At 45.6% G+C, this 271,335-nt stretch overlaps 1 protein-coding gene across 3 annotated transcripts; it reads left to right on the forward strand.

Moving 5' to 3' along the window:
- Positions 1-93,976: 93,976 nt before the first annotated feature.
- MPHOSPH9 (M-phase phosphoprotein 9) lies at positions 93,977-215,024 on the forward strand. Of its 3 annotated transcripts, XM_073676198.1 has the most exons (25): positions 93,977-94,105; positions 100,434-100,527; positions 116,395-116,521; positions 118,493-118,582; positions 120,822-121,369; positions 122,207-122,318; positions 129,056-129,140; positions 144,817-144,911; positions 146,051-146,083; positions 147,358-147,474; positions 151,116-151,555; positions 152,971-153,126; positions 162,633-162,720; positions 163,426-163,641; positions 165,808-165,855; positions 168,160-168,224; positions 170,536-170,637; positions 179,076-179,234; positions 183,730-183,902; positions 184,534-184,692; positions 184,794-184,914; positions 185,038-185,126; positions 201,995-202,152; positions 212,655-212,723; positions 214,348-215,024. In XM_073676198.1, the coding sequence occupies exons 2-25, from the start codon at positions 100,442-100,444 to the stop codon at positions 214,447-214,449; spliced, it is 3,438 nt and encodes a 1,145-aa protein (XP_073532299.1). In that variant the 5' UTR covers positions 93,977-94,105; positions 100,434-100,441; the 3' UTR covers positions 214,450-215,024. The 3 variants fall into 3 exon arrangements, with proteins under 3 accessions (XP_073532299.1, XP_073532301.1, XP_073532300.1); XM_073676200.1 differs by lacking the exon at positions 170,536-170,637; XM_073676199.1 differs by lacking the exon at positions 146,051-146,083.
- Positions 215,025-271,335: the final 56,311 nt, after the last annotated feature.

The raw sequence follows: 271,335 nt of genomic DNA on the forward strand, positions 1-271,335 counted from the left end.
ATATAGTATAATGCACTCCCCGTAAAAAAAAAAAACAAACAAAAAAACAAAACAATACTCACCGCTTCTCCGGCCTCTGCAGCAAGCGCTCTAAAGCTTTGTCTTTACTGCTCTGCACAACGGGCACAATGAAGTGACGTCATCGAGACTGCTGCGCTGAGACGATAGACGCCGAGTAAGAATGATGAGAGAGTGGGCGTCAACTGACGCTCCCTCTTTCATTATTGCTTTCAAATGTATCGGTATCCAGGATGCCGATAGTTGTTCTTGCGATGATGGGCGGGAGCGGCCTGGTATCAGAGCTGCCACCAAGCCCTCCCCCGTCTTACGGTCCCCATAGCAGCCGCGTGGCAGTGCAGGGAGATAGTTTCTCTCTGCTCTACCAGAGAGTTTAACTGTACCGGCGTGCGCAGCACCGATACAGGTAAAAGTAGCATAGCTCCAGGTGGGCCCCTCAGAGTGTGGGGCCTGGGGTGACAGCACCCTCAGGCCTCCTCCCCCCCGCTAGCTACGCTACTGCGGATTTTTACAGATACATTGCAATTTTTCAACACAGGAAACGATTTGTTCTTATACATTTTTATTAACTGCTGATGTATAAAAACAGATGCTATACGGATAACAATAGAGATGAAAAAACATCCGTTGTTTTTTTGGATGAAAATCTGACTTTTTTTATATGCTTGTGTGAACTGATCCTCACAAGAAGGGTGTATGTCTGCACAGAGCAATACCATGTCACTGATACTAGGTGTGGAAAGGGAAGGCAGAGAGGTATGCAGGAAGAAATCTAATTAGGGGGATGGCAAGGCGTGGCAGGTGTAACATGTAAAGACAGAGATTTGCAGTACAATAAAACCATGCCAGAGTGCCAAGAGCCCAGAAGCAGTGGAGCAATATCAACTGAAGGCTGTGCTTGCTGACATATAAACTCTGCATGGCCCAAAGGTCTGCCACCATCTTGCACACTAATCTACTATATAATTGTCTTATCCCGTCTGTCTGTCTGTCTGTCTGTCTGTCCTGGAAATCCCGGGTCGCTGATTGGTCCGGCAGCGGCCAATCAGCGATGCGGCATTTCTGAAAAACATGGCGGCCGTTAGCGGCTCATGTGCGGCACGGAGGTCAGCGGCGATGCAGCCGGCTACTCGCAGCATAAGTCCCCCAACCGCAGGCGCCGCTGACCTACATGCGGCTATCGTCGGGAGATCAGCGGCTACGGCCGCTTATCTCCCGAGGACAAGTGTGACGCTCCTCCCCTCTCCTCCCCTCTCCTCCCCTCTCCTCCCCTCTCCTCCCCTCTCCTCCCCTCTCCTCCCCTCTCCTCCCGTCCCTCCCCCCGCTCGATCAGGACCCCGGCACCGGCGTCATACTTACCCCTCCCCATGCCTCCGCAGCAACTCCTGTGTCTTCCGCTGATGCTCTGTGACGTCTCAGGTCAGAGGGCGCGGTGACGTCTTTACACCGCGCTCTCTCCTGACCGGTCACAGCGCACAGGGTCAACATGCCGGCTACGCTGGAGTCCAGAGAAGCAGCTGAGAAGGGAGGTGAGTATTGGATTTTTTTTTTCTGTATGGGGCCATAGGGGACCTGCATGGGGCACTATGGGGGGGATGGATATACAGGGGATATGACTTCCTGCATGGGGCATTATATGGGGGGGGAGAGGTGACATCCTATATGGGGGAGAGGTGACATGCCCCATGCAGGATTATATGGGGGGAGAGGTTACATCCTGCATGGGGCATTATATGGGGGGAGAGGTCACATTCTACATGGGGCATTGTATGGGGGGAGAGGTAACATCCTACATGGGGCATTATATGGGGGAGAGGTGACATCCTGCATGGGGCATTATATACGGGGGATGTGACTTCCTGCATGGGGTATTATAAAGGAGGGTCGGGAGACATATGCTAGAATACCCGATGCGTTAGAATCGGGCCACCATCTAGTTAAACAATAAAGGTCACTGCTGTAAAACTGACATTGTGCAGAAATGATGCTGTTCACTACATAGGCACTACCCACTGGTGGACACAGACAGAAGTGGGCCCCTGTGCAAGCACAATATATGGGCCCTTTGCAGCCCAATAGCTCATCATAATGCACAATTTCACCTGCTTTGGAAGTGGAAATGGGCCCCCTTACCTATAGGGCCCCAGTGTGGCCCCACAGGTTGCACCAATGATATGTCAGTGCCCTTGCACTATCCAAGGGCGGAAGTGGTGTTCCTGAAAATACCACTAAGCTTCTGCCATAAATCAGAGGTACTGGTAGCCATAGTTATTACTAATAACTTCAATTTGTGTTGGAAGGAAAGAATTTAGTGTGGGGGAGGGGAGGTCCCACAAACAGCACCCTTGCAAATCAGCTGGGCTCTAAGGCTTTGAATTCCCTTTGTTTTTTTACCAGGTTGTTCTTGTAAATGTGCGGAGCTTCATTATTAGGCACAGATTCAACCAAATCTACAACTCTGTGGCACAAGCTTTTTATAGCTTTACAGGCAAAGCCACTTCAGTAAGCTGATCAGTAGAGGTGCCAAGAATGGGCTACCCACCGATCTGATATTGATGACTTCTCCAAGAAACAATGTTAGAATCAAGAATGCCACAGCTTGTCATGAGTTAGACGAGCTGTGGCGTGCTCCGCCCATTTTGTCAGATCTGGGCGAAACTGATGTGAAAATTCCAAAAGTTCCAAAAACGTTTGACAATTCTATGTTGTGCAAAAGCTGTGTGAGTTTTTAAAGCACTTTACTTCAGATTTCTGGTATAATCACTTTGATGAAATGAGGTCTTATATATACAAGTGTTTTCAGACATCTGAGACTCAAGAATGTGACATAGCACACTGAGATGTAGAGTGTTGCTGCTGGGGGTTTGGAGCTGGGGTACTGTAGCAAAGAGGATCCTTCAAGTGAGGATTTAGGAAAGAGATGGTAAATTGCCTGACAGGTTGAGAGACAATGAGCAAACCGGACAGGGAAGAAGATTTTGTTTGTGAGTTAGAACCAGAGAATCTGTATAATTGCTGAGGGATGTAACTATTGTAGGAGCAGGGTTTGAAGTCACACCTGAGGCCTGGAGCCTAGGTGGGCCCAAAAGATCCATTTGGCCCATATGAGAAGACCAATATTGTTATAAACTTGTGGTAGTTGGAGATTTTGCATTGGGGCCAACAAGATTCAAGTTACGCCACTGTCTTTGACCACTGAGGATGGAATCCATATCCATTGCAACCCAGGCTAGACCAGAGAAACTGTGTTCTGAGTTGCTGAAGTTGTGTTTCCTGGCGACAATTGTAACAGTTTGAAATTTAGATTTTGCAATGCAGCAGAGCTGAGAAAGCTAACCCCGCCCACACCAGGCTCTCTAAATACATTGGCTATAGTCAGTGAGGTGCTTATCACAGAAGGGGGTGGAGTCGGCTTTCCAAACACGCGCGGCCAGCTAATCACAGCAATGTTAATCACAAGGTGATTAACCCCTTCACGACTAATGTGTCAGTTCCAGCATCATGACGAGCTATGCCAGTTATGACTTTAAAACATTCAGTGCATGTAAACACGTGATTCAGACAGAACTCCCGGCGGAAGATTCCCTATAATGAGGTAGAAGGAGGCACTCTGGACCACGTCTGGGCTATGATCCACCAGTGTCCATCTTTTTAGATGTGCATAAAAGTGCAGTCGGCCACAGTTTTGTGCACTTCTGAAAAGAAGGACACTGCTGAACAGAGGCCAGACAGAGTCCAGAGTAACTCTGCTACCTCATTATAGTGAATGGTTCCCTCGGGGGTTTCATCTGAATCACATCATTCGGAGATTTAGATGGAAACCCAATGTAAGTGCTCAGTATAGAGCGCAGGATAAATGTGATCCCAAAAGTTATGTAAAATGTTCCCAATAAAAGCATCAACTCAATCCACAAAAAAGCAAGTCTCCACTCACGTCCGTCATCTGTTGACGGAAGTATAGGGAGCTTCCATGTTATTGGTAGTACAAAAGGTCTGGAAAAGCTCTATGCCCCCCACCACCCATCAAAAGAAATCCAGTGAATTCTGCACTCCAAAATCCAAATGCCCCCCTCCCTTCGGAGCCCCACAATGTGCCTAAAGCATATTTAACATCCACATGTATATTTCGCAAAATGGGGTCACCTAACGGGGGTATTCTGCTCTTCTAGCACTTAGGAGTCCGCAAACTATACTATGAAAAGTTGTGCTCCGGTCCGTGACCCAGGGTGGTCAGTAAAAAGGGGAATTTATAGGGGATTTGGAAAGTTCGTGATGCCACCTGTGGAATGCGGCAAAAGGGTGCCGCCGCTGCGGAGCTGTCCTCTGGAGCTGGTGTTACGGCAGCAGGGATGGTGTGGCTCTCCACAGGTAGAGCTAGCTCCAGGGCAGCGTGGGGTGTAATGGAGGATGCTGGGGAGAGACGGCAGGACGGTCCCGGAGGAAAGACTGACACTCACACGGGGGTAAGCTTCAGTACCTTTACTGCTGATGTTGCAGGCACGGTCCAGGGTACTCCGGGCGAAGGGCGCACTTTTGGACTCTCCCCAGTGAGCGGGTATAGGGCCTCCTGATCCGTGGCTTTTCTCGCTAAGCTTCTGGCCTGCCTGGAACTAGGCCTAGCTTGGTTACTGTCTCTCTCTCTCCCTTGCACCTGCTGACCTGGTGGTAGGGCCTTCTCTTTGGAGATCACTCTCCCTGGATGCTGGGGCCTCCGTGACTCCTAGCCCTGGTACTGTAGTCAGCGTTTGGCAAACCTGGGACCTGTAGTCCTCCAGGGGTTCCGGTAGTCCCTACTGGGTGTAAAAAGTCCCTGTAGGCGCGGACCCGGTGTCCGGTATAAATCTCGGGATGAGCCTGGTATGCTCCTCTGCCCCCTTTGCTACTTCTTCCTTCTCCTCTCGCCTTCGGCCCACTCAAGGTCCTCACTAGGCCTTCACCTCGTGCTGTAGGCCTTGGCTTGCCTAAGCACCACAGCAGCGTGCTGCTCTTCGCTGCTCTCTGAGCTTCAGCACGCTCTCAGCTCTAAACTCTGAGCTAAACTGAGCTGCCTGGCTCCACTATCCCTATATATATCCCTATCAGGGCTCCCTCTGCTGGTCTGAGGTGGTAGGGTGGAGGTGTGTGAGGGCCTCTTGTAGAGAAGTCCATCCAGGCACCCTTCTGGGTTCTGTGGCACCAATGTGCAGCAGGGCGCCACATACGGGTTGTTCGAGACATTGTTCAGAAAAACAACGTGCTTTGATTAAAAAGTTGATTGGAGAGGGTAAAACTTGTAAAGCAGTACAGACAAGGGGACGTGTCTAGCTGCTGAAAGAGAAGGACATCAAGCTGGGAGCTCCCTGAGTCTAACTCTCAATTTCAGCATAACACCATGTCTGCAAATTGAGATTCTGATTTGGCTTTTATCCTAAGTCACATTGCACGACTCGTTAAAGGGTTGATTGTGACTTGTAGGATCGCTACTTCCAATAGGTGGCGCTATAGAGTACAAGTCCTCTTTTTCTCCGAAGAGGCAATTTGCATAGCAATTAAAACAAGTTTCTCGGGTCCACCCATCGTTCTAACATCTCAGATGACAACCCAGGATCGGAAGACATCCCATGGAGAGTCTACAAGAGCAGCGGTACCGATTTCTGAGGTCGGGCCTACCTGGATCCCTGAAGCCGTGGTCTTTCCTGCTGGGCAGCCCCGAAGCGCGCCCAGGAGGGTGCCGGCGGTCCTGACTGGGGTGGTCACACAGAGGCTCTGAGGATCAGTTGGGGCTCGGCTCCCTCCTGCTGCAAAGGACAAGAGATGGTGACCGGAGAGAAGTGCTGCGACTGCTGAGTCACGGTCCGGTAAGATCTGGAGCGGAGGTAGGGGAAGACCCTGAGCCGCATCTGCCGCCTGAGGGGGTTTCTCGCCTCAGAAGCGCCCGCCATCTTGGGGAGAGTGAGACCCAAGGAGAAGCTGGTTATTAACAGCAAAGACTCTGAGAGAGGCCACAATAAATCCACACTGGGCAATCCAATAGAACCGGGTCCTATATGTGGCATCACCCTTCCACTATAAAACCTTTATAGACACATAGATACTGCTCTATAGGTGGGGGGGGGGAGCCTGTGCATACGAAAATCCAGCAGTGGGCTCCTTTTCTCCATTTCCTAATATACTGAAGCTCTCTAATATCACCATCGCAGAGTCTCTGGCGGCATCTTGTGGATATATGCAAAATAACACCATAACCAGTCTTAACCAGGTACTGCATCCAAGATTTATTACTGCTACCTTCTTATACCCAGCCACGGTGTGGCATAAAATCTATAAATGGACAATAGGCAGTTTGCTCTGATGACCATGAAATAAGAACAACCTGCAAAATATGAATCTGTAAGTCTTCCGGTTCAGGCGCCGACCATGTGAATTCTAATTAACCACTTATGTTCTCCCCTATGGTTTCCCAATTAACCATCTGATCCCCACATTCAGAACCCTCAAGGTCTTTGTTATAGTCACCTAGCTGAAGGCTATCTTTAAATATCAACTTTTGTGTTTATGGACCGCTACCTCCTTCGTAGTGGGCAAAAGCAGCCCACCTCTTCTCGCCATATTGACATTTCTAATCCTACCAAGATGGCCTCAATTCTTGATCAAGAGAAACAACTCTCCCAAATAGATGGTGACGAGGAGGCATGCCACTCCCTTAGACCACCCCGCACCTCTTCGGTAAGGAAAGGGGACACACAAATCGACCCATCGGAACTGGCAGCTGAGGTCACGGCTAAATTGCTACTGGAAAGTAAATTTATCATTCAATCTACACTTAATTCTGCCCTGATGGACTTACAGGTTAGGCAAGATGAACAAGCCGAACGGCTGACTGATTTTAGAATTGCGGGTATCGACCATTGAGGATGACTCAAAGGAGGATCAAGCAAAAGTGACAGCTATTGCTCGTGAAAACATGATCCTGAGAGACCGTATTGATGACCTGGAGAATCGCTCCCGGCGGAGCAATTTGCGTCTACCAGAATCATATCCCCAAAGTGTACTGAAACCACTATGTGAAATATCCCAAAGGCTCTAAAATTACCTGAGGGTAAGAAAGGTGGAAAGAGTACACAGGATTGGCCCCCCACCCTCAACATCCACGAACCGGGACACATCCAGACCTAGACAGGTCATCAAGAAATTCCTGGATTTTAACGATAAAGCAGACATTATATGAGCTTATAGACAACTCAATCACCTGTTGGTCATTCAGGGTCATAAAATTTTGCACTTTGAGGATTATTCCATTGAGGTGACCAGAAAACGCAAAGCATTTAGCTCCATCTGCACTAGACTCCATAAAGAAAAGGTCCGCTTTCAACTCCGCTACCCAGCTACTCTACGATTGAAAGACTCAAATGGCTCTTTTCGTGAATTCATATCTCCGGACAAAGCCGAAACTTTTGTCAATGCCCTGCTGTGCCCAGGGTTCAGCCCGGATAGGACCCGTCAAGATGACAACAAGGCTTCATGTCCAAGAACCTCAGAGAGATTCGAAAGCCAAACAGGTAAAGGAGAACGGAGACCTAACAAAAACGTGACAAAAAAAAGTTAATTATTGAGGAAATTATCCTCTCTATACATGGGACCCCTCGATCTGAGTGGCCAATTGGAAATTGCTGCTCCCGCCCTTCCCTCTCTCTCTTTGGACTCCTAATACAGTAAATGACAAGTTTTACTAATTGGGGGAGGAGGAATAGAACTGGGAGCAAATGAGGGGAAAAAGCAAAAAAAAATGAAAATAACAAAACTGGGGAGATTATATTTGAAAATCTTATACACATGGTCGGGCAGAAGTGAAGCCCAGGGGAAAGGTTCTCCTAACGCGCTGGGACGAAATGCCTCAGCTCATGCTAGGACTAATATGTTCTACTGTTTTGAATGTTTGTTGTTCAATTTTGGTATATAATGTTGAGAATGATTTACGTTTCTTTATTCCAGTTGAATGCCATCATTATTTTACAAATATCCCACCAATTCGATTTAACCATATTACTTCTATTTATGTATATTGTCATGGAAGGTTAAGGGTTTGAGATCTCCCCAAAAACGTATGAAAATCCTCAGACATCTAAAACCCGACAAAGCCCTCCTTCAGGAAACACATCTTCCAGAGACAGATTTCCCTCGGATGAAGAAGTTATGGGTGGGCGCCTTTTATGGTTCCTCTTCAGTGAATAGAAAGGCTGGGGTCCTAATTCTTATCAACAAACGCTTCTCACACCAGATTATCAGCCAACAAATAGATAGTGACTTCAATTCAGTAGTGTCGGTACATGAAGACAGGAAAAATACTATAGGCATCATACAGTCAACAACTACACATGACAAGATACTATCACCTCTCATGTCCACATGTCACTTAGTCGACTCGTGGAAGTTCCTTAATCCTAGCAATAGAGAATTTACACATTTCTCACACTCCAATGATTCATGGTGTCGAATTGATTATATGTTTGTCTCCCCTTCCCTGTTGGCCAAATTGATCTGTGTACACATAGACAATATCGCTATTTCGGACCATGCTCCAATAATCCTGGAACTATCAGTCTTTTCCCAGAGGCACAGATTTTCTATGGAGATTTCCCAATTACTTCTGTAAAGATGACTCTTACCTTCTCCCTCAAATTATGGTGGCAAGAATTTATTTCAGACAATGCGGAACACGAAAACGACCCAATATTACTGTGGGAGTCGGCCAAGGCGGTGCTCAGGGGGAAAACTTTGGCGTATACATTTTCCCGCAAAAAAAAAAGTTCTAAAGAGAGATGGGGAACTCTCTACTGACTTAAAACAAGCCTACACCAAATTCTTGCTTGACCCATCCATCATAAATAAAAACCACTGGTCGCAAAAACAAGTGGAATTCAATCAATACGCAGACTTGAGGGAAAAATTTCACTTATCCAAATCTGAAGCTTATTTTTATAGATTCGGAAATAAATCGGGGCGGATGTTGGCTAATTTAGCTAAGGGGATGAGAAAACCACAGGGAATTTTTAAATTAAAGTACCATTGGGGAAATCCACACCAACCCTAAAACAATATACGAGATATTAGGTCCTTTTTATAAAGACCTCTACAGAAATTCAAATCAAACCCCTTCCTCCTCAATTACACTTTAAGATAAAGTTAAGCTACCCATCTTCTCAGAGGAACAAAAAGCTATTTTAAACAAACCTATCTCTTTGGAAGAGGACACAAATACAATTAAGAACCTAAAACCGAACAAAGCACCCGGCCCAGACGGTTACACAAATGAATTTTTCAAATCTCAGAGAGGAAATTTCCCCATTATTGGAATCAATTTTTAAAAAAAAAACTATCTGGTTTTAGTAGTAATTTAATATACGCTGTGTTTGCAGAAGGAAAAATGGGGTTGCCTTGAGATAAAGACCCACTATCCCCCGTACTCATACAGACCAAGCTCTCTCATTAATACTGATATTAAGATCATATCTAAAATAATGGCCGACAGACTGGCCTCCATCTTACCCCATCTCATTTCTCCTGCCCAGGCGGGCTTTTGCAAAAGGTTGCTCGGCCACTCTAAATATCAGAAAAGTACTACTGGTACTAGATAAAATTCACTCCTCATCCGATTTAAAGGGCTCCCCAGTGATTGTTTCCTTGGATGCGGAAAAAGCTTTTGATAACATAAATGTTATATATGTTTGTTAAGACCATATATAACATATATGTTATATATGGTCTTAACAAAAATGTCACTAGCAGGCCCCTTCTATAGCTACATTCGTAATCTATATTCATCTCCAAGGGCTCAGGTTTACACTCCGGGTTTCTTGTCCACTCCATTCCCCCTTGAGAAAGGAACGAGGCAGGGTTGTCCATTGTCCCCCCTCCTCTTCAACTTAGTTCTGGAGCCCTTAGTTCACATCTTGTCTGATCCAAGCACTTTCACAGGCATTCAGTTTACTAGGAAATCAATTCAGGCAGCTTTTTTTGCTGATGTCATTTTACTTATGTCTGACACCACCCAACATCTAGCTATAGTATTAGACTTACTTAAAAATTTTGGCTCTTACTCAGGGTTTAAAATCAATGTTAAAAAATGTGAAATACTCCCATTAACCGAGAAGGGAACAAAACTCTGCCCAGATGGGTCTTTAAATGGTATATCCCTAGCACCCTCACATATCACCTACCTGGGAATTTAAAATAGGCCCTTTGCCTTCATCTATATACACCTTAAACTACCCTCCTCTTATAAAAAAAAAAAAAAAAAAAATCGTCCATCAATTAAAGTCAAGTCAAGATTTGCCTCTATCTTTTATGGGTAGGGCACATTTGGTAAAAATGATCAGTACAGCCAGGATTATGTATCCACTACAAGCCTTACCATTACTCCTGAAACACACGGATGTAACTATACTCAATAGAGCCTTCAGTCACTTTATTTGGAAAGGAAAACATCCCAGGATTAGTCTGAGCAAACTTATGGCTTCCAAATACGACGGAGGCATTAATTTCCCAAGCATCAGAAATTACAATCTTGCTTGCCTTTTCCGGTATATAATAGATTGGTTCCATAAGAGACGTATATATTCTGACTACACTTTGGAAGCCGACTATGCATACCCCCTTGACCTGGTTGCCCTCCTTCATTCTCGATTCACCTCCCTCCCCTTGGCAGTTAAAAAGTCAACAATCCTTAGGGACACAATTTCCGCATGGAAGGCAGTCAGGAAAAAATACGGTCTTTCTTTCAGGATTTCAAAGCACCTACCGATATGGCAAAACCCAGCATTCCCCCAGGGTAATGAAAATAAACTATTTCTAAAATGGCGACAAGCAGGTGTAGACAACGCAGCCCATCTTCTCCACTCAAGTGAGCAAAGATGGATGACATGTACTGAGTGTTTAGACAGATACAATCTACCTCCCCAACATTATTTCCAATATGAACAAATCAAACTATCCATTATGGCCAATTTAAAAGATGTGACTTTGAGGTCTCCCAAAATGTCTTGGATGTCCTTCTGTTGTCTCCAATGGGTACCCCTTCAATTTCTGTCCTTTAGGCTGTGTGCCCATGATGCGTTTTTGGTCCGGATATTTCCGCAGGGTGAACGCATGATAAAAGCATGGTAAGCCTTCTGCCATGGTCCCCTATGCAACTCCGCACTGTCAATGCCCATGCTGCGGATTTTTCCACAGCTTTATGCTGCACTCAAAAATCCGCAGCATGTCCATTAATTTTGCGGAAGCGCGGCGTAATCGCTGCCATTGACTTGCATTGAGACGCATATAATCCGTGTCAGTACATTTGTACTCACGAATTATATGCGTTTCAATGTGCGGATGGTACCCAAGTCTGGAGGAGAGGAGACTCTCATCCAGACCTGGGTACCATTGTACCTGTAAAATAAAGATTATATTCACCTTCCGACGGCCCCCGGTCTCCTTCCCTGTGCTTGCCAGCAGACTGAAGAACCTGCGGTGACGTCACAGTCATGTGACCGCAGGCCCTTCAGCGCAGTGTCTCGCGATATCCCGGCAGCCAGGAACGAGCCAGGAACGAACGCGGCAGCACACGCTGGGCCATCGGAGGGAAAGTATAGCTTTATTTTTTTTATTTTTAAACATTCTTTCGGTCACAGTATATAAATCCATGCCGGTTGCATGGATTTATATAGTGTCACCTAGTTGTCAAGCACTTTCCAGGTGATGCTAAAATCGCCTGGAAAGCGCTTGTCAATCCGCATGCGGAAACGCATGTGAATCCGCATGTATTCCGCAGGAAAAACGCATGTACAATCCGCATGCGTTTTTTTTGCCAGGGAGATGCAGAAATGATGCAGAAATTTTCTGCATCGTGGGCACATAGCCTTATTCTGTAATGAGATCCAATCTACTAGGAGTTCACCCAGATACTTTCTTCAGATATTGGAGACAACAGTTGGAGGATGTGGAAATCTCTGATAAGATCAGGTCAGGCTGGAATTTAATAAGAAAACACATTATAAACAAAGCTTTGAGAGAAACTCAATATAAAATCATGCATGGCGCCATCTATGCATTTAACATACCTAAAAAAGACCCGCTTTCAAACAGGCTAACAGCTTGCCCTAAATGCCACCTTCCACTATCCGACCTCATGCATGGCCTATGGTCATGCCCGGCTTCAGTTTCATATTGGGGACAAGTATCCGCTATGATCGACACCATATGGGGTCTGGGTTATACTCTTTCCCCTTATCTAGCCTTGTTACATTTTTGGAACAACACAGAAAACCCTGAGGGGAAGAAGGGAGACCCTCCGGAATTGCTCCACACCCTACTTATCCTGGCAAAAAAACAAATTTTAAATATTAGCTAGAACCCAACACCCCCCCCCCCCCCAATGAAGAGTTAACAGCTCAAATGAAACATTTTATGGGAATAGAGCAACAAGACGCCCTTAGCAATAGGGAGACGCAAGCTGGCAAATTTCTTCCGAAATGGAAACAGTTTATTGTAAATTGCTGCTCATTAAATGAAAAAAATAAAATGGTGGAACCCTTCACTTCCACAGCGTGGTACATTCTGGAAGATCTTGGGGATAGCCTAGGTCCATTATGCCTGGATTGAGGGGGAGAGAGTGGAATGGAGGGATCATTTGGTGAAGGTCTATAATACTAACATAGGTGGTCTAATCTAACAAGATGGCTTCAATAAATTAGAGTATCAACTGCATTGCATGTTAATTAAACTGATGTAAGTTACATTGTTATTAAGTTCTTATATTATATTGTTTTGCTTTACCAATCAAATATGTAAGAACTATCTCTTTATACCCTGTCTGCGAACAGGTATCTGATTATCACCTTAATCTGGTATGTTTTTGTTTCTTTTTGAAAAAGTTAATAAAAATTATATATTTAAAAAAAAAAAAAAAAAGGCAGGTATTGAAGTGGATACAATTTGCCAAAGAACACATCAACTGGCCTAAAGAGAAATGGAGAAACATGTTGCGGACTGATAAAAGTAAAATTGTCCTTTTTGGGTTCAAGGACCGCAGACAGTTCGTCAGACGACCCCCAAACTCTGCATTCAAGCTACAGTACACTCCGAAGACATTGAAGCATGGTGGTGCAAGCATCGTGATATGGGCATGTTTCTCTTACTATGGTGCCGGACCTATCTACTGCATACCAGTGATCATGGACCAGTTTGCATATATTAAAATGCTTGAAGAGGTCATGTTGCCTTACGCTGTAGAGGATATGCCTTTGAAATTGGTGTTTCAACAAGATAATGACCCTAAACACACCAGCAAACGTGCAAAATCTTCGTTCCAGTCCAAGAAAATTGAGGCTATGGAGTGACCAGCCCAATCCCTGGGCCTTAATCCGATAGAACACTTGTGGGGTGACATCAAAAATGCAGTTTCTGAGGCAAAGGCAACAAATGCCCAAAAAATTGTCGGATGTAGTCCAAGCATCCTGGGCTGGAATAACAGTCAAGAAGTGCCAGAAGTTGGTTGACTCTATGCAACATAGATGTGAAGCAGTTCTAAAAAACTGTGGGTATACAACTAAATATTAGGTTAGTGATTCACAGGAATGCCAAATCCTCAAAAAAAATAGTACATTTCGTGAGTTTGTAAGGACAAATGCAGACACTGCTATTTTTTAGAACAGGCCAAAGTTCATTTTTTGTTATCTTCTGTAAAGTAGTTAAAAATTATATACATTTCTCTTCATAAAAACTAGTATAAAGATTTTGTGCTTAGCTCATGTTTTTGAAAACACTGTTATTATATAGAACACTACCGTATGGGGTATTGCCACGTTCAGCAGAAATTGTGTGACAAATTTTGGTGACATTTTTACCAGGGGCGTACATAGGAATCATGGGGCCCCTTAGCAGAAGTTCTAATTGGGCCCCCCACCCCAAAAAAAATTAAAATAATTGTCAAGGCCACAGAAGAGCAGATCTCACAACTTTCCCCAGCCCCACCATCTCCATCATTGCTCTCTCCAGTCCCACCAGCCCCATCATTGCTCTCCTCAGCCCCACCATCCCTATCATTGCTCTCCCCAGCCCCACCATTGCTCTCTACAACCCCATCATTGCTCTCCCTAGCAACATCAGCCCCATCATTGCTCTCCCAAGAACCACCATCCCCTCATTCTCCTGTTCCTCTCCATAGCGTTTAAAGTAAACAAGACAACAACAAAAAAAATTACCTCTCAGCTCGCTTCCCTGCAGCATCCTCCTCGTTGCTGGCAACTTTCTTCCTGACCCAGGTGCACGCTGCATGATGACGTCATCAAGCTGCGTGTGTCTGTGACAGGGAGGAAGCAGAGGAAGCGGTATGTCCGCTCCTGGACTGCTTTGGGTCCCCCCGCTCACGTGCCCCATAGCAGTCACATAGCCTGCCACCATTGGTGGTACGCCACTGACTTTTACCCATTTCTCCATGTGAAAATGTAAAATCTGGTGCTAAAACAAAATTTTTGAGTGCAAAAATGTAATTATTTTTTTCTTCAATGACCTATGGTATAAAATTCTGTAACAATATGAATAATGCACCCCTAGATAAATTCATTCAGAGGTGTAGTTTGTAAAATGGGGTCACTTATGGGGGGATTCTGCTGTTCTTGCACCTCAGGGGCTCTCACAGTGGGTCATGGCACCCACAAACCATAACAGTAAAATCTGCACTATAATATGGCGCTCCTTCCCTTCTGAGCTTTGTGCTATGCCTGAAAATCAGTTCCAGATTACATGTAGGGTATTGGTGCAATCAGGAGAAATTGCACAACAAACTGAGATCCATTTTTCCTATTAGCCCGTCTAAAAATGAAAAATTTGGGGCTAAAACAGGAGTAGGGAACCTCAGGCCCACGGGCCATTTACGGCACTCGATGACCTTTTATGCGGCCCTTGGGCAGATTCCCAGAGACTGCAGTGCTTGGGCCGACAGCTGTATTTTGATGGTTGCCGGCCCATTAATTTCTTCTTGCTCTCTGAGCACGCGCACACTGTGTTCACTACTGAACGCTGAGGTGCGTGCAATGAAAGATTATGTCCTGACACCAGTGTCAGCTTCAGGACATACTTTGTGGGCGCAATTTGTATGGTCCCTGAACAATGATATAAATATCCAAATGGCCCTTTGCAGAAAAAAAGATTCCCCACCCCTGGACTAAAACAACATTTTAGTGGTAAAAATGTAATTTATTCTTTCTTCACCGCCCAGTGGTATCAATTTCTGTGAGGCACATGTGGTGTCAACATGCTCACTGCACCCCTAGATGAATTTATTGAGAGGTGTAGTTTGTAAAATCATGTCACTTATGGGGGGGTTTCTGCTGTTCTGGTACATCAGGGGCTCTGCCAATTCCATCAATATCTGAACTCCAATATGATGCTTCTTCACTTCTGAGCTTTGCACTGTGCCTCAAAAGTAGTTTTCTACCATATATGGGCTATTGCACACTCAGAAGAAATTGTACAAAAAATTGTGCAGTGCATTTCCTCCGGTTACCCTTATGAGAATTAAAAAAATGGGGTTAAAAGAACATTTTTGTGGAAAAATTAGATTTTTTATTTTCACGGCTCTACGTTATAAACTTATTTGAAGCACCTGGGTGTTCAAGGTGCTCACCACACATCTAGATACATCCTTTAAGGGGTCTAGTTTCAAAAATGGGGTCACTTGTGGTGGGTTTCCACTGTTTAGGCACATCAGGGGCTCTTCAAATGCGACATGGCTTTCGTTCTCAATGCCATTTTTGTGTTCAAAAAGTCAAACAGTGCTTCTTCCCTTCCGAGCCCTGTCATGCACCCAAACAGTAGTTTTCCCCCACATATGGGGTATCAACGTACTCAGGAGAAATTGCACAACAAATTTTGAGGTTCAATTTCTCCTATTACCCTTGTGAAAATAAAAAAATTGGGGCTAAAGTAAAATTTTTGTGAAGAGGTAAAAAAAAAAAAAAGGGTTTTGTAAATTTTGTTGGAAAAATTAGAAATTGCTGATCAACTTTTAACCCTTCTAACTTCCTAACAAAAAAAAGTTTCAAAAATTGTCCTGATGTAAAGTAGACATGTGGTAAATGTTATCTATTATTTTGTGTGACATAACTCTCTAATTTAAGGTCATAAGAATTACATTTTTTTAAATTGTGAAATTTTCTACATTTTCTCCAAATTTCTGATACTTTCATAAATAAATTAAAGTAATATCGAACAAATTTTACCAGTATCATTAAGTATAATATGTCACAAGAAAACAGTCTCAGAATCACTGGGATCCGTTAAAGCGTTCCAGAATTATTACCTCATAAAGTGACACTGGTCAGATTTAAAATATGAGGCTCGGTCATTAACCTACAAAGTGGCTCGGTCCTTAAGGGATTACATTTTCAGTCTAAGCAAAACCACCACACAGCCAGACATGTGATACATCTTTGAGTTCAGTGTTTTAACCCCTACTTCATGCTGTCCTCAGTTTACATAGCGAAAACCTGCTGACAGATTGCCTTTAATACAAAAGCAGATAGCCAACTGCTACCTACTGTTTGTAAGCAGCCTAAAATCTACCTATGATTTCACATAAAACCAGAGAATAAGCATTTTTTGGCTGTACCCCGCACAACAAGTTATAACTACACAAAACAGTCTAATATGTCCAGTAACCGTCCCTCACTTTCCAGCATGTACTGCATCAATCACTGTCTAGTAGTTTGCTTGTCCCGAACTGAAGCTTACCTTTTTGTTATGCCCATCAAAGACCTTTTCTCTTTTATTGTAATCTGATAGAGATGGATTACACTTGACAACAGGCTCACAATGCAAGTCTTTGAGTCCGTGAAAAAAAAATCACACAGCACTCAATGCCATCCATGTGCTGTCCAACTTCTGTGCCTTGTTGCTAGATGTCCTGGAACTCTGCTAGTAGCCACATGTTGTCTGCCAACTTACAGCAAGTGGTTTGTTCTTTGATAGTCACCATTTTAGGCCCACACACATAACACAATGCCCTCAATTGAATCAGACCATATTATTTTTTTGGTGGAGGATCAAATTATGGGATAATCATTGTGAAGGCTACCATGACACTGAGGCTGCCCCAGACCACAAGCATAGTGACGTCAGTAAGTGCACCCATATCAATTTTTTTATATTTTTTTTTGTACCTCATATTGGTTTACATTTTCTCTTGTTTCTGCTTTTATTAAATCATTTGTGTCTTCTGATCTTTGTTTTTTATTGTGTGATTGGTCTTGATGTGATTTGAAAATGTATTTATTTTTTTTCTTCTTTATTCGTTATGTACCCAGTTTATTTTTCTTCTTTATTCATTATGTTTACCCTGTTTTTGTGTATTTTTTTGTTTGTCGCTAGATTATTTGTAACTTTGAAAATGCACTTGTTAGTCATGTATCTTATTTGCATGTTCCAGCAGTTGTGTTGTTATTATGATAATTATTGAACAACTCCACCATGCAAAAAAGTCTAATGGTGAAAGGATATTTGGCACTCTGTCAGTGGACTAAAATCTTCAAGTGTATTTGAGGAACATAAATGTAAACAGGACAAGCTCAGTCAGTAAACCAACGCATTTTGACCATAGGGTATTAATCGTGGTTAAGATTGTGAACAAAAAGAAACATATATAAATATATCAAAATGAGTGGTCCCGTCCACCAAAAAAGTTGGACTAATTATTATAATGACCACACTAATTAAAATGTTCATCCCTAAATCAAGCCATGACAGTACCCCCCTTGTCAACATCACTGATTAAACTCCCTCACCAGATGATCGGTATGAAGATCCCCCGAGTCAACTCAGGAGTTATATTCAGGATATCTTCAGGATAATCAATGACCGCTTACACCTTAAGAGGGTCCATCCGAAAGCCAGATGCAGTTAGTAAATGTTTAAGAACTATACCTGCTACACTTCAAACTGACATTTCTCTAGTTTAGCAAATAAATTATGTATTACTATCGCGCCATTTATTCTATGTCGCTTTACATGTGAAAGGGGTATACAGACCAAAAACAACTACAATAATCTTGAACAATACAAATCATCAACTGGTACAGGAGGAGAGAGGACCCTGCCCGCGAGGGCTCACAGTCTACAAAGGATGGGTGAGGATACAGTAGGTGAGGGTAGAGCTGGTCGTGCAGCGGTATGGTGGAGTGAGAGTTACTGCAGGTTGTAGGCTTGTCGGAAGAGGTGGGTCTTCAGGTTCCTTTTGAAGGTTTCCACAGTAGGGGAGAGTCTGATGTGTTGGGGTAGAGAGTTGCAGAGTAGGGGGGATGCACGGGAGAAATCTTGTATGCGATAGTGGGAAGAGGAGATAAGAGGGATGTAGAGAAGGAGATCTTGTGAGGATCGGAGGTTGTGTGCAGGTAAGTATCGGGAGACTAGGTCACAGATGTATGGAGGAGACAGGTTGTGGATGGCTTTGTATGCCATGGTTATGGTTTTGAACTGGAGTCTCTGGGTAATAGGGAGCCAGTGAAGGAATTGACAGAGAGAAGAGGCTGGGGAATAATGGGGGGACAAGTGGATTAGTTGGGCAGCAGAGTTTAGGATAGATTGGAGTGGTGCGAGAGTGTTAGAGGGGAGGCCACAAAGCAGGAGGTTGCAGTAGTCGAGGCGGGAGATGAGGGCATGCACTAGTGTTTTTGCAGATTCGTGGATGAGGAATGTGCAGATATGGGAGATATTTTTGAGTTGGAGTCGGAAAGAAGTGGAAAGGGCTTGGATATGTGGTTTGAAGAAAAGATTAGAGTCCAGGCTTACCCCGAGGCAGCAAGCTTGCGGGACTGGGGAGAGTGGGAAGCTATTGACTATGATGGATAGGTCAGGTCAGATGGGGGGGTTGAGTGAAATGGTGGAAAGATGATGAATTCAGTTTTTTCCATGTTAAGTTTTAGAAATTTAGCAGAGAAGAAGGCTGAAATAGTGGACAGACAATGTGGGCTTCTGGATATTAAGGAGGTGATATCGGGTCCAGAGAGGTAGATCTGTGTCTCACAGCATAGAGATGATACTGAAAGCCGAGGGACTCTGAGTTCTCCCAGGCCGAAGGTGTAGATGGAGAAGAGCAGGGGCCCTAGAACTGAACCTTGGGGGACACCGACAGAGAGGGGGCAAGGTGAGGAGGTGGTGTGTGAGTGGGAGACACTGAATGTCCGGTCTGTTAGGTATGAGGACATCCAAGATGGGGCCAAGTCTGTGATGCCAAGAGATGAGAGAGTTTGTAGTAAGAGGGAATGGTCCACTGTGTCAAAGGCAGATGACAGGTCCAGGAGGAGGAGGACAGAGTAGTGTCACTTGGATTTGGCAGTTAGTAGGTCGTTGGTGACTTTAGTCAGGGCAGTTTCAGTGGAGTGATGTGGTCAGAAGCCAGATTGTAAGCGGTCAAAGAGGGAGCAGGAGGGGAGGTGGGAGTATAGTTCCGAATGGACGTATTGAGAGTAGTTTTGAGGCATAGGGGAGAAGTGATCTGGAGCGATAGCTAGACAGAGAGGATGACTGTCACGTAGAATCTGGAGAACCTGTCTGACATGCTCACGATGCTCTTCCAAATCTACCCACCATGTAGCAAAAAAATGTATGAAAAACCGCCAGAGCATTGGTTAATTCGAATGTCATCAACAAATTTTCAAAATGACCTTCAGGCGTATTGAATATGGTCTTCCATTCGTCACCCTTATATACACGTATAAGGTTATATGTCCTTAAGTCAAGTTTGGAAAACCATTTAACTCCAGATAATTGGTTGAAAAGGTTAGGTATAAGGGGCAAAGGGTAAAGATTGCAAACCGTAATTTTATTAATCTCTCTAAAATCCAAGCACGGACGCAACCCTCCATCTTTTTTCTTCACAAGAAAGATCCCCACAAGGACTGGAGAGGTGTATGGCCTTATATATGACCCTTAGCAAGACTCTTTTGAATATATTCTTTCAAAGCCTCCATCTCTGGAAGAGAAGGGTTAAACAAGCAAGTTTTAGGCATTTAGCTCCTGGTTTGAAGTTAATAGCACAATCATGTGACCTAGGCGGCGGAAGAACATTACACTCAGTTTCAGGAAAAAACATCAGTGAAGTCCTGAAAGAATTCTGGAAGGTGATTCTTTACGGAAGCCAAGGACTTTGACAGACATCCAGAAAAGCAAGAGTCAACCCATAACCGGATCTCTTGAGTCTCCCAGTTGATTACAGGATTGCACTTGATTAACCATAGCAGGCCTAACAATAACTTTTCAGGTAGAGAAGGAAAAACCATGAATGAAATGGATTCAATATGTAACATTCCAACTTCGAAACATACATTCTCGACCTCCATAGTAATGTGACTTTGCGAAAGAGGAGAGTTATCAATTGCCAAAACTTGAATGGGAAAGCCGAGAGTGGAGACATTATAACCACAATTTACAGCGAAGTCCTGATCAATTAGATTCAAGGCAGAACCTGAATCCACAAATGTAGATATAAATATAAAACTGGACTTAGTTTCCAGGAACACCTGTAAGAAAAACCCAGATATCTGAGCAAGACACAATTTCAGACTCATTGAACCTGCATATTGACATTTTAAAGTGTCTCTATTTCTTTCTTTTAGAAATTAATTTTTATATTGAACCACGACGTGACCTGAAAGACCACAGTGTAAACAAAAACGAGCTGATCCTCAGAGTTCTGTACCCCCTCTGCAAGCACCAACTTGTATAAGTTCACAAGTTTCAACTGACAATGAAAAAGATGCCACTGAAATGCCTTTAAATGTGTCTCTATTTCTCAGGCATCGGTCTAAACGAACAGCCAGTGTCATACCCTTCTCCAGTGACTGTGGCCTGAAACTGTAGACCAGCATATCCTTAATCTGATCCGAAAGTCCCTGGCAGAACTAACTCCGAAAAGCGGGGTCGTTCCAGGAGGTCTCTACTGCCCAGTTTTTAAACTCTGAACAGTAATCCTCAGCTCTACAATCGGCCTGAACCAATTTATGGATCTTGGATTCAGCTACCGCAACTCTGTCCGGGACGTAATAAATGAGGCCAAGAGCCGAGAAAAATGTCTCAACAGAAGACAACAGCGGGAAATCCTCAGGTAAAGAAAATGCCCAGGCCTTTGTATAGCCACGGAGCAAAGACAAAATAATGTCCACTTGTTGACTTTCACACCCAGAGGAGACAAGACGGAGGTGAAAGTAATAATTTACATGAGGCAAAAAAAAAAAAAACTTACTTCTATCCTCGTCGAAGCAATTCTGCAACTTTACCTGGGGCTCGTCCGTGATGCTCTGTAGGCGAGCTGTTGGTTTCGCTGATATCTCCAAACTCCAGGGATAAAGACTGCAGTTGTGCATCCAAAGTATTTACTGGATCCTTGCTAACAACTCAGAACGCACTAATGGGATGGTTATAATGTTATGAATGTGTTCACGCTCACACCAGCAAAATGCCACACCTACACCCAACTGGTCCCTGTACAGACTAGAAACGCACTAGCCACAAAACTAAAAACACCACCTCAGACCTCTCTGTAAAAGGCCATCTAGGGGTTTCTCGTACCTCCTGAGGAACCAGAGGGGAGGCTGCAACTACCAACAAGGGGAAATGAAAGTGTGAGGAGAAATATGAGAACCCAAGGTGAGACACTAAGAAAAATTTAAATAATGTGGAGGGGTGAAGGTTATAGAGTACCAAAAATAAAAAGGAACAAGAAAGACCTCCCAAGAACCTAAAGGTAGTAAAAGGAAAATGTGCTGGGAGGGAAAGTAAACCAACTTGCAGCAAAAATATAACTGGAGTTTACCCAGCAAGGTAAACCCCTAAGATGAGGAATTGGAACTCCTAAGTATACATCCACCAGGAAATATAGCCAGCAAAGAAGTGCAGAGAAGGGATACTACAGCCATGGCCAAAAGGGTTGACACCCATGAAATTGTTCCAGAAAATTAAGCATTTCTCACAGAAAATTATTGCAGTTACACATGTTTTGTTGTACACGTTTATTTCCTTTGTGTGTATCAGAACAACGCAAAAAAAACAGGAAAAAAGTCCAATGGGATAATTTCACACAAAATCCCAAAAATGGGCCAGTCAAAATTGTTGGCACACTCAACTTAATATTTGGTTTCACACTCTTTGGAATAAATAACTGCAATCAATCACTTCCTTTAACCATCAACAAGCTTTTCACACCTCTCAACTGGAATTTTGGACCACTCTTCTTCTGCAAACTGCAAAAAACTCTCATATTTGAAGGGTGCCTTCTTCCAACAGCGATTTTAAGATCTCTTTGTGACGCTCTGAGGTGGCGCAAGTGGTTCATGGATCCACTGTGCCACAGACCGGACCTACCATGGAGGGGCGTAACTAAGCTGCTACCTTGGTGTTCACCAGAGCCTGTAGTGGTGAGGTCAGGGTTGTGCGGCAGGTAGCTGCCAGGTACCACTCCTTGGCAACGTCCAGCAGCAGCGGCTTACCCCAAAGGTCAGAAACGTTAATACAGAGCAGAACGGACACTTGGGATAGGAACGGACTGTGTAGGCCGGAAGGCCACAGGGACAGATTCAGACATACTGGTCTCGGGATAGCAAACAGGTACCGCCGATGCGGCCATGGGGTACAGGTACCGCAGACGCAGTTTCGGGATACGGATACCGCTGAAGCAGACACAGGAAACAAGGAGTAACTATGGCTGACTAACAGGATATGGGACACGGGATATTATTAGAGACTAGGGACCGGGGACCTGGCAACATACAGTTGAAAACACTGCAAACACCTAACACTGAACTATAGGGGTTGCTCAGGCACCTCCCAATTGGAGAAGGTGCCTTATATACAGGATGTCTCCCAGCTATTGGCTGGTAAACACATTACTGGTGAACACATAATCAAAAGGCCGCTGACCTGTCAGCTGGGGGCATTTTGCCATGTGCGCATGCTGCCCCTTTAAGAACAGGCAAAAAAGAAGTATCTGGTTTCAGGTGTGATTTTCATATTGCCCACATCTGTTACATGAACGAGCATCATATGCTTGAACCAAAATTGTTTACCCACAATTTTGGAAAGGTGGCAACAATTTTGTCCAGTCCATTTTTGGGGTTTTGTATGAAGTTATGTCCAATTTGACTTTTTTTCTGTTTTTTTGGGTTGTTCCAAAGGAAATAAACATGCATATAACAAAGCGTGTAATTGCAACAATTTTCTGGGAGAAATACTACATTTTCTGGAACAATTGCAAGATTTCAAGGGTACCAACACTTTTAACCATGACTGTATATAAAGCCCCACCCAGAACGTGATAGGGCAAACCAAAATGGGAAAATGGAAAACACCTGAAAAATGGAAACCAAGAAGGGAGAATTAGGACAAAGGAGAAAATCAGCATTTGAACAGGGAAGGAAATGAGCCATAGCTCAACAGGCAGAAGAACTGACCACAACACAGATGGAATTCCCGAGCCATGACAATTTGCACTATATCCAACAATACTGTGGTATTCCTGTATATAGTGCAAGCCATCAAACGATTGCAGGTTCAAGTCTCTGGGGACTAACAAATACAGGGAAAAATTAAAACATTTTTGCAAATAAAAAAAATTAAAAACCACATAAAAATTTAAATCACCCTATTTTCCCACATTAAAAATAAAGATATTAAACATTTTTTGAAAATACACATATGTGGTATCGCCACATCCATAAAACTCTGCTCTATCATAATATGAAATTAATTAACCCAATCAGTAAACCCTGTAAATAATAAAAAAAAAAATTGTCAATTTCTTTTTATTTTTCGGTTGGCACAAGAAAATCCCACTCTTGACACACTGATAGCAACACCGCAGAAGAAATGCTAGCACAGGGTTCCAGTATCTGTTGTTTCAGATGCTGCACATCTCGTATCTTCACAGCATAGACAATTGCCTTCAGATGACCCCAAAGATAAAAGTCTAAGGGGGTCAGATCGGGAGACCTTGGTGGCACATCATCTATAATGGCAGAAAAAAGGAAATTACATCTAAGGTTAACGTCCCACATCAATAAATGTCAATCATATATGTAGTAAATATGCTCTTTAAGGAAAAGAATTTTCATACGTGGTACTTTACTTGTCTCTTGTCCTTATTTATTTTTATTCAATAAAGCAAAAAAATAAAAGAATCTAATGAAAAAAAAGTTTTCTTCATCTAATTTGAGAGATGTGTGAGAAACTCAATCATGTGTACTATGTCCAAACGAATTTTAGTGGCTTAGTGGACAAAAAAAAAAAAAAGATCATATATCTACAGGGTGGGCCATTTATATGGATACACCTAAATTAAATGGGAATGGTTGGTGATATCAACTTCCTGTTTGTGGCACATTAGTATATGGGAGGGGGAAAACTTTTCCAGATGGGTGGTGACCATGGCGGCCATTTTGAAGTCAGCCATTTTGGATTCAACTTTATTTTTTTTCAATGGGAAGAGGGTCATGTGACACATCAAACTTATTGAGAATTTCATAAGAAAAACAATGGTGTGCTTGGTTTTAAAGTAACTTTATTCTTTCATGATTTTTTTACAAGTTTATGACCACTTATAAAATGTGTTCAAAGTGCTGCCCATTGTGTTGGATTGTCAATGTAACCCTCTTTTCTCACTCTTGACACACTGATGGCAACACCGTAGAAGAAATGTTAGCACAGGCTTCCAGTATCCATTGTTTCAGATGCTGCACATCTCGTATCTTGATTTTTTTGTATGTTTTATTGTGAGTCCGTAAAAGTGGCGTAATACCTCTGACGACGTTGTTGACAGAAGTGACCTGGAAGTCAGAAATGATTCCAGGGGTCTTCCCCATGCTGTTCCCATGTCATTTGAGCACTGTTCCCATCGATTTAGGCAATCTTTAGGCCCTCTGCAGACCGCCGGGGGGAGCCACCTGAAAAATGCTAGAGTTTCCCATAGACTTACATTGGGCTCATTGCGCAGGTCGAGGACCCGAGTATTCCAATGTGCTCGACCCGAGCATCGAGCACCCGAGCATTTTAGTGCTCGCCCATCACTATTAACGACCAGGGAAGAGAGTTTGTGAACTCGATCATCGACAACCTGATGGATCATTTTCAAATAGATCACTGCATTTCATCTGCCTACCACCCACAAACAAATGGCGAGTGGGAACGTGACAATCGAACACTCAAAGAATCTCTTAGCAAGCTTGTCAATGACCAAGGAACCAACTGGGACCAGTTCATCCCTGGTGTTTTGTTTGCCTATCACACATCTGTGCATGCCTCAATCAAGTGCCCTGCATTTGAGGTCATGTATAGACAAAAGGCTAAGCTTCCTATTGACCTCAATCCATCAGCAAATGACACTGTAGATGTCATGTCTCTTTCAGATGATGCCAACCCTGATGTGCTAAATACACTCACAATCACTCATAACAGGATCCACTAAACTGTAAGTACCAACATCCATTCTGCTCAGGAACACCAAAAGTGATCACCGACACAACCGCAACAAAGAAATCACTGCTGGCGCCATTGTTTATATCAAGAATCAATGTCGTATTTATCGCATGGGTTCAAAGATGGAACCACGCTGGGTTGGACCCTACTTAGTTGTGGAATCCTTAACCAAGGGACGAGTAAAACTTAAGAACAATAAGACTGCCAAGATACTAAGCAACACCTACCATGCCAGCAACCTTAAGATTTACCAGAATGAAGAGACTTCTCTACCACCCCAGTCCCCTGATGACTGTCCCAGTGACTCTGCCACACAGAAACACAAGCAAAGCAATACTTTCAACCCACTACCAAGTTCAGGAAGTAAGTATCTTACCACCACTCTTTACCTTACGTTTAGTAGGGTTGTGCAATTTGGATGCACAAGAGATCTTGGACAACCACGGCGCACATATAAAACCAAAGGTGATGGGAACTGCTACTTTCGGGCCATCAGCTACAGTACAGACCAAAAGTTTGGACACACCTTCTCATTTAAAGATTTTTCTGTATTTTCATGACTATGAAAATTGTACATTCACACTGAAGGAATCAAACCTATGATTTAACACATGTGTAATTATATACTTAACAAAAAAGTGTGAAACAACTGAAAATATGTCTTATATTATAGGTTCTTCAAAGTAGCCACCTTTTGCTTTGATGACTGCTTTGCACACTCTTGGCATTCTCTTGATGAGCTTCAAGAGGTAGTCACCGGAAATGGTCTTCCAACAATCTTGAAGGAGTTCCCTGAGATGCTTAGCACTTGTTGGCCCTTTTGCCTTCACTTTGCGGTCCAGCTCACCCCAAACCATCTCGATTGGGTTCAGGTCTGGTGACTGTGGAGGCCAGGTCATCTGGCGTAGCACCCCATCACTCTCCTTCTTGGTCAACTAGCCCTTACACAGCCTGGAGGTGTGTTTGGGGTCATTGTCCTGTTGAAAAATAAATGATGGTCCAACTAAACGCAAACCGGATGGAATAGCATGCCGTTGCAAGATGATATGGTAGCCATGCTTGTTCAGTATGCCTTCAATTTTGAATAAATCCCCAACAGTTTCACCAGCAAAGCACCCCCACACCATCACACCTCCTCCTCCAAGCTTCACGGTGGGAACCAGGTATGTAGAGTCCATCCGTTCACCTTTTCTGCATCGCACAAAGACACGGTGGTTGGAACCAAAGATCTCAAATTTGGACTCATCAGACCAAAGCACAGATTTCCACTGGTCTAATGTCCATTCAATGTGTTCTTTAGCCCAAACAAGTCTCTTCAGCTTGTTGCCTGTCCTTAGCAGTGGTTTCCTAGCAGCTATTTTACCATGAAGGCCTGCGGCACAAAGTCTCCTCTTAACAGTTGTTGAAGAGATGTGTCTGCTGCTAGAACTCTGTGTGGCATTGACCTGGTCTCTAATCTGCGCTGCTGTTAACCTGCGATTTCTGAGGCTGGTGACTCGGATAAACTTATCCTCCGAAGCAGAGGTGACTCTTGGTCTTCCTTTCCTGGGGCAGTCCTCATGTGAGAGTTTCTTTGTAGCTCTTAATGGTTTTTGCAACTGCACTTGGGGACACTTTCAAAGTTTTCCCAATTTTTCGCACTGACTGACCTTCATTTCTTAAAGTAATGATGGCCACTCGTTTTTCTTTACTTAGCTGCTTTTTTTCTTGCCATAATACAAATTTTAACAGTCTATTCAGTAGGACTATCAGCTGTGTATCCACCAGACTTCTGCACAACACAACTGATGGTCCCAACCCCATTTATAAGGCAAGAAATCCCACTTATTAAACCAGACAGGGCACACCTGTGAAGTGAAAACCATTTCCGGTGACTACCTCTTGAAGCTCATCAAGAGAATGCCAAGAGTGTGCAAAGCAGTCATCAAAGCAAAAGGTGGCTACTTTGAAGAACGTAGAATATAAGACATATTTTCAGTTGTTTCACACTTTTTTGTTAAGTATATAATTCCACATGTGTTAATTCATAGTTTTGATGCCTTCAGTGTGAATGTACAATGTTCATAGTCATAAAAATACAGAAAAATCTTTAAATGAGAAGGTGTGTCCAAACTTTTGGTCTGTACTGTATGTCCTGACAGGAACAGAGGACAACTACTCCCTTCTCAGAGCTAAAGTCATCCACCACATGAAAACTGACTTGTCCAAAAAACTACAGGGCTACTTTAATCAAGATGTGAATGAATACGTGAACAACTCTGGCATCTCTCGTGATGCAGAAATCATGGCCACAGCAAATCTGTTGAGTTGTGACATCGTCATCCTCACAAAAGTCAGTGACACCATGGATTGGTTGACCTATCCCGCAAGCTTCAATCTTCAGTCAACAACAGAACATGCACTTTATCTTGAAAACAAACATGATCATTTTAATGTTATCAGTGTTTACCTTTGAACGTTTATATTGTAGTGTCCCGTCACCAGCCATGTGTACGATTATCTGCCGAAAGCCTCTCTGTAACCAATAATCGCCCCAAGTTGAAGTTTCAGAATGTTATGACTTTTATTATATCCTCAAAAGTCAAGTTTTTTATGAACCGTCAAGGTTTTCTGGTTGAAGTAAAAAAAAAAGTCTGTGTGTTTAGAGTTTGAAACAATAAAATGTTGAAAAATTATGCAATTCTTGAGTATATCACTCAATGGTGCTCATACACGTGAAAAATCTATTCTTTAATATACTTTAATCTTTAATATACTCAAGAATGGGGCCCTAGACATCACACAGGGGCCCCAGACATCATACAGGATTGAGTGATCTACTAAAGAACGGGGCCCCAGACATCGCACAAGGGGTCCCAAACAGCGCACAGGGGCCCCAGACATTGCACAGGGGCCCCAGACATCGCACAGGATTGAGTGATATACTCAAGAACGGGCCCCCAGACATTGCACAGGGGTCCCAAACAGCGCACAGGGGCCCCAGACATCACACAGGAGCCCCAGACATCGCACAGGAGCCCCAGACATCGCACAGGAGCCCCAGACATCGCACAGGGGCCCCAGACATCATACATTGCACAGGGGCCCCAGACATCGCACAGGGGCACCAGACATCGCACAGGATTGAGTGATATACTCAAGAATGGGGCCCTAGACATCGCACAGGAGGTCCCAAACAGCGCACAGGGGGTCCCAAACAGTGCACAGGGGGGCAGAGACAGCGTACAGGGGGCAGATTTATACCCCGGGGTATAGTTTGGCCTAGGCCATAATATACCCGGGGTATATTCTGGCCCAGAGGGGTATAATCTGGCCTAGGCCAATTTATACTCCCGGGTATAGTTTGGCCTAGGCCAGAATATACCCAGGGTATAATCTGGCCTAGTCCACTTTAACCCCGGGTATATTCTGGTGGGGGGTTAATCTGGCCTGTTACATCGGGTGTCGGACCCTGGCCGATCGATGACCTATCCAAAGGATAGGGCATCAATGTATAGGCGGATTATAATGAGGGCAATCTGGGCTACCGCCCGGGGCCCCGAACCTCCAGGGGGCCCGGGGCTCCGGGGTGTCTATGGCCAGATTGCCCTCATTATATGTGCGGCGCCGCGGAACATACCGGCAGACAGTGGGGGGGGGCCCCGGACCGCTCCCCCAGCAGCGGCGCACGGCCGCTGCTTCTTCTTCGGCCGGGCCAGCACTGCAGCAGTTAACTTCCCTGTGCTGGCCCAGCCGCGTTACTGCTAGGAGACACGGCCCTGTGCGCGGCCGTGTCTCCTAGCTGTGACGTCACGCAGTGCGCACTCGGCCTGCAGTGCTGCACCGGAAAAGAGCAGGAGGACTGGAGCCGAGCCGGAGGATGGTGTGTGTGTGTGTCTGTGTGTGTGAGTGAGTGTGAGTGTATGTGTGTGTGTCCAGGCAGATATCATTGTGTGATGTCTGTTTATATGTATTTTTGTGTTTCAAATGTGTTTATGCGTGTATGTATGTATATGTCTGTATATGTTTGTGTGTGTGCATGACTTCGTGCGTGACTGCGTGCGGCCTCCTGCTGTCTCTGGGGGGGGGGAGCCGTGCGGCCTCCCGCTGTGTATAGATGGTGCCGTGCGGCCCCCTGCGGTGTATAGATGGCGCTGTGCGGCCTCCCGCTGAGTATAGATGGCATCGTGCGGCCCCCTGCTGTGTATAGATGGCATCGTGCAGCCTCGCTCTGTGTATAGATGGCGCTGTAAGGCCTCCCGCTGTTTATAGATGGCATCGTGCGCCCCCCTGCTGTGTATAGATGGCATCATGCGGCCTCCCGCTGTGTATAGATGGCACCGTGCGGCCCCCTGCTGTGTATAGATGGCGCCGTGCGGCCTCCCGCTGTGTATAGATGGCGCCGTGCGGCCTCCCGCTGTGTATAGATGGCGCCGTGCGGCCTCCCGCTTTGTATAGATGGCGCCCTGCGGCCTCCCGCTTTGTATAGATGGCGCTGTGCGGCCTCCCGCTGTGTATAGATGGCGCCGTGCGGCCTCCTGCTGTGTATAGATGGCTACGTGCGGCCTCCCACTGTGTATAGATGGTGCCGTGCGGCCTCCCGCTGTGCATAGATGGCGCCGTTTGGCCTCCTGCTGTGTATAGATGGCCCCGTGCGGCCTCCCGCTGTGTATAGATGGCGCCGTGCGGCCTCCCGCTGTGTATAGATGGCGCCGTGCGGCCTCCTGCTGTGTATAGATGGCGCCGTGCGCCCTCCTGCTGTGTATAGATGGCTACGTGTGCTCAATATTGAGTCATAGCCTTACATTAATTGTATGTGCCCACGATGCAGAAATGCTCCGGATTTTTTTTGAGCGTTTCCGCATCTCCCTGGCAGAAAAAACGCATGCGGATTGTGCATGCGGATTCCTGCCAGGGACTTGCGGAAGTGAAGCGTTCTTCACATGCATTTCCGCATGCAGGTTGACAAGCGGTTTCCAAGTGATTTTAGCATCACTTGGAAAGTGCTTGACAACTTGGTCACACTATATAAATCCATGCAACTGGCATGGATTTATATAGTGTGACCGTAAAACAATGGTAAAAAATAAATATATACTTACCTTCTGATGGCCTGCCGACGTCAGCGGTCGCGTGACCCGTCACATGACTAAATGATGTCACGGCAGGTCCTTTTCAGACCATCGCGAGCTGCCAGCAAGCCAGGACGCATCGGATAAAGACACCGGGCGCCATCAGAAGGTAAGTATAATATTTATTTTTTATTCTTTTTTTACAGGTTCTATGGTACCCGGGTCCAGAGGAGAGTCTCCTCTTCTCCAAACCCAGGTACCATCCGCACATTGAAACGCATGGATTCTGTATGTATAGATGCAGTGATGCGGATTCCATGTGTTCCAATGCAAGTCAATGGCGGCGAAAGCGCCGCGCTTCCGCAAAATAATTGGTAGTGCTGCGGATTTTTCCACAATGATAATCCGCAGCGGAAATTTCTGCAGCATGTGCACAGCACATGCGGATTATCATTGGGGAACATGACAGACCTTCTACCAAGCGTTTCTGCCACGGAATTGCCGCTGCGGAAACGCTTAAAAAACGCATAGTGGGCACACAGCATAAAAAAATTATTATAATTAATATTGTGCCAAATTAATTTCACGTGAACTATCACATGATCTATCACAGGGGATCATGTGACATGTCACGTGATACATCAGGTGTGTGTGTGGGGGGGGGCGCCTTCTAAACTGCCCGGGGCCCTTGCTACTCTTAATCCACCCCTGCATCAATGTAAAAGTAGTGGACAACCTCTTTAAATAATATTTTATTCATAAATATTGGCTGAGCTTTTTCTAACCAGAGAAATTTTATCTTCAAATTCCAAAAGATGATTTCTCAAATGTACATTTAGTGTAAAGAGATGTAACAGATTCCTAGTGTGTATCCAAAATCATGGTTTAGTGAGCTAATGAGGCAGGAATACTATACTGTAACACAAGGACTCGTGTGGCGCAGATACTTATGCAACATTGACTTGTGGAAGGGAAGTTATGGAATGTTAACCATTGTTACTTACCGGATTTAGGTAAGCAGCAAGGGTAAGCAAATGTTCACATTAAATATGGCAGATACTCACCTCTCGCACCATATTAGCGATGTCAGGGCCAAGTATCTCAGGGTCACGTGACATTGTTAGGCTACGAGACCACTTCAGATAAGCAACCTCCACCAATAGGCTACTGCGCACACTCCTCCTTTGGACATTCCAGTTACAGAAAAATTCAGTGTGAGTTAAGATGGCCATTAGTAAGTTCTGATTGGCAGAATTGTTCACGTCACATGACAATGTCACGCAACCCCTTTGAAACCTGGCCCCTTCTGCGATACAATGGTGCTAGTGCAGGACGTAAGTATATGCAATTATTTTTAAACATTGGAGAATATATTACTTCACCTGTCTTGTTAAAGCAGTGGACAACCCAGTAAATATTTAGTTGTTTTATTGATAAGTAGTGTTGAGCGAGCACTAAAATGCTCGGGTGCTCGAAGCTCGGGCCGAGCTCGCTGTGATACTCGGGTGCTCGGCCCCAGCAACGAGCCCAATGTTAGTCTATGGGAGACCCGAGCATTTTTGCGGCGGCACCCCCAGCAGTCTGTAGAAAGCCTAAAAAGTGCCCAAAACGATAGTGACAGTGCTCAAAAGACATGGGGACAGCATGGGCATCGCCCCAGGAAGCATTTCTGACCCCCAGGTCACTGCTGTCAACAACGTGGTCAGAGGTATTAAGCCACTTTTACGGGCTCACAATAAAACGTTCAAAAACGAAACTGAAACGGTTTTCCTGTGAAATATGTTAAGGAACTTCCTTTCCAGGGTAAAGACTTATGTGTAAGGTAAAATAAATAACCAAAAACAAAAATACTCCTCCACACCTTGGGCTATGTTCACAAGTAGCATTTTTTATGCGTTTTTGCACTTTTGTATTGCTTTCAACCGTGACAAATGCATTCACCGGGAAATGTCATTTTAACATTTTACAATCTTATCTGGCCATGTGCTGTGTGACACATGCATACAGTGCTGAAAAGACATGGGAACAGCATGGGGAAGACCCCTGGAAGCATCTCTGACACCCAGGTCACTGCCTAAACGTGTGCCCATCAGAAGTGATCCTTTCCGCATCAGAAGATGCAGACTTGCAACTATCCCCGTGCAAGTCCTTGTCCCAGGGCAGTGTTCAATTCTACCTCCCCCATACCTTGCAATGCAAGCGCAAGTATGCAGCCTGCCACCCACCCACCCCCAGGCTGCAATACCATACTGCTAGCTTGCTTGCACTTGAAATGGGGCCTTTTAGTTTGGAGGAGGCCAAAGCTGGCCACTACCTCATGGCTGCTTCGGCAGCGAGGTATCCATACTCAGTCCCCAGCCGCCCGGCGGCCGGGTGTCCATGCTCGGTCCCCAGCCGCCAGGGGGCGGCCGGGTGTCCATACTCGGTCCCCAGCCGCCCCGCGGCCGGGTGTCCACACACGGTCCCCAGCCACCTGGGTGCGGCCGGGTGTCCATAAACGGTCCCCAGCCGCCCATATTTCTCCTTGGAACATCCCCCACACACTTTTCTTAGCCCGGCTTGCTTTAGGGCAGCATTGGACGAGCCCACCAGAGAACCAGACTCCTCTGGTGGGCCCTGGCTTCTCCATCAGGGGAGTTGAGAGTGCCAAGGTGAGGAGCATGATGATGATGATAGAAGTTAGCATCTGCTTTGTTTTCTTGGAATGCAAGCTTAAGTGTGCAACCTGCCACCCACCCTCCCCCAGGCTGCAATACCATACTGCTAGCTTGCTTGCACTTGAAATGGGGCCTTTTAGTTTGGAGGAGGCCGAAGCTGGCCACTACTTCATGGCTGCTTCAGCAGCGAGGTATCCATACTCAGTCCCCAGCCGCCCGGCGGCCAGGTGTCCACGCTCGGTCCCCAGCCACCCCTATTTCTCCTTGGAACATCCCCCCACACTTTTCTTAGCCCGGCCTGCTTTAGGGCAGCATTGGACGAGCCCACCAGAGAACCAGACTCCTCCGGTGGGCACTGGCTTCTCCATCAGGGGAGTTGAGAGTGCCAAGGTGAGGAGCATGATGATGATAAAAGTTAGCATCTGCTTTGTTTTCTTGGAATGCAAGCGTAAGTGTGCAACCTGCCACCCACCCACCCCCAGGCTGCAATACCATACTGCTAGCTTGCTTGCACTTGAAATTGGGCCTTTTAGGCATGTGGAGGCAGAAGCCGGCCACCATGTCATGGCTGCGTCGGCGGCCTGGTATCCATACTCAGTCCCCAGCCGCCCGGCGGCCGGGTATCCACGCTCGGTCCCCAGTCGCCAGGAGGCGGCCGGGTGTCCATACTCGGTCCCCAGCCGCCCCACGGCCGGGTGTCCACACACGGTCCCCAGCCGCCTGGTGGCGGCCAGGTGTCCATAAACGGTCCCCAGCTGCCCCTATTTCTCCTTGGAACATCCCCACACAGTTTTCTTAGCCCGGCATGCTTTAGGGCAGCATTGGACGAGCCCACCAGAAAACCAGACTCCTCCGGTGGGCCCTGGTTTCTCCATCAGGGGAGTTGAGAGTGCCAAGGTGAGGAGCATGATGATGATGATAGAATTTAGCATCAGCTTTGTTTTCTTGGAATGCAAGCGCATGTATGTAGTAGCGGCTAGGCCTGAGGTGGTCAGCGTTTTGGCGCATATCCTACCTCCTCTGAGGATTGCTGGATGTTTTCCTGCTACTATCCCAGTTCTATGACTCCCGTTAAAACAAAGCTTCAGGTGATGAATGATGGATGAGGTGGTGGCAAAGGAGAAAGAGCAGGAGGAACAGGGACCATTCACATCAATATCAGGCCAGTCAACCAGACATGTCAAGTAGGATATGTTTCTGTACCAAAAGGAGAGGTTCGGCTACACAGTTATAGGGCATGCAGTGAGTGCAATGCCTACCAAAAATTTTGAGGCACTCCAATGCCCCTTGGAAGTGACATGGACGTCAAACCGTTTTTTCCATTTATAGCAACTGGGTCTCCTGTGCACTGTTGGCCTAAGCAGTGAATGGAAGGCTTTCCAAAAATTACGAGGAACTGCAATGCCCCTTGAAACAGACGTGGATTACAGCATACTAGAAACCTTCTACCCATTATTGGGGAGTGGGTCTCCCTTCGTGTTCGCCTATGCATTGAAAAGCAAAAGATGACTAAAATTAGGAGGAAATGCAATGCCCGTTGGAAGAATGGTGGAGTTCGCAGTGGAATAAAAAGACAATATCAATGCCCCTGGGAAAAGTGGTGGAGGTTGCAGTAGCTTAACAAGACGGTTTTAATGCCCCTTGGAGAAGTGGTGGAGGTCGCAGTAGCTTAACAAGACGGTTTTAATGCCCCTTACAAGAGCCATGCAGTACAGCATATTAAAAATATTATTCCCATTATTGGGGAGTGGGTCTCCCATAGTCTTTGCCTATGCCTTCCAAGCAAAAGCTGCCAAAAATTAGGACGGAGGAATTTGCAATGCTGGCAACACGGACCACGGTCACCCTGGTGGTATAGTGGTGGTGGAGGCTGAGGATAAGGAGAAGAGCAAAAAAAAGCCGAATTGAGGAAGCGTATACCCATGTGTGGGTATGAAGCGGTGCATGGGAATACACCTCCCAAAATAACACAGTGGATTTGACTTTGTTACTCTGCTGTCATTTGGTGGTGATGAGAAGTCTGGCCCAATCCAGCCCTTGTTCATTTTGATAAGGGTCAGCTTGTCAGCATTGTCAGTTGACAGGCGAGTGCGCTTATCAGTTATAATTCCCCCAGTGGCACTAAAAACACGGTCCGATAACACGCTAGCGGCAGGGCAGGCCAGGACCTCCAAGGCGTACAGAGCGAGTTCATTCCAAGTGTCCAGCTTGGATACCCAATAATTAAAAGGCACAGAGGAATCACGGAGGACGCTGGTACGGTCGGCAAGGTACTCCCTCCCCATCTTTTGAAACTATCCACTCCTTGTGAGAGTACCCTGCGCCTCAGGGCCTGTAAGCTGGGCAGGTCTCAGAAAACTGTCCCAGAATGTTGACAGTGTTCCCCTGCCTCTGCTGGATTGGAGTTGCGTCTCTCTCGCCTGTACGCCTTGGTTGGTCAACGAACTGTGACCTCTGCCGCTAGCGTGTTCAGATGGGAATTTTTTTAACAGTTCTGCAGCAAGGGCCTTCTGGTACTGCCCCATTTTTGTAGACCTCTCCACCTCAGGAATAAGAGAGTGAAAGTTCTCCTTGTAGCGGGGGTCTAAAAGTGTCACCAACCAGTAATGTGTAATGCACACACCCGGGCTGAGCGGCGTGTGCGTGTGATTCCACTGGACCATGCCGGAGAGTGAATGCCTGGAGGGGCGTAACTAGGTATTCACCCGATCCGACCAGGGTCGCACGACGGCATACGACGCCAGTGCACCCAGGAGGAACCGAGCAGAGGGACCAGGTGCTACTCCAGGACAGACCCCGGACACGGCTGTTGACCCACACAGGGGAATACAGGAACAGACAGGTTAGGCTGGCACACAGACTGGTGGGTATAGGCAGGCACGACTGGTATGCAGGCAGGCGGGTATGCAGGCAGGGGGGTACAGGCAAGCACGGCTAGAGTGCAGACAGGGAGGCACTAGCAGGTAGGAACACAGGCGGGATAGGACCCAGTACACACTGGGACTCAGGAACAGAACCACAGATGTGGCGGACAAACACAGCAGAGTAAGGCCGCCCAGAGTGGTGAGCGAGAGCAGGGCAAGACGAGACCGCCTAGAGCGGTGAGCGAGAGTAGAGCAGGACGAGGCCGCCTGGAGCGGTGAGCGAGAGTAGAGCAGGACGAGGCCGCCTGGAGCGGTGAGCGAGAGTAGAGCAGGACGAGGCCGCCTGGAGCGGTGAGCAAGAGTAGAGCAGGACGAGGCCGCCTGGAGCGGTGAGCAAGAGTAGTCAGAGCAGAGTGAGACTGCCGGAGTAGTGAGCAAAGGGTCAGAGCGGAGCGAGACTGCCGGAGCAGTGAGCAAAGGGTCAGAGCGGAGCGAGACTGCCGGAGCAGTGAGCAAAGGGTCAGAGCGGAGCGAGAATGCCGGAGCAGTGAGCAAAGGGTCAGAGCGGAGCGAGACTGCCGGAGCAGTGAGCAAAGGGTCAGAGAGGAGCGAGACTGCCGGAGCAGAGAGCAAAGGGTCAGAGCGGAGCAAGACTGCCGGAGCAGTGAGCAAAGGGTCAGAGAGGAGCAAGACTGCCGGAGCAGTGAACAAAGGGTCAGAGCAGGCCAGAACCGCCGGAGCAGTGAGCAAAGGCAGAGCAGGCTAGAACCGCCGGAGCGGTGAGCAAGGCAGAGCAGGCTAGAACCGCCGGAGCGGTGAGCAAGGCACAGCAGGCTAGAACCGCCGGAGCGGTGAGCAAGGCAGAGCAGGCTAGAACCGCCGGAGCGGTGAGCAAGGCAGAGCAGGTTAGAACCGCCGGAGCGGTGAGCAAGGCAGAGCAGGCTAGAACCGCCGGAGCGGTGAGCAAGGCAGAGCAGGCTAGAACCGCCGGAGCGGTGAGCAAGGCAGAGCAGGCTAGAACCGCCGGAGTGGTGAGCAAGGCAGAGCAGGCAAGAACCGCCGGAGCGGTGAGCAAGGCAGAGCAGGGGGGACAGAGCTCTGTTCACACGGAACAGACAGGAAGGGAAGGGCAGAACCAGATACCCACAGGGTACTTGCAGTGAAGTAGCGAGTGGACCACAAACTCACAAACGGAAGTACAGTGACAACGAGCAGGAGTTAGGTACGAGTTCAGACTCTGCAGAAAAAGGAAAGGTACGGACATAGAGAAACAGGCTAGAAGAGTATACAGACAAGAACAGACACAGTAGCAAGATACAGGAGCGGGTCTAGGTATGCAGCCCCTAGAAGGCGGGAGGAACAGGCTAGGAACGTGTTCAGACAGGACAGACAAGATACAGGAGCGGGTCTAGGTATGCGGCCCCTAGAAGGCGGAATGAACAGGCAAGGAGCGTGTTCAGACAGGACTGGAAATACAGCCTACAAGAAAGGCAAGCAAGCACACACAGAAAGGGACCTGGCACATTCAGAGTGAAAGAGCACACTGAATGAAACACAATGCTCAGGCAGGGATTCATTGGAGCAGCTGGGTTAAATACCAGGTGACAGACAGCAATAGGCTGAGGATGCACAAGGGGTGTGCCCGCAGCAGGTACCAGAAACAGGAAGCGATCGGGCGCCGCCCTTAAGCAGCAGACAGAGGCAAGCAGACAGCATGGAGGGAAGCCAGGCTAGCAGACTGGACTGGAGATCAAGTGCACGCTCTTGCACAGTGGGAGATGGACCACTATGCAAGGACGCCGCCAGGTATGTTACATAATGACTGTCACCCAACATTTTGGCAACGCGAGGGTCACGGTTAAGGCAGCGTAACATAAAGTCAGCCATGCGTGCCAGACTGGTAACGGGCAAGACTTCCGTGTCCTCATCAAGATGACGACTGACCATGCTCTCCTCCTCCTCCTCCCCCCTGTCCTCAGGCCACCCACGCTGAACCGACTGTATGACAGTTGTACAGGTACTACCGTCTACAGCGCATGATACCAGCTCCTGTTCTTCCTCCTCCTCTCACTCATTGTCCCCCAATGCACGTTAGGATGAGATGAGGATTGGCTGTGTGTAATCGCCCATTACGGGTTCTTGATCCATCTCATCATACTCTGGCTGCAATGCCTCCTCTTTAATTCTCTGCAGAGAGCGTTGCAAAAGACAGACAAGTGGGATGCTGACGCTAATGATGGCGTCATCGCCACTCACCATCTTGGTGGACTCCTCAAAATTTGTCAGGATGGTACATATGTCAGACATCCAGGTCCACTCCTGAGGTCTTATGTGTGGAGTCTGACCTGAATATCGACGGCCTTGTTGCAGCTGGTACTCCACAACTGCTCTCTTCTGCTCACAAATCGTTTGCAACATGTGGAGGATAGAGTTCCAACGTGTGGGGACATCACACACCAGTCGGTGTGCCGGAAGCTGCAAACATTGCTGCAACACAGCAAGGGCGGCGGAAGCAGTAGCCGACTTGCGAAAATGAGCTGACAGGCGGCGTACTTTGACGAGCAGATCTGGCAACTCGGGGTACGATTTAAGAAATGGCTGAACCACGAGGTTAAGCACATGAGCCAGGCATGATACGTGTGTGATCTCGCCTCGCCTCAGAGCCGCCACCAGGTTACGGCCATTGTCACACACGACCATGCCTGGATGTAGGTTCAGCGGTCTCAGCCACAGATCTGCCTGCTCTTTCACAGCTGTCCACAACTCACAAGCAGTGTGAGGTTTATCACCTAAGCTTATGAGTTTCAGCACAGCCTGTTGCCACTTGGCTGAGGCAGTACTGCAGTGCTTCCAGCTTGTAACTGATGTGGTGATATCTGAGATGGAGGCTGAACATGAGGAGGAGGAGGAGGATGATGCGCAGGAGCTGTACACTGTGGGGGCAACTCTGACTGACATAGGGCCCGCAATCCTCGGTGTGGGGAGGATGTGTTCCGTCCCAAGGTCCGACTGGGTCCCGGCTTCCACTATGTTACCCAGTGTTCCGTCAGGGAGATGTACCGCCCCTGGCCACAAGCACTTGTCCACGTGTCCGTTGTCAGGTGGATTCTCCCAGTAACTGAGGGTACGACAGATGTTTTGGGACACGTGCTTGTGTAGTGCGGGGATGGAACACCGGGCAAAATAGTGTCGGCTGGGGACCGAGTACCGAGGGACGGCCACCGCCATAAGGTGGCGAAGGATTCCATCTCCACCAGCCTAAAAGGCAGCATTTCCAATGCAAGCAGTCGTCAAATGTGCGAATTTAGGATTGTGGCCTGTGGGGTGTTGGCTGCGAATTTGCGCTTTCGTTCAAAGGTCTGGGATATGGACAATTGAACGCGGCGGTGGGACGTGGACGTTGATGCTGTTTCTTGAGAAACTGCCATAACAAGTTAAGACTGACAGGAGGGGGCATCTTTGCATGTAGTATGGACAGGGGATTGCCTTGCACGCACAACAGAGGGTTCTATTACACGCACAACAGCGGAAGAAGCAGTGGTGACACCCGCTGACACTGGTCGTGGACCCTGGGGTTCGCCCCACAAAGTCGGGTGCTTTGCTGCCATGTGCCTGATCATGCTGGTGGTGGTAAGGCTGGTAGTTTTGTCACCCCTGCTGATGCTGGCAATGCAGGTGGTACAAATGGCCTTTTGGGGTTATCAGCAGAGTCTTTAAAAAAATTTCAGACTCTGGAAGACCTACCGTTGTACTGGCAACGTCCCTCGTGTTGGTGTTACGGGGAACTGTTGCCCGCCTTCTGTGTGCGGCCACCACACTGCTTCTTCCTGCCTGTTGGGGTACTCTGCCTCCCTCCCCCTGTGTGCTGCTGGCCTCGCTCTGTGTGTCCTCCTGCCACGTTGGGTCAGTTACAAGATCATCCACCACCTCCTCCTCTTCCACTTGCGCACCACGATCCTCCTCCTCACTTCCTGGCAATTGTGTCTCGTCATCGTCCACCTCTTGTGACAAATTGCTAGCGTCGACTTCCTGTGGCCGTGGCTGTTCAAATATTTGGGCATCGCTACATGGGAGCTCCTCTTCCACCACTTCAAGCGGAGCAAGCGAGGGGCACAAATATGGAAATGGACCAGTGAACAGCTCTTCAGAGTGTCCAAGTGTGGGATCAGTTGCTGTCTGACGACACTCGGCATGGTGGGAGGAAGGAGCATCAGGGTGAGGAGGAGTATGCGGTCGAGACTCACAGCTACTAAAACTTGACCGTGTGGAAGACAGACCAGAGGTGGTGGTGCCCAGGTAACTGGAAGTATTATCTGCTATCCAATTAATAACCTGTTCACACTGATCAGTTCGCAATACTGGTGTTGTAGTGTGCTTCCCTAGTAATTTGGTCAAGAAGTGGGAGCAAGAAGATGTGGCTGTTGGTTGCGGCACATTTTCACCTTGGCCACGGCCCCGTCCTCTACACGCACCATCACCAGAAAGTCCAGTTCCACGTCCCTTGCCACGCGCCTTGCCCATTGTAAATTAAGTAAAAAAGCTTACACTCGCACTATCAATGGAAAAAGGGTAATAAAAAGGAGATTAGAACCGTGGAAGAGGAAAACCACAGTTCTATTTCTCTGGCCTACACCAGAATCTTTTAAACAGATATATTTGTGACTGAACAGACAGGGAGACACTATTACAGTTTTTTTTTACGTAAAACAGGCCAAAAGCTGGATAATACAGAGATTTGAACAGTGGAACTGCAAAACCACAGTTCTAACTTACTGGCGTATACCAGACTTTTTAAAATAGATATATCTGGGGCTGAACAGTCAGCGACACACTCAAACTGTTTTTTTTTATGTAAAAAGGCCCAAAAGATGATAATACAGAGATTTGAACCGTGGAACTGCAAAACCACAGTTATAGTTATGTGGCGTACACCAGAATCTTTCAAACAGATATATTTGTGTCTGAACAATCAGGGAGACACTATTACTGTTTTTCTTTATGGAAAAAATACCAAAAGCTGGATAATACAGAGACTTGACCCGTGGAACTGCAAAACCACAGTTCTATTTTTCTGGCCTACACCAGACTCTTTTAAACAGATATATTGGTGTCTGACGAGTCAGGGAGACACTATTTCTGTTTTTTTTACGGCAAAAAATGCTAAAAACAGGATAATACAGAGATTTGACCCGTGGAACTGCAAAACCACAGTTCTATTTTTCTGGCCTATACCAGACTCTTTTAAACAGATATATTGGTGTCTGACCAGTCAGGGAGACACTATTACAGTTTTTTTTTACAGCAAAAAATGCCAAAAACAGGATAATACAGAGATTTGACCCGTGGAACTGCAAAACCACAGTTCTATTTTTCTGGTCTACACCAGACTCTTTTAAACAGATATATTGGTGTCTGAACAGTCACAGACACACTAAAAAAAATTTTTTTTGGGGGGGGGGGAAATACCAAAAGGTTAATAAGACGCGTATTTGGACAGTCTAACTGAGGGAAAAAAAAATACAGGATTTAGATGAAAAGAAATTTTTTTTTTCCTGGCCCCTGAGTCTAGCAATTTGACCAAGAGGAGCACACAGGACTGTAATGCAGCATTTGCTGGTATAACCACTGCGTCTCCTATACAGCCTGCCTGCCTGATATCTGGGATGGATATTAGTCCTGAGAAGGACTGTTTGTTTGCTTTGGCAGGCTTTAGAGACCCTACACTACCTATTTTGCACTATATATCTCTCCCTAACTCAGCAGCACTCTCCCTACACCGTCTGATCCGGAGCGACTGTGTCCAAGATGGCGGCCAGTACTCGAGGTGACGCTGTGCGGCCAGCCAATCACTGTAATGCCCACAAACAACATGGCTGCGGCATTACAGTGACTGGCTGGCAATCCCTGCATGTTCATTGGCTCTGTAAAGAGCGCCAAACGTGCAGGGCGGAGACCCGAGCTCCCGCCCGAGTAACCCGGAAATGCTCGGTGCTCGCCGAACATCCCGAGTAGCGTGATGCTCGGGCGAGTAACGAGCAGTGTCGAGCATGCTCGCTCAACACTATTGATAAGAAGTTTGGTGAAAAAACACAAAGGATTTTTTAAATACTTTAATTAGATTCAAAAATATAATGCAAAATGGCTTCATGAGTTATTCATTGTTTTGTTTTTTTGGAAAATATGTTAGCTGTATAAACAGTTACATGTTTCCCAAAAATATCGTAAGCATGCCTTCTGTGTCAAGGGTCCCCATTGTCCTGCAAGTCCCTAACCACCTAAAAAGAAAAGGCAATTCCAAACATGTACAGTACAAGAACAATTGAAACCATCTGCCAGGGAACAGTGCCCTCTGCTCTCAAGATGTAGTCAGCAAAAAGGTCCTTGACTCACAAAAGAGATGGCAGCTCTTGGCAAATGGCCCATGTCCTGTGAACTTCTCAAGGCTGAAAGTGAAATTGCCTCAACATCCTCCACTGAAGAATCATATATCTGGCAGTAATTATGAATGATGATACAAGGCTTAATCACTGCCTGGATATTAAATTTCCAAGAGGAGCATTGCACGGCAAATAAGCCTCCTTACCAGTGATGTACCGCCAATGGAGGTAGGCTACGCCACTGCTATGGGGCCCGGGAGCCGAGGGGCCCTGAAGCAATGGGGGAACGAGGAGGAAAGGTGAGCATTGTATTTACGGGGGGGGAGGGAAGGTTGTGGTGGCGGAGGAGCGGGCACACGCAGTAGCCGACTGCTGCAGCTACCATGTGTGCCCGCTACTAAAGGGAAATTAATATTCCCTCTTCCCCCCCCCCATGGGCATGGAGAAGAATGAATATTCATTCTCTTTAGCAGCGGGTACGGAGAAACACTTAGCCGGGACTCCAGCTAACAGTGCCCTCTAGTAAAGAGAATGCATATTCACTCTTCTGCACGCCCATAATCCCGGCGTGGAGAGGAGTGAATATGCCAGAAGCTCACATCAGCGTCTGAGAGCGCGTGCTGCTCAGATGCTGACATGAGCTGCTGGCAGATAGGATGCAGCACTGGAGCGGAGATGAGGAAGGAAGGTGAGTATAAGTGTTTATTTGTTTTATGTGTGCAGAGATTGGGCCATACATACCAGGATTGGGGAATGTGGAGGCCACACATACCAGGATTGGGGAATGTGGAGGCCACACATACCAGGATTGGGGGACGAGGGGGTCACACATACCAGGATTGGGGGGATGAAGGGGCCACACATACCAGGATTGGGGGACGAAGGGGCCACACATACCAGGATTGCGGGATGAGGGGGCCACACATACCAGGATTGGGGGGAAGAGGGGGCCATACATACCAGGATTGGGGGATGAAGGGTGGCATACATACCAGGATTGGGGGATGAGGAGGCCATGCATACTAGGATTGAGAGATGAGGGGGCCATGCATACCAGGATTGGGGGGTGAGGGGTGCCATACATACCAGGATTGGGAATGAGGGATGCCATACATACCAAGATTGGGGAATGAGGAGGCCATGCATACTAGGATTGAGAGATGAGGGGTGCCATAATACCAGGATTTGGGGATGAGGGGTACCATGCATACCAGGATTGGGGGATGAGGGGTGCCATGCATACCAGGATTGGGGGATGAGGAGGCCATGCATTCCAGGATTGGGTTATGAGGGGTGCCATGCATACCAGGATTGGAGGTTTAGGGGTGCCATGCATACCAGGAATGGGGGATAAGGGGGGCCATGAATACCAGGATTGGGGGATGAGGGATGACATACATATCAAGATTGGGGGAAGAGGAGGCCATGCATACCAGGATTGGGGGATGAGGGGGCCACACATACAAGGATTGGGGGATGAGGGGTGCCATGCATACCAGGGTTGGGGGATGAGGAGGCCATGCATACCAGGATTGGGTGGTGAGGGGTGCCATGCATACCAGGATTGGGGGATGAGGGGTGCCATGCATACCAGGATTGGGGGATGAGGAGGCCATGCATTCCAGGATTGGGTTATGAGGGGTGCCATGCATACCAGGATTGGGGGTTGAGGGGTGGCATACATACCAGGATTGGGGGATGAGGAGGCCATGCATACTAGGATTGAGAGATGAGGGGTGCCATGATACCAGGATTGGGGGATGAGGGGTACCATGCATACCAGGATTGGAGGATGAGGGGTGCCATGCACACCAGGATTGGGGGTTGAGGGGTGCCATGCATACCAGGAATGGGGGATAAGGGGGTTCATGCATAAAAGGATTGGGGGATGAGGGGTGCCATACATACCAGGATTGGGGATGAGGGATGCCATAAATACCAAGATTGGAGGATGAGGAGGCCATGCATACTAGGATTGAGAGATGAGGGGTGCCATGATACCAGGATTGGGGGATGAGGGGTACCATGCATACCAGGGTTGGGGGATGAGGGGTGCCATGCATACCAGGGTTGGGGGATGAGGAGGCCATGCATACCAGGATTGGGTTATGAGGGGTGCCATGCATGCCAGGATTGGGGGTTGATGGGTGCCATGCATACCATGAATGGTGGATAAGGGGGGCCATGCATACCAGGAATGGGGGATGAGGGGTGCCATACATACCAGGATTGGGGATGAGGGATGCCATACATACCAAGATTGGGGGATGAGGAGGCCATGCATACCAGGATTGGGGGATGAGGAGGCCATGCATACCAGGATTGGGGGATGAGGGGGCCACACATACCAGGATTGGGGATGAGGAGGCCACATACAGGGCCGGCGTCAGCACCCGGCGCACCCGGGCAAGTGTCGGGGCCCTGAGCAGGCGGGGGCCCACTCACGGTCGGGCACCCCGCCGGGCTATGGGCGGAGGAGAGCGGTGCCAGCGCCCGCCCTTCTCCCCCGCTTGCTCAGGGCCCCGGCAGCCGGATACTTACCTCTCCCCGTGCCTCCGCAGATCCGCTGACTTCCTGTTGTGCACTCCCTGTGACGTCTGAGGTCAGAGGGTGCGGTGACGTCATTCCACCGTGCCCTCCCGAGCCATCTCAGGCAGCGCAGAGCGGGACGACGCTGGAGTCTGGACCTGAGCAGCGGCAGCAGGTGAGGAGAAGTGAGGTGAGTATTTGATTTTTTTTTATTTTTTTTTTACTGTATGGAGGCATGGGGCATTATATGGGGGGTGACATCCTACATGGGGCATTATATGGAGGGGAGAAGTGATATCCTGCATGGGGCATTATATGGGGGGTGACATCGACATCCTGCATGGGGCATTATATGGGGGGTGACATCCTGCATGGGGCATTATAAGGGGGGGAACAGCCTGCATAGGGCATTATGTGGGGGGAACAGCCTGCATGGAGCATTATATGGGGGTCAGTATCCTGTATGGAGCATTATAAGGGGACCAGTATCCTGTACGGAGCGTTTTATGGGGGCCAGTATCTTGTACGGAGCGTTTTATGGGGGCCAGTATCTTGTACGGAGCGTTATATGGGGGCCAGTATTCCGTATGGAGCGTTATATGGGGGCCAGTAGTCCGTATGGAGAATTATATGGCCAGTATACTGTGTGGAGCGATTCGCCGGTTTCTGAACTATTGTGGACATTCAATGTAAGAAGTGAAATCTTTGCATTGTACTATACCTATATTTCTCTGCGATATCTGTGCATCATCAATCATCGTATGTATTAAAGGGGCCCACTGAGACTCTTTCGCCCGGGGCCCAGAAAAACCTGGAGCCAGCCCTGGCCACACATACCAGGATTGGTGATGAGGGAGCCATGCGTACCAGGATGGGGAAATTTACCAGTAGCTTCTGCATTTCCCACCTTAGGCTTATACTCGAGTCAATACGTTTTCCCAGTTTTTTGTGGTAAAATTAGGGGCCTCGGTTTATACTCGGTTTATATGTCGGCTTATCTAAAATATACAGTATTTCAAAATCAGTGAATACGTGGTGCTCATAATGCAGGACTGTGGGGTGCATTATACTATATGGGGGCTGCATTTTACCCTATGAGGTGTTTAATATTCTGTATGGAGGGCTATGGGGAGTGCATTATATTCTATAGAGGACCATGGGAACTTTATTATACTATATGGAGGATTATGGGGGGGCGCATTATACTATATGGGGGATTATGGGTGGAAAATATTCCTTGTAATTAAAGTATCTTGACCCTGAGTTTAGTGGCTACTTTACATGGATATGCTTGCCGTCCATGGCACCTGTGTAAATTGGAAATTGGTAGTGATGAGCGAGCACTAAAATGCTTGGGTACTCGTTGTTTGAGTTGAGCAAATTGGAATGGTTGAGTGCTCGGTCCAAGTAACGAGACCAATATAAGTCTATGGGAAACTCGAGCATTTTTTCCAGCAGCTCCCCCAGCGGCCAGCAAAGGGCCTAAAAATTGCCCAAATCGATGGGAACAGTGCTCAAATGACATGGGACCACCCTGGAAGCATTTCTGACTCGCAGGTCACTGCTGTCAGCAACATTGTCAGAGGTATTACGCCTCTTTTACAGACTCACAATAAAACATACAAAAACTAAACCAAAATGGATTTCCCTGGGAAATATGTTAAGGAACATCCTTTCCAGGATAATGACTTGTATATAAGGCAAAATAAATAACCAAAAACAAAAATGTTCCTCCACACCTTGGGCTATGTTCACACGTAGCGCTTTTGATGCGTTTTTGCACTTTTGCATTGCTTTCAACCAAGACAAATGCATTCACCGGAAAATGTCATTTCAACATTTTACAACCTTATCTGGCCATGTTGTATGTGAGACATCATCAGACACATCCTGTTCCATTTATGAAGGATGGATTGTTAAAGTCACAAACACTATTTTTACAGTTACTATTCTTAAAGGGCCAGCAGTCAGCCCTCGCTATTGTTAGAGAGCCATCAGCCGGCTATGCTTTGTTGTTCCCATTATTAACGAGTGGGTCTCCTATACTGTTACTGCAAGGCTTTTCTACCACAGATTTCTGTCTTCCAGCACCCTTTGGCCCTTCCAATTTAATTCCTGGTAAGGTTCCTGATATTTTATTTGACTATGGGCACACTCTAACGTTGTCGCAGACTGCTGCTTATAAATGCATACTATTATTGCCCATAGCCTGTATTTATTTACTCTGTTCACCTTACTCAGGTTTCCTAATCCCACTGGTTACATCTCCATGCAGTGGGTATGGTTTTGCGGGCCAATGGGTGCTGTGTTTTTCTGACATCATGCACCTCTGTTTATCTATGCTATGATCCAATTATTTATGATATGATGTTAAACTTTTTGATATAATAAAATTATTCACTGTTTTCTACAATTTAGCTCCTCTATTCCTCTTTGTTTGATTATGCTTCTGGAGTTGGTATATTGGAGCTGATTCTGGCAGTGTCCAGTCTTTCAGCAAGTTTCTTTGCTTTGTGCTTATACAGGGCCGACTTGTGTATACTATACTGTTACTGCGTATGCAGTGACTGCAAGGGCTGGCAAAAATTTGGACGCAACCCAATACCTCTTTGAAGAGACATAGAGGAGGGTCTCAGTAAAAAAAATGTTCCCATTATAAAGGAGCGGGTCTCCTATAGTGGTAATGTCCATGCTGTGAGTGCAAGGGCTGCCAAAATTTGGGAAAAAGCCCACTAACAATTTAAAGACACGTAGAGCTGGGCCACAGTAACGACATGTTCCGATTAGAAAGGAGAGGCTCTGCTATTCAGTTATAGGGTATGCAGTGAGTCCAACAGCTGCCAAAATTTAGGAAAAACCCTACTAACAATTTAAAGACACATAGAGCTGGGCCACAGTAATGACATGTTCCCATTAGAAAGGAGAGGGTCTCCCATACTGTTTGCCTATGCAGTGACTGCAATGGCTGTCAAAAATTTGGAGGCACTCCAATGCCCCTTGCAAGAGACGTAGAGGTCAGAGGGCCTCCTGAAAACAATGTTCCTATTATTAGGAAGTGGGCTCCCATACTGTTTTCCTATGCAGCGAAGCAACGGCTGCCAAAAATTTGGAGGAACTCAAATGTCCCTTGCAAGAGACGTAGATATGTTGATATGGTACATATGGTGGTGGAGGATGAGGATGCAGAGAAGGAGGAAGACAAGAGCAAATAGACAAAATCAGGAAGCGTATACCCATGTCTGGGTGTGAAGACAGAGGTGCAAGTATGACGCGCCCCCTGGGCCATGGGGTCCTCGGTAGCAGGGCCGGTCGGTGCTGGGGGTGTCACGGTAGCAGTGACCTGCTTCGTGACTCAGGGCGGTCAATTAAAGAGGAAAAGTAAAAGGGAATAAAGTTTTTATAGAGATAATGTTCGTGACGCCACCTGTGGTATGCGGCTATAGGGGGCCGCCGCTGCGGTGCAGATCCTCTGGAGCTGGTGGTGACGGAGCAGAGTTGGTTCAGCTCTCCACAGGTAGAGCTTAGCTCCAGGGCAGGATATAGTGATACTATAGGGTAGATGTTGTTGGTGCGGTGTAGTGCAGGTGATGGCGCAAATAATGACCAGTCCACAGCTTAATGGCGGTTTCCTCTTATCTTTACTTGCGGTTGTTAAGCAGAATGGGGCACGGGTACTAGCTGGTAGTGGAGGTCTGGGTGGCCTGGAAGCAAGTTGGGAATCCACCTTGCCAGGTGAAGTTGTAAGCCTTCCCTCTGCGCTAATCTCTTTTGGCCCTGCTGCTTGTAGCTATGCTGCGGCCCTCGTCCCTGAGTAAAGCGTTTGTTCCTCACCCGTATGGCAGGCAGCTCGGGCCTTCCTTATGTGTCGCTCCCACGTGGTGGTGCTGGGCCCTATGGTGCTGCTGTGTCGCCGGGCGCCTGATGCGGCCAGGAGACCTGCAGTCTCCTGCCCTCCGGTTTCTGCTGCTGGGCCTTCAGTGCCCCACAACCTCGAACTCTGGTGTCCGGTTCTACTGCGCTTCTCTCCTCTGGGGTGAGCTGGCTTACAGCTCCACTCCCCAGGTCCTTCCTCGTCACTGTCCTGTCTTCAACTCCTCTCTCTAACCCCGCCTCCAGATTCCAGTTGCTAAGGGGAGGAGCTCCCCTTTCTGGTCTGGAGCCAGGAAAGTGTTGTATGCTGGTATACCTGATTAGGGGACCCCTCCTTGCTTCCAGGCATGGCATCACCCCTTGTGAGGGAGGAAATGCCACTGTGGCAACCGGACCCCTGGGGTGCCACATTCCCCCCTAGTTAAATTCAGTACTCCCGGACTGAGGACACCTTTTTGAATTAAACAGGTAACAACAATAACAATTCACATTACAAATAGTTTACAAAGTCTCAAAAAAAAAAAAAAATCACAAAAACCCAACAAAAATTGGTAGCAGTCATTGCGGCGCTTAGTCTTTATGCCACTATCCGGGAATTGTCTTTTTCCGGATAACTGAAGTTTGGTTGGTGGGAACCGCCTCAACCCACATCGTGTATCGTCCCTTTGCGTGGCTTCAGGGCTCTCTGTCGGTGGGCCTGGTTTTCAGCCACGCCTGCGGTTTATTTTCAAGGCCAATTATTAACTATTTTCAACATTGTCCTGACCACACCTAGTCCTGTGGTCCAATTGTCCATAAGTTTAACAACTACATACTTTACATTTTTATTCTCTTACACTTTAGTTCCTCCAGCAGGCAGGGAGCTGACCTCTAGTACTATGGGTGGATCTACGCAGTACATTTGTTGCCACTGACCTACCCTGGTCTCTAGTGTCTACCGCTAGTGTGGTGGGCTCAGTGTGGACTACACTATGGTTAGTCTGAGGTAAAACTGGTAAGCTTGGTAGTCTTCTACGAACTCTTTGATTCACCATGGGTATGACAGATTCACCGCTAGCTGAGGGTAGATTCTCCTGATCTGCTGCTGATGAAGCATCTGTTTCTGGGGTCGACTGGTCTCTCTGCTGCTCTGGAGCCTCTGCAGCTTCCAGTGAGGCCGCTTGGAGAAAGGTCAGCACAGGTACCACGAATGTTCGGTTCACCTGCGTCCAAGACTGGGGAAATTCTCCAAGGATTGTTTGGACCGTTTCTTCCACCTTTCCTGTGTGCTGGGGGTTGTCTTGGTCTTCTTCTTTGTGTTTCAACTGGTCAGGGCATATCTTCAAGTGGTCTCTTGAGACTGCGGCTGAAGTTTCCCCTCCATCTTTACTGATGAGGCACACCTTGGTGTTATCGAAATTTGAAGGTAAGACGGTGTACGGCTCAACCTCCCACTAGTCATCTAATTTGTGGACTCGTCTCTTCCTTTTGAGTTCTTGTTCTCCAGGTGACAAGGGAACTGCAGGTGCGTGCTGATTGTAAGTTTTCTCCTGCCTCTGTCTCGCCTGGGACAAACTTCTTTCCACACATTATTGCACCTTGCGGTATTGTTACTGCCGCTCCGTATCCCAGTCTGCATCTGGTGATGTTGTCTCAGGTGTTAAGACTTCCATGTCTAAGTCAATGGGTAGCTTGCCAGGTCTTGCCCTCATCAGGTAGGCGGGTGTACAGATGGTGGAGTTCACCGGGATGTGGTTATATAGGTCCACCAAATCTGGTAACTTCTCTAGCCACAGGCTACGTTCTTCAAGAGGCAATGTCTTCAACAGGTCTATTACCACCTGGTTCATTTTCTCGCACAACCCATTGATCTGGTGATGATACGGCGTCGTCCTTATTTTCTTGCAGCCGTACGAGTTACAGAATTCCTGGAACACTTCTGCTTCAAAGGCTGGACTTTGGTCGGTCAGCACTCGTTCAGGGTAACCGTTTGGGCGACAAAAGTGTTGTTGAAAAACTTTGGCTGACGTCTGAGTCATCTGATTTTCCACTGGCACTACTACCAAGAACCGGGAGTAGTGGTCTACTATTGTGAGAGCGTAGACATAGCCTGACCGGCTTTGGGCTAGCTTCACGTGGTCAAAGGCTACCAGTTCAAGTGGTTGTTTGGTGATTATGGGCTGCAGGGGAGCCCCCTGGCTATCACGGTCTTTCCGTCTCAGGTTGCATGGACCACATTCTCGACACCATCTCAGCCCAGTAGAATCGCTCACGTAGCAGGGCTTCTAACTTCTACCACCCGAAGTGCCCTGCTCCATCGTGGTACGCTTCTAAGACCATTGGCGCATCCCGCCTAGGGACTACCACCTGCCAGACCAACTCGTGTGTCCGGGAGTTGATGCTTCTTCGACACAGCTTTTCCTCGTAGATGAACAGTTTGCCCTTCTCCTTCCACAACTGTTGGGTCTCCTGTGGAGCATCTGGATCAGGTTGCGAGTCAGCAACTCCTTGACTAGGTGGACAGCCGGGTCGCTATCCTGCGTTTCTGCCCACCCATGGTGGGGCAGTGGGTTAAACGTGGCCTCTCTGTTGGCGGAGCGCTTGTTCCTCACACAGTGGGAGCACTGGGTCACCCCGTGATGATGGAAAGCGGGTAGCTCTATCTCCTCCAGCTCTTCCGGGTCTTCTCCCCCATCTGGAAAGTTGGGCATCCTGGACAGCGCATCAGCATTAGTGTTTTTATGCCACGCCCGATACTTAATGGTAAACTCATAGTTAGACAGTCGAGCCATCCATCGTTGTTCTAGGGCACCAAGCTTCGTAGTCTTCAGGTGCGTCAGCGCGTTGTTATCCGTGAAGACTGTAAATCTGGAGGAGGCAAGGTAATGTTTGAAGCGATCTGTTGCAACCGAGACTATGGCTAAAAACTCCAATTTGAAGGAACTATAGTTGTCGGGGTTCCTTTCCGTAGGACGGAGCTTCCTGCTGGCGTAGGCAATCACTCTCTCTCTGCCCTGCTGTACCTGGGACAGCACCGCTCCCAATCCCACGTTGCTGGCATCCGTATGGAGTATAAAGGGTAGGCCATAGTCGGGGTAGGCCAGGACTTCGTCTCCCATAAGAGCCACTTTCAGTCGAGTGAAGGATTCTTCTTCTGTTTTACTCCACTTGAACAGAGGATTAGGGTTCTTGGCCTTCTTGGACTGGCCGACTAAGAGATCCTGCATGGGTGCCGCTATCTTGGTGAATCCCTTGATGAATGTCCTGTAGTAGCCTACCAGCCCGAGGAACTGCCGCACTTCCTTGATAGTGGAGGGTCCTGGCCAGTCCTTGATCACGGTGACTTTTTCAGGGTCTGGTGCTACACCTTCGGCGCTTACCACATGACCTAGGTACTGCACCTTGGGCTTCGACAGGTGACACTTGGACGGCTTTACTTTCAGGCCATAACCAGATAGGGCTTCGAACACCTCGGCCAGGTGCTCCTGGTGGTGTTCATATGTCTTTGAGTAGACGATTACGTCGTCTAGGTACAGCAGAACGGTTTCGAAGTTTTTGTGTCCCAGGCAACACTCCATTAACCGCTGGAAAGTTCCTGGGGCGTTGCAGAGCCCGAATGGCATGCAGTTGAACTCGATGAGGCCCATTGGTGTTGTAAACGCGGTCTCTTCTCTGTCCGCCTCTGCCACAGGAACCTGCCAATACCCACTGGTGAGATCTAAGGTGGAGAAATAGTTAGTGGATCTCAGTGCAGCTAATGATTCCTCAATTCTGGGTAATGGGTAGACATCCTTATGTGTAATGCAGTTAATCTGCAAATAATCAACACACATCCTCATTGTACCATCTTTCTTTCTAATGAGGACTAATGGAGCTGCCCAGGGGCTACAACTATCTCTGATCACCCCAGCCTCCTTCATCTCTCGTAACATTCCCTTGGCACATTGATAGTGAGCTGGGGGTACAGGCCGGTACCTCTCTTTAATGGGCGGATGATCTCTTGTGGAAATATGATGTTAGACCCCTTTTACCTGCCCAAAATCTAGTGGGTGTTTGCTAAAGACTCGCTCATATTCTTGGACCACCCGGTACACCCCATGCTTTTGGTGCGAAGGGGTGGAGTCTGTGCCAACTTGTAGCTTCTGACACCAATCCTCCAACTGCCCCTTGGAGCTAATATCCTGCGCCTGTTTGGACGGAGGCAAGGGTTCCACTGCCTTTATTGCATTGTTACTGACAGTGAACAGCTTAACAAGGGTGGCATACCAAGGTAAATGGACCTCTTTCTCCCCACAATTCAGGATGCGTATCGGTACTCCCCCCTTGCAGACATCGACTACCCCCCTGGTTGTCAAGATGGTGGGCCTACTATCAGAGTACACGGGTTCTACCAGGGCCTGATAATCTTGACCCCTGAGACCTATTGCTGCCCGACACCATATTAACATTTCACTCCTAGGGGGCATTGCAATGGGGAATGGATCACTCATTCTGACACTGCCGACTTCTCCACCAGACAGCTCTACCTGTTGTCTTTGCATCAGGGCTCTGATCTCCTTCTGCAGAACTCGCTGCTGACTGGAACTGGCAGTCTCTGCGACCTATTGCAACAAAACAATAATTTCCCCAAGACAATTCTCTATCACATTGGTGCCTATAGTTATCATAGGATGGCTTTCTCGGCGATCAATAACAATAATCATCCCTTGTGATAGCAATTCTACTCGGCCAACCTTTATGGTCACCTCTTTATACCCCACCTGAGGCAAGGGCTGACCATTGCTGGCAAAGATGTTAATATGTTCATCTGGACTGCGGGTAATGTCTGAATCAGTCCAGTATTGTTTGAAAAGGATATATGGTATCGTTGTCACCTGGGAACCAGTGTCCAGTAAGGCGTTCATCGGGATGCCATCAAGCACGACAGGTAGGACCGGTCGTCCTCCCACGTACTTGCCTCGCCAGCTTTGTGGGCATGGTCATCTTACTCCTGGGCGTTAGCCCTCTGCCACAGGGGTTGCTCGTTTAAATTGCAGAATCTTGCGAGGTGCCCCACCTTTTGACAGCGGTGACAAATGGGTTGTCTGTTCTAGTCGTAGCGATCACTATTTCTCCCTCTGGTTGGCGGAATTCTTCTCTGTCGTCGCCACGGGACATCATCTGGACTGAAATCTAGCTAGATTCTTTCCTCTAGAGACACTTGCATGGCCTGCATGGTTTTGGTTAGTGTAGCCACACTTTTGGTCAGCTCCTGGACCTGAAGGCGTAGGTCTGCAGACGGGTCATTATCTAGGGTCTGCACGTCAGCCTCCACAGGTGCCAGAGAGAAGGACGCTGCCTCCTGGTGGTATGTGATAGCTGGGCGCCGGAGGGGTGCAGTGCCACTTGGGGTTGGTTCTCGCAGCACCCGGATGGCCTGGTCTTTAAATTGCACAAAGTCCAGATCAGGGTTTTGCAGAGCCATAATGAGCAGCTGGGTCCGGTGGGCATTAGATAGGAGCCCTTCAATAAACTGTTCGGTTAGCAATCTGTCATCTCGCACACTGTTGGGGTCTACCTGTTTAATGGCCCGCAGCGCCTCCTGCAGGTTTAGAGCATAGTCCCGTACACTGTCCTGCACCCTTTGTTTGCACCCGTAGAACTTTATTTTAATTTTTGCTGCTGTGCGGGTTTCAAAGGTATCCTTCAACCGGGCCAGTATTTCTTTAACAGTGCCTTTGTCCCTGCTCGGCCAGGACTTCACCCCTCTCTGGGCTGCACCGATTAGCTGGCCTATGAGGATGCTGACTTTTTGCTCCTCAGACAGGGGGTACACTTTAAACAAACTGCGCAGTCTTTCCTCAAAGTCGCTCAGGGTGTGCGACTCCCCTGTGTACTGGGGCAACCACGCTGCCCCTGGTATATATGGCATTGATAACGGCATTACAGTGGCGGCGACCGCGCCCGTGGCTGAATCCTCTCCCAGGTTGGGCATCTTCCTCCCCCCTAGTGAACCTCAGCAAGGTCCTGGGTTTCTGACGACGTACCAGTATGCTGCTCTGCAGGTGGGAGGGATCGCTTACCCGGCGGTTCCGGATCGGGGCCTCCTGCTTCCCCTCGGCGGACGGCAAATGACGTGATCACACCGTTCAGTAAAGTCTATGGCACACAGGACCCGGTTGTACCGGGCTTCGTGAATCCTGTTCGTGACACCAAGTATGACTGGGCGTGGGGTACTAAGTAGCCGAGACGGTCGATGCTGGGGGTGTCACAGTAGCAGTGACCTGGTCCGTGACCCAGGGCGGTCAATTAAAGGGGAAAAGTAAAAGGGAATAAAGTTTTTATAGAGATAATGTTCGTGACGCCACCTGTGGTATGCAGCTATAGGGGGCCGCCGCTGCAATGCAGATCCTCTGGAGCTGGTGGTGAAGCAGCAGAGTTGGTTCAGCTCTCCACAGGTAGAGCTTAGCTCCAGGGCAGGATATAGTGATACTATAGGGTAGATGTTGTTGGTGCGGTGTAGTGCAGGTGATGGCGCAGATAATGACCAATCCACAGCTTAATGGCGGTTTCCTCTTATCTTTACTTGTGGTTGTTAAGCAGACTGGGGCACGGGTACTAGCTGGTAGTGGAGGTCCGGGCGGCCTGGAAGCAAGTTGGGAATCCACCTCGTCAGGTGAAGTTGTAGGCCTTCCCTCTGCGCTAATCTCTTTTGGCCCTGCTGCTTGTAGCTATGCTGTGGCCCTTATCCCTGAGCAAAACGTCTGTTCCTCACCCGTATGGGAGGCAGCTCGGGCCTTCCTTATGTGTCGCTCCCACGTGGCGGTGCTGGGCCCTATGGTGCTGCTGTGTCGCCGGGCGTCTGATGGGGCCATGAGACCTGCAGTCTCCTGCCTTCCGGTTTCTGCTGCTGGTTCTTCAATGCCCCACAACCTCGGACTCCGGTTCTTCTGCGCTTCTCTCCTCTGGGGTGAGCTGTGGCAGGAGACTGTCCCACTACAGCCACCGTATCCTGAGCGTCACATGGCACCACGTGACCCAGGTCCCCAAGCGCTCTCTGCAGGGAGCACACTCGAATCCACATCCGGAAGACGCGGGAAGCGGCAGTCACCGGGCGGGACTCCGCTCTCGCTCCGGATCCAGGAAACCCCTGCCCGCCTCACAAGACAGCGGTACACCCTGGATGACCGATCGCCACAACACCCACGTAAGGCCACTTAACTGTGAGTATACTGTACGCCACACCGTCTCCCTCTGACAGATAATTATATTCCTTGACTTCCCCCCAGAACTACCTACCTCTATACAGGGGCGACCTCTCTAAGTCGTTACCATCCACTTCCGTGCCCCATTGGACATACTGGACAAGAGGCTATAGGCCACCACCAGCTCACTACTGCTTCATCAGGAATATATCAGGATAATATCAAAATACCAAGCAACCCAGGTAATCGATAACCACTTATTCCTCCCGGGCCTCATCTCTGCCCAAATCTCAATATTGTACTCCCATTTACAGGTGAACACTAATGCACTAAAAACAAACTTGTGGGACCCTACGGCAATTACAATACCAGATCCTTCTGGGCCATTACCAACCAGACCACAACATACCCAGGCACGACGGAAGTAAGGTAACCTCCATCTTCCCCCAATTTCAGACCAGTATACTCAACTAACCACCATCTCACTGGTCTCCCTTATCCACCTGCTATCCTTCATAGGTACCACCTCCATTGGAACCAAGCCATTGAGCAGGTCAAAATAACCCCCCAGTAGGTCGCATCTCTACCACTTGATCCACAAATTGGACCAAGAGCATGACCCCATATACAGGTACTAAGGCCTCTACATTGTACCGTAATATTGAACCATACCAGCTATTCTGGATATACTATACCATAGGCATTAACCTGAGGACCGCCTGAGACGACCCACCCGATCACCTCGACCCATCTCATCAGGTAAAATTGCATTCATATCAAACCAAAAAACCCCTCAATGAACACTTCTTAAAATATCTTAACCACGCACTCCTTCTCCCTACAGGTCCTCCAACTCTAAGCCACACAGAAAATCTATTTGAACCCAGCAATATTGTATCCTCAGGACAACTGCTCCGCTATACACACCACAGTGTGTGTTTCTTAGATTTAAAACCCCCTATTTTTATCAATTTTTAAGCCACTGCTCCACCCATTTTTTATATTTATATTTTATGTCTTGATATCCTAATAAAGACTCACTTTTAACTTCTAACCTTTAACCTCGTCTCTGAGTCGGAATTATATACTTAACAAAAAAGTGTGAAACAACTGTAAATATGTCTTATATTCTAGGTTCTTCAAAGTAGCCACCTTTTGCTTTGATGACTGCTTTGCACACTCTTGGCATTCTCTTGATGAGCTTCAAGAGGTAGTCACCGGAAATGGTTTTCACTTTACAGGTGTGCCCTGTCAGGTTTAATAAGTGGGATTTCTTGGCTTATAAATGGGGTTGGGACCATCAGTTGTGTTGTGCAGAAGTCTGGTGGATACACAGCTGATAGTCCTACTGAATAGACTGTTCGAATTTGTATTATGGCAAGAAAAAAGCAGCTAAGTAAAGAAAAACGAGTGGCCATCATTACTTTAAGAAATGAAGGTCAGTCAGTCTGAAAAATTGGGAAAACTTTGAAAGTGTCCCCAAGTGCAGTTGCAAAAACCATCAAGCGCTACAAAGAAACTGGCTCACATGAGGACTGCCCCAGGAAAGGAAGACCAAGAGTCACCTCTGCTTCTGAGGATAAGTTTATCCGAGTCACTGGCCTCAGAAATCGCAGGTTAACAGCAGCTCAGATTAGAGACCAGGTCAATGCCACACAGAGTTCTAGCAGCAGACACATCTCTTCAACAACTGTTAAGAGGAGACTTTGTGCAGCAGGCCTTCATGGTAAAATAGCTGCTAGTAAACCACTGCTAAGGACAGGCAACAAGCAGAAGAGACAAGTTTGGGCTAAAGAACACAAGGAATGGACATTAGACCAGTGGAAATCTGTGCTTTGGTCTGATGAGTCCAAATTTGAGATCTTTGGTTCCAACCACCGTGTCTTTGTGCGACGCAGAAAAGGTGAATGGATGGACTCTACATGCCTGGTTCCCACCGTGAAGCATGGAGGAGGTGTGATGGTGTGGGGGTGCTTTGCAGGTGATACTGTTGGGGAATTATTCAAAATTGAAGGCATACTGAACCAGCATGGCTACCACAGCATCTTGCAGCGGCATGCTATTCCATCCGGTTTGCGTTTAGTTGGAGCATCATTTATTTTTCAACAGGACAATGACCCCAAACACACCTCCAGGCTGTGTAAGGGCTATTTGACCAAGAAGGAGAGTGATGGGGTGATACACCAGATGACCTAGCCTCCACAGTCACCAGACCTGAACCCAATCGAGATGGTTTGGAGTGAGCTGGACCGCAGAGTGAAGGCAAAAGGGCCAACAAGTGCTAAGCATCTCTGGGAACTCCTTCAAGATTGTTGGAAGACCATTTCCGGTGACTACCTCTTGAAGCTCATCAAGAGAATGCCAAGAGTGTGCAAAGCAGTCATCAAAGCAAAAGGTGGCTACTTTGAAGAACCTATAATATAAGACATATTTTCAGTTGTTTCACACTTTTTTGTTAAGTATATAATTCCACATGTGTTAATTCATAGTTTTGATGCCCTCAGTGTGAATGTACAATTTTCATAGTCATGAAAATACAGAAAAATCTTTAAATGAGGTGTGTCCAAACTTTTGGTCTGTACTATATATACACACACACACACACACATATATATATATATATATATATATATATATATTTTGGAATACCTATACTAACATATTAACAGGACGTTCAATGGACCCTCTTGTGCTGTATCATGCACTGCAGTCTGCCAAATACACTGCCTGCCTGCCTCCTGTTATTACCACTGAATATATGCAGCTGGATTAGTCCTCAGAAGGACTGTTAGTTCAGTTGGATATATATATGTTGTGGAATACCTATACTAACTATAAAGAAGCAAATCTCTCTCAGACGCAGCAGCACCTCTCCCTACACTGTCTGATTCTGGGGTAGACTGTGACGAGCATAGCGGCGCCAGGTCTTATTTAGACCTGATGACTCTGTAACGCCCGCCAATCACTGTAATGCCTACAACCAACATGGCTGCAACATTACAGTGCATGGCAGGCAATCCCTGCATGTTCATTGGCTCTCTAAAGAGAGCCAAACATGGAGGGAGGGGACCTGAGTTCCCGCCCGAGCAACCCGAGCGCCGAGCTTGTCGAGCACCATGATGCTCGGGCGAGTACCGAGCAGTGGCGAGCACGTTCGCTCAACACTAGAAATTTGGCAACATCCTGGAAATCTTGGTCAGTTTGAACCAACCCTCAGTGGTAGGTTGAGGCATGACTGTGCTCTGCAAGTAGTCCCACATAAGGTCATACATTTCATTGACAATCCCTGAAATTGTGGATGAACCCAGAAAGAAGGAAAAAATGCAGTAATGCAAAAGAATATCAAGTGGCCAAAAATCGAAAAAAGTAAAATGCAAAACAAAAATTTAACAAAACATGAGAACACTACGGCAACTCACACCAAATAAAAAAACATACAAAACTAACAACTCACAAAACTCAGACACAGACACATTTCTTGGCTGGAATTCTGACAGAAGTGAGTATAGATAAGTGACAAAAGGCTGAAAACTTGCTGGTGAAGTTCAGCATACAAACTGTGAAAGTGGCCATAGAAGGAAGGACCGCTGTAAGATATAGAATGAACTCAATGCAATTCTGTGCTCAAGCATGTTCTGGTGGCATCGAGACAAACTACATACTGTCAAAAAAAAAGGCAACTTGATTCCCAGGTAAAGTGGACATGTTGGAGTGTGGAGTGGCAGGAGCACAGGGACATGAATCTGGGTCAGTATTATCTTTCATACGACATATATTGCCTACATGTGTATATCTTGGTGGTCTGACCCCTGTCAGTTTGTGACACATTATGATTGAAATAGTGTGGTATGTAGTCTTTATATCATTTACTCCTATTCCTTATTGGAAGGACTAGTTTCTTACAATTGCGGGTTGAGAATCTATCAAAGGCTTTACTAATATACATTTTTATATCCTCTCATATGTATACTCATTAACTTATTCCTTATCAGAAGGAACAGGTTCTCTTATGATATCCAGTCATGGCCAAAAGTGTTGGCACCCTTGAAATTGTTCCAGAAAATGAAGTACCGTATTTTTTGGACTATCAGACCCACCGGACCATAAGACGCACCCCAAATTTTGGGGTGGAATATAGGAAAAAAATTTTTTTATAAGATGGGAGTCCGTCTTATAGTCTGAATAGGTATCTTACCTGGGGGTGGTGGAGTGAGGGTCACAGGAGGCAGGATCCTTCAGGAAGCCGGTGCTCCAGCAGCGGGGAGTTGCGTTGGAGCAGAAGAGAAAAGGGCGTAGGGCAAACAATGACCATGCACTCCCAAATGTAATGAAAAATATCAAAAATATATACAGTACAGACCAAAAGTTTGGACACACCTTCTCATTTAAAGATTTTTCTGTATTTTCATGACTATGAACTTTGTACATTCACACTGAAGGCATCAAAACTATGAATTAACACATGTGGAATTATATACTTAACAAAAAAGTGTGAAACAACTGAAAATATGTCTTATATGCTAGGTTCTTCAAAGTAGCCACCTTTTGTTTTGATGACTGCTTTGCACACTCTTGGCATTCTCTTGATGAGCTTCAAGAGGTAGTCACCGGAAATGGTTTTCACTTCACAGGTGTGCCCTGTCAGGTTTAATAAGTGGGATTTCTTGCCTTATAAATGGGGTTGGGACCATCAGTTGTGTTGTGCAGAAGTCTGGTGGATACACAGCTGATAGTCCTACTGAATAGACTGTTAGAATTTGTATTATGGCAAGAAAAAAGCAGCTAAGTAAAGAAAAACGAGTGGCCATCATTACTTTAAGAAATGAAGGTCAGTCAGTCTGAAAAATTGGGAAAACTTTGAAAGTGTCCCCAAGTGCAGTTGCAAAAACCATCAAGCGCTACAAAGAAACTGGCTCACACGAGGACCGCCTCAGGAAAGGAAGACCAAGAGTCACCTCTGCTTCTGAGGATAAGTTTATCCGAGTCACCAGCCTCAGAAATTGCAGGTTAACAGCAGCTCAGATTAGAGACCAGGTCAATGCCACACATAGTTCTAGCAGCAGACACATCTCTTCAACAACTGTTAAGAGGAGACTTTGTGCAGCAGGCCTTCATGGTAAAATAGCTGCTAGGAAACCACTGCTAAGGACAGGCAACAAGTCTTAATATACATTTCTCTTGACAGTCTAACCCCCTTCTGTTGCGTCTGATTTATCAAATCAGTTGATTGAGCTTTAATTTCTTTTTGGTTCCCGATGGTAGGTATACACTTGTTGCATATTTGTGTTGTTGAGTTTTTCTCTACTGGGGTATTTATTTATACTCACACTATGGGTGTGTTTCTTTATATTTTTTATTTCTTGTATTGTTTTTTTGTATGTGTTTTAGGTTTCTTCACATTTTTTCTTTTTCATTTATTTTTTATTCATTATTTTTTATTTTTCATTGCATTTTGATTTTATTTTTATTCCTTATTTTTGCAAAAATTATTATTTTTTCTTCTTCTTTATAAATGTTGTGTATACACATTCTTCGCTTATCTGGCGGACACGCCATCCCCCTCTATCTTTTCCTTTTCTTCTCCCCTCTTCTCCATTATACTGAACCGCGGTGTTACTTATCATGACGCTTGGCTTGCGTTCCACTGCGGCTAGCATGTGGAATTCAAGCGCTCCAGACAAAAGGAGACCGTAAGTGACATTAGCGCGTCATTTCGGGTTGCATTCCACCGCGATACACGGTGGAAGGCATGGCACTTCCAGCTGCTATTTCTATGGCGGTTTATTCACACATTGCTGCTGGCGGTTTACGTCCTGGTACGTATACATGTACCAGGACCGCAAATTCCTTTTCCTTCTCATTCATTACACCTGACAATGGTCACATGCTCCTTTGATTCTGGGTATTTAAACATGAGCAACACACTACCTCATTACCCCTGACGAAGCTGCTGGTGAGCAGCGACACGCGTTGGGTCCATTCACTTTGTAGGTAACTATATGTATTGATCCTATATATAATGCTTTCATCTGCCAAGGTCACGTTTTTTACCGCAAATATTGATTGTTTATTAATATATTGATCCAGTGGTCAGTGACCTAAGGTATTGTTTTCTATCTGGACTCAATAAATAGTTGACTTTTCACAGTACCTACAAAGTTTAGAGGTTTTCTGCATTGCTGGGTTATTTTCCCATACCTCTTGTATCTCAATATTTTCTACACAAGTTATGTGTTTTAAGTGTTTTTAAAAAAAACTTGTCTGTTTGTGTGTTGTTGATGTATTATTAATAACATTTTTTTGATATTTAGCATTACATTTGGGAGTGCATGGTCTTTGTTTGCCCTACGCCCTTTTATCTTCTGTATACCAATTGATTCCCAGCGTGGGTTTACTGTAGCACCCCTTTGTGTAAATTTTTTTATAGCTAATCACTGAGCGGTGCCCGCCAAATGTGTTGTGTATATTGAGTTGCGTTGGAGCAGGATTGCAGGGCCCTTCGTTCCCTCCCTCTGAAACCTGGCGGCTGCAGCAGAAGAGATAAGATGGCTGAGGCCCTGTGCCTGGCTGGGGGCCGGTGTCTGGCTGGGGGCCGGTGAGCAGAGTGGCAGAGCGACATGCGCGGCTTTCCGGTGTGCATGGCCATCTTCCTGAAGCTGTGATCTACAGGAAAATGGCCGCCCGAGCTACCAGTCTGCGCATTCGCCGTCTCAAACGTCCATTTTCCTGTAGATCACAGCTTCAGGAAGATGGTCGCGCACACTGGAAAGCCGCGCACGTCGCTCTGCCATGCCGCTCACCGGCCCCCAGCCAGACACCGGCCCGCAGCATCTCACATCTACTACGGCTGCTGCCGCCACCACTTTCCTGAAGGAGGGAGGGAATGGAGGGCCATGCGATCCCGCTCCACCACCACCACAACTATCAGGTAAGCTCTATGTTCGGACCATAAGACACACCCTATTTTCGTTCCAAATTTTGGGGGAAAAAAGGGCGTCTTATGGTCCGAAAAATACTGTATTTCTCCCAAAAAATTATTGCAATTATATGTTTTAGTATACACGTTTATTTCCTTTGTGTGTATTGGAATAACACAAAAAGGCGAATTGGACATATTTTCACACAAAACCCCAAAGGTGGGTCGGATAATATTGTTTTCCCAATCAACTTAATATTTGGAATTAAATAACTATGCAAATTGTCTCTTCAGAGAGGAAGAGGACTAGAACTCTAGTGCCATCTACAGGAAGTAGCAATCCTAAAAGTCAATAGTGACCCTTTAATGAGCCTTATCACATGACTTAGGATATAACTACAATCAATCGCTTCCTATAACCATCAACAACAAAAAAAAAGGAAATGTATGTAAACTTTTGACTTTGCAGTAAGTAATAAAAATGCCTGAAAACATTCTCTCTCTGTCATTATTCTGCCATTTGGCAAATATTAAAAATTATAGTAATTCTAATTGACCTAAAACGGGAAAGGTTTATTCTGATTTCATGTCAGATATTGAGAAAAGCATGCATATGTGTCTTTTTATATAGTGTATGCAAACTTCTGGTTTCAACGGCATTATATATATATATATATATATATATATATATATATATATATATATATATATATATATATATATATATATATATATATATACACATACATACATACATACATACATACACTGCTCAAAAAAATAAAGGGAACACTCAAATAACACCTCCTAGATCTGAATGAAATATTCTCATTGAATACTTTGTTCTGTACAAAGTTGAATGTGCTGACAACAAAATCACACAAAAATAATCAATGGAAATCAAATTTATTAACCAACGGAGTCCTGGATTTGGAGTCACCCCCAAAATTAAAGTGGAAAAACACACTACAGGCTGATCCAACTTTGATGTAATGTCCTTAAAACAAGTCAAAATGAGGCTCAGTATTGTGTGTGTGGCCTTCACGTGCCTGTATGATCTCCCTACAACGCCTGGGCATGCTCCTGATGAGGTTGCGGATGGTCTCCTGTGGGATCTCCACCCAGACCTGGACTAAAGCATCCGCCAACTCCTGGACAGTCTGTGGTGCAACGTGACGTTGGTGGATGGAGCGAGACATGATGTCCCAGATGTGCTCAATCGGATTCAGGTCTGGGGAAAGGGCGGGCCAGTCCATAGCTTCAATGCCTTCATCTTGCAGGAACTGTTGACACACTCCAGATGAGGTCTGGCATTGTTCTGCATTAGGAGGAACCCAGGGCCAACCGCACCAGCATATGGTCTTACAAGGGGTCTGAGGATCTCATCTCTGTACCTAATGGCAGTTAGGCTACCTCTGGCGAGCACATGGAGGGCTGTGCGGCTCTCCAAAGAAATGCCACCGCACACCATTACTGACCCACTGCCAAACGCTCTGCACGGCGTCTCCAGACTCTCTCACGTCTGTCACATGTGCTCAGTATGAACCTGCTTTCATCTGTGAAGAGCACAGGGCGCCAGTGGCAACTTTGCCAATCTTGGTGTTCTGTGGAAAATGCCAAGTGTCCTGCACGGTGTTGGGTTGTGAGCACAACCCCCATCTATGAACATCGGGCCCTCATACCACCCTCAAGTAGTCTGTTTCTAACCATTTGTGCAGACACATGCACATTTGTGGCCGGCTGGAGGTCATTTTGCAGGGCTCTGGCAGTGCTCCTCCTGTTCCTCCTTGCACAAAGGCGGAGGTAGCGGTCCTGCTGCTGAGTTGTTGCCCTCCTACGGCCCCCTCCACGTCTTCTGGTGTACTGGCTTGTCTCCCAGAAAGCATTGGTACTGAGATGTGGTCTGTGGTCCCCACCTGCAGAACCACTCCTTTATTGAGGGTGTCTTGATAATTGCCAATAATTTCCATCTATTGACTATTCCATTTGCACAACAGCATGTGAAATTGATTGTCAATCAGTGTTGCTTCCTAAGTGGACAGTTTGATTTCACAGACGTTTGATTTACTTGGAGTTATATTCTGTTGTTTAAGTGTTCCCTTTATTTTTTTTGAGCAGTGTACTTATTTTACACCAAATTTTTTTTGTAAATCAGAAGTTTGAGAGTGAAGTATAACACATATAATACTGTTTCATATACCTTGTTTGGATTATAAGTCATCAATTGACAAAATAATGCAAATTAACTCCGCAAACATATTTCTTGAGATAAATGTAATTTGTTGATTGAAGTTTAAATAGTTTAAATGAACCCATAATAATCAGATAATCCAATAACCTTAGCATTTAAAGATTGGAATAAAGTGAATGATGAAAAATTGGATTAAAGAGAAAGAGGGGAAAAGGAGACTTAGAGCAGAGGGGAAGAAAAAGGGAAGGCTTATAGGGCATAGAGGTGGTTAGGGAGGAGGGTAAGTCTCTCACTGAAGGTGAAACAAATCTTGAAAGCTCTCATTACGAGTTGGCAATACAATAAAGGTTCAATATGGGGTATCAAGAATCGGGATGAGCTTAACTAGTTTTAGCCCAGGTCAGTTCAGACCAACCTAGCTAAATATCTAAATCAGATCAGGCTCAACTCAACCAGGATTCCAGTTCTGGGGTTTCTCTAAATGCAATCCAAGGTGCCCAAGTATTGTAAATCTTATCTGGGTTTCCTATAATCTGACCTATTAATTGTTCCATTCTACAGGGTGGGCTATTTATATGGATACACCTAAATTAAATGGGAATGGTTGGTGATATCAACTTCCTGTTTGTGGCACATTAGTATATGGGAGGGGGGAAACTTTTCCAGATGCGTGGTGACTATGGCGGCCTTTTTGAAGTTGGCCATTTTGGATCCAACTTTATTTTTTTCAATGGGAAGAGGGTCATGTGACACATCAAACTTAGTGAGAATTTCATAAAAAAAACAATGGTGTGCTTGGTTTTAACGTAACTTTATTTTTTTATGAGTTTTTTACAAGTTTATGACCACTTATAAAATGTGTTCAATTCATACCGTTCCGAATTGAAAATGTATTTGACAACGAACCATTGACCCTAACCTGTGCAGTAGGAGATGTGTAAATGACAGGTATCCTGTGTATCATATTCCCTTGCAGTCCAATTCCCCTTAAGGTTTGAAACATAAATCCCCAATGTACCCTATCGAACGCCTTCTCTGCGTTGATTGACAAAATACACATAGGGCAGAAAGAGTAGGAGACCCCATCTATCAATGAGATAAATTTTATAGTATTGTCCCTTGCCTCCCGACCTGGAACAAATCCAACCTGATCTTGATTGATTAGATACGGGACAAGGGGAACATAACCTCTTCAAGATCATTTTTGGGTACATTTTAATATCTATGTTAATTAAGGAGATGGGACGGTAGCTGCTATATAAGGCTGGGTCTTTCCCTGGTTTGGGGAGAACAGTAATGTATGCTGTGAGAGATTGTTGAGGAAAGGAGCCATCTGTTGAGATGAAGTTACACATTGATAGGAATATGGGACTGATCTCATTACTGAATTGCTTATAGAAGCCAGGGGTGAACCCATCATGTCCTGGGCTTTTACCCAATTTGAGTTCTCTCATTACTGAGGTGACTTCTTCTAATGTAAAGTCTTTCTCCAAATCCGAAAGAGTATCGTCGGGAATTAAGGGCAATTTATTAATACGCAGATAAGCCCTGATTTTGTCTCTAACTTGTGGTGTGGTGAGATCTTTTTAGTGGCCTGATATATTATATAAAGATTTGTAGTAATAGCTAAAACCTGTTAGTATTTCTTTGGTGCTGTGTACCTTTTTCTCATTGGCAGTTCTTATGAATGGAATGTATGTGTTTGGGGTTTTTTATGTTTGGACTCAAGTTTAAGAATCGTGGCGGATAGATCGGCTATCTCAGTGGTGCATTCTCTTTTGAGGCGCGACCCATTAGATATAAAAATACCTCTCAAAACGCTCTTCAGAGCTTCACATTTAATTGGTGGTGAGGTAGGGTCCCCGTCATGATCAGAGATGAAGTTGTTTATGGCTTGTTCTATTTCAAATCTGCACAGGGAATCCTTTAATAGATTTTCATTTAGTCGCCAGTAGAAACTGGGTCTGGAGCATCGGTCCATTTGTATTGAAAAATATATAGGTGCATGGTCTGACCACAGCGTGGACCCCACCTCCGCCTCAACATGGAGATCCAACAAGTCATGGGATACAAAAAATAGTCAATTCTACTGTAAATGGAGTGTACCTGTGAGTAATAACTGTAGTCCTTGGTATCCGGGTGAAGAGCCCTCCAGACATCCACAAATCTCATATTTTGCATCTGTTTTTTTACCTGTTGTATGATGGAAAAAGGGTAAGAGGATCTGCCAGAGGATACGTCTGTTTTAGGATTCATAGGGAGGTTAAAATCCCCTCCAAGTATCACAGGAGAGGAACCAGCAAAGTCCTCCAGGAGTCTTTTGCACTCGGAGCCAAATTTATGTTGTCCCTGGTTTGGAAAATACACATTTGCTATTACAAATTTACATGTTGCCCACGAGACTCAAGAGAATATATCTGCCTTTTGTGTCAATAAGAGAATCAAAAAACTCAGGTACAATGGATTTATGGAAGGCTATAGAGACTCCCTTAGACTTGGAGTTTGAGTTAGAGCCGTGATGCCATGTAGGATAATATCTTGAGGTACAATTGGGCATTGCCCCAGATTTAAAATGCATTTCTTGTAGCAGTAATATGGAGACCTGTCGCTTATGACAGGAATAGGCTATTTGTCTCCTTTTTTCTGGTATGTTTGGCGCCTTTACATTAAAGGAGCAGACCTTTATTTTGTCCAAGATAATGGGGTTGTTTTAGTAATTGGTAAAATGTAGGTGAGAGCTCGCTTGGGTGAGAGACTGATGAGGTTTTGTGAGGGTTAAGGAAGCGAGAGAATGGAGGAATAGCAAAGGGGGGGGGGGGAGAATAGAAAAAAGTAAGAGATTGAAGAAGGTGGCACTTGTACACCTGGTAACAAGTGCCATTGGTGCAGTAGTTTGGTGAGGTTTGCTACCTTCTGCACCTGAATATGGGGAAGAGAAAGCCACGGAGAAGCCAGTGCTCCCTCCATACTCCCCGACCATCTATAAGGAGTAATCTTGAGGTACATTTAAATCTCTCATGGTGTGACTTGTTAGGGAACATTCAATAACTTTTCAACTTTGTTATATAGTTAAGGATAGATGGATGGTGGTCCGTGGATATAATACATTTAATTGTTTACAATGACCATCTGGTGTGAAAACCTTTATACATTGAACTTAAACATGTTAGATGGATATAATTATGCTATGACTAAACATTTACAGTAAATTCTCACCTAACAGTATATTGTTAATAAAAAGTTTTATGGTAACCATAACAAAAATCTACTCAAGTTCTGTGTGGCAACACATGAGCATGTTGTGGAGGTGGGACACGAGAGACCATAACAAAGCCTATGATTCAGTTCTGGCCTCATTTGTCTAAAGGACAAATCCAGAGGAAGTAGGAAAGAGAAATAAGGGCTGATTGCTTTCAAATAAGGGGGATCCCCATCCTCTTCTGCTTTTTAGCTTGTTGCGAATTGAGCCATCTTGGGGGGGGGGCTGCTGGGAACTGAGGACTTTGTTGCCAATCGGGGAGGGTAACCAATAGAAGTTTGAATATTCCCAGAAAATTAGCCAAGTCTCCCAGAGAGCGAAATATGGCAGATTTCCCCTCCTTGAAGGCAGTCAATTGAAAAGGAAAGCCCCATCTATAGGGAAGATCTTGTTCTTTAACACTAGGACTACTGGACTCGTGACCCCGCCTAGAACTACTGAAAGGAGTCATTTTGACTCCTTGCTTGTTTTCGTTTATTTTTAGAGTTTCATTTGTGGTTATTTATTAATAATTATATTTTTTGTAATGTATTATTATTGTGAGATCCAACAGTAATGCTTTTGATTGTTTTTTTTCTACAGAAAATAACAATAATTATAATAGACGTTTTTCAAACATTTTTTTTTATTCAAGTGCACACATATAAACAACAACTGAAGAACAAAAAGCAGAGAAAATGTAGGTGGAGGAGCATAAAAATGAAAATATGGCGCAGAATTCACCTTCTAAACATTTGGTGTTTCGCATTTTAGGCATTGCCTTTGATTTATGGCAGTACATTGCCCACACAAAGACTTACCACAAGTCTTACAATTTCCGACAGATCTATTTTTCTTGCACTTTTCTTTGATCTGGCAAAATTTTGTTTGAACCATCACTTCTGAGCATGTAGAAACTTGGGACGTGGAACCCTTTTCCCTATCTGTGACATAAGGACCACTCAACTCTCTCACAAGCGTTTGCAAAAATGCCTTGTGTGACATTTTTTGGTGGGTAATCTCCTTGAATATTATCCATGCATTTATACCCGCAAAGTCTAAGGCATTTTCAAATGCATGAACAGGCCATCTCCTTGTGCATGTTCGTGTGGTATATTTTCGTGCCATCTGATCCACTACATCTACTCCATATTTTGTTTCATTGTAAAACTTTACCGTTTCTGGAGTTTTTTTAGCGGAATCAGACGCACCAACAACATCTGGATGGACGGAACTCAAAATGACATTTTTGTTGGGCTTTCCTTGATATACTGTAAGTGTAAAATTGTCTTCATTTCTAAACACTTTAGTGTTGTACAATTCCTCTTTCATGGATTTTATTTCTTTAGGCACTTCTCGCCTTATCTTGTTCAGTGTTCCCACGATGGTTGTTCCTTTGCTTTTTAGCTGTTTAGCTAATTTTACTGAAGTAAAATAATTATCGGTTGTAACATTGCGACCTTTTTTCAAAAACGGGTCCAATAACTTCATTACCACATGGTCAGCTAAACGGTCCTCAGCACGGCGTGTGTCATCTTTGCCTAGATAAGGGAAGCCATTTGCCAGATATTTGCTCCTCTTATCAACAGCTAGCCAATATTTGTGGCCATATTTATCTGGTTTGGAAGGCATGTACTGCGTGAATGGACACCTAGTTTTGCTTGGGAAAAGTTGCTCATCCACCGTTATGTATGGGCCAGGTTTGTAACACGCAATACAATTTTCAATAAACCTGTCCCACACAGTAGAAAATAGAGCAAACTTGTCCGTTTGCAGTCTCTCCGATCGAGTAGATTTCTCATCAAATCTGAGAAACCTCATAATTTCAACAAAGCGGTCCCTAGACATTGTCGCTTTGCAAAACGGTATTCCCCAGTCATTACACCAAATACTGCTAATCGAGTGACGGTTCGTGCCAGATATTCCACGAGCATAGAATATCGCAATGAATGCATCTAGCTCCTCATCAGATAGAGTAAACTGTAAATTATTGTTCCTGCATGCTTCTGCAAGCGTACAGTTCTTTATATGTGTCAATATATATGAATCAAAAAATAAACGCCATGCGCTCAAAGGACTATCGATAATGATATTTCTTCTGGTGTATCCTGTAGGGCCAGGTGCTTCTCGAAGAATATTTTGGCTGTCACACCTACCAGGCAAGTGTTCTCCAATTTCAACAGGTTTCCATTGAATACCATCCGCTGAAACTAGTATTCCTTCAGATTCGCCTTCTCTGGTGTTTGTTGTTGCATTACCTTCGCCGCCATCGTTATCTGTTGTTCTTTCATTTCTGGGACGTTTTGCTGATTTTTTCTGTCCACGACCAGGAGGATGGTCACGAGGCAACATAACTTCATGAGCCCGATCCCCAGTTGATGTGCTTGGAATATCTGTAAAAAAGTTGATGAATATTTAGAATTTTTGTTTTGTAAGGGTCCGTGCACACTGGCTGGATTAGCGGCGGAATATCTGACCGGATATTCTCACCACAATCCGGCCCGTACCTGCCCGCTCAGGTACAGAGCGGAGTTTCATACCTGAAGCTCCGCTCCGAACCCCGGGCTGGAGCCGCTGTCTGGGACGGAGCCGTGCTCGCGCGTAAGCAAGCGCTGCTCTGTCCCTGACAGCGGCTCCAGCCCGGGGTTCGGAGCGGAGCTTCAGGCATGAGCGGGCAGGTACGGCCTGTATTGCGGCAAGAATATCCAGATGGCTATTCAGCCAGAATTCTGCTAGTGTGCACAGGCCCTAACTCAGTGTGTGGAAGAACAAATAAATACACATAACTACTTACCTTCTGGATTTGTTCCTTCTGAGTCTTCAGATTCACTTGATATGTTCTGAGGAATGAAATCTTCATCACTGTCAGAATCAAATACATGTTCCTGCAATTCGGATTCCGATTCATCCTCCGGTATGGATTGCAAAGTAGCCAGAATATCCTGAGGCTTTATCAAACGTCTTCTCTCCATATTCCTCACAAATTCCATAATTCTATATAGTTCCCTGCTAAAAAATAGAAATGAAATGAAAACTAAAAGAAATAATAACTGTTCTGCCACCTTCAAAAGTAGGTGGGCTGAATCAGTTGACAGACAGCTAAACTATTTCATAACAATTCATACCTGTATGAGTCTTCAGAGCTCGTATGTCTGCGTCTGTTCTCTTTGTCTCTTCAGCTGAACTGAAAGTAAAGTTACTATCCAGAATACTGTCTCCTGCTAGGACCTTAGAAAAACACCACCCTTCATTAGCATAAGATAAGAGCCTAGAGTAAACAAGCTATTTTGTTCAGCATTACACAGTAATACAAGCAGGTAAAACACAAGGAAAATGTGAAAAGTTGACATGTAAATTGAACTACATCTATATGAACATCAGGGTAAATAAGACAGAGTGAAAAAATTATGCACAAAACTTTATAGCAACATTTAGTGACAAAAGGACCTCAAAATATAGTAGGGAGTCAAAATGACTCCCTTCAGTAGTTCTTGGTAAATTTTGAAAAAAACGCGCAAATTTTTCACCAAAATTATTTATTCTCACAAAATTTTTTTTCACATCATATTTGAGGAAAAGTCACCGAGTTTCAAGCCGGAATTCTGAAAAATGTAGTCACAGAAGAGAAATAAAAAACGAAAGGAGTCAAAATGACTCCATCAGTAGTTCTAGTGTTAAGAAGTGATAATAAAGGTTTTAAAGCTCTTCTTAGCTGGAGTGTGCGTCTGAATAAATCTGGAAGCAAAAGGATCTGGAAACCTAAAAAAGTTATAGTTCCTTTTCGTCTTGCAGTGGCCATGATTGCTTCCTTGACTCTGTAGTAGTGTACTCTACATCTAATGTCTCTGGGGCGAGTTTTTGTAGCTGGTTTAGGGCCCAATGCCCTATAAATACGGTCGAATTCTATTGAATTATCTGTAGTATCCCCTAGAAGGTCCAGAAATAATTTTTGGGCCGTGGAACCAGTTCATTTGTTGTTATAGACTCCGGTAGACCCCGTATACGTATGTTATTTCGTCTGTTACGTTCCACCAAAATTTTATAAAAATTTCTTTCCAGATCAGACAATGTGATTTTCAGGATTTGTTTTCTCATTTTTTCTCACATAGTTGAGGTCTACCTAGGATGTCAATTACAGGCCTCTCTCATCTTTTTAAGTGGGAGAACTTGCACAATTGGTGGTTGACTAAATACTTTTATTCCACACTGTATACACAGGATCTCTGTATATAGCGTATAGTGTCAGTGTACAGATAACACAAACTCACCAGTGACGTCTCTAGTTGAAGTCCTTCACCCAGATCAAATCGCGATCACTTCTTCCAGCCAGAACTCGTCTCTGCAGAAAATAACACACATTTATCTAGAGCACATTCCCCAACTTCTGTACTACGCAGATGAATACAGACATGCACCCACCATTAATATATAATTAGCTATTATGTAACCCACCATTCCAAATATAAATTGTAATCCACCACTGTGACTCGCCCCCTGGGCCGTGGGGCACTCGGAGCCGGGCAATCGGGAAACGATGGGAGTAGTAGTGGCAACCCGGTTCCGTGGTTCAGGGTGGTCAGACCAGTGGTAGTCCCCTGATAAGTTTTAAGTGATGTCCGACTACGTCACCCGTGGATTGCGGTCAGTGCGAACCGCCGCTGCAAGGCAGACCGCTGGGGCTGATGGTGTATGCAGCTGGGGTAGTGTGACTCCCCACGGGAGGAGTGTGGCCCCAGGGCAGTATAGTAGAAGATGGGGGTGATGGTGTAGGGCGTCCCAGCGCCGTTAGTGCTGGAGGAGCAAGGAGCACACAGACAACAGGTTGCAGTCCAGGGTCTTTACTAGAACAGGTGAACTGACCCACAAACAGGCTCGGCTAGGAGGGGGGGCCTGGACGTCTGAGAGCAAACGGGAAATTGGCCCTGGTCAGGGTGAGGGTGTAGGCCTACCGTGCTCTCTGCGCTCTTTCTGGCTATTTCCTCCTTATAGGGTAACAGCCCACGTTCCCGAGCTCACCGTGTCTTCTCGCCCATATGGCCTGCAACTTGGGTCCCTTTCTATTCCCGGCCTGGTACGGCTTTGCTGGTCCCTTCTGGTGTGGCGGAACCTCCGGGCTTCTTAGGCCAAGGAACATACAGTCCCCTGCGGACTGGTTATCTGCTGTGGGACGTGGAATCCTCACAGCCTCAGACACCAAAGTCTGGTAGAGTAGTCTCTTTGTCTGCCAGGACAGGCGCACTTCGCCTCTTGTCCCTGGCTCTCCTACCGCCACACGTCCTTTTAGGGAGCAATACAACTGTCTCTCCCTGCTCTGGGACACCTCTCAATCCAGAGACAGGTCGTTCAGTTCTCTCTTAGCCTGTCCCCAGTTCCAGCTTTTATAGGGGCAGTCTGCTCCCCCTACTGGCCTGAGACAGGAGGTATTGCATGCTAATGTTCCCCTGACCAGAGAACCTCCCCCTTGCTCTCAGACACAGCTTTATTATATTTGTGGCATCCAGGCCAGGGTGACACATTCCCCCCTAGTAGAATTTAGTACTCCGGGACTAAACAGTAAACAAAGATAATATACATGACTATAAAACATTAGTAGACAAACGACGCACAGATTGAGTTCTTAAGGTCACAGTGTGGTCTGTGACCGGGTGTCCATATCACCAACACAACGGGGAGCCTTAACCAGGTGGGGGTCTGTCCTACCCCAAGTCCTTCACAGTCTTAGTTCATTCCTTGGTTAGGCTCCGAACGCAGTCCATACAAAGTCCCGGTTATTAAAAGTCCATAACCTTTGAGTCCGTACGGTAACTGTAAGAAACTGAAACACAGAATTACCAATCATGCATGTAACTTTGCAAACATTTCAACACTTGGCAACAGGGTTATTTACAATTTTTGTGCACCCTATATTCTCCAGCGAGCGGGTATCTGCCCCTTTGTGCTCCTGGTTGACCTCCTTAACCCACTGTCTGGTGGTGGACTGACCTGGCTTTCCCCACTATCGTTAGGGGTACAGCTACCAGCTGGACTTACAGGCAGAGCAGGCAGCTGTCTGCGGGTCCTTTGGCTTACTGCAGGCATGGCAGGCTCACTGTCAGCAGAGGGTTGACTCTCCTGGGCTGCTGGTACAGCCTCTTCTACCTCTGGAGCTGCTTGCTCTTCTTCACCTTCCGGCTCTGGTGTAAGTTGTTGCTGAGCCGGTTGCAGGAAATGCAGGACGGGTACCACTATGGCATCGTTTATTCGAGTCCAGGACTGAGGGAACTCTCCGAGAACAGTGCTGATCATTTCTTCCTTGTCCTCTGCGGGTTCAAGGTCACTTTGATCCTCTTCTGCACTACGGAGTTGGTCGGGGCACCTTTTTAGGTGGTCTCTGGAGATGGTACTAGTGGTTTCTACTCCGTCCTTGGTGATCACGCACACCTTTGGGTTGTCGTGACCAGACTGCAGTACGGTGTAGAGTTCCCTGTCCCACTGGTCGTCCAACTTGTGAAGCCTTCTCTTTCGCTTCAGGACCTGCTCACCAGGTTCTAGGGGACAAGCAGGGGCATGTTGGTTGAAGAGTCTTTCTTGCCTTTCTCTCACCTGGGCCAGGCTCTTCTCCACACTCTCCTGTACCTTCTTGTACTGCAGTCGCCTCTCCGTATCCCAGTCCGCATCCAGGGAAGTGTCCTCAGGTGTTAGGACTCCCATCTCCAGATCTACGGGCAGCTTACCTGGTCTGGCTCGCATCAGGTAAGCCGGGGTGCAGTTTGTAGCATTCACCGGGATATGGTTGTATAAGTCTATTAGGTCCGGCAGTTTTTCTGGCCACAGCCTATGTTCCTCCAGGGGCAACGTCTTCAGGAGATCAATGACTATATTGTTCATTTTCTCACACATCCCGTTGGTTTGTGGGTGGTAAGGCGTTGTCCGAATCTTCTTACAGCCATAGAGGTTGCAGAACTCTTGGAAGATTTCAGCCTCGAACACTGGACCCTGGTCTGTCAGGACTTGTTCCGGATACCCGTGTGGACGGCAGAAGTATTGCTGGAAGGCTCTGGCCGCCGTTTGGGCTGTCAAGTCTTTTACCGGGACCACCACTAGAAAACGGGAATAGTGGTCCACGATTGTCAGGGCGTAGATGTACCCTGACCGGCTTGGAGCCAATTTGACGTGGTCCAGAGCTACCAGCTCAAGAGGCTGCTGGGTGACGATGGGCTTCAAGGGCGTCTTCTGGCTGGTGCGGTCTTTTCTCCTCAAGTTACAAGGGCCACAGTCTCTGCACCACTTCTCTACAGCATCTCTCATGCCGACCCAAAAGAACCGTCCTCTTAGCAGGAACTCCAGTTTCTTCCAACCGAAGTGCCCCGCTCTGTCATGGTAAGCCCCCAGGACCATAGCTGCATCCCGCCTTGGGACCACGACTTGCCAGGTCAGCTCGTGTGTCCGGTGGTTGACAAGTCGTCTTCACAGCTTGCCTTCATAGAGGAACAGCTTGCTCTTCTCTTTCCATAGCTGCTTGGCTTCCTCTGGAGCATCCGGACCTAGGCGGGCGTCTTCCTGGGTCAGCAGATCTTTCACCAGGCGGATTGCAGGGTCACTATCTTGGGTCTCGGCCCAGCTGTGGTGAGGTAGGGGATTGATCATAACGGTTGTTAAATCCTCCTCCTTCACACGGTGGGAGTGTTGAGCGGCTCCATACCGGTGAAGCGCGGGGAGTTCTACCTCCTCCAGCTCTTCGTCACCTTCAGGTAAGTGAGGCATTCTCGATAGGGCGGCAGCGTTGGCATTGGTTTTGCCTGCCCGGTACTTGATCACGAAGTCATAATTGGAGAGACGGGCCATCCACCGCTGTTCCAGGGCACCAAGTTTTGCACTGTCTAGGTGTGTTAACGGGTTGTTGTCCGTGTACACAGTGAACTTTGCGGAGGCCAGGTAATGCTTGAAGCGTTCCGTTACGGCCCACACCACCGCCAAGAATTCTAGCTTGAAGGAGCTGTAATTCTCTGGGTTTCTCTCGGTGGGCCTCAGCTTTTGGCTGGCGTACGCGATCACTCTTTCTCTGCCCTGTTGGTTTTGTGACAGTACGGCTCCCAGTCCCACATTACTGGCGTCGGTGTGGAGAATAAAAGGCTGGCCATAATCAGGGTAGGCCAGGATCTCATCCCCTGTGAGGGCCATCTTCAACTGACGGAAGGACTCCTCTTCCGGTTTATCCCACTTGAAGGGTGGCTTTTGGCTTCTGGACTTAGACTGTCCTATCAGGAGGTCCTGCATAGGAGCTGCCATCTTAGTGAACCCGGGGATGAACCTTCGGTAGTAGCCTACCAACCCGAAGAACTGCCTCACTTCTTTGATGTTCGAGGGGCTTGGCCAGCTCTTGATTGCCGTGACCTTGTCAGGGTCGGGGGCTACTCCTTCCGCACTTACCACGTGCCCTAGGTACTGGACCTTCGGTTTCAACAGGTGACACTTTGATGGTTTCACCTTCAGGCCGTAGCCTGCCAGGGCTTCGAACACCTCGGCCAGGTGCTTTAGATGGTCCTCGTAAGTCTTCGAGTAGACGATCACGTCGTCCAGGTAAAGGAGGACCGTCTCGAAGTTTCGGTGCCCTAGACAGCATTCCATCAGCCTCTGGAAGGTCCCTGGTGCGTTGCAGAGCCCGAAGGGCATACAGTTGAACTAGCTCAGTCCCATCGGGGTGGTGAAGGCGGTCTTCTCCTTGTCAGCCTCTGCCACAGGAACCTGCCAGTACCCGCTAGTAAGGTCCAAAGTAGAAAAGAAGTTAGCTGATTTTAGTGCGGCTAAAGACTCCTCTATTCTAGGCAGCGGATATGCGTCTTTTTGGGTGATAAGGTTGATTTGTCTATAGTCCACGCACATTCTCATGGTGCCGTCTTTTTTTTTTTTTTTTACCAGAACCAGGGGGGCTGCCCAGGGGCTACAGCTATCTCTAATGACCCCAGCCTCTTTCATTTCTCTTAGCATGCCCTTGGCGTTCTGATAATGTGCAGGGGGTACAGGCCTGTGTCTCTCTTTTATTGGTGGGTGGCTCCCCGTGGGGATATGGTGTTCTATCCCTTTTACTCTGCCGAAGTCTAGCGGGTGCTTACTAAAAATTCTCTTGTACTCCTGGACCACCCGGTAGACTCCTTGTTTTTGGTGCAGGGGAGTGGAGTCAGCACCCACATGGAGTTTCTGGCACCAGTCCTCCTTTTGTTTCTGGGAGCCATTACCCTCCGCCTGTGGAGATGGAGGCAAAGGCTCCACGGCCCTGATAGCTTTGTGTTCGACAGCAAACAGTTTGGCAAGTGTAGCGTACCTGGGTAAGTGTACCTCCCTCTCCCCAATGTTGAGAATGCGAACGGGCACCCTCCCATGACGGACATCAACCAACCCCCGGGCTGTCAAAATGGTGGGCCTGCTGTCTGAGTACACGGGTTCTACCATGGCTTGGTAGTCTCTACCTCTCAACCCGATTGCAGTCCGACACCAGATCATCATTTCACTTTTGGGAGGCATGGAAATGGGGAATGGGTCACTCATTCTTACGCTACCGATCTCACCACCAGACAGTTCTACCTGCTGCCGTCTCATCAGGGCTTTTATCTCTTTGTTGAGGACTCTCTGTTGGCTGGAACTAGCATTCACCGCCACCTGTTGTAGAATTACAATTACCTCTGAAAGACAATTTTCAATCACGTTAGTACCCACAGTTATTTTAGGGTGACTTTCACGACGGTCAATGTCCACAATAATTACTCCCTGTGCCGGTAGTTCAACTTTACCAATTTTAATGGTCATCTCTTTAAACCCCATCTGCGGCACGGGCAAGCCATTACTGGCGATGATGCTCAAGTCACTGTCTGGATACCGTGTTATATCAGCATCAGTCCAATACTGCTTAAAAAGTACATAAGGGATAGTGGTTACTTGCGACCCGGTATCCAGCAAGGCGCTCATGGGGATACCGTCCAGCACCACGGGTAAAACCGGGCGCCCCCCAACGTACTTATCACGCCAATTATAAGGGCCTGGTGATCTTATGCCTGGGGGTTGGCCCTCTGCCCCAGGTTGGACCCGTTTAAATTACAGTACCTGGAAATGTGTCCGGGCTGGTTGCATCGACGGCAAATGGGCTGTCCATCCTCTGCGTAGCGGTCTGTGGGCCTCCCTCGGAACGACGGGATCCTCCTTTGTCGACGCCACGGGACATCCTCCGGACTTGAAGCCAGCTCGGTGGGTCTTGACGGGTCCACTTGTAACGCCTGGACGGTCCTGGTCAACGCCGCGACGCTCCTGGACTTGGTGATGCAGATCTTTCGACGGGGCTTGGTTCAGGGCCTGTGCATCGGCCCCCACAGAGTCCATAGAGGAGGGCGCCGCCTCCTGGTGGTAGGTGAGAGCAGGGCGCCGGGGGTTTATAGCGCCACTTGTTGCGGGTTCACGGAGCACCCTTATGGCCTTGTTCTCTTGAATTGGGCAAAGGTCAGAACAGGGTTCTGAAAGAACATGAGGCGCAGCTGGGTCCTGTGGGCGCTAGACAGCAGACCTTCTATAAACTTTTCTGTTAGTAGCTTATCCGTATCCTGCACGCTGCCAGGGTCAGCTTGTTGGATGGCCCCCAAGGCTTCCTGCAAATTTAGGGCATAGTCTCTGATGCTGTCCTGTGCCCGCTGCTTACATCCATAGCACCGCATTTTAATTTCAGCGAAGGTACGGGTATCAAAGGTACCCCGCAGCCGGGCCAGAATACCCTTCACAGTTCTTTTCTCCTCAGTGGGCCATGACTTTACCTCCCACTGGGCTGCGCCAGTTAACTGCTCTGTCAGTATGCTAACCTTCTGTTCCTCTGTCAGGGGGTAAACTTGGAATAAACTGTACAGCCTTTCCTAAAAGTCAGTTAGGGCATGGGGTTCCCCTGAATACTTAGGCAGCCAGGCCGCTCCGGGGATGTAAGGCAGGGAAAATGGCATCACCGCTGCCGCAGCTGCGCTGGTGGTAGTGGGCGCCTATGTGTCCGACATCTTCCTCCCCCCTAGTTAAGCGTGGCCTACCTTCCGACGATCCTCTTCTGTAGGCCGCGGCTCCGCTGGTGCTGCTCCGGACGAGGACCTTGCGTCGCGTCCTGGTGACGTCAGCGTCGCTCTCTCTCCCTTCCAGGACCTTGCGCAGCGTCGGTGCGTGGGGCGGAGCTTCGGGTCTCGCGCGGTTTGGACGTCCACGCCCCTCTTCTTCCCGCGCGGCGTCCTGAAGATGGCGTCTGATGGCGGGAAAACGGCTGAAGATGGCGGGAACCGACGGAAGATGGCGGGAGACGGCTGGAAATGGCGGGAAACCTCTTTCCAGGTGCGTGTACAGTCTTTTTCAGACAAGCAATACCCGTTTGTGGCGGGTTGGTTACTATCCTGCCGACTACGCCAAAGCTGACTCGCCCCCTGGGCCGTGGGGCACTCGGGAAACAATGGGAGTAGTAGTGGCAACCCGGTTCCGTGGCTCAGGGTGGTCAGACCAGTGGTAGTCCCCTGATAAGTTTTAAGTGATGTCCGACTACGCCACCCGTGGATTGCGGTCAGTGCGAACCGCCGCTGCAAGGCAAACTACTGGGGCTGATGGTGTATGCAGCTGGGGTAGTGTGACTCCCCACGGGAGGAGTGCAGCCCCAGGGCAGTATAGTAGAAGATGGGGGTGATGGTGTAGGGCGTCCCAGCGCCGTTAGTGCTGGAGAAGCAAGGAGCACACAGACAACAGGTTGCAGTCCAGGGTCTTTACTAGAACAGGTGAACTGACCCACAAACAAGCTCGGCTAGGAGGGGGGCCTGGACGTCTGAGAGCAAACGGGAAATTGGCCCTGGTCAGGGTGAGGGTGTAGGCCTACCGTGCTCTCTGCGCTCCTTCTGGCTATTTCCTCCTTATAGGGTAACAGCCCACGTTCCCGAGCTCACCGTGTCTTCTTGCCCGTATGGCCTGCAACTTGGGTCCCTTTCTATTCCCGGCCTGGTACGGCTTTGCTGATCCCTTCTGGTGTGACGGAACCTCCGGGCTTCTTAGGCTACAGTCCCCTGCGGACTGGTTATCTGCTGTGGGACGTGGAATCCTCACAGCCTCAGACACCAAAGTCTGGTAGAGTAGTCTCTTTGTCTGCCAGGACAGGCGCACTTCGCCTCTTGTCCCTGGCTCGTGGCTCTCCTACACGTCCTCTTAGGGTGCAATACAACTGTCTCTCCCTGCTCTGGGACACCTCTCAATCCAGAGACAGGTCGTCCAGTTCTCTCTAACCCTGCCCCCAGTTCCAGCTTTTATAGGGGCAGCCTGCTCCCCCTACTGGCCTGAGACAGGAGGTATTGCATGCTAATGTTCCCCTGACCAGAGAACCTCCCCATTGCTCTCAGACACAGCTTTATTATATTTGTGGCATCCAGGCCAGGGTGACACAACTGCGCACCCACTAACTGTAAATAGCCACTTTCCCCACCCAATAAATATATAAATTAATTAGCACCTGTACTCATTCCCCCAATTCAATACATCATTTACTCTACCCCACCCTCAATTTATCATTTGCTGCCCCATCCCCAATTCATCATTTGTTGCAAACTATCCTCAATTCATCATCATTTACTGTCCCCACCCTCAAGTCATCATTATTTACTCTCCCCCAGCCCCTGAAAGTCATCACTTGCTCTCCCCACACCTCCAATTCATCATTTGCGTACCCTCACATAATCTTTTGCAGTCCCCCCCAATTCATCATTTGTAGTCCCCCCCCCTTTATAATTTGCAGTCCTTCTCCCCTTTATAATTTGCAGTTCCCTCAGCCCTCTCACTTCTTCATGTGCCGTCCCCCGTCCCCTCACCCATTGAATTAATTTTATAAATTAAATAAAGAAAGGTTTTTCATACTTACTTCACTGATGATCCTCTGCAGGCGCAGCTCCACTCCTGGTGTCCTGGCAACGGCCAGTGGCGAGCGGACGCGATGACGTCAGGTGAAGCATACGCGATGACCAGAAGTCCAGAGGGAGCTGGAGCCACGTGCGCAGCCATCCAGGTGACGGCAGTGGAGCTCTGAGAAAAAAAGCTCCCAGCACTGAGATGTACACCGCCAAAGGCGGCAGCCCGGCACACAGCACTCTATGACCATGGGGACCGGTGAGCAGAAGCACAAGAGGGGGGGTGGCCCTGACCGGGCCCTGGGCCCCTCAGCTCACCGAGCCCCATACAGCACTAAGTGGAGTTTTTCCAAGAGTGGGTGGTGGGATTTTGGAAGGTTTGAGGCGTAGAGGTGGAGCTGGGCTGGAGCCTGGGCGGAGTCTCAAGGGGGCCAGAAAATTTTGCCAGTATGGGGCCCTGAAATTACTGGTGGAAGCCCTGAGTGTACAGCATAGGGTAGAGATATAGATTAGGATCTAGGATATAACATAAGGTCAATAGGCTTAGTACATACTGATAGGAGAGAGTAACTGTAGTTAGGACATAGGATGAGCAATAACTATTGGTGTAATATATTTAGTGCATAATGTTTGGGGGAGTTCTGTCAGCTATATACTGTACGGACAAACATAGTTAAGGCTGTGTGCCCACGATGCGTTTTTTAAGCGTTTCCGCAGCGGCAAAAACGCTTAAAAAACGCATGGTAGAAGGCCTGCCATGTTCCCCAATGATAATCCGCATGTGCTGTGCACATGCTGCGGAAATTTCCGCTGCGGATTATCATTGCGGAAAAAAACACAGCACTACCAATTATTTTGCGGAAGTGCTGCGTTTTCACTGCCATTGACTTGCATTAGAACGCATCACTGCATATGTAGATGCGCATTCCACGCGTTCCAATGTGCGGATGGTACCCGGGTGTGGAAGAGAGGAGACTCTCCTCAGGACCCAGGTACCATAGAAACTGTAAAAAAGAAAAGAATAAAATAAATAAATATGATACTTACCTTCTGATGGCCCCCGATGCGCTCATCCTCCCTTGCCGGCAAATCGCGATGGACTGAAGGACCTGCGCTGACGTTATAGTCATGTGACGGGTCACGCTACGCTGACATCGGCAGGTCTTTCAGTGCAGTGTACCGCGATCTGCCGGCAGTCAGCACCAAGCGAAGCAAGACTGCGAGGGATTGAAGCTTGAGGCTATGTGCCCACGATGCAGAAAATTTCTGCAGCATTTCTGCATCTCCCTGGCAGAGAAAACGCATGCAGATTGTGCATGCGTTTTTCCTGCAGAATACATGCGGATCCACATGCGTTTCCGCATGCAGATTGACAAGCGCTTTCCAGGCGATAGCATCACTTGGAAAGTGCTTGACAACTAGGTCACACTATATAAATCCATGCAAACGGCATGGATTTATACAGTGTGAACCGTAAAAATTAAAACAAATAAAGCTATACTCACCCCCGAGGCCCCAGTGTGTGCTGCAGCACTGCTTCCTGGCTGGTTCCCGGGTGTCGGCATATCGCGAGACAGAGCGGTGAAGGGCCTGCGGTCACATGACTGTGACGTCACCGCAGGTCCTCAAGCGATGCCGGCATTCAGAGAAAAGCCTTCGGAAAGGTGAGTATAAACTTTATTTGTTATTTTATTCTTTTTTTACAGGTACAATGGTACCCAGGTCTGGATGAGAGTCTCCTCTCCTCCAGAACTGGGTACCATCCGCACATAGAGACGCATAGAAGCCGCTTGTACAAATGTACAGTCGCGGTTTCTATGCGTTTCAATGCAAGTCAATGGCGGGAGTTCCGCTGCGCTTCCGCAAAATTAAATGACACGCTGCGGATTTTTGTACGCAGCATAAACGCTGCGGAAAAATCCGCAGCATGTGCATAGAACATGCGGAATCCCCTTGGGGACCATGGGGTGCGGATTACCTAGCGTTTCACAAGCGTTTCCGCTGCGGAAATTCCGCAGCATAAACGCTTGAAAAAGGCTACGTGGGCACCCAGCCTGACAAACCAGGGATTGAAGCTTGAGAAACCAGGGATTGAAGCTTGAAGAGGACAATTTGCATATTCCAGGTGCCTTCTGGGAAAAGCGAAGAGTCTCCTTCAGCTAGAAGATCGTTGGGTACAGCCGGGACCAGCTGCTTGGAAAGCATCGCCAAACCAGGGATTGAAGCTTGAAGAGGAAAATTTGCATATTCCAGGTGCCTTCTGGGAAAAGCGAAGAATCTCCTTCAGCTAGAAGATCGTTGGGTACAGCATCGCCAAACCGCGCGCATGAAGGCGCGCGAATTTGTTTCATTTGTTTATCCTAGGGTATCACAAGAAAGAAGACAGACATCAAGTCAGCAGGGACAAGGATCAGCATGGCAGATGTGACAACCTACATGGTGAGCTGCAACATGTGCTACATGTTCACAGATCGACCAGAAGCTGAAACCAACTTCACCTGCCAGAAGTGTAGACTACTGGCTCTTTTAGAAGAAAAGGTGCGGGGACTGGAAGAAAGAATTGCGACATTAAAACTCATCAAGGAAAATGAAGACTTCCTGGACAGAACAGAAGCGTCACTACTGGTCACGGAAAGTGAAGGAAGCGTCAGAGAACGTCCAGAGGCAGACAAGTGGAGGCAAGTGACCAAAAGAAGCAAGAAGACCATGGAGACACCACCAACCACACAACTGAGAAACAGATTCCAAGGACTTGTGGAGGACGAAGATGGCACACCTAAGGATGAGGCACTACCAGCAAGCAAAAAAGAAAAGAGCACCCAGAAGCGACAAGAAAAAGGACAGCCAAGAAGGGAAGAAGAGTGGTGGTGGTGGGAGACTCACTACTGAGAGGAACAGAAGCAGCTATCTGCAGACCGGACATAACCGCAAGAGAAGTATGCTGCCTCCCAGGGGAAAAAGATCAAGGATGTTACCGATAGGATACCGAAGCTCATCAGTTCCAAGGATGTCCACCCATTTCTTCTGATACATGTTGGCACCAATGACACGGCAAAGAAGGACCTACCGTCAATCTGCAAGGACTTTGAAGCATTGGGGAAGAAAGTAAAAGAACTGGATGCGCAGGTAGTTTTTGCTTCTATCCTACCAGTAGACAGGCATGGCGTCAGGAGATGGAACAGGATCCTTGATGTGAACAACTGGCTGAGACGATGGTGCAGACAACAAGGATTTGGATTCCTGGACCACGGTGTGAATTACCTCTATGACGGACTCCTTGCCAGAGACGGACTACACCTCAACAAACCCGGGAAACACACATTCGCCAGGAGACTCGCAACACTCATCAGGAGGGCGTTAAACTAGAAGAAGAGGGGATGGGAAGAAAAACGCCGGACACGAACATGCAACCAGAGAACATACTAATGAAAGATATGAAGTGTGACAAAGAAGGTCCAAGACAAGATACTCGGAAGGGAGGTAAGAAAATTTCTAATACAATCCACAGGGTGAAGATTGGAACGAAACAAAATCGTGTAAATTGCGCGCTAGCAAATGCCAGAAGCCTGACAAACAAGATGGATGAACTGGAAGCAGAAATATCTACAGGTAACTATGACATAGTGGGAATAACCGAGACATGGTTAGATGAAAGCTATGACTGGGCAGTTAACTTACAGGGTTACAGTCTGTTTAGAAGGGATCGAAGAAATCGGAAAGGGGGTGGAGTCTGTCTATATGTAAAGACGTGTCTAAAGCCTACAATACGGGAGGATGTATGGGAGGGAAATGAGGAGGTCGAGTCCTTATGGGTGGAGATACATGGGGCAAAAAACAATAATAAAATTATCATAGGAGTCTGTTATAAACCACCAAATATAGCAGAAGCCACGGAAAGTCTATTAATGAGACAAATAGACGAAGTAGCAAAAAATAAAGAGGTGATTATTATGGGGGACTTCAACTACCCCGATATAGACTGGGAAACCGAAAGCTGTAGATCTCAGAAAGGAAACAGGTTTCTGTCAATTATCAAAGACAATTATTTGTCACAACTTGTGCAGGAGCCAACTAGAGGGACGGCCCTTTTAGACTTAATATTAACTAACAGGCCAGACAGAATAACTGAGGTGCAGGTCGGGGGGCACCTGGGAAATAGTGACCACAACATTATACAATTCCACATGTGCTTCAGTAGGGTGCCCAGCAAGGGAGTCACAAAAACACTGAACTTCAGGAGGGCAAAGTTTGATCAGCTAAGAGATGCCCTTCACCTTATAGACTGGGATAGTATCTTTAGTAATAGGAGCACGGATAGAAAATGGGAAATTTTAAAAACAGTCCTACATAGTCACTGTAGAAGGTACATACCTTATGGGAATAAAAGGGCTAGGAATAGGAGGAAGCCAATGTGGCTAAATAAGGAAGTCAAGAGGGCAATGAAAAACAAAAAAAGGGCTTTCGGTAAACTTAAACAAGAAGGCAGCGAGGAAGCGCTAATATCTTATAGGGAAAAAAAAAAAATCTGTAAGAAACAAATAAGAATAACAAAAGAGGAGACAGAGAGACTAATTGCCAAGGAAAGTAAAACAAATCCCAAACTGTTCTTTAACTATATAAACAGTAAAAGGATTAAAACTGATGGAGTTGGCCCATTGAAAAATAACCTGGGTAAAATCATAGAGGGCGATGAGGGTAAAGCAAACCTACTCAATAGCTTCTTCTCCACTGTTTTCACAAAAGAAAACAATTTATCGGAGGAAATGCAGAGTGATAAAGTAAACCCTCCGCTAAATATCACCCACCTAACCCAGGAGGAAGTTCAGAAACGCCTAAATAAAATCAAAATAGACAAGTCACCAGGCCCAGATGGCATACACCCCTGGGTACTAAAAGAATTAAGTAATGTGATAGACAGACCGCTGTATCTTATATTCAAGCACTCTTTATGGACAGGGACTGTCCCAATAGACTGGCGCCAAGCAAATGTGGTACCAATATTCAAAAAGGGGTCTAAAAGTGACCCTGGGAACTATAGACCAGTAAGCTTAACGTCTGTTGTGGGTAAATTGTTTGAAGGATTTCTTAGAGATGCTATTGTAGAATATCTTAATGATAATAACTGTCTAACTCCATATCAACATGGATTCATGAGGGATCGCTCCTGCCAAACAAACCTGATCGCCTTCTACGAGGAGGTGAGCTCACAGCTGGACCGGGGAGAGTCAGTGGATGTTGTATACCTTGACTTCTCCAAAGCGTTTGATACCGTGCCACACAAAAGGTTGGTATATAAAATGAGAATGCTTGGTCTGGGGGATAATGTGTGCAAGTGGGTAAATAGCTGGCTGAGTGATAGAAAGCAGAGGGTGGTTATCAATGGAGTAAGCTCAGGGGGTGTCAGGGTTACTAGCGGGGTGCCTCAAGGGTCTGTCTTGGGCCCTATATTATTTAATATATTTATTAATGATCTAGTGGAAGGGTTGCATAGTAAAATAGCAATATTTGCAGATGATACTAAACTTTGTAAAGTAGTTAATACAGATGAGAATAGGGCACAGCTACAGGAGGATTTAGATAAATTGGGGAGTTGGGCCAAAAAATGGCAAATGGGGTTCAATGCCGATAAATGTAAGGTCATGCACATGGGAAAGAAAAACAGCAGTCACCCATACATATTAAATGGGAAACTGTTGGGGAAATCTGACATGGAGAAGGACCTGGGCGTCTTGGTTAATAGCAAATTAAATTGGAGTGCCCAGTGTCAGGCAGCAGCTGTGAAGGCAAATAGAGTCTTGGCATGCATCAGAAGAGGAATAGGGGCATATGATGAGAACATTGTTCTTCCTCTGTATAAAGCGCTGGTAAGGCCGCACTTAGAATATTGTGCACAGTTCTGGGCTCTGGTGCTCAGGAAAGACATATTGGAGCTAGAGAGGGTACAAAGGAGGGTGACTAAGGTAATAAAGGGAATGGAGGGTCTAGAATACCCAGAGAGGTTGTCAAAATTAGGCCTATTTACGTTGGAAAAGAGAAGGCTTAGGGGAGACCTCATGAACATGTATAAATACATCAGGGGGCAGTACAGAGATCTCTCCCATGACCTGTTTATACCAAGGATGGTGACAAAGACGAGGGGGCACACTATGCGTCTGGAGGAAAGGAGGTTCCTGCACCAGCATAGAAGGGGATTCTTTAAGGTCAGAGCCGTGAGACTCTGGAACTCTCTGGGAGAGGAAGTGGTGATGTCCAACTCACTTAATGAGTTCAAGAGAGGCCTGGACGCCTTTCTTGAGAACAATAAAATTACATTTTATGCTTAGTGATAGTTAATTAATCCAGGGATTTAATCTGACTGCCAGATTGGTGTCGGGAAGTGAATTTTTCCTCAATGATGTAAATTGGCCTATACCGCATGGTTTTTTTTTTTGCCTTCCCCTGGATCAACGCTGCGGAATAGCTGCAGTGCACAAGAAATAGGCTGAACTGGATGGACGCTTGTCTTTTTTCGGCCTTATAAACTATGTAACTATGTAACTGCGGGGGCCATCAGAAGGTAAGTATAGATTTATTTTTTTACATTCTCTCGGGTCACACTATATAAATCCATGCCGTTTGCATGGATTTATATAGTGTGACCAAGTTGACAAGCACTTTCCAAGTGATGCTAAAATCGTCAACCTGCATGCGGAAATGCATGTGAAGAACGCTTCACATCCGCATGTCCCTGGCAGGAAAAACGCATGTACAATCTGCATGCGTTTTTTTCTGCCAGGGAGATGCAGAAACGCTCAGGAAAAATCCGGAGCATTTCTGTATCATGGGCACATAGCCGAAAGGTTGGGATTAGCAGATAGTGGGAGGGACCAGTCCAGTAAAAAGGAACTGCTTCCTGGTATTGACTCAGATAGGGAAGTACAGTTTCCAAGGTCAAGTTCAAGTGCAGTCGGCATCGTTCATGGCAGTTGGAGCTTTTTCTAGAATCCCTTGCGCACACTCCTGCAACATTCGGAGCTCAGGGCTTGGTATGGGTACTACGAAGAGTGCCTTATCCTCACATGCACTGTGCCACTACTAACAGCAGCCCATGCACTGGGCCACTACTAACTGCAGCCCATGCACTGGGCCACTACTAACTGCAGCCCATGCACTGGGCCACTACTAACTGCAGCCCATGCACTGGGCCACTACTAACTGCAGCCCATGCACTGGGCCACTACTAACTGCAGCCCATGCACTGGGCCACTACTAACTGCAGCCCATACACTGTGCCACTACTAACTGCAGCCCATACACTGTGCCACTACTGCTACAGCCCATACACTGTGCCACTACTGCTACAGCCCATGCACTGTGCCACTACTGCTACAGCCCATGCACTGTGCCACTACTAACTGCAGCCCATGCACTGTGCCACTCCTAACTGCAGCCCATGCACTGTGCCACTCCTAACTGCAGCCCATGCACTGTGCCACTCCTAACTGCAGCCCATGCACTGTGCCACTCCTAACTGCAGCCCATGCACTGTGCCACTCCTAACTGCAGCCCATGCACTGGGCCACTACTAACCGCAGCCCATGCACTGGGCCACTACTAACCGCAGCCCATACACTGTGCCACTACTAACTGCAGCCCATGCACTGTGCCACTACTAACTGCAGCCCATGCACTGTGCCACTACTAACTGCAGCCCATGCACTGTGCCACTACTAACTGCAGCCCATGCACTGTGCCACTACTAACTGCAGCCCATACACTGTGCCACTACTGCTACAGCCCATACACTGTGCCACTACTGCTACAGCCCATGCACTGTGCCACTACTAACTGCAGCCCATGCACTGTGCCACTACTAACTGCAGCCCATGCACTGTGCCACAACTAACTGCAGCCCATGCACTGTGCCACTACTAACTGCAACCCATGCACTGTGCCACTACTAACTGCAGCCCATACACTGTGCCACTACTAACTGCAGCCCATACACTGTGCCACTACTAACTGCAGCCCATACACTGTGCCACTACTGCTACAGCCCATACACTGTGCCACTACTGCTACAGCCCATACACTGTGCCACTACTGCTGCAGCCCATACACTGTGCCACTACTGCTACAGCCCATACACTGTGCCACTACTGCTGCAGCCCATGCACTGGGCCACTACTAACTGCAGCCCATGCACTGGGCCACTACTGCTACAGCCCATGCACTGGGCCACTACTAACTGCAGCCCATGCACTGGGCCACTACTAACTGCAGCCCATGCACTGTGCCACTACTAACTGCAGCCCATGCACTGTGCCACTACTAATTGCAGCCCATGCACTGTGCCACTAATTGCAGCCCATGCACTGTGCCACTACTAACTGCAGCCCATGCACTGTGCCACTACTAACTGCAGCCCATGCACTGTGCCACTACTGCTACAGCCCATACACTGTGCCACTACTAACTGCAGCCCATGCACTGTGCCACTAATAACTGCAGCCCATACACTGTGCCACTACTGCTACAGCCCATACACTGTGCCACTACTGCTGCAGCCCATGCACTGTGCCACTACTAACTGCAGCCCATGCACTGTGCCACTACTAACTGCAGCCCATACACTGTGCCACTACTAACTGCAGCCCATGCACTGGGCCACTACTAACTGCAGCCCATGCACTGGGCCAATACTAACTGCAGCCCATGCACTGTGCCACTACTGCTGCAGCCCATGCACTGTGCCACTACTAACTGCAGCCCATACACTGTGCCACTACTAACTGCAGCCCATACACTGTGTCACTACTGCTACAGCCCATACACTGTGCCACTACTGCTACAGCCCATGCACTGTGCCACTACTAACTGCAGCCCATGCACTGTGCCACTACTAACTGCAGCCCATGCACTGTGCCACTACTGCTGCAGCCCATGCACTGTGCCACTCCTAACTGCAGCCCATGCACTGTGCCACTCCTAACTGCAGCCCATGCACTGTGCCACTCCTAACTGCAGCCCATGCACTGTGCCACTCCTAACTGCAGCCCATGCACTGTGCCACTCCTAACCGCAGCCCATGCACTGTGCCACTCCTAACCGCAGCCCATGCACTGTGCCACTACTAACCGCAGCCCATGCACTGTGCCACTACTAACTGCAGCCCATGCACTGTGCCACTACTAACTGCAGCCCATGCACTGTGCCACTACTAACTGCAGCCCATGCACTGTGCCACTACTAACTGCAGCCCATGCACTGTGCCACTACTAACTGCAGCCCATGCACTGTGCCACTACTAACTGCAGCCCATACACTGTGCCACTACTGCTACAGCCCATACACTGTGCCACTACTGCTGCAGCCCATGCACTGTGCCACTACTAACTGCAGCCCATGCACTGTGCCACAACTAACTGCAGCCCATGCACTGTGCCACTACTAACTGCAGCCCATGCACTGTGCCACTACTAACTGCAGCCCATGCACTGTGCCACTACTAACTGCAGCCCATGCACTGTGCCACTACTAACTGCAGCCCATGCACTGTGCCACTACTAACTGCAGCCCATGCACTGTGCCACTACTAACTGCAGCCCATACACTGTGCCACTACTGCTACAGCCCATACACTGTGCCACTACTGCTGCAGCCCATACACTGTGCCACTACTGCTGCAGCCCATACACTGTGCCACTACTGCTGCAGCCCATGCACTGGGCCACTACTAACTGCAGCCCATGCACTGGGCCACTACTGCTACAGCCCATGCACTGGGCCACTACTAACTGCAGCCCATGCACTGTGCCACTAACTGCAGCCCATGCACTGTGCCACTACTAATTGCAGCCCATGCACTGTGCCACTACTAATTGCAGCCCATGCACTGTGCCACTACTAATTGCAGCCCATGCACTGTGCCACTACTAATTGCAGCCCATGCACTGTGCCACTACTAACTGCAGCCCATGCACTGTGCCACTACTAACTGCAGCCCATACACTGTGCCACTACTAACTGCAGCCCATACACTGTGCCACTACTGCTACAGCCCATACACTGTGCCACTACTGCTACAGCCCATACACTGTGCCACTACTGCTGCAGCCCATACACTGTGCCACTACTGCTACAGCCCATACACTGTGCCACTACTGCTGCAGCCCATGCACTGGGCCACTACTAACTGCAGCCCATGCACTGGGCCACTACTGCTACAGCCCATGCACTGGGCCACTACTAACTGCAGCCCATGCACTGGGCCACTACTAACTGCAGCCCATGCACTGTGCCACTACTAACTGCAGCCCATGCACTGTGCCACTACTAATTGCAGCCCATGCACTGTGCCACTAATTGCAGCCCATGCACTGTGCCACTACTAACTGCAGCCCATGCACTGTGCCACTACTAACTGCAGCCCATGCACTGTGCCACTACTGCTACAGCCCATACACTGTGCCACTACTAACTGCAGCCCATGCACTGTGCCACTAATAACTGCAGCCCATACACTGTGCCACTACTGCTACAGCCCATACACTGTGCCACTACTGCTGCAGCCCATGCACTGTGCCACTACTAACTGCAGCCCATGCACTGTGCCACTACTAACTGCAGCCCATACACTGTGCCACTACTAACTGCAGCCCATGCACTGGGCCACTACTAACTGCAGCCCATGCACTGGGCCAATACTAACTGCAGCCCATGCACTGTGCCACTACTGCTGCAGCCCATGCACTGTGCCACTACTAACTGCAGCCCATACACTGTGCCACTACTAACTGCAGCCCATACACTGTGTCACTACTGCTACAGCCCATACACTGTGCCACTACTGCTACAGCCCATGCACTGTGCCACTACTAACTGCAGCCCATGCACTGTGCCACTACTAACTGCAGCCCATGCACTGTGCCACTACTGCTGCAGCCCATGCACTGTGCCACTCCTAACTGCAGCCCATGCACTGTGCCACTCCTAACTGCAGCCCATGCACTGTGCCACTCCTAACTGCAGCCCATGCACTGTGCCACTCCTAACTGCAGCCCATGCACTGTGCCACTCCTAACTGCAGCCCATGCACTGTGCCACTCCTAACCGCAGCCCATGCACTGTGCCACTCCTAACCGCAGCCCATGCACTGTGCCACTACTAACCGCAGCCCATGCACTGTGCCACTACTAACTGCAGCCCATGCACTGTGCCACTACTAACTGCAGCCCATGCACTGTGCCACTACTAACTGCAGCCCATGCACTGTGCCACTACTAACTGCAGCCCATGCACTGTGCCACTACTAACTGCAGCCCATACACTGTGCCACTACTGCTACAGCCCATACACTGTGCCACTACTGCTGCAGCCCATGCACTGTGCCACTACTAACTGCAGCCCATGCACTGTGCCACAACTAACTGCAGCCCATGCACTGTGCCACTACTAACTGCAGCCCATGCACTGTGCCACTACTAACTGCAGCCCATGCACTGTGCCACTACTAACTGCAGCCCATGCACTGTGCCACTACTAACTGCAGCCCATGCACTGTGCCACTACTAACTGCAGCCCATGCACTGTGCCACTACTAACTGCAGCCCATACACTGTGCCACTACTGCTACAGCCCATACACTGTGCCACTACTGCTGCAGCCCATACACTGTGCCACTACTGCTGCAGCCCATACACTGTGCCACTACTGCTGCAGCCCATGCACTGGGCCACTACTAACTGCAGCCCATGCACTGGGCCACTACTGCTACAGCCCATGCACTGGGCCACTACTAACTGCAGCCCATGCACTGTGCCACTAACTGCAGCCCATGCACTGTGCCACTACTAATTGCAGCCCATGCACTGTGCCACTACTAATTGCAGCCCATGCACTGTGCCACTACTAATTGCAGCCCATGCACTGTGCCACTACTAATTGCAGCCCATGCACTGTGCCACTACTAACTGCAGCCCATGCACTGTGCCACTACTAACTGCAGCCCATGCACTGTGCCACTACTAACTGCAGCCCATGCACTGTGCCACTACTAACTGCAGCCCATGCACTGTGCCACTACTAACTGCAGCCCATGCACTGTGCCACTACTAACTGCAGCCCATGCACTGTGCCACTACTGCTACAGCCCATACACTGTGTCACTACTGCTACAGCCCATACACTGTGCCACTACTAACTGCAGCCCATGCACTGTGCCACTAATAACTGCAGCCCATACACTGTGCCACTACTAACTGCAGCCCATGCACTGTGCCACTAACTGCAGCCCATGCACTGTGCCACTACTAACTGCAGCCCATGCACTGTGCCACTAACTGCAGCCCATGCACTGTGCCACTACTGCTACAGCCCATACACTGTGCCACTACTGCTACAGCCCATACACTGTGCCACTACTGCTGCAGCCCATGCACTGTGCCACTACTGCTGCAGCCCATGCACTGTGCCACTACTAACTGCAGCCCATGCACTGTGCCACTACTAACTGCAGCCCATACACTGTGCCACTACTAACTGCAGCCCATACACTGTGCCACTACTAACTGCAGCCCATGCACTGTGCCACTACTAACTGCAGCCCATACACTGTGCCACTACTAACTGCAGCAGACCTCATTATGGAAGCCAAAAACCCGGTGGGCAGGGAGCCATGATCTCGGCCCCCATACACTCACTGTACCGATGATCAGACGCCCCTGCATTGTGCAGGATTTGAATTCTTCCCGCAGCCAATCCCCGCGCCCTTCCCAATAGCCCCGCCTCACTAGTGAGCAGCGCCATCCTTCCCAGCTTTATCGACACAACGACAATGTTTACATCGCAGGAAGGAGGATGGCTGGGTCTGGGGCTGCTCGGCATGGCACCGGCTAGCCAGGTTAGTGATTAACCCATTCTGTAACATATTGTCTTGAGGGCCGGCAGCCGACGTTTTCCTCTGGAAGTCGCAGGGAAAGGCTTTTGTTATATACAGACGGAGAAGGAAAGCGTCCTGACTTGTACAACCGTATGGTTCTCGTGTGCCGCTGCGGCAGTGTCAGTGTCAGTGTCAGTGTCAGCAGTGCCTGGAACTGCATAGCGGCAGCCAGCCAGCGTATACTCTCCACAGGGCATGACGTCCTGTGTGTCTGTCCATGACACGTCTCCCGCCGGCGTCTACTTTATACTGCTGGAGAAAGGGGCGTGTCTGACGGTGATTGACGTGTTTGATATCCAACTAGAAGCGAGTGTAATTGTCAGCGGTATAGAACAACAGCTGTCCGACCAATAGGAGCGGAGTGGTCCAAGGGGGGTGGGGTGGACATCAACATAAGAGGGCAGAATACTGAGGCAGCCGTGTAAGGGGGCTGCTAGGGGGTGTAATACTGAGGCAGCCGTGTAAGGGGGCTGCTAGGGGGCGGACTACTGAGGCAGCCGTGTAAGGGGGCTGCTAGGGGGCGTAATACTGAGGCAGCCGTGCAAGGGGGCGGACTACTGAGGCAGCTGTGTAAGGGGGCTGCTAGGGGGCGGACTGCTGAGGCAGTCGTGTAAGGGGGCAGAATAATGAGCCAGCTGTGTGTATGGCGTTGTTCTAGGGGGTGGACATCAACATAAGAGGGCAGAACACTGAGGCAGCCGTGTAAGGGGGCTGCTAGGGGGCGGACTGCTGAGGCGGCCGTGTAAGGGGGCTGCTAGGGGGCGGACTACTGAGGCAGCCGTGTAAGGGGGCTGCTAGGGGGCGGACTGCTGAGGCAGCCGTGTAAGGGGGCGGACTACTGAGGCAGCTGTGTAAGGGGGCTGCTAGGGGGCGGACTGCTGAGGCGGCCGTGTAAGGGGGCGGACTGCTGAGGCGGCCGTGTAAGGGGGCGGACTGCTGAGGCGGCCGTGTAAGGGGGCTGCTAGGGGGCGGACTGCTGAGGCGGCCGTGTAAGGGGGCGGACTGCTGAGGCGGCCGTGTAAGGGGGCGGAATAATGAGGCAGCTGTTTGTATGGCGTTGTTATAGGGGGTGGACATCAACATAAGAGGGCAGAATACTGAGGCAGCCGTGCTAGGGGGCGGAATACTGAGCCAGCTGTGTGTATGGCGTTGTTATAGGGTCATATAGATCCTAGATGTGAGGGAGCAGGATAGGAGCTGTCTGAGTCAGGGGAGTAGTTAGGGGTTCAGCAGGGGTGAGTGGGCCCTGACTTGTAATTTACACTTACAGAGGTGCTCTATAGTTTTAGTGATTAGAGACGACATTCCTGTTACTGAAGAGAAACTATTATCCCAAGACCAATATTTCCGCCATACAGTGATCACAGGAGCGGGCACAGACAGAAGAGGGCCCCTGTAAAAGAACAGTATATGGGCCCTTTACACTCCAATAGCTCCTCATAATGCACAGTTCCACATCCCCTTACCTCTCAGGCCCCTGTGTGGCTGCCCAGGCTGCACCAGTGGTACATCTGCCACTGTGGTAGAGCCCGGTCCTGCAGAACATATAAGAGTTATAGATAGTGACTCCCAGGTGATTAGCATCTGGTCAGTGCTGCCATGAAGACTTCTTATTCCAGCTACAACTTGTCTGCACAGGTTGTATCCCAGACACATTTTGGATCATGCATCCAGTGTATAAGTGATATATTGTTTACATTGGAAAATCCACTTAATAGAATCTGGTACAGGGGCGTGCAAGTGCTAAGCATCTCTGGGAACTCCTTCAAGATTGTTGGAAGACCATTTCCGGTGACTACCTCTTGAAGTTCATCAAGACAATGCCAAGATTGTGCAAAGCAGTCATCAAAGCCAAAGGTGGCTACTTTGAAGAACCAAGAATATAAGACATATTTTCAGTTGTTTCACACTTTTTTGTTAAGTATATAATTCCACATGTGTTAATTGATAGTTTTGATGCCTTCAGTGTGAATGTACAATTTTCAAAGTCATGAAAATACAGAAAAATCTTTAAATGAGAAGGTGTCTCCAAACTTTTGGTCTGTCTTGTATATTTGTGTTTCTTCAGATATTTTGTTATACCAGCCTGAGGAAGAGACCTAAGAAGTCTCGAAAGCTTGCTTGTAACATCATTTATTCTATTTTTGTTACCCATTAAAAGGGATCATAGCTACAAAATTATCCTGTTTTTCCCACTGTCCGCTGTCAGAGGACCAGCATGCTGTTCAAACATACCGGAGTAAGCAGATTGGGTTTGTTGCTCACAGTGCTGCACCTTTGACATTTGAGACACATGTTTTGAGCAGTGTTTCTTCAGGCTGCATCCCATTCCGACATGGGACTAGGACAAGTTGTAGCTTAAAATATGTGACGGTGGCCATTTTTATCACCTTTAAGAGGTTAATAATAGCAATGTCCGAGTAGTAGTAATAATAACTTGTTAACCTGTTAAATGCCGCTGTCAAACTATGACGATGGCATTAACAGCATCATGGCGACACATCCTTCTAAGCGCCATCGGCGCACTCGTGACATGATCACGGGTCTCCGCATGGTTGCTATGGCAGGGGGTCTGTTGAAGACCTTTGTGCTTGTCATAACGGAGCATGCAGCCGATCTTCAAAGAAGATCGTTATTTTTGTTGTATACATTAATACTGTGGCATTGCTGTATATAGCACAAGCGATTAGACTATCACAGCTTCAAGTCCCCTAAGGGAACTAACAAGAGCAGTGAAACGTAAAATAAAAATATTTAAAAAAAATATGATAATAAAAAAGCATGTTTATTTCCTTTGTGTTTATTGGAACAACACAAAAAAACAGAGGGAAAAAAAGTCAAATTGGACATAATTTCACACAAACCCCCCCCCAAAAAATGCCAACAAAATTGTTGGCACTGTAGTGCAATGACTGGCGCCCCTGCATGGTGTTCCCTTACGCCTCCATGCAGAGACGCCAGCTTACTCTCCGCCCCGGCCCTTTGGCGTGGTCCTAGCGTGCTCCCTGTCCGCCACCTGTGCAAGCCGTACTGTGTTCCGGTGGTATGCCTAGTGCACGCTTGCGCTCCCCTACTCCTAAAGGTGCAGCGCGCGCATATCCTAAATGCCTCCAGCTAACAGCTGGGAGGCATTTAGTTAAAGTGTACACATGCAAGGTGTCTCCCATCCAATAGCTGGGAGGCATCTTGTGTAAAAGGCACACTCCCCAGTAGGGAGGTTCCTGAGCAACCGCTATAGTTTACTATTAGGTGGTTTGGTGTGTTCAACTGTATGTTGCCAGGTCCCCCGTCCCTAGTCTGTTAAAGCTATTCCTGTATCCTGTGTTCCCAAAGTCTAATGTAGAGATTCCATATCCTGTACTGTCCCTGTAGTCTTGTCTAGGTTATTCGTTACCCTGAAACCGCATCACTGGTATCTGTATCCCATGGCCACATCGGCGGTACCCAAACTGTTACCCAAGTGGCCATCCTGTCTGTACAGTCTGAACCTGTCCCAGTGGACATCCTGTCTGCACAGTTTGAACCTGTCCCAGTGACCCTCCTGTCTGCACTGTGTGAACCTGCCCTGTCTAGGAATCTGAATTAACGTTGTTGGCCCTTGGGGTCAGCTGCTACTGCCAGTCGTCGCCCTGGAGTGGCACCAGGCAGCTACCTGCCGCACTAGCCTGACTTCACCACTAGATGCTCCAGCAAACACCAAGGTAGCTGCTTAGTCGCGCCCCTCCAGGGTAAGTCCAGTCCGTGGCACTTTGGGTCCACAAACCACGTGCGCCACCTATGAGCGTAACGGGCACCTTTCCAAAATTGTGGGTAAACAACTTTATTTCAAGCATGTGATGCTCATTTAAACTCTCCTGTGGCAAGTAACAGGTGTGGGCAATATGAAAATCACCCCTAAAAAGGGGAGAAGTTGACTCAGTGTTTGCATTTTGTATCTGTGTGTGCCACACTAAGCATGGAGAACAGAACGATTAGAAAAGAACGGTCTGAGGACTTGAGAACCAACATTTTGAAAAATATCAACAATCTCAAGATTGCAAGTTCATCTCCAGAGATCTTTATGTTCATTTGTCCACGGTGTGCAACATAATGAAGAAGTTTACAACCCATGGCACTGTAGCTAATCTCCCTGGATGTGTATGGCAGAGAAAAATTGAGGAAAGGTTGCAATGCAAGATAGTCTGGATGGTGGATTAACAGCCCCAATCAAGTTCCAAAAAAATTCAAGCTGTCCTGCAGGCTCAGGGTGCATCAGTGTCAGCACGAACTATCTGTCGACATTTGAATAAAATTAAACGCTATGGCAGGAGACCCAGTAGGACCCCACTGCTGACACAGAGACATAAATAAACTAGACTGCAATTTGCTAAAATGCACGTGAGTAAGCCAAAATCCTTCTGGGAAAGCGTGGACAAATGAGACCAAGATAGAGCTGTTTGGTAAAGCACATCATTCTTCTGTTTTCCAAAAATGGAATGAGGCCTACAAAGAAAAGAACACAGTTCCTACAGTCAAATATGGTGGAGGTTCAAAGATGTTTTGGGGTTGTTTCGCTGCCTCTGGCACTGGGTGCCTTAAAAGTGTGTAAGACATCATGAAATCTGAAGATTACCAACAGATTGTGGGTTGCAATGTAGTGCTCAGTGTCGGAAAGCTGGGTTTGCGTACTAGGTCATGGGTCTTCCAGCAGGACAATGACCCCAAACATGCTTCAAGAAGAACCAGAAATGGATGAAAACAAAGCGCTGGAGAGTTCTGAAGTGGCTAGCAATGCGTCCTGATCTAAATCCTTTTGAACATCTATGGAGAGATCTTAAAATTGCTGTTGGTAGAAGGCACCCTTCAAATATGAGAGACCTGGAGCAGTTTGCAAAAGAAGAGTGGTCCAAAATTCCAGTTGAGAAGTGTAAGAAGCTTGTTGATGGTTATAGGAAGTGATTGACTGCAGTTATTTATTCCAAAGGGGATGCCAACAATTTTGTCTGGCCCATTTTTGTATAAAGAATACAGTTCTTACAAGAAAAGGTATAATAATAGAAAAATAAAGTGACACAGAAATATGCAAAACATGTATGCATAAAATAAAAATCGAGAAATAATAGAAATACCTAAAGTTATTCTTCTGTTTCCTTGAGGGTAGAAGTAAGGTATTCTAGATCACATTCAGTTGAAGTTCACCCCACATGCGAACACCTTTCCATTGTGTAACCCATCTATTATATGCCTGGTCCTGGGCTCAAATTTTCAGGACAGCCTAGATTGTAATATTAAAATTGCAGGTCTGTAACTGGACCGTGGGCTTAGGGGCGAGCACCTTGTATATTAAATACCTTGCTTCTATTAACCATCCCCCTCCCTATGGTAAATGGAACTGTCCAGCCTGGCCACCAAGGAACATCTGCCCAAACTTCAGTCTGGGACTCAACAGGCTGAGGTTTCACAAATGACACCCTTTGTAGTTTCAAGGAAACCCCCCTTGGTTTTGACTTCCTGTAATAAAATTAAAGAGTCTATACCCTTTGTGTAGTGTCAGCCATATGCATGGCAACTATCCTAAGTCGTCTATATCGGCAAGTAGGTCATAAGAAGATGAATAAAATGACACCTTGATATTTGTGATCCGATATCTTATTCCTGAGAAATCCACGTTTTTCTTATATGTAAATAAGCTGTTAAAGAGGTTGTCCACTACTTTATCATTTATTACCTATACATAGGATAGGTCATCAATGATTGATTGGTCGGGATCCGAAACCCGCCAACCTCCCTTCCCTGATCAGCTGTTCTCGTTGTTAGCGGCAGGAGGCGTCGGCCGGAAATGCTCAATTGCGGAGCTGCTCCATCTTTTGATTGTGGCTACGGCCAGGTACTTCACATCAGCCTCCTATAGGAGTTTCTAAAACTATCACACATTTGTGGCATACAAACACATTAACACCCTTACATGGTGGTTTTCACATACAAGTAGCACAATAACTAATAAAACCAAAAAATCCCAGTTCACTACATATTATAATAATTGGTGTCCTCAAAAATTTGCTATGATCAGGTCTTCCTGGTGTGGGTGAGGGCATTATCCGGATTTTGATTTTCTCATTCTCCATAGTGAATTCGTCTGGTTTGTTATTAGAATGCTGTATTTTAGTTTTGTTTTATGTCTTTGTTACGTTCAGCTTTCTCTTCCTCTGATATGGCTAAAAATTAGATGATGATGATTCAAAACCGCTCCAGTTGTATACAAAGCTGAGAATTCCAACAATGTGTAAACTTTCTTTTTTCTTCCTCGCAGTATATAATATGAACATGGAGACTTTGGATGTTGCACAATCACCACAAGAACTTGCAGAGCCATCAGGAGATTGCACTGAAAATCAAGCCGATAGGTAAACTTTCTCTTGTCATCAGCTGTCAAATAGAGAATTTCAACAACTTTTGTATGTATTGTCCTCGGGCACCTATGCTGCCATGCCCTGACATACCAACAGACCTTGCACTAGATATTTTACAGCAGGGTAAAAATACTCCTTTTAGCAATTTTGAGGGGTATTTATAACCAAGCAGGAGTACGTAATTTGCAGCCTCTCGAAGTAAACTTGCAATATTCGTACAGTACAGACCAAAAGTTTGGACACACCTTCTCATTTTAAGATTTTTCTGTATTTTCATAACTATGAAAATTGTACATTCACACTGAAGGCATCAAAACTATGAATTAACTCATGTGGAATTATATACTTAACAAAAAAGTGTGAAACAACTGAAAATATGTCTTATATTCTAGGTTCTTCAAAGTAGCCACCTTTTGCTTTGATGACTGCTTTGCACACTCTTGGTATTCTCTTGATGAGCTTCAAGAGGTAGTCACCGGAAATGGTCTTCCAACAATCTTGAAGGAGTTCCCAGAGATGCTTAGCACTTGTTGGCCCTTTTGCCTTCACTCTGCGGTCCAGCTCACCCCAAACCATCTCGATTGGGTTCAGGTCTGGTGACTGTGGAGGCCAGGTCATCTGGCGTAGCACCCCATCACTCTCCTTCTTGGCCAAATAGACCTTACACAGCCTGGAGGTGTGTTTGGGGTCATTGTCCTGTTGAAAAATAAATGATGGTCCAACTAAACGCAAACCGGATGGAATAGCATGCCGCTGCAAGATGCTGTGGTAGCCATGCTGGTTCAGTATGCCTTCAATTTTGAATAAATCCCCAACAGTGTCACCAACAAAGCACCCCCCACACCATCACACCTCCTCCTCCATGCTTCACGGTGGGAACCAGGCATGTAGAGTCCATCCGTTCACCTTTTCTGCATTGCACAAAGACACGGTGGTTGTAACGAAAGATCTCAAATTTGGACTCATCAGACCAAAGCACAGATTTCCACTGGTCTAATGTCCATTCCTTGTGTTCTTTAGCCCAAACAAGTCTCTTCTGCTTGTTGCCTGTCCTTAGCAGTGGTTTCCTAGCAGCTATTTTACCATGAAGGCCTGCTGCACAAAGTCTCCTTTTAACAGTTGTTGAAGAGATGTGTCTGCTGCTAGAACTCTGTGTCGCATTGACCTGGTCTCTAATCTGAGCTGCTGTTAACCTGCGATTTCTGAGGCTGGTGACTCAGATAAACTTATCCTCAGAAGCAGAGGTGACTCTTGGTCTTCCTTTCCTGGGGCAGTCCTCATGTGAGCCAGTTTCTTTGTAGCGCTTGATGGTTTTTGCAACTGCACTTGGGGACACTTTCAAAGTTTGCCCAATTTTTCGGACTGACTGACCTTCATTTCTTAAAGTAATGATGGCCACTCGTTTTTCTTTACTTAGCTGCTTTTTTCTTGCCATAATACAAATTCTAACAGTCTATTCAGTAGGACTATCAGCTGTGTATCCACCAGACTTCTGCACAACACAACTGATGGTCCCAACCCCATTTATAAGGCAAGAAATCCCACTTATTAAACCTGACAGGGCACACCTGTGAAGTGAAAACCATTTCCGGTGACTACCACTTGAAGCTCATCAAGAGAATGCCAAGAGTGTGCAAAGCAGTCATCAAAGCAAAAGGTGGCTACTTTGAAGAACCTAGAATATAAGACATATTTTCAGTTGTTTCACACTTTTTTGTAAAGTATATAATTTCACATGTGTTAATTCATAGTTTTGATGCCTTCAGTGTGAATGTACAATTTCATAGTCATGAAAATACAGAAAAATCTTTAAATGAGAAAGTGTGTCCAAACTTTTGGTCTGTACTGTATGTCCACTGCGCCACTTATCGCTGCATTTCAACACTAGCAGAGAAGGAGTTAGAGGAGAAGGGGAGGGTAAGGCCACGGCCCCACTATCATTATTTGGTCAGTATTCGGTCACTATTTTTTCTCAGGAGTGGGAGCCAAAACCAGGTGAGGAACATTCAGAGAAAAGGTATAATAGAAACAAGTCACCAATTCTGCATTTATCACCCACTCCTGATTTTGGCTCCCACTCCTGAGAAAAAATACTGACCAAATACTGATCACATACTGATAGTGGGGCCGTGGCCTTAGAGCTGTTCATGCTGGTAACATAGATAAATGCATTTCTGTAATTAGAAACTAGTGGGTGCAGTACCTGCTGGTGATTGCAGCTGACAGAGAGAAAAACAAGGGTTATTTTCCTGCACAAACGACTGGATAAAAATGATAAGTTTATTGAATCAAGTTAAAAGTTAAAAACCTTAACACCTCAGGTGATACTGAGACTCTGCTGTTTATGGATAACATATGAGACATTGAGACTCTGCTATATACTGTAGAGATCAATTTGTGCTACATACACTAATCTTCAATCTGGAAATCTGTCTTGCTCCAAATTAACAGCCTTCCTGGGCTATATGCAGGCTGCAGGTTGAACATCCCTGGTGTAGAACATCACACTTAATATACTACAAAACAGTTTATTTTTATTTTTCGTTTTTTTTCTAAAGGATGAGTGTGTGACATAGAAGAGATTTCACAGGTTGAGTACTGGCTCTCAATTTAGACCGTGCATAAGGACGTCAATGTCCACAAACTATTACATGGATTTGATTCTTACATACTGTACATGCTATAATGTACATATTGTAAATTAAAATATTTGTGGCCACTGCAGGGACATCTTAACCTAAATAATTTATGCAGGTAGTGGCACACCGCATTGACTCCCATTTATAACAATGCATAGCAAGGGCTACATTGGGCTTCATTTATTCTTTACTAGATGGAGGCCCGATGCTATCACATCGGGAGGGAGGTAATGTCACGATGGGGGCAGGCTTTGCAGCATTGAGAATCTCTTCCCCCCATTGCTCACCCATCTATCCACTCTCTCTTTCCCTTCTGTGCTCTCTTCTTTGACCTGTCTACCCCATGTGCTATCCCCCTTGTCTGCTGTCTATCTCCTTCCTTTGCTGTGTTCTGCCCTCATGTGCTGTCCCTTTTGAGCTGTCTTCCCTCTGTGCTCTGTCTCTCTCCCCCCTGTGTGCTTTTTCTCTCCCCAATCTGCTGTCTTCTCTCATGTGATCTCTTCTTTGACCTGTGTTCCCCATGTGCTCTTCCCCTTGTCTGCTCTCTCTCTCCACCCCTGTGCTGTCCTCTTTCCTCATGTGTTCTCTCGTTTGAGCTGTCTCCCCGCGCAGTAAATCAGACCGCCGCCATCTTTGTGCAGGCCAAAAGCGGCAGAGACATTAAAACTGCGCATGCGCACCTCCTATACGAAGATGGCAGCGGTCAGTGAATCATTCGGCTCATCTCGGCAGCGGCGTGTACGGCGTGTTCACGACGGTGTTCCGCTGGTGGTACCGCGCAAGAGGCTGGTACCACCAGCAGTTTCCATATTGAGACACCTATTATTATTATTATTATTTATTATTATAGCGCCATTTATTCCATGGCGCTTTACATGTGAAAAAGGGGTATACATAGCAAAAACAATTACAATAATCTTGAACACAATGTCACAGCGACTGGTACAGGAGGAATGAGGACCCTACCCGCGAGGGCTCACAATCTACAAGGGATTGATGAGGATACAGTAGGTGAGGGTAGAGCTGGTCATGCAGCGGTATGGTGGAGCGGTGGTTAATGCAGGTTGTAGGCTTGTCGGAAGAGGTAGGTCTTCAGGCTCCTTTTGAAGGTTTCCACGATCGATGAGAGTCTGATGTGTTGGGGTAAAGAGTTCCAGAGTAGGGGGGAAGCACGGGAGAAATCTTGTATGCGATTGTGGCAGGAGGAGATAAGAGGGGAGTAGAGAAGGAGATCTTGTGAGGATCGGAGGTTGTGTGCTTGTATGTAACGGGAGACTAGGTCAGAGATATATGGAGGAGACAGGTTGTGAATGGCTTTGTATGCCATGGTTAGGGTTTTGAACTGGAGTCTCTGAGCAATGGGGAGCCAGTGAAGAGATTGACAGAGAGGAGAGGCCGGGGAATAGCGGGGGGGGGACAGGTGGATTAGTCGGGCAGCAGAGTTTAGGATGGATTGGAGGGGTGCGAGAGTGTTGGAAGGGAGGCCACAGAGCAGGAGGTTTCAGAAGTCAAGGCGGGAGATGATGAGGGCGTGCACTAGTGTTTTTGCAGATTCATGGTTGAGGAATGTGCGGTTCCAGGAGATATTTTTGAGTTGGAGTCGGTAGGAAGTGGAAAGGGCTTGGATATGTGGTTTGAAGGAGAGTTCAGAATCCAGTGTTACCCCAAGGCAGCGAGCTTGAGGGACTGGGGAGAGTGGGCAGCCATTGACGTTGATAGATAGGTCAGTTGGGGGGGTTGAATGAGATGGCGGAAAGATGATGAATTCTGTTTTGTCCATGTTAAATTTTAGAAATCTAGCAGAGAAGAAGGATGAAATAGCAGACAGGCATTGTGGGATTTTGGTTAGTAAGAAGGTGATATCGGGTCCAGAGAGGTAGATCTGTGTGTCATCAGCATAGAGGTGATAATGAAAGCCATGAGACTCTATGAGCTGTCCCAGGCCTAAGGTGTAGATGGAGAAGAGTAGCGGTCCTAGAACTGAACCTTGGGGGACACCGACAGATAGGGGGCGAGATGAGGAGGTGGTGTGTGAGTGGGAGACACTGAATGTCCGGTCTGTTAGGTATGATTAGATCCAGGATAGGGCCAAGTCTGTGATGCCGAGAGATGAGAGAGTTTATAGTAAGAGGGAATGGTCCACTGTGTCGAAGGTAGATGACAGGTCCAGGAGGAGGAGGACAGAGTAGTGTCGCTTGGATTTGGCGGTTAGTAGGTCGTTGGTGACTTTAGTCAGGGCAGTCTCAGTAGAATGGTGTAGTCGGAAACCAGATTGTAGGCGGTCGAAGAGGGAGCAGGAGGAGAGGTGGGAGGATAGCTCAGAATGGACGTGTTGTTCCAGTAGTTTTGAGGCATAGGAGAGAAGTGATATGGGGCGATTGCTAGTCAGAGAGGATCGGTCAAGGGAGCGCTTTTTGAGGATGGGTGTGATTGAGGCATGTTTGAAGCATGAGGGAAGACACCAGTTGTTAGTGACAGGTTGAAGAGGTGGGCTAGGGGTGGGATGAAGATAGTGGTAAGGTTTGGGATGAGGTGGGACGGGATTGGGTCAAGTTTACAGGTGGTGAGGTGTGATTTGGAGAGTAAAGAGGAAAATTGATCTTCCGTAATGGTGGAGGAGGGTTGAGAGTAGGTGTGGGGAGGGGCTGTGGGGACTTTAGGCAAAAGCTTTGTCTGATGGTGTCAATCTTCTGCTTGAAGAATGAGGCAAAGTCTTCGGCTGAAATAAGAGGAGAGGGAGGAGGCACTGGGGGACGGAGGAGAGAATTGAAGGTGTTGAATAGTTGTTTGGGGTTGTGAGACAGGGAGGATATGAGAGATGCGAAGTATGTTTGTTTTGCTGCAGTGAGTGTGGACTTGAAAGTAGTGAGGGATTGTTTGAATGCGATGAAGTGCTCATTGGAGTGGGACCTTTTCCATCTATGCTCAGCAACCCTGGAGGCCCGTCGCAGTTCTTTAGTTAGGCTGGTGTGCCAGGGTTGTCTGTTGATTGTGCGAGTTTTGGTATGTGTGAGGGGGGTGACCGAATCGAGAGCTGCAGCTGTTGTGGTGTTGTATAAAGTGACAGCAACATCTGCATCATGTAAGGAGCTAATGTCTGTAAGAGGGAGAAGGGATTCAGAGAGTGAGTGTAGGTCAAGGTGTTTGAGATTTCTGCGAGAATATGCAAGTTTGTGGAGTGGGGATTGTTGCCCTGGAGAGGAGAGGGTAAAGAATGTAAGTAGGTTGTGGTCAGAGAGAGGGAGAGGTGAGTTAGAGAGGTTAGATAGGGAACAGAGGCGGGTGAAGATAAGGTCCAGTGTGTGGCCGTCTTTGTGGGTGGGTGTGGAAAACCACTGAGTAAGACCAAAAGAGGAAGTGAGGGATAGAAGCTTAGAGGCAGCTGAGAGGGAAGTGTCAATGGGGATGTTAAAGTCGCCCATGAGGATAGTGGGGATGTCAACGGAGAGGAAATGAAGTAGCCAAGTGGTGAAGTGGTCCAAGAAAGTGGTGGTTGATCCTGGGGGGCGGTAAATGGCAGTTGTTTGGAGGTTGGAGGGGGAGTAAATGCTCACGCAGTGCACTTCAAAAGAGGGGAGAGTAATGGAGGGCGGCAAAGCGATATGGGTGAAGGAGCAGTTATCTGAGAGGAGTGAACATATTCCTCCACCATGCTTGCCGGTGGGGCGGTGGATATGGGAGAGGTGGAATCCACCGTACGAAATCACTTGGGTGTCCCAATATGGCGGCCGACGAACTTCCGCTGCATGGAATTCTGGGATCTGGACACATCTGGATGGAACAGAATGTGAAGACATGACAAGGTAAGTATATTATAGATGTCATTGTGCTCCTTCGGTAACTGCTAATATTTTTATCATTTACTGTGGGGTGCACTGGCACAGGTATATAAATGGCACATTGATTTACTAGCCCATAGTACCCTTATTTCCATCAGGCCCGGACTGGCAATTTGCTCCACTGGGCAGATTCCCGGTGGGCTGCAGCTTTAAGACACATAGTGGGCCGCGGGCCCTGGTTTCATTGCCCGGCGCTTTAATTACACATCTTTAATTACTCTGCTGGGCAGGCAGCATCTGACTCTGACACCCTGAAATGGAATCTCCTCATAGACATGGACGCCGCTGGCTGAGTGCTCCTGCACCACACAGACACAGCTCAGATTCAGGGGCAGACATATTGACTGTCCAGCTGTTCACCTACACAGGGGCCCATGGGGAAGGGAGCATGGCGGCCCCATCAAGAAAGTTAAATCTGTGCCGATCTGATCGGCACTTGTTTACCCATCTATTGTATGCTGCAGCACTAGGAGGGCAGCATACAATACAAAGCACAGCTCACCCACTGCCGGAGTTAGTTTCCTTCTGATGTGCCCATCATGCAGGAAGCTCAGTATCTGGAGGGAGGGAGAAATTATTTGCAGGCACAGTGCAGTCTGCAGCAGGGCTGTGGAGTTGGAGTTGTGGAGTCGGAGCCCATTTTGTCCAACTCCGACTCCTAAAATATACAATAAATTGGGTCCAGTAGTTCAATGCTGTTTGTGGAGAATATTTTTTCATAAGAATTTGGGAAAGTTATGAAATGTCCTATAAATGTCAGTCCTATTCCTGATCTAAGGGTCTAAACTTTTAGCTGAGATGAATCTGTGCTACAGTAAATTTATCACTAAATATGAGCCATGTATGAGGGAGTCAGAGTCGTGGAGTCGGTGTCATGGAAATTGAGGAGTCGGAAGTTTGGCTTAGCGACTCCACAGACCTGGTCTGCAGGGCTGGGAGTGTGCACATCTCCCCTGCTGGTTTCCTGTGTTCCTCATGGACAGACCAGCTTCCTGCACTAAACTCACTGTAGCTGCACATTCTGTATGAAATGTGTTGATGTGTGTGTGTGTAACTGTATCAGTGCATGTGTGATAATTTGTGTGTATGTATGATGTGTTTGTGTCACGGGTGTGTCAGAGGTGATAGACAGTCGCCCTGCAGTTGGTTGCAGGAGATCTCTACATTTTTCATTACAGACATCTTAGAGGCTGTCTCTAGGACCCAGCGGCTACCTCCCTCTGGCTAATTAACACCCTGCCTGGGTGTATAAATACTTGCTGTGTTTCAGAGGGAGGTGCCGGCGATATTCATTACTACTTGTGAAGGCTTCAGCAGAGCAGTACTTTGTCCTCTCTGGAGCTTGAGGACGTGTGCGCATTTGTCTGGATTAGTCTAAAGCTAAGCAAATTCCCCTATTTGTCAACCCTTGTTGTCTTTAGTGTTTAGTGGAGATCGACTAGTGCTCATCTCCATTATCGCCGGTCGAGCACATTTTGAAAAAAATAAATAAATAAATTTACATTTTGTTTTTTTTCCCCTCTGTGTTTTTGGGCATGGACTTTTTATTTTCCTCTCTCCCTTGGTATGGGTACTGTTGCAGAGCAGTTCTGCTGTCTGTCCCTGGAGCTGAATGACCTCCGCTGTGAGCTTCAGCGGCTACATGTCGCTAATGTGGGGGTCCCTGCAGGTAGGTCTGCCCAGCCTGAACCCAAGGTTGCCCTCCCAGACAGGTTTTCAGGAGGTAGGGACAAGTTTTTTGTATTGAAGGAGGCCTGCAAACTGTATTTTAAACTTCGTCCTTGCTCTTCCGGAAATGAGGAACAACGGGTTGGTATTGTGATCTCTCTACTACAGGGACATCCTCAGTCGTGGGCGTTTTCTTTACCGCAGGACTTGGTTTGTCTCCAGTCTGTGGAGGGGTTTTTCAGGCTTCTGGCCCTCATCTATGATAACCCTGACCGAGTCGCCTTGGCTGAGTCTAGGCTACATCGCCTTCAGCAGGGGAATCGGTCAGTGGAGACGTACTGTTCAGAATTCCGTAGATGGGCAACGGATTCCAAATGGAATGACTCAGCCCTTAGAAGTCAATTTTGGGAGGGGCTTACTGAAAGGTTGAAAGATGCCTTGGCCGTATATGAAACCCCTCAGTCCTTGGAGGCTGCCATGTCGTTGGCCATACGTCTTGATAGACACCTTCGGGATAGACGGGTGAGACCACCTTCTCTGGGTCCTTCTTGTCAGGGTTATGTTCCTCTGCCAGGGGAGCAGTTTTGGGGTAAACCAGTACTGGGGGAGGTGGAGGAACCCATGCAGTTAGGGGGTGTCTCTACATCATACATCTCCCCGGAGATTTGCAGGAAAAAAGGCATGTTTTTTTTTGTGGGGAAAAAAAGACATTTTGTTGGGACCTGTCCTACAATTCCTAAACAAAAGGAGTCTCGATTAACTCTTGGTAGTCTGGAGTTGGATAAACAAGGGGTGCATTTGTCACCAACCTGCAGTTCCCGCTTTGTCCTGTCAGCAGAGGTGGTGCTAGAGAGCAAAATCGAGAAAATTTCTGTGTTTGTTGACAGTTTGCCGGAGTCAGCATGGTTGATGCTGAGTTTGTGAAAACTTATGGTCTTGCTTGCTGTGCTTTAGCTGAACCTATTTCCCTCTTTGCCATTGACTCGGCGCCACTTGCACAGAAAGCATTTACTCAGATTGTACATAATGTAAAACTGAGGGAGGGGTCAGTTCATTGTGAAATAATTCCTTGCTATGTTCTGGACAATCTTCCCACACCTATTGTTTTGGGTATTCCTTGGCTTGTTAAACATAATCCGTTGGTGGATTGGCAAACCGGGGAGATTATTGAATGGAGAGATTACTGCCATGAGAACTGTTTAGATATTTCCCTTGCTACTGTCTCTACGGAAATATTACCTGCTTTTCTGTCTGGTTTTAAGGATGTTTTTTCTGAGAGGGGGTGTCAGGATTTGCCTCCTGTATAATCTTTCTGGCCCTGAGAGACAAGCCATGAAGGATTTCATTGCGGAAAGTCTGGAGAAGGGACATATCAGACCCTCATCTTCGTCTGTGGCGGCAGGGTTCTTCTTTGTGAAGAAAAAAGATGGCGGTCTACGTCCCTGTTTAGATTTCCGGGAATTAAATCAAATTACCATCTATGATCCATACCCTCTTCTCTGAGTCCTTATTTGTTCAACCAGGTTGTAGGAGTTAAGGTATTCTCCAAGTTGGATTTAAGGGGAGTCTACAACCTGAGAAGGGGACGAATGGAAAACAGTGTTCAATACCCCGGAAGGAGATTTCGAGTGTCTGGTTAAGCCTTTTGGTTTGACCAATGCACCTGCGGTATTCCAGCATTTCATAAATGATATTTTCCATCATTTGGTATGGAGGTTTGTGGTGGTCTATCGGGACGATATTTTGGTTTACTCACCCGATTTTGAGACTCATCGGGGGCATATTAAGCAGGTGCTCCAGGTATTAAGGGATAACAAACTTTATGCCAAACTGGAAAAATGTGTTTTCGCTGTTCAGGAGGTGCATTTTTTGGGGTACTTGTTATCATCTTCGGGTTTTCGGATGGATCCGGAAAAGATCCGTGCAGTCCTTGATTGGGAACGTCCCGAGAACCTGAAGGCTCTACAACGTTTTCTTGGCTTTACTAATTTTTACTGGAAATTCATCCAAAATTACCCTGTTATTGTGAAACCCCTTACTGACATGACTAAGAAGGGGTCTGATTTTTCCAAATGGTCGGATGCTTCCCTCCAGGCTTTTTCTTCTTTAAAGAATCATTTTGCCACTGCACCTATACTCAGTCAACCCTATGTTTCCCAACCCTTTATTGTGGAGGTTGATGCGTCGGATGTCGGGGTTGGGGCTGTGTTGTCTCAGGGTTCTTCCCTTGGTAAATGGCTTCCATGCGCCTTCTTTACTAAAAAATTGTGTTCGGCTGAGAGAAATTATGACGTGGGTAATAGGGAACTTTTGGCAATCAAATTGGCATTGGAGGGGGCTGTCCATCCTATTACTGTTATTACTGACCATAAGAACCTGTCATATCCCCAGTCTGCTAAACGTCTCATAGGCAAGCCAGATGGTCCCTATTTTTTACTAGGTTCAATTTTGTTGTCACTTTTCATCCAGGGGTCAAAAATGTCAAGGCTGATGCTTTGTCCTGGAGCTTCCCTGGTGGTGGTGACCATGAGAACCCTGCCCCGATATTACAGAAAGGGGTAGTCCTTTTTTCACTGTATCCTGAACTGGAGGATGAGGTGTTGGAAGCTCAGGGGGGCCCTCTGCCTCCTGCCCTTCAGGAAGGTTATTTTTACCATCTGATCTGCGCCTCAAAGTAATTAAGTAACATCATAACTCTGTGCTTGCTGGGCATCCAGGTGGTAAGGCAACCGCGGACCTCCTCTCGTCATTTTTGGTGGCCTGGTTTACTTCGGGATGTGATTGAACATGTAGCTGCTTGTAAAATTTGCGCGCGTTCTAAGGTTTAGCATACCCGTCCATCTGGTACTGTTCTTCCGCCACCTATCCCAAGTAGGCCATGGACACACTTGTCCATGGATTTTATTACTTACCTACCGGTTTCAGCAGGCAAAACGGTGGTTTTGGTGGTAGTAGATAGGTTCAGTAAAATGGTTCACTTCGTCGCATTGCCTGCACCTCCAAATGTCAAGACACTTGCTCAGGTGTTCATAAATGAGATTGTGAAGCTTCACGGGGTTCCCTCCGATGTGGTGTCAGATCGGGGGACCCAGTTTGTTTCCAAGTTCTGGAAGGCATTGTGTTCTCGACTGGGGATGCAGCTGTCCTTTTCCTGTGCCTTCCACCCTCAGTCGAATAGTCAAACCGAGCGTGTCAATCAGAATTTGGAGTCCTACCTCAGGTGTTTCGTCTCCGAAAATCAGGAGGATTGGGCATCCTACTTACCGCTGGCAGAATTTGCCATTAATAATCATCGTCAAGAATCCATTGGCAGGTCACTGTTCTTCGGTACGTATGGTTTTCACCCACAGTTTGGTATCTTTAGTGGGGGAGGAGCTTCAGGAGTTCCTGAGGAGGAACTGTTTGCTTTGACGCTCTCCTCGGTATGGCAGGGTGTTCTGAGTAATTTAAAGATCATGGGAGACAGGTGTAAATGTATAGCTGACAGAAAACGCTTGCCAGGTCTGGACCTGAATGTGAATGACTTTCTGTGGTTGTCTACCAGGAATATAAGATTAAAAGTTCCTTCTTGGAAGCTGGGACCTAGGTTTATTGGTCCCTATAAAATAACCACCGTCATTAACCCAGCAGCCTTTTGTCTTGAATTTCCTCAAGCCCTTAAGGTCCACAACGTGTTTCACTGGTCCTTACTCAAAAAGTATGTGGAACCTCTTGAGCCGTCATCTCTACTACCGCCCCCAGTAATGGTTGATGGTAATCTGGAGTTTCAGTATCTAGGATTGTAGATTCTCGTCTCCAATGTCGTTCTCTACAATACTTGGTGCACATGAAAGGCTATGGTCCAGAGGAGAGGATATGGGTTTCAGCGTCAGAGGTGAACGCTTCCAGGTTGGTTCGCTCATTCCACACCTCTTATCCCGAGAAACCCGGTCCTGAGTGTCCGGAGGAGGGGGTACTGTCACGGTTGTGTCAGAGGTTACAGACAGTCGTCCTGCAGTTGGTTGCAGGAGATCTCTACGTTTGGCATTACAGACACCTTCTTAGAGGCTGTCTCTAAGACCCAGCGGCTGCCTCCCTCTGGATAATTAACACCCTGCCTGGGTGTATAAATACTTGCCGTGTTTCAGAGGGAGGTGCCAGCGATATTCATTACTACTTGTAAAGGCTTTAGCAGAGCAGTACTTTGTCCTCTCTGGAGCTTGAGGACGTGCGCGCATTTGTCTGGATACGTTTAAAGCTAAGCAAATTCCCCTGTTTGTCCACCCTTATTGTCTTTAGTGTTTAGTGGAGATCGACTAGTGCTCATCTCCTCCCTTCCCTAGCCTTAGCCATATGCCAGGGAAAGACAGGGCGAGGCACGCATGCGACGTTTGGTGAAGAGCCAATACAGGAACGTTAGGGGAGACAGGGTGACGCTAGATCTACCTAGGAGGTCTCCACTTTCCCTAGAGTCTTGGCTCCCTTTACCTCTTCCCTTTGTGTTACACTCTTTCCCACACCTAGCGTGAGAGTTTGTGCTAATGGTTATATATGTAATTAATGAAAGGTGTGTGTGTCTGTATATGTACAGTACAGACCAAAAGTTTGGACACCTCATTTAAATATTTTTCTGTATTTTCATGACTTTGAAAATTGTACATTCACACTGAAGGCATCAAAACTATGAATTAACACATGTGGAATTATATACTTAACAAAAAAGTGTGAAACAACTGAAAATATGTCTTATATTCTAGGTTCTTCAAAGTAGCCACCTTTTGCTTTGATGACTGCTTTGCACACTCTTGGCATTCTCTTGACTTCCTTCAAAGTCATGAAAATACAGAAAAATCTTTAAATGAGAAGGTGTGTCCAAACTTTTGGTCTGTACTGTATGCATCTGTATAATTGAGTTTGTGTACAAGTTTGTGTATGTATAATGTGTGTGTGTGTGTAAGTTCATTATATTACAGTCCCCATTCATTAAGACGGGCACTGTGCATGCTAGTCTTAAAGGGATTGTTCAGGACTTCTATATTGACAGCATCATCCTTAAAATAGGTCTTCAATACTTGATCGGTGGGGGTGCAAAACCCATCACCCCCTCTAATTAGCTGTTCCCAATGCCAGCAGCTCAGTTGCGGAGCTGACAGCATAGCTCATAGAATCATAGAATGGTAGAGTTGGAAGGGACCTCCTGGGTCATCTGGTCCAACCCCCTGCTCAAAGCAGGATTCACTAAATCATCTCAGACAGATGTCTGTCCAGCCTCTGTTTGAAGACGTCCATTGAAGGGGAACTCACCACCTCTCGTGGCAGCCTGTTCCACTCATTAATCACCCTAACTGTCAAAAAGTTTTTTCTAATATCTAATCTGTGTCTCCTCTCATTTAGTTTCATCCCATTGCTTCTAGTCTTTCCTTGTGCAAATGAGAATAAAGATGATCCTTCTACAATGTGACAGCCCTTGACATATTTGTAGACAGCTATTAAGTCTCCTCTCAGTCTTCTTTTTTGCAAGCTAAACATTCCCAAATCCTGCAACCGCTCCTCATAGGACATGGTTTGCAGACCAGTCACCATTCTGGTCGCTCTTCTCTGAACTTGCTCCAGTTTGTCTATGTCTTTTTTAAAATGTGGTGCCCAAAACTGTACACAGCATTCCAGATGAGGTCTGACCAAAGAGGAGTAAAGACCGATAATGACTTCACGTGATCTAGACTGTATGCTTCTGTTAATACATCCCAGAATTGTATTTGCCTTTTTTGCTGCTGCATCACACTGTTGACTCATGTTCAGTCTATGATCTATTAGTATACCTAAGTCTTTTTCACATGTACTGTTGCTTAGCTCTATTCCTCCCATTCTGTATATGCTCAATCAACTGCGTAATGCCATGGCCGTGTATTGCACTTCCGCTGTTGGCATCACGATCACCTAATTGGAGGGGGAGCTGGGTCTTGCACCCCCACCGATCAGATATTGATGACCTATCCTAGGCCATCAATATAAGTCCTGAACAACCCCTTTAAATGAAGGCAGAGTAAGATGCCGTCACATATTACAGGTGTTATGCACCTCTGCCAATGTTACTACAGTCAGCAAGTCACGTACATTTCCTGGGTACTTTATTACATTAAACTGGCATAAATGTTAATGGATTTACTGGGTGGGCTTCATCACGCCCCATGCCACCCCAGCTCCATCCACTTTGGCAAAGCTGGCCTGCACTACACTGCCAAAAGTTGCGGAATATTTGCGCAACTTTGAGTCGCAAAATTTTTTGCCGACATTCAAGGTGTTTTACACCAGTATTCTGAGGAAAACACCTTGATTCAGGTCCTATGTGGGTATATGCATAATGTGTATATTGGATTAATGTGTACTTGTATAATGTGTGTTTATACTATGTATGTGCATATTTTATATATGTTTGTGTACATCTATGTAATGTGTCGATGTGTGCATGATAAATATATGCATGTGTGTAATGTGAATATTCATGTGTTTCTGCGTATTATATATAAAGACATAATATGTACATGCATGTACTGAACATGTGTCTGTGCATATTTTATGTATGAATGTGTAATGTTTGCATAATGTGTATGTGTCTGTCCTGCTGTTTATATATGTATGTGATTATGGGTAGTTTGTACATATATGAGGGACCCCAACGTATTTCTTGCACAGGGGCGCCTATGATGCTTGTGGCCACCCTTGTTCAGGTTGTATGACTGACATCACTGTTGAAGCGTTGGACAGCCGTTCAGTGGCCATGGCCGACTAGAGGGTGCGGCCTCACTCCATACAAGTCTATGGAGCGAGGCCACGCCCACTGGATGGTATCTGGCCAGGAGTATGTGTAACGCATACATACTCTCCGGTCCCAGCTCAGAAACCGGCGAATCCCCGCAGTGCACAGTGCATTCGCTAAGAGGATTTATAAGTCTGCAGTCACACAGACTGACTGCAAACGTATCGATTTGGACTGGACAACCCCTTTAAAGGAGGTGCCAGGCGTGCAAAAAACATGGCCAAAGCAAGAATACTTTTTTTTTTTGCCCTTCAAAACCAGGACTGTGTAACTTCAGGGCCAGTTCCAGGTTTTCGTGGTCCCCGGGCGAGAGAGTCTCCGTGGGCCCCTTTAATACATACCATGATTCATGATGCAAAGATACAGCAGAGAAATACGGTAATTGCCATTGTCAGTAATTCACAGCAGCATCTAAATGCTTAACAGCAGCAATCAGAGCTCATATAAAACAGACTTAGCTCCTAAACCTGCTTCATACAGTCCTTAGCTACTTATGACTAAATTGTACTTCACTGGTCTTTAAGGGGTTAAAAGGAGCATGACAGCGGGACTACCTCTCTAAGGTGTTAGGAGTGCCTTCTAACACCATTTTCAATGATTCCTGTGTAATCACTTATCGCTTCTTCAGTATTTTTAAAACCAATATTTAATGTGGACTTGCAGATAACTGGACCCAACCAGGACTGCTGTTAACCATTCTAAGCCAGCACTTTTATCAAGCCCACTGCAGCGTGATTCACATCCCAGCCTGTGCGGGGAGGAGGAGCAAGAAAAGTCCCTCTTCTCCTTCCTGCACATGCTGGCATTTACAAAACCATTTTATTCACCATCTGGAAGCTTATTTTATATTAAGAAAATCTTTCCATTATATTAGTATTATATGGTATTTCTTTTGTTCTTTTTTGTCCTTGGAGTTTAGGAGCAAATCAAGCAAAGAAGGAAATCTGCCTGAAGGTTCATTCCAGTGCAATGACTTACAGACGTCTTTTTCACGAAATCTGTGCATCACTGATCAGACTGATGTAGAAGCCAAAAAAAGCTGTGAGGTATATTAAAACTTTAACGTTTTAGGTTGACCTTTAAATGCCTAATAGGTTGACCATTATCTATCAGGAGAAGGGGGTTTCTTTGCTGTTTTTGAGGTGAATCTGTCACCAGGTTTTTGCTACCCCATGTGAGACCCTGATTCCAGCGATGTATCACTTACTGAGCTGCTTACTGTCATTTTGATAAAATCCGTTTTCTCTGCTGCAGATCTGGCAGTGCTCTGAATGCTGAGCTCTGTATAACCCGCCCACACTACTGATTGGCAACTTTTTGTGTACATTGTCAGCTTTCTGCCCATGCACAATCAGTGGTGGGGGCGGGGTACAAAGTTAATGAATATGCTTGACTACCTGGCAGCAGGTTTACTATTCTTCTAGTGATAATCTCTTGCTGATAAAACAGTTCTTTTATCAAAACTATACTGAGCAGCCCAGTAAGTGATATATCGCTAGCATCAGAGTCTCTGTCTCTACATTATGCTGCTCTCAGAGTAGGTGGAAAAAACCTGGTGACAGATTCCCTTTAAGAGGAGACTTGTTTGTTTTGTAGGAGGAAAAACAAAGAATAAACTATATTAGAGCTATGGCAAGCTATACCAGTCCTCTCGTATTAGACATTTTAGGCTGTCTTGTGCTGCTTTTGTAGAGTCAAAGGTCTCTATTTCTCTCAAACTAAGTTATGGCATATTTATTTATTTATTTTACTAATTTATATAGCGCCATTAATTCCATATCACTTTACCGACATTATCATATCTGATATTTATGTTGTCAATCGCAATTAAAGGGTAACTGTTAGTGATGAGCTAACATGCTTGGATAAGGGGTTATCCGAGCATGCTCGGGTGCTAACCCAGTATCTTCGGCGTGCTCGAAAAATAGGTTTGAGTCTCCGCAGCTGCATGTCTCATGGCTGTTCGACAGCCGCAACACATACAGGGATTGCCTAACAAACAGGTAATCCCTGCATGTGGTGCGGCTGTCTAACAGCCGAGAGACATGCAGCTGGGGCTACTCAAACCTGTTTTTCAAGCACGCCAAAGATACTCAGTTAGCACCCGAGCGTGCTCGGATAACCCCTTATCCAAGCACGTTCGCTCATCTCTAGTGATTGTACTTTGAAGTAACTTTTCAGCTTAATATGTCCTGCATGTGTTCACTATCTTTGGGCATTATATGATTTGTACTCTGTGTTTTTACCAGATTTCCCCTTTGCACGCTTTGTCAATAATTTGGATTTTACTGTGAGCTGGTAGGAGGAAGTTAGCTGATGTAATCTCTGCCATACATAACCCAGCACAGTGATGGATTACTGCTTTTTATTTCTCAGTTAGCACATAGAGTAGCAGTAACATGGAGGAAATTACATAGCAGTACTTAACTGTGTAGATGTGAATCCAGGTCTGAAGAGAGGTAAAAGACTTGTTAGCAAGCTCAGCACGATCTTTCTGTGTCTCCCTCTGCTTGTTTCTCATGCGGCTCCTCACTTCCTCCAGTCTCAAAAGAGTATACTAAGTAGCCTAACAACTCATAGTTACTGGCAGTTTGACTTGTCTTGAGCAAGACGGAGTTGAGTGTATTACAAGTTCAGTAGAAAGGGGAGAGAAATAAGTGGCTGGTAAGTGGAGAAAGAAGCAGAATTCTCTGATAAGATATAATGCAAAGTATCTTATATTCACAGGTACTTTTAATTTATGCAAAGTTTCAAGTCTCTATATAAGAGAAGTGCATGTGATGTGCATTGATACCAACAGTGTAGGTGTAATGAAACAATTTTCAAATATTCTCCAAACGTTTGGGAAAAAGTATTTTCTTGGTCACTGACTGGTAATGAGGGTATCCTGCATGGTAAAACTAGGTCATGATTAGCAGTCTGTTTAGAGATCTGTTTCATCAAGATTCTTGACTAATTCAAACTTTTTCATCCTTACCTTGAAAATATGATCTTCAGTATTCTAAATTATCTTCTAGGCTCAATGGTTGCAGTTGTTTCAACTGGTTGAACGCCAGTGTCAAGAACACATAGATGCCCAACAAGAACAGTTTAACCATCAGCTACAGGTGAGGGAGGAAGCATTGTTATTATATTTTTTGCACTGTTTTTTGAAGTGTCCATTGATGAGAAGTTTTGATATGTCTAGCTTTTCTCATTCTCTAGTTATTGGATATCGAAATTTCCTGCATATCCTTGAATTGTGAATATACAATCTTGAGTATTAACATTACATCTATAAGAGGAATGGGTCTGGTGTTTTTCAACACTCCTATGTACAATTGCCATGAGGCAGAAAAACCTTCTCTTTGTCGCTTAATAAAATCTTAAACTAAAATGTAAATTGAAATATTACAGCATTTAACAACATATAATATACTTTTTGCTAAATCACTTTTTAAAAACTCTTTAGTCTGTTCTGAGCAGCTTAATGGGTTTTTTTTAGCTACTTTAAAAGTTATTGTCAGTGGACCCACAGTGAGTAAAAAAAAAAAAAAAATTCTATACTCTCCTCCCAGGCTGGTGCTAATCATTCACACTTGCTTTTTTGGCCCCATAAGGGTATGTGCAGACTTGCAGGAGAGGAGACACCTCCGGCCCCGACACTGCAAAATAGCCGTGCGCCTTCCACTCGTTATGCAAATGAGCGGCTCCTTTTTTTTCACATGCAGACTTTCCTCATAGATGTTAGTCTATGGGGAAAGTCCACACGCGGACCCGTAACAGAAATTGACATGCTGCGAGTTTGAAAGATGCGCCGCATGTCAGTTTTCGCGGATGATCCGCAGGTGTCCAGAGACACATAGTGGACATGGGATTTCTAGAAATCCCATCCACTATGCTGTAACATCCTGCCGCTGCTGGTTTGACGCTGCATAACACGCAGCGTCAAACCCGGAGCGGCTCCTGACTGCGGGCATGGTCAAAATTAAAAGAATGCAGCTGATCAGAGGCCACCGATTGGCTGCAGCTGCCACTTCACACCCCCTTTAAATGTTGCTTCTTCAAGTCTGGCAGGATACCTGTGTTTTAGGGTAGTGCCAGCCCACGAGTTGAGAATATAATTTTTTTTTAATTTTTATTATTATTTTAATTATTTAGTCGCCCTTCTTCTTTAAAATAACTTTTTAAAGAAGTTGTCCACTACTTGGACAACTCCTTGTCATACCCCATGCTTGGCCCCAATAAAATAAAAAAGCCTATACTCTCCCGTGCCGGAGCTATTCCAGTGGTGTCTGTACTCGCGGTCTCGGGGCCCTCTTATGGTTGTTGTGACACGTAAGCCAGGGGACAGTGACGCCAGCGCTGATTGGGCGCCTGGCTTACGTGTCCTAACAACTGCACGAGACCCCGGGACCCTAAGCACTGACACTGTGGGAATGGCGCCGGCACAAGACGTGAGTATAGGCTTTTTTATTTTATCGGGGCCAAACATTTAGATGAAGAAGTAGTTGTCCTAGTAGTGGACAACCCCTTTTAAGTAGGGGAAAACTTCTTTACAGAAATTTGCAGAAGTTATAATCCTAAAAAGCTACTATTCTGCAACTTTTCAGCATCTGTATTTTAATTCAAACCATCACTAATATGTAGATTACATGCATGCTATCTCATAATAATATCCAAATGCTATCCATAGTGACTTTTGTGATATCCAATAATATCCATGGTGATTTCATGACTGCATTGCATGCACCATAGCATCCTGCAAACAGGGGAGCCAGTGATGTAACCATGCCAGATACGTCAGTATATCAGGCTTTAAATACTAGCTGGCATTGGGACGTGAAATGGACTGCCAAATCAGAGGTTGAAAGTTTTACATTTTTGTAATGTTGGCACAATGCAGATATGTTTAATTTTCATAGCTGTCTAATGCATGTTTGCACTGGCAAGCTCAGGCTTCTTTCAGAGTTGGCATGCTTCCAAATATTATCATGGAATATATTCAATTATCTTCACTATAGTTTATCATAAAGGGTAATATCTGTTTTGTAATGTGTGTTTTTTTTCTGATATTGTTTTTCCTGTTTGGTCTCTTTTTTTGTGCCTATTTATATAATGTTAGTGTCATTACGCAAAGGTTAATGTTTCTGCTTCAGTGATCTCATGCTTGACTTGTCAGCCCCGTAGCGGCTTACATTCTTTTAGCTTTGCAGCCTGTTTCACATTTTGGCTGATATGCAAGCAAGTGAAAAATTTGCAAAGTAATTTTTTTTTCCGGCATTACCCAAAATGACCCTGTATTTTTGTGCTATTTCTATATGAAATCTTAGTAATATTTTTCTACTGATTACTCTCCATTTTCAGCTCATTCGAGATGAAATAAAGCACTTGGCCCATTTACAAGGAGGCAGCTCTCCTTGGAGTTATGGAGCTAGCAATGCCATTTTACCTGTGACATACGACACTCATTCTTTAAAACCTCATGATGAGCAACAACATACACAACATGAAGAAAGGGGGAAGAACCCGAGCAACCCACTCCATCTGTTTAGAGAACTTGATATTCATCAAAGAGCTTTTATTACACAGGAGCATTTTTTGGAGAACACATCCGTCAGCAGCGGCTATGGGACACATTCTGCCTCTGAGCCAAACGCTTGTTTAAGCAGCTGCAGTCAATATACCTCAAGGGAGACAAGACTGCCTACAAAACAGACTTTACGAGAATGCAGGACTGAGTCTATAAGACCGCATGATTTAAAGCACGTGCCTCCAGAAAGCAAAATATCCTTTAAGGTGCTACCTAGTGAAAGGTGGCATCTGAAATCCTCCGAGGGGCATTTATCAGGACATTCACTATCTCATTTAAACTGTGATAAAAGTACTGCCTGCAACAGTAATCAGCCAAACAGGTATGTGTTGCAAATACTCCTGCTTTCATAGGGCTTGTCTATAGGAAAATTGTGCAAATGTTAAATGCTTTTCAATCCACTATGTTTACGACCCTGTCAACAAGGCACTTTGTATGAACATTGAAAGGTAAGCACATAAATAAATAAAGCTTGTGAGAAAGCATATTCACAGCTTCATATCCACAATAGAATATATAAACATTAGATGTCTCCTTTGGAGTATTTCATGTGTGCTTCCCCCTTTACCAGCAAGAGAGTATATACAGGCCAAGGAATAGCATATTCTAATAGCGTAATATGTGTACAGGTCCACACTCTTATTAACCAAACACAAATTATTGTGCCATCTGCTAATGGTAACTATCAGAGAATAGTGCTGTCGCCCCCCCCCCCCCCCCCCCCCCTATCATCTGTGATTTATGACTTGTTGCTGATGTCAGTGTACACAGCGGACTGTCAATTACTGGGATTAGGCAGAGAACGCTCCCTTCTCCTGAATACACTGGACTCCTAACAATAAGGCTTTTGTTCCTAGCTTATTCTTTGATCACTACTATTAGTCAAAGGTATTGCTTTGGCTAATAAGAGCGCAGACTTGTGGGTACACTCCTCCTACATTGGTCATCATAGTCTGAGGACACATTCACTGTAAGTGGCTTCCTTTGATGTTCCTTGAACGGTTTTACTTCCTGCAATTTAGACAATTTCTAAAGTTGTTTTTCATCATAATATCTAATTTTTTGTTGTTGCTTCATTTCACTGATGTGTTCGGAATTATATCATGATAATTGTCTTTCACAGTTTTGACCATTGTCTGCATTTTTTTTGTACTAATAGATCACTGACCACTTGGGCTCAGAAGATCAAAAGCACTCATAGTAAAAAGTCTACCAAAATGGACCAGATTCCGGCTCATTCAGCTGAGTTACAATCTCCTTCTGAACAAGATGTAAGTTATTCATGAAATCACTTGTTATATTTAGTAAGGGATTAATTAGTTTGCTTTGTCTAAATACTGTTAAGATTAGTGTTGAGCATTCTGATACTGAAATATCGGGTATCGACCGATATTTGCGGTATCGGAGTTCCGATACTTTTAGAATATCGAATACCGGAATCGGAAGTTCCCATAATGCCTGCGCTCTGCAGTGTCTCTGAAGGATGACAAGCTGGATGGCAGCGCTCAGCTTACTGTACTTGTCATTTAGTGTTAAAGGATTTATTTAAAAAAATAATAGCGTTTCCATGCACCGTCTCTTTAAAAAAGCCGGCCGGCAATTCATCAGCGGCATACACCGGTACCCGACAATTTAGAACAGAAAGAATAGAGCATCACACATAGATTAGATAGATAGAAACATGTCAGTCACATATATAATAAGTACAGTGACAGTGTTGCTTACTGTACTTGTCATTTAGTGTAAAGGATTTATTAAAAAAAATATTAGTGTTTTAATGCACCGTCTCTTTAAAAAAGCCGGCCGGCATTTCAGCAGCGGTACCCGACAATTTAAAATAGAAAGAATAGAGCATCACACATAGATTAGATAGATAGAAACATGTCAGTCACATATATAAGAAGTACAGTGATAGTGTTGATTACTGTACTTGTCATTTAGTGTTAAAATAAAGGATTTATTTAAAAAAAAATTGGCGTGGGGTTCCCCATAATTTTAGGCTCTAGCGGAGGTTAAGCAGACGGCTGGGGCAGATGTTTGAAGCTTGGGAAGGGGGTAATACCCACGGAGCTTCCCAGGCTACTAATATCAGCCCCCAGCTGAATACCTAGCCTTTACTAGCTATTAAAATGGGGGACCCCCCAAAAAAATGACGTGGGGTCCCCCCTATTTTAATAGCTAGCAAACGCTAGGCAGACAGCTGGGGGCTGATATTAATAGCCCAGGAAGGGTGCCATGAATATTGGCCCCCTCCCAGGCTAGAAACACCAGCCGTCAGCCGCCCCAGAAATGCCGCATCCATAGGATGTGCCAATTCTGGCACTTAGCCTCGCTCTTCCCATTGCCCTGTAGCGGTGGCAGTGGGGTAATAGGGCTGGGGTTGATGTCAGCTTATAATGCCAGCTGACATCAAGCCCAGGTTAGTAATGGAGAGGCGTCTATAAGACACCCCCATTACTAACCCCATAGTCAAAGTTAAAAAAAAAAACACAAAAACCCAGAATAAAGTCCTTTAATTGAAATAAACACACAATTTTTTAATGTTCTAAATTAAACCATACTTACCATCACGCCCATTCCAGCTGAAGCCAATGTCTTCTGCAATAAAATTTAAATAATAAAGCAACATCATCATTACCTTTCCATGGTTCCCACGACAGCTTCAGCTCTGCTACATTGACATGACAGGCTGGATCGCAACAGAACGCTGCCGTCCAGCTTGCCATGCCGCACACACTGAGAAGCGCAGGCATGCTTGCGCTCCTCAGTGTCTCGCTGTGACGGCATCCAGATGAGCCGAGTTCATGTCCAATGGACTCCGCTCACCTCATGCACGTCACTGACAGCGAGGGAAAATTCTCCTGCTCAAGCGCTGAGCGCAGGAGAATTTTCCCACGCTGTCAGTGACGTGCATGAGGTGAGCTGAGTTCATTGGACATGAGCTCACCTCATGCACGTCACTGACAGCGTGGGAAAATTGTCCTGCGCTCAGCGCTTGAGCAGGAGAATTTTCCCACGCTGTCAGTGACGTGCATGAGGTGAGCTGAGTTCATTGGACATGAACTCGGCTCATCTGGATGCCGTCACAGCCAGACACTGAGGAGCGCAAGCATGCCTGCACTTCTCGGTGTCTGCAGCATGGCAAGCTGGATGGCAGCTTTCGGCTGCGATCCAGCCTGTCATGTGAATGTAGCGGAGCTGGAGCCGTCGTAGGAACCATGGAAAGGTAAGGATGAGGTTGCTTTATTATTTTACTTTTATTGCAGGAGATCGTTGGCTTCAGCTGGAATGGGCGTGATGGTAAGTATGGTTTAATTTAGAACAATAAAGAATTGTGTGTTTATTTCAATTAAAGGACTTTATTCTGGGTGTTTGTGGTTTTTTTTTAACTTTGACTATGGGGTTAGTAATGGGGGTGTCTTATAGATGCCTCTCTATTACTAACCTGGGCTTGATGTCAGCTGGCATTATAAGCTAACATCAACCCCAGCCCTATTACCCCACTGCCACCGCTACAGGGCAGTGGGAAGAGCGAGGCTAAGTGCCAGAATTGGCACATCCTATGGATGCGCCATTTCTGGGGTGGCTGACGGCTGGTGTTTCTAGCCTGGGAGGGGGCCAATATTCATGGCACCCTTCTTGGGCTATTAATATCAGCCCCCAGCTGTCTGCCTAGCCTTTGCTAGCTATTAAAATAGGGGGGACCCCACATCATTTTTTTGGGGGGGTCCCCCATTTTAATAGCTAGTAAAGGCTAGGTATTCAGCTGGGGGCTGATATTAGTAGCCTGGGAAGCTCCGTGGGTATTACCCCCTTCCTAGGCTTCAAACATCTGCCCCAGCCGTCTGCTTAACCTCCGCTAGAGCCTAAAATTACGGGGAGCCCCATGCCAAATTTTTTTTAAATAAATCCTTTATTTTAACACTAAATGACAAGTACAGTAATCAACACTGTCACTGTACTTATTATATATGTGACTGACATGTTTCTATCTATCTAATCTATGTGTGATTCTCTATTCTTTCTATTCTAAATTGTCGGGTACCGATGCTGAATTGCCGGCCGGCTTTTTTAAAGAGACGGTGCATGAAAACACTGTTATTTTTTTTAATAAATCCTTTACACTAAATGACAAGTACAGTAAGCAACACTGTCACTGTACTTCATATATATGTGACTGACATGTTTCTATCTATCTAATCTATGTGTGATGTTCTATTCTTTCTGTTCTAAATTGTCAGGTACCGGTGTATGCCGCTGCTGAATTGCCGGCTTTTCATGTCATTCTACATTATTCTTAGTTGTTTTCCTTCATGTAGAATTAACCTACAAGGAAAGAAAGGGTTTATTTTTATTTCGATATTTGTGTCCCATTGACTTGCATTGGTTTCCGGTATCGGAATCGGCGATATCCGATACTTTTTGGGTATCGGTCCGATCCAATCCAATCCGATATTTCCCGATATCGGAAGTTATCGCTCAACACTAGTTAAGATACTTTTGCTGACACCATTTTAAAGAAAAGCGAACATACTAAAATCTCATGGTGAGTCCTAAAGCTTTAGGCTATGTGTCCACGTAGCAGATTTGATGCAGAGCGTTTTTGCCTCTCTCTGGCAGAAAAAAATGCATGCAGATTTACCTGCTTTTTTTCTGCCAGAGAGAAGCGTTTTTACATGCGTTTTCGCATGCATTTTTTCAAGCACTTTTCCAAGTGATTTTGAGCATCACTTGGAAAGTGCTTGACAAGTTGGTCACACAATATAAATCCATGCAACCTGCATGGATTTATATTGTGTGACCAACTTAGATGCTTTAAATGCTACATCTATAGTAAAAAAAAAAAAATTTAAAATAAAAAAAAAAACTGTATACTCACCTCTCCAGTCTCCTCCCGGCAGCGATCCTCTCTCCTCGGGGTCCCGAGGTGTACTGGCAGGACTTGAGGTGACGTCATTTAGTCAGTTGATGGTCACGCGACCGTCACCTGACCGCTGACTTCAGCGGTCGCGTGACCATCAGCTGACTAGATGACGTCACCGCAGGTCCTGCAAGTACACCTCGGGACCCTGAGGAGAGAGGACGCCGCCAGGAGCAGACCGGAGAGGTGAGTATACAGGTTTTTTTTATTTTTAACTTTTTTATTTCTTTTTTTCACCCCGTGGTAGCCAGGATGAAGAGACGTTGTAGTTTGCTCTTCATCCTGGGTACCACACGCACCGCGATTACGCTGCAAATTCGCGGCCATTGAATTTAATTGAAACGCAGCAAATCCACATATACCTGCGGGTTTGCTGCATTTCAATGTTCCTCAATGGCCGTGAATTTGCAGCGTAATCGCGGTAGAAATGGTCATGCTGCGTTTTGCAACGCAATGCGAATTTGGCGCGCTAATTGGCGCATCCTGTGTACAGAACATCTGAATTTACATTGCTTTGCATGGCAGACGGTTTTACAAGCATTTTCGCGGCCGCAAAAACGCTATGTGGGCACATGGCCTTAGGATTAATGTGCATTTCAATGGGTCAACCTGTGGCACTTAACGACCGTTGATAAGCTGTTTGATTGCTGATCACCAGTCATTTAGTAGCCGGTTTACACATGTGGAACCGACTGAATGATCTGTAATGGATGTATAATAGATCATTCAGTGCAGGTAGGCAGTCATTCTTCTCAGTAACACGAGTCCTGTTTGCACAGGACAATGTGCTGATGAAAGTGAACAATGATCCTTTTTCACAGCAGAAAAGATAATTTAATCCAATGAATGAGTATTTGCTCATTCGTTGGGTGATCGGGGTCAGCCAATTTAGAGTGCTGTCTAGGAATACTCGTTCATGATGATAACGCAGTGTCAATTGAGCCTTAAGGCCCTGTCACACATAACGAGATCGCTAGCGAGATCGTTATTGCGTCACGGTTTTGGGATCGCTGGGGAGATGTCAAACATGCAGAACTTTCCAACGATCTCGGCCGCCCCAGCGATCTAACCAACGATCTCGGTGGTCGTTGGGACGCTTTCACACAGCAGCTATTTCAACGATCCACACCTTGATAGGGACTGTCCTGTGTCAGAAAGGCGTGCATAAAATTGCTTTTCCGCGCCCCCCTCATCTCCAGTTGGTGGACGCTACTGCATTCAGATTGGGTGGCCTTGGTTTAACACTGCGTCTCCGGTCAGATGGGATCTCTACTGCGTCTCCATTAAAAATGAAAACTCATTTGAGACCCCAAACAATACCTACCTCGCTAAAGATGCCTGATTTCTTCAAAGTGGAGTCACAGCCGGAGAACGCTGGTGGGATCTGAAAAAACAAGGACGCAGTAGTGACCACCAATCGGGGACGAGGAGCGCAGAAAAGTCCAATTTATGCACGCCTACATGTCTCAGTTCTGAATCGCTAACGAGGTCGTTGATAAGGTGTCAAATACAGCGATGCATACTGCCCAGCGGGAGCGCAACGACCCAGGAATGGTCCAGGAAGCTTTGTAACGATCAGCGATCTCACAGCAGGGGCCTGATCGTTGCTACCTGTCAGACATAACGAGATCGCTAGCGAGATCACTATTGAGTCACCAAAATCATGACTCATTAGCGATCTCGCTAGCGATCTCGTTATGTGTGACGGGGCCTTTAAGGCCTCGTCACACTTAGCGACGCTGCAACGATCCCGACAACGATACGACCTGTCAGGGATCGTTGCTGCGTCGCTATGTGGTCGCTGGTGAGCTGTCAAACAGGCAGGCTCACCAACGATCAGGGGAGCAGCGACATCATGGAAAGAATCTTTCCACGATGTCCTGCTCCTGGTTACCAGCCTGCTGAAGCAGGAGCAGGCTGGTAACCATGATAAACATCGGGTTACTAGGGGCACACGCGCACCTAGTAACCCGTTGTTTATCATGGTTACCACTCTGCTACGGTGAGCGGGAGGTTACCACTCACTTTAGCAGGCTCGTAACCATGATAAACAGCAGGTTACTAAGTGCGCGTGTGACCCTAGTAACCTGATGTTTATCATGGTTACCAGCCTGATCGCTGCTCCCCCTGGTCGCACACAGCGATGTGTGCTGACCAGTGGGAGGGCAACGACCAAAAAATGGCCCAGGACACTTTGCAGCGATCAGCGACCTCACAGCAGGGGCCTGATCGTTGCAAAGTGTCACACATAGCGACATCGCTGGTGAGGTCGCTGTTGCGTCACCAAAACCGTGACACAGTAGCGATCTCTAGCGATCTCGCTATGTGAGACGGGGGCTTTAAGCTAAGTGCCCATGATGCAGAAATGCTCCGGATTTTTGCTGAGCATTTCTGCATCTCCCTGACAGAAAAAAAACATGCGGATTTTACGTGCATTTTTTTCTGCCAGGGACAAGTGTTTGTCAAGTGTTTTTAGCATGCGATTTTATCATCACTTGGCAAAGCACGTGAAAGTTGGTCACACAATATAAATCCATGCAATGCATTGACAGACTGGAAATGAAAAAGCCTCTCTGTTGTCTTAACGTCAAATGAAGCCAGAGAATTGATGTCTGAGCCAGAACACATAGTCACCAGGCAGAACAGGTAGGTAGTAAGCAGCTACCTGCCGGTAAGTTCTTAGCCCCATATTCAAAAAAACCCAAAGTCCTGGATAAGGGGTAAATTCACACAAAACAGAAATGCTGTAGATTTTTCCTGCAGATTTGTGGCGGAAAAATGCACAGCAGCCTGAAGTGGATAAGAGTTTAACAGAAACACAACAGCAAGTCTCTGTGTCGTGACATATTTTAACTGATTTAAAATAACATGTTTTTTATTGATTCAAGAAGTTCCCAGGATGACTCTTTCATATATACAGTATGTAAAAGATAGGCTTGGATATTAAACTGTGTCCTGATTTTACTCATAATCCGCAGTAGTTTCTATAAACTCAAGGTCAGGCTTCCTGGAATATGATACAAAGATAACAGATTTTGTAACCACATACCAATTACACACATTTACTTTCCTTTCTCTGAATTTCAGCTCGAATACACAGATGGTTCATCAAATACATTTTACCTCAACAATCGGACAGAAAGTGCAAATTCTTTATGTTCAGGTGGATCGGGTAAATATGTCACTTGTGCTCTTGTTCTTAGCTAAAAATTAATGAAACCATCAGATTGTGTTCGTGATATTTGTTATCTTTATAGGTATTCATTAAAACTATAATGCTCAATGTGAGCACACTCCAAACAAAAATGTGAGTACTACCCAAAGCAAAGAATATAAGATATAATAAAAATCCGGTGGTCAGGAGTGGAGCACCAATCACCCTATTCTGTCCACTATTCTCGTCCCTACCTGTCAGCAGAGGTTGGCACCCTCTTGAAACACAAATGGCACCCCTGCTCCACGACGACTAGCCCTACAGGTCCCTGTAAGCCCCTACACAGGTGCCATACCAAGACACTATTAAAGGGGTTGTGCCACGAATAAAAGTATATTTTAATCAACAGATCTTGGAATAAAAATAAACTCCACAATTGGATGTGTTTTAAAAATAAGCACGGGATTACAGCACGGGATCACAGCTGATTCTTTCTTTGAGGTAAAATATTGTTTAAAAACAGGCAGTGAAATGTTTTATCTCACAAAAAGAATCATCTGCGAACCCCTACTGTGCTATCTGTATACTCTTTTTCTTCCTCCCGTGCTCAGGAGATGTGGTATGTTCAGACCATGTTCCTGCAAGGTCAGACACAGCCATTACACAGTACACAGCAGGGGCACATATATAAGATTATCAATGCACAGGAACTAATTTTTAAACACATCCAATTGTGGAACGTATCATTCCAAGATTGGTTGAAATATATTTTTGTTCGTGGCACAACCCCTTTAAGTTCAATAGTGTGTACATGAGCTAGACTCAAACTCCAATAAACCTTTATACAATGATATTGCTAAATCTATGTCCAGTCAGCATAAGAAACATACAGGACTACTTTTCTTTTGTGCAAGGTTAGTACACGGGGAAAAGCACATGCTCAATAAACATAACTGGATATGGACAGTATTTCATACAGACCAAACTAGTTTTCAGCCAAATAAATTGCCAAAGTCACCTCTAAAAGAGTATCTGTATGGCTAGAAGTAAAAGATCATCATGTAACAAATAGAATAGGTCAAAACCACTGGATATAAAGAACTCACACAATTGTGTGTTATGCAAAAGACATCAGAGAGTGATTGTGGATGATAAGCTACACCCAATGATGTGCAAAGTATGCTTGACTCACAATAATGTACATAGTATGTCAGACTCGACATGTTTTTCCTACGAATCGACTCATCAGGAGTACATACTAAGCAAGTTCATTAGAATGGTTAATGCATTTGGATGAAAATAGATCACTTATCTCAAAAAAGTGATGGCCACATTTGTAAAGTGCCTTCTGCATACAACGAATACAGTGTCCAAATAGGTGGAGAATTCTCTGAAGGTGTCAGTGTGAAACCAAATATATGTGTACTGCACTGTTAGGTAGCAAATGCATGACAATAGTTAACCTATAATCACCCCAATGGTGAATCGGATAAATTTAAGAAAATATGTGATAATATTGCAACGTCCTCATCCGATGTTGAGTTGCTAGCAGCCTGGTACCGTGGAGTTTCCTAATGGAAAGGAGCAGATATCAGGGAAGAGAGTTTCAGCAGGATACAGGGAGTGGCATCTGATTCTGCCCCTATACATCCCTCAACAAGGTACTGCACTGCCCTGTCTCCCCTTTGCTCCTGCCCTAACAAGGGCAGTCCACAGCTGTTACTGCAATATTCAAGCCCTGCACTTGCCCTTTGATGCCTCTTGATTAGTGTTGAGCATTCCGATACTGAAATATCGGGTATCGGCCGATATTCGCAGTATCGGAATTCCGATACTTAATTCCGATACTTTTGCAATATCGTATACCGGAATCGGAAGTTCCCATAATGCAATGAGCCATTTTCATTTTATTCAGCCAATGAGGATCCTAAGAAGTGTGGGCACATCCTGTTAGGCATGTAGGCATCTTAACTAATGGCATGGCTGTGATTGGCTGCTGAAATTATGTCATGATGCACTATAAAAGCCGCCGCCGCCATTTTGAGCTCACTCTGCTGTGAATTCAGTTAGGGATAGGACGCTGTTCTGAGGGACAGTTTTAGCTACCTATTTGGTCTATTCTGCTTTACCCAAGCTACTTTATAAATCGCTGTGTCTTGCAGTGCTAGTACACAGTTCTCTGTGCTGTTCACCGCTTTCTGCAAGGTCTGGTGTGTGAGTGCAGCTCACCCTGTAGTGTGTGCTTCAGCCACGTCTGGTTGTAGTGCACTCAGTGTGTCTCACTGCCTCATACATTGTCCTTTTTTGCCAATTCATAATTTTTCCTGATATCTCCTATTAGTGTGGTGGTTCCATCCGTATTCAGCTAAATTGGTTCCAAACACACTATATAGGAGTAGATAGAGAAATTTTTTTGGTCTTGCAGCGCTAGTGCACAGTGCTCTGCATCTGCACTGTTCACCGCTGTCTGCAAGGTCTGTGTGTGTGAGTGCAGCTCACCCTGTAGTGTGTGCTTCAGCCACGTCTGATTGTAGTGCACTCAGTGTGTGTCACTGCCTCATACATTGTCCTTTTTTGCCAATTCATAATTTTTCCTGATTTCTCCTATTAGTGTGGTGGTTCCATCCGTATTCAGCTAAATTGGTTCCAAACACACTATATAGGAGTAGTTAGAGGAGCCTTTCTGCAGCATTGGGCCCTGCAGCCCCAACCAGATTAGTATTAGCCTATTTTTTGTAGCCTCATCTATTGCATTGTAGGTTACCTTCCTACATTGTAATAGCTACAAAAAGTTTGTGATACTATCGGTTTTACATCTTTAGGCACATCCAGTGTCTTTTTGTGACAAAAAAAAACTAAATAAAGTTCACCAAACACTCCACTTTACAGTTGTGTAGGCCACATTAGCTCATATTAAAGTCTAGTCCACACTTTATAAAATTAGTGTTTCTTATACCTGTTAGCAGCTGTTCAGGAATAAGCACACTAAGCCCTTAGTACTTTTTTGCCTATCTTTATCAGTCTACCAAGATGAAGAAGGCAGGGAGTAAGGCATGTGGTCGTGGTCGTGGGCGTGGAGTTTCTGCAGGGAGAGGACGTGAGGATTCTGTGCCTGCAGGGAGAGGACGTGGGGATTCTGTGCCTGCTGCGGGCACCAGTGACTCAGCATCCCCCAGTTTTACCAGGGAACAGTCCTTTATGCGCAGCTTTGTAGGAGCTAGCCGTACCCCACTGCTGCGGGAGGACCAAATTGAAGCCGTTGTCGGATGGATGGCAGCTAACGCATCGACTTCAATTAGTTCCAGATCCTCTCAGGTCCTGAGCACTGAAGAGCACCCATCTGTCTCTTCACCACCTGCCAAATTGCCCAGGCAGTCAGAGAGCCCTGGACAGGAGCCATCTCTACTTCTGTTCTCTGAATCTCTTGGCTTGGAAAGAGGGGGCCAGCCAAGCAGAATTCGAGAATTTGAAGAAGAGGTAGTATGCAGTGATGCGCAACCGTTTTGTCTCTCTGAATCTGAAGAGGCGGGTGGGCCAGTGCCTATGGTCAGCAGCACACCTCAGTACGCATCTGATGATGAGACTCAGGTGCCACTTTCTGGTGCGTACTTTGCTGTCGAGACTACCCAGGAGAAGCAGTTGTTTGAAGAGGGTGGTGTAGATGATGAGGTCCTTGACCCATCATGGCGTGAGGGACAGGAAGGTGGTGGGAGCAGCTCTGAGGAAGAGATTCCCCGAACAGCCCAAAAAGGAGGGAGAGGGAGGGGGCAGACTTGGTTGCCTGTAGCCTCCACTTTGGCACCCATTAGAAGCATGGCTCTTCCAAAAAAATCCAAAGCGGGCGCTCCCAAGGCTTGCAGTGCCTGGTCCTTTTTTGACACAGTTGCAGATGACATTTGCTTTGTCAAATGCAAGCTGTGTAATCAGAAGGTGAAAAGAGGGAAAAGTGTCAGCAACCTCAATACCACAAATATGTGGAAACATGTGCGGACCAAGCACGTGGTGGAGTTACAAAAACACACTGAAGACCTAGGCCAACCTACAGCGCCACCTACCACCTCTTCAGCTCGTGTTGTAGCCTCTTCCTCCAGCTCACACACAGCTGGTTCGGCTTCCTCACAGGATCGCCATGGAAGAATCTCTGGCACTGTTGTACAGAGACACAGTGTAATTCCACCCACAGCACCACTTTCCCAGTCATCCTCACACTCCCAGGCCAGTCTACAGCCATCGTTAGCACAGGCATGGGAGAAAAGGCGCCCATACTCGGCAAACCACCCCCGAGCACAGGCTCTGAATGCTGGCATTGCTAAACTACTGGCCCTTGAAATGCTATCATTCAGGCTGGTGGAGACTGACACATTCCGTAACTTTATGGCATTGGCAGTCCCACAATACAACGTGGCCAGGCGCTTTTATTTCAGCAGGCAAGCCGTCCCCGCCCTGCAACATCATGTGGAGGGAAAAATTAAACATGCGCTACAAAATGCCGTCAGTAGCAAGGTCCACCTGACCACCGATGCGTGGACCAGTAAGCATGGACAGGGACGATACCTTTCCCTCACTGCCCATTGGGTAAACGTTGTGGAGCCGGGCACAGATCTTGAGAGTGGCACTGTACGTGTTCTGCCAACTCCAAGGATTGCAGGAATCCAGTCTGTACACATTGACTCTTCCTCATACTCCAGTTCCTCTGAATCAGCGCTGCAGGAGCCGTCACGGTCTACCTCCACATCGACCCGTGAACAGTTACCTGTTATGATGACCGATATGAGCACAGCCGTGGCCAAACGTCAACAGGCCGTATTAAAATTAATTTATTTGGGGAATCGAAGCCACACAGCGCAGGAGCTCTGGAATGCCATCAAGCAGCAGAGCGACGTGTGGTTTGTGCCAGCGAATCTCCAGCCAGGCATGGTAGTGTGTGACAATGGCCGAAATCTGGTGGCAGCTCTGGGCCTAGGCAACCTCACTCACATCCCATGTCTGGCACATGTGCTCAACTTGGTCGTGCAGAGTTTTTTGAGGGACTATCCGGATCTTGATGCACTGCTTCACAAGGTCCGCATAGAGTGCGCTCACTTGCGGCGTTCCAGCAACGCAAGATCACACATTGTAGCTCTGCAGCGCCGATTACGTCTTCCGGAACATCGCATCATATGTGACCTACCCACCAGGTAGAATTCAAGGTTACATATGTTGGAGAGGTTGTGTGAGCAGCAGGCAGCAGTAATGGAGTACCAGCTGCAGCAGGCGCAAACAAGTCGCAGTGCGCGCCGTTCACACTTCACCACCACTGAGTGGGCCTCTATGAAGGACATTTGCCACGTTTTGCGTGCCTTCGATTATTCCACGCGAATGGCGAGTGCAGATAATGCACTAGTCAGCATGACTATCCCCCTTATCTGCCTGCTTGAAAAAACACTGCAAGCACTAAGGGACGAGGTTTTGGAAGAGGTGGAGGATGAGGAGTCACAAATGCCATCTGCTTCTCTACAGTCTGCGCAACGTGGTTCCTCACAAAGGCCTAGGCAGGGGACACTTTGTGAGGAGTATGAGGAGGAGTCAATGGATGAGGAAGACATCTGTCCAGAGGAGGGAGGTACACAATGCTCTAGTAGTCAGTATCTAGAGCGAGGTTGGGGTGATGCAGAGCAGGCAGAGATCACGCCTCAAGCAGGGGACAGCGTTTCTTGGCCAGTTGGCAGTCTGCAGCACATGGTTGATTTCATGCTGCAGTGCCTGAGAAACGACCGCCGCATCGCCCACATTCTCAACACGGCTGATTATTGGGTGTCCACCCTCCTAGATCCTCGCTACCGGGACAACTTACAAAGCCTCATAACACCGTTGAACCGGGAGCGTAAAATGCGGGAGTACCAAGACGCACTGGTGCATTCCATCATGTTCTCCATTCCAACCGAGAGCAGTGCTGCTAGTGCTTTACAAAGCAGCTCAGTGCGTCGAGGCAGTGGAGGAAGCTCTGCACAAAGAGGGAGCAGAAGCAGCGCCTCAGCACAAGGCAAGACCAGTGTAATGCACACGCCCGGGCTGAGCGGCGTGTGCGTGTGATTGTAGTGATTCCACTGGACCGTGCCGGAGAGTGAATGCCTGGAGGGGAGTAACTAGGTATTCACCCGATCCGACCAGGGTCGCACGACGGCATACGACGCCAGTGCACCAAGGAGGAACCGAGCAGAGGGACCAGGTGCTACTCCAGGACAGACCCCGGACACGGCTGTTGACCCACACAGGGGAATACAGGAACAGACTGGTAGGCTGGCACACAGACTGGTGGGTATAGGCAGGCACGACTGGTATGCAGGCAGGCGGGTATGCAGGCAGGGGGGTACAGGCAAGCACAGCTAGAGTGCAGACAGGGAGGCACTAGCAGGTAGGAACACAGGCGGGATAGGACCCAGTACACAATGGGACTCGGGAACAATACAGGCAGAGGGGTACAGGCAAGCACAGCTAGAGTGCAGACAGGGAGGCACTAGCAGGTAGGGACACTGGCGGGATAGGACCCAGTACACACTGGGACTCAGGAACAGAACCACAGATGTGGCAGACAAACACAGCAGAGTGAGGCCGCCCAGAGAGGTGAGCGAGAACAGGGCAGGACAAGGCCGCCTGGAGCGGTGAGCAAGAGTAGAGCAGGACAAGGCCGCCAGGAGCGGTGAACAAAGGGTCAGAGCTGAGCGAGACTGCCGGAGCAGTGAGCAAGAGTAAAGCAGGACGAGGCCGCCTGGAGCAGTGAGCAAGAGTGGAGCAAGACTGCCGGAGCAGTGAGCAAAAGGATAAGAGCGGAGCGAGACTGCCGGAGCAGCGAGCAAAAGGGTCCGAGCGGAGCAAGGCTGCCGGAGCAGCGAGCAAAGGAGTCAGAGCAAGCTAGAACCGCCGGAGCGGTGAGCAAAGGAGTCAGAGCAGGCTAGAACCGCCGGAGCGGTGAGCAAAGGAGTCAGAGCAGGCTAGAACCGCCGGAGCGGTGAGCAAAGGAGTCAGAGCAGGCTAGAACCGCCGGAGCGGTGAGCAAAGGAGTCAGAGCAGGCTAGAACCGCCGGAGCGGTGAGCAAAGGAGTCAGAGCAGGCTAGAACCGCCGGAGCGGTGAGCAAAGGAGTCAGAGCAGGCTAGAACCGCCGGAGCGGTGAGCAAAGGAGTCAGAGCAGGCTAGAACCGCCGGAGCGGTGAGCAAAGGAGTCAGAGCAGGCTAGAACCGCCGGAGCGGTGAGCAAAGGAGTCAGAGCAGGCTAGAACCGCCGGAGCGGTGAGCAAAGGAGTCAGAGCAGGCTAGAACCGCCGGAGCGGTAAGCAAGGCAGAGCAGGGGGGACAGGGCTCTGTTCACACGGAACAGACAGGAAGAGAAAGGCAGAGCCAGATACCCACAGGATACTTGCAGTGAAGTAGCGAGTGGACCACAAACTCACAAACTGGAGTACAGAGACAACAAGCAGGAGTTAGGTACGAGTTCAGACTCTGCAGAAAAAGGAAGGGAACGGACATAGAGGCAAAACAGGTAAAGGATAGGAAAGAGTTCAGACTGGAACTGAGTGTACGGAGGAGACCGACACTGCAGCGGGATACAGGAGCGGGTCTGGGAATACGGCCCCCAGAGAGGCGGGACGAACAGGCAAGGAGCGTGTTCAGACAGGACAGACAAGATACAGGAACAGGTCTAGGTAATCGGCCCCTAGAAGGCGGGAGGAACAGGCTAGGAGCGAGTTCAGACAGGCCTGGAAATACAGGCTCCAGGATAGGCAGACAAGAGAACACAGACAGGACTCAGTTCAGACACGGGAACTGATACCGCAAGGCAGGAGACATAGACAGGACTCAGTTCAGACACGGGAACTGATACCGCAAGGCAGGAGACAGACAGGACTCAGTTCAGACACGGGAACTGATACCGCAAGGCAGGAGACATAGACAGGACTCAGTTCAGAGAGACATTCTGGACTGGAGATCAAGTGCGCGCTCTTGCACAGTGGGAGATGGACCACCATGCAGGGACGCCGCCAGGTATGTTACAACCAGTATGGCCGAAATGTGGCAAAGTTTTGTGTCCCCGCCGCCACAAATGTCTACACCATCACAGACGGCTCCAGTCAGCAGGAGGCAACGTTTCCGTCAGATGGTGACAGACTATATGTCTTGCCCTCTTAGTGTACTCCCAGACGGCTCTTCTCCCTTCAAGTTTTGGGTCTGTAAGCTGGATACATGGCCAGAGCTTAGTCAGTATGCATTGGAGGTGCTAGCTTGCCCTGCTGCTAATGTATTATCGGAACGCGTCTTTAGTGCCGCAGGTGGTGTACTAACAGACCGTCGCATGCGACTATCCTCCGATAACGTTGACCAGCTTACTTTTCTCAAAATGAACAAGGCCTGGATCTCTCATGAATTTGCCAGTCCTCTTCCAGAATAAATAATTGGTTGGCAACAGTATCCAGGTCTCCTGTTGTGTTCATGTTTCTACCACCTGAACTGTAATCCCTGAGCTCCAACACCGCCAGTTGGCGCTCGGAAGTGCCGTCTGCACAGTCAACACTTGCTGCCGTGTTATTGGGGTTCAGTAACGTCAGCTGTTCCCCTGCTGTGCGGACGGCAATTTCTCCTGCTCTGTCCACATTCTCACTACTACAGATTTTAAAGTTGCTCCAATTACACCTCTGGCTCCTCTGTTTTCAGTATTATCCCTGAGCTCCAACACCGCCAGTTGCTGCTCAGAAGTGCCGTCTGCACAGTCAACGCTTGCTGCCGTGTTATTGGGGTTCAGTAATGTCAGCTGTTCCCCAGCTGTGTGTCCGGCAAATTCTCCTGCTTTGTCCACATCCACTGTACTACTGATTTAAAACTTGCTCCAATTACACCTCTGGCTCCTCTGTTTTTAGTTTTTACCCTGGGCTCCAATACCACTAGTTGCTGCTCAGAAGTGCCGTCTGCACAGTCAACGCTTGCTCCAGTGTTATTGGGGTTCAGTAATGTCAGCTGTTCCCCAGCTGTGTGTCCGGCAAATTCTCCTGCTTTGTCCACATCCACTGTACTACTGATTTAAAACTTGCTCCAATTACACCTCTGGTTCCTCTGTTTTTAGTATTTACCCTGGGCTCCAATACCGCTAGTTGCTGCTCAGAAGTGCCGTCTGCACAGTCAACGCTTGCTCCAGTGTTATTGGGGTTCAGTAACGTCAGCTGTTCCCCAGCTGTGTGTTCGGCAAATTCTCCTGCTCTGTCCACATTCACACTACTACAGATTTTAAAGTTGCTCCAATTACGCCTCTGGCTCCACTCTGTTTTTAGTATTTACCCTGGGTTCCAGCACCGCCAGCTGTTTCCGAGCAGTGTCTTTGGCACGGGTACTCCCTCCTGCCCAGCCTGGTTCCAGCACGCCAGCTGTTTCCGGGTAGTGTCAACGTCACTTTGCCTCCAATGCGTTGTCCTGTCGTGTTGCGGTCGGGTTAGCCGACTCTATGGTGCCTGCAGTTTAGGTGACTCCTATGTGGGCTGCGGGATCTGGCAATGAAGGCTGGTTCCATAGTGCCAATAGGACAAGCACCCCCTGTAGGACTGTGGGTTTTGGTAACTGCGGCCGGCTCGCGGCCTTGAAACTTTTTTTTACATGGGTACCTTCTGCTACCCATCCGGGTTCCAGTACCGTCAGCTGGTTCTCGGCAGTGCCTTTGGATTAGGTGCCTCCTTCTCGGTATCCAAGTTCCACCAACGTCTGCTGGTCCTTGGTAGTGCTTTCTGGCACAGGTACCTCCTGCTTAGTAACCGAGTTCCAGTACCGTCAGCTGGTCTTCGGCAGTTCCATTGGCTCTTGTACCTTCTGCTACCCATCCGGGTTCCAGTACCGTCAGCTGGTCCTCGGCAGTTCCATTTGCTCTTGTACCTTCTACTACCCATCCGGGTTCCAGTACCGTCAGCTGGTTCTCGGCAGTGTCTTTGGCACGGGTACTCCCTCCTGCCCAGCCTGGTTCCAGCACGCCAGCTGTTTCCGGGTAGTGTCAACGTCACTTTGCCTCCAATGCGTTGTCCTGTCGTGTTGCGGTCGGGTTAGCCGACTCTATGGTGCCTGTAGTTTAGGTGACTCCTATGTGGGCTGCGGGATCTGGCAATGAAGGCTGGTTCCATAGTGCCAATAGGACAAGCACCCCCTGTAGGACTGTGGGTTTTGGTAACTGCGGCCGGCTCGCGGCCTTGAAACTTTTTTTTACATGGGTACCTTCTGCTACCCATCCGGGTTCCAGTACCGTCAGCTGGTTCTCGGCAGTGCCTTTGGATTAGGTGCCTCCTTCTCGGTATCCAAGTTCCACCAACGTCTGCTGGTCCTTGGTAGTGCTTTCTGGCACAGGTACCTCCTGCTTAGTAACCGAGTTCCAGTACCGTCAGCTGGTCCTCGGTAGTTCCATTGGCTCTTGTACCTTCTGCTACCCATCCGGGTTCCAGTACCGTCAGCTGGTCCTCTGTAGTTCCTCAGCCTTCTTGTACCTTCTGCTACATTTCCAAGTTCAAGCTTTTTGAAATGGTTCTTGGTAATCACTCTGGATCTCCCTGACGAGGACCCTGAAGACGAGGACCCTGAAGACCAACCCGAAGAAGACGAGGACCCCGAAGACGAGGACCCTGAAGACGAGGACCCTGAAGACCACCCCGAAGAAGACGAGGACCCTGAAGACCACCCCGAAGAAGACGAGGACCCTGAAGACCACCCCGAAGAAGACGAGGACCCAGAAGACCAACCCGAAGAAGACGAGGACCCTGAAGACGACGACCCCTGAAGACGACCCTGAAGACCACCCCGAAGAAGACCAAGAAGATGACCCTGAAGAAGTTGACCAAGAGGACAAAGAAGAGAAGACAAGCACCAAGATACAGAAGAACAAGAGACCGAAAACCAAGAAGCAGAAATACAAGAAGCTGCAGAACAAAAAGCGGAAGAACATTAAGCATAAGACTGAAAATCAGAGCAAAAGATAATATCTAAATTATAAGCAGAAGATGACTAAGCAGTGTATGGGGGTGAGTCCGTTCCTCCTTGTGGTGCCCCTGGAAAAGACCTGCTGCTGCAGGCCAAACTGAACGCGGACAAATCCTGTTGTAAATCTTTTGTGACGGGCAGAACGAAAGGTGTAATGTCCAACCTTTTATAGATAACAACTACAGGAATGCCTGTCACAAATAAGAATATGATGAAGAAGAAGAATATGAAGAAGTAGAATATGAAGAATGTAAAAAAAAAGAATAATACGAAGAAGGTGAAGAAGAAGTGGATGAAAAAGATGCTGAGGATGATGAAGGAGAAGGTGTGGGAGAAGTAAAAAAGAAGGTGAAGAGCATGGAAGTAGTGAAACATAAATATCTGACAAAATATAAAAATACTTAACATAGTCAATATTTCCGTAACTCAGAACGTCTTAAAAAAAATATTAATTTCTGCTATTCCATTTGATTGGGCTAAACCTCTATGCCTTTATTGTCTCCCCCACCTCCCCCAATACATTCTACATTATTCTTAGTTGTTTTCCTTCATGTAGAATTAACCTACAAGGAAAGAAAGGGTTTATTTTCATTCTGATATTTCTGTCCCATTGACTTGCATTGGTTTCCGGTATCGGAATCGGCGATATCCGATACTTTTTCGGTATCGGTCCGATCCAATCCGATCCGATATTTCCCGATATCGGAAGGTATCGCTCAACACTACTCTTGATGTCTTCCCATCAGCCCAGGTGCAAATTAGCTTATGTGGGAGCACATATTCCCCCTCACCTGCTGAGGAGAGGGTACTCTCTAGAGGTTTTTCGTTTGTTCTCACAAATAGGTACAATGAATTTGAATGGGTCAAGGACATTAATCTATTCTCATGTAAGCTCAAGTGAAAAACATTTTTTAAAACACATAGCCAAGCAGAATCAGCATCCCTTGGCATTACTGAGGAGGATCTTTCAACTGTGAGGATACTAGGTGATCTTTGGGCTGAAGGGCAAAGATCAATAGGAGAGGGTCCATTTACTGACCTGAGACCAGGTATTAAACAGATGCCCCCTGACACAGAAATAACTAGTATTGATATTTTCATTAAACTGGTTACCGATGACATGAAAAGGAGGAGTTATCAATCCAATCTATCCTCGCAAGAAAGAAAGACACTGGATGAGCTAGCCAGTGTGGTGAGTCGACTCACTCAGCTACTTAAAGAGGTAGACACAAGAACCGTTTATATTTAAAGTCCGGCTGGTTTATTGTAATCCTCATAAACCACATCACCAGAAAACTTTAAATACAGCCTTTGTCCAGCACAAGATAAAACACAAAATAACAAGTCCATACCATAGTGCTGGTTAACCCACCTGGCTTAGAGTCCAGCTTTCATATCCTTTAGCAAAGGACATTCAATCTAGGAGATCTGCAACCTCCATACGTCCAGCATGTGTGAGAAACAGCTCTCAATTTACCCAGTGAAACCCACTCAGGGGTGGAGATATGGTGAGCAGCCGTTCAGCTGCTCCTAGTCAACCTGTCATGGCCAATTAACCCCTTTTAGTCCTATATGCATTAAAGCATTACTTCAAGTTTTTTTCCCAACCACTAGGTGTCTAACAGCCACCTTACATACCTCCCCCCTCTGCCTAAAGCTGTGGCTTGGAACCTTTTTTTACTAGAAAGACTCCTGTGCTATGCCATTTATGACGGTTACCTTATTGAACGCTTTAGAGTTAAATCCCTATGTTGGGCGAACCCAAAATTTTCTCTGATCACCCATATCTCAGTATCCCCTGAGGCAGACATTCCTATCTCCTCATCTTCCCCCATTACACAGAAGGGAAACCCGTCAGACTTTCGCACCCGAGGTCTCCACCCTTCCCCCACAAGTCCCAAAATAACACAAAGTCCCGGCCTATGATAATTGGGTGCAATAAATCCTGAACCACACTGACCTCATGGGACTCAGTACCTCGGACCGTCTCAATGACCACTCTGGCCACCGGATAGTCTTAAGCATCCGCATGAATGCAGCGGACGCCCACCTTCTTCCCAGGGATCAATTGGAGAGGGAGTGTAGCCCTCTAGAGGGTCACCAAACTCCCTGAGTCTAGTAGTCCAGTCATTTGCAGACCAACCATTTACTTTTACAGGACAAGCTTGGGGCCCCTTGTCGGGTGGACGGTCCACACTGCAAACTGGATATGCGTAGAATAAACACCGGCATCCCATGCTACAGTCCATTTGCTCCGTTGTCAGGGAACAATGAGCAGCTATATGACCTGGGCCGTGACATCTCCACAAAATTACATCCCCCAATGAGTCCCTTGGCATGACCTCCACCTCCCCCCTTGGACATGGGACGCCTTACCCCTTTTTTAATCTATGTTCTTCAGTATGGAGTGGGTTGCCTCCCCAAGGAACCATCGACTCCTTCATACCTTTCGACCAGTCTGACCAAGTCATTGACGTTCTGGGCTACCCAAGTCTTCATCGGGCTCGGAAGGGAGTGCAGGAACCAGTCCATTACCACTTGCTCTACCATCTGCGCTGGTGTAGAAGACTCCTGCTGTAACCACTTTTGGACAAGATGCAGCAGATCAATTATTTGGGAGTGAAGAGGTTTGTCACGGTGATATGCACAGTGCTGGACCTGTTGTGCCCTGACAGACATTGTCACCCCCAAGCGCGCCAAAATTTCTGTTTTCAATTTTGCATATTCTTTGGTGTGCTGTAAGGCCAAATCATAGTAGGCCTTTTGTGGCTCACTCGTCAAGTATGGCGCCAGGACTTCTGCCCACTGCTTTGGCAGGAGTTTCTATCGGCGACCTTTTCAAAAACCGTTAAAAAGGCCTCTATATCGTCCCCTGGGATCATTTTCTGCAAGGCTCTCCTCACCACTTTCCGGATAGAAAAATCAACAACTGACCTTGGAGTTGGAGTGGCCATGCCACGGAATGCCTCAGTGAGTACATACATTTGCTGCTGCTGTTGTTGTGGCAGGAGCTGTTGCTGCTAATGCTACTGCTGGTGTTGCTGCTGTTGGGCTTGCACTAGGTGTTTAATTAGGTGCACCATGCTGTCTGACACTGCTCCCTGACTTATAGCCGCCTTCACCCAAGACATGCAGTATTTTTGTAGCAGTCACACGTGTTCCCTGGGAACGTTGCCCGCACTTCTAACACCAAATGTCGTAGGTCGACTCATTCGGCTTCTTAAAGAGGTAGACACAGGAACCGTTTTTATTTAAAGTCCGGCTGGTTTATTGCAGTCCTCATAAACCACGTTACCAGATACCAAATTACCAAATACAGCCTTTGTCCGGCACAAGGTAAAACACAAAATAACAAGTCCATACAATAGTGCTGTTAAGCACACCTGACTTAAGAGTCCAGCTTCCATGTCCTTTAGCAAAGGACATTCAATCTAGGAGACTTGCAATCTCCATACGTTCTGATATGGTGAGCAGCCGTTCTGCCAGCATGTTGTCTCTTCAGCCACCAGCATGTGGCTATTGCCAAACAGTGTAGGACTAGGCAATCTCGATCTATCTGCTCATGTGCGGCTGCATCGTCAACCTCACTGGACTCTAACCTGACAGATTAGCGCTGTTGTATGTGCTCATAAGCGAGGATGACACGCATATGCATTTCAGATCTCCATGTCAGGATATACTCCTTACCTAAGCCATGGGAGTTGTGCGCAGGTGCCGTGATGCATGCTTTGAATTTCAGCTGTAGTGTGGTGAGATGTGCTTGCCTTTCAAGCCTAACTTGGACTAGGTGTACAATGGTTGCCGGGCGAACACTTCTGGCTGCGGGGTTTACACATTTTGGGACGGTAATTAGAGCTCCAAACAGACCTTTAGATGGGATTGGCTAATACCGTCCGGCATCTCCATTGGACACAGGTGAGGAGTGCATTAACCATTCTAATGAACTTGCTTAGTATGTACTCCTGATGAGCCGATTCGTAGGAGAATCGCATCAAGTCTGACATACTATGTACATTATTGTGAGTCAAGCATACTTTGCACATCATTGGGTGTAGCTTATCATCCACAATCACTCTCTGATGTCTTTTGCATAACACACAATTGTGTGAGTTCTTTATATCCAGTGGTTTTGACCTATTCTATTTGTAACATGATGATCTTTTACTTCTAGCCATACAGATACTCCTTTAGGGGTGACTATGGTAACTTATTTGGCTGAAAAATAGTTTGGTCTGTTTGAAATACTGTCCATATCCAGTTATGTTTATTGAGTAAGTGCTTTTTCCTGTGTACTAACCTTGCACAAATGAAAAGTAGTCTTGTATGTTTCTTATGCTGACTGGACATAGATTTAGCGATATCATTGTATAAAGGTTTATTCGAGTTTGAGTCTAGCTCAAGTACACACTATTGAACTTAATAGTGCCTTGGTATGTCATCTGCGTAGGGACTTACAAGGACCTGTGAGGCTAGGCGACGGGGACCAGGGACACCATTTGCATTTCAAGAGGATGCCAATCGCCACTGATTTTTTTTTATATCTTATATTCTTTGTTTGGGTAGTATTCACATTTTTGTTTGGGGTGTGCTCATAGTGAGCATTATAGTTTTAATGAATACCAATAAAAAGTCTTTTTAATGTGTATGGTCTTTGAATCAATAACTATTTACATACGCTTCCTCTTCTGAATAATCGGGGATCTTTATCTTTATAGGCTTTACATACTGGATGATGGATGAAAAGGAAATGTACCATCCTTTACCTGAGAACTTTGAAACTGGATTATCAAAACTTTTTTCTCCCAAAGAGGTTTGCATTCTATATATTATGGTTCTGTGTGTATTTATTCTATGTAGTGTCTGCTGTAGGTTTATAAGCAGACAAGGTGGTGAATTATAAATTTAAAAGTCCTTCTGCATTGTTTTAAGCGAAACATTAATGGAAAGAATAAGTGGAGAGAAAAAAAGGTGCATTTATTATAAAATCCAAAATACTGATATAATGTATTTGTTAACCAATCATTTGGTAAATTCCCATTATAAAAATTACGGGAACATAGAGTTAGCCTGGCTATATGCATTAGATGGTTGTCGGCAGAGCCACCTCAGCCGACACTCCCATACACAGGAGTTGTAGCTCAGCCGAGCACTCCTGTGTTCTCTATGAGAAAGCCGATAACTGACACGTCAGAAGGCGCCCCCATGCACATTGGACCTTCGTCCGAAGCCGTCGATGTTGACGGGTTCAGCCAACATTAGTCTAATGTGTTTAGGGGCCTGTATTGAGATCATCTAATGATCAGTATGTGCATGAAAGGGACTTGAACTTAACAATTTATGGCCCATCTATATGGCCCATCTATCAATTACTGATTGATGGTGGTGCAGAGTGTCAGTCCACCTACTGATGTGATATTCCTGGCCAGAAGACATGTTGGAGACTGCCTTCTTTACTTGGCGGAAACTGTGAGAAATCCTTTCCCCAAAACTGTGGGACCATGATACCACCAGGTCATTAATTTGTTTCTTAGTACCTGTAGGACTATATTGTCTTGTAGACATTTTTTACAGTGTTTTTCCAGTCCAATTTAGGGTTAAACCATATTGTGATTTTCTTTCATAATCATGCGGACATTTGTTGGAGTGGAGATTTTGCAGTGTGGCCAGCCACACTGTGTGGTCTCACCCTTAGAAAGATAGGTAAGGTTTGAGGAGAGACAGTTGTACATAAGTAAAAAAGATTTTATGATTGGGCCCCAAACTGTACCCAGGGACTCAAAGGAGTTCGGGCTGTATGGTGGAAGCAATGATATTAGGTGACTTTGTAATTTGTAGGTTGGGGTTAGTCTGTGTGGCATGAAAGCTACAGTAAGTGCTAGTGCTCACTATGTTCAATCACGAAAACGTCTCACTTAGAATTTCTCCTCTTCCATCCCCTCCCTGACGCAGGTACCTAGTGGAAAAATTCACACCATCATTGAGGTACCCTGTCTTGTATTCTAAGGATTTGGAGTATTTTTTTGTGTGCGTTTTACTGCACTGGACCATAAGACGCACCTAGGTTTTAGAGGAGGAAAATAGGAAAAAAATATTTAAGCAAAATATGTGGTCATGATGCCCTGTTATAGGGGAGGGAGTCTGCTGCTGACACTGGTATTGGGGTAATGTCCCCCATTTCTGTTAATATTCTCCACCCTGGTATGGCCCCTCCTTCCTGGTATACGTGGCCCCCATCCCATCTTGGTATACGTGGCCCTCATCCCCATCCTGGAATGCATGGCACCCCTTGATGCCACCATCCTGGTATGCATGGCACCCCTTGATACCCCATCATGGTATGCATAGCACCCCCTTGATCCCCATCCTGCTATGTATGGCACCCCCCTGATCCCCATCCTGCTATGTATGGCACCCCTTGAGCCCCCATCCTGGTATGCATGGCACCCCTTGAGCCCCCATCCTGGTATGCATAGCACCCCTTGATCCCCCATCCTGGTATGCATGGCACCCCTTGAGCCCCCATCCTGGTATGCTTGACACCCCTTGAGCCCCCATCCTGGTATGCTTGGCACCCCTTGAGCCCCCATCCTGCTGCCCACAAAAAAAAATAAACAATCATACTCCCCTCCTCTCTCCTCCAGCGCTGTCCTGCTCTGCTGCTGACACTCTCTCACTGTGTGAGCAGGGCATGGCGTCCCTGCCATGCGCCCTCACACAGTGTAAGAGCGCGCACACTGTACCGCAGTGCGGCTCCTGCTGCCGCTCTGCGGTCAGTGTGCCTGCTATTAAAGACCATGGATATTCACTACAACCCATGGGAGCAGGGTCCATGGGCGTGGGGAGCAGGGAATATTCATTTTCTTTAGTACCGGGTACAGCGCAGGCTGCAGCAGTCAGCTGCTGCCTACTGTGCCCCTCTGATTCCCCGCTGCTGCCCCCCAGACCTCCTAATACGCAGAGCCACAGTATATACACTTTCCTCTAAAATTTTGGTGGAAAAAAGTGCGTCTTATAGTCTGAAAAATACGGTAATTTCTTTTAGAAAGTTTTAAGCTTTGTGTGAATATGAATAGCTTTTTGCAAGTATTTTTAAATACTTTTTTATTTTTAAATACTTGCAAACATTTATGAAGGTTCCTTTGAACATATGTGTTCTTTTGGTTACACCAGAAGTAAATATATAAAGTTGATGACAGCATGTCATGTTTTGTACTGTGCGTCAATACTGTTCGTTGTTGTTTTTTATGTTTTTTAAGCCTGAGGAAGTGAGGATTCCTTCTTTAACAGATATATATCACCAGAAACAAAGAGAGCGTGAACAATTCTCAGGCTGGGAACCTCTGTCTTCTTCTGAACACACTCATCCTCCAGAGGTAAAAACCACATTCACAAGCAAGTGTGTGTACAGTAAAATATGAAGGCCCTTCTGTTCAAATGTAGGTGAATCAGAATGATTGTGAGTTGTGACGCTGAAGATCAGAACAAGCCTTTTCTGCAGGCAGGAGTGATAAGGGCAATATATACTAACTGATGGTGGATTTCCTATTTCGGCTCCATTCACATCTGTGTCATTCAATTCTGTTGTTCTCCCCCGTCGTAGAAGTCGAACAACAAAAACATCGGCAGTGCTGGTTCTGTTTCATGACGGATCAACTGCGCCATACAGACCCCATTGACTATAATGGGGTTCATTGAGTTTCTGCTATGGTGCTTTTACCAAACCAAATCAAACAACGATGTATGTTTGATGCCATATGCAACAGAGGCTGCTGCGTAGGTTTTTTGTTTAATTCCTAGTCAAAACCGTAGCAAGTACATGTTATTTATTTACAATGTCTGAAAATGAAGAAAAAATATATAATTTGCTTGAATTTTGGAAAAACGCCTCAATTACTTTTTTATTTGACTTTTACAGACGTGAAGAAAATGTTGATACCCTTCTGTTAAAAGTAAGAAAAACCCACAATGGTCACAGAAATAACTTAAAAGTGACGAGTCATTTTCAGTTTAAATTTACTGAATATCAACTAATGACAATCAGACGTTATTATTGAATTGTGTTTCAAAAGAAAAATGTAAAAACATCAAACTAATAAAAATGACCTGGACAAAAATGATGGTATCTCTAAAAGAGATTGAAAATAATTTGACTATAGGGATATAAAATAAGGTGTGTCCTGTGGGTATCTACAAACTTCTAATAAGTCAGTCTGCTTATTTAAGGGGTGAAAAGTAGTCACTGTGCTGTTTTGTATCGCGTGTACCACGCTGAACATGCACCAACGAAAGCTAAGGAGATAGTTGAGGAGATTGGAAAGAAAATTATAGACAAACATGTTGAAGGTAAGGGCTGTAAGATGATCTCCTAACAGCTCGATGTTCCTGTTACTACAGTTGCACATATTCAGAAGTTTAATGTCTATGGGACTATAGCCAACCTTGGTGGACATGGCGGCAAGAAGAAAATTGATGACAAATTGAAGAGACAGATAATGCGGATGATAACCAAAGAACCCAGAACAACTTCTAAAGAGATTAGAGGTGAACTCCAAAGTCAAGGTACATCAGCGTCAGATCGCATCATCCGTCGCTGTCTTAGCAAAAGTGGACTTCATGGAATGAAAGATGGCCGAGGAGGAAACCACTGTTGAAGCAAATCAGAAAAGAGTAAGACTTGAATTTGAGACAAAATACATATTGACAAACCTAAAAGCCTCTGGGAGAATGTCCTTTGGACAGATGTGACAAAACTGGAGATTTTTGGCAAGTTGCTTCAGCTCTATGTTCCAGATGCAAATATGAAGTATACAAATAAAAGAACATGTACCTAGTGTGAAATTCATTTGGGTCCAATTTTTTCTGGACTTAAATGTGCTGCTCTGTGTCAGAAAGCTTGGTCAGAGTCACAGGACTTAGGTTTTCCAACAGGATAATGACCCAAAACACAGCTAAAAACATCTAAGAATGGCTAAGAGCCAAGCATGTGACTATTCATAAGTGGCCTTTTATGAGCCCTGATCTAAATTCTATTGAACATCTGTAGAAGGAGCTGAAACGTGCAGTCTGGAGAAGGCAACCTTCACACCTAAGACGGCTGGAGCAATTTTTTCATGAGTGTGGCAAAATACCCGTGGACAGGTGCGGAAGTCTCATTGAGCGTTACAGAAATTGTTTGTTTTCAGTGATTGCCTCAGAAGGTTATGCAACAAAATATTAAGTTTAGGGTACAATCCTTTTTGTCCAGGCCAATTTTATTAGTTTGGGTTTTTTTTTACATTATGGGTTTTTCTTACTTTTAACAGAAGGGTACCAAAAAGTTTGTCACATCTGTATTCACAGTTCAGAGTCTATAATTCTTCTATCCTAGCAGTCATAAGTCAACAATTTACAGCTTTGCTCCTCCCATTTAAAGGTGTACCAAAATACTTATTTGCTGTCTTTTTCTTTGGAGAATCTAAGAAAAAAAAGGAATAGAGTCAAGCATGGCGGAGGATCTGTGCAAGTTTTAAGATGTGTAGGATAAAAGTGCACCTATCACCAGTCTTTGGCTGCCTCTTTTTATTTAAAGGAGTACTCCCACCAAACTTTTTATTGCATTAACTGTGTAAATGTAATTTGTAGTGTAAGTGCTTTAATATACTCACCAATTGCCACCTTTCCTGGTTGTAAAAATGACTTCCAGCTCACACCTAAACCACAGTGTGATCCGACAATTTGGAATAGTAATCACGTGACCCAGAAGAAGATCTGAGCGGCGCTGGAAACTAGGCAAGATTGCAATCAGTGAGTATATTACTGCACTTACAGTACACAACATATACATTTACACAGTTTTAGACAACAAAAAGTTTGGTGTGAGTACTCCTTTAAGAGTACAATGGTCACCCGCAGATTGGCGATTTTACTAATTAAGATCTATTTAAAAAAAAGAAAAAGCTAAATGCTAACAAGTGTCCCTAAAGACCCCTATGCACATTAGACTAATGTCGGATGAACCTGCCGATATCAACAGGTTCAGCCAACGGTCTAAACTTGTATGGGGTCTCCGGCCGACTGGTCGGGGGAGATGTCAATTTGGGCTGCCAATCACATTATTCTCCCGGAGATGAGCCATTGGCCCAAGTCATTCGGTGGCTTTCTCATAGAGTACACAAGAGCATTCAGCTAAACAAGTGCTCCTGCATATGGGAGAGTGGGATGAGATGGCTGGCGGACGGACGATCATCCGTAACGTGGATCGACTGGCAGCCATCTAATGTGTATGGCCGGCTTAAATAATCAGACTTTGCATGTTAATTGCTAAAATTTGTGGCTGGCCATTGTTTTTATAAACAAAAATAGCGTTCCAATGCTGTACGACCTCCACACTGAAAGCCTGGCAACTGGGAGGAAATTAACTTTATTCCTCCCAGCAGCCTCCAGCTTTCAGTCATAGAGGCGTGGCTGGCGCAGTTTCATTCACTGCTGAGTATACAATGAGTGGCAGCTGTAACCACGCCCCAGCACATTGACTGTCTCTGCACTGATATGCTCCCGAGATGACTGTCAGTCAGTGCCGGTGGGTGGTTACAGCCATTGCTCACTATGTACTGAGCCGTGAATGAAGCTACATCGGCCCACCCCTAAATGGCTGAAAGCCTGAGGTTGTTAGGAGGAATAAATTCTTTCCGGTTGCCATGCTTTCAATGCAGCAGCCTCAGCTTTAGAGTGCTATTAACCTGTAGATTAACCCCATATTTGCAGGTTAATAGCATTTGGAGATGTGACAGGTTCCATTTAATGATTTATATTTCATTGTAAATGCCAGCTGTAAGGGCTGTCCGACAGTCCCCTGGCCTCTGTATGTGCATGCTTAGTGAAGCAAGATGGTACTGTCATAGTGACATGTTCCCTTTCATTTTTACAGTATAGATTGTGCAAAATAAAAAATATGGTTTAGAAATAATCTTCAAAAAATATTAAAGTGACGGTCTAGGCCAAAGGCTGAAATCATGTTCTGTCTGCCTCTTATTAGGTATTGACGTTGGATCCAACGCTACATGGAAAACCTTCTCACAATGCAATACTTTCCAAAGCTGCTACTCCTTGTAGTGAGAGCTACGCAGCCCCCGTGACGCCTGACTCCATTTTAGAAAATCTCTCTTACAATCCAGATGATGAAGAGACTGCTTCCAATGCTTCATCTTTGTTGGTCGATTCATCACACAGGTCTCCCCAGTGTCTGGCAGCGGGAGATAAGCATTGGAAAGCTACCAGATACAAAGTGAAGAAAAATATAGACTACCAGCTGTGTCATGGAGACGCCAGCAGTGATGAAAGAATGAACTGTACTGAGGATGAAGCGAACAGTTTGGCTTCATCTCCAATATCTCAATCACCGTTACCGGCTGCAGAGAAAAATATGCCTTGCCCTTCTGGCATTTATTCAATGGAGCATCCTGTTATGCTATCCAAGTAGGTGCTGTGTATGTGCTGATTATTGATCCAAGTAATCAAAGGCTTGTCAACGCAAACTGATTATTGATCAGGTCCAAAAGAGTACATGGTTGCTGTAAATGAGAAAAACCACCAACTCTGAGCAATGAAAGCTTTGCTCCTAGGGAAGAAAAGCTCCATGATTCTGCTTGCTGAATATCATGATTTTCTTTTTCATGGAAGCACAGAGTCATAAGATTTGTATAGTTGTAACCCTGGTTATTCGTGTGAGATCATTATAAAAAAAAATAATGTTTTAAGCTATGGCTATTCTGCCTGGCTCTGTACTTGAGATGCTGGACATAGTTGGACGGGTCAAGTGCTGCTTTTACTAAACTTGGTTAAAGGGTTATTCTACAAAAAGCCATTTTGTAGGGAATAACTTGCTTATTGTTGGGGGCGTCTGACAGCTGGGACCCCATCGATCTCAAGATCAGTGCTGTGGAAGCCCAATAATGGGGCTTTGGAGTCCCGTCTTGAATGGAGTGCAGGTGTGCATGCCCAGCCTTTGCTCTATTCATTATCAATGGGAATTCTAGAGGAAGACAATCATTGTTCTCGACTTAATTCTAGCAGTTCAATTGACAGTAAATAGAGTAGAGGTCAAGCATGCTCACCATCGCTCCATTAAAGATGGGGCTGCAGAGCCGGGTTCTCTATGTTCAAGAGCCCTGATCTCTGGATGGATGGATGGATGGATGGATAGATGGGGGGTCCTATAGGTCAGATTCTCAACAAACAGCAAGTTATCCCATGGACGGAGGATAGCTTGTTTTTTTGAACAATAACCCTTTAACATTAAAATAACCATTACAATAATAATTGTATTATAGGTGCTTGAAGTATACAATACAATGGTTAGGCAGCAGTGATGATCGAGCGTGTTCTATTAACCCCTTTGGCGAGCACGCTCGGGTGCTCGCCAAGTATTTTGGCGTGTTCGGCATTTCTTTTAATGTCGCCGCGCCTGCAAGTGTCACGGCTATTTGACAGCTGACACACATGCAGAGATTGCCTGTCAGACAGGCACATGCAGAGCAATCTCTACATGTGTCACAACTGTCAAACAGCCGTGACACTTGCAGGCTGTGCTCGCCGAAGGGGTTAATAGAACACGCTCGATCATCACTAGTAGGCAGTATCGAGTAGGTAAAATTATTAAATTATGTTTGTAGACCACTGGAGGTATTTAATAGAAAATTAAAGATATTACGATATAAACAGAAGGGTATTATAAATGGGGTTTTGTTCTTGTAATTTTTTGTGCTAATGATGAAGATTGACTTCATGGCACTCCTGTGAGTTGAACAATGTAATGAGAAATTGTCATGGAAATTTCCTAATATCAGCATATAGTTTATACGTTTTTTTTCTTAATTTTTTTTTTTTGAAAGTGGCCGGCGAAGTTTAAGAGAAAAGCATGCTCGGCACTTAGCAGATTTAAGAGACTACTATGAGTCAGAGATTAGTAATCTAAAGCAACAACTTCTTGCCAATAACAAGTCCACTTGTACCGAAGACCTGATAAAGATGAACAGTCTCACTGAGAGGTAATACCTGCATTTTGTTTTATTAGTGAACATTTATTTGCGCAATGCCATTGATATACCATAGTTGTATAAGCTGGCCATACACAATAAATGGGAGATCCGCCAGTTTTGCTGGGACTAGTGGAACATCTAATGTGTATATTGGTCTCCAAAATCCTTGGTGACGGCAGCAAATGTCATAATCAAGCAGCTGAATTTCAGGCAGCTAATCTGCTGCCAAAGCTCTTGGAGCAGCTCACTCCACCATTCCTACTGGGACTATATGTTGACTGAACCAATTGTGCATGTATATGGGTAGTTAGTAGAGATAGCGATTCGCCAAAAAATAATTCAGCCGCCAGCTGTCCAATGTGTATGGATAACCTCAGCCTATGAAGGGTTTTTCTTCATATACAGAAAACTATAGCGTAATGCAGCAGTTTGAGATAGTGATTCCTTGACATGGTCATCTAAGCTGATGTTGGTGGCAAATCATTTTTGTGGCTCTAAAAGGTAGGAATTTTCTTAAAAAAATTATTTGTGTGTGTATATACATATATTTATATTAATTATACTGTGGTAGATCGGCTCACTCGGCTGCACATAGAGGTAGACACAGGAACACTGTCTCTTTAAATGCTCCACTGGTTTATTAAGACTACTGCATAAGCCAGTGCAACGTAAGCAAAACAAACACGGCCTAACAGGAAATACAAAACATAACGTATGTCACAGTCCTTGTTGCTATGGGAAACCGCCCTCTTCAGGAACAAACAACACAAGATTTAGCTTTTCTTCACATGAAAATATAGCTCCAGAGCTTTCACCTCCAGGCCCACCCCACACACACTGCTCTAGAAAGCTGGGAATTTATCCTCTGACCTCTTCCCACTCTGCAGCTGTTTAATCACCCTAGCACTAAACATGGCTGATTAACCCCTCTTAGCACTTTGTGTGCTGGAGCATTTTCCTATGTTTATACTACTGGAGCTAACAATCTCAGTGCTACATATCTTCCCTCCAGTACTTTGCCAGTGACTTTGTCTCTCTCTATATATATATATATAATAGGATTTTTTACTCACTCAGCTGCGGTTGAGATAGGCACAGGAAGCGGTTTTATTAAAATGTTCAGGCTGGTTTATGAAGACTTCATAAACCGCTCAACATAAGCACAGTGTGAAAAAATAAAGTAAATAGTCTATACAGTATTGCGGGTTCGCCTGCTCAGGTCAATGTCCTTTAGCAAACACACTGGAGGTCTCCACACCTCCAGTCACAGACACTGAATGAAACACTTGGCCTCCATTTTATCTGCCATACCACATCCCTGGGGTGGGGATATGTGAGCAGCCACTCCCAGCCATCTCTTTGATAGCTCATAAACCCAGCCCTGATACGCCCTATTAACTCTCCAAGCACTGTACGTGCTGGAGCCTGCTTTCCCGGGCCTACATCACCGATGCTAACAACCTTGATGATACATATCTCCCCTCAAGGACCTGTCCGGCGGCCAACTTATATATTCCCCTCTGCCCAAAGCCGGGGACTTGGCACCATCTGCCATCAAACAGTGGACTCTCAACAGTGCGTCAGCATTGCCATGCAGTTTCCCAGGTCTATGCTCTACATGGAAGCTAAAATCCTGAAGTGCCAGGAACCACCTGGTCACTCGGGCATTGTTCCCCTTCTTTCCCTCATCCACCACAGTGGGGCATAGTCTGACACTAGCCTGAATTTCCTGCCTAATAAGTAGTACCTTAGAGTGTCCAACGCCCACTTGATGGCCAAACATTCCTTCTCCACTATGAAGTAATTCTTCTCACAGCATGACAGCGTCCGACTTAGATACATTATGGGGTGCTCTTCCCCGTTCGCCTCTTGTGATAGAACAGCGCCCATCCCGACACCTGACGCGTCAGTCTGCACCACAAACTCCTTAGAGAAATCCGGTGCCACTAACACTGGCTGTTTACACAGTGCTAGCTTCAATTCCTGGAAGTCCGTCTCCGCTTCTGGAGACCACTTAGCCATAGCCGACTCTGTCCCTTTAAGAAGGTCCATCAAATGGGCGGCTATCATGACGAAGTTAGGGATAAACTGTCGGTATTAGCCCACGATGACCAGGAACGCTCTTGCCTTCTTCTTTGATAGCAATTGTGGCCAACTCTGGATCATGTCAACTTTATTTATTTGGGGCTTCATTTTGCCCCTGCCTACAACATAGCTCAAGAAATTAGCCTCTTCTATTCCCATGGCACAATTCTTCGGATTTATGGAAAACCCCATCTTCCGTAGAGCATCAGGTATTGCCTTTGCTTTGCTCAGATGGCTTCCCCAATCCTGGCTGAAGATCACAATGTCATCTATATAGGCCGCTGCATACCTCTTGTGGGGAGTTAGGATCCGGTCCATGGTTCTCTGGAAGGTGGCTGGTGCTCGTTGTAAACCAAACGGCATCCTTGTGTACTGGAAACATTCATCTGGCGTTGAGTAGGCAGTCTTCTCCTTGGCATTTTGGGACATGCGAATTTGCTAATACACTTTCGTGAGGTCAAGGGTACCTAGCTGGACCCTAGCCTTTCAATCAGTTCATCTACCCTGGGCATTGGGTAGGTGTCAAACTTTGAGACCTCATTGAGCTTCCTGTGGACATTGCAGAACCGCCACTCCCCATTCACGGGAAAATACGGGTATCGGGTGTCAACCCCCAGCTCTTGAACAACAACATTATATAAGTTGGCCGACCACGAAATCCAATTTTTTTTTAAGCTAATCTGTGCTGTATTGTAATATACAACAGTTCTATAAATTTATTTTTTTGTTTCTATCTTTTGTTTCTCCTGAATTTCACTTTATTCCCTGCACCCACTTTGTTTACCTGCGGCTCTACCAAACTTGACAGCTCGCTGTGCTGTATTATCTAACTTCACAGCCAGGGCTGGAACCGGCCTTTCTCAGTGTCCTGCACCGCCCTCTGCCCACCCACTGCACACTCACTCCAGTATTGGAAATAACAGAACACTGTCTTCATCTGTGAAAAGCAACACAATCACTGCACTCCACATATATACATATATACCACATAATACACCTCAGCTGCTGCAGAAGCTCAGTCTATAGTGATGTGTATACATATATACCACATAATACAGTTCAGCTGCTGCAGAAACTCAGTCTATAGTGATATGTATACATATATACCACACAATATACTTCAGCTGCTGCAAAACCTCAGTCTGTAGTGATGTGTATACATACATTGGCTTACCCACCGTGGGGCAAGGGGGGCCCTAGAAGCAGGGCTGCACACCAGGGCCGGCGTCAGCACCCGGGCAAATGTCAGGGCCCTGAGCAGGCCGGGGGGCCCCTCACCGTCAGCGCCCGCTCCCCCCCGCTTGCTCAGGGCCCCAGCACAATACTTACCTCTTCCCGTGCCTCCGCAGCAGCTCCTGCATCCTCCGCGGCTGCTGCACTGTGACGTCTCAGGTCAGAGGGCACGGTGACGTCTTTACACCGCACTCTCTCCTGAGCAGTCACAGCGCAGAGCGGGATGAGGCCGGCGACGCTGAGGAGTCCGGAGCAGCGGCAGCAGGTGAGACGTGAGGTGAGTATTTGATTTTTTTTTTTTGCCCCCCCCAAGTTTTGATCCTGGGTACGCCCATGTATACATATATACCACATAATACACTTCACTTGCTGCAGAACCTCAGTCTATAGTGATATGTATACATATATACCACATAATACACTTGAGCTGCTGCAGAACCTCAGTCTATAGTGATATGTATACATATATACCACATAATACCCTTGAGCTGCTGCAGATCCTCAGTCTATAGTGATGTGTATACATATATACCACATAGTACACTTGAGCTGCTGCAGATCTTCAGTCTATAGTGATGTGTGGATGGATGGATGGATGGAGGAGGGAGGGATGAGAGATGGATGGATGAGGGAGGGAGAGATGGATGAGTGAGGGATGGATGCACACAGCACATTATACTCACCTGTGTAGAAGCCTTTTCCTTCCTGGTTCCTCCAATCAGCTGAGTCATTCCCCTGCTGCATTGCACTGTGAGCTGCACAGGAGGCTGGAGCAGGAGGCAGGGGGAGGGACAGGAAAACTGGGGAGTGAACAGCTCCTCCAGAATCAGGAGAGAGCAGCTCACATGACTAGGTGTGCTATCTAGGACACCATGCAGAATGCTGACAAGGAGTATATTACAAACTGTCAGCATTCTACAGCTTGGATACATACACAAATTATGCAGAAAGCCTGGACAACCCCTTTAAGTACAGACAAATTATCAAACACCCCTTTTATAGTGAAGTCCCTGAGTTGGGCGGTTCCAAAGTTTCCCCAGGACACCTCCAGCTCAGGGATGTTGGCCTCTGGGAATGCTGACTCTTCCTCATCGCCATCAAGCACACAAAAGGGAAACCCGTCAGCTGCGGCCTAAAATGAGGTTTCTTTAGGAGCAACCTTCTCGCCGGCGCCTGCTCAGAAGAAGGATTAAAACACTGCTCATAGAAGGGCAGATAAGGCACCCATAACCAAACGAGTGCAGGGCGCAGGTGCCGGATTACCGCACCGCAACTGCACATCACAGTGCAGTGTGACGTGCATGGGAGGGGGTTGGTATGGTAATGAAGGCTGGAGGCAGAGATTCCTTCCAGGCACCTCACACCTCGGGGCCTGGAAGAAATCATTAACATAAAAGTGTATTTCTCAACAACTAGACTGCAGCTATGAGGCATACAGGTAAGAGTAGTTTAACCATTCTATTACCTGTATGCCCATAATAATAGCTTAAAAGCGTCTCAGAGGGTGACAGGTTTCCTTTTAAAATGCAGAAGTTGGCATAACAGTATAACTGACCACAACACTATAGTGTTGAAGTCTAATCCACCCTGTGAAGAATATTCAAGATAATCACAAGTCAATCATTGTGCCCTGTTTGGCGGGGATTATAGAGATCTTCAATGTACAGTGTAATTCGACACTCCTGCAAGGGTGGAGGCTGAGTGGCAGGGAGTGACATACCTCATAGCAGCTCTGAGCGCCAAATAGAGTTTTGGAAACCCAAGAGAATGGGGAAAGTCACCCTGGCTTTCAGCACAGTCCAGCGCGTAGGGAAAGGGAGATGCACGGCACAGCATTGCTAGAGCCCCTGTGCTTGGCATCCACACTTAGCAGGGGCCCGGCTGGATCCGATGACACCAAAGCCGGCTCCCTAGGACCGTCCATTAAGGAGGTATAGCCCATTTTAGTTTTTGGGAGTTTTTAGCTGAGAGAGACCAGGGGTGTTGACTTAGGCTCAGCCAGGAGGCAGGAGTAGGAGTGACCCAGAGAGGTTAAGAGCCCCTGCAGCTAGAGCCCTGTGTCTTTGTCCCTGGGAGGTCACGAGGATACATCATGTGGGAGAAGTCCTGCAACAAAGAGAGAGGGCCTCACAAGCCTCCCATGTGGCAGCCCCTCCCCCGAAAGCCAGGCATTCCATCTGACTGGTATCTGACTCTTAAGTTCTTCTTATATCTTTTGTACCACTGCTATTGTGTTTACATCTCTGACCATTATGTATGTATAACCCTTATATACAATGCTCAAAAAAATAAAGGGAACACTCAAATAACACATCCTAGATCTGAATGAATGAAATATCATCATTGAATACTTTGTTCTGTACAAAGTTGAATGTGCTGACAACAAAATCACACAAAAATCATCAATGGAAATCAAATTTATTAACCAATGGAGGCCTGGATTTGGAGTCACCCCCAAAATTAAAGTGGAAAAACACACTTCAGGCTGATCCAACTTTGATGTAATGTCCTTAAAACAACTCAAAATGAGGCTCAGCATTGTGTGTGGCCTCCACGTGCCTGTATGACCTCCCTACAACGCTTGGGCATGCTCCTGATGAGGTTGCGGATGGTCTCCTGTGGGATCTCCTCGCAGACCTGGACTAAAGCATCCGCCAACTCCTGGACAGTCTGTGGTGCAACGTGACGTTGGTGGATGGAGCGAGACATGATGTTCCAGATGTGCTCAATCGGATTCAGGTCTGGTGAACGGACGGGCCAGTCCATAGCTTCAATGCCTTCATCTTGCAGGAACTGCTGACACACTCCAGCCACATGAGGTCTGGCATTGTCCTGCATTAGGAGAAACCCAGGGCCAACCGCACCAGCATATGGTCTCACAAGGGGTCTGAGGATCTCATCTCGGTACCTAATGGCAGGCAGGCTACCTCTGGCGAGCACATGGAGGGCTGTGCGGCCTTCCAAAGAAATGCCACCCCATGCCATTACTGACCCACTGCCAAACCGGTCATGCTGAAGGATGTTGCAGGCAGCAGATCGCTCTCCACGGCGTCTCCAGACTCTTGTCACGTCTGTCACATGTGCTCAGTGTGAACCTGCTTCCATCTGTGAAGAGCACAGGGCGTCAGTGGCGACTTTGCCAATCCTGGTGTTCTGTGGAAAATGGCAAGCGTCCTGCACGGTGTTGGGCTGTGAGCACAACCCCCATCTGTGGACGTCGGGCCCTCATACCACCCTCATGGAGTCGGTTGCTAGCCGTTTGCGCAGACACATGCACATTTGTGGCCTGCTGGAGATCATTTGGTATGGCTCTGGCAGTGCTCCTCCAGTTCCTCCTTGCACAAAGGAGGAGGTAGCAGTCCTGCTGCTGTGTTGTTGCCCTCCTACGGCCCCCTCCATGTTTCCTGGTGTACTGGCCTGTCTCCTGGTAGCGCCTCCAGCCTCTGGGCACTACGCTGACAGACACAGCAAACCTTCTTGCCACAACTCGCATTGATGTGCCATCCTGGATGAGCTGCACTTCCTGAGCAACTTCTGTGGGTTGTAGAGTCCATCTCATGCTACCACGAGTCTGAAAGCACAACCAACATTCAAAAGTGACCAAAACATGAGCCAGAAAGCATTGGTACTGAGATGTGGTCTGTGGTCCCTACCTGCAGAACCATTCCTTTATTGAGGGTGTCTTGATAATTGCCAATAATTTCCATCTATTGTCTATTCCATTTGCACAACAGCATGTGAAATTGATTGGCAATCAGTGTTGCTTCCTAAGTGGACAGTTTGATTTCACAGAAATTTGATTTACTTGGAGTTATATTCTGTTGTTTAAGTGTTCCCTTTATTTTTTTTAGCAGTGTATATAGTGTATTGTCTAGTGTGCTCCTAAGGCGATTAAATATAGAATTTAACCTTGGGCTGCTCTTTTTTATCTCGATCCACGAACTCACACGTCCATTGTTCGGCTTAATCGTCATGCTACCGGGACGGGTTTCTGGCCCGATATAATTCCCTTTAACGGACCGGGGACTTATATATAATAGAAACTGGTGGCAGCTCTCCCAGGCCGACAAGGTTCTGCTTCACTGGAGCTAGTGAAGGAGCCTCTCAGCCCGTCAGGGGTGTGAGCGAGCATGGTGCCTCTTCAGTGACTGAGTGGGCCACCTCTTCTCACTTCTTGGTGCCTTCCTGTACCCGTGTGGACAGGGGGTATCTGTGTAGAACTGTACCAATCGCGGAAAGTCACGTTGGTGCAAAGGTCAGATCCATATCACGTGTTCTGTGTGACGTAACTGTGACGTCAGGCGGGTGGCGGGGTGTGGATCCGTCACAAGCGGTAGCAGCGTTGGGATTCTGTGGGGTCTCTCTGGTGCCATTTCTTCACATTGGTGGCAGCGGTGGGATTAGGCGGGATCTCCCGGTGCTATTTCTTCACACACCCGTCTGTATTAAGAGCACCAGGTGCTACACAGTTGCTCTTCTACAAAGTATAAAGTGAATACTATATTATTCACAGTCTATATTCAATATTTGCTACACATCTACCCCTGATGAAACCACGGTTTTGAGTGGCGATATGCGTGGGTTGTTCTATCCATGTCTGTCTAAACAGGTTACCTTTTAAGCCTTGATATCCTTATCTGTATTATATACAGTATGTGCATGTCATCATTATTGTGCTAGTGGTATATACTATTTCTATGTCTGGTGTCTACATGGTATAGTAAAAACTAATATTAAGCACTGGATACTATTGCTGTACCATTAGTGCACACTATTTGTGTGACACTTCTATTACTTATGTCGAATCCGTATTGAATATAGACTGTGTATAATATTGTATTCACTTTATACTTTGTAGCAGCACAACTGTGTAGCACCTGGTGTTCTTAATACAAACTACAGACTTTTATTTGACAGAATCTCACATTTATAATATGGCTTATTCTCTATTTGGTTCCTTATGTACCATCTTTTAGATGGGTGGATTAGACTTCAACACTATAATGTTGTGGTTAGTTATACTGTTAGGGCCATTTGTGTTTTCTAAGTGTTTTTAAGATGTCTCTGTGTTGGCTTGTATGTCATTAAATAAATAAATAAATAAATAAATAAATATAATTTTTAGTCAGGTGATCCTTGTCTTTGCATACCTTCTTTTTTCTTGCTTTTTTCCATGTTCTCTATTGGGAATGTGATAAGTAGATCCCGACTTTATTTATGGTGGTGCCCTCTATTTTCCTTGTTATCAAATCGGGGAACTTGTATCCTTGTTACAAAATGTCATGGTATGTCAGATGCCTGACCTGTGCTCCATTCTCTATGGGGCTGTCTGATAAAGTATAGAACTTGGCAATTCCATAGGGAATACATGGAGCAGCGGTCTAGCATGTGCATTGCCACTCCTTTCCAATAGGGATATAAGTGCCCCTTTTAGATCAGTGTTGGTCCCAGTGGTTTGACCCCCACTGATCAACAAGTTATTATCTATCCTGTGGATTGGTGACAATTTGGTTTCACTGGTCAATCCCTTTAAGAGGAGGACACAAATTATTTCAACTATGCATGCTGCATTTATTGTGACTTTTTTATGGTGAGGTGCGTGGTCACTTTTAATCTATTTTAGGGCCTTTGCAGACCACCGAATAACTCGGACGAGTGCTATCTGTTGTTATGACAGATAGCAGTTGTCCCTATGTTATTCGATGAGGCTGTGCACATATCCGATAATTTTTTTTTACCTCGTTCCAAGTGGTCCAAGAAAAAAAATCGAAGCATGCATGATTTTCCTCCGATTATCGGATTGCACTCTGCCATTCAAGTCTATAGGTCTGTGGAAAACATTGGACAGTACTCAGATAACATCCGATTTTCACGGACAGACTGAATGGAGAAGGTGGAGAAACTTCTTTTTTTTTTTTTTCTCCACCTCTGAGAAAATCAGATCACCCTCTGTTCAAACTCTAATCGGAGTGTGATTAGCATAATTGGACCGATTTTCTCGGATTAAAGAAAAACGATCATGTGACACTAGCTTTAAATTGGTTTTCTTCAATCAGCAAAAATTGGGCTAAAACAAGGAAATGGCATAAAACATAATATTACGTAACTTATACATCCCTTGCTGCTCCAGTTGTATAATCTGTATGAATAGATATATTCTACCTGTATTCTTCCACTGAGCTTTATTCTTTATGTAGATGTGCCCAACTGGAAGGAGCTTTAACTGAAGCAAGTAAACGAATCCATGGACTTGAGAACCAAAATAGTGAACTTGAAAACCAAGTAGTAAGTATGTGTTATGTGATGGCTTCCTCATGACAGTAATTTCACTTAAACGGTCATCATTATCTAGTTCATTGCAATATACCAGCATTAACATAAACAATGGTTTCGCCTCTCCAGCTCCAGCAAGAGGCCAAAAGGCTCAGAGTGGTTTACAAATTTCCCTAATGTTTTCTCCATTATATTAAAGGAGTTTTTCACTAGAATGATATTGATGACATGTTCTAAGGGTCTGGCACCCCTACCGATCAGCTGTAAACAGTGTACAGAGTAGAACCCCACTGCTCCGTCACGCTGTTTAATAGTTGCTCTTAGATGCAGTAGATCAGCTTCTATTCACAATAGGCTGAGTGTCCGCTCCCATTTTTATCTGATCAGTGGGGGTCTATGTGTTTTTGAACCAATGTTGAATCACTGTTCCTCACATTCTTTTACCAACACCTCTACCGAGAACCTTAGGCTCTGTTCACAATTGTTCTTGGACTTCAATCTATAACAAACCGATTAATACCAGGGTCCATCGTGGTTGCATCAAGGTTTCCGTCATTTAGATACCAGGAATAGCACTTCATGCTGGAGGAAATGTTGATGGAATCCGTGAATGGATGTGAACAGAGCCTTAGCTTTCCTGTTGGATTATGTTATAGCTCGCTACAAAATGGGCTTATTTTTGTGTAGGTTGTTTAAAAACCGTTTCTAATGTCCTAGGCTGAATGGAGGGAACAGTGCCACACAACCAATGGCACTTCAAAGGATTTGCAAGAAAAAATTGAGGATATGAGATCAAAGAGTAAAGAAAAAGAAAATGCAATCAGCAGATTACAGTCCAGACTCAAAGAAGTTGAAGAATCGCTTCAGAAAACTATTAGGCAGTCAGATGACAAAGAAGCACGGATCAAACAAGAACATAAAATGTTTCAAGATGTAAGTTCAAACCATTGCAACTACATAACAGTTAATTTAATTTTCATTAGAAAACCACCATTTTCATGTGTCACATTTTTATATTTGTATACTTATTACATTTTTATATTTGTATACTTATTACATTTTTATATTTGTATAATTATTGCAGACCTTCTAAAAAGTGTTTTTGTATTGCTCATAGTCAGCTCCACGTTTGTCTTTACCTTTTGCCTTATGTTGTAGCTCACTCCCTACTATTCCCAAAACCACAGAAAAAAAAACGATTGATTGAGTTATGTATTATTCTTTCTTCCAAAAACTCTGCTAATAAAAGTGTTTTAAGGTTTAGGAGTCAATGCCAAATCAGAGGTTTTTAAAAGTGAAAATCTAGAGTTTCTCATGTTGGGGGTCTCCTACTAGAAATCTACAATTGTACAAGGCTGCAAGGCTTTCAGCATCACACAGTTGACTTTCAGTACCATCTGATCTGTTGGTCGTGTCTGCCATTGTTATATATAAAATTCTGATGGGAGACCCAGAAGCTCTGGAAGTGAAGCTCAAAGGGGTTGTCTGGGACTGACATATTGATGTCTGGGCACCTGGCCAACACCCAGCACCCCGACTGTTCATCTGAAAACCACTTCTGCAGTAGCTGGAGCTAAGTGATGTATGGGGTGAAACTCCGCAAACCTTTAGGCTATGTGCCCACGATTCAGAAATGCTTAGGATTTTTTCCTGAGCGTTTCTGCATCTCCCTGGCAGAAAAAAACGCATGCGGATTGTACATGCGGATTGTACATGCGTTTTCCTGCCTGGGACATGCGGAAATGGAGCGTTATTCACTGACATTTCCGCATGTGGATTGACAAGCGCTTTCCAAGCGATTAGCATCACTTGGAAAGTGCTTGTGACAACTAGGTCACACTATATAAATCCATGCAAATGGCATGGATTTATATAGTGTGACCCGAGAGAGTGGTTAAAAATAAAAAAATAAATGTATACTTACCCTCCGATGGCCCCCGGTGTCCTGCTCACTCCGTTCTCCCTTGCCGGCAGCGGTGGATTGAAAGACCTGCCGACGTCAGCGTCGCTTGACCCGTCACATGACTCTGACGTCAGCGCAGGTCCTTCAATCCACCGCGAAGTGCCGGGAAGCAAGGTGGAGCGCAGCGCGGGCCGCCAGAAGGTAAATATACATTTATTTTTTATATAATTCTTTTTTTACAGATTTTTTAATGGTACCTGGGTGTGGAGGAGAGTCTCCTCTCCTCTACACCCGGGTACCATCCGCACATTAGAACGCGCCAATTACGCAAGTACAGATGCAGTCTTGCGGAATTGGCGCGTTCTAATGCAAGTCAATGGCGGCGAAGACGCAGCACTTCCGCAAAATAATTGGTAGTGCTGCTTTTTTTTCCGCAATGATAATCCGCAGCGGAAATTTCCGCAGCATGTGCACAGCACATGCGGATTATCATTGGGGAACATTGCTGCCCTTCTACCATGCATTTTTAATGCGTTTCCGCAGCTGCAAAAACTCTGCAGAAGCGCATTAATAACGCATCGTGGGCACACAGCCTAACATCACTTATTGATTGCTGTTGACAGCTCCACATTTATTTTGAATACCCTTGAAGCCCATACATTGCTTAGTACTGCTGCCGAAAGCTGCACTTTATCTTCCATTCGCTTGAAACCTAGATATGCTTAGTGGTTGCTGCCGAATATTGGACTTTAGCTCCCACTCATTTGAAGCCTGTACATTGCTTGCAGGCTGTTGCTGACTTGTGCACAGTATGGTGTCATAGCCACTACACAATTTATGGGGCTGTTAAGTTCCTTCTTGTACATTGCTTTTATCTGGCTACTGCTGGAGGAGTTTTCAGCTGATTAGCGGGTGTGCTGGGTGTTGGATCCCCACTGATCTTATATTGGTGGTCTACAGAAATTTCCTACAGATAGATCATCAATATGTCAGCCCTGCTCAACCCCTTTAAGTTAGCAGAACCACTATCTATTTTTCCATATATTGCACAGATTTTGGTAAATATTACTTTAGTTTCCTATCCTATAAAACTTGCATTCCTCCTTGTTACATTGTTTTCAGCTGTACTGATTGTTCATTAAGGAAGTTCAGTTTCTGCAGACTTTCTAGCCAACATTTGTTATTGTTTTTTTCAGCTTTTATTGGAATATGAATCACTTGGGAAGGAACATGAAAGAGTAAAGGTAATAGGCTTTTCTCTTTTATGCTTTAGATCTTTTTTTCATTTTTTTATGTTTATTTGTTCTTAACTAGTTATACACATTTTTTATAATAGGTAATTGATATTAAACAACAGAAAGTGTTGTACCCTTTTATCCAATAAATCTGTATGATAAAGAATTACCATCATGTACAAGTGATATAACAGTAAATGTCACACTCTTTTATTACATTGGTATGAGAAAAAAGCAGTTAAAGAATTACACCTGTAACTTTTATGTCTGGGCATTTTTTTATAATAGAGTAACAAGGTCATAAAAAAAACAAAACAAAGCTTTCACAAGTAGCATTCTAAATACTGTAGCCAGAGAACCAGTCTTAGGCCACGTTCACACGCAAGTGTTTTGGTTAGTATTTTACATCAGTATTTGTAAGGCAAGACCTGGAGAGGCTCAATCAGAGGTAAAGTATAATAGAAACACGTCTCGACTACATTTTTCACCCACTCCTGATCTTGGCTTGCAAATACTGATGTAAAATACTGATCAAAACACTACACAGATCCTAATATGTCCAGTGAGGACCCTGATATATTAAGTAGAGCAAAGCGTGAATAAAAAGTGTATCTTATTCTGGTGGACTTGGCACGACTCTACATCCTCATATTGGGCAATCCAATGATTTCAATGGGAGCTATGTGGTCTTTTTTTAACACATGGTGGCTCTGTAGGGTAATGGAACATTTAGACACCGATTCATCAAAGCGTTTTTACAAGATTTCTGGGATAAAACACTTTGAGTTGCTCATAAATTTTGTAACTTTTTGCATTTTTACACCAGTCCTGACAGGATCCCGTAAAGTGGGGGAGCATCCCATAAAGTGGGTGGGGCATGGACAGGGTGTGGCAACACCCGCCCGTCAAATTTTTTCAAAAGTTATTCCATTTTAATGGTGTAACTTATGCCAGAAATGTACTCTAGTCATTGACTGGAGTTACATTCCTGGTGAGGCACATGCCAATGGAAAGGTGAGCCTAATTCATTAAGGAGCGGGTGCCTCTTAATGATTTAGGTTCTCTTACTCTTGCATACTTATCAATAAGACTGGTGAATGAAATGCCAGTCATAATGAATGAGGCCCTCACTGTCTGATGTCCCAAAAGATCAGCTGAATGTTGTGCGTCTTAAGCTTATTGTCAAAGAACAATATTAATAAAAATAAAGAAAAGAATTCTGTGTTGTCATAATGACAGACGTATATGCAAAGTATGTATGAAAATGCAGATATTAGTTAAAAGAACTTTAAACCTGGAACTGCAGGATAAAGATAAGTAAGAAATAACATTGCTCTCACTATTTGTCAGTCTGCGAAATGTGATGCATCTTCCTGAAAATGCTGGTAGAAATGCAGTTGAGAACATAAATTAACCTAAGGCCGAGCTTAGTCAGGGGAACAGCTTAAATGGGGTTTCCTGTAATAGAAAAAAAATGTCATTATCAATAAATTCTTAAATACATTTAATTGACAAATCACAACAGTTTTGCCTATGGGATTAAAGTGGCTGTCACCTTGTTTCACTGACAGAGCTGTCCTAGATGTCAGGACAGATGCCTGTGAGCAAGTGCAGTAGGACGCTCCACCGCTGTGACCTGGAGATACTCGTATTGTTATTTAGAAAGATGGCACACCGAGGTCTGAGCGGCCCCTTCTTACCTCCACCACTCATATCTCCAGTAGTATTAGTAGAGCACACCTTCCTACATATGAAGGAGAGCGGAGCTTCGCACTGCGCATGCTCGGAGGCCCCTGACCTAACATTCTAGCACAGGTTTCGCTCAATGAAACAAGGCAGCTGCCATTTTAATCCTATAGTGATTACCTCACTAGACAAAATGATTGTGATTTGCTAATTAAGTATATTTAGTAATTTATTTTGAATGACATTTCCTTTAGTTATTTTGTTTTTTTTCTATTCCCAGAGAACCCTCTTTAACAACCTTTTTGTCCTACTGTAGACAGGTTAGCACAGGGGGTTTTGCCTCCTCCAGTTGTCCTACTACCAGATATAGGACAGTGAGGAAGAGGAAGGACATGTCTGATCTTCTTGGACACATAGAATTATTTCTATGTGATTTTTAATTGTGCCCTGACCGCTGTTTGTCAGTCAGCGACTCTGAAAGGTGTTTTATCTTTAATACCTGTGTGTATCCCAAACTATTTTTCTTTACTCTTAAATTCTGCATTTGTATGTCAGTACAGTGCCTTGAAAGCGGCAGCATCTAACCATATATGTAATACCCGTGTCATATTATGCTCTTCTTTCCAGGATACTCTTAGTATAACAGAGAACACATTATGCAATGCACATAGTGAAGTGAATGAGCTCAGAAGGTATTTTTTTTGTATATATATATATATATCTTTGTATGTTCATCTTATAAGTCTGTGGAAAGCTGTCTTTTTGCGTATGTGCACATGGCGTCTTTTTCAGGCAAATTCTGCACGGAATCCGCCTGATAAATTCACCACAAAAGCGCCTTATAAAATTAACAAAATGCATAGCGATATCAAAACGATATTGTTGTGCACATGTTCTTATGCCACATCTTTTGTCCGCTTCAAAGTTTAGAAACCTTGAAGCGGTTAAAAGAAATCACATGCTCTCAACAGTCTAGATCACACGTGTCAAACTCTAGCCCGTGGGCCAAATCTGGCCCTTAGGGTCATTATATTTGGCCTGCGATGCCATTTTGAGGACTGTGTGGGGCTCATTAAACTGTATGGAGGACTATGTGGGTCCCATTATAGTGTATGGAGGGCTATGTGGGGCCATTATACTGTATGGAGGACTATGTGGGGCCATTATACTGTATGAAGGGCTATGTGGGGCCCATTATACTGTATGGAGGACTATGTGGGGCCCATTATAGTGTATGGAGGACTATGTGGGGCCCATTATAGTTTATGGAGGGCTATATGGGGCCATTATACTGTATGAAGGACTTTGTCGGGCCCATTATTCTGTATGTAGGACTATGTCGGGCCCATTATTCTGTATGTAGGACTATGTGGGACCCATTATTCTGTATGGAGGACTATGTGGGGTCTATTATACTGTGTGGAAGGCTGTATGGGGATCACAGTTGGGGTCACTATACCGTGCGTGTGGAGGGTAGCTTTAATAGGAGGAAAATTACTTTGTAAGGGCTGCAAAGTTGTGAAATATGCTCTTCTGTGACCCCGCCAAATACTATGTTTTTTTTGTTGTTTGTTTGTTTTTGAGGGGTGCGGGGCCAAATTAGAACTTGTGCTATGGGATGCCCTGATTTTTTTGTGTGCCCCTGACTGCGAGGAAATACCCAATGTTCCTGTCATGTGGTCTCTTAAGATTTATTAATTAAAATGTACTTTGTTTGTGTGACAACCCATTTAAGTTTGTGTCCATATTAGATGATAAGGAAAAACTTACTCAATAGTGCACTTTTCTTTTTTAATAAATATCATGGTTGGCCCGCGACTTTGTCCAAGCTTTTAAGTTTGGCCCTATGTGTATTTGAGTTTGACATCCCTGATCTAAAGTAAAAGACTCTGGCGCCGGAGCCGGCATTTTCCATAAGCAGCTTCACCTGGGAAATCTCGGCAGGTGTACCAGTGTCTTAAGGACCCTGTGTGCACATAGCCTTAGGGTATGTTTACAGAAGATTTTTTAGGCTGGTTTCAGGCATTTTCAGGGTCAAAAATGCCTGAAAAAGCGGTGGTCAGAAAACACTCCAAAGAATCTTCCTATTGATTTCTATGTAAATACATCTTGCTGTTTATATAGTCAGGGTTTTATTTATTTTCCTCATTTATATAGCACCATTAATACCATAGCGCTTTACACCATGTGAGCAGCTTTTAACCACTTGGGGTTTCAAAAATAGCCAAGCGGTTAAAAGAAATGAGCAGACCATTTATCAGGCATTTTCCTCTAGGAAGATGTTCCATACTTTACAATAGAAGTCAATGGGAAGGCTTTGAAAACACCCAAAATATGCCTAGGCGTTTTCTTCATTGCTTAATGAATTTAAAATAAACATCCAGATAACGCTGAAAAAAAGAACACCGTTGGAAAATAATTGCAAGAAAACACTCGTGAAACAACTAAAAAAGCGAAAAAAATAAAATAAAATATCCATTTCATTATTTAAACAATGGCTGAGAATAGGAGAGTTTCCAAAATTGTCTTCAGCTTGAAAAACTGATATTTTTGACCTCTGGAAAAAGACACAGTGTGAACATACCCTACTGTGCAGCACTTCTGTACCACTACAGCTGGCTTTGATCTTGAGATCTTGGAGTACATATACAATAGCAATATTTGATTCCTTGTACAATAAAGCAGTAAAATCAGATGGTAGGAAAACTTACATTAAAAAAACCTTTTCCTACATTGTTCAGCAAGGAGTTCCGAAAAGAAACCACAGCTTGCCAAATCATATTGCCCTCATTTTTAGCTGGGTGGGTCATCATGAAGATCTTTAGAAAGAAACTGGTAATAAACATATGGATATTGTATATAAAATTCATAAGGATTGATTGATGATGTCTACGTCAATAAATGGTTAAGTAGGGGCTTGAGGTGACTGCAGGTGAGCTATGGGCTGCTGCCTCTTTGAATCACCTTAAGAATTACCGTGTTCTCGTTTTGTGGGTGAAACAGGGCAGTTTTGAAACTGGAAACACAAATTAAACAACTGGAGCATGGAAACATGGTGAAGTTTTATCACAGAGGTGAAGGCCCGTTGTGGTCGCCCAGGCCCAAGTAAGTCTTTTTTTCTATTTTTTTATTACATATATACCATTTTGCAAAGTGAATGTATAATATTAGAGTTGTCCATAATTTCAGTATAAAACAAAAATACATCTGCAAAACATAAAACCTTTGATTTGACCTACAGTGCACAAAATTAAGTACATAAAGAATTATTCTTTGCTACACTATATTTCAAAATATTGCATTAAACAAGACAAATCCACAGGCTTAAGAAATGGTGGCCAGTGGGTGACTGAAACAGGCTGCTAAACATATGTAGAACTACACAATCGACAGACAGTCTTAAGGATTATGCGCACAATGTCTTTTTCAGGCAGATCAGCTCTGAAATCCCCCAGAAAAAGCAGTCTAAAACTGCTCAAAAGATTGAATATACGCATTTGTATATCAAAACAAATTACTGTGCATGTTCAGTCTTTTGCTCGTCTTTTAACTGCTTCATGTTTCAAAAGACGTGAAATGATTAAAAGAAGTAATATGACCATTCTTCTGGCATCTTCTGCTTGGAATACACCACAAACTAAATACAGAAGGCAATGGGGAGCCCAAAAACACAGGCATAAGTTGTATTTTGTAGCATTTTAACCCCTTCCTGACATGGCCAGTTTCAGTTTTTTTCTTTTCTGTTTTTTCCTCCCCCTCTTCCAAAAGCCATAACTTTTTTATTTTTCTGTCAACATATATCGGTGCATCTCACTAAATTAGAATATCATCTAAAAAAAATTTTTTTTTATTCTAGTGGTGAAAAAAAAAATCAGAAGTTAAAAAAAAACTTTTTGATTTGTATCGCCATTTTCCGAGATCTGTAACTTTTTCATTTTTTGGTCAATAGAGTTGTATGAGGGCTTATTTTTGCTGGGCTAGACATTTTTATTGATTCCTTTTTGGCATAGATATGACATTTTGATATTTTCTTACAGCATTTTATGCAACCCCAAAAAAAAAAATCCACAATTTTAGCATTTTTACATTTTTTTTGTTTATGGTATTTACTGAGAGTTAGTTGTTTTTTTTGATAAATCTGACTTTTCTAGATGCAGCAATACGACATATGTGTATTTTTTTATTAACTTTGTTTTTTAATGAGGCAGAAAGGGGGGTGATTCAACCTTTTGGGGTTTTTTTGTTTTTTTATTGTAGTAAAAGTCCCCTTTGGGGACATGAACCTGCAATCAACTGATTGCTTATGCTATTATAACTGCATATCATATAAATCACGTTTTTTTTTGAAAATTTGGTATGGCAGCATGTTTAATTGCTTGAAGTAATAAAAATTATTAAAATATTTAACCCATATGATGAACACTGAAACTGTTAAAAGAGAAATTTTTAAAGAGCTACAGGTCTCACAAACCAAATTTCTTATTTGTTTTTATTTTTTTGCCAACTTCCTTTTTTTTTTTCACTACTGAAATAAAATAAAAAAACATGCAAGTTTTTTTTTTTTTTTTTAACTCTTTTTATTGAAAAATTTCACAGGATAATGGAATATTATAACAAATACTGTCATATTATAAGGTCAGAATAATCCAAACATTAACCTTTCTCCGTTCAATACAGTACATCACATTCTCAATATTTAACCCCATAGCGCTCAATGACGGACACTGCATGGCATGAGCGGGTGTAAATTACCGCTCCTTGCCGTGCAGTGTCCGTCATAGCTTTGAACTGTAACAGCGTGTAAACACGCTGTGCCAGTTCAGTGCCGACAGCTGTCCGTGACAGATGAGCGGCACGAGAAGGGGTGCAGAGACCCATTCCGTCGGTCCCTGCACCCAGATCGCTGCGATCGGTCAGTCAATCTGACTGACCGATCACAGCATGATGGAGCAGGAGACGCTGAAATTTCAGCGTCTGCTGCCCTATCAATGCCAGAGATCAGCGCTGCCAGTGGCTGAGCTGCAGCACTAAACAGCCAGGAGCGGTGTCAGCGCCACCCCTGGCTGTTAACTCCCTGAATGCTGCGATCGAGCACGATTGCAGTGTTCAGGAGGCAGGCAGAGGGCTGGGAGCTCCCTCTGCCTTCAGGTCGGCGCCCCCGTGACGTCATCGCGGGGGCCCGAATGTTGCCATGATGACCAGGGGTCGTCATGACAACCCCCAGGTCACCAAGCTACGGAAAGCTCCTAAGACCTATGCACAGCATAGTCTCAGGAGCTTTCAATATAGGTATAATGTATTGCAATGCTAGTGCATTGCAATACATTATATCTATAAGAAAAGTGAAAGTCCCAAAGTGGGACTAAGTAAAAAAGTTTTAAAGAAAAAAAAAATGGTAAAAATCTAAAAAAAATGTATAAAAAATGACACTAATAAATACAGATTTATAGGTAAAAAAAAAGTAAAAATAAACAAAAAAGTACACATATTTGGTATCGCCGTGTCCGGAACGACCCGTTCTATAAACATGTCACACTATTAACCCTTTCAGTGAACAGTGAAAAAAAAAAACATGAGAAACTATGACTTTTCGTCATACCGCTGGAAAAAAGTGGAATAAAATGCGATCAAAAAGACGGATGAAAATAAAAATGGTACCGCTGAAAACATCATCTTGTCCCGCAAAAATCAAGCTGCCATACAGCTCCATCAGTCAAAAAATAAAAAAAGTTACAGCGCTCAGAATAAAACGATGCAAAGATAATTATTTTTTCTATAAAAGTTTTATTATATAAAAGCTCAACAACATAAAAAATTACATAAATGTGGCACCGCTGTAAACGTACTGACCCAAAGAATAAAGCTGCCTTATCAATTTTACCACACGAGTAACAACAAAAAAAAAAATCCTGAATTGTTGTTCTTTGTTCATTCTGCCTCCCAAAAATCAGAATAGAAAGCGATCAAAAAATGTAATTTGCCCGAAAATGGTACCAATAAAAACATCAACTCGTCCCGCAAAAAACAAGCCGTCACATGTCTCTGTCGTCCAAAATATGGAAAAATGATAGCTCTCTAAATATGGCGATGCAAACATTAGTTTTTGCAAAAAAAAACGTCTTTTAGTGAGTTACAGCTGTCAATCATAAAAACCCGATATGAATCTGTCATCGCTGTAATCGCACCGACCCGAAGAATAAAGTCGCCTAATCACTTTTATAATGCACGAGGAACGGCATAAAAAAAATAAAAGCAATTCTTCACCTGCTGCAGATTTGTTTATTCTGCCTCCCAGAGATCGCAGTATTGCTCAGCCCACATTTATCCTGCGCTGAGCGCTTACACCTGGGTTTCCGTGTAAATCTCTGAAATATGTGATTCAGACGGAAACCCCGGCGGAAGATTCCCTGTAATGAGACAGATGGAGGCACTGTGGACGCCGTCTGACCTATGACCGGCGGTGTCCATCTTTTTAGACGTAAATAAAAGCGCGGTTTCATCTGAATCACATCATTCGGAGATTTAGATGGAAACCCCAAAATAAGTGCTCAGCGTAGAGCGCCGGATAAATGTGATCTAAAATGTTATGTAAAATGTTCCCAATAAAAGTTTCACATAAAAGCCCCCACACAGGTCTGTCATGTGTTAATGGAAATATAGGGGGCTTCCACGTTACGGGTAGTACGAAGGCTCTGGAAAAGCTAAATGGCTCCTCGCCCCCAAAAAGTAATTCAACAAATTCTGCGCTCCCAAATCCAAATCCCCCCCTCCCTTCTGAACACCGCAGTGTGCTTAAACCACATTTAGTGTCCACATGTTTGGAAGGGGTATTATTTCCAAAATGGGGTCACTTGAGGGGGGATTCTGCTCTTCTAGCATTTAGGGGATCTGTATATGGGGTACCCAAACTATTCTAGGAAAATCTGCGCTCCAGGAGGCAAATAGCGCTCCGTCCCTCCTGAGTGTCGCCGTGTGGCCAAGCAGCCACATATGAGGTATTGCCACATTCAGCCGAAATTATGGGACAAATTTTGGTGCCATTTTTATCCATTATCCCAGTGTGAAAATGTAAAATCTGGGGCTAAAACAAAATTTTTGCGGTAAAAATGTAATTATTTTTTCCTCACTGCCCAATGGAATAAAATTCTTTGAAACACCCTTGGTGTCAGTGTGATCACTGCACCCCTAGATGAGTTCATTGAAAGGTGTAGTTTGTAAAATGGGGTCATTTATGGAGGAATCTTCTGTTACGGCACCTCAGGGGATCTCCTAGTGGGTCATGGCACCCTTAAACCATAACAGTAAAATATGTACTATAATATGGTGCTCCTTCCTTTCTTACCTTTGCACTGTGCCTCAAAAGCGTCACTTGTGGGGGGTTTCCGCTGTTTAGGCACATCTGGGGCTCTATAAATGCGACATGGCGTTCGCTGATTATTCCAGCAAATTTTGAATTCAAAAAGTCAAATGGCGCTCCTTCCCTTCCGAACCCTGCCGTGCGCCCAAACAGTGGTTTTCTGCTACATGTAGGGTATCAGCGTGCTCAAGAGAAATTGCACAACAACTTTTGAGGTCCATTTTCTCCTGTTATCCTTGTGAAAATAAAAAATTGGGGGCTGAAAGAAAATTTTTGAGATTTTTTTTTCACGTCTTTGCGTCTCCAAACGCAACATGTCGTTCGCTGATTATTCCAGCAAATTTTGAATTCAAAAAATCAAATGGCGCTCCTTCACTTCCGAACCCTGCCATGCGCCCAAACAGTAGTTTTCCGCCACATATTTGGTATCAGCATGCTCAGGAGAAATTGTACAATACATTTTGGGGTCCATTTTTATCTGTTACCCTTGTGAAAATAAAAAAAAATTGGTCTAAATTTAATATTTTGCAAAAAAGTTAAATGTTAATTTTTTTCTTCCTCATTGCTTCAATTCCTGTCAAGCACCTGAAGGGTTGATAAACTTCTTGAATGTGGTTTTGAGTTCCTTGAGGGGTGCAGTTTTTAGAATGGTGTCACTTTTGGGTATTTACTGTCATATAGATACCTCAAAGTGACTTCAAATGTGATGTGGTCCCTAAAAAAAATGGTTTTGTAAATTTTGTTGGAAAAATGAGAAATCTCTGGTCAACTTTTAACCCTTATAGCTCCCTAACAAAAAAATTTTGGTTCCAAAATTGTGCTGATGTAAAGTAGACATGTGGGAAATGTTATTTATTAACTATTTTGTGTGACATATCTCTCGGATTTCAGGGCATAACAATTCAAAGTTTGAAAATTGCAAAATTTTAAAAATTTTCGCCAAATTTCTGTTTATTTTACAAATAAAGTCATATCAAATAAATATTACCACTATCATGAAGTACAACATGTCACGAAAAAACAGTCTCAGAATTAGGGGGATCTGTTGAAGCGTTCCAGAGGTATTACCTCATAAAGTGAAGTGGTCAGAATTGAAAAAATTAGCCTGGTCATTAACCTACAAAGTGGCTCGGTCCTTAAGGGTTTAAAGTTAACAGTTAAAGAAAAACAAACAATTTGAAACATAACTTTCATTATGGAGCACTGCACTCTTTACTAAACCGGCCTGTTCCTTATCAGAATTCAGTACACGTATCCGTTATGGTTGTATCAGAGGTACACTCTTATAATCTACAGTATATATATCATATATCATTTTCCATGTGTTTGAAGGGGTATATATCAGGACTCCTAACGTGAGATTAACGAGGTCTTGGCATCAGGGGACAGGTGTGTTAAGGGCAAATCACACCATCTTTCCCATATCCTTTGGAACTTCTGGGGACATCCTCTATTTCTATATACTATATACTATATTCTCATATGGTATTATATCATTCACTATCTTTTTCCATTGGTTGATAGTGGGAGGTTTCCCTCCCATCCATCTTAGTGTTATTGCTTTCCTGGCCATAAATATAACCTCCCAAAGGAATATCCGATCATAGTGTGTCCACATTTCTTCGTCCACAATACCCAAGATACAAATCTCTGGACTACATTCAATTGGTATCCCAACTATCCGTTCCAATGTAGTTATCACTTTACTCCAATATCTTCATATTATCCCACAATTCCAAATAAGATGCCAGAAATCTGCTCCTGATTCCCCACATCTGTGACATTCATTAGATGTCATTCTGCCGAATCTATGCAGTCTTATTGGGGTCAGGTAGTATTGATGGAGTATATATAATTCAATTTATTTATTATTTGCGGCTGGCGACACCACGTATGTGCCTCCAGGGCATCATTCCACTGGTCATCAGTTATAGAAGGGATTAATTGCCGCCATTTTCTCTCTACAAAAAGTTGAGTAGAAGCGATCTTAGAGTTCAGTAGAAAGGTATATAGGGAGCATACCACGCCTGTGGGTCCTTGAGTTTTTAGTACTCCTATTAATGGGCATTTGGATATTCGCATCTTAGGATGTGGGAACTTGTGCGTTATGGCATGTCTCATTTGTAATAAAATTTCATTTTCAAAAATCTGATTGAGTGTTGTTATTCCGTATTGCTTCCAGAAGATTGGGTCTTGTAGGTTTTTAAGCTGTGGAAATTCAGGGTTATCCCATATTTGGGTATCTCCCATTTGATCAGTAAATTTCATGATACGTTTACTCTCTCGCCACACCTGCATCACTAGGCTATGTGCAAATAATAAACCTTGTGGTGGCCTGTAGGAGCCTTCTAATATTGCCCATGGTGTATTCCCGTTTAAGAACTGTGTAAGATGTGCTTCTGCATTTGTGAGTTTGTCGCTACTTTTCCAGCACTTCAAATATCGTATCTGTCCAGCTAAACAGTACAGAAATAGGTTGGGCACCGCGCAGCCCCCCTGATCTTTGGGTCTTTGCAGAGATCCAATACTTACAGTAGTTTGGGCCTTGATGAACCTCATATAAATGTCGCTATCATGGAAGGATTATCATTTTGATTAAGTTAATTCTTCCCGCCACAGACAGCGGAAGTTGGGACCAGTTTTCAAACTTTTTCTTCATCATATGCTTTAGGGAGTATACATTGTCCTTGAGGTCCATAGTTGGGTTTTGATTAAATATAATACCTAGATATTTGAATTTCTGTACTACCTGTCATCCAAAAACTACAAGTTCGGTCATGTCATCAATAAGTGGCATAACCACAGATTTGCTCCAATTGATTTTGAGGCCCGATAATTCCCCAAAGTAGTTAATAAGGTCAATTGCTCTTGGGAGAGATTGTTCTACTTTGTTTAGGAAGAGGATCAGGTCGTCTGCATATAATCCCACTTTATCTGTTCTGGAGTTTATACTATTACCCTCCACCAGGTGGTCCTGAAAAACATATAAGTTTGGTATTGCGTATTTGTAGTGACTTGTAAAATCATCTTGTCAGGTCAGTTTTACAGCGCAATGAACAACATAAAAGCAAAACATCCCAAAATTAGCATTTTTTTTACCATTTCACAGCACTTGTTTTTTTCTTTCCCTATTATTCAATACATGATATGGTAACATGAATGGTGTTTTTTCAAAGCTACCATTTGTACCACAGGAAAAAAAAAACAAGTACAGCTATGTCATCGGAAAAATTAAGTTATGGCTCTTTGAAGAAGGGGAAGAAAAAAATGAAGAGGCAAAAACAAAAAATTGAGAAAGGAGATATTCTCGGGTTTAGAATTTATCCCCTTTCCATGAATGGGGGATAATTTCCCAACTGCTGGGGGCCCTTACCATTCCCGAGAAAAGTGGTGGTCGATCATGCGCACTACCACTGCGTTCATTCCTCTGGGAGTGCTGAAGACCATCCAAGCACTGTGCTCGGCTGCCTCCAGCGGTCCCAATAGGAATTAATGGAGTGGCAATGTGCATTTTCGACCACCGCACCATTCAGATGGGGCTCTTCTGAGTTCCAGTTCTCGGGATCGGTGGGGGTCCTGGCAGTCAAACCCCAAGCAATCGGGAACTTTTCCCTTATGTAACAAATAATTTCCAAGCTTGAGAATACCCTTTTAAAGGGTTAGTATAATATAATGGAACTTAAAGGGCTTGTGCCAAGTTTGGAATCTATCCCCTAGCCATAGAATAGGTGATAACTTCCTGATAGCTGGGGGTCCGACCACTCGATAATGAATGGAGCGGAGGTGCACATGCTCTACCTCCATTCCATTCAGACAGGGCTATTCGGAGCCCTATTCTCAGCATTGCTAAAACCCCCAACAATCATGAAGTTATCTCCCATCCAACTTCCAAACTTGGTGCAATCCTTTTAATGTAGAACTGTACATTATGTACCTACTGTTGTACATGTACACGTCAAATCCTAGGTTTTGTTTTGTATATTTGCGCTGAGTGACGTGCTGCATGTTGCTTTAGGTGGTAACATTAGGATTCTCCGTATCAGCGAAATATAGTAACAACATTACAAGGACAACTAATTTGTTATCATGAAGCAGACCTCTTTTGTGTTGTTGTTGGTAAAACATTTCGGATCCTATCGGGAACAGTTTTGTAAGTTTTTCTTTATTATTGTTTTTGTTCACATAGTAATGAAATTTTACACACGAGTAGTAATTCATACGATGTGGATGTAGCAGCCCGTAAAAGTCTGACTTCTGAAGCGGTGGGCTCTGTCACTAACCAGCCACTTGATAACAAAGCCAAAGAGATGGAGAGGAAACAAGACATAATGTATGCACAAAACAGGTGAGCCTTGGTGTCTTGTCCTTATGCCACATATATTGTGCATGGTTATCTTAAAAATAATAGTGTTCCAGATATTTGATTAAAAACATTTTTTTATTTAAAATCACTTTCCCTGCTGTATTTAGGGTTATTTCTATATAACGAATGGCATTACTTCGGAGAGAAGCATGTATTGCTGGCTTCTTGGGTGCATGTGATCTGTCTTGTATATACTTGAGTACCTATTCGAGTCCTGAGTTTAGAAATTACTTTAGATCATGATTGAAGAGAGCAGCAAGTTTTATGCTATACTCGAGCAGAGACATTTATTTGTTCAGTCTTTCGTTTGTATGTTATCTCACAAGTCCAGTTTCTGTTCTGATTGTCATGTGGACAGAGCCTTAAATGCATCACAGAGGTGTAGTGGCTTCCACTTATAATGATAGTGTGCACCTTTATATATGCAATATAGGATTTGTTGACCCTTGTTGGTAGCGAGGTTCACTACTTAGGGATGGTGGAAGTACTTGGATGTCAGTTCTGGAACTGTTATAACTGTTCTGGAACTGTTATAATTTTTCTCACGGTCTTGCATGAGGCAATGAGCCTTATAGTGTCAATTGTCTTACTTAAGGCTACAGACTAATTTGAGAAAAGGTAGACATTTGGTACTTGTGACAGAAGGTTGTTACTTGTGCAGTTTGCTGGCACCTGTAATGGTCTGCTGGCACTTTCCTCAGCAGCACCTCCTTCACTCTGCAACAGTGTCACTATGTCGGCAGCTCAGCGCACACTGACTTTGTTGGCTTCAAGCCTTTTCACAGACACATCTCTTTAGCAGCATTATCTTGGTGCAGCTTGTCTTTACACTTTGCGCATACTCGTGGCCTACCCTTCTCTATTACCACATCACAGTCCCTCACACGTAGGGACCAGGCCCAAGGACTTCTTGGTGTGGCACTGCTTTTCACATCAGCTGCCGGGCTCCTCTAGTGTATAGTGCTATACTCCTCGCCCCAACTCATTGAGATAATTTCCTCCACACACACACAAGTAAATATTCTTCTATATGTGATCTGCAGTTGCACATTTTATCCCACTATTAAAACTGACACAGCATAAGGATTATAAAACCTGGTTTTATTTTTCTGTAGGAATTCATTACCAAAGATCTCTCTGTCCTGATCTTGACAGGCAGAGTTATTCTCATCAACCAGGTACAACAGAATATGGGGCAGGGATAACGTTCAGCCACACTACCGGAGATAAGGTTCAGCAGCCCTTGTAAATCAGGGCTTTTTAGTGGTAGTCACAGCCATAAAGCACAATATGATCACTAGGTTTATATATACAGCAGTAGTGATGATGTACCTCATCTCTGCTCCATTAATGTACCGGCAGTGGTACACTCTGGCATCAGGTGCTTCCTCTGGCGTCCTGTGCATTTGTGCTGCTGTTAGTGCAGTGCATGGCCGGGAAAGTGACGCTGCGGGTTCCACTGCGCATGAACGCTATGTACTTTGAGGCCAGAGCTGCTGTGCTTGCCTTGAAGTAGAAAATTATTTGCACGTGGTCAAACTGGTGAAAATGAAGTACAGCAAGACACAGCCAGTGGTTTCAGAATTATAATATTGGTTGGAATTGGGATATTGGCGCTGTGTGTATCTTTTGAATGCTACAATTTGGATAATTTATGTAGATTGCAGATTTTGCCCATTTTTAACATTTGTTTTATTTAGATTTATTTATCATTTTGGGAATAAACTTTAAAAAAAAAACGAGAAGTCTTGCAATTTTCATACTGGTCACTGATGGTACTTTAGACTCATACTTCCTATTTTTTCAGGAAGACTTTGCAGAAGTCTTATTATTGGTACAGACAGGATTATAATGACTGGTAACACCTCTACACATAGCTGATAAAGCAGGATCCACCAATCACAGTAGATGATGTCACAGCTGACCTTCTCCTCCCTTCAAAATCATCTCTGCACATGCTCATTAGATGCTTCAATACAAAACTAAGGTCTGAGTCAGTCTTTATTATTAACGACCTTCAGCTTTATCCCAAGCCATGGCGACTTTATGGATGAACGCTCTGTAGGAAGATCAATGTTGTGCAAGCCTAGATAGGTACTCAGGGTATTCTCTGTCGTTATCTTGATTGTATGAAGCCATCAGGTTGCTGATCTTCCTCTTTGTCTTGTTCCTTTTATTCTTCCGACCATGATGTCCTTCTACAATGATTGCTCAGTCTATTACTGTTAAAATACGCATGGGTTTCGAAAAGCAGAAAGTTTGAATCTAAAATAACCCCAGTTGTCAGTGTGAAAATTTGTATTTTTTTTCTACAACAGTTTAAAAAAACAAAACTTACAACAATTCTTCCCCTCATGCTTCAAACATGCCTCGATTACACCCATCCTCAAAAAGCCCTTCCTTGACCCATCCTCTCTGTCTAGCTATCGCTCCATATCACTTCTCCCCTTTGCCTCAAAACTACTGGAATAACATGTCCATTGTGAACTGTCCTCCCACCTCTCCTCCTGCTCCCTCTTCGACCGCCTACAATCTGGTTTCCGACCGCACCATTCTACTGAAACTGCACTGACTAAAGTCACCAATGACCTACTAACTGCCAAATCCAAGCGACACTACTCTGTCCTCCTGCTCCTGGATCGGTCATCTGCCTTTGACACAGTGGACCATTCCCTCTTACTCCAGACTCTCTCATCTCTCGGCATCACAGACTTGGCCCTATCCTAGATCTCCTCATACTTAACAGACCGGACATTCAGTGTCTCCCACTCACACATCACCTCCTCATCTCACCCCCTATCTGTCGGTGTCCCCCAAGGTTCAGTTCTAGGACCACTACTCTTCTCCATCTACACCTTAGGCCTGGGACAGCTCATAGAGTCTCATGGCTTTCATTATCGCCTCTATGCTGATGACACACAGATCTACCTCTCTGGACCCGATATCTCCTCCCTACTAACCAAAATCCCACAATGTCTGTCTGCTATTTCATCCTTCTTCTCTGCTAGATTTCTAAAATTTAACATGGACAAAACAGAATTCATCATCTTTCCACCATCTCATTCAACCCCCCCAACTGACCTATCTATCATTTTCAATGGCTGTCCACTCTCCCCAGTCCCTCAAGCTCTCTGCCTTGGGGTAACCCTGGACTCTGAACTCTCCTTCAAACCACATATCCAAGCCCTTTCCACTTCCTGTAGACTTCAACTTAAAAATACTGTATCTCCCAGATCCGCACATTCCTCAACCACCAATCTGCAAAAACACTAGTCATCATCATCTCCCGCCTTGACTACTGCTACCTCCTGCTCTGTGGCCTCTCCTCCAACACTCTCGCACTCCTCCAATCTATCCTAAACTCTGCTGCCCGACTAATCTACCTGTCCCCCCGCCATTCCCCGGCCTCTCCTCTCTGTCAATCTCTTCACTGGCTCCCCATTGCTCAGAGACTCCAGTTCAAAACCCTAACCATGACATACAAAGCCATCCACAACCTGTCTCCTCCATATATCTCTGACCGAGTCTCCCAGTACATACCCGCACGCAACCTCCGATCCTCACAAGATTTCCTTCTCTACTCCCTTCTTATCTCCTCCTCCCACAATCTCTTTTACGATTTCTCCCGTGCATCCCCCCTACTCTGGAACTCTCTACCCCAAAATATCAGACTCTCGTCGGCCGTGGAAACCTTCAAAAGGAACCACCTCTTCCGACAAGCCTACGACCTACAGTAACCATCACTCCACCATACCGCTGCACGACCAGCTCTACCCTCACCTACTGTATCCTCACCCATCCCTTGTAGATTGTGAGCCCTCGCGGGCAGGGTCCTCACTCCTTCTGTACCAGTCGCCGTCACGTTTTGTTCAAGATTATTATACATTATACTTGTTTTTGCTATGTATACCCCTTTTTCACCTGTAAAGCGCCATGGAATAAATGACGCTATAATAATAAATAATAATAATAACAATTTTTAAAAACAGACATTTGACTGACGGTAACCTGATTTGAACAATACCGCATTCCCTTTTACAGTGGGTTCCATGTAACGTGTCCTTTTTTGCGTGGTAGACTCCATTTTGAACCCTCATACATGCTAAAACCGAGAGCCGCTATCCTCTGCTGACTCAGTAGTATTACATAGTATACCAAGAACATCTATTGACTTGCAGTAGGGATCATTGGGGTTCTGTCATGGTGTCAGTTGTTGTAATGGGAAGAACACCTGCATCACTAATCCTCCCATTAAATCAGGGGACGCTGTATTTGCAGCAGAGGCTTTGAATGTATCCTTCGGCACAAATGTGAACAGAGGCCGTTTCTATTGCCTGTTTTATATCGGCTGGCATTTATTCTGAAGATTTTTATCCAAAATGGAACACTAAGATAAATTGCTGCAACACATTATTCTTGTTTAGGCTGTTATCTAATCCACAGTCCAGGACTAATATATTTTTCAAATCTTATTAAGGTACTATTCTCCTCCAGAAAAGGATGCTGTGCATGATATCTTGGCTTCTAAACCTAAAACCGAAAACAGCAGCAGTGAGGAGAGCCCTATTTTAAAAGCATTGAGAGGTTATGAAGAAGAGAAGGAGATGAAAATTTGGAGCACCTTTACAAATAAAGATGGTGGTTTTCATAGTAAGTCGATGTTGATAACATACTCCATATGCCAGCATATAACAAGTCTATGTCGGCTCCTATTTATTGCAATAGAAACTGTAGCACAAGTTTGTCCATATTAAACTAAGAGAGTGAAGCTCTGTGCAGAATTAACCAGGGTAGGGCTTACACAATGTGCAGCATGAAATGTGGTGGACAGTCAATATTTCTGTCATTACAGACTTTACACATAGCTTTCCCAAATTCCTGAATGGCACGTCTGCATAGTTATGCTTAGAAATAATAGATCACTTCATTATTAGGCCGCATACACACATCCATGAGTCATGGTCCAAGCACAGACCACGACTCATGGACTGGCCTCCGGTCTCCTGACCCAAACTTGGACAGTTGCATATATGCCTATGAGCTGTCAAGTTCCGGTCAGGAGACCCATGACCGGTCTGTGAATCATGGTCTGTTCTCGGACCATGAGTCATGGATGTGTGAATGTGGCCTTAGACGTAGACTATCCCAGATCAGCTAAAGCAGAATGACAACACCAAGAAGTTGTAGTATCCATCTTGGTTGTCCAAAAGCATTCTAAAAATCATAAAGGACTGAGCTGAATGTTTTAGTATATGATATTTATTGCTATTACATATTACAGAACTGTCTTCCAAGAGACACCTGATGGGCATCAGTGACTGTTATACCCCTCGTGGTTCTCCTGAGAAAAGTAAAGACCGACAGAGGCCGCCTAGCTCGCCATGTGGGCCACGTTCTTCTTCACTCCCACCATCAAATCGCAAGTCTGTTAGTACACCAAGTAAGGGTTATGTGTTATTTTTTTGTTTTGACTAATGTGCATTATAATAAATTATGTCTAATTTCAGCAAAATATGACCTTGTTTTCTTTTGTTTTTGCAGCAAAACGTGAATTGATGTTAACAGCAGTGGCTGTAAAATATAGCCCTAAGCGTTCTCCCAGTGAAAACCTCTCTCCAGGATTAAGCCAGTTATTATGTAGTGAGGAGAACAATGTGACGAGGTATTGATTATTTGTACTTGATGTCTCGATACTTATTTGTTTTTACAAATTTGACTGCACCTTCATTGTGTTCAGTCATTTCTTTGAGAATCTACATGAATTACATAATACACTTTACTGTAGGTTTGATGTGCCTTGGGTGGATTCATCACCGATTAAAAATCAGAGTCCAAGAAAAAGACTGCAGTTCATGTCCTCGGAAGACCCTGATGGTAAGTTTATGGCAGCATGTCTGTTTTAGCCTAGGGCTACATGGCGACTTGGGCTACACTGCGACTTTGGCCACAACACTTAATGCGCAACCAAGGTTTGCTAGGTGCCGTTGCCAACGCAATACAAGTGAATGGAATAGCATTGCAATAAGCAAGTTGCAAAAAATCCAACAAGGTTGGACTTCTTGTGATCTGCTTGTCGCCGTACACCCAGGGTCACAATGCAACCCCATTTACTTGCATTGCGCTGCAATGTAGCAGCAGCACCGAGTGAACCTTGGACGTACAACAGGTGTTGTAGCTAAAGTTACCCTTAATTTCATGATTAAAGGTACCTATGTCAGCGATCATGCAGTTTTCAATATGGTAATACTGCTGGAATTGTGAAGATGACCAATAATCTGACTATTTCTTAGCATCAAATGAATATTATAAATATTATTTAAAGTTTTCACATTAGGGGAAAAACTAAGTTTTCATAGATAATAACCAGTCAGATTCCAGATCTCAGGTTTTTTTTATGTCTTAGAAAATGCAAATAGCAACATGTACAGTGTCTGTCAGCAATCATTATACCACGTACTAGTTTTTATGAACTTGTAAATATCCCCAATCGTGTAATACTTAGTGTTGAGCGAGTATGTTCTGTTCCGAGTATGCTCGGGCCGAGCTCCAAGTATTTACAGCTGCTCGGTGATATGTTTGAATCGCTCCCGTGTGCATGATTTGCGACTGTTTGACAGTTTTATTACATGTGAGGAATGTGTAAGAAATAGACATTCCTCACATGTAATAAAGCTGTCAAACAGTTGCAAATCATGCACACGGGAGCGATTCAACCATATCACCGAGCAGCTGTAAATACTCGGAGCTCGGCCTGAGCATACTCGGCGAAAGGGTTAATAGAACATACTCGCTCAACACTAGTAATACTGTCTCTTTTGGTGAAATTGTAAACTATAGCACATGTTTTATTTAGATTGGATTCCTTTGTTATATTTTGTTTCAATATCATCGCTATTTTGCCAAGTTTCACTTCTCTGTTTTTTTTTGTTGCCAAAATGAACTTGGAATTTGGGAGTCTTATATCCATACCTTTAGTGTGAGTGGTGGTTATCAGTCTGAGATATTTTCGTAGGGAAATTGGGCAAATTATTCTACATTCTTGTTTTGAATTATTAGATAAATAAGTTGAATAATAATCTTCTTCCATCCAAGCAATGTGGAATATAGATATACTCTGTAACCTAAGGAATGGATGGACGATTGGTTTGGGTTCACAAAAAAGTTTTGCTTTTTTCAGAATGGTTTCTTATCAAATTTAGAAATAAATGAAAATGTACATTCTTTACACCTACTGCTACATTTTCATAGAAATTAAGTTCTTAAAAGGTCATGTATTACTTATCTTATGTAAGGCCTCATTCAGACATCTGTAATCTTTCTTGAATGTGAAAACAGGGATCGATGTTCATCAGTGTTTTACATCTGAGTTTCATCAGTGTTTGGTCAGTGTATCAGATTTTTTCCATCAGTGATTTATCACTGATGAAAAGAAAACCTGCAAAAACTGCTCCTAACCATTACCATGTTATTTATGGGCAGCAAACGGATTGCACACTGATGTCACCCGCATCCTGTTCATGATTCTCATGGGCCAATAGACTTGTATGGGTAATTTTTATTCGTGTCTTGGACCAAAAACGGACACTGCTCCATAATTTATTGTGAGCGACTCTGTCCACAAAAAAAAACACAGACACAGTGGGTACGGAAAGTATTCAGACCCCTTTAAATTTTTCACTCTTTGTTTCATTGCAGCCATTTGGCAAATTCTAAAAAGTTCATTTTTTTTCTCATTAAAGTGCACTCTGCACCCCATCTTGACTGAAAAAAACAAAAATGTAGACATTTTTCCAAAATATACTGTGCTTCCAAGACCTGCGCTGACGTCACCGATCAACTGAATGGTCTAGTGACCATCATCTGATCGGTGACGTTAGCGATCACCTGATGGTCACGTGACCTCTCAGCTGATTGGTGACATCAGCTGATCGGTCACGTGACCGATCAGCTGATGCTCACCTGACCCTGGGAACATTCTTCAGCTGATCAACCCCAGTGACCTCCTGCAGCATGAATACCGATAGGGGTGATTTTACACCCCTGTCAGTATACAGTGCTGTCTTCTACAGCAGTGACAACAGTGATAGCTGATGTCACTGCTGTAGAAGTGACCCGAATCGTCGTGGGACAATCGTTGGCGGTACGTGGACTACGTCGTTGACGGCGGACAGGTGGGGGATATGGTTGTTTGTTATTTTAAATTTTTTTCAGAAGATCGATAGCTTCACGGACGGAGTGTAATAAAAAAAATTGTAGAACCGTGCGTTTTTTATTTCATTAAAATACTTTATTCTGGCCGTGTCTTTTATTGAAAAAGCGGCGACCAATTTAGTACGCGGTTAGTAATGGGGGCCTCTTATAGAAGCTCTCCATTACTAACCTGGGCTTTCACGTCAGCTGCCAATACAAGTCTGACGTGAACCCCAACCCCACTTGCCACCGCTACAGGGCAGTGGGAAGAGCGGAGGCTAAGCGCCAGATTTGGCATGTCTTATGGATGCTCCATGTCTGGGACTGCTGAGGTGTGATATTAATAGCCGTGGAGGGGGCTAGTGGCCCCTTCCCTGGCTATTAATATCAGCCCGCAGTTGTCTAGTTTAGCCTTTGCTGGTTAGATTTTATAGGGGGACCCCACGTCAAATTTTTGGGGGGGTCCCCCTGTAATCTAGCCAGTAAAGGCTAAACATGCAGCTGTGGGCTGATATTAATAGCCAGGGAACATTGTTGGCTAATGGCCCCTTCCCCGCCTACTAATATCAGCCCCCAGCGGTCGGCTTTCCCTCTGCTAGTTATAAAAATGACGCGAGAGCCCATGCCAATTTTTTTATTTTCTTATTTTAGGCTTTGTGCCCATGATCCGGACATAGCAGCGCTTTGGATGCATATTTGTTTGCTGCGTCCAAAGCATTGCATTCTATTGAACGCCGGTAAATCCACATGTGTTCACTGAACCATGCGTATTTACCGCATTCTATACATTATAATGGTCCAATTTCTGTTGCGGAGACTAGCGACTCGGCAAGAGAATTTGACACGCTGCGGTCCTGAAAGACACGTCGCATGTCAGTGTCCACGGGTGATCCACAGCCTCAGATGCACATGGTATTTCTAGAGATCCCATCCACTAGTCTGTAACATCTGGACGCTGCATGTTTGACGCCATATAAACACGCAGCGTCAAACCTGCTGCAGCTCCTGACTGTGGCCACGTACCCAAATTCACCCGCAGCATGTCAATTAATGTAGCAGACACGCTAGTCTCTGCTGCAGATTTTGACCGATTGAAGTGTTATTATATCCGGTGAATTCACATGTAACGACAACAAAAGTGCGGCATTAGAACTCTTCATTTTGGATGCAACAAAAATGCGCTGCGTCCAAAGCGCTGCTGAGTGCTAATCGGGGGATGTAGCGGCTAACAAACCAGCTGTGAGATGTTATTTAACCCTAGAATGCATACCTGGGGCCTCGCAGGCCCGCCCTGTTAATTGTTTTCTATTTTCTGCAAGATTACTTTAGTTAGAATTTTGAAACTCTAGGTATTCCTCAGGTATATAGTTGTTTGTCATTTTTGTTTGAGTTATTCCATGTTATTTGCACACGAGCCTAAAAGGCCCCAGGTATGTGAAAATGTAGATTTTTATGGTCATGCGTTCTAGGGTTAATGGCCAGGGACCATATTTGCAAATGGCACCTTCTCAGGCTAAAAATACCAGCTCACAGCAGCCGCATAAATTACATGAATAGAAATGCTAATGAAGATTGGATGAATAGGACTAGCTGACACCTGTTATGATAGGCTACAAGCACTAAGGAAAGACAGGAGATCTGTCCCTACAATAGAACTAAGCTAGATCCCTACGATGTAACGGGGAACCTGATCCTGCGATCAGACCCGCTAAAGTCCTCAGCTAGTCTGAACGAAGACCTATAGATGTGAGGGAGGGATCCCTACAAGAACTAGGGACTGGGAGAAAGATGGACACCTCCTAGCAGAAATTGTAGCAGAAAAAAGACAAACAAACAACATAGAACATAGAGGTCAAAAGACCTAGCTAAACTGACTGAGAAAGGTTACAAAGCACCTGGCTAGCTTAAGAGTATAAATTACAATGAAGTCCAGCATGGCCAGAAGGGCGGAGCAGAATTAAATAGGCAAAAAAGGTCATGTGACCAGCAAAATGGATGATATCCAGATGAAAACGACAAATGAACTCCCAACCTGTCACAAAAGGCACGCCAAAAACGAGCCACGAACTGAGGTCCCCTATCAGAAACAATGTCAGTAGGAACACCATGGAGTCTGACAATTTCCTTGACAAAGGCCTTAGCGAGTGTCTTAGCGCAGGGCAGTTTGATGAAGGGAACCAAGTGACACATCTTGCTAAAATGGTCCACGACCACCCAGATGACCGTGAAACCCTCAGAGGAGGGAAGGTCAGTAATAAAGTCCATAGCCAGATGTGTCCAAGGTGCACTAGGAACCTCCAGAGGGCAAAGCAACCCCGCAGCAGGAGTATGAGAAGACTCGGAAATTCCTGGATGACCTGCCAACCGAGACTCATGACACTCAACAAACAAATCTCTCCTAAAGGTCCTAGGCACAAACAACCTCCCATGGGGAGTGTTAGATGGGGCATTCTCCTGTGCTTTAAGAATCTCATCTTCCAAAACGGAGTCCAATGCAGCAATCACAACACCTTCTTGTAAAATGCTCTCCTCCTCCTCAGCACCAACCATAGGAGAAAAGCTGCGAGACAACGCATCAGCTTTAATATTCTTGGTACCCAGGATGTAATTAACGGAAAAATCAAACCGCGAAAAAAAAAGTGCCCACCTAGCCTGACGGGCATTCAAGCGCTTGGCAGCATCAAGATAGATCAGATTTTTATGATCAGTGAAAACCTGAATGGGAAATTCAGCACCTTCCAAGAGATGACGCCAGTGTTCAAATGCGAGTTTAATAGCCAGCAATTCCCGATTACCAATATCGTAATTAAGTTCAGTCTCAGAAAATTTTTTTGAAAAAAAGGCACAGGGATGTACTCCATCCTTGTTTTCCTGAGACAACACCGCACCGACCCCCACAGAAGCATCAACCTCAACCAAAAACGGCTTAGTCACATCAGGCTGCATAAGGATGGGGGCAGAGCTGAACCTCTCCTTTAGAAACACAAACGCTTCAATGGCCTCAGTAGTCCACTGAACCGTATTAGCACCTTTCCTGGTGAGATCGGTCAGTGGTTTAACAATAATAGAAAAATTTTTAATGAATTTTCTGTAATAATTGGCGAAACCCAAAAACCTCTGTATCGATTTCAAACCAATAGGCCTAGGCCATTCCTGTACAGCTTAAACTTTCACCCGGTCCATCTCAAAGCCCTCGCTGGAGATAATGTAGCCCAAAAAACGAATTCTCTGTACAGCTAACTCACATTTCTCTAGCTTAGCAAAAAGCGAATTGTCAATTAATAACTGTAATACCTCACGTACGCTCTACCAATGAGACTCCAGATCAGGCGAATAAATCAAAATGTCATCCAAATACACAACCACATTTTTGCCGATCAAAGGTCTAAGGATGTCATTAATAAGATTCTGAAAAAATGCTGGTGCATTGGTAAGACCAAAAGGCATAACCAGATTCTCAAAATGACCCACAGGAGTGTTAAAAGCAGTCTTCCATTCATCACCCTCCTTCATGCGCAACAAATTGTATGCCCCTCCGGAGATCAATTTTAGAGAACCACTTGGCCCCCACTAACTGGATAAACAAATCAGGAATCAATGGCAGTGGGTAGGGATTGCGTACAGTAATTTTATTAATCTCGCGAAAGTCCAGACAAGGACGTAAACCGCCGTCCTTTTTTTTAACAAAAAAAAATCCAGCAGCCACAGGTGACTTAGAGGGTCTGATGTGACCGGCGGCCAAGCTCGTCTGTATGTATTCCTCCAAAGCCTTTCTCTCAGGAATAGTAAGATTAAATAAACGACTTTTAGGAAGAGTCGCTCCAGGGACAAATTCATTGGTACAATCATAGTCTGTATGGGGAGGCAAAATTTGCGACTCCTCCTCAGAAAAAAATTTCCAAAAATCCTGAATAGGCACAGGTAATTCCCCTTTATCCACAGTAGCAATGCGCCCGTTACAACACTTGTCATAACACTTAGGGCTCCAGGACTTAATTTCATTAGTAGACCAACCCAGTACAGGATTGTGCAATTTTAACCAGGGTAACCCCAAAACTACTGGAGAAGGCAAATTATTTAATACTACCAAATCCAAATTTTCTTGGTGAATACCATTAATAGTGAGGGGAAATTCATAAACCTTGTGAGTAACACATTTCAAGGGAGAGCCATCGACAGAAACCACGGTAATAGGGGATAACAAAGGTTTGGGTTTTAATTTAAGTTTTTCCAAGAATCCCCCATCAATCACATTCAGAGTAGATCCACAATCCACAAATACCCAAAATTCAATTAATTATTCCTGAGCTGCAGTAGTAGCAGAAAGAAATACCCCCTTAGTGTTTAAACAGGCTATACGGGCGTAACTGACCTTTTTTTTCTTTTCTTTGTTCATACGATCATACGAAGCACACAGTTCTTAATGAAATGGTCAGATTTTCTGCAATAAAAGCACAAACCTTCAGAAAACCTGCGGTCTTTTTCCTGAGCGCGGGGTGACATCGCCCCAATCTCCATCGGCTCTCCAATGTCAGTACAGACCCTCTCAAGACTAGGAGCTGACATGGCAAAGGATTTACTCTCATTAACCCTTGCACGCAGTCTCCTGTCCACCCGTATAGCTAATTGCATTGCCTCCTGCAAGTTTCCAGGTGTAGGATAAGCAATAAGCAGATCCTTAACCCTTTCACCTAGCCCAGCAAGAAACAAACTTTTCAGAGCTGAATCGTTCCACCCCACCTGAGCAGACCACCGACGGAAGTAAGTACAATAATTTTCCACATTACCTGATCCCTGCCTCAAAAGTCTCAATTCCGTCTCAGCTGATGAGACACGATCAGGATCATCATACAACAACCTCAAAGCAGAAAAAAAAACTATCCACTGATCTAAAGCACGGATCACTAGGTTGGAGAGAAAAGGCCCATCCCTGAGGTTCTTTGCGCAAAAGTGACATTATGAACCCTATGCGCTGTGATTCATCACCAGAGGATCTGGGTCTCAAACGAAAATACAATAAACAAGCATTTTTAAAGGAAAAAAAATCTTGTTGTTCACCAAAAAATAAATCAGGCAATCGTACCTTTGGCTCCACAAAATGCGCTCCAGAACAGCTACTCAAGTGTTGTTGGAGCTCGGCCACCTCCAGAGAGAGTCCCTGCAGGCGTTGAGCCAAATCCTGAACCGACACCATGATGGAAACTGGAGGTCTTTCCTTAGAGATATATTTGGGCTGGACTTACTGTTATGATAGGCTACAAGCACTAAGGAAAGACAGGAAATCTGTCCCTACAATAGAACTAAGCTAGATCCCTACGATGTAACGGGGAACCTGATCCTGCGATCAGACCCGCTAAAGTCCTCAGCTAGTCTGAACGAAGACCTATAGATGTGAGGGAGGGATCCCTACAAGAACTAGGGACTGGGAGAAAGATGGACACCTCCTAGCAGAAATTGTAGCAGAAAAAAGACAAACAAACAACATAGAACATAGAGGTCAAAAGACCTAGCTAAACTGACTGAGAAAGGTTACAAAGCACCTGGCTAGCTTAAGAGTATAAATTACAATGAAGTCCAGCATGGCCAGAAGGGTGGAGCAGGATTAAATAGGCAAAAAAGGTCATGTGACCAGCAGAATAGAAAAAACCTAACAGGAGAGTTCTAACAACACCTAGCTCTTTTGTTTGGTTATGACAAGGTGTCAAGACCTTTTCATGACCAAAACTAATTAAAGTAAAGAGTTAAACACACGTACACAGAGCAAACACTTTATTTGAAATACAACAGACACATTCTTTAATCATTTAAATTAACCAATATACTCAACCCAGTTTAGAGTAATCCAAGGGTTTAAGCAATGTCCCACCAAATAACTATATTTAGCTCCAAAAAACATTCATTGATGTACCAAAACGCTTCAAAAACGCCCAGCATTTTCCCTGCCAAGAAGATGCAGAAACGATGAGAAAATTTCTGCTTCAAATCCTGATCGTGCGCGCATACCATAACAGTTTGTCAGTGCACTTGTTCTGAAGTTTACACTGTTACCACCAGGGCGGTGGAGTCGGAGTCGGTGTCCATTTGGTGGAGTCGGTATAAAATGGACCGACTCCTGAAATATATAATAAATTGGCTACAGTAGTACAATGCAGGATGGACTGTAAATGTTTTCATAAGAATTTGGGAAAGTTATGTAATGTCCTATAAATGTCTGTTCTATTCCTGATCTAAGGATCTCGGCTTTTAGTTGAGATGAATCTGTGCTGCACTTTATGTACATGCTCAGTAGTGAGGCAGTGCTGTGGAGTTGGAGTCTGAGTCGGAAGTCAGGGAAATTGAGTAGTTGGAGTCGGTAGTTTGGCTTACCAACTCCACAGCGCTGATTACCATTATATTCGCATATAGGAAAAACAGGGTGTTTGAACAATCACATGACTCGGAAAGTGAGAGTCATGATTAGGAAAATTGATTTGGAAAATGCAGATGCTAGGGGCTGAAGATGTTGCAGGACTGATAACAGAAACTTGCTCAGGAGCTGATGAGGGAAGTGAGCATCTAACTGCTGTATAGAAATGGGCTGTAGTGAGGTAGCTGGAATCTCAGGCGATAGCACTTCATCCTGCAATATAACTACTGTACATATTTGGCCAAGCTATGGTGGCACATCTCCTTGGCAACAAGTTGTACACTATGTAAGATTAAAGCTCTCACAGCAGGAGAATGATAACAGATGGAAAAAGCAAGTCAATTGCAAACCTGCTAATTTTCATGCTAACTAACTATACCAATTTCATAACATTAAATTTCAATATACTCATAAGATGAATATCATTATTTCATGGTGCTGTACATGAGAAGGGGTTACATACAAGATACAAATATAAAATATGGTAAACAAATGAACAATGACAGACTGGTACAGAAAAGATAGGGCCCTGCCCTTGTGGGCTTACAGTCTACAGGGTAATGGGTAAGGAGACAGTAGGGTAGGGGGTTGCGGCAGCTCTGGTGACAGTGAGGTGGCAGCAGGGTTATTGCAGGCTGTAAGCTTTCTTGAAGAGATGGGTTTTCAAGTTCAGTCTGAAGGTTTCAAGTGTGGCGGATAATTGGATGTGTTGAGGCACAGGATTCCAGAGGATGGGCATCACTCCGGAGAAGTCTTGGAGGCGATTGGGTGAGGAACGTATAAGTGTGGAGGAGAGGAGGAGGTATTGGGAGGCCCGGAGGTTGCGTGTTGGAACATATTGTGGTATATACGGAGGAGACGGATTATGGATGGCTTTGTAAGTCAGCGTTAGCAGTTTGAACTGAATGTTGGGGAATTTGGAGCCAATGAAGTGATTTGCAGAGGGGAGAAGCAGATGAGTAGTGTGGAGAGAGGTGGATTAGTCAGACAGCAGAGTTAGGCCGGTTTCACACGTCCATATATTTCCGGTACTGGAAAAAACGGTACCGGAGATATCCATGTCCGTGTGTGGCAACCGTGTGCATCCCGTGTGCCGCATCAGGAACACACGTACCGGCGCCTGGGAATCAGCGCTGCAGTTAACGCTGTTTCCCTAGCGCCGGGTGCTGAACGCTGCCCTCATCATTGTTGCTTGCTCATGCTGAGATCAACACAAGCAAGAGACAATGTTAGGAGTGGTAGTAGTCTGAAGAGAAAAGGAAGGTACATCATGTATGCAATGACTAAGGACGTAACCATCTCAAACACGTATGCGATTACTCTATGTCTGGAGTTTTTATGGATTTGCAATAAAGAAGAATTTTTTATGAGGACCCAGTGCTGGATGTACCTTCCTTTTTTTATTCATTGTTCCTTGCTATTCTACAAGACCATCCGTGCAGAGGAGATCCTCGATCAATGGGTGAGCTGAATACCAGGTTACCGCAAGGTTTCCTATGACTTTCTAGCAGTAGTCTGCTCTCGCAGTGTCCCTGTGTAAAATAAAGATTAAAATAATAAAATCCTTATACTCACCTGTCCGGAGATGTCCCCCGCTGTAATCCTCTGACCACTGATGCCGATTTGCCGGGAGAATGAGCCGCTCCAGTGTGCGTGACCCGGAGCTGAGCTCAGGAGCGGTGTCCTGTCACTCACTGAGCTCAGCTCCGACGCCCGCTCGCTGGAGTATAAGGATTTTATTATTTTAATCGTATTTTCACACAGGGATACTGCGGGAGCAGACTACTATTACTCCCAGCATTATCTCTTGCCCATGCTGATCACAGGAACAATGATGAGGGCAGCGTCCAGCACCCGGCGCTTTGGATCAGCGCTAACTGTAGCGCTGATTACCAGTTTCCAGTCCGTGTCACACTGATGACACACGGGTGTCATCCGTGTGTGTTTAGCGTGAGATACTTTTGCGAACCGTGCATCCACAAAAAAAATGGACACGTCAAGGTGTGGAGCACATGGACACACGGTCCGTTGAAACACTCTGACATGCGCACAGACCCATAGATTTGAATGGGTCTACATGTGTCAGTGTCTCCAGTACGTGTGAAAACTGTCACCACTCATACTGGAGCTACTGACATGTGAAAGAGCCCTTAAAGATGGACTGGAGAGTAGAGATGAGCGGTGTTCGACTCGAACTGTTCGCCAGTCTCAAATTCGAGCTGTTTTGGGCGATGTTCAAGTCGTTCGACGAACTCGAAAGATTTGCAAAAAATTCGGTTGTTCGAGGTTATGTTCGATAACTGTTCGTGTACCAAAAGCGTAACTGGATTTTTTCACAGTAATACTGTTAATTAGTGATGAGCGAGCATGCTCGCCACTGCTCGGTACTCGCCCGAGCATCTCAGTACTCGAGATGCTCGGAGCTCGCCGAGTACTTGCGCGATGCTCGGGCGGGAGCTCGGGTCCCCGTCCTGCATGTTTGGCGCTATTTAGAGCACCAATCATGCAGGGATTGTCTGCCACTCACTGTAATGTCACAGCCATGGTGGTTGTGGCATTACAGTGATTGCTCAAATCGATGGGAACAGTGCGCACAGTGAAACATGAAAAGCCGGCAATTCATCAGCGGCATACACCGGTACCCGACAATTTAGAACAAAAAGAATAGAGCATCGCACATAGATTAGATAGATAGAAACATGTCAGTCACATATATAATAAGTACAGTGACAGTGTTGGTTACTGTACTTGTCATTTAGTGTTAAAATAAAGGATTTATTAAAAAAAAAAGTGGCGTGGGGTTCCCCGTAATTTTAGTCTCTAGCGGAGGTTAAGCAGACGGCTGAGGCAGATGTTTGAAGCCTGGGAAGGGGGTAATAACCACGGAGCTTCCCAGGCTACTAATATCAGCCCCCAGCTGAATACCTAGCCTTTACTAGCTATTAAAATTTTAATAGCTAGCAAAGGCTAGGCAGACAGCTGGGGGCTGATATTAATAGCCCAGGAAGGGTGCCATGAATATTGGCCCCCTCCCAGGCTAGAAACACCAGCCGTCAGCCGCCCCAGAAATGGCGCATCCATAGGATATGCCAATTCTGGCACTTAGCCCCGCTCTTCCCACTGCCCTATAGCGGTGGCAGTGGGGTAATAGGGCTGGGGTTGATGTCAGCTTATAATGCCAGCTGACATCAAGCCCAGGTTAGTAATGGAGAGGCGTCTATGAGACGCCCCCATTACTAACCCCATAGTGAAAGTTTAAAAAAAACACAAACACCCAGAATAAAGTCCTTTAATTGAAATAAAGACACAATTCTTTAATGTTCTAAATTAAATTCTACTTACCGTCACGCCCATTCCAGCTGAAGCCAATGTCTTCTGCAATAAAAGTAAAATAATAAACCAACCTCATCCTTACCTTTCCATGGTTCCCAGGATGGCTTCAGCTCTGCTACATTGACATGACTGGCTGGATCGCAGCAGAAAGCTGCCATCCAGCTTGCCATGCCGCAGACACTGAGAAGCGCAGGCATGCTTGCGCTCCTCAGTGTCTCGCTGTGACGGCATCCAAATGAGCCGAGTTCATGTCCAATGAACTCAGCTCACCTCATGCACGTCACTGACAGCGTGGGAGAATTCTCCTGCGCATGCGGTGCCGGCAAATGACGTCACCGCTTGAGCAGGAGAATTTTCCCACGCTGGGACAGCATTGAGATGGCAGGCTGGATGGTAGCAGAACGCTGCCATCCAGCATGCCATACTTCAGAGACACTGCAGAGCACAGGCATGCTTGCGCTCTGCAGTGTCTCTGAAGGATGACAAGCTGGATGGTAGCGCTTTGCTGCGATCCAGCGCTTCAGAGACACTGCAGGTAGCGCTTCAGAGACACTGCAGAGCGCAAGCATGCCTGCGCTCTGCAGTGTCTCTGAAGGATGACAAGCTGGATGGCAGCGCTCTGCTGCGATCCAGCCTGTCATCTCAATGCCATCCCAGCGTGGGAGAATTCTCCTGCTCAAGCGGTGAGCGCAGGAGAATTCTCCCACGCTGTCAGTGACAACGTGCATGAGGTGAGCTGAGTTCATTGGACATGAACTCGGCTCATCTGGATGCCGTCACAGCCAGACACTGAGGAGCTTCTCAGTGTCTGCGGCATGGCAAGCTGGATGGCAGCATTCTGCTGCGCTCCAGCCTGTCATGTCAATGTAGCAGAGCTGAAGCTGTCCTGGGAACCATGGAAAGGTAAGGATGAGGTTGGTTTATTATTTTACTTTTATTGCAGAAGACATTGGCTTCAGCTGGAATGGGCGATACGGTAAGTAGAGTTTAATTTAGAACATTAAAGGAATGTGTGTTTATTTCAATTAAAGGATTTTATTCTGGGTGTTGCGTTTTTTTTAAATACTTTACTAGAAATTCATGGCGGTCATATCTAATATTGGCGTGACCCCATGAATTTCGGGCTTAGGGCCAGCTGATAATACCAAGCTGGCCCTAACCCCTTTATTACCCAGTGAGCCACCGCACCAGGGCCCTGGATGAGTTGGGTACGGCGCCAGAAGATGGCTTTTCTATGAACGCGCCATTTTCTGGGGTAATTGCGGACTGCAATTCGCAGCGGGGGGGGGCAGAAAGCTTGGGTCTCCCTGCACTGCGGATTCCAGCCCCCAGCTGCCTAGTTGTACCTGGCTGGGCACAAAAATAGGGCAAAGCCCCACGTTTTTTTTTTTTTAATTATTTCATGAAATAATAAAAAAAAAATGGCTTCCCTATATTGTTGTGTCCGGCCAGGTACAAATAGGCAGCTGGGAGTTGGGGGCAGCCCGTTCCTGGATGCTGTACCTGGCTGGCATACAAAAATATGGCGAAGCCCATGTAAAAATTTTTGGGAAAAATTAATAAAAAAAAATAATAATAATTTAGGGACTGCATCTTTATTAACCCCTCAAGTGGGAGGGGTTAATAAAGATGCAGTCCCTAAATGTGTTTTTTTTTTTTAAATTTAATGAATTTTTCACCAAAAATTTGACGTGGCCTTCGCCATATTTTTGTGTCCAGCCAGGTACAGCAGGCAGGAACGGGCTGCCCCCAACCCCCAGATGCCTATTTGTACCTGGCTTGAAACAAAAATACAGGGAAGCCCTTTTTTTAATTATTTCATGAATTTCATAAATAATAAAAAAAAAATTGACGTGGGGCTTCGCCCTATTTTTGTGTCCAGCCAGGTACAACTAAGCAGCTGGGGCTGGAATCCGCAGCTTAGGGTGGCCCAAGCTTTCTGCCCCCCCCCGCTGCAAATTGCAGTCTGCAGCCACCCCAGAAAAGTGCCACCTTCTGGCGCTGTACCCAACTCATCCAGGGTCCTGGTGCAGTGGCTCACTGGGTAATAAAGTGGTTAGGGCCAGCTTGGTATTATCAGCTGGCCCTAAGACTGAAATTCATGGGGTCACGCCAATATTAGACTTGACCGCCATGAATTTCTAGTAAAGTATTTAAAAAAAACACAACACCCAGAATAAAGTCCAGCTTGCCATGCCGCAGACACTGAGAAGCGCAGGCATGCTTGCGCTCCTCAGTGTCTCGCTGTGACGGCATCCAGATGAGCCGAGTTCATGTCCAATGGACTCAGCTCACCTCATGCACGTCACTGACAGCGTGGGAGAATTCTCCTGCGCATGCGGTGCCGGCAAATGACGTCACCGCTTGAGCAGGAGAATTCTCCCACGCTGGGATGGCATTGAGATGGCAGGCTGGATGGTAGCAGAACGCTGCCATCCAGCTTGTCATCCTTCAGAGATATTGCCTGCGCTCCGCAGTGTCTCTGAAGGATGGCATGCTGGATGGCAGCGTTCTGCTACCATCCAGCCTGCCATCTCAATGCCGTCCAAGCGTGGGAAAATTCTTCTGCTCAAGCAGTGACGTCATTTGCCGACACTGCATGCGCAGGAGAATTCTCCCACGCTGTCAGTGATGTGCATGAGGTGAGCTGAGTTCATTCGACATGAACTCGGCTCATCTGGATGCCGTCACAGCGAGACACTGAGGAGCGCAAGCATGCCTGCGCTTCTCAGTGTCTACGGTATGGCAAGCTGGATGGCAGCTTTCTGCTGCGATCCAGCCTGTCATGTCAATGTAGCAGAGCTGAAGCCGTCCTGGGAACCATGGAAAGGTAAGGATGAGGTTGGTTTATTATTTTACTTTTATTGCAGAAGACATTGGCTTCAGCTGGAATGGGCATGAAGGTAAGTAGAGTTTAATTTAGAACATTAAAGAATTGTGTCTTTATTTCAATTAAAGGATTTTATTCTGGGTGTTTGTGTTTTTTTTAACTTTCACTATGGGGTTAGTAATGGGGGCATCTTATAGACACCTCTCCATTACTAACCTGGGCTTGATGTCAGCTGGCATTATAAGGTGACATCAACCCCAGCCCTATTACCCCACTGCCACCGCTACAGGGCAGTGGGAAGAGCGAGGCTAAGTGCCAGAATTGGCATATCCTATGGATGCGCCATTTCTGGGGCGGCTGACGGCTGTTTTTTCTAGCCTGGGAGGGGGCCAATATTCATGGCACCCTTCCTGGGCTATTAATATCAGCCCCCAGCTGTCTGCCTAGCCTTTGCTAGCTATTAAAATAGGTGGGACCCCACGTCATTTTTTGGGGGGGTCCCCCATTTTAATAGCTAGTAAAGGCTAGGTATTCAGCTGGGGGCTGATATTAGTAGCCTGGGAAGCTCCGTGGGTATTACCCCCTTCCCAGGCTTCAAACATCTGCCTCAGCCGTCTGCTTAACCTCCGCTAGAGACTAAAATTACGGGGAATCCCACGCCAATTTTTCTTTTTAATAAATCCTTTATTTTAACACTAAATGACAAGAACAGTAACCAACACTGTCACTGTACTTATTATATTATATATGTGACTGACATGTTTCTATCTATCTAATCTATGTGTGATGCTCTATTCTTTCTGTTCTAAATTGTCGGGTACCGATGTATGCCGCTGATGAATTGCCGGCCGGCTTTTTTAAAGAGATGGGTGCATGAAAACACTAATGCTCTATTCTATTCTGTTCTGAGCAGTTTGTCAGCTTTTGGACACCTTTGAAGGTGTTTTCTATGTGTTTTTTTTTGCCTGCCATTGGTTTTAATGGTGTTCGACGAACATGCCGGTGTTCGACGAACCGAGCCGAACACTACGGGGGTGGCTCAACACTACTGGAGAGGTGTGAGAGTGTTAGTAGGGCCCTTATTTTGTTTGGGTGGCAGAGCTCGTAGGAGGTTAATTTTTCCTTGGTCTTGGTGCAAAAAAAGTGTAAAAAATAGTTAGAAAGCTGCTGCGATGATTCGGTAAGTATTCAACCGCATGTCTCCAATACTGTTAACATTTTCTTCTTTATAAGACCATTCTAAAGCAGGGATCTAGGGATACCACATGCCATTTGATACGTAATGCACCTACTCATTTTGGATTAGATCTTTAATCATGGTGCCCTGTTTGGGAACCTAAGCTCCATCCAAGTAAATGCTTTCCTGTTGACTTTAGTATTTAATTAAAGGGAACTTGTCAAGTCTTAGTATGCAGATAATTAGTCTTAAAATCCTGCCTGCCTTATAGGAAATACAGCTAGAGATAGAAAATTAACTTATATCCTACCTGTAGCCTCTTGCTTCCAGTCATTGGGGCAGTGCAGGAGGCTGTTACAGTCACCAATCACTATACAGTGAGCTCTGCTGTAATCACTCCCCAACACATTGATTGACAGCCAGCACTGCACACACATGCCGCACAGACGCTGCAGAGCAGGCTGTCAATTTAAAGTGCTGGGTAGTGATGACAGCCACAATCACTGTATAATAAGCCGTGACTGTAACTGCCCCGTATACACCCCTATGACAAAAAGTGATTGGCTCCAGGGAGGATATAAGCTCACTTTTTTCTTTGTAGCCATTCTTCCATTATTGAAAGCAAACATTATCTTAATGCTATTTACTTGCAGATTAACCTTATATATGCAGGTGAATAGAGTTTCCTAAAATGACAGGTTTCCTTTAAAAAAAAAAGAATTCAATAGAAATGTTGCAGTGCTGAGAGCTTAAGTATATTGAAGCTGAGATGCATTGTTTTTTTTTCCCATGGTCTTTTTTTCCAGTGAGGCAAAAGACTATCATTAATTCGGAAAATAGCGGTGAGTCACAGTTTCCTCTGTTATTACCACCATTTGAGACTGAAATCACATACAACGAGAGGATGAAAACCATTTCTAACACAGAGCGGCTTTTTGATGAGTTAACAGAAGAGAAAAAACAGGTATTGTTCTAAATATATTGTGAATTTTTCTCTATTTTCTGGTGTATTTATTTAAGTAGTATTTAAACGGGCTGTCCAGTAAGAATCTAATTATGAACTATCCATATGTGGGGGTGCCTGGTGTCAGACCCCACACATCTGATATTGATGACTTACCTGACATGACAACACCTTTTAATAATTTGCTATATTGATAACTACAATGACAATATGTCTGTTTTTTGGGGGATTTTTGCATTTTAAGTGGATTTTTAATTGCTCAAAGTAATTTTATTTTTCATTTTCTACACACTTAATTTATTTTAGTCTCATTACTCCTTTATTGAACTGTATTATTCTTGTCAGTGATTAACTTGCAAACAACCTAATAGGCACATACGCATGGCAGACTTGGTGATCTTCATTAGACCTTGGCTGCCATAGCAAAGCATTGGCACAAATAGGGCTCTGATGTGATGGCAAAGGAAGTTATCTTTCTATATTAAACCTCTTGGTTGTATTTTGGGATTGTTTTTATACAGTGCCTTCAAAAAGTATTCATACCCCGTGAACTTTTCCACATTTTTTCATATTTCACCCACAAACTTAAATTTGTTTTATTGGGAATTTACTTTATATACCAACACAAAGTAGCAAGTATTTGTGAAGTGTAAAGGAAATGATACATGGTTTTCTAAATATTTTAAAAATATAAATCTGAAAATTGTGATGTCCATTTGTATTCAGCCCCCGAGTCAATACTTTTGTAGGACCACCTTTCGTTGCAATTATTGTTGCATGCCTTTTGGGGTATTTCTCTATCAGCTTTGCACATCTAGAGGCTGAAAGTTTTGCCCATTCTTCTTTGAAAACTAGCACTAACTCAATGAGATTGGATAGCGAGCATTTGTGAACAGCAATTTTCAAGTCTTGCCACAGATTCTCAATGGGATTTAGGTCTGGACTGTGACTGGGCCATGCACACACATAAATATGCTTTGATCTAAACCATTCCATTTTAGCTCTGGCAGTATGTTTAGGGTTGTTGTCCTGCTGGAAGGTGAACCTATGCCGCAGTCTCAAGTCTTTTGCAGCCTCCAGGATTGCCCTATATTTATCTCCATCCATTTTCCTACCAACTCTGACCAGTTTCCCTTTGCTGAAGAAAAGCATCCCCACAGCATGATGTTGCCACCACAATGTTTGACAGTGAGAATGGTGTTTTCAGGGTGATGTGCAGTGCTAGTTTTCCACCACACATAGCACTTTGCATTTAGCCCAAAAAGTTCTACTTTGGTCTTATTTAACCACAGAACCTTCTTCTACATGCTAGCCGTGTCCCATACATGGCCTTTTGCAAACTGCAAACAGGACTTCTTATAGCTTGCTGTCAAAAATGGCTTTCTACTTGCTGCTCTCCATAAAGGCCAGATTTGTGAAGTATGCAACAAATAGTTGTCTTGTGGACAGATTCTCCCACCTGAGCTGTGGATCTCTGTAGCTCCTCCAGAGTGACCAAGGACCTCTTGGCTGCTTCTCTCAGTTGTGAAACGCACGTTTAGTGGGTGAGCCAATTTTATCTTGAATGTATACCATTATATACACTGCTCAAAAAATAAAGGGAACACTTGAACAACAGAATATAACTCCAAGTAAATCAAACCTCTGCGAAATCAAACTGTCCACTTAGGAAGCAACACTGATTGACAATCAATTTCACATGCTGTTGTGCAAATGGAATAGACAATAGATGGAAATTATTGCCAATTATCAAGACACACTCAATAAAGGAGTGGTTCTGCCGGTGGGGACCACAGACCACATCTCAGTACCAATGCTTTCTGGCTGCTGTTTTGGTCACTTTTGAATGTTGGTTGTGCTTTCACACTCGTGGTAGCATGAGACGGACTCTACAACCCACAGAAGTTGCTTAGGTAGTGCAGCTCATCCAGGATGGCACATCAATGCGAGCTGTGGCAAGAAGGTTTGCTCTATCTGTCAGCGTAGTGTACAGAGGCTGGAGGCGCTACCAGGAGACAGGCCAGTACACCAGGAGACGTGGAGGGGGACGTAGGAGGGCAACAACCCAGCAGCAGGACCGCTACATCCGCCTTTGTGCAAGGTGGAACAGGAGGAGCACTGCCAGAGCCCTACAAAATGACCTCCAGCAGGCCACAAATGTGCATGTGTCTGCACAAACGGTTAGAAACTGACTCCATGAGGGTGGTATGAGGGCCCGACGTCCACAGATGGGGGTTGTGCTCACAGCCCAACACCGTGCAGGGCGCTTTGCATTTGCCACAGAACACCAGGATTGGAAAAGTCGCCACTGGTTCCCTGTGCTCTTCACAGATGAAAGCAGGTTCACACTGAGCACTTGTGACAGACGTGACAAGAGTCTGGAGACGCCGTGGAGAGCGATCTTCTGCCTGCAACATCCTTCAGCATGACCGGTTTGGCAGTGGGTCAGTAATGGTGTGGGTGGAATTTGTTTGAAGGGCCGCACAGCCCTCCATGTGCTCGCGAGAGGTAGCCTGACTGCCATTAGGTACCGAGGTGAGATCCTCAGACCCCTTGTGAGACCGTATGCTGGTACGGTTGGCCCTGGGTTCCTCCTAATGCAGGACAATGCCAGACCTCTTGTGGCTGGAGTGTGTCAGCAGTTCCTGCAAGATGAAGGCATTGAAGCTATGGACTGGCCCGCCCGTTCCCCAGACCTGAATCCGATTGAGCACATGTGGGACATCATGTCTCGCTCCATCCACCAACGTCATGTTGCACCACAGACTGTCCAGGAGTTGGCGGATGCTTTAGTCCAGGTCTGCGAGGAGATCCCACAGGAGACCATCCGCAACCTCATCAGGAGCATACCCAGGCGTTGTAGGGAGGTCATACAGGCACGTGGAGGCCACACACAATACTGAGCCTCATTTTGACTTGTTTTAAGGACATTACATCAAAGTTGGATCAGCATGTAGTGTGTTTTTACACTTTAATTTTGGGGATGACTCCAAATCCAGGCCTCCATTGGTTAAAAAATTTGATTTCCATTGATGATTTTTGTGTGATTTTGTTGTCAGCACATTCAACTTTGTACAGAACAAAGTATTCAATGAGAATATTTCATTCAGATCTAGGATGTGTTATTTGAGTGTTCCCTTTATTTTTTTGAGCAGTGTACTTAGATTCAATAGAATTTTCCACTTGCATGCCATTCTTTTTTACATTATGCATTTCATAATGAATTGATTACATTTTATCTTTTCTACTTTGATTATTACTTATAGGGGGTTTTCTTCCTTTTGATTCACCCACCAACACGTGTCAATTGTGTCCTCTGTGTTGGGACAATTACCATTATGAACTTTTTTTTTGTTTTTTTTTTATTATTTTTTCAAATTTGATACATTTTTCCCTTTCCTGTACTTTATCATTATTGGTTTCTGCTTCTCTGATTAGTGTTCTCATTGCTTGGAATGTCAGTTTGGGTGGACGGCCATGTCTTGGTAGGTTTGCAGTTGTGCCATACTCCTTTCATTTTTGGATGATGAATTGCACAGTGCTCAGTGAGATGTTCAGAGTGTGGGCTATTTGTGTGGGCTATTTTTTTATAACCTAATCCTGCTTTACTCTTCTGCACAACTTTATCCCTGACTTGTCTGGTGTGTTCCTTGGTTTTCATGATGCTGTTTGACCCTAATGTTCTCAAACAAACATCTGAGACCTTCACAGACCAGCTGTAGTTATACTGAGAATAAATTACACAAAGGTGGAATCAATTTACTAATTATGCCTTCCGAAGGCAATTGGTTACTCAGGATTTTATTTAGGAGTATCAGACTAGAGGGGGCTGAATAGAAATGTACGTCACAATTTTCAGATTTATATTTCTAAAATAATTAGAAATCCATGTATCATTTCCTTTACACTTCACAAATAATTGCTACTTTGCGTTGGTATATGTGAGGAGCTGCCCACTTACTAAAGACTATGATACTTTTCCAGCAACGGACCACCATTTTTGTCAATATTATTATTGTGTTTTATTAGTGATTTACTTGTTATGTTTTATATAGTTCTGCTAGCTTGTCAGTATGTGCACTAGATTCACTTGTAAAATGTCCAGCATTCCACTAATCTGTATCTCAGGATATCTGTATCTCAGGAGTATCTAACCATTGTTCCAACAGCCAATAATCTCATTATGTGTGTGTAGATTGTAGACACAGTGGAGCCGTCACCACATGGGGTCTTACATGCAGTCTCCGATGAGGGCTTCTAGAATATTCTTCATTGTTTTAGCTAACAGTGAATGTTTAAGGGGGAGGGCGTGATCACTTCTGACCTGGGAGGGGACTGATCCCAGGGGAAGAAAGAGACATGTTTTAGAAAAAGTTGTGTGGAAGGATTGAAGGACGAGGATGGAGACTATGGACTTGGGAGGATGGATGGATAAACATGTTACCATTATGGATTATGTCGGTTGGATTTAAACTTTCTTAAAAGGACTGTTGCTACTGGATACATGTGCTTTCATCGTTTTATCTGCCGTCTAGAGGATCATGGACTGTGGCTACAGACTATACTGGCTGGTGATACGAAATCTGTTGTTACAACTCTCCTGTTAGGTTTTTTTTAGTTTGCTGGTCACATGACCATTTTGCCTATTTAATCCGGCTCCGCCCTCCTGGCTTTGCTGGACTTCATTTGTATTTACTACTGTTGAGCTAGCTTGTTGCTCTGTTGCCGTTCTCTGTTAGTTTTGCTAGGTCTTCTGACCCCTATGCCTTTTTGTTGTGTGTTTGTCTTTGACTGCTACTATTTCTGCTAGGAGGTGTCCAACTTTTCCCAGTCCCTAGATCTTGTAGGGATCCCTCCCTCACATCTATAGGTCTGCGTTCAGACTAGCCGAGGACTTTAGTGGGTCTGATCGCAGGATCAGGTTCCCCGTTACATCGTAGGGATCTAGTTTAGTTCTATTGTAGGGACAGATCTCCTCTCTTTCCTTAGTCTCTGTAGCAGATCATAACAGTAAGTCCAGCCATAAAAAAAAAAAAAAAATTTCTCTAAGGAAAGACCTCCAGTTTTCCATCATGGTCTCGGTGCAAGATTTGGCTCAACGCTTGCAGGGACTCTCTCTGGAGGTGACCAAGCTCCAACAACACGTGAGTAGCTGTTCTGGAGCGCATTTTGTGGAACCTAAGGTACGTCTGCCTGATCTATTTTTTGGCGAACAACAAGATTTTTTTTCTTTTAAAAATGCTTGTCTATTATATTTTCGTTTGAGACCCGGATCCTCTGGTGATGAATCACAGCGCATAGGGATCATAATGTCACTTGGTTCCCTTCATCAAACTGCCTTGCGCTAAGACACTCGCCAAGGCCTTTGTCAGGGAAATTGTCAGACTACATGGTGTTCCTACTGACATTGTTTCTGATAGGGGACCTCAGTTCGTGGCTCGTTTTTGGCGTGCCTTTTGTGACAGGTTGGGAGTTCATTTGTCGTTTTCATCCGGATATCATCCTGAGTCTAATGGCCAGACAGAAAGGAAGAACCAGGATGTTGAGCAGTTCTTGCGTTGTTTTGTGGCAGACAATCAAGAGGGGTGGTCTGAGTTTCTGCCACTTGCTGAATTTGCTCTTAACAACCATACATCCTCTTCTGCTGGGTGTTCGCCTTTTTTTTGTTGTTCTGGGAGACATCCGTCTTTTGGGTCATTTTCCAAATTGGTTTCGGCTGTGCCTGAGGAGGAGAGTTTTTCCGGTGATTTGGAGAGAGTTTGGACGGATGTGCGTGGTAATCTTCAGGAGGCTAACAAGAAATCTAAGAGGTACTTTGATAGGAAACGGCAAGAGGTTTTGTTTGCTGTTGGTGACATGGTTTGGTTGTCCTCTAAGAATCTGCGATTGAGGATTCCTTCTAAGAAATTGGGTCCCAAGTTCGTAGGGCCCTTTAAGGTACTTCAGATAGTTAACCAATATGCTGTTAGGCTGGAGGTTCCTACGTCCTGGAGGATTAATCCGGTGTTTCATGTTTCTCTGTTGAAAAAGGCTGATGTGTCGGATGGTGACGCCTCTGCCACTGTTCCTCCGGTGGTGGAGGACGGGGAATATGAAATTTCCCGCATCCTAAATTCTAGACGGTATAGAGGGAGTTTGCAGTATCTCGTCGCTTGGAAGGGTTTCGGACCTGAGGATAACTCATGGGTGAGGGCGGATGATGTTTCTGCTCCCAGACTTGTCCGAGCGTTTCACAGGAGGTTTCCTGGTAAGCCTGGGCCTAGGGGATCCGGAGGATCCTCTTAGAAGAGGGGGTACTGTTACAACTCTCCTGTTAGGTTTTTTTTAGTTTGCTGGTCACATGACCATTTTGCCTATTTAATCCGGCTCCGCCCTCCTGGCTTTGCTGGACTTCATTTGTATTTACTACTGTTGAGCTAGCTTGTTGCTCTGTTGCCGTTCTCTGTTAGTTTTGCTAGGTCTTCTGACCCCTATGCCTTTTTGTTGTGTGTTTGTCTTTGACTGCTACTATTTCTGCTAGGAGGTGTCCAACTTTTCCCAGTCCCTAGATCTTGTAGGGATCCCTCCCTCACATCTATAGGTCTGCGTTCAGACTAGCCGAGGACTTTAGCGGGTCTGATCGCAGGATCAGGTTCCCCGTTACATCGTAGAGATCTAGTTTAGTTCTATTGTAGGGACAGATCTCCTCTCTTTCCTTAGTCTCTGTAGCAGATCATAACATCTGTGGCCCAACCAAAAGTTGGGAGACAGTGAGTATGGCCTTATACAAAGCCAGTGGAACTTCTGAACCCAGATTGGGAACTTGAGGACTGAGAGAACTGTATTTTGGCCATTTACCTGTAATTGTTTCATTACCATGGCTGGCTGTAATCAATAAGATATTGTTGCATCGTTAACCTGCCTAGGTGATTACTTACAACCCACAACCTCAGATCTTTACAAGTGGTGGCAGCGGTGGTATCACCTATCTCTGGATCTCATACCACGGAAAGTTACTGAGAGGTGACTTGGCAGAAGAGATGGCAGACTTCTTCTACAAGAGGCTCAAGAAGGAGGAGCTGAGAGCCCTTTGCTCTGAGAAAGAACTAGAGTGGTTGCCGGAGGACAATCAGGCGACCCTAATGCAATGCTTGGACGATTGGGACCAGGAACAACCACGTGAGGAGGTCAGTTCATACGTGGATGAGGGACAACAGCCCAGGGCTGTCATTCAGATGGTGGAGGATCGACTGACTGAGTTGAGGCGGATGCTGGACGCTATAGGAGATCGTGCTACGGAGATAGAGCGGGTGGCAGTGTTAAGCAAATATCTGGGTGTGCATTTAGCAGTACCCCAACCCGCCCCATTGCAGAGGACAGTGGATAACAGGAGAGAGGGGCCCACATCTTTAAGGTACCAGGATATACCACAGTTCAATGAGGACACCTTGGATATTGATGAACATCTCCGGTTATGTGAGAACCTCTGTCTGCTGCATGAGGTGTCAGTCAGTGACTGGCCCAGATTTTTGAGCGTTGGCCTGACCGGAAAAGCAAGAGAAGCTTTTAATAACTTGTCTTCTGGGGATCAGAGATGTTACTATACCATTCGCAGCACATTACTAGAGAGGTATGCCGTCACGCCGGAAACCTACCGGAGGAAGTTTCGGGAGACTGACAAGCCTGCTGCACACACACATCGGAAATTTGCCAACACACTACGTACGGCTTGCACTCGGTGAATAGAAGGACTGAGGGCTTGGGATGCAGAACATGTAATGGATATAGTCATGCTGTAACAACTTATGTCAAAGCTCCCGGGTAATTTAAAAGAATGGGTGGCAGATAGAAAACCACTCAGCCTGCATGAGGCTGCAAGATTGGCTGATGATTGGTCTGCTAATCGACCAGGGCAACGTGGAAGTACAGCCCCAGTTAGTTGGGAACAGGAGCTTACAGGGAGGCCATTGAGATCCATGGACTGGCCAGAGGAGGAACGGCGGGGAGTTCGACTTCACAAAGAGGGGGATGTTGCCCAAGCCCCCAAGTACGGCCCGTGTTGGGGCGAGGAGGGTTTAGCTGCCATAACTGTGGATGCATGGGACACTTTGCCAGGGAATGCTGGGAACGTTCTAGTCCACATAATCCGCGTCCCCAACCTGTGAACACTGTGCTGCAAAGGGTCTGGAATGCTGAGGGAGAGAGGATCCCACTACCCCGACCGCAAGAAGAAGAGGCATATGTGGTAAAAGGAAAAGTGTCCCGGACTAGATGGGACACCTCCGAGTCTATTAACCAGCATCTGCAGCCGGTCTGGGTAGAGGGTGTGGAGGCTGTGGGGCTCTGTGACTCCGGAGCCTCAGTCACATTGATAAAAGACCATTTAGTACAAGACCAATGTATTGTCCCCGGCAGCCTTATGTTAGTCAATATAGCCGGAGGAGAATCTTTGAACATTCGGAGGGCCCGACTACATTTAGACTGGGGTCACAGTCATGTAATGATGGATGTAGGAGTAGTGCGGCACCTACCAGTAGAGGTGTTGCTGGGAAACAATCTGGGAGCAGGATTGGTATGCCACTGGACCAATGTCGTAACCGCAAGCCAAGGACCGGTTCACACTGCATCAGCCAATAGGGAAAGCAGCAATATCAACATGTCAGCGGTGAGTGATACACAAAATGCAATGACTGTCACAATGAAGGAATGTAATCTGGGGGAGGTAAATTACATCAGGCTGGAGGCCCAGGGACTTCGGGACACTTGATCTACCATCACCCTGGTCAGCCCAGATACTGTCCCCCCAGAGCTCCCTTTACCAGGCCGCCAAGTGACCATCCCCCTAACTGGGTGTCAGCACTCTGGGGTTGGTTGCAATGGATACCAGTTTGGTTCTCATTGGGCACGTGGGGAGTTTCCCAGGACAAACCGGGGATCAGGGGGGGATATGGAGGACCCCGCGGAAGGGACAGACCCCTAATCCAGTTAACTAAATACAGAGTCCTCGTCTCAGGGCTTCCCCCATCGGGAAGTTGGCAGGATCTGAAAGACCATATGAGAGAAGCTGGAGATGTCTATCACACTGACGTATACCAGGGTAGAATGGGGACTGGAGTATATTCGCAAGGGCGACATGGAATATGCTTTGAGGAAACTGGATGATACAAAGTTTTGTTCTCATAAAGGCGAGACCTCTTACATTCGTGTCCATGCTGAAAAAGTGGGGGAGGTATGTGAGGAGCTGCCCACTTTCTAAAGACTATGATACTTTTCCAGCAACAGACCACCATTTTTGTCAATATTATTATTGTGTTTTATTAGTGATTTACTTGATATGTTTTATATAGTTCTGCTAGCTTGTCAGTATGTGCACTAGATTCACTTGTAAAATGTCCAGCATTCCACTAATCTGTATCTCAGGAGTATCTAACCATTGTTCCAACAGCCAATAATCTCATTATGTGTGTGTAGATTGTAGACACAGTGGAGCCGTCACCACATGGGGTCTTACATGCAGTCTCCGATGAGGGCTTCTAGAATATTCTTCATTGTTTTAGCTAACTGTGAATGTTTAAGGGGGAGGGCGTGATCACTTCTGACCTGGAAGGGGACTGATCCCAGGGGAAGAAAGAGACATGTTTTAGAAAAAGTTGTGTGGAAGGATTGAAGGAAGAGTATGGAGACCGTGGAATTGGAAGGATGGATGGATAAACATGTTACCATTATGGATTATGTCGGTTGGATTTAAACTTTCTTAAAAGGACTGTTGCTACTGGATACATGTGCTTTCATCTTTTTACCTGCCGTCTAGAGGATCATGGGCTGTGCTACAGACTATACTGGCTGGAGATACGAAATCTGTGGCCCAACCAAAAGTTGGGAGACAGTGAGTATGGCCTTATACAAAGCCAGTGGAACTTATGATCCCAGATTGGGAACTTGAGGACTGAAAGAACTGTATTTTGGCCATTTACCTGAAATTGCTTTATTAGCATGGCTGTGATCAATAAAATATTGTTGCATCTGCCTAGGTGATTACTTACAACCCACAACCTCAGATCTTTACTGTATATCACATAAAATCTCAATAAAATTCATTTAGATTTGTGGGTGTAACATGAAAAAATGTGGAAAAGTTCACTGGGTGTCAAGTCTTTTTCAAGGCACTAGCTTGCTGGTGATGGTGCGGGCATCACTATGGCATAGTAGTATGGCGGCATCTAGTGGCTCTCCATCACAAACTTTAAAGGGGTATTCTAAAGTTGTGTTCTGTGCAGCTCAGAGCTATGGAGTCTCCCTACCTCCTTGTTGCTTGGGGAGGTGGGCACTCCTCATTGAGTTACAGCCCCGGTCAGAAGCTCCATTTTGCTAAATTTAATGCTCGGAAAACTGCCGATGCTGGGTGTGGGGAGTTGAAAATGGCTAAATGTCCATAGAAATCGTAGCTTTGTAAGTTTTTATTTTTATGACAATGTGAAATGATTATTAACTTTTCTGACACCTGGAACTTCATCTGCCAACAGATTGAAGCTGCTCTTAGTAGAATGCCAGGGGCTGGCCGTAGACTGAGCCTGAAGATCAGAGCCACAAAGGTAGTTTTCTACTTATTTCTTTCATTTATTATCTTCTGTCTTTTCTTCTTTCCTGCTGCAGCATTTTCTCTTTTTACTTGTATGAGGAGTCCCATAAATAAGTCAGGGCTGTCCGGAGATTAGTGTTTCCTAATAATTATAGAAGGGACACAATCTTTCATAATAGGTGAAAAGTCAGATGAAAGACCTTCCTTGAATGGTTAATATGATTTTATCAGCTGATGTGATCAATTTTATGTGTACCTACTGTATATTTTGGATGAATTAACACTTTGTGTATATCCGTTGTGAATTCAGCACTGCATATCCACAGAAAAAAACGAGCATGCCGGACTTCAAATCTACAGCATGTCAATATTGTCATGTAAATGTATTGGGAGAATGTGCGGCTAAATCTGTACATGTGGAATTTGGTCCACATTCTCCTTGGTAAAATTCCACCATGTGTGGTCTCAGTGTTACTCCAGATGGATGTACTTTCATACTCATTCAGACGTCCGTTTTTTTATTTGTTGTACATGAAAAAGTGCAATTATTTCAATGAACATGCTGGATCAGATTTTCATTAGTGTTTGGCCCTGTTTTTACCATCAGTATTTCATCTGTTTTTCTTTTATGCAAAAACAAATATCCAAGCTTCTCCTACCCATTAAACAGGAAAAATCGAACAGCACATGTATGGCTGCACTCATGAGCGTCCATTTTTCTCATGAACAAATTAATTTGAATTGAATTTATGTGAACAGCTCCACAGACTATAATGGGTACTTGTTCTATATGTAAAAAACACATAGAAGATGTATGAAAAATGAAAAATTGAATAAGGCTTAGCGTTCCTTCATTATATTGTCCTGAATCATGTTGATGGACTTTTCAAGCAAAATCTACAAAAGAACAAAAATGTGGGTAGCGACTATAAAACTATCAATGCATCATAGTACAGCATGTGTATTCATTTCATTAGGCTCCCCAATTTGTGTTACAATAGTGTGAAGTTTTATTACTATCTGCATTCATATTGCTAAATATGATTTTCCATTGAATTTTTTAATTTAAACCAACTACCTCCTATTGCTGCTGTGCCATTGGTCTTGGAACAGTCTTTCTTTTTCTTGTGTGCTCCTCAGTTCAAAAGTTATGGCCCCACGGAAATAAAGGTTGAAATTTTCCCCCCAACCAACTGGGCATGTGCCACAGAACTACTGTGGGCATGGCCTTATTTTCATTGGCCTTTTCAGAGAAAAAGCAGATGCCCCCTGAGAAGTTCTGTTATATACGTTCAGTAGGACAATTTGAATATTTGCACCTTTAATTCCTGGGTGGGGGGCTAATTTTGGAACGGAGTAGCACTGAAGAACAAAAAAATCCTGTTCCAAAATCAGTGGAGCAGCACAACTTGGAGGAGCTACCCACTTTAATCGAAAAAATCCTGCTAAAGGCCCTCTTCTTTTTTAGCTATAAAAAAAAAAACTCAAGACGCACCATAGGGTAGCACAGGCAAAACTGAATAAAACGTACACAGTGTAAAAGTGTCTTCAATTTAAGACAGATACTTTTCTTTTTTTCTGTTTAGGTTTGTGCAAGCTACCATTCTGATTCTCTTTATTGTATCTGTTTATTTCAGGAAAGTTTGGAAGATCGTTTAGAAAAGGTCAACCGGGAACTGGGTTCAATTCGAATGACTCTGAAGAAATACCACGTGCTCCCATCATCAGCCAATATGTAATACATGTAGAAATCCCCCAGCTGGCACTTTGCACTAATACACATATTTATGCACTGACCAATGCTAATAGCTGAAAGCCTGGAGGCATTGACCTCTCAAAACTTTTACTGCTTTAATAATGTTTCTATTTCACGCAAGCTCTTTTTATTGTACACATATTTTTTATTACACAGACTATAAATTTTATACTTTAGTATCAAAAATGGCCAAATTTTAGAGCAGTTGCTGCAGGGTATGTAGACGATATAGGTGTAGATTTTATTAGGTAACTTGTGTACCTCCCATAGCTTTTATAGTGTAGTATTTGTAGTATGTTCATCCTGGTATAAACCTTATCAGTGCTTCCAGACTTATGTTTTGCTAAATCCAAATCTTGTGAAACAGATTTTTGCATATGAAGTATTCACTTACCACATGTATTATATTTGCCTATTTTGTAAAGACCTTCAATGCCTTGCAGGCCAGCAATGTGTTCTTTTAATTTACCTCTTGGATACCTGGTGGAACAGAAAACCCAGTAATGTGACACTTTTTGGAGCACATCACAATGCAGCAATAAATGTCTTTTAAATGTGTGGCTTCTCTTTGTGTTAATCTTCAGTTTTTGCTAAATTTGATGTAATGGCTATGTGCTTCACTGGGACATGAGAATTAGTTAGAGCCCTCCAACAGCCCTGACTATAGACACTTGTTTTTTCCTGAACAAGGACTGGTGACTGGCAGAAAATAAAAAAATATATGCTTAAAAAGGTTGTTCCCTTTCAGATAATTTTTGGCCCCAGCTGCAGTTTGTGAAAAAAAATATATATAACAAACCACACTGTACTCACCTTCCCAAGGTCCACCTGTGAGTCCCCCTTCCGCTACTAGTGTCTGGTATTGGCTGCGGTACTGACATTACATTTACTGCACGGCAGCCAATCGGTGAGGTAAGTGGCTCTGCCAGTGTAGTTGGAATCTTCCCTTCAAAGCTATGGAGCTCACTGATTGGCTCCCGAATAGTCGACATGACACCAACATCGCAGCCAATGCCAGTCACCAGGAGCCGCGGTGGATATTCACTGGCAGACCCAAGGAAGAAGAGTACAGCGTGGTATGTTGGGTTGGCGGGGGTGGTTGCAGCTTTTGGTTGGCGGGGGTGATGGAGGGAAGAAGATTGTCTGAGAGGGGTTGTCCCCTTTAAAACTTCATTCATCCATTGTAAATATCTGTGGGATATCCTTTTTTTGTCCCAGACATCACACTGATCCATAGTTTCATTGATCAATACATACATCAGTTTTAAAAAAATGAATCCATATCTCATGTCTTATTGGCAGATCAGACTCTGCCCTTAAAGTCTATGGGAACCCGGAGGAAATGGATAAAACATGGAAGACAGACTTTGTATTTCAAACTTCCATTTCAGTTTCATCCGTTTTTCACTGATAAGAGTCAATGGATGAATAAAAATTCAGATAGTCTACCTGCTTCAGTTTTAAAAAAAACTGATGAGAATGAAAATGTTACGGATCCGGGTGGTGGAACCTCTGTGCTGCGGTGCAAGGAGGGACCAGAGGGGCGTAGCTAGGTATCAACTCGAACCGACCAAGGTCGTACGGCGGCTCAATCGACTCCGTAACCAGGGAAGGACTGAGCAGAGGGACCAGGTGCTACTCTGGGACCGACCTTGTATGAGAACAGGTGACTCCCACAGGTCAGAAGGCAGGGACTGACCGGTACAGCAGATGAGCACGGCTGGCAGGCTGACGGGTGATCCGGGCACACGGACTGGCAGACACGGCAGGTAACAAGCAGGAGCCTCCAGGTAGGCTGGCTGGTAGGCACGGCAGGTAACAGGCAGGTGCTTCTAGGTAAGCGGGCTGGCAGGTAACGGGCAGGAGCCTCCAGGTAGTCTGGCTGGTAGGTACGGCAGGTAACAAGCAGGTGCTTCCAGGTAAGCAGGCGGGCAGAGCCCATAGACAGACTGGCGGACTGGAGTGTAGGCAGACTGTCGGGCTGGAGAGTAGACAAGCTGGCTTACTGGACTTGTAGTCAGGCTGGCGGACTGGACTTGTAGTCAGGCTGGCGGACTGGACTTGTAGTCGGGCTGGCGGGCTGGACTGGTAGTCAGGCTGGCGGGCTGGACTGGTAGTCAGGCTAGCAGCGGGACCTGAGGGCTGAAACAGAGTATAACACACAAAGCTACAACCTTGCACGGGCACCTCCATTTTGGAGGAGGTGCCTTTTATATGAGAGGTCCTCCGGCCATTGGCCGGGGACTACTTAGGACGGCGCGAGCGGCCCCTTTAAGAGGGAGCGCGCGCGCCCTAAGCACAGTGCCTGGAGAGCTGCGCGTGTCGGCAGCAACAGAGGCAGGAGCACCGGAGGACGCCGGGCAGGGGGCACGGCGGTGAGTGAGGCTTGCGTCTCTGCCTGTCAGGGGGCAGAGACGCCGATACTACAGTACCCCCCCCCCCCCTTTATGCCCCCTCTTTTTTAGGCCTGAAAGAATTTTTTTAAGGAGAAGCGGGGCGTGGATGTTCTCCCTGGGTTCCCAAGTTCTCTCCTCTGGGCCAAACCCCTTCCAATCCATCAGAAAAAAGGTTTTTCCTCTTACCCTCTTGGTGGCCAGAATGTTCTCTACCTCATAGACGTCCTCAGCGGAGACCGGAGCTGGGGAGGTACCTGGATTGTCGGAAAAAGAATTAAGCACAACTGGTTTGAGGAGAGATACGTGGAAGGAGTTGGGAATCCGTAAGGTGGCCGGGAGTTTTAACTTGTAAGCTACTGGGTTGATTCGCTGGAGGACTTCAAATGGGCCGATGAACCATGGACCCAACTTATAGGAGGGTATTTTGAGACTAACATGTTTGGAGGAGAGCCAAACCTTGTCTCCCGGACGGAATTGAGGCGGATCCAGATGTCTCTTATCAGCGTGTTTCTTCATCCGCTTGGAGGATTGAAGAAGTGCAGACCTAGTGTCCTCCCAAACGGTAGAAAATTCGCTGTCCAGAGACTCCGCGGCAGGGTTGTCCACAGCAGCTGAAACGGGAAATGGAATCCAGGGATGTTGACCGTAGATCACAAAGAACGGGGACTTGGAAGAAGATTCGCTCTCATGGTTGTTGTAGGAGAACTCTGCCCATGGTAGGAGCTCCACCCAATCGGTATGGTGAGCGTTGACGAAGTGCCGGAGGTAGCTGGTAAGGATCTGATTGATATGTTCCACTTGGCCATTGGACTGCGGATGGTAAGCAGAGGAGAAATCCAGGGTGACACCCAGCAGTTTACACGTAGCTCTCCAGAAGCGCGAAGTGAACTCGACCCCTCGATCAGACACTATGTGGAGGGGCAGGCCGTGGAGACGAAAGATGTGATGGATGAAATCCTTAGCCAGCACAGATGCAGACGGGAGACCAGGCAGAGGGATGAAGTGGGCCACTTTAGAAAAGCAGTCTGCGACCACCCAAATGACCGTACAACTGGTAGAAACAGGGAGATCAGTGATAAAGTCCATAGCAATGTGTTGCCACGGGGCAGCAGGTATGGGGAGAGGCAGGAGACGGCCGGCTAGAAGATGTCTGGGAACTTTATTGCGAGCACAGGACGAACAGGCCGTGACGAAGTCTCCCACATCCTGGCGCAGGGTAGGCCACCAGTAATGCTGGGTAATGAGCAGGAAGGTCTTCTTCTGGCCAGCATGGCCGGCTAGTTTGGATGAATGACCCCAGTGAAGAACCTTCTTACGATCCGGAACCGCTACAGACGTCTTACCGGGTGGGAGACGAGAAAGGTCCAAGGGGGCCACATTCATCACTTTGGAGGGATCGATGATATGCATAGGCTCCTCCTCTTGATCGGACGACAGGAAGGATCAGGACAAGGCATCGACTTTAACGTTCTTGTCCGCCGGGCGGTAATGTAGGGTAAAGTTGAAGCGGGCGAAGAACAAAGACCACCGGGCCTGACGCAGATTGAGTCTTTGGGCATTCTGTAGATAAGCCAGGTTTTTGTGGTCAGCATAGATGACCACCGGGTGCAGAGTCCCCTCGAGCAGGTAACGCCACTCCAGCGCTAATTTGATGGCTAGCAGTTCTCAGTCTCCTATGGATTAGTTGCGCTCAGACGAGGAGAAGAGCTTGGAGAAGAAGCCGCAGGTTACCATTCTCCCGGATGGAGATTTCTGGGTGAGCACCGCTCCAGCTCCGGAAGAGGAAGCATCAACCTCCATAAAGAACTGTTTGTTGCTATCTAGACGGTGCAGCACAGGGGCGGAAGAGAAGGCTTGTTTTAAGGAAAGAAAGGCCTCCGCTTCGGATGGCAATTCCTTAGGATTTGCTCCCTTTCGGGTGCGCGCAGAGATGGGAGCAGTCCGGGAAGAGAAATGTGGAATGAAGAGACAGTAATAGTTGGTGAAGCCCAGGAATCGCTGAATCGCCTTCAACCCCTCCGGACGGGGCCACTTTAAGACGGCAGAGACCTTCTCGGGGTCCATCCGTTGACCAGTCTTAGAGATAATATAGCCCAGGAACAGAAGGGAGGTCTGCTTGAAGAGGCACTTCTCAAATTTCGCATAAAGGTGATTCTGCCTGAGCCTAAGCAGAACCTGACGAACATCCCTCCGGTGTGTGGGAAGATCCGGAGAGAAGACCAAGATGTCGTCCAGGTACACCACCACGCAAGAATATAAGAGGTCACGGAAGATGTCGTTAACTAATTCTTGGAAGACGGCGGGGCCATTACAGAGGCTGAAGGGCATCACACGGTATTAATAGTGACCGTCCCGGGTATTGAATGCCGTCTTCCACTCATCTCCTTGGCGGATCCGGACCAAGTTATACGCCCCACGAAGATCGAGCTTGGTGAAGATCTTCGCGCCTTTAAGGCGGTCGAACAGCTCAGAGATGAGCGGCAGGGGGTATTTGTTTTTGATAGTGATTTGGTTGAGACCTCTATAATCGATACATGGGCGTAGTGAACCGTCTTTCTTTTTCACAAAGAAAAATCCGGCTCCAGCCGGGGAGGAAGATTTCTGGATGAATCCCCTAGCCAGATTTTCTTCGACGTACTCCGACATGACCCGGGTTTCGGCCAACGACAACGGGTAAATACGCCCACGGGGTGGAGTGGCACCGGGTATCAGGTCGATAAGGCAGTCATATGGCCTATGAGGTGGCAGTGTCTCTGCCTCCTTCTTGTCGAAGACATCAGCATAGGAACAGTAAGGTGCCGGTAGACTGGGTAAATTAGTCGGAGTAGATGGAGGTTGAACCGGGCGAACCGGAACCAGGCAGGTCTTATGGCAATCCTGCCCCCAACGGAGCACCTCACCGGATTGCCAGTTCAGAACGGGTTCATGTCTCTGTAGCCAGGGTAGACCTAGCAAAAGAGGGTGAGAGAGTCCGGAAAGCACATGGAAGGAGATCCTTTCTGAGTGCAGCATTCCCACCTGCAGGGTTACGGGCTCTGTGACGAGCAAGATGGTCACCGGAAAGAGTCTTCCATCCACGGAAGCGACTGCCAATGGTTCAGCCAGAGATTTAGTAGGAATCTGATATTTCTGTACAAGGGACTGGGAAATGAGATTCCCAGTGGCTCCGGAGTCCAGATGGGCGGTCTCAAAGAAGTGGTTCTCTCCACGGGAGATAGACACGGACAAAGTAAAGAACGGAGAGGATTTACTCTTGTCCAGGACGACCTCTCCGAGTGGTCCTAGACACTGGAGTTTCCCGGCTTCACCGGACAGGAACGGATCAGGTGCTCCTTACTACCACAGTAGAAGCAGCTCCCCTCGGCTCGGCGTGTTTCTTGGCGAGACTTGACCATCTTGGTCTGATCGATCTGCATAGGTTCGGGCAAGCATGCCCGGGGAGTTGCTGATTGGGAAGCCGGTTTCTGGAAAACAGGAGCAAGACGAGAAAATCTTCTCTCCCGGGTAGTCTCCTTAGCACGTTCTAGGAAACGGATGTCAATCCGGGTTGCTAGTGACACCAGGTCATCCAGGGTGGTAGGAATGTCCCGGCCGGCTAACTCTTCCTTAATCCGACCGGAAAGGCCCTCCCAGAAGGTGGACACCAGGGCCTCGTCCCAGGCAAGCTCAGAAGCGAGGGTACGGAACCGTATGGCATACTGGGCCACGGTGAGACTCCCTTGGCGGAGACGGAGCAATTGAGGAGCCAGTAGAAATCCTTCGTCCGGGTTCATCGAAGACCTTCCGGAAGGCAGTGAGGAAAGCCGGAAGATCAGACACCTGGGAATCCCCTCTCTCCCATAGAGGGTTAAGCCATGCCAATGCTTCCCCGGTGAGGTGAGACATGATGAACGCCACCTTGGCCCGGTCGGAGGGAAACTGATGTGGCAGAAGTTCAAAGTGCAGCATGCACTGGTTCAGAAAGCCCCGACATAGGGCGGGGTCACCTCCAAAACGAGGAGGCGCAGAAAGCCGGGGTCCTAGGCTGGATGCCGTGGTATTGGTAGGCAGAGGCGCTGCCGCAGCGGGTGTCGCTCGACTTGGGGCGGACACAGGTGGAACAGACAGCGTGTCCAGGCAAGAGTTGACAGACCGCAGGTAGGTCAGGATGGTTTCCTGTTGGGATCTCTGAGAAACCTCCTGGTACAGGTCAGCAAGCGAAGGGGCCTGGGGGCCACCGGGTTCAATGGCCCATGCAAACTGTTACGGATCCGGGTGGTGGAACCTCTGTGCTGCTTTGCAAGGAGGGACCAGATGAGCACGGCTGGCAGGCTGACGGGTGATCCGCGCAGACGGACTGGCAGACACGGCAGGTAACAAGCAGGAGCCTCCAGGTAGGCTGGCTGGTAGGCACGGCAGGTAACAGGCAGGTGCTTCTAGGTAAGCCGGCTGGCAGGCACGGCAGGTAACGTGCAGGAACCTCCAGGTAGGCTGGCTGGTAGGTACGGCAGGTAACAGGCAGGTACTTCCAGTTAAGCAGGTGGGCAGAGCCCATAGACAGACTGGCGGACTGGACTGTAGGCAGACTGTCGGGCTGGAGAGTAGACAAGCTGGCGTACTGGACTTGTAGTCAGGCTGGCGGGCTGGACTGGTAGTCAGGCTGGCGGGCTGGACTGGTAGTCAGGCTAGCAGCGGGACCTGAGGGCTGAAGCAGAGTATAACACACAAAGCTACAACCTTGCACGGGCACCTCCATTTTGGAGGAGGTGTCTTTTATATGAGAGGTCTTCCGGCCATTGGCACAGTGCCCGGGGAGCTGCGCGTGCCGGCAGGAGCGCCGGAGGACGCCGGGCAGGGAGAGCGGCGGTGAGCGAGACGGCGTCTCTACCTGTCAGCTGGCAGAGACGCAGATACTACAGAAAATAGAGACAATATGGATGACACATGAGAGAAAATGGTTAGTTTTATTCACATGTAAAAATGGACACAAATGTGTGAAAGTAGCCAAAGACTGTTTTCGTCCGAATATGAGCAATAACTTAACAAACAAAGTAGCACACTGCAACGCTAAGTATGCGAACATGAAATATATGAAATTTGAATAGCATTACGGCTCTAGAAAATAGAAATAAATGAAAAATCTTAGCTCATAAATTGGCCAATTCATGTGTACCTGGTAGCCACATTAAGGCGTTTCTCGTCATACCAGGAACCTACCAATGTGAACTCCTCTCTAAGAGACATAAGCCTGCCTGTGTATGGGAAAGCAAGATCCTGCTGCAATTAAAACCGCCTGTGGCATAGAGGTGGAGTGCTCAGTCAAAGCTTATACATAGAAGCAGAAAAAAATGGCCAGCACTTCCAAAACAAGAAATGGGTGTGTACAGGTGCTTACTAGGAGCAGCTACCTCCATATATAACTAACAAACAAAGTAGCACTCTGCAACGCTAAGTATGTGAACATGAAATATATGAAATTTGAATAGTATTACAGCTCTAGAAAATAGAAATAAATGAGAAATCTTAGCGCATAAATTGGCCAATTCATGTGTACCTGGTATCCAAGTTAAGGTGTTTCTCGTCATACCAGGAACCTATCAATGTGAACTCCTCTCTAAGAGACATAAGCCTGCTTGTGTATAGGAAAGCAAGTTCCTGCTGCAATTAAAACCGCCTGTGGCCTAGAGGTGGAGTGCTCAGTCAAAGCTTATACATAGCTTTAGTTATATATGGAGGTAGCTGCTCCTAGTAAGCACCTGTACACACCTATTTCTTGTTTTGGAAGTGCCGATCAGTTTTTTCTGTTTCTATGAGTAATGACTTGTCACATCTCCAACCGGACCTGCTCCTGCAATGTCTATTTCTGTCACCAGGCGTTGCGGGTGATAGAAGAGACGTTGAAACCACAGGCTTTCTTGGCAGGAAAAACGCAGCTGCGTTTTTTATTTGTATTTTTGGTGCAGATTTTCCTCCTCCATCACCATTGCCATATCTCCCCCACCTCCTCCATCACCATTGCCATGGCATATGTACCCCCACTTCCTCCATCACCATTACCATATCTCCCCCAACCTCCTCCATCACCATTGCCATGCCATATTCCCCCCACATCCTCCATCACCATTCCCATATCTCCCCCACCTCCTCCATCACCATTGCTCTACCTCATCTTCCCCCCACCTCCTCCATCACCACTGTATTAGTTAAAAAAAACACCCTCTCTGCTCGTTCCCCCGCAGCATCGTCCTCGGCTTCCTGCCAGCATCTTTCTCCCTGACACAGGCACGCGCTGCATGGTGACATCATCAAGCAGCGCGAACCTGTGTCAGGGAGAAAGCGGCGGAAAGAAAGCACAGGACGGATCCCTCCGCTCCGCTGCCATTTTCCTCCCGTTAGCAGCGGAGCGAGAGGGATCGCATCGCTCCCTGCCCGCCGCACACTATGAGGGCAATCAGGCCATGGGCCCCCCGGAGCCTGGAGGTCCACGAAGCAGGCCAGATTGCACTCATCAGCCGCATTTCAAGGGCCTCCCCCTCCACCTTCGGGCCCAGGTGCAGGTGCACCAGCAGCCATGTTAACCAGCTTGCCCCGTGCGACCTGCTCAGGGGCCCGCCGAGGACCCGGGCCCACTGGAAAATTCTCCGGTGCCCCAGTCCGACCCTGTATACGGTGCTTCAATACCATAGTCTCCTCCGTCTGCCAGCCACAGGCTGACTTTCACATGAGCATTGTTATAGTGGGTAACAGGGGCCTTCATAAAGCCCCTGTCTGCCATAGCAACCAATCAGCACCCAGTGATTGCATCACAGGGTAGACCAATGGGCACGCGGAACAGTTCACCTCCCAAAGTGCGTGCTTTAAATGCCACTGTCAATCTCAGACATATAGTAGCAGGTGACGTTTAGCTCCACTAGCCACTATTAGGGGCAGATGCTGGATGTGTATAAGGGCTTTTTCACACGTCAGTGTTTCCAGTACATATGGTGTCCGTTTCCACGCATACTGGAGACATATACACGCGCAGACCCATTCAAATTAATGGGTCTGTGTACATGTCAATGTGTTTTCACGGACCGTGTGTCCATGGGCAAAATACGCTGACATGTCCGGTTTTTACCCGCAGAACGGGCCGCAAAACATCCCTCACACGTGCACACTGATGACATCAGTGTGCCATCCGTGTGACGCATACCAGCGCCTGGGAATGAGCGGTACAGTTAGCGCTGTTCCCAAGAAGCGCCGGGTGCTGAACGCTGCCCTCATCATTGTCCCCTGCCGACACTGCGATCAGTACCAGCAGTGGATAATGATGAGAGTAGTATTCTGCTCCCTCTGTGTCCAAAACGTGTAAAAATAAGAATAGAATAAAAAAATCCTTACACTCACCAGTCTTAAGTGTCCCAAGCTGTAATCCGTCTGACCACACACGCTGAGGAATAGAGGAGAATAGGGGCTCCTATTCTATAAGATGACTTTTTAGATGCAGACTAACGAGCAGATCTAATTTGATGCAGGTGTTAGTTTTGGAAATGAAAATTTACAGGGTGATTCCATAATTTTTTCCTCAGAATTGAGTGATTCCATATTTTTTTCCCTCTGCTTGGTCTGAAAAAAATTACCCTTACTGGGTAACACATTTTTTATCTTGATTTCTTTTAGTGTTTCTTAAAGCCCTAAAGTTGCCATTTGAAATGACTTTAGTTTTGTGCCATGTCTGTGATCTGCTTTTTTTCAACAACATTAAACAACTGAATGAACATCCTCCGAGCCCGGTGATTCCATAATTTTTGCCAGGGGTTGTAAGAAGTCGCTCGCACACATTCACTTTCATTTTTATGAAGCAATAATCAGAAGGGAAGTTCGTACGAATGAATGTGCGACCATTCATTCTCCACATGTACATTTATTAGGCCTTCATTAAAAGATTCAATAGACAAACTACGACAATGTCGTTTGATCAAAGCAGAGGTTTAAACTGGGCAATGATCAGGAATGCATCATGTAAAACATACATGTCAAACTCTAGTTGATTATATTTGGCCCGTGATGCCGGCACCGGCCACCCTTCCCCGGCATTGCTATTTCAACTGTATGGGCACTGATGGAAGAGAGTAGCCGTCTGCTCCCCCATCATTACCTTGTCTGAATTCTCAGTGCAACAGGTGCAATGATGTCCCTATTTCGCACCCGCTGTGTCGAGCAGTGAAAAGCTTCAAAGCTCTTGCTGAGGCCGGTTCAGCAGTGGAACAAGGAGAGGTTTTTGTTTTTTTTTAATGTGGGACCCATTATACTGAATGGAGGACTATGTGGGGGCCATTATTTTGTATGGAGGACTATGTGGGGGGCCATTAGTCTATATGGAGGACTATGTGGGGCCTATTACACTGTGATCACAGTTGGGGCATCATACTTTGCCAAGGGAAAAAGGGTGGGTAGAGTAGGGTTGTATGGAGGGTACTGTAGAGGAATTCACTGTGGGGATATCATACTGTGTTCGGGGGGACACTTTTTTGGCATCATACTTTATGGGGGCAATCTAGGGGCTTCAATAGGAGGAAAATTACTTCGTAAGGGCTGCAAAGTTGTGAGATATGCTCTTTTGTAACTACCAAATATTACGTTTTTGTCTTGCTTTTTGGGGGGGCCCAATTAGAACATTTGCTATGTGACCTTATAGTTTATATGTACGCCCCTGCCCACGAGGAAATACCCAATGTTCCGGTCATGTGATCTGACTCTTAACACCTATTAATTAAAATGTACTAAGGAAAAACTTCAATTGTAGACATTTTTTTAATAAATATCAAGGTTGGCCCACGACTTTGTCCAAATTTTTAATTTTGGCCCTCTGTGTATTTGAGTATGACATCTCTGAGTAAAAGACTCGTAACTTCTGTGGACAGGCAAACTGTTTACCTCCCTATATTTCACAAGACAAAAAATCATCTACAAAAAAATAAAAGTGGGTAAAAATCATACTACTGCTGTGAATAGGTAGGAAAATGGGTAGGTGGGACCCGAACCTATCAGATATCTATGGCTTATTCCATGGATATGTCATAAATGTGTGTGATAAGACAATGCCTTTAAAAGGAAACTGTCACCAGGTTTTTGCCACCTAATTTGAAAGCAGCATAATGTAGAGACAGAGACCCTGATTTCAGTGATGTGTCACTTACTGGCCCCTTTTATCAGCAATAGATTATCACTAGAGGACTAGTAAATTTACCATGTAGTCGTCCATATTCATGAGTTGTGTATAACCCCGCCCCCACCATTGATTGGCAGCTTTCAGCCTATGCATGGTGTACACAGAAAGCTGCCAATCAGTGGTGTGGGCGGGGTAATACAGGGCTCAGCATTCAGAGAACTGGGAGATCTGCAGCAGAGAAAATTGTGATTTTATCAAAATTGTAGCAAGCAACCTAGTGAGTGATATATCATTGGAATTAGGGTCTCTGACCCTACACCATGGTGTTCTCATATGGGGTAGTAAAAACCTGGTGACACATTCCTTTTAAAGGCTATGTACACATTTTCACAGATATGTATCTATTATTGATTATTTGCTTCCTAAAGGCAAAGTTAAGCAACTTTCTAAATGGTCATCATTAACAATGTTCTACCATTTTACTGCTGCACAATGTCTAGAAGTCCTTTATCTGGCCGGTTTAGCAAAGAGTGCAGTGCTCCACGATGAAACGTGTGTTTCAAACTATTTGTTTTTTTCTTTTTTTTTCTTCTTTAACTGTTTACTCCGATTATTGAGAACGTGATGTAAACTGTATTGAACTGAGAATGGTTAATGTTTGGATTGCCCTGACTTTATCTAGCTCAGTGATCTGCATAAATACAACATAAATCTAGAAGAGCTTCTGATGGCTCTTTGCTTTCATTAAAAGTAGGGAGGTGGTTGCACACAATTTTTCACACCCTGGAGAGGGGAGAAGTCTGAAGTTTCAGGGAGGGCAGAGAAAACAGGATGTTGAAAAAGTAAAATACATACAGAGGAGATAAGTACAAGAAAGAATCTGTGCCGATATCTAAGCTAATGATTTCAGCACCCTGGATACGCCCAGGGCTCACATCCAGCCCATGTTACTGGGAGAGACACTCCCACAATAGAAAAATCTGAAACTTGGATCAGACTGGAAACTGCTTATCATGGGTATCACAAGGAATGAAGATTGCACACTTAATAAAATTACACTAACTGAAGGTAACACAAATCATTTTTCATGTTAAAGGTGTCCATAGCCTGCTTTGATGATCTATCACTCGCCATACATATGTAATTTTTTTAAATATCTTGCTATATACATGCCTTTCTCTAGTGTTGGCCAAGAGAGCATTATCCTCAAGAAAATGCCCACAGAGAAGTGTTGAAGACTGATTCACAAAACTAGATAAGGAAACGGTATGGGGGGATGGGTGCGGACAGAGTATGGTGAATGCAGGGGATGGAGCAGACACAGTATGAGAAGTGATGGGGATGTATGAGGGGGGGAAGGGTGCAGACACAGAATGGGGAGGATGGGTGCGAACGCAGTATGGGGAGTGAAGAGGGGGAATGTATGCGGACACTTTATGGGGAGTGAGTGGGAGTATGGGTGCAGACACAGTATGGTGAACAGGGGATGAGTGCCGACACAGTATGAGTAGCGAGGTGAAAAATCTATGCGGACACAGCATGGGGAGCAAGGGTGATGGGATGTGTGCAGACACAGTATGGGAAGCGAGGGAGCTGGCAATTTGCATACTTGCGGTCATGTGCCGACTAGACATACGTGGTCTCGCTCAATGAAAATGAATTGAACTAGGCCGGACACGTCTAGTTGGAATGTGACCAGAAGTATACAAATCGCATACTTGTGCTGACATGACCGTACACGCTTACCATCGGCAAGGGGAAATCCTAAAAGTGTGCAGTGTGTGAGCTGTGAGAATTCAGAAGTCTGCAGTCACATAGAGTGACTGCAGACTTTCATCTCAAACCTGGACAAGCCCTTTAATTATAAATAGAAGCACTGTAGTATGCCCAATCTTAACAGTGTGTAATATACTCACTGTGAGGATTCAGCTCTGCATGCTGTTTCAGCAGTCATCACATGGCCACTTCACTTAAATGCGATTTTCATACTTGCGTACACGTGACCACAAGCTTCTCTTCCTGATTCTCTCAGTTTTTCACTGAACATTGACAGAATTAGGGAGAGCAGCTAGTCGGCATGTGACTAAGTGTGCAAATCACATATGTGCTTGAGGACGGGGAGGGGGCACCAAACTGAATTCTTGCCCTGGGTGCCAGAACACCTAGATAAACCTCTGCCCCCGCAGCATAATTATGGGGTGCCAATGGTTGCTGTGGCATCCAGAGCTGTAACAATGGCCTTCGGGCCTGCTATAGATCAAAGCCACAGGCATGGTCTTTCAGGCTGACTATAAGGGGACGCCCACATCTGCGTATATAAAGTAGCTGAGATTCTCAGCCAGAAAAGTTGGAGAGTGTCAAGCGAGTGACATGCTTTTTTTCTCACCTAGCATCTGTATGACATTCGTATGCAAAGCGTTTTTAACATCAGCTTTTACATCCAGTAATTCTCTAACATTTCAAGCTACTTTTCTAACTAATAAAACAATCTTATATATAGATGATATGAGCGCCCAGTGGTCGGCGCTCATAACAAGTGAGCAAATCTGCTACATACAATCTACGCATTGCCTGTATGCAGCAGAGCCGATCAGGCAAGTGCTGCATCTAGTCTCCCATGAAGACTATTGAAACATACAGAAAGTAAAAAAAAAATGTTTTTAAAAATATAAAAAAATATATAAAAGTTTAAATCACCCCCCTTTCACCCCATTCAAAATAGAACAATAAAAAAAAAAAAAACACATGCACATATTTGGTATCGCCACCTTCAGAATCGCTCGATCTATCAATATAAAAAAAGAATTAATCCGATGGCTAAACAGCGTAACGAGAATTTTAATGTGTTTTTTTTTATAGTACAGAAAAGATTTGATTCTGCACTTAAAAAAGTAACTGTAGTTTTTTACATGCGTTTTATTTTAGGCTCCACACAGAAGACAAGAGAGAGAAAAAAGCACAAAAAAACAAAAAACACACAGTTTTGCGGCGTCTTTAGACCACAGGGGAATAGTTGTCATGAAATCACATCCACTTTGGTTGAACAGTAAGGCTGAGTTCACACGATGCGTTTTTCATGCGCTTCCGCGGCGTTTTTGCAGTTGCGGAAACGCATGAAAAACGCATGGTAGAAGGGCAGCAATGTTCCCCAATTGAAATCCGCATGTGCTGTGCCCATGATGCGGATTTTTCCGCAGCGTAAACGCTGCGGTCAAAAATCCGCAGCGTGTCAATTAATTTTGCGGAAACGCTGCTCTTTTGCCGCCATTGACTTGCATTAGACCGCATGGAATCCGCATCACTGTATATGTTGATGCGCTTTTCATGCGGTCTAATGTGCGGATGGTACCCAGGTGTGGAGGAGAGGACTCTCATCCAGACCCAGGTACCATTAAAAAAAAAAGAATAAAATAAAAAATATATATATTCTCACCTTCTGACGGCCCGCGCAGCGCTCCTGCTTGATTCCCCGCACTTCGCGGTTGAATGAAGAAGGACCTTCGCTGACGTCAGAGTCATGTGACGGGTCACGTGACGCTGACGTCGGAAGGTCCTAAAGTCTTCACTGCCGGCAGCCCGGACCGAGCGAAGCAGGACACCGGGGGCCATCAGAGGGTAAAGTATATATTTATTTTTTATTTTTTGACATCACACACTATATAAATCCATGCCGGTTGCATGGATTTATATAGTGTGAAGTTGACAAGCACTTTCCAAGTGATGCTAAAATCGCTTGGGAAGCGCTTGTCAACCCGCATGCGGAAATGCATGTGAAGAACGCTTCACTTCCGCATGTACAATCCGCATGCGTTTTTTCCTGCCAGAGAGATGCAGAAACGTTCAGGAAAAAATCCTGAGCATTTCTGCATCGTGTACACATACCCTTAAACAGCAAAATTCCTGTGCAAAAAAAGCAGCAGTAAATAAGCAACAGTTACGCTACAAGGTTTAAATTTTTAAGAAAATGTGATTTCATGAAAACTCCACCCTCGGTGCATATAAAGACGCTGCTGAACTCTGGTTTTGTTGGATTTTTTTCTCTACAGGCTTCTGAAAAAAACGCATGAAAAATAAAAAGCCGCTGCATTTTTAAGTGCAAGATCAAAGCTTTTCTGTACTGTTGAAAAAGTGTTAAAAACTCTGCTTCATTTCTGCCCCAAACTCGCATCAAATAAGGGGAAAAACACAAAAGAAATGCAGCAAACATGCAATAATCAGTGAAGATTGTTATTTCATCATGTGCAGGAAAAAAGCAGCAGAAAGAATGCAGAATTTACGTTACGTGTGAACACGGCCTCAGCATTACAGTTTTACAAAAAAATTTTAATGGGTTTAATAGAGAAAAAATATCAATCATGCCATTTTTTTATGCCATTTACCGATTCCCATAAATAATAATCTGATCGCTGTGTTGTTACGATTACAAGGATACCAAATATGTCCGTGTTTTTTGCTGATTTGTGATGTTTATTATTTAAAAAAAAAAAAAAAAACAGATTAAAAATTACATTATCAAGTGTTTCTCATTATTATTTTTTAGTAATTTTATAGGATGAAAAAATCTCTTACTCTCCCTCTAGAATAAAATATATAGAAATACACTGCTGTGTGCAATGTATCAGTATAATCTGTCTGTGGAATCAGAGCCTGCAATACAGATCAAGTACACAAAATTCTCTCCATTATATCATCAGAGCTTGTGGCTTAGTAGCTTATGCTTTTACCTGTAATGTTAAGGTTGTGGGTTCTGTGGGCTTGAGAGCTGGGGAGACTCACAAAAATAGAGAAAATTATATTTTTGGAATTTTTTATTATTTTTACTACTTTTATAGGAACGAAAAAAAAATTCTTTTTTCAACTCATTATACATGGACCATATAAATACATTGTTATATATACAATGTATTTCTATGGACATGTATAATCTGCTTCTGGGATGACTGCATGGAATAGAGGTCAAGATTACCAAATTCTTCTATGTGTATAATTATAAACTGTGGCTCATTGGTAGAGCGACAGCTTGTGAATATGGAGATGTGAGTTTGAATCCTGGTGAGACTGATCACAGGACAAAAAGCAGTGAATGTATATTTTAATTTATGCACTGAGCAGAGAGAAGCGGCTCCACACCCCGAAAAGGAGAAGTTACAGAGCGATGAAGATTTCGGACACAGGTGAACATCAGAAGTCGGGACAAAAGCTCTGACGTGATGGAAGGACGAGGGACTCAGCCCTCAAAGCGGGACAGTCCCATTGAATCCGAGACGGTTGGGAGCTATGATAGTGCAGAATATTATCAATGCAATTAAGGAATCGGGTGTTCAAGTTCCCTTGTGGAATTAATAAATATTGTAAAAGAATATTTATATTTAAGTGTTTACTCAACATTCTGTGACGTACTACTACGTCATGGAGTGTGTCAGGGTCTTTGGAGCAGGTTCAGGAGCTGAGCCTGCTATATTACATAGCTGGCATCTACCTATAACAGCAGGGATCAGCGCCACTGCTGACTGCTGCTGTTAACACATAAAATGCTGCTGTAGTCTGTTCAGGCTCCAATCGCTTTTTCATAATGCGATCGCTATGAGCCTATGGGTTGCTATGGCAGCTTGGGTGCCTGTTATGTAATTTCTCCTATGACATCCAGATGTGGCTGAATGTCACAGTTGACACAGATTTTTACCATATAGAGCATCGCTGTGCAAACAGTTCCAAGTCCCCTAAGGAAATGAACAAATAATGTAAGATATTTAAAAAAATTAAAAAATACAAATAAAAAAAACATAAAAATTTGAATCACCCTACACTTCTTCCCAGTTAAGAATAAAGAAACGTAGAAAATGAAAAAAATATACATATTAGGTATCACAATATAAAATCAATTAACCGTTTGGTAAATGCTGTCAACCTTTTATTTTTTGTCGCCTCAACTCTAAAAAATTGCAAAAAGAAGCAATCAAAATATCATATGTACCCCAACATTGCATAAATAGATACACCAGCCACACAAAAATCAACCTAAAGTATGGAAGCACACATATTTTTTATATTACAAAGTTCTGAATTTTGTTAAGCCACTAAAATAGTAAGAAAAACTATTCATGTTTGTTATCACCGTAACTGACCCGGAGAATTATGTTTCCAGGTCCTTTTTACTGCATAATTAAAGCTCTAAAAGTAAAACCTAAACCACAATGATGGAATTATGTGGTTTTTTTTCACCACAATTTGATTTTTTTTTCCATTTTCCCTTACTGTATATGAATGGTGTCATTCAAAACTACAACTAGTCCCCCCAATAAAACTTCATATGGCTATGTCAGCAAAAAAATAAAGTTATATCTATTTGAAAAAGGAGAATAAAAATTTAAAATGCAAAATCAAAAACTGGCTGCGTCCATAAAGGTTTTATAAAAATGTGCTTAAAAAAACTAAAATTTTTCAGAATGAAAAGTAATTTAATGTAATCACCCTCCTTAACCCCTTTACCCCCAAGGGTGGTTTGCACGTTAATGACCAGGCCAATTTTTACAATTCTGACCACTGTCACTTTATGAGGTAATTACTCTGGAACGCTTCAACGGATCCCACTGATTCTGAGAATGTTTTTTCGTGACATATTGTACTTCATGATTGTGGTAAAATTTCTTCGATATCACTTGCGTTTATTTGTGAAAAAAACGGAAATTTGGTGAAAATTTTGAAAATTTTGCAATTTTCAAAATTTGAATTTTTATGCCCTTAAATCAGAGAGATATGTCACACAAAAGAGTTAATAAATAACATTTCCCACATGTCTACTTTACAGCAGCACAATTTTGGAGCCAAAATTTTTTTTTGTTAGGGAGCTATAAGGGTTAAAAGTTGACCAGCGATTTCTCATTTTTCCAACAAAAATTACAAAACCATTTTTTTAGAGACCACATCACATTTGAAGTCACTTTGAGAGGTCTTTATGACAGAAAATACCCAAAAGTGACACCATTCTAAAAACTGCACCCCTCAAGGTGCTCAAAACCACATTCAAGAACTTTATTAACCCTTCAGGTGCTTCACAGGAATTTTTGGAATGTGGAAGAAAAAAATGAACATTTAACTTTTTTCACAAAAATGTTAATTTAGACCCAATTTTATTTATTTTCGCAGGGGTAACAGGAAAAAATGGACCCCAAAATTTGTTGTGCAATTTGCCCTGGGCACGCAGATACCCCATATGTGGGGAAAAAACACTGTTTGGGCGCACGGCAGGGCTCGGAAGGGAAGGAGCGCCATTTGACTTTTTGATTGTAAAATTTGCTTGAATAATTAGCGGACGCCATGTTGTGTTTGGAGAGCCCCTGATGTGCCTAAACAGTGGAAACTCCCCACAAGTGACCCCATTTTGGAAACTAGACCCCCCAAGGCACCTATCTAGATGCATAGGTATGCACCATGTATCACGGGTGCTCAAGTGAAATGCTCGAGTCCCCGCCCGCATGTTTCACGGTTATTAGACACCCCCAAAAAAACATGCAGGGATCGCTCGTGCATGGCAGGCAATCCCCGCGAGGATTTTTTGGCCGCGAAGAATATTGGGCGGAGACTCGAGCGCCCGCGATACTCAGTGCATACCCGAGCACCCGATGCAAACTCAAGTAGTGAGCACTTGCGCTCAACACTAGTCGCCATATCGTCATCTTTTTTTTTTTCTTTTTTTTTTTTTTTAACTTTTGAAAAAAAAAACAACCCCAACCCTAATATTAGCACAACCCCAACCCCAGCCCTAGCATTTACTTTTTACGCCGTTCCTCGTGCGGTATAAGTGATGAGACTACTTTATTCTTCGGGTTGGTGCGATTACAGCGATACCAGAATCATATCGGGTTTTTATCATTGACAGCTGTCACACACTAAAATGCACATATTTTGTAAAATCTAGTTTTTGCATCGCCATATTTTGGCCGACAGAGTCGGTACCACATCTGGATGCCGTCACAGAGAGACACTGAGGAGCGCAAGCATGCCTGCGCTTCTCAGTGTCTGCGGGATGACAGGCTGGATGGCAGCGTTCTGCTGCGGTCCAGCCTGTCATCTCGATGTAGCAGAGCTGAAGCTGTCGTGGGAACCATGGAAAGGTAAGGATGAGGTTGGTTTATTATTTTACTTTTATTGCAGGAGATCGTTGGCTTCAGCTGGAATGGGCGTGACGGTAAGTATGGTTTAATTTAGAACAATAAAGAATTGTGTGTTTATTTCAATTAAAGGACTTTTTTCTGGGTGTTGTGTTTTTTTTAAATACTTTACTAGAAATTCATAGTGGTCATGTCTAATATTGGCATGACCCCATGAATTTCGGGCTTAGGGCCAGCTGATAATGCCAAGCTGGCCCTAACCCCTTTATTACCCAGTGAGCCACCGCACCAGGGCCCTGGATGAGTTGGGTACAGCGCCAGAAGATGGCGCTTCTATTAACGCGCCATTTTCCGGGGTGGCAGCGGACTGCAATTTGCAGCGGGTGGGGCCCAGAAAGCTTGGGTCTCCCTGCGCTGCAGATTCCATCCCCCAGCTGCCTAGTTGTACCTGGCTGGACACAAAAATAGGGCGAAGCCCCACGTATTTTTTTTTTTAATTATTTCATGAAATTCATGAAATAATTAAGAAAAAAAGGGCTTCCCTATATTGTTGTGTCTGGCCAGGTACAAATAGGCAGCTGGTGGTTGGGGGCAGCCCGTTCCTGCCTGCTGTACCTGACCCAAATATAGTGCGAAGCCCCACGTCAATTTTTTTTTAAATTATTTCATGAAACTAGATGGTGGCCCGATTCTAACGCATCGGGTATTCTAGAATATGTATGCGGCAGACCCGGCGCAATCAGCAGAGCGGTGTTTAAATTTGGCGCCAAAATCGCTGACTGGTCGCGGCCAGCAACCGCGACCAATCAGCAAAGCGGTGTTGAAATTTGGCGACTATATCACTGATTGGTCACGGCCGGCGGTCGCGACTAATCAGCAGAGTGGGGTTTAAATTTTGCGCCAATAATGCTGATAGGTTGTGGTCGCGACCAATCAGCAAAGCGGTGTTTAAATTTGGCGCCAATAATAGTGATTGGTCACGACCTCGACCATTCAGCAGAGCGGTGTTTAAATTTGGCGGCAACAATGTTGATTAGTCGCGGCCGGCGGTCGCGACCAATCAGCAGAGCGGGGTTTAAATTTGGCGGCAATAATGCTGATTGGTCGCAATCGCCGGCCGCGACCAATCAGCAGAGCGGTGTTTAAATTTGGCGTCAAAATCGCTGATTGGTCGCGGAAGGCAACTGTGACCAATCAGCAGAGCGGGGTTTAAATTTGGCGCCAATACTGCTGATTGGTCGCGGCCGGTGACCGCGATCAATCAGCAGAGCGGTGTTTAAATTTGGCGCCAATAATGCTGATTAGTCGCGGCCGGCATCCGCGACCAATTAGCAGAGCGGGGTTTAAATTTGGCGCCAATCTCGCTGATTGGTCGCGGCTGGAGTCCGCGACCAATCAGCAGAGTGTTGTTTAAATTTGGCGTCAATCTCACTGATTGGACGCGTCTGGCGTCCACGACCAATCAGCAGATCGTTGTTTAAATTTGGCGCCAAGCTCGCTGATTGGTCGCGGCCGCTATTTAAATGTGGCGCCCAAATCGGTGATTGGTCGCGGGCAGCGTCCGCGACCAATCAGCAGAGCGGTGTTTAACTTTAGCGCCAAGATCACTGATTGGTCGCGTGCGGAGAGCGCGACCAATCAGCTAATCGTATTGGTGAGGACCGGGGAGCGCCGCTGCCTGGTCGGATACTTCCGTTGCGAGAAGCCGGGAGATGAGCGACTGCTCGCAGCAGAAGTATCCCGACCCGCAGCGCCGCTCCCCGGTCCTCCCTTCACACCCTAGCCGCTGATGTCCCCACAGTATCCGCATGGTGTTACAAAGATCCGGACATTTGTGTTAAAAATCGCTGATTGGTCGCGGGCGCTGCCCGCGACCAATCACCGATTTGGGCGCCAAATTTAAATATCGGCCACAGCCAATCACCAATCTTGGCTCCACATTTAAACACCGCTGTGCTGATTGGTCGCCGACGCTGGGCGCGACCAATCACCGATTTTGGCGCCACATTTAAATAGCGTCCGCGACCAATCAGTACAGCGGTGTTTAAATGTGGAGCCAAGATGGGTGATTGGTCGCGGAGGATATTTAAATTTGGCGCCCAAATCGGTGATTGGTCGCGGGCAGCGCCAGCAACCAATCAGCGATTTTTAACACAAATGTCCGGACCTTTGTAACACCATGCGGATACTGTGGGGACATCAGCGGCTAGGGTGTGAAGGGAGGACCGGGGAGCGGCGCTGCGGGTCGGGATACTTCTGCTGCGAGCGCCCGCTCATGTCCCGGGTTCTCGCAGCGGAAGTATCCGCACAGGCAGCGCTGCTGACATCCATGCGGCAAGGGCGTGAAGGGAGGACCGGGGAGTGGCGCTGACATCCAATTGGTCGCGGCCGCTATTTAAATGTGCGGCACAAATCGGTGATTCAATCGCGACCGATCACTGATCTTGCCGCCAAAGTTAAACACTACTGTGCTGATTGGTCGCGGACGCTGCCCGCGACCAATCACAGATTTGTGCGCCAAATTTAAATATCAGCCTCATGCACGTCACTGACAGCGTGGAAGAATTCTCCTGCACTCAGCGCTTCAGCGTGAGAATTCTCCCACGCTGTCAGTGACGTACATGAGGTGAGCTGAGTTCATTGGACATGACCTCAGCTCATCTGGATGCCGTCACAGAGAGACACTGAGGAGCGCAAGCATGCCTGCGCTTCTCAGTGTCTGCGGGATGACAGGCTGGATGGCAGCGTTCTGCTGCGGTCCAGCCTGTCATCTCGATGTAGCAGAGCTGGAGCCATCGTGGGAACCATGGAAAGGTAAGGATGATGTTGCTTTATTATTTTACTTTTATTGCAGGAGATCGTTGGCTTCAGCTGGAATGGGCGTGATGGTAAGTATGGTTTAATTTAGAACAATAAAGAATTGTGTGTTTATTTCAATTAAAGGACTTTATTCTGGGTGTTTGTGTTTTTTTTTTTAACTTTGACTATGGGGTTAGTAATGGGGGTGTCTTATAGACGCCTCTCCATTACTAACCTGGGCTTGATGTCAGCTGGCATTATAAGCTGACATCAACCCCAACCCTATTACCCCACTGCCACCGCATCAGGGCAGCGTGGAAGAGCGAGGCTAAGTGCCAGAATTGGCGCATCCTATGGATGCGCCATTTCTGGGGCGGCTGACGGTTGGTGTTTCTAGCCTGGGAGGGGGCCAATATTCATGGTACCCTTCCTGGGCTATTAATATCAGCCCCCAGCTGTCTGCCTAGCCTTTGCTAGCTATTAAAATAGGGGGGACCCCACGTCATTTTTTGGGGGGGGTCCCCCATTTTAATAGCTAGTAAAGGCTAGGTATTCAGCTGGGGGCTGATATTAGTAGCCTGGGAAGCTCCGTGGGTATTACCCCCTTCCCAGGCTTCAAACATCTGCCCCAGCCGTCTGCTTAACCTCCGCTAGAGACTAAAATTACGGGGAACCCCACGCCAATTTTTTTTTTAATAAATCCTTTATTTTAACACTAAATGACAAGTACAGTAATCAACACTGTCACTGTACTTCATATATATGTGACTGACATGTTTCTATCTATCTAATCTATGTGTGATTCTCTATTCTTTCTATTCTAAATTGTCGGGTACAGATGCTGAATTGCCGGCCAGCTTTTTTAAAGAGACAGTGCATGAAAACACTATTATTTTTTTAAATAAATCCTTTACACTAAATGACAAGTACAGTAAGCAACACTGTCACTGTGCTTCTTATATGTGTGACTGACATGTTTCTATCTATCTAATCTATGTGTGATGCTCTATTCCTTCTTGTCTAAATTGTCGGGTACCGGTGTATGCCGCTGCTGAATTGCCGGCCGGCTTTTTTAAAGAGAGCGTCTTCTGAGCAGTTTGTCAGCTTTTGGACACCTTTGAAGGTGTTTTCTATGTGTTTCTATGTGTTTTTGTTTGCCTGCCATTGGTTTTAACGGTGTTCGACGGTGTTCTAAGGTGTTCGACGAACAGTTCGATGAACAGTTCCTCGAACATCCCGGTGTTCGACGAACCGAACCCGAACACTACGGGGGTGGCTCAACACTACTCATAAGGTCTGTGAATTTCCCCTCACTATTAATGGTATTCATCAAGAGAATTTGGATTTGGTGGTATTGGATAATTTGCCTTCTCCAGTAATATTGGGGTTACCCTGGTTAAAATTGCACAATCCTGTACTGGATTGGTCTACCAATGAAATTAAGTCCTGGAGCCCTAAGTGTTATGACAAGTGTTGTAATGGACTTATTGCTGCGGTGGAAAAAGGGGAATTACCTGTACCTATTCAGGATTTTTGGAGAGTTTTTTCTGAGGAGGAGTCACAAATTTTGCCTCCCCATAGAGACTATGATTGTACCATTGAATTTGTCCCTGGAGCGACTCTTCCTAAAAGTCGTTTATTTAATCTTACTATTCCTGAGAGAAAGGCTTTGGAGGAATACATACAGACAAGCTTGGCCGCCGGTCACATTAGGCCTTCCAAGTCTCCTGATGGCGGTTTACGTCCTTGTCTGGACTTTCGTGAGATTAATAAAATTACTGTACGCAATCCTTACCCACTGCCATTGATTCCTGATTTATTTAACCAGTTAGTGGGGGCCAAGTGGTTCTCTAAAATTGATCTCCGGGGGGCATACAATTTGTTGCGCATGAAGGAGGGTGATGAATGGAAGACTGCTTTTAACACTCCTGTGGGTCATTTTGAGAATCTGGTGATGCCTTTTGGTCTTACCAATGCTCCAGCATTTTTTCAGAATCTTATTAATGACATCCTTAGACCTTTAATTGGCAAAAATGTGGTTGTGTATTTGGATGACATTCTGATTTATTCGCCTGATCTGGAGTCTCATTGGCGGAGCGTACGTGAGGTATTACAGTTATTAATGGACAATTCGCTTTTTGCTAAGCTGGAGAAATGTGAGTTCGCTGTACAGAGAATTAGTTTTTTGGGCTACATTATCTCCAGTGAAGGTTTTGAGATGGACCCGGTTAAAGTTCAAGCTGTGCAGGAATGGCCTAGGCCTATTGGTTTGAAATCGATACAAAGGTTTTTGGGTTTCGCCAATTATTACAGAAAATTCATAAAAAAAATTTCTATTATTGTCAAACCGCTGACCGATCTCACCAGGAAAGGTGCTAATGCGGTTCAGTGGACTTCTGAGGCCATTGAAGCTTTTGTGTTTCTAAAGGAGAGGTTCACCTCTGCTCCCATCCTTATGCAGCCTGATGTGACTAAGCCGTTTTTGGTTGAGGTTGATGCTTCTTCGGTGGGGGTCGGTGCGGTGTTGTCTCAGGAAAACAAGGATGGAGTACATCCCTGTGCCTTTTTTTCAAAAAAATTTTCTGAGACTGAACTTAATTACGATATTGGTAATCGGGAATTGCTGGCGATTAAACTCGCATTTGAACACTGGCGTCACCTCTTGGAAGGTGCTGAATTTCCCATTCAGGTTTTCACTGATCATAAAAATCTGATCTATCTTGATGCTGCCAAGCGCTTGAATGCCCGTCAGGCTAGGTGGGCACTTTTTTTCTCGCGGTTACTTACATCCCGGGTACCAAGAATGTTAAAGCGGATGCTTTGTCTCGCAGCTTTTCTCCCATGGTCGGTGTTGAGGAGGAAGAGGAGAGCATTTTACAAGAAGGTGTTGTGATTGCTGCTTTGGACTCCGTTTTGGAGGATGAGATTCTTAAAGCTCAGGAGAATGCCCCATCTAACACTCCCCATGGGAGGTTGTTTGTGCCTAGGACCTTTAGGAGAGATTTGTTTGTTGAGTGTCATGAGTCTCGGTTGGCAGGTCATCCAGGAATTTCTGAGACCAAAAGACTTGTGGGTCGCAGTTTTTGGTGGCCTGGATGGCAGAAGGAAGTCATTAAGTGGGTGCGCCAATGTACTGTGTGTGCTAGATCCAAGTCTTCGCATGCTCCTGCTGCGGGGTTGCTTTGCCCTCTGGAGGTTCCTAGTGCACCTTGGACACATCTGGCTATGGACTTTATTACTGACCTTCCCCCCTCTGAAGGTTTCACGGTCATCTGGGTGGTCGTGGACCGTTTTAGCAAGATGTGTCACTTGGTTCCCTTCATCAAACTGCCTTGCACTAAGACACTCGCTAAGGCCTTTGTCAAGGAAATTGTCAGACTACATGGTGTTCCTACTGACATTGTTTCTGATAGGGGACCTCAGTTCGTGGCTCGTTTTTGGCGTGCCTTTTGTGACAGGTTGGGAGTTCATTTGTCGTTTTCATCCGGATATCATCCTGAGTCTAATGGCCAGACAGAAAGGAAGAACCAGGATGTTGAGCAGTTCTTGCGTTGTTTTGTGGCAGACAATCAAGAGGGGTGGTCTGAGTTTCTGCCACTTGCTGAATTTGCTCTTAACAACCATACATCCTCTTCTGCTGGGTGTTCGCCTTTCTTTTTGTTGTTCTGGGAGACATCCGTCTTTAGGGTCATTCTCCAAATTGGTTTCGGCTGTGCCTGAGGAGGAGAGTTTTTCCAGTGATTTGGAGAGAGTTTGGACGGATGTGCGTGGTAATCTTCAGGAGGCTAACAAAAAATCTAAGAGGTACTTTGATAGGAAACGGCAAGAGGTTTTGTTTGCTGTTGGTGACATGGTTTGGTTGTCCTCTAAGAATCTGCGATTGAGGATTCCTTCTAAAAAATTGGGTCCCAAGTTCGTAGGGCCCTTTAAGGTGCTTCAGATAGTTAACCAATCTGCTGTTAGGTTGGAGGTTCCTACGTCCTGGAAGATTAACCCGGTGTTTCATGTTTCTCTGTTGAAAAAAGCTGATGTGTCGGATGGTGACGCCTCTGCCACTGTTCCTCCGGTGGTGGAGGACGGGGAATATGAAATTTCCCGCATCCAAAATTCTAGATGGTATAGAAGGAGTTTGCAGTATCTCGTCGCTTGGAAGGGTTTCGGACCTGAGGATAACTCATGGGTGAGGGCGGATGATGTTTCTGCTTCCAGACTTGTCAGAGCTTTTCACAGGAGGTTTCCTGGTAAGCCTGGGCCTAGGGGATCCGGAGGATCCTCTTAGAAGAGGGGGTACTGTTAGAACTCTCCTGTTAGTTTTTTTTTAGTTTGCTGGTCACATGACCATTTTTGCCTATTTAATCCAGCTCCGCCCTCCTGGCCTTGCTGGACTTCATTGTAGTTACTACTCTTGAGCTAGCTTGGTGCTCTGTTGCCGTTCTCTGTTAGTTTTGCTAGGTCTTCTGACCTCTATGCTTTTTGTTGTGTGTTTGTCTTTGACTGCTACTATTTCTGCTAGGAGGTGTCCAACTTATCCCAGTCCCTAGTTCTTGTAGGGATCCCTCCCTCACATCTATAGGTCTTCGTACAGACTAGCCAAGGACTTTAGCGGGTCTGATCGCAGGATCAGGTTCCCCGTTACATCGTAGGGATCTAGTTTAGTTCTATTGTAGGGACAGAGCTCCTGTCTTTCCTTAGTCCCTGTAGCAGATCATAACATTTGGCCCCCTTGAACTTTTCTAAGTTTTGCCACATTTCTGGCTTCAAACATAAAGATCTAAAATTCTAATTTTTTGGGGAAGAATCAACAACAAGTGGGACACAATCGTGAAGTGGAACAAAATTTATTGGATATTTTAAACTTTTTTAACAAATTAAAAACTGAAAAGTGGGGCGTGCAATATTATTCGGCCCCCTTGAGTTAATACTCTGTAGCGCCACCTTTTGCTGCGATTACAGCTGCAAGTCGCTTGGGGTATGTCTCTATCAGTTTTGCACATCGAGAGGTTGAAATTCTTGCCCATTCTTCCGTGCAAACAGCTCAAGCTCATTGAGGTTGGATGGAGGGCGTTTGTGAAAAGCAGTTTTCAGCTCTTTCTACAGATTCTCGATTGGATTCAGGTCTGGACTTTGACTTGGCCATTCTAACACCTGGATACGTTTATTTTTGAACCATTCCATTGTAGATTTTGCTTTATGTTTGGGATCATTGTGTTGTTGGAAGATAAATCTCCATCCCAGTCTCAGGTCTTTTGCAGACTCCAACAGGTTTTCTTCCAGAATGGTCCTGTATTTGGCTCCGTCCATCTTCCCATCAATTTTATCCATCTTCCCTGTCCCTGCTGAAGAAAAGCAGGCCCAAACCATGATGCTGCCACCACCATGTTTGACAGTGGGGATGGTGTTTTGAGGGTGATGAGCTGTGTTGCTTTTACGCCAAACATATCGTTTTGCATTGTGGCCAAAAATTTCGATTTTGGTTTCATCTGACCAGAGCACCTTATTCCACATGTTTGGTGTGTCTCCCAGGTGGCTTGTGGCAAACTTCAAACGAGACTTTTTATGGATATCTTTGAGAAATGACTTTCTTCTTACCAGTTGTCCTATGGACAGACTCTCCCACCTCAGCTGTAGATCTCTGCAGTTCATCCAGAGTGATCATGGGCCTTTTGGCTGCATCTCTGATCAGTCTTCTCCTTGTTCGAGAAGAAAGTTTAGAGGGACAGCGGGGTCTTGGTACATTTGAAGTGGTCTGATACTCCTTCCATATGATCGCTTGCACAGTGCTCCTTGAGATGTTTAAAACTGGGGAAATCTTTTTGTATCCAAATCCGGCTTTAAACTTCGCCACAACAGTATCTGGAACCTGCCTGGTGTGTTCCTTGGTCTTCATGATGCTCTCTGCACTTGAAACTGAACCTGAGACTATCACAGAGCAGGTGCATTTATACGGAGACTTGATTACACACAGGTGGATTCTATTTATCATTACCAGTCATTTAGGACAACATTGGATCATTCAGAGATCCTCACTGAACTTCTGGAGTGAGTTTGCTGCACTCAAAGTAAAGGGGCCAAATAATATTGCACGCCCCACTTTTCAGTTTTTAATTTGTTAAAAAAGATTAAAATATCCAATAAATTTCGTTCCACTTCACGATTGTGTCCCACTTGTTGTTGATTCTTCCCAAAAAAAATAGAATTTTATATCTTTATGTTTGAAGCCAGAAATGTGGCAAAAGGTAGAAAAGTTCAAGGGGGCCAAATACTTTCACAATGCACGCATATAAGGCAAAATTTTAAAAGGAGTTAAAAAATAATCATTTAAGTAAACCAAAATTAAAATTTTTATTAAAAAAAATATGGTTTCAGTGTAATTTATAAAGAAAGCAAGAACTGCCAAAAATTAGATGGTAGAGAGGCTCAGATACACCCTGTATTACACATAAAGGAGGGTCTCATATACATTCTGTTCAAATTGTCATGTAGTGGTACTCCTAGCCTCATAAATTGCAAGCAGGGTCATCTATATACCCTTGAAGGCACCAACTGGAGTACCTCATTCAAATTTTGTGAACAAAGTGAAGTTGTGGTACTCCTACACTCGTAAAAGCTCTGCACACAGTGCAAAGCCTGCCAAAAATTACACGCAGGGTCAACCATATACCATTGAAGGCACCAACTGGAGTGCCGCATTCCAATATTCTGAGCAATAGATTGTAGATTGTGAGCCCTTGCGGACAGGGTCCTCGCTCCTCCTGTACCAATTGCTGACTCGTTTTGTTCAAGATTATTGTAAGTGTATTTGCAATGTATACCCATTTTCACATGTAAAGAGCCATGGAATAAATGGCGCTATAATAATAAATAATAATAATAATAACAAATTGTGATTGTGGTACTCCTACACTTTTAAAAGCTCTGCACACAGTGCAAAGCCTGCCAAAAAATACAAGCAGGGTCATCCATACACCCTTGAAGGCACCAACTGGAATGCCTCATCCAAATATTAAGAAAGTATAGTTGTGGTACTTCTACACTCATAAAGGCTCTGCACACAGTGGAAAGCCAGAAAAAAATTATGAAGAGGTTCATCATTACTTTCATGGGTGTGTCAGAAGTGACAGACAGTCGCCCTGCAGTTGGTTGCAGGAGATCTCTTCGTTTGGCATTACAGACACCTTCTTAGAAGCTGTCTCTCTAGGACCCAGTGGCTCCCTTCCTCTTGCTAATTAACACCCTGACCTGGGTGTATAAATACCTACTGTTTGACAGAGGGAGGTGCCAGCGATACTCACATGACCTCGTGTGAAGGCTTGGAGCAAGTGCATTACTTCTTCCTCTCTGGTACTAAGAGGACGTGTGTTCATCTCTCTCAAGTCGACTAAAGCTAATCTATCTTCCCTTGTTTGTTCCCCATTGTTGTCTTTAGTTGTCAGTGGGGATCGACTAGCGCACATACCCTCCCTTCCCTAGCCAGGGTCAAGCGCCAGGGAAAGACAGGGCGAGGTTCCTGTGCGGCGAGTGGTGCGGAACCAATATAGGGACGTTGGGGGAGACAGGGTGATATAAGGTCAGCCTAGGAGGTCTCCACTACCCCCTTTCCCTAAAGTCTGGGCCCCCTTTTCCTCTTTCCCTTTGTGTTGCACTTAGTCTTTCTTACACAGCGGTACATAAAGTCGACCATATGGGCCAATCTCCCTACAGCCAACACTTCCCTGTCTCCATCATAATGATGACTCTCCATCTCCTTCTCCTCCCTCTTTTTCCTCATTCCCCTTCTCAGCCCATCCATGTAGAAGAGAAGGGACGAAGCTTGTGTGGGTACTAGCCTCTGTTGCGCTAGCAACCAGCTCCTGTTCCTCCTCCTCCTTAACCTCCACCTCCTCATTGTTACCAAATTCTCGCTGAGCAGATGAGATGAGGCTGGGCTGGGGATTATCTCCATGTCTCATGTCTTCCTCTATCTCCAAATGGACCACATGCAAAGCTTCATGTTTAATTAAGAGCAGTGACTGTTTAAGTAGGCACTGAAGCGGCATCGTTGTGCTGATTATGGCATCATCACTGCTTACCATCTTTGTGGAGTCCTCAAAGTCTTGGAGAACCGCACAAATATCAGACATCCATGCTCACTCTTCAGTTGTTATGTGCAGAGGCTGACCAGAATACCAACAGGCATGCTGGAGCTAGTATTCAACAACTGGCCTCTGCTGCTCACAAAGCCTTGCCAGTATGTGCAGTGTGGAGTTCCAGCACGTGGTCATGTCATACACCAGTCGGTGAGCTGGCACTTTCATGCGCTGGTTGCAGCACTGCTAGAGCGGCAGCAGCTCTAGGTGACCTGCGGATCGGTGCTGTCGATCCCTCCCCCTCAGCGCTACTGGCCTCGCTCTGCATGTCAGCTTCCCAGGTTGGGTCAGTGACTTCGTCATCCATCACCTCGTCTTCCACCACCGCACCCTGGTCCTCCTGACTTGGTGACTTAAAAACAACCTGACTTATCAGCAACTGTGTCTCATCATCATCTACCTCCTTAGACAAAATTTGCCATTCCCCACCATCATCTTCTTGTGACCGTGGCTACTATAAATTTTGTGAATCACTAAACAACATGTTCTCCTATCCCTCTTGGAACATGCAGGTTGAGAGGCCACAATCAAGAAATGATGTAAAGAGTTCCTCGGAGTGTCCTAGTGTGGTGGGATCACTGGTCTCCTGGAACTCAACATGGTGGAAGGAAGGAGGAACCGGGTGCAGATTAAGTGATCCAGACTCTTGGCTGGTGAGACTGGATCGTGTGGAAGACTGGGTGATGCTGGCAAGCATGCTGTAAGCATTATCTGCTATCCAACCAACCACCTGTTCGCACTAGTGTAGCTTCAGAAGTGTGGTCCCGTGCCTCCTTGCAAAGTGGGGCAGAAAGCAATGTGTCATGGATGGGCGTGTTGCTTCTGCTCCAGCATCAGGTGCAGTCGCACCTGTCCCACATCTTTGCCATCTGTGTGTACCATCATCAGTACTTCCACTTCCCCATCCCTTACTGCACGCCTTACATATTTTCTAATTGCTAGGTCTCTGAAAACCAAGTTTCCTTGATTAATTTAAACTAAATTTTTTAATAAAAAAAATAACAAAGCAGGTTAAACTGTATGGATGACAATAGTTATTTTTTGGAACAAAAAAAATTGGTCACTTGTACCAGGCCAAGCATTTTTTTTTTTTAATTTCAAATCACCGTAATTTCACGCAAAGCAGGTTAAACTGTATGGATGACAATAGTTATTTTTTGGAACAAAAAAAATTGGTCACCTGTAAAAGGCCAAGCTTTTTTTTTTTATTTCAAACAACCGTAATTTCACACAAAGAAGGTTAAACTATATGGATGACAATAGTCAATACTTGGAACAAAAAAATGTGATCATGTGTAGCAGGCCAAGCGTTTTTTTTTTTTTACATTTCAAACCACCGTAGTTTGACGCAAAGCAGGTTAAACTGTATGGATGACAATAGTCAATTTTTGAACAAAAAAATGTGCTCACCTGCAGCAGGCCAAGCGTTTTTTTTAAATTTCAAACCACCGTAATTTTAAACAAAGCACGTTAAACTGTATGGATGACAATAGTTATTTTTTGGAGCAAAAAAAATTGGTCACCTGTACCAGGCCAAGCTTTTTTTTTTTATTTCAAACCACTGTAATTGCACAGAAAGCAAGTTAAACTATATGGATGACAATAAGTCAATTCTTGGAACAGAAAAATGTGGTCACGTGTAGCAGGCCAAGTGTTTTTTTTTTTAAATTTCAAACCACCGTAATTTCACACAAAACAGGTTAAACTGTATGCATGACAATAGAACATTTTTGAACAAAAAAATGTGGTCACCTGCAGCAGGCCAAGCATTTTTTTTTTATTTCAAACCACCGTAATTTCAAACAAAGCACGTTAAACTGTATGGATGACAATAGTCAATTTTTAGAACAAAAAAATGTGGTCACCTGTAGCAGGCCAAGCGTTTTTTTTTTATTTAAAACCACCGTAATTTCACACAAGGCAGGTTAAGCGGTATGGATGACAATACACATTCTATAACTAAGGGTTATGGCCAGAAATGCGTCAGATGGGCACGGTTTTTTATTGTGTGGCTATCCCTATTTTTTAATTGTATGGAATAAAGACAAGACTTTTTAATTAAACAAAGCCACAAGGATCCTTTCTTCCTTTTCTTCTATGGATGACAATAGTCAATTTTTGGAACAAAAAAAAAATGTGGTCACCTGCAACAGTTATATATTTAGAAACAAACTGCAAAGCCCTAAGCCCTGCCTAGAGGCTGTATTCAACCATTCTCTTTGCTCCAGCAGCTGTCCCTAGGCTAAATGCAGAATGTATCATATAGAAACAGAAAAAGAACAACATTAGCCCTTAGAAGGACTTTTAGTATGATAGTTTAGCATCAGCACCAGTATCTCCACTAGAGGACTCTCATTCATGAAACTGTGCACACATAGGCCTGGACAACTACTGTCTCCCTTCAATCACAACTGTCCCTGAGCTGTGCAATGGCATAAGTGTGCCGAACGTGGTGGCGCCGATCCTTTTTTAACCTCTGATGAGGTAATGTGTCCAGCCAATCACAGTAATGCCACTACCAAGATAACTACGGCATTACAGTGACTGGCAGGCAATCCCAGCATGTTTATTGGCTGTGTAACAGGTGGCAAACATGCGGGACGTGAATTTGAGTATTAATTCCAAGCACCAGCCAATGCTCGGCGACTGCCGAGCACATCCAAGCACCCAGATACTCGAGTGATATCCAAGTATCACCAAGCACGTTCCCTCATCACTATTTACTATCTATCCTAGATCTGATAAGATAGACAGGACCTGTTCAACTGCCCTCGTGCAGTCTTCTCATCTAAATAGAGTACTATTAAAATGTCCTTTTTTCTTATGTACGAGATATCGTAAGATGTCATTTCTGCCACAATCTTGGTGAAAACTCAGGTCGCTAAAGAAACTCCACAGGGAATGCAATGGCACTGTAGATGAAGAAGATCCCCCTTGATCTTTACTGCTACTCTGAGATATTTCTCATGATGTGAATCGAATCTGGTAATATGCATCCTTCAGGTCTATTACTACCATAAAGCAAAACGAGTATAATAGTTTTACCATAGATCTTAGGGTCTCCATTTTGAATTTTTCAATTTTTAAGTAACATTTCATAGCTTTTAAATTTATGATTGTTCTGTCGGACTTTTTTTCATTCAAAGTTTTAATAAAGAATTTTTCATAACATAACATATAAAATTCAAAAACAGAGTATACTGAGCAATCAACATGAAGATCCAGTATACAAATAAACCAGACACAGGAAAGAAACAGGAGGGGTCGATTGCAAAAAGGCATATAAAGGACACAAGCTCACATAGAGGGGGACCTTATGAGATACTGTATGGTAGGCATGACTGGTGTGACACTAGCCTAAGATGGATCTATAGAGGTGAGATGCTAAAAATGTGTCCCAATGGAGCTATTTTCTAGCCAGTTTATCCTTTTCCTCGCGGGAAAGGGTTTACCAAGGACTTCATGAGCTGAGTCATTTCAAACTCTGAAAACCATTGCTCCATAGTTGGGATGTTAGGCGATTTCCAGTGCCGCAGAATTATTGTTTTAGCCGCTTGGAGTAGATGTCTCAAGAGTGACTTTTTAAATCTGATGGTTGATATTTGAAACATGAATAATAAAACGGCTTTGGGTCTTTGAGGAACTTTAACTCCTGTAACCTCTTCAATAACCTTAAGAACTCCCTCCTAAAATGGAGCAAGGATGGGGCAAGACCACCAGATGTGGATCATTGTGCCCTCCTGTAACCCACAGCACCAGTACAAGCTAGAGACACCTGGAAACCACCTATGCAGAACTACAGGAACCTGGTACCATCTAGAGACAATTTTGTAGTTTGTCTCCTGGGCTTTTGTAGCAATAAGAGATTTGTAGGAGAGATGAAAACATTTCCTCCACTGATCATTCGAGATTTTTATTTGTAGCTCTGTCTCCCAGGCTCCGCAAAAGTGGGGAAGGTGATCCAGCTCGGGCTCTAGTAGGAGTTTATATAAGACCGAGACGGCATGACCAATCTTTGATGGGAAGTGCACAACTTTTCAAAAGAGGATAAGGGACGAACCTTTTCTGGGTTTCCTTTAAGGGAATTGAGGAAATGTGTAAGCTGGACATATTCATATTGTTGCGGAACCGCAGGGGTCCTACCTTGCAAAATTGTCAAAAGGGGGGAAGGGAGCCTCGCGGGGCTATTTGGTATAAGTGGAGAGGTATTTTCGAAGAGCTATTTAAAAATGTATGGGATGAGCCTGGCGGAAAACTTGGGTTATTCGTGATAGGTGTCAGAGGGCCCCAGTTGGTGATTAAAGGGTTTTTAATATTAAGTTAAAATATGGTTTTAAGGGTGTTACTCACGCTAAGTGATATGGGAACGTTTTTGAGTTTACTTGTAGAGGGCCAGATCCATGGCAGGGAAGAGATGAGAAGCGGGCTAATATCCTGAGCAATTGCGACCCATAGTTTGGAAAGGGGTTATGAATCAGGTCCAAGACCCGGGAGTAGGCTGCAGCTAGATAGTACCTGCGGCAATCTGGCATTCCAGTACCTCCCGCGTCCTTAGGCTTGGTTAAGATAGTAGTTCTGATTCTAGAATGACCTAGGGACCATACAAGTTTGTTCAGGCTACGTTGAAGTTTTCGCCAGAAAGGGCCACCAATGTGTGTGGGAATTGTCTGGAGCAAGTACAGTAGTCTAGGGAGGACTGTCATCTTGATGAAGTTGATCCTTCCGAAACCAGGAGACATTTTTGTGCTTCCATATGGTCAGGTCTCCATCCAATTTAGACAGGAAGGTCTGGAAGTTTACAGAAAATAGTCTAGAGAGGTCAGACGGGACGTGCACACCCAGATAGTTAATAATTGTATCAGAGGGCCATTTGAAGGGGAAATTGTCTTTTACGTTTTTGACTGTTTGCAATGGCAAAGATAAATTCAGGGCTTCAGATTTGTCGGCATTTATAAATTTTAAAATTTGACCATTTTCCAAATTTGTTCAATTCTATTGTTAAAGAAGGAAGGGATATGTGCGGATTAGAAAGATATATTAATAAGTCATCAGCAAAGGCTGAGCATTTATATTCTCGGTTTTTAATCATTATCCCCTGAATATCAGGGTTCTCTTGGATGGCCCCTAATAAACTCTTCATCATAAGCACATACAGGAGAGGCGACAGGGGGCAGCCCTGACGTGTTCCATTTTTGATCATGAAAGTATTGGAAAGTGTTCCGCTGATCTTGATTCTTGCAGATGGGGTTTGATAAAGTGCAATTATTTTAGATTTGAGGGAGGGGCCTAGGCCGATGAAAACTAGAGTTTGGTTAATGGATTGCCACGAAACCCTGACAAAAGCCTTTTCGGCATCTACAGATAGGATCATTAAGGGTTTTTTTTTGGAATGTGGCAAAGTTGATGATGTCTATAGTTTTCAGGGTGTTATCTCACGCCTCTCTGCCAGGGACAAAGCCCACCTGGTCTAAGTGAATACGTTTTGGGAGAAAAGGGTTTAATCTATTAACTATTAGTTTGGCGTATAATTTTATATCAACGTTAAGCAACGAGATTGGGCGATAACTAGCGCATAGGTAGGGGTCTTTTCCTGCTTTTAGGATTATAGCTACATGCGCGGAGGTTGCTTTCGGAGGAAAAAGGATGTCTCAGAAATGTGATTAAAAGATTGAATCATTAAAGGGGTCAGCAGAGTTTGGAATGACTTATAGAATTTGGACGTGAGACCGTCTGGACCTGGGCTTTTGTTTCCTGGTGAGTCTTTAATGATTAGTGATAGCTCCTGAGTGGTAAATGGGGCTTCAAGATCTTTTATTACATCTTCCGGGAGCTTTTTAAAACGAGATATTGGCGGGATTGAGGAGGATGGGCCAGGGTTTTATTTGGGGAGATTACACAGTTTGGAATAGTAGGAATGGAAGACCTCTGCTATTTCATTGGTGGTATGGACTCGAAGGCCACGTGTATTTTTTTTAATACTGTAAATTTTATTGAAAATTTATAGGTTTAACAATAGAACCAAAGAAATAACGCATAAACTGAAATTAATAGAGCATGTTGGAAATCTGCCATGGATCATACACTTATCTGCGTTCTTCTTGTAGTCTTCTAATAGACAGTGTTTAGTCCAAGCACTATTATACGAGCAGCCGAATATTTCCATAGTTGGTGTAGTTGTAGGAGCTGCTCGCTTACTCAATCATTTGTTATAATCTATATTTATTTACAATTTCAGAAACACTACAAACCTTTATGACACAGACAGGAAAACAACAGGGGGAAGGGGAAGGGTAATAAGGCAAAATACTGGAAGATTTCAGCAGTAAACACTGTTCTCCTTTCCTTGAACAAATATCAGGTATTAAATTGGGCCCAGTAATAGTCCCATGGTCCCCACACCTTATTGAATACATCTAATTTGGCGTTTATTACTGCCGCCAGATGTTCCATTCTTCATATATCCACAATTCTACTTAGTAAATCTCTATTAGAGATGGGGAGCATTTTTTTCCAATGAAGAGCTATGAGGCATCTAGCTGCTGTTAGGATGTGGAGAAGCAGCTTTGAGGGGTTTTTACCCATCCCTCTTGGAGTAACATTTAATAAATATATAGCCGGGTCTAGAGGGATTTCAGTGAACAATACTTCCCGCAGGAAGGATCTGACATTTTCCCATAATGGGGTCAGGATCGGGCATGTCCAGAAAATGTGGGTAAGGGACCCCGTAGCAGCTCCACAGCGCCAGCAGCCATCCGGGATAGAGGGGTTTAATTTGTGTAGTAGTTCAGGGGTATGATACCAAAACATCATTAATTTATATTGATTCTCTTTGTATAAAGTGCAAAGAGAGGTTTTGGATGCTTTATCCCAGATGGACTGCCAGCACTGCGGTGATAGCTCCCTTCCCAGAAACCTCTCCCACTTAGTCATGTATGAGTGTTTAGGAGGTGGATCCCCCCGGGGAGTGTTAATTAGACCATATATATCTGATATCAGACCCTTTGTTGACGGGCCCCTTTTACATATCTTTTCAAACTCAGTAGGAGAGGATACCTTCAACGACCCAAACAAAGAAACTGCAAAAGATTTAATCTGCATAAATTGAAAGAATTCCCTGTTTGTTATTCTAAAGTTAGCTTTAATGTGGTCAAAAGTGTGTAATTCCAATGAGGTTCCATCTACCAGGTCTGCAAATCTAAAAAGGCCTGCCTTTTTCCATGGGAGCACCATGTCCGAGCTCAAGCTATTTGGAATTAGCGGTTGATATATGAAGGATATCATTGGCGATCTTGGGGAAGTTAGTTCAAATCTCTTACCGCAGGTCTGCCATATTTCCCTTGTGAACCTGATAGGACCCAAAAGGGGACGACTTATCTTTAAGGGTCTACTGGTCCAAAGCAGGGCGTTTGGATGAATGGGAGCCAGCCATAACTTCTCTATTTCAGTCCATTCATTGTATGCCCATAACGAAGCCCACGAGGGGACCCTTCTGAGATGAACCGCCCAATAATACTTAATAACATTCAGTACTGACATACCTCCCTGGTTTCTGTGAGTGGTTAAGATTTGTTTGGCTATTCTATGTCTTTTATCATTTCATATAAATCTCATTATTGCGGCTTGAAGGGATTTGAGTTCTCCCATAAGGACTCTCACCGGAAGGGTCTCAAAGTGATAAATTAATTTAGGGAGGAGGGTCATCTTGACCGAGGCTATTCTCCCCATCATGGAGATAGAAATAGATTTCCATTTTGTTAGCAAGTTTTTCAGCTCTCTAAATAGGGATGGGAAATTCCTAGCATATAGGGTGTTATAGGATGAGGAAAGGTTGACTCCTAGATATTTAATTTCATCTGTTTTCCAACGGAATTTGTAGTTTGATTTCAGATGATCAAGGGCTTGGGGGATAAAGTTCAGGGGTAATGCCTCCGTTTTAGCTGTGTTAACTTTGTATCCTGACATAAGCCCATATTCCTTTAGTGTGGCCATAAGGTTGGGAAGTGATATGTGAGGAGAGGTTAGGGTCATTAGGACGTCATCCGCGAACAGTGATATCTTGAAAATTTTCCCCTTAATCTCCACACCAGAGATACTAGAATTTTGGCGAATCGCCGCCAACAACGGCTCTATGCACATGGCAAAGAGGAGGGGAGATAAAGGGCATCCCTGTCTTGTTCCATTCGAAATTTTAAATTTAGGGGAGGTATGAAGGGGGGTTTTAATAGATGCTGAAGGGGTTCCGTAAAGAGCCCTCAATGCCATCATAAAAGACCCAGACACTCCGAACGCCCTCATTGTTTCAAATAGAAAGGACCAACTGAGGCGATCGAAGGCCTTCTCTGCATCTAAACTAAGGAGAAGGGCCTCGGTCTTATTGGTGTTAACCACATCTATGAGGTCCACAACTTTCCTGGTGTTATCTCCCCCTTGGCGAAATGGGATAAATCCCACTTAATCCTTATCTATTATTTGTGGAAGCCACTGGTTAAGCCTATTTGCTAGTATTTTGGTAAATATTTTCAAATCTGAATTTAGTAGAGCAATGGGCCTATAATTATCACAATCTAATGGGTCCTTCCCTGGCTTGGGAATGAGGATTAGAGGAGAGTGGGAGAGAGTTTCTGGAATCGGTGAGCCCCCCATAAAAGAATTAAACAGATTAATCATATGAGGGGACAGCTCATCTATGTATGTCTTGTAGTATAGATATGTCCACCCGTCAGGGCCAGGGGCCTTGCCCAGTGGAAGTTCTTTTATGTTATCACACAATTCCTCAGCTGAGATTGGGGCGTTAAGGGCTTCCACCGCCTCCGGGGGGGGCCACTGGCAGATTAAGCGCGAACAGATAATTGCTAAGTAAGGTCACCCTACGAGAAGGATCCAGTGGCAGTGTCTCCTGGAGGTTATAGAGTCTCTGATAGAACTCTTGAAAGATTTTAGAAACATCCTCTCGGTCGTATCGTATAGTGCCCTCTCTGTCTCTAAGTGCCTGGGGGGATTGAGTTTGTAAGTCTATCTTTGAGCTGTCTGGCTAATATAGTGTGAGCCTTGTTTCCCTTCTCATAATACCTCTGTTTGGAGTAGAGGAGAAGTTTTTCCACCTTACATATGGCCAAATCCTTCAGTTTGTCTCTTATTGCAATCACCTTTCTCAAGTTACTAATATTCGGGGAGGAGGACAGTTTATTTTCTAGAGATTTAAGATGAGAGGTTAGTTTAGACTTTTGGATTTGGGTATTTTTTTTTAATCTGGCCCCTTCCCTGATACAAAATCCCCTCATCACCGCCTTATGGGCCTCCCACAGTACAGCCGGTGAGGATACTGAATTCATGTTCAAATTGAAGAAGTCTGTTAGGTGGGACTCGAGGGTCTTCCTAATAGTTGGATCTTTAATCAGAAACTCGTTAAGCCTCCAGTGACATGTTCGCGTTGGGGGGCCCATTGATTTTATGTCTAATATCACCGGTGCATGATCCGACCATGAAATTGCCCCTATATCAATTTTTCTCATAGTCCTGAGAACTGCAATGTTAGCGAAGAAATAATCTATGCGGGTATGGGTGCAATGGGGGGGTGAGTAGAAGGAGAAACCTTTTTCTTTTGGGTGCTCTATTCTCCATAGGTCGAACAGCGAATTGGCTCTTATGAGTTTACGAAACTCCAGGGACATTCTGCTTAGCTGCACTGAGGGAGGCTTATCTACTATAGACTGCCTATCAAAGGACTCTGAAAAGGGGATGTTAAAGTCGCCACCCAATAACACTGGACCTGGCTGCAGTCTATGAATCAGGGTAAATATCCTACATAAGAAATTTATCTGTCCCGAATTAGGTGCGTAAACATTGCCCAAAATTATGTGATTACCCTGTAATGAGGATTCTAGTAAAATGTATCTACCCCCGGGTCCACATGTGTTGCCTTCACCTGTATCGGGCAGTTAGTGGCTATTAATATTGCTACCCCTCCCTTTTTGTTGTTATTATGGGCCGAATATACTGTGGGGTATTGTTGGGAAGCAAAATTGAACGTGCTCTTATTGTCAAAGTGCGTCTCCTGCAGGAAGACTATATCCACCCTCAGGGATTCCATCTCCTGAAGCACGAGACGTCTCTTTCTAGGGGAGTTAAGACCCCTTACATTAAGTTAAATTATACGTGCCATGTTTATATCTTATTGTATGGAATGTGCCTTTTAATGTGCCTCTACTCACGGAACGCTTCCGAACACCTTCTCCATCTGGAAACCTTTGTGCTGGGGAGTCTCTGAAATCCCCCATCCTCTGACTAAGAAACCTCAGCCCGCATAGGAAAGGAAGGGAGGGGAGACACATGAGGGAAGTGGGGAGACACTGACGAAAAAACAAAATATGCATTAAACACACTGACACTACACCAAATTCTACGTTCAATATACTTGTTCCCAGGATATCTCCTGGAGAAAAAGGGGGACCCTCCTGTGGCACAAAATGAGCCCACAGAATAGGCAAATTTAAAGTGAAACCCCCTGGAACTATCCAGGTATTCGCTAATAAACTATAGATGAAAAAAGGGACTACCCCTTTAACTAATTAATTCGAGAGGGTGCCCTGAAAGATTCTTTAACTACCAACTAGGGGTGGGAGTATTCGTCTCCCAAAGGGGAACCCACTAAAAGTAGAGAGGATGGAAAACTGAACAAGAGTACAACACCTCTCAGTGGCTCCCCAGGCACTTATTATATATAATGAATGAATAAAACATGTCCAGCAATTAAGTGATGGATTGTGCCACCACTATCACATCTTGTTTAGCACCGGCCTGTGCTAGGCTCCCTCCCACCCAAGGCATACAAAAGAGTGGGGGGACAAAGAAACTATAGAAACCCCTAAGCTAGGGGGTTAGTGATCAACGGGGGGAATTTTGGAGAGATGAATCCACGTCTCCCTCCCCCCCTCCTCTCTTCCTTCCCCGTCGCTCCTTCCGGGACCACAAAGGTGGGGGAGCTTCCTGTGGGTTAGGAGCCTCCCAGTCCTGAATCTTTGGGCACGACAAACCCAGGGAGTCACAAAAAATCGGCAGGTCCTCCTGGACTCTCAAGGTTCACGTTGTTCAATTGCCCTAGGACAGAGTTGAAAATCGCTTGGAGAATTGCTTTAGGATTTTCCTGTCTCTCAGATTCTGGGATCCCTCGGACTCGTATGTTATAACGTCTGCCCCTGTTGTCTAGATCCTCCATGTGGGACTGCAGCTCTTTCACCGTCTTATTTTGTTTGGCTATGACATGCTGTAAGTCCTTCATGTAAACTCTAGTGGCATCATGATACTCCTCCAGAGTATTCAAGCGCCCTGCCAGGCTTTGTAGATCTTGCCTGACGCATGATATTTCAGACCTGCAGGCTTCTTTCACTTCAGCTATTAGGGTTTTAAAATCTTCTCTGGAGGAAATCTGGGACAGAAATTTCTTCCAAGCATACTGGGAATCCCACCCCTCCTCCTCTGATTCACAAGGCAAGGAGTCATGTTCCAGTGCACTGCAGGGAGGGTATTGTGGCTCCAAGGGGGCTCCCCCCTCAGCTCCTGCTCTCTGTGAGGTACATCAGTCTCCAATCCTCCAGTGTCAGGAGAAACATGTATACTCTCACTATGAGAAGTCCCCTCATTGTCAGTGCAGATGCTTATAAAGCTGCTTCCCTGTACTTTTCTCTGCTGGTAATTAGCTTTCAGGGAGGGGAGGGAGGCTGTTACTGTGGAGCTGCATGTTTTCTCCTTCCAGTCAGCGTTCTGCTGGGGGAGAGGGGGGGCTGCTGCAATGAGGCAATGGCTGTGGCTCCGTTCTCCTGAACCTCCCTGCTTATCTTCCCTTGCTGTGCATACAGAGCTGGGAGCCTGCTTCACCCCCTCCCTTCTGGTGAGAGCCCTCAAGCCTCGTCTGCTACTTCTCCTCCGTCCTCCTGGGCTAACATGATCTCTCCTCTGGAGCAAGATGGCGCCTGCCCTCCTGTCTCAGCCGACCCTCTGTTTAGAAAGGCATCCAGGGCTGTCTCTGGGGGAGCCTCGCTTCCACCCCCGGGGGCAGGGGTCCTTGTTCTTCTGGGACCCATAGTTTTTTTTGGTTATTGGCCGGTGCTGTGGGTTAGAAATCTGCTGGATTGCTCGGTGTCTGGGGGAGCTCCACACTCCTGCTTCTGCTCAGGTCTGCATCCAAGACACGCCCACGGCCACGTATATTTTTAATGGAGGGGATATGATGTTGTGTGATTTTATCTCTGAGGGCTTGGGCCAACATACTGCCAGGTTTGTTGCCATATTCGTAAAATTTGCTACGTCCCAATTGGAGAAAACCAGTATAGGAAGTTTCTAGGATACGTTTGACCTTGAGTCTGGCTTTAAGGAGATCTCTGAGAGTGGTGGTAGATAGTGTGTTCTTGTGAGCTTGTTCAAGTCTTGTAACCACTTGTAAGGCTTCTTTAAGGGTTTGGGCTTTTTCCTTTTTTACTCTAGTGCCCTGTTTAATAAAAGTTCCCCTCAGAACACACTTGAGCGCCTCCCATTTGATCAGTGGGGAAGTGTCATCAGAGGAGTGATCAAGAATAAAGTTTTCTATAGTCGTCTGAATATCTGAATTACAGATTGAGCCCAGGAGTTGAGACTCATTAAGGCGCCAAGACCAAGTTGTTTTGGTAAGTGAGGGAATTCTGACTGAGCAAAAAATAGGAGCATGGTCTGACCATAAGATGTTGCCTATTTTGGTGGAGACCAGCCAAGGTAGCGCTTTGTGTTGGAGTAGTATGTAATCTATGCAAATATAAGAATTGTGCGGAGTAGAGAAGAAACTATAGTCTCTATCCCCAGGGTGTTGCAGTCTCCATGCATCACAGAGTTGTAAAGAAAACAACAATCTTTTTATGTGTTTGATGTTCGCATAGGAAAGGTGGGATTTGCCTTTAGAGTTGTCCAGAGTTGGGTCTAGTGTGGCGTTAAAGTCCCCGCATAATACCAGGGTACCTTTTATCATGGGGGTGGCAAAGTCAATTAGCTTAGAAAGGAAGGAGGTCTGATTCTGATTAGGGGAGTAGGCGTTAATTATAGTAAGAATTTGGCCTTCAATGGATAAGGTGAGAATTATATATCTGGCATGTGGGTCAGAGAAGCAATCAAGTGCCTGATGATTTAGGGATTTGTGTATTGCTATTGCTACTCCCTTTGAGTGAGAGACAGGATTTTTTAGCGAAATGCCAGGATGTATAATATTTGTTTTTGATGGTTGGGGAATGATTTACATTAAAATGGGTTTCCTGGAAGCAGATGAGGTGTGTTCTACAGCCATGGAAATGGCGAAGGATCTGGGACCGCTTCTCAGGGGTGTTAATCCCTTTTGCATTAAAGGATACGATATTTAGGTCTGCCATGGTGGATTTAGGCGTGATTATGACAAATATGGCCCGCAGCTATATGTCTAGACTGGATAACAACTAAAAAAGTTTTTCAGATTCAGGAATATGTGGGCCGCGCATAGAGACCACAGAGGCTCCCACCCTATTGGGGGAAAACTAGTGGAGGCCATGAGAGAAGAACCTCCTCTGCAAATTAAAGGTTATATGAGTTATCACCAACAAACCTAGTAATACAGTGAATGGTTAACAAGTCTTAAAAACTTTTGGGGAAAGACAAGATCAGCAACTATCTTAAGTGAGGTGCGCATTCAGCGTATCTAGCAGGGAATTTGTGCTCTGTGTGTTAGGGCTAAGAGTGAACAATGGGAAGACCAGCTATAGCTTCAAATAAATGTGGACCAAAGAGTTCGAAGCCAGATCAGTCAATGGCTTGCGGGCTACAACGCTGGGGGTAGCCTACTCTCTGGTTAATACGACGTCCCTCCCTTGGTGGAAGGGCCTTCTGGGTTGGGGTCATCAGTGAGGTCATCGTGGGGCCCGAATTATTCTCAGAGTTCACAGCTTTTAAAGACAAGGTCGGCCATGGAGCCAGCCGGGTCTCAGGGAGATTCAAATCTTGCACAAATGCCAGGAGGTCCTCAGGAAAGCAGAGGGTGAAGGTACAGGAACCCCTCTGCACGTTCAGCGAGAAGGGAATTCCTTTGGATCTAAGTATGTCCAGAATGGGCTTTAGAGTAGCTCTTTGCGCCTGGTATGACGGGAAAGATCTTGTAGGATACGGATAGGCGTGTTGTTATATGTAATCAATTGCTTTTTCCTGGCGGCCTGTAGGATCCAATCCTTGAAAGAGTAAAAATGGATACGACATATAAGGTCGTCCACATTTTGTTGAAGTGTAAAAAGTTGGGCTGAGTGTAAATGGACCGTATCCTGTAGAGATTGGATGGAGTTGGCGTCCACAGTCTGTTGTTGCAATAGGTGGTCCACTTTGGTGGTGATAGAAGCAAGTTCAGTGCCCGCAGACCCCCAGGCGTTGTGGGCAAGGTGAGAGAAGTGCCCCAGCCCGAAGCACATAGCAAGGAGGATCACGTCCCCTCAGAGGATCGGTGGCCATCTTGTGGCGTAGCGCCGGTCAGGAGCTGCAGCAGACTGGAAAGGTCACATGCGTCTGGGAGGGAATCGCAGCTGCGGTGAATTACCTCTTCGGTCTCAGCCAGGTCCGGGAGGTGTTTGGTGGGGGATCCTTGTGGCGCAGCAGGAAGGAAGCTCCAGTCTGGCCCAGTTCCAGGCCGCATGCCGTCCCCTTTCAGCGAGGCTGGCGGCGGCGTCTGCACCCTCAGGAGGCTTTCAATGTCTCCCCGGTGGGACGGGGTGCAGAAGGAGGATCGGGGTTTGTTTTTTTCCCCCACTTTGCCCATGCTTAAATGAGGTTTGCCGATGATTTTAAAAAGCAGGGTAGAGGAGCTCAAGGAGATGCGTCCTTACAGTCTCATGGCTAGCCACGCCCTCCACTGTTTTGTTTTTTTTACTAAAAACAGGTTGCTATAGAAATTTTCCTTGATATCTGATGCTGGTACCCAGACTAATACCTGTTTTTTAATACTTCCAGAACCTCCAGTTCCAACGATCTTTGTTTTTTTAACCCTACCTGAGTCTCTATTATTCTTCGCAGAGGGGTGTAAGAAAAAATTAGCTTGATGCCCTGGGAGAGAGTATTCACCATACATCTGGTGGCTGGTAGCAATGCTTACTGATAATTAAAGAGTTTTAATATTTACATCACCCGAAGCCTGATGTCGTGGCTGTTTGAGTCTTCTTCCCCTGTTAGGGATGGGTTTATTGAATAAGAACCCCCTAGTCTGGCCTTTATCTCTCCCCCAAGTACGTTCACCCCTTCCACTATCCTCTCTCTGACTTCTTCTTCTACCCCCTGAGCCCTAAAAGGGGGAGGGAAAATTTTTCTTCTTGTCATCCGCTTTCTTTAGGATTTCATCTAAGATGGAGCCAAATAAATAATTACCCTGGCAAGGAATAGTGCACAACTTCATTTTAGACTGGAAATCTGTTGACTAGTCTTTTAGCTAGAATTCTCTACGGGCAGAGTTTGAGGGAGCAAAGGAAGGGCAAATCTAATACTATCCACTGAAGCATCTGCTAGAGAGTCAGTCGCCTTCTGAATGGTAGGTAAGGCCCCTAATAGATGATCTATTGGATACTTATTTCTGGTTTGTGAATCCAACTCCAGTAGACATTAAATTAGGGACCTAGCTGTACAATTGGCTATACTAGGTTTAAAAGAACAGGCTACTGCTTCACATGCTCCCTTAAGGAACGTATTGACTTTCTTATCTAAAGGATGCCTTAGAGAACCTAGATCATCAAAGGGAAGAGCTATGTTCCTATAAATTTTAGCAGCTGAAACATCAATTTTTGGTGATTTCTCTCAAGATTCACAAAGATCCTCATCAAATGGGTATTTTCTCTTAAGGGGGTTAGGAATTGACACCTTCTTAACCGTTTTTTTCCCCATTCCTTCCTAATAAAGGAGAGCAGGCTCTTACGGACCGGGAACACACAATGTTTGCGTTCTTCTAGGCTACTAAACATAGAATCCAGTACCAACATAGGTTCTTTGGGGGTTTCCACTCCCATAGTAGATCTAACAACTTTAAGTAATTTTTCTATGTCTTCTACTGGAAAGCTTGGCTGAAGAGGATGATCCTGAATAATCACTACCGAATAACTCCACAGATTCCTCTATTTCTTCCTTGGAACAAAAATCTGAAGGAAAATAACACCTACTTGAGGAGAAAGGAGCTCTGGTTTGTTGCAATTCCTTTTCAACAGTATTTTTAACTTCGTCTGTAATTAACTATCTAATTTCCTGAAATAGGGAGGTGGATTCAACCATTGTTTTTCTATACAGGAACAACAAAGCTTTTTATTATAAGCTTTAGGCAAGTTTTCTCTGTACAAGGCACATTCTCTGTTCTTGATGTTTGCTACCGCCTTTCCAGGTCTATCCTAAATAACATTAATAACAACCAGTCAGCATGATATTATTAAAAGAGTGTACTGACCCCTCCTGTGCATTGGAAACTACCATGCTAGGAGGAGGTTTTGGGTCATTTGCCTCACCGCTTGGCATTACATTATCGTCCATGCTGCACAAACACCACCGTAGCTGCACATCCACTGCTGAGGATAACAGGCATCTGGATCCTTTTGTATTTACAGTGGGAGAACGGAAGGGGAAGTGCCCCCCAGTTACGCATTCCGGAGTCGGAAGCGGCCGGTCAGTTGTGGGCATGTGTACTCTGCAAAGCGCACCCACATCAGCACGCTATGTCATCTCTGATCTCGGCTTCCGAACCCAAAAAATGGCAGGTAACTGTGCATTCGCACTCACGCCCAGAGTCGTCATCCACTGGGCACGCACACTTGCACACGTGCAGCATCCAGCAGCGTGTCGCCTGCAAACCCGGAAGCGGCCCATCGGGACCCGGGCGGCGTCTCTGGAATGTCTCAAGGAAGATGTAACATCCCTGGTGGCATGCTTGCATAGTGCACCACCTCCCACTATGCAAGACCGCAATCTTACCTGTCAGTCCATGCTGCACTCTTTGCTCCAGTACCTGCTCTGTCCATGTCTCTTGTCTGATTGCTTAGGGCGTCGGCGCGGCTTTCTGCTTGTTTCTTATAGCTACTGTGTGCACAGTCCTAATGTGTCCCCAGACTATTGCTGTGAGTCACTGGATACTTAAACCCCCTCCACCCAGTGGGAGGTGCCTGAGCAACACTTTCTTAGTCTGTGTTCTGTGCAACTGTTGCCAGGTCCTGTCCTGACACTGTTTCTGCCACCCTGGGGGCCGAGTACCCAGGGCCACTACCTGTATCTCTGACTTCTAGTCTGTTTCCGCCACCCTGGGGGCTGAGTTCCCAGGCTCGTTCCTGTATATTATTCCCGGTTCAGTTCCTGTCCTAGCCCGTTACTTGTTTCTCTCTATGTCTGAATCTTCCCTTTTCCTGCAGTGTCTGAACCTGCACCTAACTCCAACTCATTGTCTCTGTACTTCTGTTTGTGAGTTTTGTGTCCACTCGCTACTTCATTGTAAGTACCTTGTGTGTATCTGGTTCTGCTTGTCCCCTTTCCTTTCCTCTGTATCTACCTCCTGTGTTCTAACCATCTTCCTGTATTTTCCAGTCTGTTCCATGTGAACAGAGCCCTGTCCTGTCTGCCTTCACTTTCTGCTCCGTTCTGCTTGTTCACTGCTCTGGCGGCTCCGCTCTGCTCCGCTTGGTTACCGCACCTGCGGTTCTATTCTGCTCTGCTTGTTTACCGCTCCGGTGGTTCTGCTCTGCTCCGCTTATTTACCGCACCTGCGGTTTTGCTCCGCTCTGCTTGTTCTCCGCACCTGCGGTTTTGCTCTGCTCTGCTTGTTCACCGCGCTTGCGGTTTTGCTCCGCTCTGCTTACTCTCCGCACCTGCGGTTTTGCTCTGCTCTGCTTGTCTACCGCATCTGCGGGTTTTGCTCTGCTCAGCTTGTCTACCGCATCTGCGGGTTTTGCTCTGCTCAACTTGTCTACCGCATCTGCGGGTTTTGCTCTGCTCAGCTTGTCTACCGCATCTGCGGGTTTTGCTTTGCTCAGCTTGTCTACCGCATCTGCGGGTTTTGCTCTGCTCAGCTTGTCTACCGCATCTGCGGGTTTTGCTCTGCTCAGCTTGTCTACCGCATCTGCGGGTTTTGCTCTGCTCAGCTTGTCTACCGCATCTGCGGGTTTTGCTCTGCTCAGCTTGTCTACCGCATCTGCCGGTTTTGCTCTGCTCAGCTTGTCTACCGCATCTGCGGGTTTTGCTCTGCTCTGCTCGTCTACCGCACCTGCGGCTCCGTTCCTGTGTCCCAGTCTGTACAGGTCCCTATCCTGCCTGCGTTTCTACCTGCCAGTACCCGCCTCTCTGCATGTCAGTCGTACCTGCCTGTGCCCACCTGTCTGCACGCCAGCCGTGCCTGCCAGTGCCCACCTGTCTGCATACCAGCTGTGCCTGTGAATATCCACCTGTCAGCATACCAGAAGTGTTTGTCAGTACCCACCTGTCTACATGCCAGTCTAACCTGCCTGTTCCTGCATTCCCCGTTGTGGGTCAACAGCTGTGACCGGGGTCTGACCTGGAGTAGCACCTGGTCCCTCGGCTCAGTTCCTCCTTGGTTCACGGAGTCGACTGAGCCGCCGTGCGACCTTGGTCGGATCGGGTTGATACTTAGTTACGCCCCTCCAGGCACTCCTCGGTTCATGGTACAGTGGGATCACTAATCACGCTCACGCCAGTCAGTCCGGGCGCGAGCGTAACAGAAGACAGGGAGGATAGTAGTTTGGTGTCAATGGGATCCTACATCCAGCTGTCCATACAGCATCCAGTCCGGCTCTACGCCGGCTGCTCTTCATGAGACACCTCGTGCATCAGGTCCAGACACAGGTCAAGGGTCCCACTATACCGGACTAGCAGCACCTTGAGCCCGGTCCTGCCTGCAGCACATGGGTAGAGAGGAGGATCCGTAACATGGATCTGACAAGGTCGCACACAGCAGTGCTCAGTCCTCATTGGCTGAAGCTCAAATTTGGCCGGGAAATTCAATTTTGCAAACTCTTATGAACCCCAGAGAATTATAACATAGGATGTACAAAAAATACTACCCCCTCACCTGTCCCGTTCCTCATCTGTCCCGGCACCACTGCAGGCCCCCATCTGGTCCTCCGTGAAGCCCTTGTTTGCCCTCTTTTTTTTTTTTAGGTGAGGGGTTCCAGTGTCAAGTAAGCCTCTGAAGTCAGCTTCTGATGAAGCCTGTGTCAGGCAGCCGGGAAGGAGTGGGATGTCACTTTGGGGGCGGGTCTGGAACCGGCCCACGTCTTGCCCGTGGTGTGGCTGGTAGGCGGGACTCCATTACTTTCAGTGCTGACACTATCCAGGGGTCCCAGGACGCTGGGTTGCCCAGCGTCAGCTGCTGCCAGGAGACATGGGACGCTACGTATCCTAGTTCAGGTATGTGGTGAGAGGTTCTTTTCTCTCCGCCCTCATCGCCCCTTCCTCTATCTCAATGGGCAGAGGGTGGAGATTGGGCTTTACCTCAGCAGTGTCAGGTGATCCATGAGAGGTATATTTAAACCCTCCATATCCTCTTGCTCACCGTTGATTATTCAGTTGCACTTCAGTGGTTTGGTTGATAGCTCTTTGGTATGTGTTTTTCTTGGTTTGTCTCTGGCTCTGGTGTATTGTGCCTTTTGGTTCCTATGTCCCTGTTTATGCTCCCTGAGCTTCCAAGTTTGGTTTGCTAGGTTCATCTCTGCCTTACCAGTATAATTTATTGGTGTGTTTGACCCCACTGTGGCCTGTGTGCCCAGCCACTCTGCTATTGGTACCTGGGAAGGACTCTGCCAAGTCCCCCTCCCAGTGGGAGCAGGTGAAGAGTACCCCGGCACTCAAGGGTGTGCATAAGCATGACGGCTTGCGCCAAGTGTGTCTGACATACTACTATTGCTGGCCTTCAGTGCAGTCATCTCACCACTACTCTAGTGTCACACTCAGGTGTCGTACGTTGTGACATCACAACATGTGCGGTGACATCACAGATTACTTGGCATCAGAAGCCCCGGAAGAGCATGAAGATGCCAAAAGAGGACCTCGCAAATGGAAGGAAAGAAGAGGCCAGACGGAGCATTGTGGAGGATGAGGGGGGACAGTTGAGCGGCGAGGAGAGAATCAGATTATTTTTTAACCCCTTTCCTGCACTATACAACTTAGCAAAATGGCAGCTGGCACAAAGCGAACCACAAAACATTTGGATTCAGGAAAATCAATTTTTTAAAAAATTTGGGGTGCATTCAATTTGCCTCCAGCCAATTCGCACATTTCTTTCCCCGATCCTTCCAGAGGGTGTCCTTCTGTTATTGCACATGATGGCTCCTCCCGGGCACCGGAGACCATGATCTCAAGGGCAAAGTGATAACAGCTTGCACTGGGGTGGGATTTACAGTGAAGGGGCGCCTCGTCGCTCACCGGGGGACACAGTACATCCTCTACTTATGGAGAGAGGGCACGTAATAGCTTTAATTACATACAGTGCAGTACGTACAGTACAGTACAGTGCCCTGTGTTGATGAACTGATCGGAAGGCTAAGGCCGGACAGGTACGTTACCACCCTTCACCTCATGAAAGTATATTGACACATTCCCATGCCCCAAGATGCCAAGGAGAAGACAACCTTTGTTTCCAGTGCACAAGGATGCCGTTTGGGTTGCAAGTAGCTCTGGCCACCTTCAAGAGAGCCATGGACTGAATCCTAGCTTCCCACAAGAAGTACGCAGCGGCCTACCTGGATGACATCGTGATCTTCAGGCAGGACTGGGGAAGCCATCTGAGCAAACTCCAGGCGATACTTGATGCTCTACGGAAGGTAGGGTTTTCCATAAACCTAAAGAAATGTGCCATGGGCATGGAGGAAGCTAAATACATATAAATAAAGTTGACGCAATCCAGAGTTGACCACAACCTCTTTCAAAGGAGCAGGTCAGGGTGTTCCTGGGCATCGTGGGCTACTACCGCCGGTTCATCCCTAACTTTATAATGATAGCCGCCCCTCTGATGGACCTCCTTAAAGGGACAAAGTCGGCTACGGCTAACTGGTCTCCAGAAGCTGAGAAGCCTTCCAGGAACTAAAGCTAGCCCTGTGTAAACAGTGTTTGTAGCACAGGATTTCTCTAAGGAGTTTGTGGTCCAGATGGACATGTCAGATTTAGGGCTGGGCACTGTCTTATCACAAGAGGTGAATAGAGAAGAGCACCCCATAATGTATCTAACTCGGAAGCTGTCATCCTGCAAGAAGAATTACTCCATAGTGTAGAAGGAATGTTTGGCCATCAAGTGGGTGTTGGACACTCTAAGGTAATACCTCTTAGGCAGGAAATTCAGGCTAGTGTCAAACAATGCCCAACTGAGGTGGATGAGGGAGAAGAATGGGAACAATGCCCAAGTGACCAGGTGGTTCCGAGCACTTCAGGATTTTAGCTTCTATGTAGATCATAGACCCAGGAAACTGCATGGCAATGTTGACATACTGTCAAGGGTCCACTGTTTGATGGTGGAAGGTGCCAAGCCCCATGGCTTTAGACAGTTGTGGGGGTATGTAAGTGTTAGGCATCAGGCTGTTCCTGGATTTGAAATGGGTCCAGAACCTTCTGTGGTCTCCCATTCCAGGGCTGATGCTACTCAGCATCATCATCAGCCCCAACACCTAGCTGGTCCACGAGATGTACAGATTGTCTCTCGGGTATTGTGCCTAGCAATGTTAAGCATAGGTTGCAGAGGGAGACAGCGCTGTTGGAGCCTAAGTCCAGGATTCTCCGCACTGAGCATGTCCGTGACCTGGCGGACCGTGACTGGTGGCTTGGCAACCACCTGATCCGGTGACCTGGCACCGCCTGATTGGTCGCGGGTGACGCCACCAATAGTGCGAAGGTGGGCAGGGCTTAGTCTTTAAAAGACCCGCCCACAAACATGGCGGCACACTCTGATCATTGAGCAGTGATGCTGATGTGTGGACAACTGTGTTCCACGTAGTTTCCATAGGCAGGTAGCTCCGTCTTGCAGTCTGGCTCGACCAAAGTGGTCGCCTAACACCCCGAGCAGCCTGCAGACGTCCTGTCCACGGCTATCGCCTGTCAGCCACGTGCAGTAATACCCTTCAGTCCGGTAGCACGCCGGCTGGAGGCACGTGTACCCGTCGGCGTAGTCACACACGCATCCTAGCACTGCCAGTGTAGTCCCTGTGTAGTTAACAGGGCTACAGCTACTTCCCCGGTCGTGCATTTCCCGTGCAGTCAATGGAGATAGAGCGAACCGCTATACCCGTTCCTGTGTGCAGTAACATGGAAGGGTTTATCATTTAAGTTCGTTGTTTTCCTTTTCACCCGGAAAGTGTTCGGCAGCAGTCCACCAGGCTGCATCGCGGACCCCGGGGTCGGTTGCGTTCCATTATAATAAAGTTGTCTGCAACCGCCCTCCTAACAGTATCAGAGCGCCAGGGTCTTGCCGAACATGGCCGACAACCAGCAACTGCTGCACTATATACAGCGAATTGAGGCCAGACTTAAGTCTCTGGAACAAGCTGTCCCGGTCGCTGATATCACTGCAGTAGCTACCCAGGCGGCTTCTTTAGCAGCCAATATTATTAACTCGGCTGCGGTGAATACTGCAACCACTGCAAGTGCGCCATTACCCCGTTTTGCTCTCCCGGAAAAATTTTCTGGGGACAGTAAATTTTGCAGGGGTTTTATTAATTTATGCTCCATTCACTTGGAGATTATGGAGGCACGGTTCCCCTCCGAAAGAGCCAAAGTGGGTTATGTCATCTCATTACTCTCCCACAGGGCTCTGGAGTGGGCTACTCCTCTATGGGAGCAGAGTGATCCGGTTGTAGCAAATGCGGGTCTTTTCCTTAAGACCCTAAAAAGTATATTCCTTGGTCCTCAGGTCACGCATGATACGGCCCTTAAGCTTCTTGCGTTGATCCAGGGTTCGGCCACCGCCAGCCACTATGCCATCCAATTTTGAACCCTAGCGGCTGAACTGGATTGGTCTGAGCGGTCGCTTATCCCGGTGTTCTGGAAGGGTCTAGCTGGTCATGTTAAAAATGCTCTATCTACCAGAGAGTTAATATCTCTCGCAAACCGAATTGATTTGCGTCATGCAGAACACAGGTTAGAGCTGGAGGTCGTCAAACCTCAGTATCGATTGGCACCATCCTTCTCTAGACCCATTTCCGAACTCGCGACTCCCGACCCGGAGCCTGAGGCTATGGATATATCCCGGACTGAGTCTAGTCCCTCTCGTTCCCGACCTGCACATCTCTTGGAGTACCCCGTAAAAAAGGGTTCCAAGCAGTCGGGAGAACAAGTAGGTCTTACCACCGTTGGCGGTGTATTAGATTCTGGGACTTCTTCCTCCAAATTATTATATAATGTGACATTGTCCTTTGGTACATCTGCAGTTACTGCTAAGGTGTGGGTGGACTCTGGTGCTGATGGCAATTTTTTGTCATCTACGTTTGCCCAGAGGCACGCCATCCCTATAGAGTTATTGTCAAGACCAATGAACATCAGTCTAGTCAATGGTTCACTCCTGGACACGCAAATCACCCACCAGTCGATTCCCCTCACCATGTCATTTCCTCAGGGCCACCGGGAGGTCATCTCCTTTCTTATTATTCCCGGTGGATTAGACGAGGTGTTATTGGGTCTCCCCTGGCTACGTTGTCATACTCCACACATTGATTGGAATACGGGGAGAATTTCTTCCTGGAGTGAGAATTGTGTGTCTCAGTGTATGGTCACAGTCACCCGGAGGGTAGTCTCTGATCCTTCTACCGTTGTGGCTTCCGGTACAGATTCTTTGTCTGTCCCCAGGACCCGGATCTTGTCAGACTATGTCAAAAAGAACTCTCAGGTAGAGAGGGTGGCTGCAGTGTCCTCTAACCAGGTTCCGTCGGGCAGGACGTTTGTTTCCCCTAATCTACAAAATATGGTGCTCTCCTGGGCTCATGCCCCTAAGATCGGAGCTCATCTGGGGGTCAAACGTACCACTAAGTCCCTTCAACAGTCCTATTGGTGGCCCCCGTGGTGCCAGGACATCAAGGACTTTGTTCTCGTCTGTGCGAGAGATAAATCTTTCCGTCGAAGTCTGGCTGGTCTTCTCCATCTGTCACCCGTGACGGACTCCACACATAGAGAGTCTTTTGTCACTTCTCGTCGTCCTGCCCCCGTATTCTATCCTGGCAACAGAGTGTGGCTCACGGCTCGCAATACTAAAGTACGCGGGGAGTCTGCTAAGTTTGCCCCCCGCTTTAAAAAAGGGTACCCTGTACACCGGAGGCATCACAGTTCTGAGGATCTTCTCTGTGACCCGGTGGACAACATTCATGCTCCCCTGCTTGTTGAGGAAAATGAGCATCAAGTGGATGGGGATGATGTTAGGCATCGGGCTGTTCCTGGATTTGAAATGGGTCCAGAACCTTCTGTGGTCTCCCATTCTGGTCCAGCTGGGGCTGATGCTGCTCAGCATCGTCGTCAGCCCCAACACCTAGCTGGTCCACGAGATGTACAGATTGTCTGTTGGGTATTTGTGCCTAGCAATGTTAAGCATAGGTTGCGGAGGGAGACAGGGCTGTTGGAGCCTAAGTCCAGGATTCTCCGCACTGAGAATGTCCGTGACCTAGCGGACCGTGATTGGTGGTTTGGCAACCACCTGATCCGGTGACCTGGCACCGCCTGATTGGTCGCGGGTGGCACATGTTACGGAGGGTGGCACATGTTAAGGAGCTGAAACTCCTAAACCCTTCATCCAATTTTAATGTGGATACCCTCAAATGAAAGTCTGAACTTCAACTGCATCTGAATTGTTTTGTTTAAAATTCATTGTGGTAATGTCTAGAACCAAAATTAGAAAAATGTTGTCTCTGTCCAAATATATATGGACCTAGCTGTATATAGCACCATTGATTCCACGGTGCTGCACATAAGAAAGGGTTACATACCAAATACAGATATCATTTACATTAAATAAACTAACAATGACAGACGGGTACAGAGGGAAGAGGGCCCTGCCCTTGCGGGCTAACATTCTACTGGATGATGGGGAAGGAGACAGAGGTTGGGGGGGTTGCATCAGCTCTGGTGGTGGTGAGGTGGCAGCTCCGGTGGTGGTGAGGAGGCAGCGGAGTCATGGCAGGATGTAGGCTTTCTTGAAGAGTTGGGTTTTCAGGTTCCATCTGATTTATCTGAATGTGGCGGATAATCGGACATGTTGAGGCACAGAATTCCAGAGGATGGGGAATATTCAGGAGAAGTCTTGGAGGCGATTGGGTGAGGAACGAATAAGTGTGGAGGAGAGAAGGAGGTCGTGGGAGGACCGGAGATTACGTGAGGGAATATATCGGGAGATTAGTTCAGAGATGTACGGAGGGGAAAGGTTATGGATGGCCTTGTAAGTAAGTGCTAGTAGTTTGAACTGGATACGCTGAGCAATTGGGAGCTAGTGAAGGAATTTGCAAAGGGGGTAGCAGAGGAGTAGCGAGGCGAGAGATGAACTAGTCGGCAGCAGAGTTAAGGACAGACTGGAGAGGTGCAAGAGTGCTTGCGGGTAGGCCACAGAGGAGGATGTTGCACTAGTCGAGGTGGGAGATGATCAGGGCATGCACAAGCAGTTTAGTAGATTGAGGAAAGGACGGATTCTTTAAATATTTTTGAGCTTGAGGCGACAGGAGATGGAGAGAGCTTGGATGTGTGGTTTGAAGGACAGAGCAGAGTCAAGAGTTACGCCGAGGCAGTAGATTTCCAGTACAGGGGAAAGCGTGGTGTCATTTATTGTGATACATAGATCAGATGGGGAAGATATGGAGGAAAGATGATGAGTTCAGATTTGTCCACATTGAGTTTGAAAAAGCGAGAGGAGAAGAAGGAGGATATGGCTGATAGACACGCTGGGACTCTGGACAGAAGAGAGGTGACGTCTGGGCCAGAGAGGTAGATCTGAGTGTCATCAGCGTACAGGTGGTAAGGGAAGCCATGGGACTTTATGAGCTGTCCCAGGCCAAGGGTATAGATGGAGAAGAGTAGGGGTCCTAGGACGGAGCCTTGAGGGACTCCAATAGAGAGAGAGCGGGATGAGGAGGTAGTGTGGGAGTGGGAGACACTAAATGTGCGGTTGGAAAGGTATGAAGAGATCCAGCAAAGGGCAAGGTCTTTGACACCAGAAAAGAGAGACTCTGTAGTAGGAGGCAGTGGTCAACTGTGTAGAAGGCAGAGGATGGGTCTAGAAGGAGGAGTATGGAGAATTGTCTGTTAGCTTTGGCTGTAAGTAACTCATTAGTAATTTTGGTCAGG

Source organism: Phyllobates terribilis, unplaced genomic scaffold (assembly GCF_046119375.1).
Source record: "Phyllobates terribilis strain yellow unplaced genomic scaffold, ASM4611937v1 Scaffold_1__5_contigs__length_1240528914, whole genome shotgun sequence".
NCBI lineage: Eukaryota > Metazoa > Chordata > Amphibia > Anura > Dendrobatidae > Phyllobates > Phyllobates terribilis.

Excerpts from the sequence above, each read along its gene's own strand:
- MPHOSPH9 (XM_073676198.1), top strand. The coding sequence starts at position 100,442 with ATGAACATGGAGACTTTGGATGTTGCACAATCACCACAAGAACTTGCA. Across the intron at positions 165,856-168,159 it reads AGGAACATGAAAGAGTAAAG|GATACTCTTAGTATAACAGA; the intron begins GTAATAGGCTTT and ends TCTTCTTTCCAG. Across the intron at positions 179,235-183,729 it reads ATAATGTATGCACAAAACAG|GTACTATTCTCCTCCAGAAA; the intron begins GTGAGCCTTGGT and ends AATCTTATTAAG.